The 288,358-nt window shown below is 39.5% G+C and overlaps 2 protein-coding genes across 6 annotated transcripts; one reads left to right on the top strand and one right to left on the bottom strand.

Moving 5' to 3' along the window:
* Nucleotides 1–4,884: 4,884 nt before the first annotated feature.
* On the bottom strand, nucleotides 4,885–60,096 carry CPPED1 (calcineurin like phosphoesterase domain containing 1). 3 transcript variants are annotated; one of them, XM_085074820.1, is made up of 6 exons: nucleotides 59,977–60,096; nucleotides 58,659–58,771; nucleotides 43,005–43,136; nucleotides 32,383–32,601; nucleotides 18,473–18,895; nucleotides 4,885–6,148 (listed from the first exon to the last, which is right to left on the bottom strand). In XM_085074820.1, exons 3-6 carry the CDS (start codon nucleotides 43,039–43,041, stop codon nucleotides 5,916–5,918), a joined length of 912 nt encoding a protein of 303 aa, XP_084930946.1. In that variant the 5' UTR covers nucleotides 43,042–43,136; nucleotides 58,659–58,771; nucleotides 59,977–60,096; the 3' UTR covers nucleotides 4,885–5,915. The 3 variants fall into 3 exon arrangements, with proteins under 3 accessions (XP_084930946.1, XP_084930943.1, XP_084930945.1); XM_085074817.1 differs by lacking the exons at nucleotides 43,005–43,136; nucleotides 58,659–58,771; nucleotides 59,977–60,096 and adding exons at nucleotides 39,669–39,733; nucleotides 40,507–40,529; XM_085074819.1 differs by lacking the exons at nucleotides 43,005–43,136; nucleotides 58,659–58,771; nucleotides 59,977–60,096 and adding an exon at nucleotides 42,582–42,731.
* Nucleotides 60,097–60,329: 233 nt separating this feature from the next.
* SHISA9 (shisa family member 9) lies at nucleotides 60,330–229,029 on the top strand. 3 transcript variants are annotated; one of them, XM_085074816.1, is made up of 5 exons: nucleotides 60,330–60,637; nucleotides 61,718–62,317; nucleotides 69,423–69,550; nucleotides 208,905–209,060; nucleotides 226,401–229,029. In XM_085074816.1, the coding sequence occupies exons 2-5, from the start codon at nucleotides 61,794–61,796 to the stop codon at nucleotides 226,766–226,768; spliced, it is 1,176 nt and encodes a 391-aa protein (XP_084930942.1). In that variant the 5' UTR covers nucleotides 60,330–60,637; nucleotides 61,718–61,793; the 3' UTR covers nucleotides 226,769–229,029. The 3 variants fall into 3 exon arrangements, with proteins under 3 accessions (XP_084930942.1, XP_084930941.1, XP_084930940.1); XM_085074815.1 differs by lacking the exon at nucleotides 60,330–60,637 and adding an exon at nucleotides 61,003–61,311; XM_085074814.1 differs by lacking the exon at nucleotides 60,330–60,637 and having other exon boundaries at nucleotides 61,393–62,317.
* The last annotated feature ends 59,329 nt before the right edge of the window (nucleotides 229,030–288,358 follow it).

Below are 288,358 nucleotides of genomic sequence, written 5' to 3' on the forward strand. Positions count from 1 at the left end.
CTACATTTGCAAATCACAAAACAACAGCAAGACTTTTACTAATGAATATGTGTAAGGAAATAAAAAGAACCTTGGGTAACATAATGTCCTTCTCCGCACTGAACTAGAGGACATTCTGCATTACTGCAGATTTCAGTTTAAAGGCCTGGAGACCTTGATTAGCCAGACTGCCCTAACCAGGGCAGGCACCTCTCTGGCTCTTGTGCTCTGTGCAACTGGATTTTCTTCCCAGGGTGTGCAATATAGGAGTCAGTGGGAATTAGAAGCACACTCAGAAGGAAGTAGAAAATGTCCTGAAGTTCAGCAGTTGTAACTAACTGAAGTCAACATGGTGAACATTTATTTACTTTGCTGCTTTAATGAAGAGAGGGAGTGAGGAAGAGGGAATCAAGTGGAAATAGTAAGCAATAAATATACATGCTTAAATGTTCACTGTTGTAGTGTTGTGTAAGAGTACAAACATTTCATGGGTTTTACTTTACTTCCACAGGAAGTTTTGTGTTTGTATTTAATTTCTGGGAACCCAAGGGCAAAGCAAAGCAATTAACATGTTGAAGACTTAAAAATAAACTTCAGAAGCTTCAAGTAAAATACCTTTAGCTGATTAGTGTTACAATGCATCTTTAATGAGAAATAAATGAGGATTGCATTGTTTCTTAGGATAAGGAGAGGCGTTAGATATCTGCATTGATAATAGAGGGCTTAGAAATAATCTAATTCTATGAGCTGCTTTTCTAGAAGGAAAATAGGAAACTTCTACATGGCCTAGTGCACAGATAAGAAAAACTGAAACAAATAAATTTGTCCAAGTCCTTTCAGTAGAAAGCTTATTGCAAGATGAATTTTAACGTAGTCCTGTCACTCTTTGGATTGTTTAGATTCACCCCTTTAGATGTATCCATGTTTCTCTATTTTTGTCAAACTTCGTTTTTCTTAAACTCTGATTTTACTACAAACTGATTTATATACAATGCAGGCTGTAAAATGTAGAATTAATTTTGAATGACCCACATCTAAAATACTACCTCATCTTGTACCCACAGCAAACAAAATTCTATGGGAAACAAGGCTCAGAAATAGACTTTACAGAATATTTCTTTACAGTTATCCTATCACGGCTGTGTACCAAATAAATGGAATATGAAAAGTCCTTTGATTGGGAAGATTGGCAGCATCTATGCTTTTTAATCAAATGAATTTTAAATATGCATGAATTTATTGTCTTGGTTAAGCTGCTGCACAGTAAAAAGGAATGCTGTTCTCTGAACAGTAATTGGCCTGTCTCAGCTCTCAAATTGGGTCACAGTGAACAGACAGAATGCTCTTATTTTTCTATTACCTTGCTTTCTTGGAAAAGTGATTGAAACTGTAATCATTACTGCATTGAGGCAATGTACTGATAAAAAATGTTTTTCATGAATGATAGATCCTCTTCTTTAATCCTGTTTTTGATGGTGTTGAATTGTAGAACACCTTAAAGAACAATGTAGAAATCAGTACTCTCAACAAAATATGCTGAAATGCACTGAATGACTACAGCAATCCCAGTTACTGCTGGAGTTTAATTTTGGTAATAAACACTTCACCTTCTGTATGGGACTGTGGTAAAATGAAATAAATTTGAATTATTATTACACCATTTTACAGTCATCATATTCCTAAATCTGCCAAATAACATTCTAAATATTCCCAAAAAAAGAAGGACTGGGAGTGGGGTGGAGGTGACAATACTGCTCTACAAAGCTTATGTGCTACATCACTTCTCTCCAGCTATATCTCCAATTACTCCAACAATTAAATAGAAGAGCTTTGTAGAAGTTCATAGCTGTTACCTTGTGAGGCAAAGCAGGAATGCTGTGAACCAGCCAGGCCTTTTCACTGGAATGTGTGCACACTGAAAAGGGGACCATGGGATCTCTGAAGGACCCTCTGCCTGGGGTGAATAGAGAGCACCAGGGCAGCTGGGGAACCTTTCTCTGTGGTACACATGAGGACACTGGTGTCTGAGAGTGCTGGTGACACATGGTTCAGGAAATCCCTGGACAGGCAGGCTGTTGTGTGTAGGGCTGTGGATCTTGGTTTGTTAGAGCAGTAGGAGATACCTTTCTGTATTGCTGTGTCTATTTTATACAGAAAAAGGTGAGAAAGATTTGAATACAGATAATGCCATTACCAGTTAATTTAAAAGGCCAAGTCGTGGTTTTTAACAATGCTATACCTTTCTAAGCAATGTTTGAGAAAGATAAGGATATATTTAGAAGATGGATGTTTCAATTTCTGGCTGCCCAAAAGTGACATAACAACACCATAAATTTAAATAGGATGAGGCTTTAATGGGTCTCCTAGAGGAAAAAAAAAGGTGTTTATTAGTAGAAATGTACTAAACGATCTGCATTTGACAAAGTGCTAATGGAGGAAATTACTTCTAGAGAAACAAATGAAAATGTCAATTATAAAAAAGTAATGGCTGAGTTGTGGGTTGTGCGTTTGCTTTTGGAGCTTTTAGGGGTTTTTGCTTAAGGGAAGTGCTGGGTATGTTTTCTGTATTGCTTGAAAAGCTTTTGATTTGCCTGTGTTGCCTTAGTTCTGTGAGTGTTGGGGGTTTTCTGGGGACCCCCCTTCTGTATCTGCTGCTTCATGGCTGTATTTCATTTAGACTGGAAGATAATTTCATATTCTGGTCGAATGCTTTTTCTCTATTCTATTGTTTGATTTTTGCAATTTATTAATGGAGCATTTTCCAATGAAGTGTCCAAGAGCACAGTGCTTGCAGCCTAAACCACCTGGCCAGGGATGTGATGTCTCATATGTCAGCATAGAGTAGCATGAGAAGGACATTCCTGGTAAATGCAGAATATTAGTGGAGTGGAAATTCCCTCTTTACAATTGTCTGATGCCAATCAGCTAATGTCCCTGGTGACTGGGTATCCTGAGGTGTCAGGTAATGTCAGGGTTTGCTTGGCAGGCACACAGGGAACTGCTGGGTGTGTAAAGGTTGCCTTTGCTCTAAAGGATATTGCTGCATTCAGCTGGAGTCAGCACAGAAAAGCTCAGGGAGAGCATGAAGAGCAGCAGCTTTTTCACAGCATTAAGCACAGTGACACCATCAATGTGAGCTGCAGTGACACAAACACACTTGTGCTGTGGCACAGAGGGGGAGCTGAGCCCTTCTAAGAGTGAAATGTTCACGTTTTACTGCTAGTTTTATTTGGTTATGTTAGATGTGCCTTCAATTATTTGTCTCATAGCGGAGTAAAACCAGCTATCTGAGGATAATGTCTAGACACTAGAAACCAAGTTGCAGAGCTGGGGTAAGAAAGGAATCATCGAGCAGTGAACATGGCACAGGCTGTCTCCAACAGGGATGGCAGGGGAGACTTTACTTCTACCAGCGTCAAATGCGATTAAGTTTTAAAAAGACATCAAGTGTTCAGTTTCTGTCTGTAATCTCCAGGAGTTGAATACTGTAGTCCTATAAAAATATCACTTCTATTAAAACCTGCAAGATGAGATACTGGACCCAAAGGCACTAAAGGCAAGCAGCAGGCAAAACAGAGTGTACTCAAGTCTTAATGACTTTTCAGAAGGGTTCAGAAATAGTATGTTCTTAAATTTGTTGCTTACACTGAAGCTGGTGAACCAGGATTTCTCTCAGGATTTCTCTCAAAGGCTTCTTTTTCAGTCCCTTGCCTCATGTTCAGAGGTCTCCACCTCAGACTGTACTTAATTATGTAGTATTTGGTTACTTTCACAGGTTGCTCTGGTGTTCCAATGTGAATTTTCCACATTTAGTGAGAGTCATCAAGGTTTATCTCATCTTTTTAGCAGCCTAAGAGAAACCAAAATGAATTGTGGTCATTTGGTGTTTTAAATTTCTGCTCAGCCTCTTGAGCCCACAGCAACACGAGGGCTCCCTTGCTCTCCTGTTTCATCAGCACTTAGAACTGTTAGTGACATCTTGCTTTAAAGTCAGTCATATGCTGACACTGACAGAGAGTTACAATTACCAACCCTGCTGGAGGTACCAAAATAATGTCCTCAACATCAAAAGATGTTGTTTTAAATTATAATTAGGGTCTCCACGGGTGAAGTGTTTCGTAATTTAACATATTTTATTTTTCTTGACATAAACAAGATGAGGCATGGTGACAGCAAGGACCTCTGCCATTTCAAATTAGTTAAGGCATCAGTATTAATTTGAAATTAACTAATTACACTAAGAAAAGTGAGGAAACACAATTTGTCATTCATGCTGGTAAAAAACCCACATTCCTAGCTTATGTTTGTAAATTTTTACTACCTACAGTAATGTCCAGCCATTGCACTATGGTTAAATATACTTCCCATGATTGTATTATATGAGACTGTGAAAATGTTCTCTCATTTCCCACATTCTCCTGAAAATGAAACTGTGAAAACATTCAACTAAGCAAAGCCAGTTGGAGAACAAAAGCAAAATAATTTCTCTCTGAGTCCAGCATTAGCTGAGCTGAAGCTGCTGCCATGGGACTGCAGTCCCCAAGTGGCTCTGTCCAGCTGCAGGTACAGCCACTAGGCAACGCTGCAGAGGTGATTTTATAGTCTCAGCAGCTGCACAAATCAGGCTTGAAGGAGCCTCCTTCATAAACTGTTGTGACTAAAATGTAATTAAACTGACTCTTCAGCACAGCATTTCATACCTCTCACCATATTTAAATATCTGTAATACCCTCTAGGGAACACCATTGTATGTGAGTACATACATAAAACATGATAGAATGCATTAGTGATGCTCACCGTGCTCCTCCTTCAGGTGCCAAAGCTGCACCAGCTCCAGCTCCAGATAACCCATGGCATGCACTGTAAGGTGCTCAGCTGAATACTTAAAAACCCAACAGCTATGAGTTAATTCCATGAAGACTTTATTTTCAGCAAATTAGATACACTTGCTAAAAAAAAGAGGTGGATTGCAGCACATAAACTAGTTTATGAATTTGTTTTTAAAGTCTTACTGCAGTGAAGAAAACATACTTTTTAGGGTTTCAATATCCCGTAATGTTACAGTAAGGCACTCTATATTGCATTTAGAAATCCAAGCTCTCCTCTTGTCTAGGAATCAACAAAGTGACTTCTGGCTACAGTATTCTGTACAGAATATTCTGCCCATGCAATTATTCCAACTTCCATAGCCAGAGCCAGGATATATGCTACTTGAATGGTAGTTAAATTTCAAAATGAAAATAGTTGTCTCACCTTTAGTTTCTGTCAGTGACATTTATTTCAGCCTCATTTACAGACTTTTCATTATATAAAACTATATAATGGAAACTATAAAACTATATAACATTATATAAAACTTTACAACGAATATAACAGAAACCCAAGCTGTGACTGCAAACCAGAACGTGTTTGCTCTCCTACTGCTCCTGGCCTGGAAGAGCTAAGAAAATAAAGTGCAGGAAATGGGAGAAAGTATGACACCAAGGTAACAGGATATGATCCAAAAGTTGCTAAAAGTCAGGAGTCTGCTGATTTCAGATTTTTTCAGATGTGTTTCTGCAAAAAAGTGTCCCATTTATACTGTCCAGAAGGTAACAGAAATTACTAAATTTATTAATTTTGAAATACCCTCTCAAGTTAAAGGGTTATGTAGAAGCTAGTTTCTCTGTCATCAGAAAGTCTTATCTAGGAGCAAAGTGAAAATTCTCAGAACTGTACTTTTAAATGACACATTACCGTATTAGCTCTGCTCTTCTCCCATATTCCTCGTAGGTCTCCTTTTCAGAAAGAAAAACATGTCAACAACTTCCTTGTTATTTAGGACGATAACAAACTGTGAGCTGTTCTGGGACACTGCAGTCATAAATCTGTACTTCTGCTTGGGGAAACTTTATGAAACTGTTTATCTAATATGGAAAAACATCTTTTGACACAGCCTACTTTTGCTTAGCAAGCAGATCCAGCAGCTCCTTCTCTATGCCCTGGCTGCCCAGCTCATTTAAGCTGTAGTATTTGTGCACCACCTTTTCCTCTGTGACAACCACCACCCGAAGCCCATGTGTATCATGTCCCAGTTGACATCCTATGGCTGATGAAACCACCATCTCCAGGCCTTTGTAGGACCCTCCAGCATTCCTGTGGTAATGTCCAGCAAATACAGCTTTAACGCCTGTTAAAAAAAAAAAAAAGTTTGTAATTAGTTAACACTTCACAGGTGTCACATTTACTCTCATTCTTTAATGACTCATTGAGCATAAAATTAAAACTAAACCATCTACCCAAACTTTCATATTTAACAAATAATTAGTAAACATTAGTAAATAATTCTAGTAGTAATAAATAACAAAACAGCTCCACCAGCCGTGTTTAGGGCTACTGGACTCTGAGTTCTTTGTGCCCACTGCAAGATGGGTTTGTTGTCTCCCCACACCTTTGCCTAGAAAGAGGGGACAATCCAGAGGCAGCTGATTAAAATTAGATACCTAATTTGGAATTGTTTTGGCATGCTTAGTCTAAGGTCCTTGGACCCTTGGTCCAGACTCTTACAACTTCATGAAGTTGCCTCTAATGCTACTTTATACTGCTGTGAAAAAGTACTGGGCCAGATGGCTAAAAATACTGGGAATTTTGTTGGCAGGCAAGAGAGGAGAGAATTTGTGAGATACTACAACCTTAAATGACATTTAAAAAATAAAAAGCTAGCAACAACTCATTTTGCCTTCAGACAGCAGAAATTCTGGAAGATAGCAGAGGCAATTTAAAGCTAGAAAGCTGTAATGAGGAACATGCCATAACTTCACATGGAAATCCTTTATTTCTCTAGCCATAAAAACCTTCCACATTTTCTTGTGCAGTAGATTTAGACCTCTTTCCCAGAGATAAAATGAAAAGGGAAGTAGGTGAACCCATCTTAACACAGCTGGCTAACATCAATCCTTTGCTTTTGTGGGAGTGAGTGATCTGAAGACTGATATAAAATATATAAACTTGGCTCAAAGTATAGTTAAAAATTAAGCAGCTTGGAAAGCAAAATATAAATTATTCTGCTGTATGTCTGGTAAGAGCTACATGGCTTTCATATTTCAAATCCAAGCCCTTCTCCCATAGCAAATCAGTCAAGGTGGAAAATAGAGAATGAAGCCACCTTGTCACTGAGCAGTGGTACATGGGCCTTGTCAGCTCCAACTTGACTGTTGTCCTGTTTTAGTTTATCACTGCTAATTACCCTGCTCCTGGAACTGCTGCTCTGTCTGCTGCATGAGGTACACTGGTGAGTAAGGCAGCAGCACAATGCTGGCAGCTTGTTCTGACTCAGCTGCACAAACCCAGCTCACCAAGCTGGAGAGGTTTTTCACATCCTAGGAGAAAAGCAGTTAGGACCCCTCCGAAGGCAATGGTGGAATACAAGTCAGTGATGCTGCTACTGTAACAAGGGAACAAGGGCTTTTCTGTGTTCCCAGTTTTTCTGCAGGTAAGCAGAACTACTTTAGTCTATGAAAAAATTAAGAAAAAGTAAGAATCATAAATCCATAGTGAGGTGCAAACCTACATGACACTCTTTCAGTAACAGAAATAGGCACTTTGGAAGGGAATTAAATGCTCTCTTTTTGCTAGAAGCATCTGTGTCCTAAATTAGCATCTTCCCACCATCCAGAGAATTTAACATTTGGGTTTAAAAGAGGAAAAGAAGCCAAGACATCTCATCATATATGTAAACCAAATGCTGAGTAAGTGTAATTAGAAGGACAGAGGATACAAAAGTACCAAAGGAACTGTAGTTTTGCTAAAGAAAATAAACTCCACTTTGATAATTCAAGGGAAGATTTTGAGAAACCCATTCCAGACAGACAGACACCAGGAAAAAATGTTGTCCAGACTTCAGTTTTCAGGTACTCTTCAGTGCTAGTTCTTGTTATTGTTGGGTTACAGCACATTACATCTTGAACAAGAAAACAAACAGGTCACTGCTGTGTATTGACAGGGGCTCACTGATGGGGTTTGTCTGCAAAAGCATTTCAGTTCACTCAGCTGTACTGCACCCACTTTGTGAGTTAGCAAAGGGGGAAATCTGAACCAGTCACTGCAAGAATACTGAGATGACAAGCAGGCAATTTACTTTGCTCTTGCTTTTGATCTTTAACATAAAAAGAATCTTAGAGATGTATGCACTCAAATTTGATTTATTAATTTCAGATGCTTTTCTGAAGTAAAAATGTCAAGTTGCTAGCAACAGACACCCCCCACCTCCCACCCCTTCCTCCCCCCAACTCTGTGAGGAAAGAACAGTGTCCTGGCAGATCTCATTTTTATAGCCCACTTTAATGTGTCCCCAGGTCAGTTAAATGCATCCAGCTATACACTAAAACATACAGTCCCTTCCCATTACAACAGAAGACAAAAAAGGTAGAGCAGCAATTTCCTTTTAATTGCTGGTTTTTTAAACAGCAGCGGGAAAAAGTATTGATATAAAATCTCTATGAAATATAAAAAAATTACTGTCTAAATAAATATCCAAAGAGCAGCACCTTCACAAACATTCATTTTTTCACTTTTTTATGAAATACACAGTTATTTGAATTAGTGACTGGAGGTTTCACAGTATCCATTAACTAAAAAAAGCTGAATCCATTACTGCATGACACTATTCATACCTAATGGATTATTCATTAAAGAAAAAATGGATTAAAATCAGAAGAAAGTAAAAAACTGTGCAGACAGTTACTCTAAAAAAAAAAAAAAAGGCAAAACAATCCACCCATCCTGTCTCTGTGATCATCATCATTACCTGATGTCAGACTGCATAACAACACAACACAGATTACAGTTTATCTGCTAAGGAAAAAGGTCTGAACTGCCAAATTAATTTTTGATCAGAACAGGACTGCAAGCCAGAGATGCAGGACAGGCTCCATCCAGTGCTGGGTCTTGTTCTGTTTGTGCTGAAACTGTACTTGGACCATGAAAACACCTAAACCCACTGAGCTTCATGTCTGCTACCAAACATGAGTTTTCTGAATCAGTCAATATGCAAAAAAAGTCAGTGTCTTTGTAAAAAAAGGTTTAGATGCAGGAATTGCTTCTGATTTTAGTAAACAAAAGCTGTTCTTCTGCCATGCAATTACCCATCATTTTCTGATCAAGCACAAAATGTCCTTTTTAGTTCTGATCTGACAAAGCTGAATCTGAAAGAGAAAAACATTTTCCTTTTCCAAAGATCTGATCATACCCCTTTTTCCCTTTAGAATACTGCATCCCTACTAAGGAATGAAATACCTATTTTGGTAGAAGTTCTTTGAGGCCAGAGCAGCCTACTTAGCAAAAATAATTCGTGATGTAACAACCAACCAAAACAAGGATTGTTCAAGAGTCATCTGATGAGATGTAATACTTACAAATGTTCATAAGCCTTAGACTTTTCATCAGCTCAACCATGAAACAAGTTAACAAACACTTTGATTTTATGCTAATTCACAGACTGCATTATGGCTCTAGAGGCTGTAAGGCCACACAGTGGCTTTGGCAAGGCAAGAGGTGAGTGCCAGTATCAGCTCATGCAATTCAGCATTCTGCCTTTGATGCTACCTGTTTCATAAGCAGAATCTTTAAAGCACAACTCAATTTTAAGGAAATTTCAAACTGTTAGTATTTTAATTTGGATACCTTTTTCCAAGTCAAAACCACAGTATGAACGCTCGATGCACAGTTTCTATTGCAGACATTTTTCAACAGGAAATTCAAAAGCACTTCTGAAGACTTTCCTCCCCCTCTCTTGTTTCCAGGGTCTGCTTTTGAAATCCAGCTCACCAAGTAAGGAGTAGAGCTGCAGCAAGCTCTGGTTGATTTATATCTTTCTCACTTTAACAGCTTCGCAAAGTTAGACAATTTTTACCAGTGTTTCCCATCTTTTCTTTTTCTGTTGGTCCTCTCTCCAAGCTTTGTGACCCACACCAGCAATTGTCTCAAAAGGTGGTTCTCTTACAGAGAGGGCATAATAGGTACTGTTCCACTGCCTCACTGGCCTAACAAGGAAAAGTTTCACACAAGTATCTGAGATTTGCTCTGGATGCTTCTGAAAAGGCTGACATACAAAGGGATGTCCAGGCCAAGCAGAGTCAGGAGCAGCTGCCTATGTACAACCATCACATCCCTGAGGGCTGCAGCAGCTCTGATTTTGAAGAGATTCTTCTCTGTAACTGTGGCCATCTTACAGCACTTCTGAGCTCCCAAGCAACCCAAAGCAGAGGAATGCTCTGAAAGAAACCAGGTCCTAAAGGAAATATTCACCTTTTTCAGCCCTGAAGATTCTGAAGAAAATGAGAAGAAAACGTTAGCTACCCTGGTGTTGTTAACACACCGTTGATTTTACTTCTGACAAGAATCAGATGAGAAAATACTTCATTACACCTAAAGAAAGTATAACTGAATATCATGCAGGAGGCAGTTTGTCTGTTAGCAGGAGAAGCTGAGGTTAGTTTACAAAATTTTAAAAGTGCAGCATATTCCTTCTACGAATTATCATTTATCACTCAGAAAAACCCTTCTGGGGCACCAGGGAGAAGGGTCAGCATGATTTTGATGCAATTGCACTGTAAGAGAACAAAGGCATTTCGCTGTGTCTCATGGATAATTCCCCTGGGAGTGATAGCATCCCTGCCTTAGCTTATTGTGCAGTTGCAGTCCCATAATTCCCAGACTCTTCTCCCTTACTTGGGACTCTACTGTTGTCTTCTGTAGTGTGGAAAAATGTAAGGACACGCAAGACTGGGCATGTTTTCAACTCCTTTTGGGGCAGGAAAGAAAGGGGACTCTGGCCTGCCTTCTCTGTGTGGCCCAACAAACAGCCACGTCTTTTCTATTCAGTGTTGTGACCAGCCTTTCTATTTAAGGAGTAGTTAAATCATGTTAATGTCTCCATTTTAAACATGAAATGCTAGCCAAATCATCTTTTTGCTTTATTAAACAGGTATATTCTGTAACAATGCAACAGTAAGGTTTTGTGAAATAGGTAGCACCTCTTTTCCTAACTTCTTGAAAAATTTAATGTTTTCTAGTTTAATTCAAGAAATACAGACTGAGTCCCACTCCCTAGGGAAACTGAGTTGCAATGACACAGGATGGAAAATAATGCATTCATGTTTATCTTGAAATATAAAAAAAAAACAATAAAGAAACATGCATCTGGAAAACAATTTTTCTCACACAATCAGAGAATATTGGGTTGTAATTCAGACATGAACTAGTTTAAATTCCAGGGGTGTCTGACTCCAGTTTCTGTAATTACACTCACTTCCATGGCTTGATTCCAAAACCCCCTGAATTCAGAAGAAGCTGTTTTCCAACTCTAGTTCCAAATGTACAAACCCCATTTTTGTGGCAGGTTTGCTTTGTCCAAAATGTGACTGGCCTTGCCTTAGCTGGCAATTAAACTGCTCAACCCAGCACTATGGACAGAGTAAAAATATAGGGAAAAAATTACCAATATAAAAATAAACCAAAGAAAAGCAAGCAGATTTTCCAAATTAGGAGGAGAATGCCTGGAATAATCAGCATAGGCAATCAGTAGCATGCTTTATTTAGACTGAGCCTTCAATTAAATAAATGCTTTTCTCAGCAAAAGCAAATGAGACTGTAAAAGAAGGAGAAGGCTAAATTAGTGCAATATGAATGACATAATAAATATGTAATGGGTACAGTACAGACCTTGCTTCTCTTCCCATGCTCTCTGTAGAGAATTATGGAGAAAAAAAAGTGGTTCTGACTGAACAATGAAATTTATCACATGGTTCAGATGATCACCTTTTAAGTGCTGATTAATGAACTATTTTTTACAGTAACTGCAGACATGAATCAATGTTCACTGCATTTCATGTACAGATTGATGGCTCTCCACCCAGACTGCAGGTGAAGTTCAAAGCAAACAAAAGGAGGCATTTCTTCACAGAGCTGTGAAACATGAAATTCCCTCCTGCAGACCATTGTGAAAGCTGGCAGTTTCCAGAAATCAACTGAACAAATCTAGAGAGGAATCACTAAATTGCATTATTTTGTTAATATTAATTAGACACAATAAATCCTAGAAAGAAAAATTGCTAGAGGTGAGAAGAGGCCTTGAAAGAAATATCATCATGCACTTTTCTATCCTGTGCTCTTCAGAAGGGTTTGGGGACTAGGAGCAGCAGGAGACTGGGCTATTGAGACTCATTCTGGTCCCGTAATTCTGCTTTTCTGTTAGCTGTTCAAGTTTGATGATAAAATTAGATTTAAAATAGAATTATGTTTATCCAAAAATCCCTGATTCACCAGACAAATCTCTTCCTCAGTTGAGGACCGAAGAAGGAGGACAGCCTAGAAAAAGCTGATCCTAAGTATATTTGTTCCCAAAAGTGCAGGATCTAGAGAGGAGCAGCAGCAGAGCCAGAGTGGAAGCAAAGAGGTGGAGAAGCAGTTCTGTAAAGACACGAGATTGTCTTGAGTGGAGGACATGAATGTTATCAACACTCTTGCACCCTCTCAGTTTTTTGAAGACAGGAGAACCAAGTAAGTATCCAGGCACAGGCAGGTGTTACTGTGAGATGTGTGCACACCCACACAGAGGTAAGAGTACATAGGTGTTTTTTAAAAGGCAGGGTTTCTGGCAAGTACAACCATTTAAGTCATATGGATAAATTGATCTTGAACATTTTCCCTGGAGTATCAAGCACAATCTGGCTTTTCTTCCTTTCACTTGCAGAGTGCAGCTGCTGTCTGAAGTGCTGAACAATGTGGTTGGTTCAAGAGTAATACCTGTTCTCACAACAATTTTGCACTCCAAAATGATGTTCTTTCAGCTTCCCTACAAGAGCCCACATTAATCATGGACATTTTTTGCTGTACTTTTCTCCCCCTGGGCACGTGATGTATCTCATCTTTTCAAGACTCCGGTGCTACACAACAAATGATAATATTTAGAAGTCTTTGAAAACAAAATCTCTTCAGTGGAATAGAATTGATTTTATCTCATTGCAATTTCAGAGTGCTTGCATCGCCTCATCTGCCAAGCAGGTGTTACAGCAGCAAACAAAGATGTGAAAGCATCAGTCACAGCCTGATAACAGAACTGCTCAGTGCTCAGGCAGTTCTCAGACCCTACCATCCAAAAAAACCCTAGTAATTTCCCACTAACAGAGCTCCAGTAGAAGGAAATAGTCCCACTGCTAAGTATTGGTATTTACTGGTAAGTAAAACCCTCCCTTTCATAAGGTCTTTGGTCAGCCCTCAGTACCAATAATACAGAATTACTTTTGAGCCCTTTTGAAGCTCTGTATTATCCTTCTCAGAAGAGCTGTGTGAAGAATAGAACTGAGTAATTAGAATTTACACTGCACAGCTCTATAAGCATCTCAATAAAAATATCCCATACACTCTTGTTTCCAAACATTATCCTGCAAATGTGCAGGAAACCTCTGCCTTAAATTTGCTTTGTACACTAGAGGATCAGGAGTTTGATGCAGCTGGTGGTCAGTGGGTCTGTGTAAGTGGGAGACAAAGTATTATTTTGCAAAGTGTATTTATGTTGAAAGCTTCTTTCTATAGGACAATACCAAATAGAGCTATACACAAAATTATTTCAGTGTCACTTGTTTTTCCTGTGTTATCAGAGGAGAACCAACAGGCACAGCCAGAGGGTGATTCCAGATCACCTAATTAGAGCACTGGTCTAAATAAGCCTTTAGAGGTGCTGCCTCCAGAAGGTCACTCTGTCCTTCAAGGTCATTTTTGAGTGCCTCTTGAGACCTTTCAGTGGAATTTACTTCCATTTGAAAGTAATGCTTTCTCAGAGAGCTGACACAAACCCCAAAAACCCTGGATTGCTGTGTGTTCTTATGATCAAGAAGAAGCTTTAGCCCAGCAGATAGAACTGATTTCAAGAATTTATCCGAGAAAAAATATTTCATGTCCTTACAGACTACATGTAATACTTTTGTTACTTCCATTTGAAAGTAATGCTTTCTCAGAGAGCTGACACAAACCCCAAATAGCCCTGGATTGCTGTGTGCTCTTAGGATCAAGAAGAAGCTTTAGCCCAGTGGATAGAACTGATTTCAAGAATTTATCCAAGAAAAAATATTATTTCATGTCCTTACAGACTACATGTATTTAATACTTGCTGCCGAATTTCTAAAAAAATAAAAATTAAAAAAAAATCAATGTCTGTGTGTATCTTCATGCAAGATTTACATTACCATACCCTGGGGAACTGTTCCTACATAGAATTTATCAAATGTGGTCACTCTACCTGTGCCATAAGTGCATAATTGCAACCTTGAAAGAGGTTGATCTAAATCACTGAAGTTGAGAGTATTTAAATTATCTTAAATACTGACACATAAGCACTGATTACTCACTCAATGTATGGGCTTTGCCAAAATCAAGGTCTCAGTGGCAGGAAGAAGAAAATATTACTCCCCTGTCAAATCTGATTACACAACAAAGAAAATAATGAAACATAGCATATGTTGTCTGGTAAATTTTAGAAACAACAGCTTTCAACACTCCATGCTTTAATTTTGTGCTCAAATATATCTCAGCTGTGGATGTTCTGAAAGCTTCTTCCTTTAACACTACTCTTCTGTCACAACATTTCTAAGAGGAGAATGTAGATATCACACTCTTTTAATGAGTAAAGGTGTTAGAAGTTACAGCACCTCCAGTCACAAATATAATGAAAAAATATATCATTTAATGAAGGTAGGTTGTTATTTTTGTCCCTATGTGCGTATGAAGTACTTTTAACCACATCTGAAAAATTGCTTTGAAGACATTTGGATGAATTTAAAACTTTTTAATTAAAAGAAGCTGAAGACTATAAGGAATTTCCTTCTGTATTTTTCTATCTGTGGTTTAGTTAGTCTCTCTTGGATGCGAAATCTCTCAGCTACGTAGATCACCTATACTCTTCACCTAACTCTGAAACATGATCTTTTTTCAACTCTGTTGGTGAAAAACCAGCTATTAACTTAGGTTTTAATCAACAGAGCTCTTAAGTTCAGATGTTTTCTTAAATGCTTTAGCTCATTTGTGCCATTAAGAAACATTTATTATGGTATTGTATTAAGTAATGTAAGTGATAGTTCTCAGGACAAAAAGTCTTTTAAAGATTGTCTACAGCACACCAAAAATACCCACATTTTTCAGTAAAAAAATTTAACATCTGAAGAAAATTTTACTGGAATGAGATAAGTAAGAAAAAGTAGGTCTTCTGTTACATAAACTGCCTAATTTGAAAACTAATTTACTGCTTATGTTTATCAGACACATGACTTGCAGATTGGATTTTTGGCTAGACCATTACTACTTTATTTTCTCTACGATGCTATGAGGAAACCTATTTATATCAGCACTGTAAAATCCTTAAAAGCTGAATATGCATTTCATGCAGCAGAGTCGAGTGACTCCAGCAGATCTTACAGATGAGAACGTCAGGTCAGCTCTTTCACAGTTCTTGCACACAGGTTTTTTCTGTACTTAACTTCTGCATGCAGAAGAGGCAGAGCTCTGACAACTTAGGCTAAACTTGCAGAAGTTATACAAATACACCTTCAGAAATGTATCTCTACAGAAATGCTGAACTCTGTTCTCAACTGACTTGGTTTTCACTGTGACCAAAATCACATTTGCAAGGACAACAGATGTTATAATTCATTTTTAAAAAATGGTCTAGCAGGATTTCTTAGACATGTAGCTTACAAGTATGGTTTAACTTTGCACAGTGGTAATACATATTTGCAAGTGCCAGATTTTCAATTATAAATATTTATCATAAGGACATGATTTTATCTTTAATTAGCCCAACTGTTAAGGACACTTCTAATGTGAGAAATGTAATTCAGCATTTCATACCAGATGTAGCCTCCACAGCTAGTCTTTTATCTCTGCTTGTAATGAGCAGATACTTACACCAAAACCATTATGTAACATGGCAGTGATTAGAAGAGAATAACTACAGAAGATCTGGGCTTTGGAATTAAAACCAGGATTTTCTAAAGTTGTAGACCTCACTTGAAAGCACCTGTGCAATATGACTTTAAGCATCTGCTTATTTCCTACACATATCCATATGAATTTCATTGTTCTTGGAAAGGCCTGAATTCCTAAATTGTCTTTTCCTTCCTGTCCCTCTCTAACCTGCCAAGTTATGGCTCTGTGGCTGACCCTTCTAGAAAAAGTATAACCATGAGAACTGGGATAATTCCAGGTTTGATCCTGCGTTATCAACAACTGAAATGTGATGCCCATCTAATAGTGCCAAACACAGCAACCCCTAAACCATGCATGGGACTGACATTTTGCATAATTATACAACAAACCTTTGGTGTGGTTACAAACACTGAAACAGCAAGAAGCATAAGGAATGAAGGAAGGACTGGTGACAGGTTGGGGGAAGAATAACAGTGGCAGCCTGGTGGACTCCTAAAAAGACAGACTGACTTTCTTCTTCCAGAATAAATAGTTATACCAGATTTCTAAATTAAAAATGAGCAAAGTAGATAGAGATTTCATTAGCAATCTTCTGTGTTTTAATCCTCCAAGACTGTATGAAGCAAACTGGGGGCAAAACCAATTTCATGTCTAATGATGTGCTAAAATTGATTATTCTTTGGCAAAGCAGAGATTCAAAAAGCAAGTGGTGTCCCTGCATCTCTGTGACTCTATCCCACCATGCCAACAGCCTCTCTGCAACCTGCTGAGACCTCTGTGGTCTCACAAAGGCTGTTCTTCAAAGGAATAATAAAATGGAAACACAATGCACTCGTTACTAAGGAAACTCTGAGTCAACTTTTGATTCAGCTCATTTTTCTCAGCAGTCTGAGTTACTGAGCTGCCTGTTCTCTGTATTCATTCCATTAGCAAAATGTTTGATTATTGGCTTGTGAATATTACCTATTGACTCAGTGTATACTAACGAGCAAGCCAAAGATCAGTGTTTACACACGTTCATTATGGAGCAAAACAACTTGTTAGAGATGGGAATGAGGGACACAAGGAAAAATGATGGAGGGAACAGAAAGGTGCCACAGAAAGGAGCTGGGGAACTTCTGCCCTGTTGTAGTTGTACTTGTTGTAGTTGTAGAAGTTGTACTGCTCACTTCCCAGTCTGATCCTTCCCCCCATCATTTGATGGAGGAGCCTTCCAGCCTTCTGGGTTAAGCCCCTGGACATAATGTAACAACGTTACAATGATAATAAATTGGCATAACTTTTTATACTTCTTGATTAATTAAATTCCCAGTGCTGAGTGCTGTCAAATGTTACTAAACCAACTGGATGACAGATAACTCTAGAACAGAACCAGATGGTTCCCACATTAATGCCAATTTCCTGGGATACACCCATGAACTCAGGTGTGCTGCAGGCCATGGTACACAGGAGTCACAGCTGCCCAGCTCTCCCAGAGCAACACTTCCCACTTTATTAACACTGGCACAAAAATTAAAAAAGATATGAGGTATTAACAGCGTGTCTCCTTATGGGGGAAAAAATCCCCACTTGTAAATCTTGAATCTGCAAATATATCAGTGCCCTGGAGAGCCCTCAGATAGCTGTGAATTTTGGCCCCACTGATTGGAAACAGCAGGAGATTCAGAGCTTGGAAATTACGCTGAGTTGGATGAGGCCAGGCTTAACAATTACATGGTAAATTAGGAACAAGATCATAAAAAATTTGAATTGTTCAGTAATCCAAATAATGTGCTCTCTTATAGATACAGAGAAAATGACATTCTGATGCAGCGATGGCAGGAAATTTTGAGGGACTGGCACACTCCAGGAACATGAAGGCAATTACCAGAAAACAATGGGAACAGAATGGAGGAGTAGCTGTGTACTGCGTCTGTCTCCATGGTGTTGAAGTGGCATCACACAAAGCTGTGGGATTTGGTAAAATTACTCATTTAGCACATGCTCCACCTGCCCTTCATCCCAGACATGGCCCCTATTAGAAACGGATGTGCAAAGGATTGATTTTAGCAGAGCAAGACTTGTTTTAACACTGAATAAATCTGGGGTGCATTACACTCTTGGTTTAAAATTGGCTCAGTGTGGGAGAAAACAACCTCCAAGGTAATTGTGGATTCTGTTTCCAGTTTCATGTAAAACATAAATTCTGTATTTTTCTCCTGTGGCAATACCTGATCTTCCACTCTGTAGGCAGGGAAAACTCAGGTTGTCTTGTATCTGCCAGTACTTGCAAAATGGAACTGTTGCTATTTATGTTAAAGAACTTTTCACGTTTAGCTTTTTACTTTTCACTCAAAGTTTTAAATTTTGTTTGGTACTTTTTACAGGCAACTAGATTCAGTTGATAATTTTGACTTACAGGAAACAATGAGGCTTACAAGCTGTATTTAAAATTCCTTGAAAACAGTACCATTTAAGTTAAATGTATTTTGTCTGGCAGCAGAGCCATTAACAATTTGAAACAAAAATTCAAGAGTAGGAAAGTTTGAGAAAATACCTGCTTTATGAAACTTTTCCATTATCTCCTGACGAACCACTTTATCCAAGTTGAAATAATCGTGATCTTCATCGGGATTGCTCAGAAACAGAGGGATGTGCTGAAATACAATTATATACTTGCATTTCTGGTTTGCAGCCTCAGCCAGCTGCTCATCGAGCCAGGCATCCTGGGCACGCCTTAACTCAGGGCACTTGGAAGAATCATAGTATAGCTGAGAGTTCAGCACAAGAAAGAAAACACCTCCAACCCAAAAGCTGAAGTAGTCATCTCCCCAGTTCTTGCAATAATCATCTATTGTTTCTCTTGTTGGAGTATTGCCAAGATCATGATTCCCACTGACGAATACCAGTGGTATGTCCTGGTCAGTGTTCTTCAGAACATCCTTTAAATCTTGCAGTTGGTTGTTCCTCCACTTGGTTCCTAAAGAAAAACAACAACCACAAGACATTTGAGTGTTTATGTTGCCTTTTCCCACCTTCACTGTTAGTTTTTGTTTATGTTGCAGGGTAAGAAAATATTCTGTATTTGATGTGACCATGAAAACATCTTCACTTTATCGCTGTCCATGCGCCCAGCCCTGTTGCTCCCTCACCAAGGCCTCAGCCATTTGTCAGCAGATGGCCTGAAGGCAGGCTCTGCACAGGAGCCAGCAGAGAGCACAGCACTAGGTGATGCCATGGTCTCTGCTCTGCACCAAGAGCTTCAGCTGGTTCTGCTCAACTGGGGAGTGATGATAGGGTGAAAAAATGCAGCAGCCTTGGATGGTCTAACAGCACAAGGGTAAAAAGCAGGTCAGCTTCTGGTTTATATTTTATGACTGCGCAACAAAATTAAGGGTTGTTCGGTTTGGTTATTTTTCTCATTACAAGAACTATTTCAACTGCAAAAATTTAACCTGAGTCTTGTGGGGACTTATGTATATAAAAAGTCTCTTTTAATAATAAGCACGCCAGTAATTTCAGAAAAAAGTAATTGTGTATTTTGCTAATTTTCCCTGCATCTCTGCCTTTAATATTAATATGCATATCCATACAGGTACTCTTCTGGATGTCAGGAATTTGTCCCTGCCTAGGAAGATCTATCTTACTGACACATTGACTTACAATCACTGAAAAAAAATAGAAAGGAATTTTTAAAAGGGAAGTTATTTTCCTCTAATGATGACAGAGGTTTTCCTAGGTTTTCTAAAGACTAATCTTTAACTAGAGGCCATTAATATGTTTATTATTAATGAATGAAGTGAACACATATAAATTGTATTTGTCCTGCAATACATAATACAGATCTACCATGGGCCCATTTCCCAAATACTAACTCCAGCTTTTAACCAAGGAGCTTTAACAGGATTTTTATAAGAACTCTGCATTCAGAGTTCTAATACACTTGCACACAGGTCTATGCAAATCAATCATGTCCTTTTAAATTGTGTTCTACTTTCCTAACTACACACATGCATTATAAACAAAAATGTACAAAGGGGTTTTTACCATTTCTTCAAAATACTTACAATCAATATGTTGACAAACACTGACCCTTATTAACAAATATTTTGGTTTACTTACCCTACAGATACCACCTAGTTGCTGTTACTGTTTAGTACCACCTTATTGCTGTTACTAGAATTCTACAGCTTTAGAAAAATACTGAGGAAAAACCACATTAGGTCAAAATTAAGGCTAAATATAAAGACATCGCTACGAGGTGCATGATGTCCAAATCCACAACTCCCTTGTGTTTCACTGCTGTAGAGGGTAGAAAGATATTGTAGGAAAATCTCTGAGTAACTTGACAATTACTGGGCATATTCCATTCCAGAGGAATCTAGAAAGTAGTGGAGAGCAGATCACATTGTGGGGTACATTAATGGTCAATTTAGGCTGTTGTTCTTGTTAATCCCAGAAAAAAAACAGGGAAAATAACATCTGTATTACTCAGGAGAAGCTGAATTTTAAAAAATAAAACCAAAAATTCAAATAAACCTGGCACACTGCTGTCCATGGGGTAAGGAACTTGGCCGAGAACGCTGCTTTTCCTGCCACTCCCCATTTTCCTATGGAAAGAGTTGGAAATTTCAAACTCTAAATGTGAAAATGCATGGGGGAGGAGGGCAGGAAAATGCGAGGGGGGAAGGCTCTGTTCAGATCTGTGTAAACACATTACACCATGTTAAACTCCATGCTATCACTTTGGGAAATTTAGCTAACAGTTGCAGAGTATAAAGACATTTATGCAAAAGTTACAGAAATAATTTGCAGAATTATGTATACGTCTTCCCAGCGGTGAAATTCAAGCTCTAGAGACTAACACTTAGATTAGATTTGTCGACAGCAGGGCACTGATTCCCTCATTTAATGAAATATTATTTCTATAGCAACAGAGAAACATATTCAGTGTTTATTGCAGAAAACAGATTGCTCAAAATGGAAAACAAGGACTCTGCCCAAGAGCCTAGGAAATCATACTAAAGAGAGATTGGTTTAGAACAACTGCATCTTGGCTTGACCTTTTCTTGGTAGAAGGTCAAAACAACTTCAAAAGAAGAGAATCCCACAGAGATAAAGGTGGGAAAAGGTGTAGTAAAGTCTCAGGAGCCCTTGGTGTAGCACTGGAGAGGAAGGGCTCAGACATACTACTGACCCCAAGCTGCATGACCACAACACACAATTCGTGCCACAAGGAGCCCTCCTGGAAGCACCTCCCCCTGACTTACAGCTGAGCTAAGTAACAAGTAAAGAAGATAAACACAGCGGTAAAAAATGAAGCCACTGGAAAATTAGACTGGTCACTGCCACAGCATAAAAAATATCCCTTTAATCTCTCTCAGGCACAGAGCTGGCCATAATATTTATTGTTCCATTTATTATGAAAAACATTTCTATTTGATGACTTGTATTTCTTTGCCTCAGATGGAGCTTTGTTGTAGGTGAATAGGTATATAATATAGTGCCAAAAGGCAATGAAAAAAATATTTGTGAAGTGTCAGGATAGATGCAACTGAAATATATTTCTGTGATGTTTATCCTGGCATCATGTGCAGTGACATTTTTAAATCCCAGACCACAATTTTCTGCCTTTATGTTAGGCTGTGTAAATAAAGTCTTGCCCTGAGATAAATGACTTCACAAATTAATAGCTCATAAAGGGCAGCTCAGCTTTTAGGAAAAACATGGCAGTGAGAACTGTTGCTGGTGCAGTTGTGTGCAATTTCCCACAGCTTCCCAGTCCATCATTTTTGAAAGCTGAGCGATGTGAACAGGAGCATGAAAGTGCAATGTCCCTGTGCCTGCTGCAGGACAGCTTTCTGTTGTGTTTCACTGTTTGCCTCAACACCTCCAGCACTCCTTCCTGCGCTGCTAAAGGAACCAAGACAACCAGCCTGCACACACTGAGAGAGCACATTTCAACACAGTGTTTTTACAACATTTTTGCTGAAGCTGGCTTCAGTCAGCAGAATTCACAGATTATTCTGCCAAAGAAATAATCCTTTAGCTGCTAATCCTTAGCTGCAGTTTCGTCTGGAGTTCCACAGAGTGGTGCACCTCTCTAAGAATGGGTTGGGTTTAGTATTTGTAAAGCACCAGATAATAAAAAACAACTTCAAGCACTGTTTCCCCCCAAACTGTATCTGTGCAATGCATGCTGATGTCCATTTTTGTATGAGTCAATTCTTCCCACGCAGTAACCTCCACCAACATTGTAACTGTTCTTCCAGAAGTATTCCAAATGAAAAATTATCAACAGATTAACAATAGCACCAGGTTCTCTACTGATATGAATCAGGAGAGGGCAAGGGGAGGTTATAATGGCATTATGAGGTGGTGCCTCCAGGCATTTCTGTATTGGTGTTTGGAGAAGTCTAAGTACTCCTCCCAAGGCAGGAGAAGCCTTTAGGAAGAAGCCACCCTAGACATCTTCAGCCAATTTAACAACATGTAAAATGCAGGACAGTAATTTCCTGGATTTCTAATTACTTGGTCTCAGTATTTAATTGTATCGTAAAAGTGTCCCAAACTTAGAGGAGCTGCAAACACATACTTTTTTAACAGAAAGCACAAATTTTCAGTTTGAAAAACAAAAAAAGAAAATTAATTTTTATGCCAGCAACGCTCTTGAAAAGCCCTGATGAGGCAACTGCAATCTGTTTAACATTTAACCCAAGAGACTGACTATCAAAGAACAAGTAAGAGCTAGATTGCACACAAAAATACTATACAAAGTATCAAATGGTAATAGTACCTACATTTGATAAAAGCAAAATAGAAAATGTCAAAACACCACCGATGCCAACAAGATTTATAAAAACACAGGGCCCATTCCTTCTGTAATTTATGGTGATATCAGAAATTCTCTGACATCAAAAGAGAACTAATTTTTGTTTAAACCAATCATGAGTGTTAAAACCCAACAACAGACAGATTGTGTGTCTTCCTGGGCCTTACAGTGCATCACAATTGCATAAATCAAAGAGTCTACTTATTTTGAGCACTTCCTGTTCTCGAGACATTTGTCCTGTTTTGTGTGTTTTCATGACTGACTGCAGTTGCCCTACTCCTTCTGCATGCCATTTAGAGGACGTCCCCTAGCAGCATTCCCTAAGTTTTTAGGGAAGAGGGGAGTCCAAGGCTATACTCAAACATGCTCCTTTTTTTAGCTGCACTGGAGGAAACATAACTGCTATCAGCACGTCTGTGGGAAAGCAGCCTCCTCCTGTCAAACCAGAACTGCCTTTCATCTCTCTCTTGCCTTGGATACCTGGCTGTGGGCTACAGATTCACAGGGCTACAAGCAAGATCCTACATAGTCCCTGTCTCCTGAGCCCTTCCAGGGACAGCCCCACTGGTGCCCCTGTCACTTGGAAGACACCACAGGTCCCAACCCAATGTTATCATCACCACCACATTGTAATTCCAGGCTCATTCTGCAATTGCATCTGAACATAAACATAAATGTAACTGAGCTCTAATGCTGTCACATCTCAAACACTGACACACAGTTTTCCCTGATCTCTTCAGAGGGAACCCAGCATCCCTTCAGAGCACTGATGCAGATGGAGCTTCCCCACCTCAGAGCTCTGACACTCAGTGTGCTGCCTCTGCCTCCTTTCCTGCCCTTCCCCATCTCATCAACACAGGTGACTCCTTCTGACTGTCATGGCCAAACTCTTACCCTCTACTCATTGTTTACAACTGATCATCCCATAAAAGCAGTGATTCTCCCATGGGCTATGAGCAGAACAAAACACCACAGTCTCCACATTCTTTTTGTCCTAGGATGCTACAAAAATGTGATAACAGACAGGGCACCACATAGAAAGGAAAGACCTCTCTGGCCACCCAGCTCAGTCTTACTGGTGCTCTTCATGCTTCTGGTTTCAAACTAAAAAGCTTCCCCTCTGGTGTCTGCTGTAATGAGCTAACACAACACACTGCATCATTCCAAATTATTACATGCAAGAATAAGCTGATCAATTTTAATAAACCCATTATGGCCATGTTCTGAAATAGGTTTTTTGCTTTAGTCTGTGCTGTAATAGCTAAAATGTCTCCTCTCCCTTCTTTAGACATATATATTTCTAATCTTCAAATAGCCTGAGGACAATTTTACGATGAACAAAAAATTATGCAGTTAAAAATAATGTAAATATGACTATATTCACTACTGAACAAACTGAGTGACTACTCAGTCTAACTTAAAAAGAACCTCATTTCATTAGCTCCACTGAAAAGCAGAATCTGGAATACTCATTTGTCTACAGCTGTAAGCGACTTTCTCAGTACATTCGAAACAAGTAATAATCTGTTCTGAGACTCAAAAAGTGATCACACGAAAATTTCCCCGCATGAAAACACAAACTAAATTTATTATATAACTTTGGGCACTAAAACAAGAAGAAAATTTAACTCTAGTTTAAGCTAATAATGAACAATTATTACATTAAAGCAACAACAAACCCCAAACTGAACAAGGAAGCCTATTAGGGGATCAGCTGCTCCTGGTTTCAGTGCACAACATTAAATATAATGACAGCAAATGCTGACATTTTTCTGAGTGCCAGCCACACAGGTGCCCACTTAACAACCTAATTCGTGGCATTTACTGCTCCATGTTCTGCTGTGAAAATAAGTATTATCCTTCACTTAAGCTCAACTCTGCTCTTATCCTTACTCATCTCCCAGCAACACAGAGCTGTCACAGCAAGCACAGGTCATCACTGCCTTTGGGTCTGTGCCTCTGATGAAATCATCACAAACAGGGAAAAATACCTCAATGCTATGGCACAAAACCAAACAATTAACAAACCTTCATATAAAGATCTACTACTTGTACTAGATTTTTAGTACTGATTCTAGCACTTGTATCATAAAATACAAGATCTGAGAAAATTGTGTAACTAATTACATCTCCAAGATTTTCATATCTACAGATACCAATCTGCCAATCTGATTTTTCAGTTCAACTGTGGACTGCACAAGAGAACATGGTCTATAATACAAATAAATATATACCTGCTGAAGATGAAATATTTGCTTCTGACAGCCCAGTGGTTACTTTGCAATATGAGGCTGTCAGACATGCATGGAGATCTCAGATGCTTCCCTGCTCTGGGCCGATTAGAGCAAATTTAATTTCACAGTAAGCTGTTTGAGGCTTTGAACGCTCCATTAGGTTTTACTAGAATCAGATAATTACTACAAAATGTTTATTTATGCAACCACAGTGACATTTCTCTAAACAGTTATTCGATGTTTAAGAAATAATGTGCTACTTACCCAAATTCTTAGACATTATTAATTAACATTGGCGTAAGAGTTTGGAGAACAAAATAGCCAAGGATCATTTTGGTTTGGATTCCATCCTACCAAGCATATCAGAGTTAGGTTACAATAGCAGAAGAAATGGATGCAGTGAGTTTATTTAGATTAAGCTACCTTATTGTCAGGAAATTAGGTCACACCTAAACACTGCCCTATTGATCAGGCAGTGACATATTAATAGAAATGTTACCTTGCATTCAAATAAATAAACTTTTACCTATACCCTGATTCAGTATAAACAATATAAAGCCTCTGCTTCTGCCTTGCACCTAAGAAGTCAATCTGTGTCTTTTCTACTTCATGCTCTATTACAAATTTCCACTGACAAAGATTCAGGAATTGGGATTTAGCTGACAATTTGCTGAAACTGCAAATGATGCTGGAATACAGCTGCCTCCTCCCCAGCTGTGCCACACTGCTGGGAGTTAAAAAAATACTCAAACTTGCTTTTGTTAGTAAATCAAACGGTCAGTTCAAATGGCAAAAAAGCAAATATAGAAAGGTGACATGCTTACAGCTATTTTTAATGCTGGAACATTAATTTTTAAGACACTATTTTTTAACCTGCTCATATGCCTGTTATATGGAAAAATCAAACATAAGCATTCATGCTCCTGCCTTCTAGATGAGAAAGGGAATTTTTTGAGAATTATTATATTTTTAGTTAAAATTAAAACATTACAAAATACCGCCTTATATACACACACCTCACTGAAGGACTAGCACAGAAGCTTAATTTTATCTGGCGAATTGTTTTTTTAAATTAATGATCCTTTGTTTTAGTGAAATGGGTTATTTAATGGTAGTTTCAAAGCAGTATTAAAAGCAGTTCACAGATTTTTTTTCCTTTATGGAATGTCTTACCAGATAACTGTATATAGCATTAAGAACTTGAATTGGACCTGACATTTCTCTGTAATTTATTCAGTTCACAAATGTATAAATGGCAGCTTGTGCATTTGCATGCAGATTTCAGCATTCCATTCCTCTCATCCTGTGTGCAAAACCCACCAGCAGTGAATCTCCAGCTCCCAACACCTCAGTCCCTGCAGTGTGACCACGCCAGCCGCGCGTGACGCAATAAAGCACGAGTGCAGCAACGCCTGGCGAGGGACAGCGCTCAGCTGGCTGCAAACAGCTGCAAACGTACAGCTTTGGACAGCAAATGGCTCGGAAAGATTTCCTAACAAGGAAGAACACTCGTGGGCAAATGACTGTGAACTTTAGCAAGAGCAATAAAACTCGACATTTCCTCAACACTCCTTGTTAGTGGATCCCTGACCAAGACAGGTAGGACTTCCTGGGAGGTACCAACTTCAGCCCTTACACAAACCAAGTGTTCACTGACCTTTCCTGACCAGCCCAAGATGGTTTTTTAGGCAAGAGAATTCAGAACATTCACAGATTTTAATCAATAATGCTTTGACTAGGAACATTTGCTATAGTGTGTGCTTTCCCAAGTTTAGAAAATTAAGCAAATTAAAGAGGTCTTTTTTAGAGTTACCCTGTATTTGCAATTATACACTGCAGCCTGTACCTTAAGATTTGGTACCTATAAAAACTACACTTTTGGAGGGAGCCATGCTATGGCACTCCAAACTTAACAGAAACAAGAGGCAAATATTCTGGACCATGGCAATTGCACATCAAATTCAGGCATGGGAAAGAAGCTCAAGATAATCCAGTTAGTGATTCTCGCAAGAGAGAGAACGCCTTCAAAGTGATTATAAACAGAAATGAAGCCATACCGCTGTCTGGCCACCAGAACCATCAGCTCTGATGTTCCTCAGCTCTGCAGCTTGTCTATTCTGAATGTAAATAACTTCATTCTCCTCTGAGGACGTGTCACAGCTCATAAGAGCGACTAATTGTATAAAAGCCAGTATGCCCATCTCATCTTGTATTCTGATCATCAAACTGTCAAGCAGGAGTCAAATGGAGAAGTACTGATTTGAAAACCTGTCACTTAATTGCTGTCTAAATATGAACTCAGAATCCCAACATTTGGTACCTGCTTTTAAAATCTTGCTGCACATCAGTGTCTGTTTTATTATATGACAAAACACTGCATGGGAGACAGGATAGGGTATATAATTTTGAGGAGACATGCAGCCAGCAGTTTTGCTTTTCACATAAAGCACATACTGTTGCCCAAAATTGCAATTAGCTGAACTGAGCTGATGTGCCTTATTGAGGCTTTATGGAGGAGTTAAGAGCGCTAGAGGAACGTGCGAATTCGTGGGGGAAAACGCAAAGCGGTGATGCTCACACACACAGAGGTACACAAACCCAGGCACAGCACAGCATGCAGGCAGGGGGAGCTGCCTGGCACAGGAGAATGTCCCAGAAGAGCTGGGGACCCTGGAAGCAGCAGCAGGACAGCCTCACATCCCAGCTGTAGGCAGGGCTGAAACAGAGAAATGATGCTTGATGCATGATGCTTGAAGCAGAGAAAGCAGGGTGAGAGAAAGACAAAGAGACAGGACTGAGGCAGGCAGAGCACTTGCATCTCCTGCAGCCTCACAGTGATTCTGTCAGTGACAACTCTTTCCCAAATTCATGACTGTGCTTTTCACAGGACGCCAGATGTCAAAGGTAAGTCTGTACCTTTCACCACTGCACGCTGCTGCAGCCATGGGGCCTTGCCCTGCTGCCTGGCTGCTTTTTTCCCCCCATTACACAACGTAATCTTTTGCCAGCTCTCAAGGCTGCAGTGCCTCAGTCACCAAGAACACACGAGCAATGAGCTGTGTACACTTTGGGCACCTCTGTTTTCAGCTTGTCTATTGTCAGGGCCCTTTCTGTCACCTCCAGTTTAAACTATGCACAGTAACAACACATGCCTGGGCTCACAGCCTGAAACACAGATTAGATGGCACAGTAAAAACATGAAAATATGTAACAGACACAATCCTGGAAGGTTTTACAATCCAAACAGGGCCCAATAAAGACAAGAAGAGACAGAGAGCAAGCACACCAAGGAGCAGTAAGAAAACATTATTAAATATGGCTGCAGCTCTGTAAAGCTGATTGAGACAATCAGGTGTTTTAGCTTGTTCCATTTAGAAAAGATACATTTATAAAAGCACAAAGGGGGATATGTGTTATAAATAATAATTTGAAAACCCTTAATTAAACAATTTAATTATATTAAACAAAGGTAGGAAAAAATATAGAAAAATGTCACTGCTTGGTCTTAATTGACAGAACAGGCTGATGTGAGATTATAGAGCACCACATGACCTGGGTAGGGAATGTGTATATTAGAGATTATTATACCTTCACATTAACAAAAGGAATTAGTACAAGTAGTCACAGTGTATTTCAAGTGCCATAATAGCCAATTCCAGTGATTTTGATTTCTTGTAATTAACATATACACACAAATGAATTTAAAACTGCAAGCATAAACATTACTTGCTCGCTGATCCATTATCACATTGCTAACAGATCAAGCTTAATCAAGTTCTATCAGGTTTTTTTGTGATTATACACATTATTAGACAAGTCCCGTTTCATTTAGTCTCTAAACAGTTACATTTTATTACAGTCACAGCTAAGTAAGTTTGCAAGCGACTTGCTGTCTTACTTGCTCTTTTACCCATGTAAGCAGAACAATTAATGAAAAATAATTTAACACCTGGTCTAAATACATCACATAAATAACTTTCCTGGCTAGAACTATCAAGTTACTGACAGCAGTTGCATCATTAAAAAAATGCAGTTAAACAATTTCCTCTGAAGGAATTCGGCCACTTAAAAATAGCTGCTGGATTCTCAGCTTCACAGTCAGTGCTTCTCTGTGGCTTCAGCAGGGTGACCTTGGCTGCCAACAGCTGAATTCTCTGCTGCTGTAACAAAAGGTGTTGAAATGCTGTTTCCTGGACACCAATCTACACTCGAGGTATGGGAAGGAGCAGGAAGCACAATGTTCACGTTAAACTGGAACAGGAAGGACAGGCAAGAAAGAAGCCCCATGTTTGGAGGGCACTATTCTGAGGAACAGACACCAACCTCGCTGAACATGAGTCAGAAGCTCAGCCACCAATAGTGGGATTTTGCTACAGAACACCCAACAGGGGCAAAGAATGGATTAAGGTTCCTATAAGCAACATCAGAATGTCTCCAGATCCCCCTGGCTCTTATGGGATACTGACAGCAATCCAGGAGATTTGGAATCTTCAAAGACAGGCTCCTCCTTACACAAGAATGGTCCTTCTGGATGCTCAGGGAAGGCGGGGAGAGAGAGAAAAATGTAGGCTATAGGGAAAATGACCTGGCTAAATACACATTATCCAACCAACAATATTTTGCAGATTACCATTTTTGTCATAGTAAATTATATTATACTTAACGCACACAAATGTCTTCAGAAGGAAGTCCTTCATTGTCATGGTGTATCCAAGTGTAAGCATTGAGTTCATAGAAATTATATTCAGCGACACAGTTGCACTACAAGGTATTGCTTAAAATTCCTCATTATGCACCACAATATTAGTGTTACCAAGAATAGATATCCTATTCTTGATTATGTAATCAAGAAAAACTTCTGGAAATAATATTCCGAGTACAAACTACTTTTAATCAGCAGCTAAATACCAAGATATGATTACTTCGTTGCTCTAATGACATCTGTAATGGATTCCAAGTGCTGTGCCTGATTGCTTCCCAGCTGATCAGGATTCTGTTCATCACTTCTAGCTGCTGGAATTCTGAGATTTCTTGGAGGTCCTCTGCAAAAGGCTTCAACACTGGTTCAGCTAAATGGCTACAGTGCATGCTTTTTAAGTCAAAAAAAACTTCACCCTTAGTACTCCAAGGTAAAACATTTTAAGAGAGGAAAGGAAGATCTATGTTCCCCACTCCCTTTTTACTGACAGGCATTGATTAAAAAGCTGTATCATCTCCCTGTCCTTTTAGGCAACTAGTCCAAGACTGTTAATCCACAGGTATCTGCACCACAGAGCAATTCACTGTTTTCTCTGTCATCAGTTTAGACAGAAACACAAAAGGCTGTAAAACTGTCATTTTATATACAACTTAATGGTTAAATTGTACTTATGGGTTTATCAACACATGGCAGAGCAAGCCATTTGTATAAACACAAAGGCAATAATGAAGTAATTGTTCCAGCTGAATATTCTACAATTCCTTTTAATAGTGCATTTCCTTAACCACTTCATATAACTACACGATAACACAGGCTTGCAAACTATTAACATAATTTTAATCAACAAGAAATTACTAGAGAACTTAAAATATGGTGGGTCAAGTGAGGTAATCATAGAATCATTTAGCCTGGAAAAGACCCTTAAGTTTACTGAGTAATGAACTGCTCTTTCTTGCAATTTCTTGGAAATTGCAGGAGGCAGCTTCAAATATTTATACAAGGCACAGCACATCCATCACACAATGTAGGTGATCTCACCAGTACAATCCACTCAGTTGCTTTCACATGTCTGTTAGCAAAATGAATAATGCTAATGTTTTGCAAAGCCCTGACAGGCTTGTATTTAAAACATTACCAAGTCTGAGACATACACTGGCAAAAGGGACAATAATGACTACAGAGAAACATTGCTAGGAAAAGAAAACAAACCCTAATACGAAAAGGGACATGCAAAAGACTTATTTCTTGTATCCAGCCATTCAGCAACCAGTGAAAGTCAGAAGATTGCTGGCTCTCTAGTTCACACACTCTACCCACAGAGAAGACTTAGAATAATGTTTCAAGTCAAAAGAGACAGAAGTACTTAGAACTTTGCACTGTTTTATAAGTATTTGAGAAATACTCAGGTAAATTGAAACTAACAGAGCCTCCTGGATTATTTATTTTTTTTGAGTGAAAGATCCTTTTCAATAGGATGTATAACACCCATTATTTGTCCTGAATTTTCTTTCTCTTACAAGGGATACTGAAACCAAAATATTTGGAACACTTACACAAATTAAAAGTCCTAATCAAAATATTTATTATAACTGCTACAGGAAGGACAGATGATTCCAAAATTAATGGAAGCACATAAGCCAATAAAACTGTATCATGGCATGCTTTATGATCAAGCTACTGAGGTGTTACACAGTAGATTCAGTCAAGCTTAAATCTGTTGGTTTTTACACTTTCCCACTCTTTCAGTGAAACTGTGTTCTGATCAAAAGAAAGCCCATAAATAATGTCAATCAATTTGACAGCTAAAGTTTTAAAATTAACATTGTGGGACACTGAAGGAATTAGTGAAAGGTCTCCAACATGCTCAAACCCTCGGTGTGTGAGCAAGGGCTGGGAAGCAGCTCCTCAGGTGCAGGAGGAGTGTGAAGCAGAGTGGAGCACAAGGCACAGGATGTTTGCAGGTTCTCTGGGTGGATTGTGGTGCTGGCAGTGACAGAGCCAGGCTCTGCTGCTTATCAGGGCTAACAAATGGGAGACACTGCTTAGATCTGCTTTCCAGACCATTTCTCACCAGGTAACACCATTTCATATTTCAATTCCAAGAAAAGTACTTATCTTTCTTGAAACCCGCCTTTGTGGATGGTTTGCTGTTCTTCCTCTCAGTGTACAGAGCAACACACTGAGCTTACAGTCCCACAGCAACAGGACAGAGTTGCTAAAGCTTGAACTGGCTGACCTCTAGCATTTAAAAATTTAAATATCTGAATTTATTAAGAACTAGAAAGCCAGATAATTCTCTGAGCTTTATTCACTTCAAGTACTCAGAAAGTCCAATCTATTTTTTGCTATTTTCTTGGCATTATTTTTCCCCAATGGCTAAAGCCCCTCTGTGTCATCTCAAAGCAATTTGTTTACAAGAAAGACTTTTATTTCAAAGAAAATTTTCCACTGAAAAAAAAGCAATTAACTAATGAAAGTACAGCCTTAAAGATGAATGCTACAGGTAGTCAGATGAAGAAATCAGAATAATATCTCAAGAATCATCTACAAATCACACTTTTTTTTCCCTGAAACACCAAAATAGGAACATACTAAGTCCCATGAAAGACTATTTTGAAGTCAAGCAAATCAGCCTTACTGCCAATCTGAAATATAAAGGAAATGGAGTTACTACTTGACTTCTGCACTTTTAACTGCCTTACCTGGCATTCCATGGACAAGGTCTCCACACAGCACAAAGAACTTGGGTTTAGGGTTTAGTTTGTTAACGGCCTGCACTGCTTGCTCTGCTAATTTAATTTCCTCTCCCCATTCATCATCTCCATTAACAGTGTCTCCATTTGTCCAAGCCTTCATCAGTCCAAACTGGGGATCTGCCCCTTGGATGAAGTAGAAGGGTCCCTTCCATTGGTACTCAGCATCTAAGAAGAAAAAAAGAGGAAAAAAAAACCCAGTAGAGACACTTAAAAGAGAATGAAAGCTTCTACACATCATTAATTTCACTGTTCTTCACCTCAGCAGGTTGACACTGCTTTAACGCACAGAGTTCTCCATTCACACAGGACAAATATAAAGGCAGAAGTACAAAATTTTCCTCTAATGTGTAGTTGTAATAAATGAAAGTATATTAATCTAATTATACCATGTAGTAATTACAGACTGATTAGAGGAAACGTATGTGAAGAATTCAGCAAATAGTGCTGGAAATTACAAGACTACAACACAGCACAACATTAGATTTCAGCTGATTCTTTCAATACTCCAATTATTGCTTAATTAACAAGTTAAAACATATACAAGTTTCACATTTTATGGTTCCAATAGACTTTTTATTAAATTATTAAGGAGTTAGTTGCTTTTTGTTTTCATCGTTTTAGTGAAAAGTCGGATGTAGCACATTCCTTGGAGTTAGAAATGAAGCCACTCAACAGGACCAAGGTCAGCAAACACAAACCCCAGCACCATCAGAATTAGCAGCAACAATGAAAATCCAAATTTAGTGCTGCCATGATTGCTCCTGTGATTTATGATGAAAAAACGTGAACTAAGAAACAAACTTCCATTGGTAGAGTCAGTGTAGGCAGAGGGTACAACAGAATCTGTACTGCTACCATTTTTCATACACTTCTTTCTCCAATATTGTAATACCAAGTACAACAAACAAAGGGCGATATAAAAGACTACAACCCCATTAAGAAGAAAAAATCTCAACAATGGGCAAATAAAACAACAGTTGGCTACAAAAATGGGTACCCTGTTTCCTAGACTTATGTCTCAAGCTGGAATTGAAGTACAAACATGAGTACACTGTGGTTTCTCCAGCTGTCTATATGCCTTCATTTGCAACCTGAATACTTCAGTTTTGAGAGTTGTATTTGGCTTAATAAGTTTACTGTTATTGGAGGTTTCTGAAACAGCACTTCAACTGTTAAAAACTCACTGACTACATCCATCTATATTTGAATCTTAAAAGAAAAGATACAGCAAATTATTTAAAATTAAAATATAATCCATAAATATACTTTCATATCACGTCAGTCTGATCTGACAGTTGGAGGCAAAACTGGTCTTCCAGTAACAGTACAAAAGTAGCATGTCCAACACATGGATGTACTTTTGATTTCCATCCACGAGCTCTAGAACTGGAGTTTCACACTTTGCAAGAAGGGGAGAGAGCTTCTTTCAAGGAAGGTTGGAAAAGAGAGCTCAGGATTCATCTCTTGCACCATGGATATGGATATGGATATGGATATGGAAAGGCTGGAGTGAGGGAGAAGGAATGTGGGCAACTCCCGGAAGCTGCTTGTAATTGTCATCTGTTGCTATGGCATCAGATCATTTTGCCAAATGAGAGCTTCTGCACTTTAGTTAAACTAACATTTCATTTCTAAACAAAATTATTTATATACCAGCACTGACTTACTCTAAATAATAAGCATGTATTTTATAGATAGAAACTTTTAGCCACTCATTAGCTTTTAATTTGGAAATAAAATTTGCTCTTCCAGTTACACAACCGTTCAGAGAAGTGAAATGACCCATCTATCCACGAGTTTGCAATGGAGCTATGGAACCAGTTGAATGACACGAAGTAATTTAGGTTTTTTATTTTATGACTTGCAAGAAAAAACACGACTGCCATAAAAGCATCTTGCATGAAGCAGTAAAGGCATTGTTCGTGCAGAGAAGTCAACTTTGAGTTTTTGTAAGTGGAAAGCCATAGAAAAAAACAGTTAAGGAGCTTGCATCAGAAATCCTTTATGACCTCTACAAAACTAAACTGAAGAAAAGGAATGTCTGAAACAGGAACTTGGTTTGGAGGAGTGGCACAATTTATTCATTAAATGGGGAATAAAGATCAAATCTTTGAACAACATGGCAGGACTTATAACACCTCACCTGTCTCTTTTCCAACAGCTTGTTAGACAGTATTGATAAATCAGCACTGAGCAAAATCTACTTATTTTGTATTGTTTAATCTGAAGCCAGTACTTTTACCATAGTACCCTGAGTAAAATAAACATTTATTTATTTTTACAGAAACTACCTGGAAAAAAGAGCTGGCCTTTGTTTTTAAAGACTGTGCTTCAACTATGGACAGACTGTTTCCCTTTCAGAGTCCCAGGAAGGGTGTCTGGTGGCTACAGGCAGCTGGAGCACCTGCAGCAGTCCTGCCTGGGCTGGAGCAGGTCCCAGAGAGCTTCATATATAATACCTGAACATAGCTGAGTCTGGCAAGCAGACAATGCACTGGCAGGGAGCATGCAGAGCTGATGCAAAACATGTGGGAAAGCCAGACCAGGGGTTATTCTAATATATGCTTCATGGAGAGTTTCTTTTCCTGACTTGTATTCGTGCCAATGCAGTAACTCTCTGGGTTTTAAGTACCTGAATGTTTCTAAGACTGTGCACAGATGCTCTGGTTTGAGTGGGTGAGTGATGGTCATGTGAGGCAGAGAGAGAGACTGATAAGATGAATTTCAAAAGAGAAGTTCAGTACACAGACAGAATCAAGAAATGGCAGAAGAAAGGAGAAACAGAAGATGCAGAGGTGGAGGTGGTGAAGAGTGGGGAGAAAAGGAAGGAGATAGGAGGTGAAAAAAGAAAGGAACTGAAAATGATGCAAAGGTATATGCTATATTCTCCTGTAGGAGAAAAAAGATAAAATGAAGAAAGTGAAGCAGGGACACCAGAAGAGATCCAGGAATCAGGGCTACATAAATAACATTTACATAAAATGTTAGTTTAATTAACAGGTCATAGTCAAGTAATTCAGTCAATAGTTGTTTCTGTGGTATTCAATAACTCATCAAATAGTTACAAAAATAACAGTAAGGTTGAATAAGTATTTTCTAACTTTGTCTTGTTATTTGATCACTTCAGCTAGAAAAACTATTTAGAAACAAATAACCCTAGTACTTGAACCAAATTCCATTAGCTCACTACTTACCAGTTGGCACTCACTGATTTTGTTTCCCACAAAACAAAAGTATTTGGGAACAAAATTATGTTAAGGACACTGTTTAAACTTACAACTTGACTTTTTCTTCACAATCAGGAATGTGCTTCAATTACTATAAAGTACTATAAATAAAAGCAGCATATCAGGAGACAGAGTTGTATTGGTACAATACCACTGGTGCAGACTTGCACCTGGCACCAATTAAGCCTGTTCTGAATTCAGCTCATCCAGCAGGTAACTCTTAACTGCCCTCAGTCGTCTGTCTTCAGAGCTGTTTTTGCACATTTTTCCTTATCTATACAAGCTATAACACCAGTCCAGCTAAAGTTCAGGTGCTGCTACTAGAGCAATTTCACAAACTCTGCTCAAAACCCCAGGACTAGGCCTGCACAGGTGCTCCTTCAACAAACCAATATGCTAAGAGGGCAGCAGTGAGAAATACATAGAAAAAGCATCTTCCACTACCACAGATGGATCCAGAAGTCTTCTGCCTCATAATTAAATGGTTTATTAATGGAGCCTGTTCAGACCATTATTCTGTACCCTCCTTTTCTCCCTCACCAGCTGCTTGTTGGTACCCACAAACAGGTACTGTGGCTGTGCAAATGAACCTTGTAACCCAGTAAGTCAGGCACACAAAAACCCTGTTGAAACGCTCTGTTTGCTCTTTGCACTGGATCTCAAGAACAGTGCTCAATGAAATCATTCTGCTCCCATGCTGGGGGTCTGCCAAAGCCTGGCAGAGGGGAACTAACAAACACCACTGGGCACAAGTGGTGGGAGGGCTAAGAGCTGCGTTTGCAGCAATCCTCCAGTTATGATGCAGGTCCCAGATGCTATTTCCTAAGGTTTCAATTAAATAATGTTTACAATGGCTATCATCCCTTCAAATGTAGCAAATTACTTCAGTGGGAATAATATTAAAGGCACCCTTCTCACTAAGAGTTTCAATTTTCAAGCCTTTAGATGAGCTATGTAGCTGTATTAGACAAAAAAAAAGTGTCAGCTAGGTAAAGCAATAGAAGATTAGGATTCAATTAATATTTTTTCTGTCTTCTCCCTTCCATCACAAAATCAACTGGACCTGAGAATGCCTGCAAATTGGCTCTTTATCACTATGGACATTGAAGCTGTTTGCAACTTTCAAAATTTAACATAAGAGAACACGAATGTAGAAAAAAGTTGACTGACTTCTCCAATAAGTGATGTACATACGGTTTCCATTTCTGAAGGACAAACTGTTTGTGGAGCTGCTCTCACACACCAAGCAACAGAAAACTATTTCAAATCAGTTTTGGTCTCAGCTCTCCTTTAAAGCACAGCTGATCACCACAGAAGAAGTCCAACTTCTGAACAGGTTGGCATGCCTCAGTTTCAATAGCTTCCTACTCTTTTTCTGCTCCCATGCATGCCAAAGTACAGACAGAGGATCAATGCAGTGTATTTTTAGTAGCATTGGCTGAAAAACAGTGCCAGCTTCTAATTTTACCTAAGGATTAATTCTGTGAAGGACCGAAGTAGTCAGCAGCAATTCACCAGAGAAAACCTCAGCTATGTATTGTCATCACAGGCAAAAAGACACTTCAAGAACTTAGGTGGGATTTCAGCTGAATCTCACAACTTCTAAAGGACAATAGCTAGTATCTTGCTGTGCCTTTATTTCTTCCTCTTTTGCTTTTCCCAGTTTCTTTTCTTTCCCCATCTCCAAGGATCCCAAACACACATCTATTGCTCCCAGAAAGCACTGGCCTCTGACAGCCATGTATTGATGGGATTTCCAGTATTTCCCTGGTGGGATTTTTTATAAGTACACTGGTTGAGTTCAACAGTATATTGGTGCTCTTCCTCTACACTCTGCAGCATTTAATGGAAACAAATTAGTTATGGCAAGTTACTGCTGTCCATGGTGTCTCTTTAGACACTACCGTGTCAGAGGAGTTTGGATGTGGACACGTCTCCAGTGCCTGCTCAGTCCACCATGGGCATTAACAAATAGGCAAATGCCTCATTGTCACACTGGGTTTGACAGGAGTTTCAGTAGCACTTCTCTGAAAGATCAGAGTGCAGCACAAATAGGAACATGGTTCCCTGCCCTGAGCTGTCTCTGCCTACAAAGTGCGCTTGTGACTCTTTTTCCAGGTAAAATTGAAAAGGAAGCACAACCTTGGTTTTCCAAAGAAGCTCTATGCAGGAAGGAAAATGAAATCTCTTAAGTGAAGTCAGTATGTATGTATCATAGACAACACACACAGCAACAACTTGTTTTCATTACTCTCAGTCCTGAAATAGCTTGAAAACCAATAAAGGAATTGCACCATATTCTCAGTAATTCCTTGTTATATATTAAAATATTGTCAATAGATATGGCTTAGCAAAATCATAATTTTTGTATGTCTAAATACGTAAGATTTCAGTCTAAAGAAATGTGCATTTCTTTCAGCTGTTTTCTCCATGTGTACCTGAGAGTCTACTAAAGATATGACTGCTGAAGGTTCTGCTGAACGACCAAGGCAACCTGTCATGAAAGGTGCAATTTTATGTACCAGGGGAAAAAAAGCTCCTTCAAAATAGGTATCAAAATACATTCTCAGAGAGAAAGTAAAACCTTTTAAGGAGTAATTATTCTAGAAATGAGGTACTACAGAAATACTGTCAGTAGAAAGACAAAATGACAGAATATGGTTTCTCAAGTAAATTAGACAGTGCTACTGTTTTCCAAAGACATACTTTTAAACTTCTTAGATAACTATCAAGGTAAGAAATGCCCCCTCAGACACAGTTTATTTGTACTGAGGGCTACAGAAGCTAAATTCTAGTCATGCCTTATGCCCACCCCCAAATTTAACATGTAAACTCATTACAAAAACTTTACAGCCCAGAACTGTAGGTGTGAAGGGGGGTGGCTTGCATAATGACAAGGTGAAGTCACAGAAAGTTTCTCAAAACCCACATAAAAATTTCCCTAATTCATATGAGAGTTGGAGACAGTATTGGGAATGGAATATGCAAGCTGGGAAGCAGTTCTGATCAGTGCTCAAAAATATTACTGTTGAAGAGCTCTAGAACAGTAATCATAATGTGCCAACATCCAACACTCTTCTGAAAGCAAGAAAAAATAAGAAGTCAACTGTGGTTGTATTTAATTTCAAAGGAAGGCGAATTATATATAATTATGATGCTTTTAAAAAGTGCAAAAATCCTTGAAGGCAGCATGGAAACTATTCAAAGCCCCTGTCCCAGAGGCTCAGACCATATGCACAGCATTTACGAAGAATTTCTTCAGAAAGACCAAAAAGAATCCAGACTGTCCAAATCACTTAAGTAACAGCTGTAAGGAGGCTAGTAAGAGGATGGCATCCTTAAAAAAGCTAAAGCATAAAAAAAAAAAAAAAAACCAGGAAAGATTTTACACAGTGGAAGGTTACATACTAAAGTCCAAGAAATCAACCTAAAAAAAGTGAAGAACTGGAAACAACATAAATCTGAAAACTAATAAAACTCTTTGTATGGGAATTAGGAGCAGGTAGCCTGCCAGACACTCCCTGAGGTTAACAGATGTTCCAGACATGCAAGATGAACCCAAAAATAAAGGCTGAAAAGAAGAAAAACAAGGTACAGTTTTGTATCCACGTGTATTGTGAGGGAACTTGTGAAGATCTAGTGTGAGAATTCCTCCTGACAGGCAGCAAAGCAGATCTCTCAGATCAAAATACCAGTAGATGATTCACCAAACAGACATAAGCACTAACAAACCACTCAGATTAGGTGGCATCCATAAAACTCCTCAGCTGCCCTTGTAAAAAGGACAGGGAAGTGACCACTATGACACCAACATTTAAAGGGGTTCCTGAGCAATCTGGTAACAACTGACTGCAAAACTGGCATCTGTAGACACCAGTGAATGGAAACTCTAACAAGAGACAGTGGCTGCTGTGTTTACTGATTCTTCAGAAAGAGTAATCAACAGCTTTTACAGGCACAAGGCAGATCCATCTGATCCATTTCCAAGAGGCATCTAACAGTTACCAAAGACTCTTAGGGAAGCCAAGCTGTCTTGAAATGTGAAAGGAAGTCCTTGCATGCGCAGAAAACTAGTAATAAAAAAAAGAAATGGACAAGACACACAGATCCCACCTGGATCTGTATTGAGATGTATATACTGTTCAACAAATCCGAACCAATCTGTCACAGCAACTGAACAGTGAGGAAGCAGAATTTGGTAAAAATTAAGCCTTTCAGCAGCATGAGAATTAGGCCTGGTTGTGAAGAACCGAGGAGAGACTTCTTGCACAGTGACTGTTCAAAAAAGCTGATGAACTTCATGCAAAAAAGTGCAGGATAGTGCACATGGGAAAAACACCACCAACCTCATGTAACTTCTATCAAGTGCTACAAAGAAAAGTCACCTCAACATTCAGTAATGGCAAAAAAAAATCACAGACTGGAAAGGAATAGAGAACAGAGCAAAATAAAAACAGCAGAAGCAACTGAATAAACTTTGAAAGTATGTAAAAGATTGGTGAGAGAGGAATGGGAGAGGAACATAAAATCACACATGGAACTGAGAATGTGAGGATGCAATACTGATTATTTGCCCGTTCCAGATAAAGGCTTTTGAACCCTCAACTAAAACTTGTAAAAGGTTCAAACAGACACTTCTCAATCAGTTAAACTGACAGGACTATCACTTGTTTAGTTACTTGAAAAAAGTATCCTACCACTTTCACAGAAATTCTTTGCACAGCATGCTACTGACATATTCAGGACCAAAAAAAAAAAAAAAAACCAAACCAAAAAAACCCCACCAAACCAAAACAAAATAACCCCCTGACTTGTGGAGAGGAGTGGTGAAGACAGCACTTACCCAAACATATGGTCCTGTTTCTTCACTAAAATACTAATAGAAGTAGACATCTGAAGCATAATTTCACACGTGTAGAAAAGGGAGATAATTTATTTTAAAAAGTAAAGCCAAAGCATACAAAGGTCTCTTGCCAATAAAGTAGGGTATTTATACACTGTTTACTGCTGTGCCTCTTTGATTAATATGGATGATTTCAATCCCTCACCTCTAGCTTCTAATTCACATTTCCCATATCAAAGGCAGATTAGAGCAGGTTATAGGTATAACCTCCATGCTATGTAAAAGCAGACTGAACAAATTACCATTAGAGGAGAGGGCTCTGTGGAAGAGTGACTTTGCAGAAAGGGTAGGAAGAAAAAAAGGAAATTTAGCTCTCAACAGTGGCTTTCAAATTTTAAAAGGAAACAGTGTGCCAAGCCATAGCAGTGGCAGTAAACAGTTTATGTGGATACACATTTAACAGGACTGAAACCTAAAGACTGAGGAAAGTCACAAAACACAGACAACTCATTTTCATCTTAAACTTTGTGAAAATTTGCCTGTTTTATCAGACCCTGGTTCTGTTCCCTCCCCCAATAATTTAGTTATTAACATGTTGTGTTGAACTTTAGCCTCTTAAAAAAGGGCCAAGTAAACTATTTACAAAGAAATATTGCACCCAAAGGTGGTAGCTGGACTATGATAGCCTGACAAGTCCTGAACAACATTAAAACCAACTGGTAAGAAAAGTCTTAATATTTAAAGAATTCCAAAGAAGGACACTTCAGGAGAAGGGTGGAAAACAGATTCCCAAATGACATGTTTTCTTCCATGTTTACGGAAATTTTCAAGTAGTACTTAGGTAAAGCTTTTATTCAGAAATTTTTACACGCTGTTGAACACTCCTTTTGTCAAAATTTTACTATATAGTTGATATAACTAGATGGCTTGTCTGCCATCTGTACCCTCAGCAAATGCTAGGCATTCTGTTCCAAACCAACCAGACCATCTGCAATTAATAGGTTGCCAGAATGACTGTATACATTTACTTCACATGCTCTGAGTTGGCGATTTTTCTTTATTTGGAAACAAGCAAAGCCAAATATTTCCAGTGCAACCCAAAAAAAGACCACAAAATTGTTGGGACTGAATAGCCCTGCTGACCTCACCAAACCAATACAAATTGAAATTCATAAATACAAAGAAACAGAAGACCTTCCGTGCGTGGCCATAGGAAATGATTTCTTAACACAGAGACAGCTGTTCCCCTGGAAAACCTCGGCACACTGTAGAACCTCCATCCCTGGGAGTATTTTACAAACAGGTGCATACACCGAGATGTTCAACGTGTTCAATGCGCTCCTCTGTCCAGCCACAGGCATGAAGCAGCAGTCACGGGCGGCTGCCACCTCTGGCTCGGCCTCGTTCCCTAGGCACCTGGCAGGTGTGGAGGGTTTGGAAGCACATCTCCCTTGCTGGCTGCAGCTCATGGCTCGCAGTGCTGCTCCTGCACAGCGCCGAAGGGCCAGGGTAGCACCTGCACTGCTGACCCTCGCCCCGAGCGAGGCACAGCACCCCAGGGAAAGCAGGATCTTACCTAGCTGTGAACCACCCCACGGCTGCCTTTCGATTGAGCAACATGAACAGTGACCCAGCGATAGCCTGTTAGGTCACGCTTACAGGTACAAACACAGGACAGCGCGGTGCTGGCGACAGTAGTTTCACAGGCTGTGAAGACCAGGTTCAGCAGCACGGACAAGCAGTGCTGGACACTGCTGGAATCTTCAGAGGAGCCGGAGCGGGGGGACAAACTTGGGCGGCTCCGGGCGCGCCCCGGCACGGGGGGGAAAGCGGGGCGGCCACCCAGTGCCCCCAGTGCCCCCCGCTCCCGCCACGGGCTCCCCGGCGCCGGCAGACGGCCCAGGGCCCCGGCGCTCCACGCCTCCCCCTCCCCGGCAGCAGCTCCTCCCGCCGCCGCCGCCGGGGAAGCCCCGGGCCTCCCTCCACACGCCCCTCCCGCCCGGCAGCGCGCCGGGGAAGAGCCGGCGGGGAAGAGCCCGCGGGCGATGGCGCGGCTCGGCCGGCACTCCCCGTACCTGGGCGGAAAGTGGTCAGAGTCCTGCCGCGGGCTCTCAGGAACGCGCTCCCCGCCGCCGCCATCGCCCCGGCCCGCGCGGCCGCTGGCACCGCCGGGCCCGGCCGCCGAGGGGGCGGCACCTCCTCCGCCGGGGGCGGCGCCTGGCGCGGGCGGGAGGCCCCGGGAAGCCCTGCGAGGCCCCGCGGGCCCGGGCGCTGCGGCCGCCATGGGGGCTGGGCGGGGCCGCTGTGAGGGGGCGGCTGTGGGGCGAGTCGCTGCTGGACCGCTCTGGACCGCTCTGGAGCGGGGAGTGCTGCGGGACGGCTGCCGGCACCGCCGTGTGCGTGGGGCGCCTTGGGCTGGAAGCTGCCCTGAGATGCGCTGGCTTTTGAATGAATTATAATAAAGTAATAGATTACGTCATTTTCAGCGTGTTCCTAACCTGCGAACTGAAGTAACCCGGTGTCGTTTAAAAGCATTGGCAGCTTTCCTCTGTTCCTTCACGGGTTGTTCTCTTGGTCAGGTTTCCATAGGGTTTAAACGTGCTCATGAATTTAGGTATCAGCTGCAACTACTCCCTGAAAAAGAAAAGTAATGCAGAAAAATCAAATACAGTAGGCACAGTGTCTGTGCTGTCAGTGCCCCCAGCCCGGCCTGCCCTGTGGGCGCTGTGGTGTGCACAGACCAGAGCCCACCAGGCTCCTGTTTCTGTCTGTGCCAAGCTACACAGTGAGGTGATGACTGAAATACATGGGTAACCCTCACAAAGCAAGATTTTCATAATCTCTTCTGACCTGGAGTCCCTGTTTGCCCCAGCGATACAGGAACAACAATACGGTTGTCATTTTCCAGTTGAACAGCCGGGACCCTATTACTTATGTGAGAACATGCAGAGTTCTGAGTGCCTCTGTTCGCTGTGTGAAATCTGCAGCCAAGTGCTGCATGAGGTTAATGCCGTCAACTCAAATGCATTCTATGACTAGATGATTTTTCCATCTGTAACGTGGGTATTGTTATACCCAAGTAAAACCAGCTTCTTCAGTCCTGCTTGTAAACTGGTTGATGATCATTAGATGGAAAGCGCTAGGGGAAGTCTTTTTTATTAAGCAGTTTTTGTCAATTCCCTTCTTTATGAGGCAGCATGTGGTATATTAAGCAAATAAAAACTAAAGTGCATTTCTAAGTCTCAGGTGCAGCCTATCTAAATATCCCAACACCATCATAGGAAGAGGTGATCACAGTCTTGTGGTGGAGCTGCTCATGCTAATGTAAGAGCAATTGGCTCAGTCATGCAAAGAAATTTTTTACCTTTTCTGTTTCCTTTGCATTTTCTTCTCATCTGTTTAATAGGGCTGAGCAGCCATAAACCAGAATATATGACTGCTGAGTGACTTCAGCTAAACTCAGGATTTTCATTTTGCAAGTGAAATAACATCAAGATCAGGCCAAAAAATGTAGATTGTTTCGGCAAGGCAGCACAGTGTGGTTCTGGAGCACGAGCACATGAGATTGTGATCAGCAACCAAATTACCTTTGTCTTACTTAACCTGGATGTGTTGCTAAAGGCAACCATGTTTCTTGTCAAGTTATGCATGTCTGAAGGATTGAATCAGACCTGGCAGAGATGTGGATTCGAAGATCTTCTAGATTTATCTAAATCTGTAATTTCACAGCTCTTTTTCCTAGGCATGTCTAGGGTGCTGTCCTCTACAAAATTCTGTTGTGTGTACTGTATTTGATGTTTTTGCAGGATGGGTCACGGATGAGCCTCAGGATGCTCAGCTCTTTCTATGTGATGATGATGGTGAGTGTGCAGCCTGCCTATGTTGCCTCCTCTTCAAATGGAATCCTTTGATCTTAGATCACCTTAAGCATTACCTACTACTGTAATGAGGAGGCCATGAGAAATTTTAATTTTGTAATTTAAACACATTTTCTTGTGATTTTACAGCCTGAGTGCAGAAGTGTTTTCATCTGCAGAAATAAAGGAACATTTGATTATACACGTGAGAACTGAGAATCAGGACTGTGTGCGCAGGAGGGAGATTTCAGCTCTCTCCTGCTTCCTTTACTCTGCCAAATTTGAAGGATGCATTTTTGAAGCCAAGCTCATGGACCAAATGCTATACAGCTAAACTGATTTTACTATGACTAAGTCGTTTAAAGTTACTACTGATCTATGTTGGTTTAATTATAGATTTTCATGGACTCATTCCAGATGAGGCCTGGATAAAGCATCAGAATTTTGTCATAGGACTTGATTTGTTATACAAAGTGTCATGAATATAATGGCACTGAATAAATAATTTACAGTAGCATGTGTCTCCTCTTAAAGTATAGATTGAGAATTTCACTAATTTTATAAAGTTAGTGTGAGCATGCAGAGGAAAATTTCCATTCTGGGAGGGCATGGAGTATATTGAAAATAAGTGATTAAAAGTGAGAAATGTAGACATTGAAAATAAAATTCTTATATAAGGTTTAGCTTAGTAAGGACTGTGATTAGAATGGTGCAGATCTGTGGAGTCCAGATCTTGTAAGACTTACTTGAGTGTGCAGTAGATCATGCTGCCAACACTTACAGTTGTTGGAAGTTCTGAAAAATCCCATAACAGACATGCTACCTTATTTTTTACTGCAATTTAGACAGTGTGCACCTTGAGAGACCTAGATAAAGGACTAATAAAACAAGTAAATGATTCCAAAATTTACTATCTCTATTGAGCAAGTCAAATAAAGAGCAAAATATTTAAAACAGTGGTTGAAGAAGGAGAATCTTTTTTCTAATCTCAGCAAATGACAAGACAACAAAGTGCAAAATTGGAAGAGTACAAAAGGTGAAAAGGACATGACAAGGTTGGTCTAGACATCGGAATTAAAATTACACAGAACAGACAGATATGCAGATTTGAAACTAAACAGTTTTAATCTTATATATAGAATAAAATGACTATGTGCCATCTGGAATTCAGGGAATCCAATGAAAGTTGGAGGTGTAAACAACACACACAGCATTATCAACATCTGTTTTCAGTGCCTGCTGATATATATGAGTCCTTGAGGGATAAGTTAGAGAAAATAATGGAAATTGATAAAACCTGATGATAGAAAAAGGATCACACATCATTGTATTTGTTTAAAAAGAATACAGATTTACTCACCCTGAAAATAAATAGTGCATACATATTGTCTGTTTTTTATGAATCCCTTCTTCCTATTAGTCCTTGAACAGGACAGCATTTATAGCAGGTGCAACATTTTGGAAGGTTTGGCATATGTTACCGCTCCTGTTTTTTCCCCAAGAAAAGCTAATGGATAAAAATCTGTAAGTTCTGAAAACTTACAGTAGTATCTCATATCAGTGCCCTCTTACCTCCTGCTCCATTGCTGAGAGTGAGACTCCAGGATGGCTACACCATTACAAGCAAATTTAGCAATCTGAGCCTAAAACATTACAGAATATGATAAAACATAAAGTCTGATGTTCAATACAAACACAAAAATGAATTACTACACTAGTAATTAATTACTGCACTGCAGAAGAATTACTGCACAGTGTTAAAAAAGAAGGCTCTGTTGATACTTGGCCTTGATACCAAATAGCTTGCAATTTTCAAAGAGCCCACAAAATAATATAAAAAATATAAAAATGTTTTGCACAAACCAGCTTAAAAGGATTGGTTGACCAGGACCAATATTTTGTTGCTAGGAAGGGAACAATGATGACATTGATTATTTCCAGAGCTAAAAATCCACAATGTAATTGATTTTTATCTGACTCATTTAGTGTGGGCAGGCTCCATTTGTTCACGAAACCTGTAATATATTCCTTGAATCACTGTAACTATGAGAGATATAAAAGTTGATGTAATGACTTAAACACACTATTTAACTCAATTTGTTTTGCACACTGAATTCCAATTTCTGACACAGATACAGGTTCTATGTAGCGCTATTGCTCATTTTTAAGATGTCTTGTTCATTTTGTGTGCTCCCAAATATTCAAGAGTTCTACTTTATTCAGGGTGCCTCTGATTTTAGAATTCCCTGTCCTGAGATTTCATTTTCAGGTACACTGAGAACTTGTACCTTTCATTGAGTAATTGAGACATGGGCTACCAGCAGATTTGAGAGTCATGACCAGGAAAGATTCCAGAGAATGAGAGAGCCAGACTAGGAGGAATTATTTGATCTGGTCCATATCTTCGACACATTAAGTGTCTGCTCCTGAAAAGGCATGGATATTTGGGTCTTCAATTTGTATTGAAACTGCTAGACACAGGAAAATTGCATAGGAGTCCAGCAGGGCTAGAGCTGGGTGAAAAAATGAATGTTTTAATTGAAGGATCCATTTCCAAAATGATGCAGAAAATTTGCAATTGACAGTCACCTCATCCTGAGCTAAGAATTTACTGACTTAACTGCTCTCCAGAATTAATTACTCCAGAATTGGCCAGCATTTGCCCACTATCTAAAGTTTATGATTCCTGCTGTTCCATCAAGACCTGTCCAGTCACAAATGGAAGGGAATTAGGAATAGAAATGCATTTGAAGAAACTGTTTAGTATATATACACACATACATGTCTGTGTGTTTTTAGAGTACTAAAGGTTTCACATATATACTATTTGACTTGGTCTAAGAAGAAAATCTAGGTTTAAAAGCTTTTATTTCACAACTTGATCTAAAATTTGAACTTGTTGGACTTTTCTTATTTTAAACTAACAGATTTTCCATTAATGTACAAACAAAATCAGAAATCTGGAAGAAAAAATAGTATTTCGTTTATGCATCTGTATGCATGACTCTGAGATTCCTTTCTCCTTCTTTGCCGATAAATGACACTTTATTAGAAAAAAAATAAAAACCTTGATGATCATTAACCACAGTTGCTATTTCTGCCAAAAAAAAAAAATCAAAGAAGTAGAATCTTTCAAGTATTAAAATTCAATAAACAATCAGAGCACTTCAATATTTTCCAGCTAGGCATATAACAAGGGCATTCATCTTTTCCTGTTACTTGGTTAATCCAAAATGCATTGCAAATGTACTGCATGAATCTCTTTTTTTCCTTGTTCAATGCAGAATTTTTTTTTCAGACTGGAAAAACTAATTTTTACATTGCAGGTAACATACAAGCCATTTTGAAAAATCTGATACCTCCTTTTTCTTTCCTTCTATAAAGAGATTTCATCCTCTTTCAGAAAAGGAGAATTTTTTTTTGTCCACCTAAATTTTAACCTAATATATTTTTGAGAAGTACATGTACATCACTATCTGACAGGATATAACAAACTGGACATAAAGAAACAGTGATGTCAAATTACTCTGAGAAAAAAAAAAGTGACTACAAAAAAATTGTGGAAGAGAAACCATTGTCATACTACTTTGCAAAGGTGTAGCTTCTGCTATAGAGTGAAGTTTGACACCACAGAAATGTCCTCTAAGGGGACAAGGTTCCACTTAGGTTTTCCTAAGTGAAAAAGGTAGTTGAACGTCAATCAGAAAATAAATCCTCTTGTTGACTGGCCTTTGTGAGTCCCAGACTGCCACTACTCTCCCCTCAAAATACAGCCTAATAAATTGCATCAGTGGTTCAGAGAATCTTTGCTACTTTGAAGAATGATTTATGTCCCCTAAACTCTTCATAGAACTCTTCTACACATTAGTATTCACTCATATTGTGTGCCAGGTTTTGCATGTGAAATAGATGTTAAAATTGACTTTCCCATCTGTGATGTCACTAATATAGCAGTCACTGAACTTCCTGAAATAGGATGACTATGAAGGATGCATCTATTTTGCCACAGATTTCTATAAAACAAAATGTTTTTCAGTAATTAAAGCTGGAGATGAACAAAGCAGGTACTCTGGGAAAAGCACAGATTAATTTAACCATAAATGACCCATTTAAGTTTTTTTTTCACTCAAGTAATGACTGAAGAAAATGAGTTCAGAGACTGATGAAGGATGCTGAATAGGTAATTATCGCTATTACAAACCTCTTATTTTAATTTGTAGGAAATGTGATTTGAAAATTAAATAGTACTTGATTTATTTTTTAGGTTTCAGTGTGGACTCTCTTTCAGCTGTGTCTAGCACTTTTGTTTCTAAGAATTTCAAGGACCTTTCTTTTCTCATTAATGATTGTATTAGATAACCAGAAGGATCCATTTTTCAACAGTATTATCTCAGCAATAAATTACATTTTCCACTTCCCTCAGATTCCTGGTCTAGAGATCTGTAGGTGTTTTACAGGCCTTGGGTAAAAAGAGATAACAAAAAATCTGGACACAGGTAGAGGCACACAGAGGCTGATTTATGAGTGAAGACATAACATGCACCACAAAGCTTCTACTTTTAAAATTAATAATAGATGAGGACAAGACTGCATGCCCTACAAGGCAAATGTAATCCACCTGTTCTGTACTAACCTTCACTTCAACTACCAGACTCCTTCACCATGTTCGCAATGATTTTTTTTCATATTCCTTCCAGTTGTACTTATTCATAACAACTAAGTCAATGACAGCAAACACTGTCTGTATTCCCAGAGTGTTCTTTCAAATTTTTAACGCTCCAGTACTTTTCAAATCTCTGTTACAAATGTAACAGAGCCCAATGTCCAAGCATAAAAATCCAGACTAATTGACAATAAAAAAGTGTCTTTCTCACTCTTTGAATTTCTTCTGGTTTTGAAACAACGGAGAAGTAAAATTTTATATACAGAAATATTGCTTGGTCCTATTGATGCATTCCTACATTTGCTGAAGGATGATCATGATAAAGATATGTCCCCTGTACAGCAGGCAAAATATAGAAATTTGCTCAAGTGCCTCTTCTGCAGATGACTTGGAAACATTAAAAATCATTTTGATGTTTGCCAGTTGGTTGCAGGCATACTCAGTAAGGAATTGCAGAAGGTTGTGTTCAACAGTAACCTATGAATGAGAAGATGCTACATCCAACCCTTCCAAACCTACTCTGTGGCAAACCAACCCAGTGTCTTTGCAAAATCAACTCTGCCACCATCTCTGCTTCAAACACTCTAGCTTTAAGATCAGACAAAACGAGAACCTGTCTATTGTGAAGCCTTCTCAGATTTATTCCCCAAGCCTGGTGGAGACAGTGCACACTGTCCCCGAGTGGGCCTGGGAGTGAGCAAATGGCATAATTCCAATCCAGCTGCAGAGACACTGGAGGCCATTGGCCTGCAGGGATGTCCTCATCACACAGAGATGGAACAAACCCTCTCTAGCCATGACATCTTGACAACAGAGTCTGGCCACAAACCCATGGTCTTGAATTGATGCTGTGGTCTTACTTTATAGACCATGGTACTGGAATGAAGGGTAAACCAGAAACAGTTCAAAACCAGTGATGCATGATTAGCATTTTTATTGAATGCAGTTGGATGGATTCATCAACCATTGCAACTTTTTTGAATAATTAACTGTGCTGAATTTTTCATTAAAATAAAAGTACAACATTCATATGGAGTAATTACTGCTGTGTGAAACACGTTTGAATTAGAACAAGATTACTTTGTCATTGGGTAGGTAAACTCATAGTGCCAGGAAATGTTCTCCTCCCCAGGTTCTAGGAATCATGTGCCTAACAGTCTCCTGCAGCACGCAGTACAAGCTACTATTAATAATATATCTAGAACTGAACATAAGGTATGGAGGGAGTATTTAAAATGTTTAATTATTCAAATTAAGGAATTAATTGACTGTGCCTTTTTTGCAGTTCCACAATATTTCTAAACATCATAAGAACTCAGCATGCTAAGAAGAATATAATAATGTATCTGAGTCTGCACTTCAGTTTATTCCCCAAGACAAGCACTATGGAAAAACATTTAAAAATCAGACATTTGGAATTTGCCAGTGCTGAACTTCTAGCAAGATAGCATTCATTATTATACTTCCAGGCTTACCTACACTGAGATCATTGCATTCCTTGATGGAACAGGCAGGTAGGAAAGCAAATACTTCATTTGCCTCTGTAGAAACCTTCAATACTAATTTGGCTCCAGAGAAGGTCAAACTTAACTGAAAACCAGGTTGATTTACATATTAATTTTCAGGCAAACTATAGTAAACTATAACTTTTGTCTACCCTAAGCTTTCTTTAGAGATTTTTTTTTTTTTGGGCTGAACAAACTGTTTGTGTAAGGCTAAATTTCTTTCCTGTGCAGGTGCAGGTTTTGTAAGCCAGTGTTGTTAAACAGTAGTAGGGACCCTCCCACTATGCATTTTAAAGCATTGAGAGATCTGCTCCTGGTCTGTTCATGTACTTGGTGTGCCACAACAATTGAAGTCCACCTAGTGGGAATAAGGATGGAAAGCTTGCCTAGAAACAGGGTGGGAAGCCCTGACCTGAAGAAGCATCTGTTGCCTTGCTGTCATCCAGAAATAATTATATTATAAACAAGCTGGTGCTAGAATTTCCAGTCTTTTCTCTTGGCCTCCAGAGCCAAAAGAAATCTGTGTAGTTCTGGGGTTATACTCTATTTTTCTCCTTCAGCTCCTCATTGGGCAAACAGGTACACTTTTCTTAATAAAAGGAGGGATGTATTCTTTACTAAAAAGCAGCAGAGAATACTTACTTTTAAGGTTTCTGCCAGGTTTGCTTAATTGGACGTTTTGGATAAGAAAAGCCAGCATAGGGCTATGATAGTAATCTCAAAGCTCTGATTTTCACACTTCAGCACTAATTTGCTTCTGTATAAACTTTGGTTAATCAAATTTCTGCAACTCAAGCAAATAAAGAGTGAAATTCACCCTGGCTGAAAGGAGCCATGGTCTCATTTGGAAATAGCTAGTACTTCATCTTTTGAACTGTAACGGTTTTGGAAACATCCAGGTATGTAAATAGATAAAATATTAGTAGCTAAAGTGCTTTCAAAATTCACTTCTAAGTTAAAATGTTTAATGTTTAATTTTAATACACTAATGGATTTATAAATGGTTTATTGGTTTATTGGTTTATAAATGTCTGCTTTCCTTGCAATGACAGTTCTTCCACTTACTCCTAAGAATACTTTTTTCTACTTCTGCACCTGAATGATCAGCACCTTGTCCAATACCCACTCAGGTTTTGACTTATAACAAAGCTGTCAGCAAGGACACAAAGTAGTGTAAAGCACAATGATATTCTGGTACAATTTGAAACTGGAATAAACTGTAAATTTAAAATAGCAGTGTTTACTATTTAAAACTTAGAGTTAGTAAATATCTGGAGAAAGATTTAGTGAATCAATGAGATTGCTATTATTTTTCACACTTTTCCTGTAAGAAAAGAAAATTGTAATATTTCTGAGCTCTTACATAATCTAGTCTAGCAAGTATTTACCTCATTTTCTAGATAAAAAATCAAACCCCCTCATCCTTAAATAAATCCTATGTAAACAGATACAGTACAAGGTAGAAGATAACTTAGAGGACTTTCTGTTTGAGCTTCTGAACAATAAAATCTCATCTGAACAAATATAATAATAACATTCTAGGTAAAACTTGCCTAAACTGACCGAGCAGACTGATTTAGCAAATGGGTGCCATTTCTGGAAAAATAAAAAGCAACCAACAAAACATGCACCTCTCATACAGTCTAGACTAAATCAAAGGAAAGAGAGCATTTTGTGATTTCTGCAAGTAAATTCATAATTACCAACAAGCCTCAACAGATTTTTAGGACAAAATCATAAACTTGTTGTGGTGAACACCATGATGTGTGGGGGAGGAGGGAGAGGTGCCAGCTGGATCCATCCTCTATCTTGGCATTTATGCTGTGTTCATCACCATGGTATCAAAACACCTTTACAAGTTCTGAGTGTAACCACAGCAAAGGATCTGCACTTTCTCCTTGTGTTCTGGAAGGGATGGCTTTGTTGTTGTTGTTGTTGTTATTGTTATTATTATTGAACAAGCAGGTGAAAATAAGGGATTTTGCATTTTCTTGAGGGGGATTTTGCATTTTCTTGAGGAGGATTTTCTTAAGGAGCATTACATTTTCCCCAGATTCCTCAAGGAATCAACTCCACATCTGCATGTCAGTTGCTAAGAAAATTGTATCTGTACATGGTATAGAGATTATCTTTCTCTTGTCCCAGAAAATTCCAGGTGTAGTTAGTGAAAGGTCATGCAGTCAGTGAGAAGGAGCTCTCATCCTCTTACACCAGGCCCAGAGAAGTTGCTTGGGATGGATGGAGGCAGGCAGGTGGAAACAAGGGTTGTTGAGTACACTGCTGAGTTTTCTTGGTTTCCCCAGCAGTGCAGGCAGCTTCCCTGAGCATATGTGCCAGAGAGCTCTCTTTATCCCTGTGCCAGCAGAACGTGCCTCCCTTGGGCTTCCATGGACTGATGCACAGAGAGACCTGAGAGCTGGCTGAATACATTTCAGCAACATACAGCAGCTGTGCTGGAGCTTAAAGGTGTATTGTATGTAGAAATGTTATTTCCTTAAATATTTCTACATTTTCTCATATAATAAACATCAAAATGTGGCCTTTGTATTTTTGTCTTTAACTTTTCCAGTATGTTTTTCTCTGTAGCCTTTAATGTTAGATCTTGGGTTCACTTTTATTTTTCAAGAACACTTGCTTTATATAATTACCCCATTGAAACAAATAGAATATTATGCCCTATAAAGAACATCTCAATGAGAATAAACTTAGAAAATCTTGTTCCTTAGAGTGAAATCTTCACTCCAATTTAATGGTAATACTCCTGTTAAAAATAATGAGTCAAGACTTTACATACAGCTATCAATAATTAATTAATGATAGCAAACAGACCAGATACTAAAAAATTCCTGTGTAATGAGACAGAAAGACTGAAAACTGGACCAAGGCTGAGGCTTTACATGGATGATCTATGTAAACCTTGATGTTTCTATGTTTCTGATCTTGCTGTGCAAGTGTTTTTTGGTGGGTTTTTTTGTTTGTTTTCTTTTTGTTTTTGTTTTGTTTTTGTTAACTTGAGCTAAACATAATGACAGAAACAAATGAGATAACTGGGTATTATGAGATATCTGCTCTTTTTCAGTTATGGTCATTTTATGTGTTGAAATATTTGCATTGTTTATGTAGGAAAGTGATCCTATTGTTCAGCCATCTAAATTATCTCTTTGTTCTTCATATTATCAAGGCTCACTTCAACTGTTCTAGTTTGCACAGAAATCACGAGCAATTTCCTTTTAAATTTTGTTATTTTTTTCTTTTAGAGAAGATCAATCCCTAAATTCACAGAGATAATTTTTTAAACTGGAAAATCCTATTTAAGAGTTCAAGGTGTATAGAATTTACAAAATTGACTTTAAAGAGGCTAGCTTTCTGTCAGATGTGTGGGAGTGAATGACAGACTAATTCCCCCACACACCCAAGGAAGTTATGAGTTGTCCTTTTACCATGTATTCTTTTACAACTGGCCCTATATATGTGTATATATACACATCTGTAACTATATATATATAAGTATATACATATGTATTATTTCTGTATTATACAGAAATATTCCTTTTACAGCTTCTTTACATTTTACTCCTAAATTACTTGCCTATATTAATTACAGACTAAATAATCCACTCTGAAGCTGTACTCTCACATACCAGCGTTTTATGATAAAACTGTGTTTAACTTTATTGTACTCTGCAATAATCTCCAAAATACATGCATTAGGGAACAGATATCCTAAATATGTTATTAAATCAGATTATATTTAGCAGGTTAGAGATAATCTGCTGATTTAAGTAAACCCTACAACAAAAAGATACCACAAGGATCTGCTGTCAGCATCTTTTTGCACCACTTCTTAAGACTCCCTGATGTGCATTTCACATTGCAGTTAAAATCCTTTTATTTGTCCTATTATTTATCCAGCTGTGGGATCACTGCACTTTCACAATAACAAAAAACCTCATGTTATAACACCACAAAAAATATTAAAAATGTTCTGCTACACATTATTTACTCTAAGCATTAACTTTTCAGTTGACTATTGGCTATGCAAAGAGCAAGGAAATTAGATTGACGCCTTTTCATTCAAGTAGGTATAACAGAGTACCTAGACAGATGTTCTAGATAGATATTGCATTCATGTAGGTGTGACAGAGTTGCAGTGTGCTCAGAAATATCAATGATGAATCCTGTTAGCATTATCAGAATTCTGTCTAGAAAGAAAACGTAAGGAATGGCATTTACTGTTCCACCTTGAAATCTTCATGGTTTTTGACCCATCTGTCAGTATACCTGGTTGATAAGTTATTTCTTCTCATTGGCTATCGTGCTAAAGGACAGAGAAGCAAATCCCTTTGGAGCCAGCTTTAGCACTGCTCTTTACATTTGGCTGTCAAGTGGAGTCAAGAAGGGACAGTTGCTACCATCTGCCTAAAAGCATGGTCTGGAACCTTTGTGTGTGTTTGTGCACGTCAACAGCTCTCCAACATATGGGCCTAAATTTAGTTTCTGAATTCATTATTGGGCTTTCAAATATGTGACCCGGTTTTCAGATGTACTGACCACTCAGACATCTGGTGGTTTCATGTAGCTGTGATTATTCAGCATCTCTTGTGCAAAATCACTCAGAGCAGTTTCCATTTTAAATCAGTGAGAAGACAGTTGAATTTAGTAGATACTGAGTTAGTCTGTGGGTGTTTATAACCTTTGGCAACCATATCTGACACTCTTGGCTAGGCACACTAATCACATAAGTGAATCTGATAGCCACCTGAAAAAAAGTGAACAGTATCACCTGACACTGATAACTGTGTCATAGAATTAAAAGGGTATTACAGAACTCTGACCATTATTACTTTGTACCTTTTATTTAATCTGTCTTGTGACTTACCATTTTAAAATACTGAGCATCTTTTTAACAGCATCCTTTAAAAATGGAACTGTCAAGAGAAATTTTCTTATTCATAAATCTGAAAGTTCCTGCATCTATATATTAGTACTATATGTAAGACTCAAAATACATCAAGCTCCTGATGGGCATGTTGTGACAGTGATACAGGGAGACATCATTAAAGCTTATTATCAGGGAAGCACACTAAAAAGGTCTAATTTTCAGTAAGAACTTTTGATTTTGGTTGCTTGACAGAACATTTTGGAAGACATGCAAAATATATGGTGGCTAAAATATTTTGTTAGTTAAGTAGTACAGCGCCTTTACATTTCTGTGAAGAGCAAGTTCTTAATTTCTGAGGTTTACAGCTCACTTCTATAGCCCTTGAGGGTTATTAGTGCTGAAACTGGCAGACTTTATCTGACTCATCGATTTGACTTCTTGTTCTGCCTTCCATCCATGGATGTTCCAGGCCTGAAGAGTGCACATTGTAGCCTAACTTGTCTACCTCTTTACCTCAGTTGCTGAGGAGTTTTAGAAGAGGTATTGGTTAGATCAGCTCCTCAGCTTGTCTGACATCCACCAGAGTCACACAGCAGAGGATCAGAAAATTGTCTCTCCTATGTGTCCTCCTCTATGTCTAGGCACAGCTTCTCTATGCTCAGGCACAGTATACAGCCTATTATATTCACTTCAACCTTGACAATTTTAAATGCTATTTTAGGCCTGTTTAGAAAGGCTTCCTTTCTGCCTTGAAAAGTTGAACTCATGGGAACAAAGGTGGTTTGCTTTTCAGTTGGAAGGATACAAAAGAAGTTCCAATTTTTTGATCCTGTGTAGCCTTTTTTCCTCTCTCTCTCTCCCTTTTTTTTTTAACAAAAGATAAAGATTTTGTTGGCACAAGTTTGGAATGATCTGCACAGCCTTGTTTGTCAGCTGCAGTGATCCTCAGACACCTGGACAATCATTCCAAATCTAAATTCCATGTCAGTCTAATTTATAACAAGCAGAGACATACCTTGTTCACAGGTTCTTGCAATACTGCTACAATTCAAAAGTAACATCAGTTTTGCCAAAGAGAGAAACTGGCTGTCAGCTTTCCTTGTTCAGGATCAGAGCAGAAGCTGTGCAACAGGTGAACCTGAGGGCACAGCTCATTTTTCAGCTACACTGCTTGAAGCTGCTTTAGACGTGTTGGCACTTTTTTCCCACTGCTGTATACTGAAGACAGTTGCAGTATACATGTATTTCCTCTTGTATATTTATTTGCAAGTACTCTATTTACCGTCTACATTTATCTGATTTTTTCTGAATGTCCTCTGAATTAAGGTGAAGCTACAAGAACTCTCAGGATTTCATAAAGTCCACTCCAAATGTGATTGCTGTTACTGCCTGCCTCAAACCCAACCCATGTAATTACTACAGTTTTGGTTTTACAAGAAGACTGAAGAGAAAAATATTAGGTTATAAAGGTAATTTCTACATTATAGAATTGCAATAAATTACCGTTCTCCTCAGTGAGCCATAAAACCAAGTCTCTCACAGTTTTTCATTCATGCAGCACCTCTTGGCTCATTAAAATCTCTTGATGGTGATCCCTTTGCAATGTGCAAAGTGTATTTTTGAGACCTGATGACAATAACTAAGAAGTGCTCAATGTTTGTGAGATGTTCCTGTTAAAATTGCTATGAATCCATGAAATTATAAGAACAAGCTCCTTCTGTCCTAGTTTGTATGTTCATCTTTTTTAATGAAAAGGAAAGGTTAGTTAGAAGATGTGTGCTCACTATTTATAAAAGCAGAAGTATATTTAGTGTCAACACAATGCAGGTTGGGATTTCACACATTGCTGCAGTGATATATTAATGATTGCAGTTATTGGTTAAAAGAGCAAAGGCTCATGAAGCTGTGTAACTAAAATAAAGGTCTAAAACCAAATGCATTTTAACCACCCAGCAAGACTTATATGGCTGGGGAAGGACACTGCTCATAGAGGAATGACAAAACTTGGTAGAAGCAAATGGAGCTGTCTGATCTATGCTAATTCAAGAATGCAGAGTTGTTCAAAACAAACTTCTGTGTTGTGTGATTCAGGGTGTTTAAAATATTTGTGAATCATAGGACTTTTTCAGTATTATAAACATTATGTCACTTGTAGGCTCCTTGTTAAAACACACTTTGCTTCTCTAACTCCTGTCTGTTAAGACACTTCTCTCATGCCCCAGGCTTCCCTGGTGCTGCACAGCACACATCTTCCACCACAGAGCTGTTCTTTTAAAGACACTGATTGCAAACCTGCTGCCACTTGGCCTGGCAAAGTAGAATCATCATCTCTTCTGTTCTCCAGCTGCAATACATTTTGTATCTACATCCAGACACCCCACTACAGCATGAAATGACTACCAAGGAAACACACATTGACTGCTTCATTCCAGTTCCACATGACATTTCTTATCACAAAATACTTTTCACATCAATACTGCCTGAGATCAGGCCTGTCTGGCTGCTTTTTTTGACAGATTTTCACAGCTCTGGAATGCCCGTTAATAATAATGATTGAGCTATAGGGCATTTCTTGGGAATTAACGATTGGCTAAAAAGCTTCATTGACTCAGTGCTCAACAAAGGACTGTTCTCTCTAGTAGGTAATCAGTCCCAGGGAAATACTTAAAGGTTGCATCAACATTGCTATTATCAACAAAAATTAAATATAGAATTTTGAACATAATATTTGCTCCATATGTTCTAATTGTTCTATACTCTTCAGATTAGCCACCACCTCAACATTCAGGTTAACTCATTGATTCCTCTCATAATTTTACTTTTTCAAACTCTCATATTTACATAAAACCGCCACAGGAATTGGTTCTAAGACTATGTACAATTCCACACAGAATTCAGTATACAGATTATGAGTTTATATGCTGCTTTCATGTGACATGAGTATACATTGCTACTGAATATACCAGAAAAAGTGCTTATTTTCCTAAGTTCAAGATGAATAACAAGCATTGCCATTGATCCATGTTGTCTTGGGGAAAACAAGTCAAACAAATTAGAAAGAAAATATAGTAAGAATTTTGTATAAGGTTGGTGCCTAAAAGAAGAATTCCACTTAATTAAATGTATATGCACTTGAGTAAAGACAGCTCTGTAGGTTCTGGTAGAAACATTCATCCTCTCAATTATTTCAGAGGCAAAGAACATTCCTTATGGGATAAATCTGTAGAAAAGCAGGTAATTATTACTTGCCTTAAAGCAATGTCAAAAAGAGAAGTCTTGAAATTCTTGAAGTCATGAAAGTGGAAGATGATGATGCTAAACTGGGAAATCTTCATGTTTCTCACCTTGTTAAGCACAACTGAAATAAATGAGACATTTATTGATTGACTTAATTGAGAAAAGCTCTATAAAATCACACAATGACCCAAGATGTGTCTCTCTACTGTGTGCAATACTAATTTCTCTCAAGTAGTCTTCTGGTTTCCATTATTATAACTAATGGCTTTATATGTTGGTTATGCAGGTGTTCTTAGAACTATACGCTATGAAGCTATTAAAACACTTTGCCACAGGTCTAGTAAAAAGGGTTTGTGCCTCAGTCTAGAACAACTCTAGTTCACTATTAGAATTCTAAGACATAGTACACCTAAAATAACTTCACTGCTAATGCAACTAACAAGCAGAGAGACTGTAACAACTAAAGCAACTTATAATTAATAAAGAATAGCATGATTTAAGGGTTCTGGATTCCATAGTTCTGATCCAAAGTATCTTCATGCTATAGAAAACATTTTTTTTCAAGGAGCTTTGATCACCCTCCTGTTTTCCCCAAGCACATGCCACTTAGGGTTGAGTTCTGATCTCATGGACCCAAATCTTGCAAATGTCAGGTTCTAGCCTAAATCCTTTGGGCATCTTTTTTTTGTAGGGGAATTCTTAAGGCAAACCCTAGGAACTCAGCAAAACAAGAAACATGTACCATGCTTAGTAAGGATTAATAACCCATAAAATAAATCAGTTTTGGATGTTATTATTTCTGCACATGTATAGCACTAATCATGCAAAATATTTAAGCAGCTTTTTAGCTGTCAAATCAACAGGGAAACTTGCATAATCTTAAGTGCTTGACAGCACTGGACTTTAAATGTCTCTAGATGCAATAATATGTATGGAAAAGGTTCATTTTGTGCAGTATTTTCGGCACAAACTTCATCACAAAGTGTTAAATAATAAATAATAGCAGAGAGAAGTATGCACAAGGGAGGAATGATATGATTTCAGAGGAGACTTGAAAGGGGATGTTGATGAGGTGGAGGTTTTAAGAATTAAATATTAAAACCCAGAAAGGCTGGTTTTTGGCTGGGACTGATTGTTTTTTTCTCTGCTGAGAAATAAAGGGGCTTTCTAACCTACCTCCTGGACAAAGCTGACAGGCTTACTGTCAAACCGTTCAGTGGAATCATCACTGTACTTTGAGTCTATTTTTAAGGGAAGGCAAAGGATCGCAATTAGCTAACTACAGCCCTCTCCGATTCCAAACGTCTGCTTTGTCCTCTGCCTCACCTTTCTGTTTATCCACCGAGTAACAACTCCACACGGACTTGGCCCAAGTTCCTGAAGAGCGCCAGGGATGCAGAGGGAGAGGGCAGCCTGGCACGGCAGAGCCCCAGCACGCCAGCCTTCCCAGGGCCGAGGGCAGCCCGCAAGGCACCCACAGCCGTGCCCTGAGGAGAAGGGAAGCGGCTTTCAGCAGCAGCCCACACTGTGAAATCATGCCATGGTGGGCTTGTTTCCTACGTTTGGTGGCAGCATAGTATTCAGGATAATATTATTGCTACTTGCACAGGTTACTGCCGAACCAAATGACAGAGATGAGAGAGTTAAGTAACAGCGATGGAGAGTGAATCACTAAAAAGTCTTTCCCAGAGTCAGTTCTCTGTTTGGGGGAAGTTATTTCAATTCCGTGTCTCGCAAACAACCCGCTGCCTCACCGTGTCCTCTGGAGCCAACTGACTGACATTATAAGGAGATTTTTAAATAAATGATGTGCAGGGGCAGCTCATGTTTAGCAGCCAAAGCCCCGCTCGGCAGCACGCCCTGCGAGCACCGCTGTACCTGTGCTCGGCGCGCCGGGGCGAGGGCAGCGCCTGCTCCCGCCCGGCCCTAGCGGAGCTGCGGCCCCATGGACACCGCTCCGCCCGCGGCACCTGCCTTTGCCTCGCAGGTGAGTGCGGCTCCGGAGAGCGCTCCGAGAGGAGTTCCCAGGAGAAGGAGCGCTCTACTTATCGGCAGAGAGGCTCTCCTGCCGCGGATCTGCCCTCGGCTCGCCCAGCCCGGCCCGGCTGCCCCTTACCCTGCTCGGCGCGGGGCTGAGGGAGGAGGGGACGAGGAGGCGCTCCCGCGCTTTTGGGGACGCACCTGTGGGGAGCGCCCGCCGGGGCGGGAAGTCTCTTATGTAAGGGATGGCGGGGAGCGGGTGAGGGGGGCGAGGCGGGGGTCGGCTCTGCGGCGGGGCTGATGAGAAGGGGGAGAGCCCCACAGTGGGGCTGGGAGGGAGGGAGGGAGAAAGAAAAAGAGAGAAAGGAAAGGAGGGAGAAGGGAGAAGTCGCCGGCCCCTCAGAGGGGTGCCGGGGGGTGCAGGGGGCGGGAAGCCCCGTATCTGGCGCGCAGCTTCCAGCGGACGCCTCAGAGGACGGGCTGGGCTCTCCGCGCTGCCACCGCGCTCGCCCGCCCGCCGCGGCGCATCTCCCTTCCCCGCCGGCTGGATGCCGCGGCGGGTCCGTCCAGCCTCCCGCGCCCTGCCCTGGCAGCCCGGCCCCGGGCGGGGCTCGGCGGGCGCCGCGGGTGTCTGAGGGAGTTGTGCGAGAGACCGCGCCGGGCTCCGCGGGGGAGCGGAAGGTGGGTGCTCCCGGCGCCCCGCGCCGGCACCAGGCTGCGCGGGGAGGCTCCTCGCTCGCCCTCTCTCCTCCTTCCCGCCCCTGCAGCGCCCTCGCCTCAGCCCTCCCGCTGGCGGCCCCTCCACGCCCCTCTCGCCAGCCCGGCGCGGTGCCCCGCACGCCGCCGCCACCTCCACCCCTCGGTCCTCCTCCTCTTCCTCCTCCTCCTCCTCCTCGCGCGCTCCCCCTCACGCGCACTCCGCTCCACAAGTGCCGCGCTCGCCGCTCCGGAGCGGAGCGGGGACAGGCTGCGGACCCTGCGCGGGGGCTGCGCGCCCTGCCCGGCCCGTTCGGGGCTGTCCGTGGTGCTGGAGGCGAGCGCGGGCTGAGCGGACGCCCGGCCCCTGACGGAGCCCCTTTATGTTCAGCTCCTGGCGCAGCGCAGCATCCAGCAGCTCGAGCGGCGGCGGCAGCAGCATCGCTGAGCCGGGGCTGGGAGGCAGAATGGAAGGCTTTATTCGGCTGCTCTTCGGCTACTTGGTGGCGGACCTTCTCACGCTGGTGTGTCGGGCTCAGGAGAAAGCTGGGCAGCAGCTGGGGAGCTTTGTGGTGCTCTCGGGAGGAAATCAATCCAGCCTCGGGGAACAGATAGACCCCTCCGAGCCACCTCCCACCCCAGACTTCTGCAGGGGCTACTTTGACGTGATGGGGCAGTGGGACCCCCCCTTTAACTGCAGCTCGGGTGAGTTCATCTTTTGCTGTGGCACTTGTGGCTTCAGGTTTTGCTGCAAGTTCAAGAAGACAAGGCTGGATCAAAGCACCTGCACAAACTATGAGACGCCGTTGTGGATGAACACCGGGAAGCCTCCTTCCCGCATAGACGACCCTCTGCATGACCCTACCAGGGATAAAACCAACCTTATTGTCTACATCATCTGTGGGGTTGTAGCAGTCATGGTGCTGGTGGGGATCTTCACCAAGCTAGGGCTGGAGAAGGCACACAGACCCCAGCGGGAGCACATGTCCAGGTAAGGCTGAGTGCCAGGCAGCAGGGTCCCCTTCTCCCCTACCTCCTGTCCAGCCCCTAGAGAGCAGAGAGGAGCTCATGTGTTCCTGCCAAACAAACAACTCCTGCCAGGCAGGCTGCATTCCCCTGCAAAGACGAGAGAGACCAACTTTGCTGAGCAGAGCTCCTGTGGTGTCCCCAGTCCAGGTTATCACAGAACATGCATATTGAGGAGGACTAGGGATAATTGTGGAGTCTGCACAGACAGTAGTTCATTTTTATCTGCAGTGCCTGACCCTCTCCCTAACAAGATCCAGCAAGTGTTCCCGGATATACTGTGCATAAATAGAAAAACAAAATTCTGAAACCAGCAACACTGAATTATAGAAAGCCTGATGCGTTCCCTCTTCCAACTGTTTCAAAGATTGGAAAATGTTTTTACTTCTCAACACAAGGATGTAAACAAATGCCATCTCACCCTCCCTCTCCAGCTGCAAAATGGGTTTGGCAGGACCTTCCCTACTCCCCCAGCCCTTGCAAGTGTGTGAGCTATTTGTAAAAATTCTAAGCTGTGAAAATGAGTCAGGGTGGAAGGGAAGAGGAAGACACAGAAAGGAAAAGCTATTGTAGATTTTCTTAACATTTTTTCAGTTACTGTTGAGAGGTAAAAAACGGAATATGAAAGTCTGGTCTCATCCATGCATGTGTGTGTTCTAACTCTGTATCCACGGTGTAATGGCTGAGTTATATCAAAGAGAACCTCCCCCACCTAGAGTTAGGCATGCTGTGCACCATCTACTCCAGATCCTGGCTGCCTAGTGGTGGATAGGCAGGTGGGCAACTCAGGACAGAGCCCAATGGCTCTAACAGCATATTCCAAACCCAGATTGTCACAGCAGTTCAAAATCAAGGCATAACACATTTGTCAAGTTTGCAGCCTGTCTGATTCTTTATGCTAATCCCAGGCACATGAAAGTAAAGCAGATGGGGGAAAGGCATTAAAAAAGGCAAACAGATCCATTAAAGAGTCTAAATAGATCCCAGCATATTGGGCAAATTTAGTGGTGAAATGCAATGAAAGGATACTTTCTGCTGGACATGCAGTGTGGCAGAAAGCTTCCTCTTGCCCTGACTGCTAACAGGGTAGCTCACAACCTTTAAAGCTTAGATGAAGAGTCATCCTTTGAGAGACAGTCCAAGAGATCAACTCAACACCTGGAGCTTCATTTTTTACTGAAGTTTTTGCATGACTTTTTAATTAACTGCTTATCCTGAAATGAACAGAGAAAGTCACAGAAATACTCCTGCAAATGCATCACCAGTCCATAAGCTATTATTTTCTATTTATAAACTGGCTGATATGGATATGCTTTTACTACTGAGGAAAAAAGCACATTGCAGAAATTTTAGTCAACTTAACAGTGTGTGTCAGTGATGCTTCTGCAAAGATGGTTTTTGTTGAGCAAGGTATAATAATCCTTTAGACATTTTGACTATAAATTGAGAAAAATAATATGTGGGTCCCAATTTATTTTTTAAATCTTATTTTTAATCTACAGAGCTTGTTTGGAAAAAGCTCTCCCTTGCTTCAGTGTCTCTCTCTAGTGCCTTTGGGTAAGCAAAAAAGGAGGGCTCATAACAGTCACAAAGCCCAGAACAGAGTGAAGTTGTAGCCATCCCTGCAAATTATGGCTTAAATAGGTTCTGTTTCCATGAGTAGAAATATTTGCTATCTTAAGTACAAGTGTGAAGTATTCGGAGAGAATATTCTGTCTCAGTTTATGGAAATAGAATTGTGGAGGATTGGAAAATCATTCTGATATCCTTCAGTCATGTATGCATAAAGATTAGGTTTCTGAAGTGGGTCTTAGCAAAGGTCGTCTGTTACCTTGATTACTTAACAGCGTCTGTGATCTTGTACATGAAACTGTTCAAGGCAGGATTAGATAGAAACTTGGAAAGTCATGATCACATGGAAAAACAGTCACCCACTCAGTACACATAATAGCTAGTCATGTTCTGAAAAAGCAGCTCTATAGCTTTTTTTTTAAAAAAAAAACCCAACAAAAACGTTCTCACACTCCTATTCCAGTTGTGTGATGAAAGTTTGAAAAGGAATTAGATTTGTAAATCCCTTGACAATCTAAAAATATATTCATTGAGTGAAGAATTGAAGTAACCTCTTAGTACTCAAGTGAGTGTTTAACTAAAATATTCCATTCTAGCTCATTTTAAAGTACTAATGTTCTGAAAAAAGGCTGCAGTGTTTAAGAAATAATTTACCTGTTCAAACAGTTAATAGTACCAACAATTAATATAATATGTAGGCTTTGTTCATAGTCACCTTGTTTTATAACATTCATCACTTCAATATCAGAAAAACAAAACAAAAAAAGAACAACTCCTATGGTTTTTTTCTGTACTGAACCTTACTAACAAGCAAAAGTTTAATGCATTGAGAGCGTTAGGTAGGCCAAAGCAAAAGTACTAAGTGTTACTCAATTTTGGCTGGCAGCAAGAAACACACAGAATGATTTGTCATCTATTTCCTTAGCTAAGATCATCTCCTTTCCCTTGCCTAGCCAATGGCTACATGAAACACTTATATCCCCTTCATTTCTATGAACAAATTCACCTGTGAAAGGGATGGTACTGCTAATCAAAAAAAGACAATGCATAATGGAAACTGATTTTTTTTTAAGGATGGCTGATTTTTAAAGAAAAATTAACAACTGAGTACAACTGGTGTAAATGATATATTTCCATTTCTGATTTACTAAAAATATTTAAAAATATGAACAGAGACTTGACATGTGGGAATAAGAACATTGACTTCTAAATAGGAAGCAAAACTGTGCCACACTTTTTAATTCCTGGCATTATATTATCTTTCAGTCAGTAGATCTGCTGTTGAAGTAAGACACTGGTGTGTGTAAGAGTGGTACAAGCATAGTTTCTATGCATCTGTCTTTCATTAAATTTTGTTTACTACTATGCCAAAACAAACCAAGAACACTCCACTAACTTCACTGAATTTTCCTGAAATATTTGACAATGAAATAAGCTTTGTGGAAATGTATTTATTTAGTGAAAACAATCCATAGTAAAATAATCTCTATCAGGCAAGTCCCTTTAGAAAATAAAAGTCAAGACTTGTCCTTTTTAGAGAGCTTGTTACTTCCTTTTGTTTTGAGCAAACAGGCCAGGTGTGGCACTGTTGACATTTTCTTTCTTGTCAGATCAGAGCTTTTCAGTCCAACACCCTTTCTGTTGGCATGGAACTGTAAATCTAGAAGATGACCATGGAGAGGGTAGTGCAATATTAATTATGCATGGTGTATTTCCTTTTAGACCTCCTATATTTTGTTTCTCCTAATTTTTAAATTTGTTTCTTGACGTTAAAAGGAGGTAAGTATTCCCTTCAGCTACAGTGTCCAAGACTAAGCAGTAATAGTAGTATCCAGAGCAGCTCTTCCTTTACCCTACTGTTTGAAGGAGAATAAGGAAATGAGATGGTGGATGAGGGAGCTGTGGCACAGGGAGGGAATGTGGCAGTGTTGTGCAGGAGAGGACAAAGATCTGATCTGCCTGCTGAAGCAGACCAGGAGCTTTGTTAGGCATATGAGGGCAGCATGTTCTTGCTGCTTGAGTCTACCCCAGTGGGCCTTCCAGGCTCCATCAGTGCAAGTGGAGAATTCTCTCTCAAAAATGAATAGAAAATGAAAAAGCTTTACTTTTGTTGCATGGAGGAGATTTTTCTGTAAATACAACTGCACCTTTGTCTTCTCCCTTAATCCTTGAGGAGAATGTGCAAACAAACCAAGAACTGAAAGGACAATATTTACAATCATGCTCCTGTTTTTTGAGGCAGTGCTTCCAACAGTGTGTTAGCAGCCTTCCAAATATTGTGAGCCATCTGAGTCCTTCTCTCTTCCTTCACAAGGAAGAAAGTGCCCAGTGCTGAGCTCATGAGTGAAGTCTTTTGTTGATCATTCAAAAGGCATGTACTTGGGGCCAAAAATAGCCTGTCTTGCCAAAATCCTGAATCCTATGTGTGAAATTATTTCCCTTATGGGTTTTGACCCAGTTTTGGAGGCAAAATACGACAAGTGACCTTTCATGCAATAGCCTGTGTGTCAGCTTCTTTCAGCTTGTACCCATAAGGGAAATGCCTGGCTCCACATGCTCTGTAACACCCCAGACCAGAATTATGTACCCAAAAAGAAAAATCTTAGGGCAAGAGAAATGCTGAAGTTTTGTGATACTTGGGTAGTTCTGGGCCATGAACTTCTATGTAAGTAACACTTCTCCACTTTTGTAATGCCACAATCAATATCACTGCACAGGTCCTAATGATATTTCTCCCTGATTAGAAAGTTATCTTGCACATTGCATTTTCTTAAAAAAATCATTCAGTGTATCAAACACGTAGATAAAGACCCTCTGTGTAAATATAACTTTGCAATGGGACTGACTATAACAATTTCTTCAGATAGTGAACAAATTCTATATGACTATATTTAGGTGAGACAAATGCATGAAGGTTTAAAAGTCTCCTGCCCTGTGTGGAATTTTTCAAAGCAAACATCTGTTCAAGGATTTTGTCATGTACTGGGGAACAAGCCTCCCTTTATCCATTTCATTATATGGCCAAATCCCTAAAAGAACAAAATGCAGGTACAGCATTTCCTTTGTACTTCAGTGATACTGAAGCTGCTACATGTTTTTAACTCTTCCTGACATCAGTGGACAATAAGGACATGCTCTCAGTTATATGAGCTCTTCTGCCCTGAGAAGATTGTACAACTTTGGCTGATATACTATAAACATAGGTGCTGTGTTATTAAAAATGGAACTTGATGGTGAGTAGTTCCTCTTTTCTTAATAGAGAAGGAGTTGGACAGCTAATTCCTTAAAAACCATTTGAAAAAAGCCACCCTAAAATGGTAGAAAATGTAGCACTTTCATAGAGAGGCAGAGGTTAATCTGCTATGATACAGGGTTTTATTTAAAGTCTACAGCAAACAATATTTATCGTCAGATTAAGAGCAATGAGGAAAGGATTTCTGAAAACCCACTCTAGCAAAGTTGGGAAATACTTCGATCTCACAGTTTTAACTCCCACACTGGAGTCAGGAACTTTTGTTTACTTTTCTTCCCTTCCCAGAAATGTGTCCAGATGCCTCTGGAATCGGAATTAATATTGATGTCAATAATTTCCTCTGTATAGAGACATATTTGCATAAATTGACCAGATATTAATGGTTTTGGTCTCCACTTACTTTAAATTATTGTTTTGCAATTTCACACTTTCCTTTTGCATCATTTCTACATGTCTTTGTGAGATCTCTTCTATTGAATTTTTATTATTCTGCTATGTAGGCCAGCTCTGCTATTTCTGCTGTATAAGCACTGCTTCAAATGGGAGCATTCCTCTGATACCATTAATCATTTGGTTACTGTCTTTTGACCTTTTACAGGATCAACAGAGTATTCTCTAACGTGTTGATCACAACTGTAACTAATATTTTAATAACATAGTGTAAGCCTTAAACACAAGAAAACATCAGTCTTGTTCAAAGCAATGTTCCAGCAAACTGAATTCAAGTTCCAGCTCAGGATTTCTCCCTGTAACTTAAATTAAGCTAGCTACTTTTTAATATTTAAAAGTACAGTGCTGCTTGATTGAGAAATCATCATGTCACAGAAGTACAGTGGAGGAGCTAAACGATACTTGCCATGGCTTTCAACAATGAATGTGCTTATTTTTATTTATTTATTAGTTTATAAGCTACTATTTCATGATGCAGTATCTGGAACATTGTATATAATTTTGCAGAAGATTAAACTGAACTGGGCATGGTGCCCAGAATATGTGACCACACCATTAAAAAAAATTGCTCAGGTGGTCTAAAAATTAAAAATTAAAAATAATGAAACAAAAAAGAGGTAAATAATAGTCCATGATGCATTGACCTGAATAGAAATGATTTGCATTGAACCCTGAAGACACTGGTAACACATACTACAGCCTTCCTTTGCCTACGGCAACAGCTTCTGCAGGTGGGCCAATTATTTCCTAGCGCACAGTAGTTCAGTAGGTAGCTGTGGCACATAGCTAAGGGCTAATCCTGCTCCTATGGAACTCTGGCACAACAGCACAGCCTCACAGACAGAGTTAGATGTTGCCATGCTGGGAGTTTCAGAGCTTAAAACTTTGTCAGTAACTGCGGATCTGCAGAGCTGATCCAGGTGTGTGTGTGTTTATCCGTGTGCCTAAGGAGGGACTTACACTCAGCAGGACACTTGTCCCTAAAATACCCACCAGAGCAGGATGTGTCTGTCAGACTGCCTGGAGCTCTGCAGAGCAAGCCCCACAGCCAGCATCAGGCTGGGCCTGGCCTAACTTAGGAATTTTGCTTACTCCCTCTTTGCTAGCAGAAAGCTTTCATCCTGTTTCCGAGGTGGCTTCAAAGGAGCAGGGAGTGTTCCTGGGCAAGCTTTGCTCCATGTTAGAGACTAGGACACTCACAGACATTAGAAAAAGACCTTTTTGATCTCCCCTTCTGGATGAGAAATCCCTGCCTACTTTCATGATTTCTACATGAAAGTTACATGACTTTTCAACTTCAGTGCCATTTTTGAATGCAAATTGTGAAGACCACTGTGCTGTGTGTGCTCGTTGCAAATGCATGTGTGAAAATTTCCTTTGCCAGGCCCTGTTGGTAATCTAGTGTGAAGATAACTAATTTGTGAAAGGTGTAGACATGGGCTAGGTGCTGAGGTGCTCAGCTTAACCAAGGTGGCAGTAATTTTACTGAGCACATGCAGTGGCAGAACTCTGCAAGTTTCAAGAAGCTTAAATTATCTTTCTCCAAAGCTGAGACACCTAAAGAACTAAATGTGTTTCTGTGTTTTACTTCTAGCACACTGTCTAAGACAGCCTAAAAAGAGCCTTAGGTGTGAAGTCTCACAATGAATTTACTTCCCTGCATGTATTGTGAAGGGAGCTGCTTTCTCCAGCAGACATTATGATCAAATGCATCTCAAACTGAAATAGAACTTGGAACATATTGTTAATGTCTTACAGATTTTGCAGATTCATTCTGGTTTTGTTTGGTTTTCAGGGCTCTTGCTGATGTTATGCGACCTCAAGGTCCTTGTACAACAGATCATATGGAAAGAGATCTAAACATTGTAGTACATGTGCAGCATTATGAAAACATGGAGACGAGACCTCCTCCAAACAACTTACGTAAGTTGCATTTTAACTTTATCAATATCTGGAATGCTGGCACTGAAATGAGCATTGTGAAACAAATATTGCTGAATGTCAAATGAGGATCAACAGTACATGGGTTCTTGCAAATTAGAAATATTCGTTACCTCAGAATCAGAATCGGAAATATTTAGACTTTCCTAGTGCATATTAGTGCAACAATGAGAGAAATAAATTTTGAATAGAAAAATTAGTTATTATATTTGGTTTTAATTAGTTTTCTTGGTTGACTAATATTGGTATTATATCTTTGTCTCTTTCTACCTGTTGTTTTTGCTCAGCTCATCAACTTTTGCCTTATTCTGTGTTTTGTTACACCAAAATACAAACTGTTGTGGTTACAGCCAAATTTATCAACGTTTCATAGGCTGTAACATCCAGTAACAATGTGGTCTCATTAGGCTGTTAGATCATATCCACTAGTGAAATAATTAGATATTTCCTGGATAGCATCAAGTTGTATGTGGTTTTCATTCTCTCAAGGGAAAGATGAGAAGATTATTATTTGAAGTTTTACATAATATTTTTATTCTGTATCTGCTATTACATATTTATGTTATTGAAGGCAAGAAAAAGTGCACCGTGGGGCTTCAGAGGAGGTACAGTGACATTTCAAGTGGTTCTGAAGTCCTAGACAACTTATTTTTCTGTCTGTATTAGAGCACAGTACAGATCTTTCTCATGCTCAGATACATATTCCTCTTGTGATGAACAATGCCACTGCAAATTTAATTTGGGTGTATATTTATGTAACTTATATTCAACCATATCTTAAATATCTGTCTATCTATCTATCTATCTGCTTAAATGATAGATATATTTGCAAAATCAAGTTCAATATATTTATAAAATAAAAAGGTCTAATTCAGGAAAGTTTAGATTGTTAGGCAGTGGATGGCTTTATTTTGTGCTGTAGATCAACGTAGATGTGTATTTTACTGAAAATATCTTTTACTGCATTGGGATTTAGATTTTGAAACATTTAAAGTATGTGCAGTAGTCTTTTCCTTATCTATAGGAAAAATTTGTTTGTATTTGGAGTTTCATTTGGACTGCATTGTGCAGTTATTGGTGCTTTGTTTTTGTGGAAGGGTGTTAGGACAAAGGGAGAAAGCAGATGCACACTCTACCTGCACTCCAGGTGCCTGTTTTGTGGGAGAGGCTGATGGCCATTCCTTCTGTGCACCCTTACAGAGTAATGGGAGAGAATTAAAGCTGTGCCCTTGAATGAAGGTACCACATAGAGGGAAATGGAACAGCTCATCTGTCTGCTCTGCTCTGCACCAAAGTGCTTCCAGCTGGGGCTGTGCAGCTGTGCAGTGCAGGGAGGGAAGCACACACCCTACCTGTGCAAAACCCTCCACATTGGGAGGGCAGCCTAGGCTGCTGCCTCAGTCAGAGGTGCTCTGACACCTGCAGCTGAGCTCCTTGACTTGTGAAGGGTTAAGGAGGATGGGATGTGCACTTTACCTATTTTCTCTATGTGTAAGCTCCTTGCTGATGTCTGACCCTTCCATGACCATGTTTGCAAGAATCATACCAAATAGCAATGAACTTCAGGTCCAATCTTTATTTTCTCTCACACATGAAATGTTTATTCAGAATCCCAGTCAATGAAGAAGCCAGAAATTAAAGATGTTCTTATTGCATTGACTTTGTCTAGATTTTTGTAATGATCACACTGAGGTATTTTGCTTAAAGCTCTTTGTATACTAAAATATATAACATAACACAGAAGCCTTTAAACTTGTTTTTTTGGATTTGAATTCAGATTTAAGCCTTGCTTCTAGGAACTGTTGCATATAAATACAACTCAGGACCACATAGTTACTGCATCAAGGAAGAAAAGAAAATACACTTTGAATAGGATGTTGGTTTATGCTGACCCCAGACACCCATACCACCTCTGTCTCAGAATATGGCCCTCTGGCACAGATGGCAGAATTACATGTGAAGCAGCTCTTGCACAACTGCAATTCACAACACAGAAGCACTGCTGCTACTTTGGAGCTTTGGGTCATGTGTAGGGGCAGTCCCAACACTGCTTCACATGCATCTCAGGCATTGCTGCTACAGAAGGAAACCTCAGAAGCCAGCAGCTCTGATGGTAATTGTTTCAGCCTTTAATCAACTTTATGCATTAAGTCAATAATTTTAGATTGTTCAGCGCAGAGCTTCAAGTGGTGAAATTACTCAAGGCATTCTATAACCAATATTGCATACATTTACTTCATAGCAAGTGGATTGTTGTTCTGTATTTGTTGCCATTTTACTCTCATAAATTCATGTAAAACGTTACTAAATGACCTACTAGAATTAGATAGAACATCATAAGTGATTGAAATCTGCTGAAAACATGCATTTATGGCACAGGAAAAAAGTCTTTATATAAAGACAAATTATCAAGACAAATTTTCCAAGGTCAGTATGTTAGCAAATCAGAATTTTATAGTGAAGTTCTGAAACACTGCAAGAGTGGATATTACAGAGAAACTTTAGCAGTGAAGCATTAGCTACTACTGGTGCTGGAAAAGTGACAGGCGTTTTTGGGGTACTTTCAAATAAGCAAATAAACCAGAGAGAATCACAGTTTTCATAGGAATTCTATTCCAGATCTTATACAGAGAAAATTAAATTGTGTAAAATTATTGCATCATAAACTTTAACATGCATTTTTAAAGTTTTCTAAGTTACTACTTTCTATCTATTTGCCATCTCATAATGAGACTTAAATATTTGAGACTGATGTACTTTTCACATTTATCCATAAATATGAAGAGAGCAGGGGGAATTTTCCAGGCATTAGGTATCCCTTCCATACTGTGTGTTTCAGAATACTGAAGACAAACTGTTGAAGGCCAAACCTTATTAAAAATGTTCTGATTTGAATGTTCATTTGCTCTTTCTGTCCTCTTGAAAACATTTTGCTGATGTTGCCAACACGTTCTGAAAGTGTTTTTTGAAGGGAAGCTCTTTTGTCAAAATGACAAACTTCACATGATCTCTGACACTGCAAATGAGTGTGCTTCTGTTTCTGGACTGTTTGTTACCAGAGGACAAGGATTTTCTCTGGTGCCTGCAGCTATTGCCAAAACTTGCAGGCCAGTGGAAGGCCAAAAGCTCTTTTCAGCCTCTTGCAGTTTACTCAGTTTCTTGTCCCTTCTTTTTAATATTCAGAAAAGAACAGACGTATTAGAGGTTCCTGAAAAACAGAGGTTTTTTCTTTGCCCACGTGAATCCAGACAACCTAGATGGTTTTTAGTAAAAACTATTTTGTCCTTAGTGGTTGTTGTCATAACTTTTTTCCAGTACTGTGCTTTCCTTAGGATTGCTTTTCTGTTATTCCCCTTCATTTATACACATTAGAATGTAGTGGTGCTTTGTAAACAAGCAGCAGATATCTATAAAAAGGTATAGCACTCATATCTGCTAACATGAAATGGTAAATAAAATAAAGTTAAAAAGTTATGTTAAAAACATCTGCAGAATTTGAGTTGTTGTGTTAATCTCTGACTTTCATGAATCTTAAAGCAATAGCATTCAAGGTATTTTTTCTTGTTATTGGTTTGTTGGTATTTTGTTTTGGTTTTTTGGGGTTGTTTTTTTTACTTATTGTGTTAGAAGTAAGGTATTTATTTAACTTTTTGGGTTTATAACACTGATGGAGTGGGAGTTAGGAGGCTTTGTAGCTACATCCTCATTTCTGAAACGTGATTACTGCTATTATTTCTGATTCATGATCTATGATAGCAGAGTGAAAAAATACTTCAGTTAGTGCAATTCATAGTCACTTTTCCTAATGATCAGTAAAAGCTCTGTTACTCTTTCCCAACAACCAGCCTTGCACTAGTAAATTTAAACAATTTATGCAGACTCCCAAGATAAAGATGATTTTAAAAGAAAGCCAATTATAGATTAAGGAGGTTTTAAGATGAAAAATGCTAGCTTTTAGTTAGCTTGACATGTATGAATTACTTCCTTATTTTGAATTTAACTTAAAAAAGGTGGATTTTAAACACCATTTAAAGGAGGAAGTGTTGCACTGTTTCAAATGGCCAGTTTTAACACTGGCTAAAGATTTGCAGCACATGTGATGAAAATGACCTTTTTTAAAAGATATTCAGTGTTGTGTTTGCTGCTGCATTTGACTGTCAGTTGTCCTGGATACTGACTCACAACAAATGCTAATGCTGAAAACAAAGCTATGCCATCTCTATAACTGGTGCCTCATGATAAGTTTTGTTTTTTCTTTATTTCTGTGTTAAGAAAGTAGGCATTTAAATTAGCAGGGAATTTTTGAAGTCATTGTACATTAGAATAAAAATTCTGTATTGCATATCCCTGTTCTTCTCCCCATTTCTTGCACTTAGAAGCTCAGCCTGTGTTTTCCAGTGAGAGGAACTGTCACTAGCTTGACACTGTGAAAATAGTTAGAATTTGCAAGAATATTTTGGTGTTTTTCACACCCTAGTGAATAAGCTTTTTTTGTTGTTGTTGTCTTTGGCAAAGTAATTGTTTTTTTGCTTTACATACATGACATGTTTAAATCAGATGATACATTGTCTTTCATCGCCTAAATGTAATTCCTACTGTTGGTCATTGGAAAAAAGCATAGAGGTTTATTAAGAAACTTTAGTAAAGAGAAGTATTGTTGTTCAAAATGTAAAGCTCATGCAGCATATCAAACATGAGCATTAATTTGCTTGCACAGTGACTGTTGGACAATTAGTTACATGACATTGAAGAAGTGGTTGTTGAGGATGAGCAGCATTAACTGTGACATTGTGCTGCTGCTGAGAGGGGCCTTGAAAGTCCATCAATCCTCTTGTCTGGACACAGGGCTGCAAAATGCAAAGGGCTGAGCAGAAAACATTGTTTGGGTTCCTTGGTATTTGGGTTGTCTGATTACAGTGAAATGCTTTTATAGGCCTGGCTTTGTGCATGGGTCCAGCCCAGAGGAATTGCACTGTTTTCTTCATAAACTTTAATTAGCTGTTCATCTGCTCACTTAGAAGGACAAGAGACTGAAAAGCTGAGCTGTGTAGACAGGGCCATGTTTTATCAGTAGAAGGATGGACAACACTAATAAGTTTCCAGCCAAGAAAAATATAGTTTGAGCAGATTGACAGAAGGAGAGAAGAAGTACTGCTGATGGAGTGCTCCAAGACAGTGAAGAATGAGGAAGGATAAACTGGCCAGCTTAACTGGAGGATGTCCTTAGCTCACAAGAATCCAGAGTGCTGTGGCAGAGGGGACTGTAGTCAGCATTATTTGGACCTTGCTTACATTTAAAGCCTCAGTCTTCACTGTCAGTGTGCAAAAACTCATTTTACTGGGGTTTCTGTGATCTATACAGGAAATACCTAAACACTATTTTAAAAATCTGTTATTTTAGTTTAAATTCCTGAGCTAAACACAAGTTTAGCTTTCAGTTAACCCTGGGAGAGAGCTTCTTATGGCATTATGATTGTAATATACAACTAAGAGGACAAAGTCTGCCTTTAAATTATACATTTTGCAAATCACCCAATTAAAAGCCCACACTGCTATCACCAGCCGTGTCAAAAGAAATATTGTATATTTAAATATAAGTTCTGTTGGAGGTTAGAAGCTGCAAGCTGCTTTGTCACAGCTATCTTGAGACCTTTTTAGACCTTTAAATTAATTTCTACATACTGACTTGAACTGAAATCTTGCTACAAGTAGAATTTCAAAGCATTAGGAAATTAGTGATAGAATTTGTGTTAATATAACTGTGCCTATAGGAATGCATTCCAGATATCCAGAACTTTGACACTGGAAACCAAATTTCCCATATAAATGCAAAGTCTGAAAATCCATTCCTCTTGCAACTCAGTCACTGCAAGTAATGTTTAATCAGTTCTGAATGTGTGTTTAGCCTCCCAATCATTAATATAAAATGTTTCTAATTTACATCCAGATTTTAATTCAGATGCATGATGCTGATTTATGAAAAGATGCTCTGAAACTTCTTGAAACACCAATGAATATTTTCAAAGATGTTAATTACAACCTGAGAATGAGAGCTTCTGGGTTTGTCTAGGAAAGACAAAAAGTAAAACAAATGAAATATCTCATTTGTCATTGACTGTTGGTAGATTTCACCAATTAAATTTAAAAAAAAAAGGATGATTTTGAAAATGCTAATACATATCATACACAATAGCATTTTATTTATAACTTACACCAGTATTCCCCAAGTGTACTATGTCAGAACTCTAGCAATGCCTTTGGATTCATCCTGTTTGCTTAATCTGGCAAACAAAAAAAATGGGAAGCAAAAGCAATAGTAAACATCAAATTTTGCATGAACTTCAGTGAAGAATTGGGTTTGTAATCAAATCAAACTGTGAACTTAACATCATTCCACATGTTCAGTGGGTCTCTTCCTTATTCTCAAATACTTCTTGTTAGATTTTATTGGAAACTATGAGATTGTTCTGGTGCCTATGTGCAACTTTAGGTTTGAGTTGTATTGGGTAGGTCTTCATAAGCTCACTCCAGAGAAGGATTTCCATTAGAACTGAATAGTGAAGTTTTTGCTCTTTCTTCATTTATGGCACAATAAGAACAATCAGGTTAGATTACTGCCTTGCATCCTATCATTTGCTTCTATTCAGCTTTTAATTCAGAGAAATCATTTGACATATCTTAATAAACATATTCATCAATGTAAAATGTATTTGGGAGAAATACAGTCAGTCACTGACATTATCCTTTGGTGGCAAGAATTAACATTATGGTAATAAAAAATATTAAGCATACATTTTTGCATTTTATACTGCAGTTAAAAGCGGAATGATTATTTAATAAAATAAAAGTATTGGTATGACAGAAGAGAGCATTGCTGTGCTAGACTATTTTATAGGCAGCTTTGAGTCACACACCAGCAGACTTCAATGGCACATCTGAAGGATGAGACTCATTTTGCTGTCATTGGGGTGCAGAGTTGTACTTTGAAATGTTGCCCGGTGGTACAGGGATGTATTTACCATCTGGAAGATGAAAAGTTCAGTATCTTTGGAAAACAGTGATGTGTTCCCCTTGTGATTCCACTTTCACTTTGCAATCTAAATTTTACTTAACAAATTTGATTAATGAGGTGCTATTCCTATTATATACTATTGAATCTAAAATAGTATTCTGTCTTTGGACAGGCACACAAAATAACAATATTCTCAATGTTGAATAACTTCCGTGCCAAATATTCCCACTACTAACCACAACTGTCAGCAGTATCAATCATCAGTGCTTCATGCCTGTTGTAATCATTCATGTCACTGGGATTCTTGATGTCAAAATCTGATGTTCTTGATGTTCAAAAACAGAAAACAATGCCAAAGAAACAGGAATCATGTTTTGAAGAAACCCACACACCATCAACACAACCTTTAATGATTGTATTCTGCCAGACTTGTGCACATCAAAATGAAGAAGAATAGAGACTGATATACCTTATTTTTAATATAAGAGTCACCTCACTGAAAGGCAAACAAAGTACCTTTTGCTTTAATCGTTGGTTTGCCAGCACTCTCACACAAACTATGCTTGCCTTTTTCATGCCAAAACAACATTGTTTTTAACTGTTGACTTAGAGCTTAAACATCTCTCTAAATCCTTGAACTCCCACCCTCATATTTAGTCTCAAATTCATAGATTTGTAACAGAAATGGCAGAAACATAAATTCACTAATACATGTGTTTCTGTCTGTGTATTCAGGTGCAAGCATCAGCTGGTATATTCATAGCTATAAAGATAATTTTTTATCACTGTGGTTGTGCAAAACTTTGATACTGTATTTTAGATGTTAAAATGCTCTCATCAGAAATTAAACATTCTGTAAAATCATTTCCCTCCTAATTTTTCAATCAGTCATCCCAAATTTGCCAAGCAGAATCAGTGCAGTGGTTACACAATAAAGTAGAAGAGGTTGGCTGCATACATTAAAAAACTTACGAATACACATCCCAATATTATAAGGCAGTTGTGAGATGCTACTCAGGGAGAGCCTTGCCCCAACTTCAATCTACAGTTTCAATCACAAATAATTTCCAGCACTTTGTTCTATGTTCTCTGCTTTACATTATAAATTTCCTTGAAATGTACATATTGGCTCTGATTCCAGTTTTATTATCATAAGATAAAGTCAAGAAGGGAACTGAGTGTGTTGAATATTTATGAACTAACTTTTTTGTTGATTTTTATAATAGAAAAAAATAGTTGGAAAAAAATCTCTGGAACCATGCTACAAAACTGCATTGATAATCATTCCCAGATGATTACAATGTGTATTTTAATTTAATCTTGAATTTGTAGTTATCACATCTAAATAGCTTTTAACATTCCTTCAGTAACAAAATTTTGGTTTCAGCTCATACATTTAAGCAATGTCTGTACATCTAAGCTTAAGGCTGTAACTGTACTTCTGAATCTGTAATAAATTTGCAGCATAATCCAAAACAATCCAATTACCTTTTACCATTTACTCCCTATCAATTAGAGGAAATGCACATTTGATAAGTAGCTATTTATAGACACCCATGAGCATACACAAAAGAGAAGGTAGATAACAAACTTTGGACATTATTGGAGCTAGCACTTGTTTAGCTGGAAGTGTCCACAATAAACTCTCAAAACCAGAGCAGTTTTTACCCAAAAAAGTTTATTTTCATTGTGTTAGCTCACCCTTTACACTCCACAGAACCAGCCAAGAGACAAAAAAAGCCAGCCTTTGCCAGGTAGACAGTTGCTCTTCAAGGGCTAATCCGATCACTTTGGAACCGCTTTATTATTTTCTCTCACCACATTCTCCACACATACTAAACCTTGTGCTTCCTATTGCTGTCTGTTCTGCTGGCTGTAAGGAGCTGCTCCTCTGTGCCTACAAAACCTGTTTGATGATGCTGGATTGGATTGTTTTAGGAAGCCTGCAGTCAGCCATTCTGGAAAACATAGCAAAGAATGCCACAACACTGAAAAGTGCAGCGAATGCCTGGCAGCATTTCATTTATCAGCAGGGCACTGCAGACCAACGATTCCAGCCCTGGAGTACAGAATGGTCGTGGGTGTGATTCTGAGGTGGGGGCAGGAACAGTCTCTGAGCCTTGCAATAAAAACAGGATTTTGGCAGTGCTTAGAGTAATGGCCAGTTTAAGCCAATTAGATGAAATTCTGATTGGTCACAAGTTCTAGTAAAGCACTCATCATCTTAAGTGGCTCAAGGATTTTACCCAGGGGCACTACAATTTACTTAAGACTTCATATATACTTTACTGAGGGGAATTGTGTTTTTGTTGTTAATCTGGAGTAAGAAGAGAGATAAAGGGGTATGCAGGAAGTTTATCTTACAGCTTTGCAAAAAAAAGAAAAAAACCCAAAAAAACAACCAACAAAAAGCAACAAAACACCTCACCCCCCATAGCTTAAAGCGTTCATTGTTGGAAAAGGAAAAATGTTCACTGCCAAGGGCAATAGAAGCTAGTTAGGGGAAATGCAGTGAAAAGTATAAAATAATTTACCAAATCAGACCCTCCTGAGAAGTGTTTTGAGAAGCCAGGAGGCTAGAAGGAGTTTCCATCTAGATGTACTTTCCATTTTTTTTCTGATTTTAGGGAAGTTTGGGCGTCTGCAAATGAGGGAAAAGTCCATGCCCTCGGCACACAGGAGCAAGGGAACCTCTAGTGCTCCCCTCCATGCCAGTCCCCTTTGGCAGCACAGCTGCTGCAGCTGAACAACTGTTGTCACCCCCAGTGGGCAGAGGTTTGTGCTGGAGGGTTTGTGCTGACACTGAATCCTCAGCCTCTGCAGCCTGGCACAAAACAGGATCCCAGGTGGCAGCTTTCCCTTCTGTAAATGGTATGAAACTCTCCTGGAATGTTGTGTGAGTCGGGCACTGAGCACAGTGGGTTTGTTTCACAGAGACCTCTCCAGGTACTGAGGTCCAAGTGAGCACATTTGCAGTGGGGTGGTTGGCCAAGAGCAGCCTGACTACTTCTGCTGCTCTGGCATGGAGGGTTTGGCCATGTGAAACAACGTGCTAATATCTTCAGGAGCAAATTAATGGATAAATTCTTATGTTAAAAAGAATGAGATGATATTTTATAAAAGCTTCCAAAAAGGAAATGTGGAGTTTTTTGTAAAAGCTTTAGTCTACCTCATCAAATTACTAACTAGTTCAAAGGATATATTTTGCATTTATAATATTTTAAACTGTTTCTCATTTTTAAAAAGTTGTAAGATTGGAAAACTTCATTCCTCCTATAGTAATCCAGATTCTTGTTACAGTTTCAAGTTAATTTCTAAACAGCCATTGATTTTGTGAGGAAACATTCCTTTCCATTTGTGAAAAACAAACTTGACCACCACTTTGGTTAAAACAATTTCTAGTCATATCTCTGTAATGAAATTGCCATTAAATGCTTTTCTTAGTTGAGTGAACTCCTATAAGGATTTTTTAAGCAAAATTATTCACATTAATGATTAATAAGTTCTTTCCCACCACTTAAACACTTAGTTTTCTCGGATTCTTGTTTTTCCTCCTTACTAATGGACCTCCACTTAAGAAAAGAGGTCTGTGAATAGGAATAATTTCTCTCAATAATAATTAGCCCTAGAAAAGATCTTCAAGAATCCATAGAAAAATCAGAAGGGGTAAGATATTTGCAGAGGGTTTTTGCCTAAATATTTAACTAGAATAAAGGTATCTTTAAGACCTATAATGGCAAAATTCACTTGTAAGGCCATCTCTTTAGTATTTCTCTGGATTAATCTTGTGTCTACAAGTTTTTCATCGAAGTCAGTAAACTGAAATTTTACCTTAACCATGCAAAGATATGATTATGGTGGTAGCGAGACCAGGCAATAAGACTAGATAAAAATGTTTGTAGCAAAACCAGTAACAAATACCACAAACCTCTGAATCTTTAAGAATATTAAAAGTGAAATTATTTATGCTTCTTTGAAAATGTCCCCATTTTAGCAGATAGAGAAGATAATCATATAAAATACAATTTATACTATTAACCAGTGTCTTTCTACAATTTGTTCATTATATTAATAATGTGATGCACTCATCTAATAATTAGCTAACTGACTAATTTTTTTTTTTCTGACTGTGATCCTGTGCATCTTATAAAGAAGTCTAAATAACTTTATGCAAATATATTAGGCTTATTTCCTCTCAGAGTAAGAGAATTACAGGAAAGATCAGCAGTGCTGCAGGGTTCCTTTCAAACACATACAAATGACACACTTTATAATATGATGATCTTGTATCGTCATAGTCTAGCATTTTAGAGCCATTAACATTTACTTGTGAAAATCTGCTTTGAAATATTTATTTGCAAGCTACACTTTATTTCCTAGGTGACACCTTTTCCATCATTTCGTCAAACATAGATAAATGAAGATGTTTCTGGAAGCACAGACAGAACTAGGGCTATGCTGCAAAGTGTGACTCACCTATCTGCCCTATGCATAAGAAAAGATTTTCAGATTTTATAAGTGTCAAAATCACCCAAACATCTTTAGAAAGGAAGACAAGTGGTCCATGAAAATCTGGTCTCTGTAACTTAGTGCTTTACTCTGCTGAAATTGTCCACTGGAATAACACTAAAGCTTCCCTCTCCTCTTTCCCACCTCTCTTGTCTGTTCATCAGGAAGAGGGAGGGTTGTGCCTCTCCCCTCCAGCCCCTCTGCATCTCAATAACCCACATCCAGTACCTCACAGGTTCCTCCTGTGTTTCTTGATTTGGTTTGGCCAAAGAAAAATCTCTGACTTTTTCAGAGTTGCCCATCCTGGGATACATATCCTGACTGATCAGCAAGCAGAACAAACCAAGCAAAAGCTATAAAGTCTGTGGTTCAGCCTTTTGTCTCCTTTCAGCCAGCCGTTTGTTTTCCTAACAGCTGTAGAACCATCTCATCCTTGAGATCTCAATAACACCAAAAAGGGCAAAGGAGTTAAAAGCTACTAGAGGGAGTAACAGACAGCTAGACAAAATAAAAATTACATTACCCTTGTTCTCTTTTAAGAACAATAAACCTCAGGTTATTTAGTGTGTGCAATAAAATGCTACAGGGCATTGTTAGCACAAAGTTTGGATCCATAAATCACAGAAGTATGGAGATGCTTCTCTAAGAGTCTGTAATCATCAAATAGTGAGATCCAGTCATCAAAGGCTGGAAATTCCAGAAAAACAAGAAAAGAAGGATAGAATAATCTGTGGTACATCCTCTTCCCCATGGATCAAAGAACTTACTTCTCAGGAAGATACCTGGTTTGTAGTGTCTAAATTATTTGTATGGGAAAGTCTGAAAGAAGTCAGGATATGTCAGAAGGTCAGATCATGGAGGAAAATAGAAGCTCAAAAGTTGGCAGATGGTTTATTAGCTGCTAATTATTCTTATTTCTACTTGACATGATATTAAGCATGTGCTAGAAGCTTCCAAGTGGAAAATCCACACAATACTTAATGGAGTTCAAAATCCTCCTTTGTAGCTTGTGACACTCTTGGGAAGGAAAGTACTGCACAGTTTCAAGGATGCAAAGGTGTTAAGCAACCTGAGGCTAACTAGCAAATTACAAAGGATGAAGTCCTAAGTGCATATTTCCCTGCTGGAAATCTCTGTATGTAGAAATGGATTAACTTTCTCCATATACCTGTAGCCTATTCAGAGCTTGAGATCAGTGCACCCTGCAAGTTGGTGACCATGAGCTGGTAACTTTAAGAATACTCTTCTCATGTAGATCCTGATAAGTCTTGTCATCTTGGACAGAATTACCAGAAGAGGAATAATTTAATCTAAATTATCACCCAGTAAATTAAAACTAGAATATATGCATGTCATAGTCCAACATCACATGCATGACTGAATCCTGGCAGTCAGTATGTCATGATCAATACTCTGTCATCTGAAGAATCCTTTTGAACTGTTCTCATAATAACTTGCAGCCACGGATTTCCCTAGATTTGACCTGTGTGAGAGAACTGTGAGCATCATGCAGACTGCTTGCCCTGTGGATTTGCTATCAGTGACAGCTCCTAACTGTCATTCTCACCATCTGTCCCCTGATTAAGACGTGGAGAGCTTTTTGCTGAAGTTGAAACAGTTCCTGACATCCCCTCCATATAAGAAATTATGAGGCCTTACAGCTGGAGCTGTGGCCATCTAAGCAAACCTGAACTTTTTTTTCCAGTCTGACTGCCTGCAAGCTGAATACCTCTGAGCATCAGATTATCTTAGTGCTTCATATTGTAGAACAGTGTTGCAGAAGGCAGTGCAGAGCTGGCTGTGGTCCAGCATTACAGCATTATCATATTTATGTTCAGATACCTACAACTGGCTAGCACAGATTGCTGCTGCCACTGCTGTCTGAAGTGGTGTGCACTGCTATCACTACCAGTCAGAGCAAACGAGGGCTGGCAAACTGCAGGATCCAATATCAGCAAGCCTGGCAGATCCAATTCACGAATGAGGATCAGCAGAGCCTTAACATAAAGAAATGCCAGATGAAAAGGTAAATTGCTTGGAGCGGATGTATTGAACATATGAGATGAGAGAAGCTGTCAAAGGAAGATGACAATGAAGAGCCACGTTTCACAAAGAAGATGTCAGAAGGCACAAGGAGAGAGTGGGTTCTATTTAAGATGTTCCATATATACTTTTTTTTAAAAAGGATTCAAAATTTCTGAATTAGGTAGTGTGGAACACCTGGAGCAGCCTGCACAGCCCACTGAACTTTCAGAACACAGAGCTGTGTCTACAGAACACTCATTACTCACATAGGTAAAATTACCTGGACTGGATTTTAACCCTGTATCAACTTAACTCGTTTCGTAGAGGTTAGGAAAATAACCATATGGTATTTTTCTTTTTAAGCCACAGTTCAGTAATATCAGAAAATGAGTAAGCAAAAATAAGCCTGAAAACCAGTGTCATCATATATACAATGTAATAATAACTTAATGATTTACCCAGCAGGCCAGGCCAAGTCTCATTCCCCACACCCCACAGAATATCTCGTGGATGATCCCATTGTTTCAGAACTCTCTCTACCAGTCTCTTTCTTGCCCATCAAAGCTTTTCTTGCCTTCATGTTTGTGATTCTGCCTTTCTGTGCCCGACAGTTGTAACGAAGATATGCCACAGTTGGTGACAAGGCAAGTATTCTAGAGAAATACTGCCAGAAGAGATGAAATGAAATAGCTAATACCTGACATTGGGTTCTGGAAGTGATCGCCTATATGTAAATTTATGTAATGCTCTGTAACTTGCAGAAAAAAATCCTACTTGTTTAGAGGTCACCGTTAATTAAAAAATCAATGAAAACACTTATAAATGCATGGAAGAAAACAACTTCCTATTGAAATGTCATTGAAGCATAAGGATCCATAAAGGTGATATAGGAAAAGACAGCATATGTTTGTCTCAGCTTCAACACCAACTCCAGCTGAAAAAGTGTTATGAATTTTTAAAAGTTTGAAGTTGTGCTACTTGACTTAGAATAACAAATACGGGATTTTGAAACAAATAATTGTGTTTTCTTACGTACTTTAATGTTCTTATCACTTCAAGATACTTCAATTCTGTATGTGTTCTACAATGCAATATGACATTCCACTTCAAATTTCTGAATTTAGGACACTTACACACAAAATGTGTTTAAGTTGCCACAGTTTACATAGCAACATACATTGATGTATATCCCCCACATGTGCTATGCAATATGTAACATGCATAGCACATTGTATTCTCAGTGCAGCATTGACATTGGAGGATTTTTTCCTCAGCTATGTAAGCAATCCTCATCTTGCTACCAACTTGCCTTTAAGTATTAGTGGGGAAAGAACCTTTTTGTGAATATATAAACAAAAAGTGCATTCTGAGAGAGATGTTTTCTATTGTAATCTGCAGCTAAAATCACAAGATGCCCTGGATTAATTTATTGCACACTTTGAAGCAAACAAATATATTTTAGCAGCAGCAGCATGATCTTTTCACCCAACATTTACAGTGCTTTATAATTATGGTAACTAAGCTCTATAGGCACAGAAAAGGAAAGAAATTTGTATCTTCTGATTTTAGGAGTTAGTGCAACATAATGTGAAGGTTACAATAGCACTCTCATCCTGATACAAAACTGGGGACAGTGAGGTATTGTCTTTCATTGCCTTTGGCAGTCTTTGAATTCCATTCACTATATTTTAAATAAATATGCTTGACGTGCAGCAGTGTAATTTGTATCAGCATAATATTATAACAATTTCAGAACTATAATACAATAAACACTATCATTGTTTAGAAAGTCAAGATATTCCCATCTCATAATCCAAGGATGCTTGTAACAATCTGTTGTATCACTCACATTAACATTATTACCTACCCTGGAGACACTGAGATGTAATTTAAAACAGAAACAACCGAGTACTGGGGATAAGGAAATGCTGATCAAAACCTTAAGGATTTCTAGAGGTCACAAACATCCTGGCAGTCTGCCACGATCACGGTTGCTGACTGGAGAACACTTTCCAGTTTCCTTGCAACTCCAGGTTAATACAATTATTAAAAGAAACACTTTGAAAAAATGAGGAATTAGTACTAATCAGGAGCTCATTTTAGGGGGAGAATGGGAGAACCTTAAGTTTTCCAGTAGCCATAGAGCTTCAAATAAGAGCATTATAGTATTTAAAAATTATAAAAACTTCTGCTACTGAAATGGATGTAGGCATTGCTTTACTGCTGTGGGGAAAAAAAAAAGCCTTAAGAGGCTGCATGATGAAATAGAATGTGGCACTTGTCACATGTGGATCCCCAGATTAATAGTCATAGTGAGTATAACAGTGGCCAGTTGGTAAGTTTGCAGCCTAAACTATGCGTCACTAGATTTCTAATCCTTTGAGCATTAAATAATCTGAAAAGTTTCCCAGTTTCTTAACAGTGTCAGTAACCTGTTCTCTTAAGCAGACAGACTTGCTAAAAACAAGGGTGAGAGTGTTTATTAGCAAACATTTAATTTAGGAATACATCCAGTCTTACTGAAGAAAAATAGAGGTTTTTTTTAAACAGAAGGTTGTTAGCTTTACTGATGGACTGAATTTCAGGTGGAGCTGTTCCTTGGAGGAAGTGGTTCTGTGACAGACTGACAGAGTCCCTTGGCTTTCTCTTCTCCCTGTTGCTACAATGGGCTTTAGGCTAAAGGGATCTCAGTGCTAAATTCCCTCTGGGAGAGAAGAAAAGGGTAAAGTGAATGGGCAGAACTGTGGTCACAGCAATATGTTCACACTGGCCAACCTCCATCTCTGACCACCTCTAGTGGCATGGACTGGGTGGGTTCATAGATTTAAAGGAGAAATTAGTTCCATTAGGTCTATGATCTATCCAGATACCCTCTGTAATATCCAATTTCTATAATTTTACTCAGCAGCTCCCATAATCAGCATGTGGGCTGTGAAGTCAAACTGCTGCTATATTTCTGTACTAGGAGTCATATTTTAGTGACTTTTTTTTTTAATAAATACCTGTTTAATTTCTTCTTTACTTGCTTTGGTATCATATAACAATACAAACTAGAAGTGTAAAATATGCTTATAATCCTGAGAGTTCTGTTAAACCCTAACTGATAGTAGGAAAAAGGAGAAGAATACTAATGGAAAGAGCATATACTGAAGATTTTGCTTTCATGTGAATGCAATTAGAGCTTTTCCCTTAAGCTAATAGGATAAGTAACTGTATGAGGAAATCCACAGACACTGCAAATGTGCAGGAGGGAGAGAGTAGTGTTTGCTTGGTGTTCAATGGTCCATGTGTAATAGGCTGGCAGTTCCATCTAGTTCCTACTGGACAAATGTGTACATCAGAAATTCCTGTTTCTCCCTTCCCCCAGCTGCACATTTGGAAGTTTCAGCAGTGAAGCCAAGAGCTGAATTAAGAGAGACATGGCTACATTTTCAAAGCTATTTTATTTTTCTGGGTTTTTGTGGTTTTTTGTTTTGTTTTTTTTTTTTTTTTGGTTTTTCTTTTTTTTTGGTGTTTTTTTGGTAGGTAAATATATGCACACAACAGATACATTCCTATTACCTATATGGGTGTGTGATTCAGGATATTAGTTGATTTCCTGATTATCTGTGCTTGACTGATCAACTGACATTCCTTTGCCAAATTATTCTAGGAGATCTATTCCAATATTCCTAAATTTGATCTTTTCCTAAAAGCATTTGTCAACCTGATCTAAATAGATTAACTCTCTGTCTCTTGAGAATAAAATAATGTTCTAGAGTTTTCAATAGTTACCCTGATTTCTGGAAGATAGAGAATAAATGATATACAAGATAGATCCCAGAACTAAGTAATTTGTCAGGATGGCATAACTTTGAGGCAGCTACAAAACACGTTGTGAAAATACAAAATTCTCTTCAGCTCTTCCTTTAGTTATGGACAGTAGTTAATGACAAGGAACTGTAAATATTGCATAATGGGATAGGGATTTACAACTCAACAAAAAAAAAGCTATCAGCAGTCTTTAATGTCTTTTTTTGAAAAATCTTGACATATTGGTAAAAACATACAGTTTCTAAAAAAATTCTTAATGGAAAGATTCTTTCCATATAAAAATATTTCAAGCACTAAATATGTTCTTCTTTCTCATGAGACAATGACTGCTGACTCTCCAATGTGTTCTGCTGCAGCAAAAGATTCACAATTCTCTATTCAGTCTGTAAATCATTGTTATATCACTTTTTTGTCCTCTAATATTCTTTTTAGTGACTACAGGAGATTCCTGTGTACATCTGCTACTACTGATCTAACTCAGAATTTATACTTTTGCCCTCAGTACTTGCAGGTTTGAAACAACATTTAGCATAGTTGGAATGGGGGATATTAATATTGTTGACCCTTTTGTTACTACAAATGCTCCCTACTGTGTGGAATGTGTTTTAATTTGCAGGCAATATCTTGCTGACCTAAGTGACTCCCACTTTCTTGTGGAATTTCACAAAGCTGAACCCCACTCTGTGGAATCTCTCTAATTGTTCAGATGCAGAATGAACTGTCATTTGCATCCCATAGCAGCTTCAACTAAATTATGCCACATGGCTTCATCATACTTACCCCAAAATACCTTTGCCATCAACATTTCTCAGAGTGGCAATTCTCCTGAGCTTTCCAGAATTTATAGGTCACAGGTAAAACAGCATGTTCTCTGCAAATGTTAATGAGTTTACAAACTGCTGAGTATTATAATGATAAATTTGATAATATTTCTCTACTGACTTTGCACGGTCTTGGTGCTGCAATATTTTTAGCTTATATCTCCTCTCAAAGGGCCCAATCCAAAGCTCATTGAAGTCAAGAAAAAGAGGTGTATTAAGTTTAGCAGCTTTTGATCAAGCCTGAGACAGTCAGTGCCATAAAAACATTATCTGTGCACATCCCTTATATGCCACTGACATCTCCTTGCACCACTGTGAGTTACTGAATCTCATTTTCTTTGCAGCTTTCTGCCTGATCAGGGAATCTATTAAGTCCAAGCAGTCAAGGCAGCTGCATTGAGTCAGATAATTTTCAGCTTCCTACATAAAGGGAACTAATATAATGTGTACTTCATGCCCACATCACTGTCATACCTCACGTGGGCTTTCAGGGAGAAGGGCAGAATGTGAGCAGTGATTTCTAAAGCCCTGGCCCTGGTCAAGCTGCTTCTGCAATAGACTCCCTGTCCTACTTTTACAGGTACTTCCACCAGCCTTCTCGGGCACCAAGTAATTGCTAGAGCTCTTAAATGCATCCTTTCATACCTGAAAGGGCATGGTGCACACTGGGAACAGGAGACAGGGTTGCATTTCTGTTTAGTGTCTCTGCTGATACAGGTATGAACAGGCAACTGCAGTCTGATGTCTTCCCTGGGCATTTGAATATCTTTGCAGATAGAAAGTGACCTGTTTATTTCAGAGGTGCAGTTTTCTTGTTATGGTATATGATGGCATTAATATATATATAAATTGAAGTTCTAGTAACCAAACTTAACACTACTTTTATAGGAAGAAACAAAATTGTTTACAGTTGCTTTGGTGAACAGTCTTTCACAGCAAGTTCACTTAAAAATACAGATGACAAAATGAACATTTTTCAGATGAGAATCTTCATGAAATACAAAACAATACTGACAATGCCTAGTGGTAACATATCAACTATCCTTGTCACTGAAAAATGTGTCTTTAACACCCAGGACCCTTAGGTTAGTTTTCTGTCAAAAAGCCAATATAACAAAATCACTAAACCTGTAAAGAATTGTTCACTGTTGCTTGAAGTTATTAGTACACATGCGTGAAAAAATGGTTTATGCAATAGTTCAGTCAGATGCTCTCAATTATGTCAAAATTTCAAATTCATGTGGCCTTTTTTGATATAGGAAGTGATTTAAAATCTGCCTTGTCTCTGACATTTAAAAATGGGGAAACTATACCATTTATTTATTTACCAAGATAAATAGAGATTAATGGAAGATGAGCAAAGTAAAGCACACTCTTATGGGAACAAATCAAATCTTTGGAAAGAAATGAATATGTACTGCTTCTGGTTCATTTCTTTTCTTTTTTTTGCAAGTCATTAAGTTTACTTCCACATAGCTTGTGGACTAATAAGTAGATAAAAGTTACTGGAAGCACCTCTTACCTCTGCCAAAACTGTTCTCTGTTAATGAAATGGAATTTTGTGAGGGTTTTGGTATCATACTGGATGCCACCTGTGGAAAACGTCATTATCTAACAACACCAAATGTTATCACACAGATTAAGTCTCCTGCAAGTATCAAAAACTTCCCTTCATGTTACCAAAGAACAAGATAGTAGATGTTTGGTGTTGGCACTAAATGGACTTTTTCAGAGGTCTACAGAGCATTTAAATAACAGATTTCATTTTTATGATGAAAATGGTTTTGTAAACTTTAGTTTACAAGCTGCAGGCATTTCTGAAATGCAACTCAATCAGTATTTTACAGTTTCCTAAGAGTCTGCCCTCTTAGTAACAGAAAGGCAAGAAGATGACTGTTTCCATATTCTGTTTTCCAGTTTTACTAACACTCTGGTATAAAGGGTAACACAAGCAGTAGTCCTTTCTATGCAAAATAATAAGAGTCTCTTCAAAGGACAATGTTAATCCTTCCCTCTTCCATTCCACTTAGTTACAGTGAAAAAATACAAAATTAACCAAGTCCTCAATAATAGACAAAATTAAAATTATATTTTCTGATCTCTTGTATTTTCTTTCCTCCAAAGTCTGTGCTCTGGTCAGTGTAATATATCATATGAAAACAAAATGTACACACTCCACATACTTTCTAAATATCTGGTGAAATGGCTTTTTGATTTTTCAGGGCATAGGATGAATGTGCAGTGAATTCACAAGAAAATATCTATATAGGATCTCTTGATAGGTGTAACTTATTTTTTATTTACAATTTCTATGCCCCCTACTTTTATTTTCTCTCCTTCCCTGCTGTCGAAATTCAATATCAAATAAATTTGCAATCCCACAGTTTTGCTTCAAGCTTTAAAAAAATGGACTAGAGCCAATGCCAATTTTGGGCAACTATCCAAAATTATATACCAGCCACATAGTGCAAAGTAGTTTTTGTTACCTTTGTATCATGTAGCCACAAATTTCTTTTTATTCTCTCCATTCGCTGGAGGAATGACTTCCTTGTCTGGGTTGCCCCCATCTAGGAAATGTGCTAATTATTATTGCTAAGTTTCCTGACATGAATTGTGTTTAATCCTATGCCTGTTGAAGGCCTGAACAGCAGTTTCATGGACATCATGTAATTTTTGAAATGTAAAGCATAAGGGCTGATCTAGGTAGCATATGGCTCATGGTCCTTTTAGCTATTTGTTTTGATAGTGAACTTTAGGAGAATGATATTCATTATTTTCTATTTCAGTGTATTTGAAATTTCTGTCCTAGTTTTGGAGAGATACTAGAGCCTGCTCTCCACAGTTCTGACATCTTTAAACACAACTTCATCAGGGAACTAAACAAGCCAGAAACACACACAGCAACAGCAATGCTGCTGTTCCAGTAACAACATAATCCACAAGCTGAATATCTCCACCAAAAGCACTGACATTTCTGACCAGTGCTTTTCAGTAAATAAACACTTAATTTGGCCAGTGTTTCCTAGAGACCTGGTGCTGGTTCCCATGGGAATATGCAGGTACCCTGTTCAGCAGGGGCAGTGATGCCCATACCAAAAAGCAGTTCAGTGTGAAGCATGCCAAGTTAGGAGAGAAGTTGAGCTGGAAGTAGAAAACATAGCATTGGGAGTAAAAAGAATGTATTTAAGCTGGGTTTAAGAATGCCATCCTGCTGACAGTGAAACACCAGTGCTTCTCCTCCAGCTCCTCGTGCAAAGCTAAGCAGAACTTTATTTTTGGTGTAGATTTTGTTGAGGACTGTGAGGGGGTAGTGTACCTTCCATTTATAGTACACCCACAGGTTTTGTTATTGCTCTTTTATTAAAGGCATGATGGACAGAATCATTAACTGTGCAGATCATTTCCTTACATAAGGAGAAGAGAGCACCATGCTGTGATGGTTCAGGGGTGACCAGCAGTCCTGGTACTGCCCTGCTTCTCTGGGTACTCCTGCAGCTGCCAGGCCCTGCTGCTGCTACTGGCTCATTCCACTTTTCCTGTGGATCACAAAGCTTTGCAATCACCTGTTTCCATCATGCTGCCGTGAGACTGCAGCAGTGTGGGGTGCAATGGGTCTCTGACAGCTCCCCCAAAGCTGCCCTCTCATACATCCTGCAAAACTCCAGCCTTTCCCACCTGCTCCAGCTGTCTCCCGACTCCCATGCCTGCCAAACACCACACTCTCCTCTACAGCCCTGTGATTTCAACAATCCACAGGGGGATCCTTTGAAACAATGCACCATCCCTTAGTACAGAGAAAGAGAGAAAACTGGCAAAAATATTAAAATGTGCCTGGCTCATTTTTCTCAAGAGTTCAGTGACTCCCATGCCTCAGGTATATCCCTGGAAGCCTGTGGTTGGGGCAAGCTGTATCCTTCTATTCTTTATGGCTGTAGTGTCACCAGACTCCATTTTCAGCAGTGACAGCACTCAGAATGTACCCATTTCAACCCCTGGCCATTTGCCTTTTCCTGCCTCCCTACTGAAGGGTGTTACCCTCCTGTGTTACTCTCCTCCTTCCCCACTGCAGTCACACCACTGCTTCATGGCTCTCTTCAGAGTCAGACTGAAAGACTGTAATGACTTTAAAATAACTTTGCAAACTCCCCCTGTGTATGAATTACAGCCAGCTCTGTTCCCCTCGCAGAGTCCTCAGTGTGGCTTCACAAAGTGGGACTGAAAGGCCACTGGCTACAGCCTGGGGCCACAAACCAGCTCTTTTGCTGGCATCCCTCCACTCTTAGCTGCAGACAGCTCATATTTCTCCTGCAGACACAAGCATTGTTTTCATCAATTTAATGTCCTTCAGAGTTTGCAATATGAGAGAAATAAGCTTGCTAATATATGTGAGGCAGCAAGTGGGCACCCCTAAAGTAATGGCTATTTTCTTAAGAACTCTTAATTCCTTTAAGGACCTATGACTTCCTTTCTTACTGATTTCTCAATAGCTCAGAATTAAACAAAAGCAAATCCTTTTGCATATTTCAATATACCAACAGAAGCTGCATAGGAATAAAGGAATTGTACATTAATCCAATGTTCTTCAGGTATGTATACAGACATAATAGAGTAAGCAAGGAATTCCTCCTAGAAGAGATAATCAAATGTTCTAATTTAAACAGTTCATTTTACAATCATCTTTTCTGTTTTGTCAGCCTAATACACCTATTAAAAATTTAATCTCTTCATTGTTTTAGTAATGTGAACCACTGTTTTACAAGTATTTGATTGATGGACATAGCCAAATGAAACAACATGTTTCCTTGCCCTCACAGTGTTTTTAAATAACTGTTTTTATTCTATGCCTTGAATAAAATAGTTTCTTTCCTCAAATTCACTAGGGACAAACAAGAGAAATGTGATGCCTGTGGTTTTTTCTCCCTTGATTTTCTGATATTGGCTTAGAAACCTTTCAATATAAATAACTCTCAGTATATGCAGAAATTGTTTACCACGTGGTGGTTTTGTTGAGTCTCCTAGGAGCTCCGTGAGGCAGGTTTGGGAAAAGTAGTGTTATAAACCCCTCAAATAACCCTGTTTTTCTAACTGAAAAACATTAACAATCATCCAAACAGTGGTCAATGGAAACAAGGTTTCAATCCACAAGGCATAAAAGACTGAGTGGGAAACAAAGTGATGCTTCTTTCATGGCCAATGACCTTTTATTTATGGCCATCAGAGCACCAGCAATGGTGATGCAGGCCTGAGGAAGGACTGTGAGGGCTGTCACACTTAGCGTGACAACACTTTGTCCATCAGGAGCTTTCACAAAACACACTGAAAGGAAGTAAATAGTGCCCTTGCTGTGGAGACTGTGCATAAAGAGAACTGTTAGCCTTGCTTCCTTTCATCTTGGAGGATGCAAACTTGGTCTTTTTTATTATTTCTGTCTTTTCTTTCAGCCTTGCAGGCAATCAGGCAATCATGGAAGGAACTGAGTATCTCAATGACCACACTGTGGAAAGCAGATATTCAGCCTTTCCTTTATAATAATTTGCACAATGATGTTTTCTAAACAAAGAGCAATAGGTTCCTTTCCCGTCTTTTTTTTCCCCCCTGTCAAACAAGCCTGTCTAATGGCATTTTTAGAAGTGTTGGTAACTTTTGAACTTATCTTTATACCATCATTCACAGCTATTATTTTGGCTATTATTACCAAGGAACATACTAGTGACAGAGGATGATCTTTCCATGATATTTTTCTAATGGCAAATTTCATAGAGATACTGAATTTACTTATTGAGAAGATTAATTGCAGAGCATTAAATACAATCATCTGATGAACAGGGAAAGCCCAATAAGCCATTCACACCTTATGCCAGGATTCAGACCAATAGTGATGTAACACTACATAACTGTCCAGTGAATACAAAATTCTATCTTTTTCAGTGTTCTTAAGGTCATTGTTTCTAAAACAAATCAGTTTTAAGACACATTTTCAATTCTCCCTTTTTCACAGACTCTTCTCATTACAGAAAATGCCCATAATACCAGTAAAAAATCCAACTCAGGCACATTAGGTAGCTGAGCAGACCAAGACCACTGATTGTTATTTAACAACTTTGGAGAACTGCTGCGTAAAATTAATAAATTATTTAATCGCTTATAGGAAAAAGTTAGAATGCTTGACTTCAGTTCCTAAAATTTTTATAACTGACGTTATGCTTTCTAGTAATACTGAGCTTGTAATCCTATTAGCTCTCTCTTTCAAGGTACACTAATTTGAACACTTTCATTATTTTTCCTTGACTATGTGGATTCTGTGGGCACCGTTTCAGGTCTGTTCCCATTGTTTTGTGTCCCTGTGCTCCTGCAGCTGGAGATGACATTTCTGGGAAAGCAGGTGCATGGCCAGAACATCCCCGTGACTCAGTAATCCCTGGCTGCCAGACCTACCTCACAGGAATTTTGGCTGCCAATTGTCATTATATTTAAATCTGCTACTCTTCTGTGAGGTAAAGACCCAAAGCTTGCCAGGCTGGGCTGAAGATACACCTGGATGAGCAAATTGTGTTTGCACAGCACACGGAAGGGAGGTTCATGTTGGCTGGATTAGAAAGGGTGCTCAGTATCAATCTAGAATATTCACAGATGAGTTTCAAAATCCACTGCAAATGGGGATCAGATATTACCAGAGATGAAAGGAAAGTAGGCAACAATTTGCTACAGGTCACTTGTTTCAAGAAGACCTTTACTTCTCACTGTGCTACAGAGTAATACCTGGAGGGTCAGAGCACCAACCCTTGCCATGAAGTCAGTTATTTCAGGTTTTCACTGCTATTATTTTAAAGGAGGATCTTTAAATTGATGTAGCTCATATTCTTTAAAATGAGAAGCTCATTTCTAAGGGCTGTGACTTTTAGAGCCTTTTCATATCTCTTTTACATACTTCTCATACAGTTAAGCTTATGCTGCCTTTTTATTGAATAGAAGGTGCACAAAAACACTAATCAGTGTTTTAGTGAGAAATTAGAGAAGTTATAAAAAATGTTTGTGCCACTGCCCTGGAGACAAAGTCAGTTAAATGGTCCTTTTTCAGAGAAGGAAGAATTTTCTAACTCACAGAAAAAAAAGAAAGAAATAAAATGACATTGCAGTTGCCATACTTTAGATCTGCACATAATAATTACCTAAATTAATATAAATTTAAGTAATTATACATTATGCTGCATTCTTCAAAGTCTTCATGCATACAAAGTGCACTATACAACAAGCAATATAGAGTCATAAAACCAAAATTTAGCATGGAAGGGACCTTCAGGGGATATTCAGTTTGATCACTTGTTCAAAACAGTTCTAAATAGATCAGGTTGCAAAGAGCAAAAGCAAATTTTGATTTTATTGGAATAAGTTGAGTTGTTACTGTTTCACTTGCATTCAGTTAAAATAAAAAAATGAAATCTGACACAGAATAAATTCCTAGTAAGTTGAATATACTTTAGTACTACAAGTCAGTGGCTTTGAGTATGTGAAAAAGCTACAAACAGGTTTGTAGTGAGAAACATCTCCCTGACTGAAGAGAGAGAGAAGCAGCATATTATCAAATATACAAGATAACCATGAGTCAGTTAATTTCACAGACTGTTATAATGGAGATATTTTGCTACTAGGGTGCAAAAATTAAGGTACTTTATTAAAAGGCAGATAAATAACATCTCATTTATTTTCTGAGGATGTGTAAATAGGAAATTCAGTAAAAAAAGCCAACCTAAATCACTGTTAGTCTTTGGGACTCATTCTGTAAAGTGCTGAGCAAACACTTACTGAATAAAATGTGCCTCAGTGAATAAAATTCTAATTAGAGTAATTGAGCTTTGATAACTGCTATGTCATTAAACATAGATTGGCTTTAAACTAATTGTATTTGCTTTGTATTATGATTTCTAATAATTAATGCATTAATGTTTATATTCTGCAAACTCTTTTGAAGTAAATCATTAAAGTCTGTACCACTTAATCTAAAGTGAAATGCCCTTTGAATACAAACCTGGCATGGCACTAGTAGAAAAGGTTCTTTAAAGGAACATGGTGCAGACATGCAGTGGTATTGAACATACCCTGATGAGGCACTGCTGGGTTTCTTTTTGGGGCACTGGGGGTGAAGGCCATGAAGTTAGGGCTAGCAGAGAACTCTCCTGTTGGGCAAGTCAGGAATGCTCTATTCCTTAGTGCTGCCAGGTCCCATTGCCAAAATTTACTGCCCTTGGCTAGGGAAAAAACAACATGTCCATCTAAGTGATCCTTCATGTGTTCTTCAAATATGCAAATAGCATAATCCTCATACTAAAGAAAGATTTACAGATACTATTTTAAGATAGAAATGTATTCTTACTGCAGCCTCATGAAAAAATCAAGACTGCCTCCCTATAGTGTTCAGCATAACAACTCTGTTGATTTTACACAATTGAAGTTGTGATTAAGCAGTGCAGGAAAAACTGTGGCAAACAGAGCTTATGAACCATAGATGTAAGAATTTATCACCTTTTTCAACAGAAACAAGGCTAAACACTACAAATACTCCACACCTGATAACAGAGACAAAACTAGTTTTTGCCATTTGCAAAGTGGCCACAATAGGGTTAAGGATTCTCAAAATTTACAAGGGGACCAACTGAATGAAGGAATTCTAAGTGAAAAATGTGCTGTAAACAGAACTCTAGAAATGAGAGAGTGAAGGAGGTAAAGTGCTTCTTTGGTGTCGTGTCAGCCATCCTGTTCCACAGCCACTTCTACAGCCCTTATGCAAAAACACAGGAAATCTGCTTTCTGGAGTGTATAAGCATCTATTAGTCAGATGAACAGAATTCTTCATAGCAGATAAACCTCTTCTATTTTGAATGATAGCTTTAACAACAAAATGGGATATGTAACTGATCTGTACAACATTATACAAAGATTAAAGGTGACAGAAATATATTCAAGTTCAACAGATTTTCTTGTGGTGAAAAAAACTCTGTACAGTACTTTAAGTACTGAATAAAAAATGTTTTGTGACAGAAATTTCATACAAAGGAAAAATTGGAGGAGGCATGTTTCCAGTGTAGGGTGCATATATTTGACATACTGTAAAATTCACGAGTATTTAATTGTGTTAGTGAAATATATGCAGTGAGCTCCCTGTGGCTTTCAGCCAGTGTCCTGTCTGATTAGGCAATTTTGAGGTAAATGTTTCAAAGGCACAGGCAGCCTTTGCTAAATGGTTATATTCAGCCATAGCAGTGATTCTCAGTGACTTCCCTGGCTGAAGCACTGGATGGCTTTGGAATATGGACCCTTTGGGCTTTGCCCATACTGTGGTGACCCCACAGCACTGTTTGGTCATCTGCAAAGGCACACGGGGATCCCACAACTCGGGGGGTCTCAGCTCTTGCCTCACAGTTGAAATTTGGCATTGATTAGGGAGGGGAAACTACAGCTTATCAAACAAAGCAAAGTGGAGGATAATTTAGTTTGGTTCACAAGCCAGATCATCTGGTAAAAACTGAATTTCCTCTAATCTTTGGGCATTGCCCTTATTTTGTGCATATCTGGGAGGAAACAAGAACATAACAGCTTATAAAGAAAGTAATGTTCCTGCCCATAGATTTTCTGTCTTTTATTAAATGTGTTTTGACTGGTGGATTCAGATATATTGTTTTGTAAATGTAATTATTTTTGCCTATCAGTATTAGGAAAGGAAAGTAAGCAGGATTTATGAGACACTTTAGAAGAGGATTTGAAGCAGACTGATTAGTGTATCAGTCTTAATTACAATATAAACTAAATAATATGAAATATTAATCTGTTGTTTTCAGACCAAAGAATCAATACACAGACTGAAAGTTAATTTTTTCTGTGCACTTATGTCAAGAAATGAAGACAGCTCTATGTAGTTTTAGGATAGTTCTGGAATTTGTCAATTAAATTTAAACAACCAAAATACCATTCATCCAAAATAAAAGCAAGAAACTTCACAACGAAGCACTTGACTGCTTTTTTAAATTGAATTTTAAAATATAATCTATTTTACCCTTGCTTCTTGCAATGGTAAATAAAAAGCATAAATAATTTAACTGAAAAATTAAATTAAGGAGAATCAATTTGTGTCAGATTTATGAATGCATATAATGGCTCTTAACAAAATATTGAGCAGCCATACTTAATTAAAAACCAGATTTCCTACATGAATAAATTGGACAATTCCAGAAATATTACTTGGGTTTTTTTACTTCTCTGGTTCTGGATTCCCTTTTCTTATTAACACCCTGAAACCATATCCAGAAATCTCAGTCCTGCAGAACATTCTGAGTCAAATGTGGAACTTGTTGATGTACAAGGAAGATATTGTCCACACTTTAGCTCTTAGACTTGCAGCTGATTTATTCCGCCAAGTTCAGGAATGAAACTCTTTTCACTTGCATTTCTCCTGGGCTGAATACAAGTTTCAGTCCTTCATCTCTAGGATTATAAGACTCAAAGCTATGTCCCAGATACGCTTTGGTGCTCTTTGTGCTCTCCTGGCACACCAGTGGAACAGGAAGCACCACCCTACCTGTGCTACAGAGTGATTGGTCTCAATGTGCAGCAGAATTTTGCACAAAGACAGCTCAATCAATGCTCTGGTTTCTAAAAGACAGGGTATGAACCAGGAACTGATATACAGCATTTCACTGTGGTTTGCAGTGGTAGAGAAAGTGAGGCAGAATAATGCAGGCAAGCTGCCAAATAGGAAAGTAAAAATTTTCAGCATAGACAAGACCCTTAAGCCTATCACTCTACCAGTAAACAGAATAATTTTCTGGCTTGAGGTCAATGGAATGGCCAAGCCCACACCCACAGAGCTCCCTATTCTCACATTCCAGCCAGAATGGCACCATCCAAACTGTTTGTGGGGACACTGTGTGGCCTCTGCTGTCCCCCAGGCTGTGCCCAGACACGAGGGTTGGTGCTGCTGCCACAGCAGGTCTGTGCAAGCTGTGACCACATGCACTGAGGATTCACACTTAAACAGAAAGGAAGTCCAAGCAGATTTTCACCAACAAACTGTAACTACAGTAGCCTAAAGTTATCCCAAATTAATTTTAATATCTTCAAAATGTTGTGTGGAAATGTTGTGTCTTTGTGGTAAACAGTGTCTGAGGGTACACACGCACAGGGGTCCAAATTAACCAGAGCCAGGGCCAGCACATGTCCTGTGTGGGGGCAGCTGGTGCTGGAAGATTATTCTACCAACACCAGGGGGTTCTGTGGCTCTCACTGCCCTCTGGGACTGGCTCAGGACAAGTCACAGAGACCACAGTGCTGAGGGTGCCTCCTCCATCTTGCTCCAGCTCTTCTCTCCTCCATCCTGCTCCAGCCCTTCCCTCCTCCATCCTGCTCCAGCCCTTCCCTCCTCCCATCCTGGTCCTGCAGCACGGCTGCTCTCAAGGTCAGCCATCCAGCCTCCAAAGCACTAAGGGTTTGTGACTAGGATTTGGCATTTACATGGCTTTTAGTTTATTTTCAAGGCAACATTTTTTGCCTTTTCTCTTTGAGTATCAGTTATTTGAAAATGTCAGAGACAATTTCCGAGGAATAATACAATCTTACTTTCTTCTGCCCATCTCTCTGTATATGTGGTCAGAGAACCATTTTTCTCTGTATTCTTTTCTTATCCAGGTTGGGGTTATTGGTTCATTTGTTCAGCCAATTTTGCAGAACTGTCCTTGGCATTCAGGGACAAATGATTCTTTCCAATCAGCAAAAGGGAGACAAAAGAGATAATCCAATACCGCATTAGATTTGCAAGCAGTTCAAGGTCTTACGAGGCTTAAAGATCTTTTTTTCCTGAGAGATGTAGAGGTTTCTCAAAGAAATATATAAAACACTCTAAATTTGAAATAATAAGTTAAAAGTGTAGAGACAGCCAAGCAGCGGCAGTATATGATTTCCTTTCAGATTCAGACGACCTTGTCTCTGTAATTATCAGCAAACAGTCCATTATTGTCATGTATTTAAAAAGACAAAAATTGCCTCTACATTTCTTGAGTGCCAAACAAAGGGAGTTCAATATTAATTTATAAATTACTTGGAAACACCTGATACAGTTCTAGATTCTGAGTTCAAGTTGCTGAAAGAAAAGATGTCAGTAATTTTTCAAGCTACCAGCCTTGGGCCAAGATAGGTCTTACGACAGCCCTTAAAAAAATCCCTGAAACAAAGAAAAGCCCCTCTAGATGCCATTACCGATCTACCAATAGATGCAATCTGTTTCCTTTTTTTTTATAGCAAAGAATTTCCCTCAATTGAGAGTGAAATACACCACTGAGTTAACATGAAAAGCAGGAAGGAATTGCTTAGGAAAAAATACAGGGGGGTAGGCCTGAAAGTGTCAACCATCCTTTCTTTCCACTGGTTTTTGGTGCTCAGAATTTCTCTAGGTTTGACCAGGACCAAATTAATCACTTGCACACAAATGCCTGCATTGTGTCACTCCAGTTAATAGATGTCATCCTTTAGCGTGAAGGAAAGCCTGAAAAGAATTGCATCATGTAGACTGAGAGTGAAAAAAGTAGCCTAAACCCCAATCAGACCTTGAAATTAAAAACTTTCTCCCTCTCCCTCCTGCCTGCTGGTATCTGCAAAATTTTCTTTGAACTTCTAAACATAGAAGAGATCAATTTAAAGGCTGCATAAGCAGAGGTGGCAGTCAGGGTCCGATCTTAATCTACTGGAATAGCTGTAGCTCACTTGGACAAAACTCCTATTAAACTCAAATTTAGTGTGAAAAAGAAAAATTGGCATTGAGATGGCATTGGCTGCTGGCTTGTGCTGGTGGTCAGTACAAGGTCTGTGCTCTGTGATCTCTGAAGGCAGGTTCAGCTGGAGCTGGACTCCATCCCTCCTAGCAACACAACTGTCCAGACACGAATCAAGCCCTTCAAGACACCATGTAGTCCCTCAGACATTGTCTACTACAGCAAGGTCCCCCCACCACACACACACACTTCTCTCTTTTAATATTTTAAAAATAAATTGTTGAGCCTTCTAAATTCTTTTTAAGGCAACAACCTTAAAATGAAACAAATTAAAATAAAGCACAAAGTGGGAGGTTTTACCTCCCCTTGTGTGACTTTCTGTAGTTTCCACTCCCTTTATGAATGAGTCTTGCTATTTTTCAAATGTTTATTGGCATAGTATAAACCAACAATAAACCTGCTTATCAAAAAATCTTAGCCTTCATACCAATCAGCTACAATTGTACCTGTAAAGTTGGATGCAACTGCTTTCATGGAAAAGAGGGAAATCAGCTAAATGGGTTTATGAAGGTTCACTTTTCTTGAGAATGATAAACAGAGAGAGGTGCAGTGATGGGATGTATGAAAAGGTTTTCTACCTTTTTCAGGGCCTCATGATTGAAACACTGAAACAAATGTGCATGAAATTTTCTGATTATTTGAATCATATATTTGAATGCTTTTACCAAAAGCATTGAAATTTTACAATAAAATAATCCTTTAGCACACATTTTGTGAGGCAATTTTGAGGTATTCATAGTTTCTTTCATTCCAATGGCCTGACTTCAACACTTCATGTTAGCTGTGTGTTTGAAGTTCTTTGTTAAAGGTAGACCTAAACTGGAATTCTTTGTCTAAGAAAGACTCATCCAACCTTCCATTTATGAATTAAAATAGATCCTACCTCAGCTCCTTCTCTTCTGAGTGACAGAAAATTCCTGTTTCTGCTTGTGAAGAGACTTGTGTCAGAGAAGTTTCCAAGGAAATGAAATATTGAGCTGTAAAAAAACCAGATGCCTTGTGAGGTAAAGTTCATAGTCAAGAGAACAATACAGTTTCCAGGTCTCCTGTATTACCCTTTTCAAGTGAAAACAAATCTTCTAATACCAAAAATAAGATTTAGCTACTGATCCTAGAAAGAAATACAAAAATAAGGGTGTTTTCAAAGATCCATATTCCATTCTATAAAGTTGCTTTGCAATCACTTGAAAATTGACTAAGGTTTAAAAATCCACACCCTTTCAAGGAAAAATTACTTGTTTTAAATTTTCTAAATATTAGACAATAAGGATTTAGCTTTATTTAAGAAGAAGGCTTAAAATACAAAGGAATACTTTTAGTGAAGGTTTCAAAAGGAAGCCCTTCAGCTTGATGGAGATTCATCTTCCCCTCAGGCTCTGGATCAGGCTTGACTGCCACTTTGGTAGCAGAAGTGTTTTTACTGAGGGACTCTATTGCTACCTTACTGCAAACTAAAAATAAAGAGTTACAATTCTCTGCAATGAGCAGTAAACCCTCAAAAGAGTGCAATAAATTGTCACTTTGAGCAGATTTGTGGTGGCATGCATTCCTTTCCTTTGGAGATACTTGGATCCAGCAGGATTTGTGTGCCAGATGAAATCCAGTTTTGATCCCAAAACCCCCAGAGGTTGATCAGAGCATGTAATACTAAACTATATATTTTATTAGGCAAATCTAGAATTAAAACCCCAAGCTTTTGCACCTATCTGGTGATCTTCAACATTTTTTTGACCATGGAGGATCATGCCTAGGCTTTTAGCAGCCTTTATGTATCATCTGCTGATCCTGGAAGTTGCTACTTCCTTCAATGGAATTGTTTGTTTTCACCAAAATTTATTTTTGGCAGTTACATTATATCACAAAATCCCATTTAGCTCTTCATAAAAAGAATAGGTAACGCAAGCTCTGCTGATTCTTGTTCCTGGCTTTTTTGTCACTGTGTAACTGTGGTTGTAACTGTGGGCAGCTCAGGGAGGCCATGTGCCTCAAGGGCTTCCAAAACTTTTGCCTCCCCTGGGCAACAAGATACAGTTTGTGTTAATGGTTCCAGATGGTTACTAGAGATTAGTACTGCTCAGCTATATTGCATTGATGATCATTCTCAGAGCAGGCAAGCAGTAATTAATTGATTCCATCTGCATCTACATTTGGGCAGAAAGTGATTTATAATGACCATTCCTACAAAGCAGCAGAGGGCATGTGATTAACAAGCCAGCCCTGATGGATAACAATGATGTGGAGAGACTGACACAACTTTCCATAAGACCATTCATGTGTACAAGTTAAGCTCCTGCAGAGAACTTACTGCAGCCTGAAGTCTGAATCCAGAACACACATGTAACCTGGTTGTGCTGTTCAACTGTAAGAATCACTTCATGACAAAATTTGTCCAAATACAGTCACTGAAAATAGTATCTGAAGCTACTCTTGAGTAATTTTCGGTTAGAAGGTCACATCCCCTCAGAGAAGTGAAGTACTTTCTATCAAGGTTTACCATTTAATATCGAACCAGAGATTCTGTGTCTCTGATCTATTTTAGGAAACACAGAGTACAAGATATTACAGTGCATATACTGAAGTTGTCTTTCATTACTATTTTTGGAGCACTTATTATTCTGATAGGTTATTACAATTGCATATTCATGAAAGAACAATGTAACTTTTTCTGACTGCTACAAAAGTTCCAGTATTTCCTGTGAGTAAGAATCTTCTAGAGATCAAAATTCAGACTGTTCAAAACTTGGTCTCATAACTGTCACTATATATGGTCAGAGTTATGATCCATATCACTTAACATTCTTATTTTCAATCATTCAGGTGATTTCAAGGGCTTTATGCAATTCACAGAGTTTTGTTGCACTTTATCATTTGTTTCCATAGGACAAATGCAGAGCTGTTCTTATTACTGATGACATTTTTTCCTCAAAGAAAAATTTGCTGGGATTAGTGTTTGGGTACAGTCAGTGGTTCTAGACTGATGGGCAAATTTTGCGTTGTGAAGGCTGAAATTTGTTTCATCGTATTTTAAATGTGTTTTTCCTGAATAGCCTATACATTTTGAATAGAAGTCTAACCAATTCTGCATGGGAATTCACTTGATCAGAAACCTGCTAAGCAGAGCCAGGTGACAACTTGATGTTTGAACACAAGTTACCTATGTGAAGGCCAGGACTCTATCTTTTACCCAGGCAAACAGAGCTCATTCTATTATCTACCACTATTTTGCAGCCCTGGTACAGAATAGGTGACTATAGTATTTCAGTGTAGGCCTATCTATAATTAAAATAAACTTGCAAGTAATCCACTCTGACTGTGCTGTAGTAACAGCTGTCAGATTGAGCAGCACTTTGTAAATCACCTTCTGTTTAATGTGCAAGTGTTAGAGTTATTTATATCCATGCCATATAAACGTCACAAAGGATGTTTGGTGATTCACAGATGATAACAAAGAACATACTGTGGGACAGACAGAGAAGAGAAAGCAGCATTGTTTTTTTTAGGCAGAACCATTTGGAGTTCTCCACACTATTCCCGAGCAGTCCCTAAGGGTATCGGCATCACCACTGGATTGGATTTCTACTCACTTTGCCTGAAAACCCAGCTCTGCTGAAAGCAGCAAGAATTTTGTCCTTGTTTTTCCAAGGACCAAACTTTCATTGATGGCTTTATGTGACAATTAATACATATTAATATGCTGAACAACAGAGTGAAAATTTAAGTCTGGCAGGTTGGCATCAAGTGCAAGAATTCCCCAGGTTTTATCTCCTCATATATATGACTAAGTGACACAGTTGTTATTTTGCTAAATATGTTGTAGATGATGGCAAAAAACTGGCCCAGGGGTTCCACCAGCCTGAGGGGAAAAAGGCAAGTTCTGGCAAACTCACCTGAAACTTTGTAAAGCAAATATTTCTAATTTGACAACAGGGATCTCTTTAATTCAGGATTTTTACAAAGTTAGCAAAAATTTAAAAAAGAAAAAAAGGTCTGTCACAATCTCTTAGGAAAGGAAGTCCCATTCTGTTCAAAGCTTGATAAAGCTGAGCTTTCATCCTTTCAGCTTTTTGACCAGAGAAAGTATTTGCTCTGTGACCTTGACACCACTACCTAGAGATCCAGCCTTTAAATGTATAAGATAATTCAGGACAGGTGTTTCCTCAGACTTTCATAATATGTATGGCACTGACTCTGTGATTATACATTTCTGATTGTTGGGGAAAGGAATTTACCAACATATTTAATTTTCAATCTAAAGGCCTTTGATTACAGTCTTGTGCCTAGTGACCTTAAACCTCGCTCCTGACTGTGATCATTTCCCCGTCTGGTTTACTCCTGTTATAGAGCAGCTCCCAGAGAAATCATATTACAATAAATCTGTCTTCAAAGACCTCTCTTTAGAGGTTCAGAGCACCTCTAAAATGTTGTACTATTACCTGGTAGCTAATACAAATCTATTCAGTTCACGTGGCGTAAGTTTTAAAGGCTTGTTGAAATAATAGTTTGTAGTTGGCTTTGACCAGCACAACTACTGCCTAAAAATTACATGCTCAAAAACCACCTATAAAACAAGTAAAAGCCCCACAGCCTTTATAAAGGCAGAATCAGTCAAACAGATCCTCATAAAACAGACCATCTTCATGTTATGTTTATTTAAATACTTCACACTCTTTGAAATGAAGACACAGTGTCCACGTATCCTTCACAGTTCATTAATCTTACCAGGATCCAGTGGCATATTAATCAAAGCTGCTGAAAGGAATGCTGTCTGCAGCTGACCGTAGTGTACACAAGTTGTCTCATTGCATTTCTTTGGAGAAGCATGTTCATCCAGCACAGTATCCTCAAGGATTTAATTGCAAACATAGGCATCCCCACATTTGCCTAAATAAAAACACAAAGGATCTATTGTCAAGAATTCTTTCCTTTACTGAAGGTAACTTTGTTATTGAAGAAGAAAATCGAAGCAAAAGAAAATTAAAAGTCTCTGTTGCACCTCTTTAAATTTCACCCAAGAGTTAATTTATACCTTCAGTGGGCTGGTGAAAAAGAGATGAGCTGGAGACACCTGCTGAGTAAATGTCTCACAATTAAAGAAAATGAAAATGACCATTACAAAATAAAGTTCTTTGTCCAGCTTTACAATAGAAGGATGTATATTAAAATATGCATCTTTGGAATGTACCCTAGAGTTAACAGACTAACTAGGCTATAGAGTTCAGGAAGAATGATGATAACAGATGCTTTGGCTTTGCTTTCAGCACTTTGACTGATGGCTGGAAATCAATACCACAGCTGTCATAGGAAGTAATGCCATTGACTGCGTGTTCACTGCTTTTTCCATCTTCAGGAAATAGATTTTTGAAGTTGTGTGTTATCAATCATACTTTAATCATTGTTTTTGTGTTTTATCAAGCAACAAATATTGACGTTGGAGGATCTGAATTTTTAATGCAGTTTTAATTCCTGTGAGTTTTCTGCACTCATCATAATAACAATGCCTTAGAACTAGACTTGAAAGAAAGCATATACACACTTTTAATTCTTGCAACAGTGTACTCCAGACTGCACCTATTTACTGTATCTACTTGGTTTGAGAAGTCTCCCTTTCTTGTCTGCTCTCCTCCTCATTTAGAAGGTATATTCACTTTGCTGCTGTGTGCATCTTTCCCAGGACACCACATAGCAGTCTTGAGCAAGTCCTGATACCAGAAACCTCAAACTGGTTTTCTATATTTTAAGAGCACAGTTAATTTGCTTATGTTAGTAGGACTTCTCCAATGTCTTATAAATCCCAAACAACCAGTACAAGAAGTGCTATAGTTTTCTAGACTTTTCAGAATTAAATATAGGTGTAAAATTCAGAATCCATTTGGATACAAGGATAATGTTTTGGCACACGTATTGCAGTACTAAACGACTAAAGCAAAAACAAATGTAAAGTAAGATAATGCCCCACCAGAGGTGAATTTTGATGCGAGCTGCTTCTCTGACTTTGAGCTTCCATAAACTGCCACAGACTGAGGGAGCCCTGCAAAAATGCCCTCCTCACCCTCCCATCATGATCCACTTCCCAGACACCTGGGGCCATGGCTTTGAATTAGACTCAGCCACCCCCTTGAATGGGAGGACTATGAAGTCTGTAGGCAGTAATTACATCAAAATGGCATTGGGCTTCCTCTCATTTTATTGAGATTTGAGAGATACTGGAAGTGAGTAGAGTCACAAAACTGAGATACAATAGGACAAAAAGCAGTGTAAAATTTATGTGAAAATAAACCTTCAGTGTAAAAATGAGGTAATATCCAAGGTGTTTGGGCTGTTTTATCTGATCTTTAGAGGCTTTATTCAAAGAATATTTTGCAATCACCAAAGGCTCCATATCTCTGTTCTGAGTAATGGGGATATTTGGGAAGTGAGGACTTGTGCTTAAAACATACATATTTTAAAAAAATATAGCATATATAGGTGCAATTATTTTATAATTTCTCAAAATTTTAAAGAATTTCTAGATTGATATCTGTAGGAATATATTGTATTTTAAATATTTTCTGTGTTTTTCCATTTAAGAGCAAACCCAAAAAGGGAAAAATGTTTTTAATTTTAGTTCCTCTGTTGCTGGGATTAAAGTTTAACTGGTGCAAAGGCTGTACAGGCAAGAGAAGACTGGTTTATGATGGGAATAACCAAATATATTTCCATGTTTAATCTAACGGAACAACAACTCCTTCTGAAGGCAGCTCTTGCTGAAGAACTGTTCTCAAATGCAGTTCCTCTGGAAGGAGAAGTGTAGAGCAGGAGCCTGCAGCTGTTCTGAAAGGCAGCTTGTGGGCTGTGCTACGCTGGACTTGTTTGCAAAAAGACAAGTAACAGAATCCCTTACATCTTTTGCTACTCTGCATCTTTAGCATAATAATGGGTGTACATATCTCACCTCTTGTAGATTTTGGAGCGTACTAGAGAGTGCTACTCAGTAAATGCAACAAAGCAGTAGTGCAAAGAATGTGGACAAGATCAACTCATGCTTTAGCCATGTGAATGAATCTCTGTTTTCTTAATATGGAATTGTTAATCAGATGTATTACAGCACTGTTTGGTGTTAATCTACACTTTGGTAATGAAACAGACTTATTTTACCTGCAGGATGTAGGAAGGGATGGGGTTAAATAACCCTTTCCTTGCCTAGCTTGAGTCTGAGGAGCTCTTACAACTCTGGCATAGCTCTGCTGCTTCTCACCCTCATGCTCAGGATTCTCCTTCCTCCAACCCCCTGCCAGATGAGGCAGACAGGAGAGGTGTCTGGGCACCAAGGAAGGACATTTCTCACTGTCCCTGTAAGAGCTGTGTCCCCTGAGCCACAGCTGAACCTCCCCAGCTCAGGCCTGTGCTGGTGTCCCCTCGCTGGGCTGTGGCCATGGGAGCTCCTGCAGTGACCAGGGTGGGTTGGATCAGCCCTGGGGAGGAGTCACAGCTTTGCTCATCAGCCTGAAGAAAGCCTGGGAAACCTGGTGAGCAGCACCAGTGCTTTGAAATATTTATTCATTAAATTTTCATAGGAGGGGCTCTATCAGCCTAACACTGTGTGGTATAAGGAAAGAAGACACTATTTTCCAACTCATTAATCATCTGATGAGTGTTGACATTTAACTATTGGGAAATAATCAACCAATCCCCCAATCAACAAAAAAGGTATATAAATAGAAAATATTATTTAAAAATCACATCAAATTTAGGCATGTTGAAGGAAGAAATCTATGTTTATATGCTACTGTAAGTATTTTGTTTACCTGTGTTGTTATGTTTCTTTACCATCTGTTTTTCTGTTTATATGGCAACACACTTGTAAAACAGAGCACAGATTTTAGCCAACTAATACATAGAGATTCCCATTAATTCATGCTATTCATTTAAAAAAAAATCTGTATTTCAGCAGGATGAATTTTTGATATGCCTAGCAGTGGATTCTCTTATTTAACATCGTTTTTTTTCATACCTTACCTCTACCATTTTCTGCTTTTCAACCCTGCGGTTTATTTGTAGTTACTTATTTTATCTCTATAAAACTTACCCTTAGGTCTCTGCACTACAAATTTCTTGAGGTAATAATAAAAAATAATCTGATTCACTTTTCTGAAAGGCAAAATATTGATGTTGCTCTACTGTTGCCCACGAAGAAAAAAAAAAAAAAAAGAAGGTCAGTTATTTAGTGAAAACAAATATTCAAAAGAGATGAATGCTACATTATGCTAAGGATTTAATCACTGACAAACTTAGTTGCAAAATTTAAAAGTAAAAATTACTGAGGAAGTATTCCTAACACGTAAACAGTGAAGTTTTACTGTTTCTCTTCCACATTCTAAGAAAAATAGTTTTGCTGGTGTTAAGTTAGTCCCTTTGCTTTCACGTATCAGACAAAACAAGTGCAGCCACACAGAACTGCATACTCGCTCTGAAACAAACATCATTACAGAAGCCTGGAGATAATAAATGTCTGTTTAGGAATCAGGACACCAGAAACTGCTTGCCAGAGGAAAAATGATCTGCCACAGACAAGGGAGATTTAAACATGAGTTTAAATTACTCACCAAGGCAGCCTTGGACTCTTCTTTCTGACTCTCCTTGTGTTGTCCAAATGTGAGCACTGGAGCTCAAATGAGAGTTGGTCTCAGCTCAACCTTGTGCTGCCAGATTTTCTTACTGTATCTTTACTGTCTTTTTTCCCTCCATTTACCCACAAAAATGCTTAGAAAAATTAAATCAGAAATATCTTAATTTCTAAATTGGAATTATAAAAATATTCTTTCCACCCTCAGCGAATCCTCTAGAACTTGGCCTCGGTGTATTTTTTTAGCTGGTTCAAAGCGTGAGGTACACAAACAGAGGAAGAATCTGCTCTTCTTCACAAGCAGGCTGACATGTTTCAGAAAGTGAGAGCTGGTAAGAAAGAGCACACAACTCAGACATTCCAGATCTTAGTCACTATTGAGCTTTTTGTGCTCTTTTTTTTGAGGGGAAAGACCATAGGCTTGTTCTGGCGGTGGATTCCAACGTGTGGAGGGAGACGTGGGGCTTTATGGGAGCCACGTGCCTCTCTCTCTAGAGACAGGACTTTGGGATCTGATTGAGAGCAGAGGCCAAAGGAGGAGACATTTACAGCAGCCCAGTGCAGTTCCCAGAAGAGGGGACTGCAGCAGTGGTTGGGATGGGAAGCTGTTGTGGACATTTATTCACAGCTGGTGCTATTAACTCAGCCTCCCAGCAGTGCCTTTCTAGCTCCCTCTCTGGTACCAGACGCCACAGAGTAGGAGCAGACGTATTTCCTCCTGATGTCATTTCCAATTCTAATTTCATAGAGCTGGGAAGGGAGAATGCATCAGAGGAAGGCTCCTCCTGTTACCTCCCACCCCAATGTGTGGGTTGGTACGTCATCCTTCAGCTTCTTGGGAAGGAAAGAGGAGCATGCTGGAGATGTGCAACACTTGCTCTTGTATTTTAATTTTCCATGTTATGCCTCTGTATGTCTCCTGGGATCAATGAGCGATTAGCCACAAACTCTGGCTGATGATCCCTTTAAAAGCAGTTTGCTGTGCTCCTCTAGAAAACCAGACTATCCTTCAGGCAAAAGCAGCATATACAAAATATGATGTCTTTGCAAAAAATGTGCCTTTTCCTCTTTGAAGCTGCCTGTAATTACATATCTAGGGAATAGTTTGATGTTTACATTTGCAAGTATACGACTGCATGTATTTAGCATAATATTTTTCATCTTTTCCCTTTCTTGTTTCATATTTTTGTGGTCATAAATTAAATTACATTAAGTTGCAAAAAGAATAAGGATTGAGAGCAAGTCACAGCAGCCCTGAAGGAAGAGGCCAGTAGCCAGGAAGGCACTCTGAGGTGGTGGCTGTGTCCCCTGAGCCTTCTGAAGGAGATGCCAGCTGGCTCACTTTAGCAGCTCCATTCAGAAGAGAGCCTGGCTATTTCCCATGATGTCTGATGCCCAAAGGGATCTACTGACTAGTCTGACATCACTTCTTGGGGAGAAAAACTGGCCAGCTGCCATAGCCTGTCCCCCCTGCAGCTTGACCAAATGTCTCCTGCTCCATAAAGCTGGCTTTGGGCCCTTGGGTTAAATTCTCCTCTCGGATTTAGGAGCATGGATTCTGAAAACCTTAGTTGGTTTCAAAGGAGATATTACAGATTTACACCAGCTTTCTTGTGATCAGAAGCCAAAGTGAGGTCTAGAGTACATAAAATAAATCCAGGCTTTTGGTCTAAATTTATAAGGTTGTTTTAGAAAGCCTTCAAACAAGATTTATCCTCTGCTTCAGAATACATTTCAGTTGACTTCATCCTTGTCAGCCATAGAATAACATCCTAAAAATGTTCTTTAGCCCCTAACACAACATTTATTATTTACATATGTGTGTACGTGTAAACAGTGCCACAGAAATAATTTCTACTATAAATTTACTGCCTTCTTTAGAAAAATTATTGTGGCTTTCTCACAACCATTCTATAAACATTTTAATAGAGCAATTTATACTCTTTAGGTTGGGAGTTAATTTTCTTCACACAAACAGACTGTTAATGCAACTTTATGGTTGCAGACATGAACTCCAAATAATGGACTCTAGGAACTATGCACTGGCATGAGTGGGATTTGTGTGTTTCTGCAGGCAAAACTGTGTTGTTAATTTTTGAGCAATATTCGTGTGTACATTTTGGTTGTCAATATCTTGGTCATTAGAATTAGTGAAGCTTAATGATGCTTATTAAAGTTTGAGTCTTTGAATACTTAATATATTCTTTAACTATTTTCATGTATTGTCGGGAACAATTCCTGCTTTTTTTATCTGATGCTTTAATGGACAGTCAGTGTATGTGCTGTCTTGTTCTATGGTGGGCATCAGCTGCTTGGGACAGCATTTAGGACTTGTGGACATTTTTGAAGAGATACTATTGGTGTGTTAGTAGGTCTGTCTCATGTTAGGCTTGTTTAATTCTGCTTTGTGAGCACATGTTCTCAACTGCAGACACTGAGAAACTTCAACCACGTGAGTTATGTTTTCCCTACTCCAGGAGACTTATTTTTAGCTGGAGAAGGCTTTAGACAGAGTCTAGCTCAACAAAAAGGTGGGAGAAAGTCATAGGAAGTGCCAGTGGGGATGGGGAAAAGTGGGAACTCAAAGGAAGGAAACTAATTTGGGAGCAGTTACTGGGAAGGGGAAAGGCTGCTCAGAGGAGTATGGAAGAAGGTATTATACTGACCAGTGAGCTCTGTGTTAAAGTGAATGACTTTAAACTGGAGTCCTGGAAAGTGAGCTGTCATAGAATAGAATTGGATAAAGAAGCAGAACCCATGGAAGAAAGTTCTTGGAGGGATAGGGCAAGCCTTGGGAGTGGTTTCTAGGAGGACTTGCTGCAATACCTTTCCATGGATTGCCATGAGCCTTACTTGCCTGTAATTCCCAGGATCCTCCTACTCGATGAGAGAGAAGTCCCAGCCATTGGGAACCTCTCCTGCCCACCAGAGTGTTTCCAGGAAAGCAGGCAGTGCCTTGCAGTGACCTCCGTGCTCCCTCGGCACTCGTGGGCACAGCTATCCTGTCCTGTGGCCTTGGCCATGTCCTGGTGGTTTCAATGCTCCCTAACTTGACCTTCTTCCACCAAGGGTGAGTCTTGCTCCAAACTTTCCCAGTTGTCTCAGAAACCTGGGATTCCTGAGGGCAGGTCTCACCGGTAAAGGTAAGAGGCAAAGAAAGTTCCTGAGTACAACAGCTTTTCCATGTCCTTTGTCACCAGGGCCCTGGCCCCATTCAGCACTGAGAGCATGTTTTATCCTGTTCCATGCTGATGTACTTGCAGAAGCCTTTCTGGTTACACTTCATGTAGCTCATCAGATTGAAATCTAGGTGAGCTTTGGCTTTCCCAGCCCAACCTCTGCAAACTTGGAGAGAATCTCTCTGGGTCAGCTGTCTCTGCTTCCATTTCTTGCATGCATCTCCTTTATGGCTGTGTTTATCAGGGGCTCCTTGGCCACTGATGTAGGCCTCCTTCTGCCTTTGCTTGATTTTCTGCTCACAGAAATGGACTATTGAATTTGGAGGTGGTGATCTTTCAAAATGAGGCAGGGGAGTTGCTGGAAGAGAAAACACATACTAAATGTTAAATGCTGCCTCAGAAAATTACATTATAGCTCTGCACCTGTCAAAGGTTTCCTGTCCTCCTCTCATTAAGTGAGGCACTTTAACCAAATTTTTCATTGCCATTCATTTATTTTCTAGGTGTCTGTCCTGAGCTTAGGTTCTGATTGACAGAAATGCTGAGCACTATTTATTGCAACTGAGATGAATAATTTGAACATTAAAAGCTTTAGTGTTTTAAACACCACGTTCAGAGCACCTCCAAGTTAGAGGATACTTTTGACCTTCATCTCTGTGTGCCTCAATTAAATGCCATCCCTTATCTCGGAAGACTTTGCGAAGTTAAATTAATTAGTCATTGTGAAGCCCTCAGAGACAGCAGTGATAAATGAGACAGAAAAGTCTTTGCAGGAACTATTGCTCTTCTGAGACGGTTTAAACAGTGAGAAACAAACAAGACTGGTGCCACACAGCATAGAAAGTGTGGCGGAAGGTGCTGAGGAGCTTTTTGTGAGAATTGTTCGCTCTTGGCACTTACAAAGGCCAGGGAGCTATAGAAGAAGTGCTGAAAGTTTGTGAAAAGCGTATGCATGAAGAATACAAATACAGCTATGCAGAAAATCTTAAATTTGGGCATTTCCCATTTTTAAATGATGATTTTGCAAACTTCGAAGCATCTCTACACATAATTATGGCAGTGTATTTGATACCTTAGTAGAACAGGTGGTGACATCAGAAGGGTTTGATGTATGTCACAACCCTTCATTTTTTCTTTAATTTATACTCATATTTTCATTAGTATGCTCGTAATTAACACTCTGAAGTTTTTTCACTAATGAAACTACCAGAGTGTCTCTGGTAGAATAAGAAATAGTCTCATTAGGAATAACATATTTCTTAGACACAATACTGAACTCAGTATATAGTTAATTATCTGTGTTTTTCTCTGAAGTGAAATATATATCTTAAATGGTCTCTAATCACACATTTCACTCAGAGCTTTCACTGTGTGCACATCTTGATTACTGAGAAAAAACATGATGGAAAACATCTATATTGCAAGGAAAAATTAGTATTTTCATTAACGTAATGGAACAGGCTTCCTATAAAATTATGGTTCTGAAACCACTGCACCTTTGTCACATATTTTTTTATGTGAAAAGGAAAATAAATGTTCCTTTAATTTCACAGGTTTAGAGCTTGGCTATAAGCCTAAATCAGAAAATTAAAATATGAACACTCACCCCTGTTATCTTTCCAAAAAATCAGATTTTCTAGTGCCAACTTTTGAAGTTCCAACCACACAGTTATCTTCTTTCTAAAAGATGGAACATGCCCTTCTGATCCAATACTTTCCATTAAGACAGCAAAGAATATTTTCTTCTGTTCACTTCAAAGAGATTTAAAATTAATGAACTTCACAACTGAATAAAGATATTTGAAAATTTTGCTGTGGTTAAAACCCAGCTGAACTGGAGTCAGCATGGTTTTACAGAAAGCTGAGGCTGAAACAAACGGGATGAGACAGTGCCCATGTGCTGCTGGACCTTTGGCACTTGTCATGTCCATTGAAACGTGTCTGACACTGCTGTGAGCTTGTTCCACAACCAACCTTCTCTGCTAACTAGAAAACTGTCTATAATCTATCTGTTGCCAGTCAAAAAACGAAAGGTTTAGTGCTGTCCCTTCTTCCTCTGTGGTATTGACTTTGGGTGTATTTTCCAAGAGTAACCACATCAACTCAGCTCTCTTTCATAGAGCTTAAACCGTTAGACTCTCACAGACCACACTTGGTATGCCTGTTTTTTTGGGAATGCCCTCTCTGCATGTCACCTGTTTTGAATTCAAGATTTTGATGTGGATTTCCAAAACAGTGATGTAGTGGAAGTCTTTCAAATACTTTTCATAGCAACATTGATATTTGCCCTTTTCCAGCTGCAAAACACTTAATCTTTACTTGCAAACACTGTACTACCTAGTAAAAGGTATGTTTTCAACAGCACGTGAAGGTTTACAGGTATCTTAAATTGGACACATCTTTTTCCTCATCTGCTACTCCAGCAGAGAAGAGAACACTGGGACAGTACCTTAAAGCAAAACTTTCAGGAACACAAACTGTATGCAGTGAAACTCTGAAGCAGACCTAAATTATTCTCACTAAAGTCAAAGCAACTCATTCTTTACTGCAAAAAGAGCAGGAAAGGACACAATCGGACATATAGGAATATTCTGTAATATTTAAAATTCCTCTGAAAATTTATGCTTAGTTCCTAGTAATGTCGAGGTCGAAACTGTAGAAATGAGCCTACAGAAAGCCAGGCATATTGCTGCCAAATGCATTGGAGGGGCAGGGAATGATGGGGATGGGAACAGGATTGAAGTTCCACTGCTTCTGTCAAATGCTGTGACATCAGAAACACAGGCAGCCCAGCTCCTCAGGCAGCCTGGCCACAGCCCAGCTCCCAGTGGCCACCAGCACTGTCCCTGCCCCACTGGCTGCAGCCCTGGCTGGGCTCTGTGGATTCCCTGTGCCCAAAGAGGCTGCACGACTGACTCAGCCTTTCCCTGTGACCCCACTATCGCCACCGTGGCAAGTTTACACTTTTCTGTCTTTCACACACTGAAAACTATTATTTGGAATTATGACAACTGTCAATTTGCACATAATTAAAGAGGGCTTGACGGAGCAGAAAAAATGAATGTTTGCACTTGTGTTCGCTCGTCTCTGCCCCCTCCTGAGAAGTGAATATTTAATTTCACCAGATTCTTTATGAGGGAAAAAGTGGTACTCAGAGGCAGCTGGAATCTGAACCTTGAAGTTTAGCATGACAGCATGAAAAATAATTTTTCATGAAAGACAATTAGTATCTGGTTGATGTGCCAGGCACTTCAAAGTCTGAGATATTGTTAAAAATCTAACCAACCATGGTGGTTTCAAGAGGAATCTGTATATATGGTGTGCTTCAGTTGATGACAGAAATAAATCTTTTACATACAATGTCAAAGGCAGAATTCTGCAGCCTACACAGACACAATGAAAAGCAGGATGATCCTAGATGATATTTTTAAGTCTGTACCACTATTCAGGATTACACAATCATTCATTTGACTTACGAATTACTGAGAGGTGCAGAGATGAGAAGACCAAGGAAAGGGAAGACATCTTCACAGCTGTCTGGTTTATTAAAAGTACCAAAATGTTGGCTGAAAAAGCCATACAAGTAAGAGAACCAGAGAACAGTGAATTTAGTGAAAAAATTGATTGGTTTTTACAAGCCCCAAGGGTCCTTTTTAATAGTTGTGTGAAACTATTTTCCTTTGTGGGGGCTTTTAAGAATTTTTAATGAATGGTTATCATTATTTTTATTAGTGACAAAAACTACGTATCTTGTGGGCAGCAATGGCACAGTCCTGTCTTCAGGAAAGAATTCTAAATGTTCACACGTTTCTTCTATGGGGAAAAAAGCACCCCTCCTTTGCAAAAACATTTTGTTGCTGTCAACAGGTTTTAGTAAATTTTGTTTAAGTCAGTGATGATTTCGCAGAAACACTTTTTAGTTTGGTCAGTGCTGTCTGTCAGGGAGTGATGGGCAGCTGTGGGTGCTGGAGAACATGGACTGGGCACTGCCACATGGTCTGGGGGTGGTCTGGGTTGGCCCCACGACAGCCCAGGAGGACACACTGCTTGCCTTGCTCCCTGGGGTGCAGAAACAGGACTTGTTGGTGTGAGATGGTCAGAGGGAATGGTTTGGTTTGTTGCCTTGATCTAGCTACAGCAGCAGTGCAGGGCTATCCCAGATGGTGCCAATCCTGTGGTTTGTACCTTAACATCCCTTTTTCATTTTCCAGTCTTTTCACCACCCACTTACTCTGCCCTGGTCTCCTCCACAACACCCACCTAATGACTTCTTTCCCCTGTGCTCCCAGTTTTGCTACATCCACCCTAAATTTGTCGGTTTTGATACCATTACCTAGGTCTCCTGTGGTCTAAGTGATGCAGTTACCTTGGTGCCTTGCAAGATGTTACTCCCCCAAAGGTCTCCTGAACACCTCCCTGATTATCTGAGAAGTTGGGCCTTCTGTTCCATTTCTCACAAAACTCCCCCTTCACCACCTGTGAAACCCAGCCCTCCTGCATGGTGCTATCTGTAACTTTAGTCATTTTCTCACATTCTTATCAATCATGTTCAGCACTTTGTCGTGTAATGTCCAGTAATTTTCCACATCTTGTTCCCTCACCTAACCTCAGACCAGGGCTTAGTCAGTGACCCAGTTGTTTGATCTAGTGTTGAAACCCCAAAATAGGTTTTCCATGTTTCTTTTTCCAATCCTTCACTCAATCCAGATTGATCCTCTTCAGTCTCAATTCCCACTGCATTATTTACCTACAAGCTTCTTCCTTACATATCTTTTCTCCTGCTCAGCTGATGCACTTGTTCCATGGATTAGGAATTTTACAGGATGAATATTTCTTTCTCTTTACCTCCTATCAGTCTGTTGTAATCTAAAGACACTTTCTGGCCTGAAAGAAATTTAATTAATCACAGAAAGACTCCAGCAAAGAGACAAGTCCTACTGTCAGTGGGAAGCAAATGCAAATGCTGATCTCAAGAACAGTAACATAGCCCTAGTTCTTCCTTGTACCCCTGCTGTCTGTTCTTGAGGACAGAAGTACAGACTCTGTGGCAGGAAAAGAGATAATATTGGTTTAAGATGAAAATCCAGGTGTTCTTCACCTGAAAGCACTTTGAACTCCCCTTCATTTTCCTCATAAATTTCTAAAATTCATAACTCTTCAAAGGATTTCAAATGGACAAAAATGGACATATCCAAACCAACTGGGTGCTCTAAAGATGCTGTTAATAACAGTGAAATGTTACAGACTATTCTCACGTACTCCCAGCACAGTGCAGGACTAGGACTCCACAGCACTCCGCACTCCAGCTTTTTGTCGCTTCAGTTACTGTCAAAGCTAGATCCAACCAGTGCTGCAAGGCTGTGCTGAGTTGAACACAGCACTCCAGCAGCAAGGAGAGGATCTGCAGAGTAGGAGGAGGCAACACAATGTGCTTGGAAGTAGATGTCATCCTGATGGGACTGCTTGGGTAATTAAAGGGAGCAGGGAAAGAAGCTAAAGTGATAATATAGGCATCGGGATGACTCCAGTGAATCTGAGATTGTTATATTGTGTTGGGATCTGTCTTGCAATTTTCTCCTTTTCAGTGCTCCCTCTCCAATTTATACAGTGTAACAAAGATTTGAGAAATTAATTATTCACTTTTCATTAATTTCTTTTGGCTAAAAGTGCACAGCTTGAAAAAAAATTGTAACTTTTGGATGGTCTGTAATGTTGTGGGTTTTGATGATTCATAACTTTGAGTTGGCTTCATACAACTTAAATCTCAACATTTCATGTACAACCACATATTTCTCCACTGTGCACAAATATAATTTTCATGTTTTTTTAGCAACTGGTGCAATTTCTTCCATTAGGTGTGGATTTACCACTGCAGCATGTACTTCTTTGTGTCATGTCAAAGTGGAGTAGCCGTGAGATGGTTCTGCCTTTTACTCAGAGGAGGCTGCATCCTACTCTGTCATTAGTTATCCAGGGCTACGAGAACATCTCCTTTTTAACTGCAGTGTTAAATTTTGTTATATTCAGAACTAAACTGCATTAAAACCCTCACTTAAAATGCAAAGTAATGCTGCTCGCTCCTAAATGTGCTTGGAATTTCACTACCATGAACTTTATATAAATTAAGATCTCTTATTACTATCCTTTACTTACGCTGGATTTGGAGATAAAAAGGAATTGAAAAAGAAAAATAAAATAAATGTTATCATCTTATCTTCAAATTCACCAGCCCAAATCAGCCTTTCAGTTCTCTCAGCCTGCACAAGAGAAGGTGGCTGGTATAGGAAGGGAAATCTGAATAGGAGGGCTTCAACATGAACAAATCCAGAGGCACATGAGGCTTTCAAACTTCATAACTGCATGGTGTTCTGAGATGCCTTTCATGGGGGTAACCACGGCATGGTAATGGGGATGGTTGTAGCTTTGCCTGCAGCAATCCTGTTTCTTGTCTGAAGTCAGCTAAAAGCTAGATCAGGAAACTCCAAAAAGTGGTTCATTGGTGGGCGGGAAAACTGACATTAGCATTGAGTTAGGGGCCTTGGATGAAACAATCTGCCACCAGAGGTTAGAGCGGCCGGGAAGCTTTGATGTAGCTGGATCAGGGATCCTTTGTTTTCTGTTTGTAAAAAGCTCCCCTGTGGAGTTTTTGTTTGGGTTGTTAAAATCTGTTTAACTCAAAGAGCTGACAATAAGCACTTGGGAGCAAAACTGTCTCTTTGAAAGTCTTTTTGCTGTTCAACCACATTGGCCAGCCCTGCCAATTTATAGCTCTGTTAGCTCTCCTGGCTCAGAAGGCTGCTTAAGCAAACAATTAAGCTTTGCTGAACACTCTGAGCACCCCAGTGGCAAAATGTGCACATTTTCTATAGCCTTGAAGACACCTAGAACAAAAACATTTTTAATAGTCACTTGTTTTCCAAGCCATGGCATTAGGCAGCTGGAGCTTCCTGGGTTTAGTAGTCAAGGGCAACCTATGGCCCTGACTTAATTTCAGGTGTAGCAGGGCCCTGAACTAAGAGCAAAGTAATTATAGCAAGTATTAGAGATGGGTGTTATTTTACACTTGGTGTTTCTTGAGTAAGGCCATGTCTGCTCAATGCCTCATACATTCTGTTTTGATCTCTGATCAAGGTTGTTACACCCCCACAGCAACTGATTTGATAAGTGTTACTCATTATTTCCAAAATAAACTTTGAGGTACCTGTCCTGTGCTAGCAGCCAATGCAGGCTGCCTCTTTCTATTGCTAGGGCACAGCTGACTGGGTCACCACTGGCTGCATCTTGTGCCTTTATTCCTGAAGCAGAAGAAAGGTTTAAATGCAGCCCAGCAGGCAGAGAATATCTGATAAAGTGGTCTGTACAGTCCAGGTGACCTTTGTGGTGGGACACCTGTGTGCCACATCAGCTCTCACATTGGGCACCTCCAGCACAGGATCAATCCCCAAGCCCATGCCTGTGCCATCCCATTCCTGCCTAAAGCAGCCTCAGAGAGTAAGATTTGGATGTCTGTATAAGCAGAAAAAAACTTGTTCCAAGGCATATTCCACAGTGTGTATTCTAGGTGTGTGCTTCTGGGGAGCTGGTGAAAATTGGCCTATGTAAAATCAAAACAAGATAAGGTCTATGAGAGCATCTGATTTTACACGGGAAAACATTGTTGGAAGAAAAGAAGCCAAACTTTGACAAGTTTTTCAACCACTTCTAAACAACATTTAATAAATTCAATCTCTGCTAGATTTTAGGCTGACTTTTTCTCTCAGCCTGAGACATCTAGAATAATACCATTTCAGCCCAGTCCTGCAGCCTTTTCTCCACACTCTTCCCTGTTCCAATTCTTTCAGGTTGCCATGGCTAGTAAAAATGGGCACAGTGTACAGAATGAGGATCTCCTGCTTGCTTTGGTGCTAGGGTCACTTTTCCTCTATAAACAGTAACAGAAAGAAGTGACTGAGAGTGAACTTTCTATGCTGTAATTCTCATGGAAACGAGCAAAGGGCCCTTTGAGTTTGTCTGTGCTCAAGTTCCCATGCAGATTTGTAAGCAGCACTGACTACTTTTACTCTCCTCATGGTTCAAGAACCTATTCCCACTGCAGAAGACACTGGATGGAAAGTCACTACATAGCAGTTGTTTGAAAAAGAAATAAAGAAGGAATTTTGCTTAATAATTTTTATACTGCTTTTATCTACCAAGAATGGCAGCACTTTTTAGAACATTTGGAGAAGGCAGGAGGTGTTTTGTGGGAAGTAGTAATGAAAAATTCATGAAGGATTAAAAATAGTTGGATTTTTTGGGTTTAATTCAGAATCTCTTTATATTTCCCTTAGTTTCCTTCCCTATTTTTATTGAATATAAACAAAGAACTTGTTCTAAAAAAGTTAGATGAATGGGAATGAACTAGAGTGAGATAAGATATAAATCCAATAATTTCTGAAGTAGGTGGTTAAACTCTAGACCCTATATCTGTACTCAAGTGTTGAAGTGGTATGGCTTGTTCAGATGTTCAGACCATCCACAGATTTATCCACAGATTTATCCACAGTTGCAAGGAATTTGTAGGTGACAAATTCCTTGACAATCTGTCTATTTTCATTTTTTTACCTGAGGAATGATGGTCTGAGACAGTGCAGTTGCATTTAGCTTTATCTGAGCCTTTCACTGAGCCTGCACTCCTCTTTCACACTGCTTGAATAAAGTGTTCCTATAACACAGCACTGTGGAGACTATAGGGAAAGGGGTTGAGAAATGCAAGAACAGAGATAATTGATGTTATTCTGGATCATGTTATCTGGAAGATCTCTTCAACTGTAGCCTACTACAGATACCATGAGGAGCACTTAAAGTGCCATTCTCTAGTGCAGGCACCCTGACACACTCTTACAATTATTCCTCCCAATTTACTCAGACAATTCCAAGCCTTCAAAAACACTGCAGAAAGGAGGTAGCCAGGGAATGGAGAACACACTGCCACTACTTAGAGGCATGTAAAGCCCTGCAAGAGGAGTGCCAACCCTGCTGAGCCAGGTTTATGTAATGCCAGAGCACAGGGGGACAGGAAGATGTTTGAGGGGTAATTTCCAAACTCTTTCTATGACGATACCTGGGCTTCTGCATCATGCCCACTGGGGTTAGGTGTCAGAGGCAAGCAAATATGCCCTCTTTTTTCTAAATTTCTGATTTAAAATCAAGTTATATTTCGTTACACTAACCCAAACAAAAACTAGGTTTTGGTAGTTTCATATAAAGCTGAAGTTAAAAGCCTACCTTCAATTACTATTTTCCCAGTAACATTTTCAAGGATTTTAACAGAAAGCTACAAAAACCCAATACAAAACAAAACAAGAACCTTGATTTAGGTTACTCTTTCAACCTCTAAATTTCAGAAAGGTTTCAGGGTTAATATTATTTTTGCTTGTTTTCTTTTTCCCATTATAAATACGATGAGCAGAATGATGTTGCCATGGTGAGATTTTATAACGTACTTAAAAGCACTTGTTACAGTTATGTACCACAGAGCCACCTTCACTTATGTGTGAATTGTAAAGACACATGAAAAACCACCCCAAAGAAGCAGAGAGTCTACTATCTCAGATGTTTGCAATTCTTACTTAAAGCACAGATGTCACAAACATTTTAGCAGCCACTATATTATTTGGAACCCTATTCCTTTACAGCAAGAAAGGGGGAAAATGGCTGAACCAAATGAACACACCTTACACCCAAAGTCTCACCATTATCTGTAGTCCAGCTTTACGGTACGCTGAATGAGAAATTAAAAATTAAAATTAACACAGAGCTCGTGCAATCTAAGTTGCCCATTCCTAAACCCTGTACTGGAGGAATCTTTGCACAGAGCCATGTGAGATGCTTTGAGCACTATTTTGCCACTGCAAAAGGCAGAGCTCCGACGAGTTACTGAGGTACAGCATCACAGATCCTTCTCTCAGGAAAGCAGTAGCCTGGGGGCCTGGGCTGCACTCGAGCTAAGTCTGTGCTGCTCTGAAAATAGCAGGCTCTGGAGCAGACACGGCGCACCAGGCTCTGCCTCCTGCCCATTTGACTTTCTCACTGACATCTGGAAGCAAACCTGTGGGCACCGTGCCCAGGCACTGCTGGTGGCTTCCTTGTTCTCTTGGCATGCCTCAAGCATTTCCCTCGAGTCTGAACTTGAAGGTTCACTGTATGAATAGCTCTTAAGTCTGAGAAAATTCTGGGGCTCATCTTAAACAGATAACATGGGCTTGTGCCCTGGAATTTCTCCAAGGGCTTTAGAGCACTCAAACCTCTGGCATACCTGTATCATGTCCCTACTGCTGCTTTGTCTGGGATAGAGCTGAATAGCTCCCACCAGAGAGGATAAACTTTAATTAAGATCTTTTTTTAAACAAGCATTTTAAGCAGACACAGTAAAGCTTTTGCACTAGCCCCGGAAAGAAATGTTACCCGTCCTGAGAGTATCACTAGCTGAAATGGAATGTCTCACCAGTCAAGAGTCCACTTGGGAAAGGGGAAACAAAGCTCAAAACAGTATTTTCACAGCTAGACACAGTTACATTCTGAAGCAGGCTGTGCAATTGCTTGCTTGTTGTGAGTGCTGACGTGTGCCAAGCAGTGGTGTTGGGAAGAATTAACTCCCTGAATTTCCAAAGAAGTGCCTGTTGTGCTTTCATGTGAGTGGGGCAGCAGCAGAAGGCAGCAGTTCTTGCACAGGGTACCTTCCCTGGGATTTGGCTTAGGCCAAAGAGAAAGGAGTCACACTGATTCCCTTCCTTTCACCGGCGCTAACTCTTGGCTTCACATTGTCACCAAGTGGCAGCCAGCTCAAAATGTCCAGGGACTGAATGAAAAACCCTGCAGAACCCACAGCCATTCACTGTGAGAATCAAGGGCTTCAAAAGCTCCAGCAGAATTATGGCCATTTGTACAGTATTTGTGGATGATGCACGGTGGCCTCATGTATCAAACTAAAAGAATATATACACACCTGTAATACATTGTTATCTACTTCATGATCGATCATATTGTACATATATTTCTGGAATCGACTCAGTTTTCAAAAGGTTTTGTCGATTTTTGAAAGCAGCATTTCAAATGTAAACACTGCTTTGGAGAAGAGAAAAAGGTGTCAAACAGACTTAGAGTACCAACCTAAAACAGTAGCATTTTGATGACAACATTTCTAAGGTTGCCTGGTCTATACGCTGTATTTTAGAGGTCTGGAATAGTTGAACTAAAGAAAAAAAATCAAATCACTGGTTACATTCACTTTTAATACTTATGAATCATTTAGTTCAAAAGCAGGTACTCATTTAATAACTGTATGGGATATACCTCCTGTGAAGATAAAACCTAAACACCAATTATTGTTAATAGGTGGTGTTGTATAGTAAGGTTAAATATCCACCAAAGGCTTACAAGCAGGTGTAAACACTCCTGGATGCCTGTGCTCAGATCTGATTTCAGTCTGAGAGCGACAGGGATGGTACTGTTACTGCAGCCCAGTGACACGAGACAAAAATGTGCCCAAAAGTTAATAGCTAAAAAGAACAAAACTATAATTTTAGAGGTAGGGATTATTTTACTTGGAATGCTGGCTTTGTGCAGATACAATAAAGTCATCACACATGAGTGCAGCCATCCATCCAAAGACAGCCACTGTACAGCTCCATCCACAGGGAATGTGGCTCTGCTGCTACAGTTCACTGATACTCCTATAAAAGAGGAATGCTGCTTTCCTTGGGTAGAACTTTGGATTCAACTTAATATTTAGCATTTGGGATCTGAGTAATTACAAAATATTTCTATAATTATACACCATGGACTTTGACCTTCCTTCTGCTGGAATCAGGGAGAGACTTGTGTGGAACAGTGCTAAGAGAGGAGGGCATAGGATGAGGTTTTAAGAGATCAGTTTAGATTCGACTACCAGACAAATACAAAAAATTGCATTTAATAACGAACATCATCTGACATGAATGAGAGAGCCAAATGTACCTAGAAAAATGAGAGTTACAAATCCTTTTAGCTTTCAGAATATATGCACATACCATCAATATACATTACCCTACAAAATGTGTTTCAAAATATTGCCAGGACATGCCCAATTTGAGACACTTTTATCTTCTGTCTTTTTACTGATGATAATGGAGTGGCAATCATTTTTGCATAGTGAGTGAAAGACATTACCTATAGCAGATGTGTATAGCAATTACTGATTAAAAAACTTGCACATACCCAAATAAACTCTTTTGAACACTTAGTATTAAAATGCAGTATAGGAATTTGGAGAATAAAGGAGTTTCATGTCAAACAAAAGTCAAGCATAGTATCTGATAAAATACAGAGAGACTACAATAGGAAGAAAGCGATAGCACTTCCCTCAATTATCCTAATTCACCCAAATCTACTCCAATTCTGATTAAAAAACCGAAAAAGTTAAGGAAATCTGGCTTATAGCTGTGCACTGTTACGTACTATTTTCATATCCAAACATGCTATAACCCTTTCTGATTATCTGCAACTCTTTCTGATTATGTGCAATCTATGTTTGGTCTGAATAAGTCAATTTCTACAATGTTATAGTAAAAACAATAGAAAATTAGATCATGTGTTTTGAAAGAAGCAGGAAAATATATTAAAAATTCTATTTGAACACATAAATGGCAGCTAACAAGAAGAAGAAAACACAGATGAATAAATTTAAATAAAAAGAGGAAAGATAGAAATAACAATGGTTATGTAGAAGAAAACGATGCTTAGTAGTGTAGGAAGTTTTCAAAAGTTCAGAACTTTGTATTTCTTTATGAAATATGTATAAGCTGTAACAGCCCCTCCCTAGCTACATGCAGCTGTATTTGAAGTGTTAAACCAAGGACACTTCTATTCTCTACAGGAGAATAGAAACTGAACAGATCTTCAAAAGCAGAAGTTGACGTATTTTATTTATGGCATGATTCTCAGAAATGGCTGCATTGATTTTTTATTTCCCCAGACTTTTAAAATAAGTAACCTTTAAAAGGGGACCTTCCATCCAGCAGCAGAGTTCAGCACTCCCAGCAGGCTGAAAGAGGTTGGTCACAAGGCTATCACAGCCCAGCTGCACTGCTGGGGCTCCTGCACCTCTCAGGCAGCTATAGGTCTGCATGGTGGGACAGTGTAAAACTGACTCTACCTCACAAACCACCTGCAAATTGTGCCTTTGATTTCTGAGGTATGGTGGAATTCAATCACAGGTTAGGATTTAAATTGTCTGTAATTTTTGTCTTTCATTTCCAGCTTCCTACATGATCCCTCTAACACATGGCAATGTATCTTTGTCTAACTGGCCATGTGTCTAGCTCCTTGGGAAGAGAAATCTTGGCACAACTGACAGAAGATGAGAGGACATCTCCCTCTGTTGTGCTCAAGACCTTATTTTTCATCAATGCCCTCAGTCTTTCTGGAGGAGACATGGATGTGACACTCCTTAGTTTATTCAAGGTCAGAGAATCAGAGAGTCATGGAAGCATTAAGAGTTGGAAGGATCCTCTGGACATCATCCAGTCCAACCCTGTGCCAAGGCAGGGTTACCTGGAGCAGGTGACACAGGAATGTGTCCAGGTGGCTTTGGAATGTCTCCAGAGAGGAGGACTCTACAGCCTCCCTGGGCAGCTGTTCCACTGCTCTGCCACCCTCCGTGAAAGGAAGTTCTTCCTTAGCAGATCCTTACTAATTTGCTGTCTACAAAAGCCTTTCCTTCTGCCCTGTATGATAGACTCTTTAATTTCCCTTTTTCCTCTTCTGTGGAAGAACATCTCCTATACAAGTACATGAAGACAAGGAATAGCCTTGTGGAAATAATAATAATAATAATAATAATAATAATTATTATTATTATAATAGCAAAACAGAATAGAATTGTCCTCTATAGCAAAATGCAAATCATATTTTAAGGTTACTATATTGTTGTTTTAAACCAATAACCTCTTTCAAACAGACCAGTGAAATACCACATATAGACATGCATTCAAACAAATGCAGAAACAGACAGAAACAAGAAACACAATATGTATAAAGAAATAACCCACTATCTTATGCATTCACTTCTTTCAATGGCTCAGACTAAATTGAAAGCATGAGACCAGGCACGTTAGACAGCCGTATTTATGGGTGCACTATCTATTCTCACTGTGACGTACAAGCACATTTTTGTACTCGTAATTTCTACACATATGCATTAGATATGTGCCCTATTTTTATCCTGTCGTACAAGCAAAGGAAAAGATAAACACGGAGCCATTTCCCTGACAAACCAAACAGTGGAGACAAGACCATTATCTCTGCAGCCATCCATCTCGAGCGCTGTTTGGCACAAATGGCAATAGCTTTCGATATTGCCTTTTTTGCTTTTCTTTCCCCCGTGTTTTAGCAATTTGAAAGTATTTTCACAAGTGGAAGAGCGGCACTGTTTCCCGGCCCCCTCGTTTCCATGGATGCGCTCTGTGCGGTTGCCGTGGGGACACGGCGCCGGCGGGGTTCGGTCCCGCTCGGGGGGCGGCGCAGGGGGGTCTGGCACTCGTAATGGGTGAGAAGTTTAATGGAAAATTAAGTGGGTGCTTCTTTTGAAGTGAGTTACGTGCTAGTGGGTTTATTTTGCACGAGCAGAAGAGTCCCGACCGCGGGGAGCAGGAGGTACGGGGAGATGAATTGCACAGAAGTGTTGTGATGATTCAGACTCGGTGCAGGTTTCTGTGTTGAAAGCCTTGCCCGTTTCTGTAGTAGTGCTTGAAAGGATTACAATGGGATGCTGCTACCAGAATTGGGCAAGTGAGCAGAAGCGTGTTGAAAAGCATATCAAAAAGCAATACTAGAGCGTAGGTTGCACTGCAGCAGCCCTGGGAAACAAAAAAACTGTGGCTCATGCTCTGCCACTTCTGCAGAACTCATCGGGATTAATCTGCAAGGCAGCAATGCTCCCCCTGAGATCCCCTCCAGAGGTACACCGGGCAGGTTGGCTGTGCTTTTGTACAGTGCACTAAATATTTGCTATCTTCAAGAAATATCATCTTATCAAACAGCTGCATAGAGGGTCACATGATCCTTTCTTTGCCCTAAGGTTGCTCTGTGAGCAGCTCCATTTCTTCCACTAAGTTTTAGTGGATAGTAAACTGTAGCTGGATGGCAAACTGCTTGAGAAGACATTACAAAATCAAATGTAATGAGCCTTCAAAATGGCTTGGGACTCCTAATTGCTCTGACAATACTTCTTCTGGTATCAGGATAAGTAATAACAACAGATTGGAAATGCTCTTGAGCAGAGCAAGGTAAGATAACTTCTGCAAGGGAAATGGATAATGAGTGCTGCACTAACAGAGGGTATCTCAGCTGCCACTGCTTGTGAAAAAAATTACTATGCAATTTTTCTTCTTATCCAAATAGACTGATTCAAAGAAGAATTTGCATTGCCTGACAACAGTCAATATTTATATTTCCAGCCTCTTTTACAGATGTCCCAGAGCAAATTGTTTAGGTAGTCTGACTTTTACTAAGAGTTATAAAGAAATTCATGAAATCATTGCAAGCCATTATCAATCAGGTTTTTGCCAGCCTTCCAGCCACCTCCACTAACCCCACCCTGAGAACTGGCACAGCTGCCTACTGTTTGAGAAGAATTAGAATATTTATTTATTTTGAACTCTTGTAAGCACCTCCCCAGTGGAATTTTTGGGATCTTCTCAATAATTTTATCATTTCCACTTTGAATTCAAACTGCTCCCAAGGTGATTTCCAAAACACACAAAAAGACTGTCCCTATCTGTGGAACTTGCAAGACAGATAATTTAATCAATTTTAGAGGAATCAGCACCAGACAGTTTATGTATAGTTTGAGTTTAATCTAATCCAGTATGAAATAAGAGTCAAATGAATTCCTCATCAACAGAAAGTCCAGCACTACCATTGTATCTGTTCTAAAGTTGGACCTTTGTTCTTTTTATATCTCATATTTTGGCTTTGACAAGCCAGCACATTTCTTAGAGCAATATTGCAGGTTTCCTTCGTGCAACATGACCAGCCTCAAAGCCTTGTATTGCCTTTAGCAATCAACAGGGAAATAAATATACACATGTGACTCAGTATTGTACCAGCGACAAGTGCTAACCTCACTCGCTCTGTCTGTCTCTTGGTGTTATTTCTAGGGCACCACATTATGGGAATGCTAAAAATTGTCCTTGAGAGGAGCCAAACCCACACATGCTCAGTTTCTGAAGGAGCAATGGGATTTCTGGTACCAGAATGCCACTTCTAATTCTGGAAGAATGAATCCTGCTAGATAAAATAATTGACCAGCATGGTAGCCCCACACTTGAAGTGGGATTAAGCCAAAACTCTGTTGCAGTCTTCAAATTCTGGTAACTGATCCAAATTTTTTGTTTTTCCTCCCACCCCCACAACTCATTTTTCCACTTTAGGATCAGGGAAAGGACCTAAAATACCACCAAATACACATTTCTGAATATGGTCTAAAACCAAGAAATATGGGCAATCTGAGGAGTAGTGGGCTGCAACCCAGGTCCTCTAAATTTTACATAACACTCCACAAAACTGTGTACATCCCCGGACATTTTTTAGATCCTCACATCAGTATTTCTTAGCAATATATGCTCAGAAACCTGAGAATAGCAACTGCAGGAAAATAAAGCAAATACCATGCTTGGCAATAACAATAATTGGCACTTTATATACCACATTCCCCTAAGTTCAGATATGTTCATATTCTGATAATAATGGAAACATGATTGGAAAATGGGCAGAGGCTTGTGCTCTTATAATTTTAGTACGCTCTAAAAACAGTTATGTGAGTGTCATTACAGAGAAGAATGACTTGGCTTCACAGAACTTGTCTGCACTCAAAAAATGGGGTTTTTTCATTGCAAGGTTAACAAATTAAGGATTTTATGTGTTACAAAATTTCTAGAGAAGCAGACATTGTAAGTCACTTGAAGGAAAGCTAATCATGGTGTTTACAATTTAAAACCACTTGGTTGGAATCCCCAGCCAATCACCTTCAATCAGTCACCTTGGTTGAAGGTGTGGGCTCTTTCCCAATACAACAGAGAGAGAGGCAATCCTTAAAATTCTGATTGGGAACTGGAGCCTTTTGTGGAACATTCATGCCAGATGTCTAAAGTGATGACTTGGAAACCAACCCAAATTTTAACCTGTGTTTTATGTGTTGGTATTTTGTAACTCTCCACATTAAGTCCTGCCAGTATGTTATAATGGCAGTAAGAAAATCACTTAAGAAACCATAGCTACTAGTTTCTGATAAAATTTTTGAGAGTGAGCAGGGAAAGGTTTAGTTAATAATGCATACAAAGCCTATGGAAAGAAAATTTAGATTTTGAGGTCAGGGCTAATAAACATGCAAATGTGAATATTAGAGGAGAAGAAACTTTTCTATATACAGCACAATGCATTGCTTGATCATGGTCTGAATTTTGGGAGAAATTGTCTTCCTTGGTAATCAGGAATGCAATATTTGCATTAAACCCTCACCATATTCTGTTGCTATTGCCCTGATAAAGTGCCCATGTGCTACTTCATGCACACAGAGGCTGAGACAGGTCTTGCCTTCGTTGCACAGCTCCAGGAAAGCTGCCTGTAGCTGTGTCTGTCCAGAGCCTCAGTTCATCCATTCACAGCTTGCTGCTTGCTAGGCTTGGCACAGACCAGAGCCAAGGGAAGCAGCTGGGGTTACTCATGCTGGTACCAGTGGGCTTTGCTGTGGGTCCTAGGAGGAGGAGGAGAATTACAGCAGACAGAATTTACCTCCTTTTTCACCTTCCTAATTTCCTTACCTTCATCAGTTACCTACTCTTCTTTCAGTTATGTACAACAAACCTCCTAGAAATCAACAAAATATTTTCCACTTCCCTTGGGAAAAAAATTTAAATTAGTAAGAATAACCAAAATAAATAAACATTGCCAGTCAAAAATGAATGAGGTAAGACTTCAGGCAGCACTCTGAAGCCCTGTGGGACAGTTTCCTATCAGGACCCACCCTAGGGGAAAGTTACCAGCTGGCAGATCAGAGGAAACTGAAAGCGGTAACAGAAAATATTCATGGCACTAAATTTAAATGTCAGTCATACTGGCATTTAAATACATCAAACATACTTATTTAGAAAATGTTTGATTGCTTAATGTCTTATAATTGTGGCAATAAAATCAATGGCATCATTATCTAAACTAATATATAGAACAACTCTAAACCCATTGGTCACAAAAATGGAATTGAAATCCCTTGTATTAACTCAGTAGAGTAAAATACTGTGCTAAATTTTACATTGCTGTGAAAGTAACAGAAAATAGATAGAAATAAAATGTATTTAGCAATTCTGATACACGTATACACCACATTATGCATGGCTTGGAAGTCTGGATGCTACAGAAAGAGCAGCTAAGCTGTGTTAGTCAGGTCTGTCCCACCCAGCTCTCCAGGCAAAGATCAGAGGCAGTTGCTCATGCAAATGCTGCATTTCCAAAGAGGCTGCATGGATACTAAAATGGAAATCAACTTAAAACAACTACAGCATTAATGTATATATATATTATTCACAGGTCCTATTCTCTCAACCGCAGTTAAAAGGCAATCTGTGAAATAATGAGCAATAAAGTAGCCAGTATTTTTTTCTGCAGGGAAGCAATTGCTCCATGTGGCTCTGAGTCCCTTTCAGCACTTCTGCTCCATATATTTAAAATTTATTTTTTTAAAAACTCTGCAGCTTCCCCTGTTCTTCACCAATGGAGACTGAATGACAAATAAAATCATTGCTGATAGAACAGTCTCAGCTACTACTTAATTAGCAGAAATTTGCCAGTTATTCTCTACTTGCATATCCATTACACAAATGTGAAGAAGAAAGACTTCCTCTATCTAAATATATATTTTCAATTTACCTAAAATCTGTATAAATGTGATATTCTAATTATTGACAATCTTGACATTGAAACAGCAGGAGGTGAGGAGTTGAAGAAGGATGTAGAAGGGTGAGATGGTCAGAGAAAGGCAGAAAGATAACTTTGTGCAAATATTACTTGAAGGGAAAAAAGGAGATCAGACAACATTGCTAAGCAAGGTGCTTCCATATTTGAATAATGTACAGAGAAGAATTAGCAACAATTCCCTAATTTGTCACTAAATTACTTTAATATGGCCATTACATCACTCTATAAGCAATAGCGTTTCTTCAGAGGACTCACAGTCTTCAGTCAATATTTATTCCATGTGATATTAGACTGATCTACTTAACACTGAATGACATAATAGATCAAAGGAAAAGATAAAACCCCAGCCCTCAAGAAAGCCAAACTAAATCAACCTCCCACAGATCAAAGAACAGTTCTGGCAATGGAAAGTTCTCTTGCACCAGGCTGTCAGGAAGGGATGCAGCCAAGCCCTGCCTGAGCACAGCAGAGGTGTGAGTTCAGCCTGCCCAGGTTGGCAGCTGGAGCTCAGACACAGAGGTGCCGTGGGTGGGACAAGTGAGCACTGCTCGGTGTCCCCAGGCAGCTCCTGCAGACACAGCCTGGCTGCAGTGAACAGGCTGCTCTTGCATGGCACTCAGCAGCCTCTTGCACTGAAAGAGGGGTGAGGGTTGGGATGTCTCCTTTGCCTGTTGGTGACGAGTGACCCCTCTAGAGATGTAACCCCTCCCAGGAACCCTGAGCAGCTGAGCAATAGATAGATGGTCAATTTTTCAGTGTTTAAATGAGAAAACCTGAAATGAACCATCTTCCTTCTGGTGAAATAATGATCTGTTTTCTAGTTCATACAGAAAGGTTTGAAACAATAGCAAGCAACACATAAAAGAGATGGATTCAGTACCAGAGAGTTTGGAGGTTCTGATGTTATCACACATTTAACCGAGCAGTTCCCCAAACTTCGGAATGCCATGAAACAAATGCTGCAGCCCAGTATTCCTGGGCAGCATCTTTTGTAACTGTTGCACTTGAAAACTGTTTTTATCAGTTAGGATAAAAAAAAGAAAGCAGTTATTTTTCATATATTAACAACCACTTCATGTGGATTCCATAACCATTCCATCTCATTCTTCCACACAAAAGATGGAGCAGATGAGCAATTAAGATCAGCAAAATATTACCTCCCTTGTAAAGAATCACTTGTATTTTACAAACAAAAAACCTATATAGGCATAGAAAGGGAAGAAAATGCTCTTTTTTACCAGAGAAACACTGTTGTGTTTTTTTCCTGAAAGAATAAAAAATCCCTTGGAATTAGACACACATCTGGCTCTGACACACCAGGTTATAGAAGAGCCTGCTAAAAGGAGCTGGCTGGAGTTCCAATGAACAATAACCAGACAAGGGGTTGACAAAAAGACAGAAGGTGACTTCCTGAGCTGCATCTCTTGAGATGCAGCCACAGCAGCTGTGAGAGCCTGTCCAGCCTAAGGAGCCCTGGGAGGCTGGAGAGAGCAGCAGCTGGCAGGGCTTGGTGCAGCCTGGACAGAACCTCCTGCTTTTGGGGTCACTGCTCTGCACTGGGATCCACGGGGAGCACCAAGGGAATGGGAAGCTGGGAAGACTGGGAGCTAAATCCTTGGGGCAATTAGCATATTATAGACAGGGCATTGTGAAAGGAAAATTCACGCGGTGGAAGAGAAGGACAAGGAATGTGAAGTAAAAAATGTCAATGGCCAGATTGCTCAGATTAAGGCTTGGTGGAAACTGCGCTCGATGATTAGCCTGTGGTAGGTGGTGGGTCAGGCCCTCAGCGAGCTCTGTGTGGGGCATTCCCACACAGGTGACTTGATACAATTCCTTTTCTCCCAGTGGCAATGTCACAGGTCTTCTCTCAAATGTACACTTTACAAAAATGAGCACGAATCCCATAATTCATAATTGATTACAATTCCATTAGGAAGCAGCAATATCTGCAAGTCTTACATAATCTAAAGATGAATCAATTCTAAGTATATTAGTACTTTTAACTATTCCAAATCCTGAGTTAAATGCTTTACAAATTATGAAATAATCATTTAATTACTTTAATAAATCCTGTTTACAGATTACTGTGAAAATCAGTGAAAACTAATTCACTTTGTCTGTTCTGTGTGCAGTGCTCACAAAAATAGAACAATTTTTCTTTTTACTATGGTCTGGAAAGTAGAGAAAAAAGCTTTAATTGAATATAATCACAATATGCTAGCAGCACATGTTATTTTCCCACTATTATAACTTGATATTTTTAAGTTTGAGGAAGAAATGCTTTGTATGGAAAAGGACTTTAGTCTCATTTATTATGGAAAACAAATGTTGAATATAAACCTGGTGACATATTTTATTTTAGCTTAAAAGATTTGAGTTTTGAACACTGCTATCTGTTTTAACAGTATCAATGTCCAAGACATTTACTGCATGAGTTCATCTGTTGCAATCATTTGTTGATGGTTAGTGATCAAAATACAGACGGATTTGGCCCAGTGTGTTTACAAATCTCTGGCAGCCCCCTGAGCCATACAAACCAGTTGAACATTTTGATTCTGGCCCTCCAGAACTGACCTTGCATGAAGGCAAGGATGCCACTGAAGCATAGAGGAAACACAGTACATGATTGTGAGTCATTAATGACAGGCAGAAATCAGGAAGTTCCCTACTTCACCATTTCTGTCTTGTCCATATTCTTAATTGTCTACAGGCTACTGAGAAAACCATCAATTTCTACACTTTTAAATAAACAAACAAGGAGGAAAGAAGGCTGCTTCTTCATGGGGATGTGACTAATTCTGAGCCTTTGGGTGAGGTTTTCTTCCCTTTTAGGGGCTCATCTAGAGCTCACCTCACTCTATTCGAGGATTCTCATTGACATTGTGGGACAAATGCAACCCTGTAATCCTTAGAGGAATACAGCACCAAGTTCAATGTTGGTTATAAAGCACAAGGACTATTTTCCACTTTGGGTCATCAGTGATTTTCCTTCTGGAACCCGTACATGACATAGCATAGAGGCAATAAAAAGAGAGTTGGGCCATATGCACATCCATAAAACACGAGGATCAAACCAAGAAAAATCAAATTCCATTAGAGTTCTTTCAAACTTCCTTCCTGATACGTGAATTAACAACTTGCCCAGGAACCCAAAGCATACACAAGCCCCTGTCAAAGGGGTAGAAAACAGCCTTAATCAAAATGAACATGCACTACCTCTCCAGTTAATACCAGTATAAATCTCATGGGGTGTGAGGTATGCTTAAGGACAGGGAGCTTAGTCATCTGTTTACACTGACACCCACCCAGGAATATTCCTTCCAAATCTCTCTCTTTCGAATAGTGTAATTTCTGTTGTCATAGCTTTCAGAAAGGAGGATCTCCAGTGTAATAGTCTTTGTCATTTCATAGTCACGTACACACTCTAAGAGTGCACAGATTCAGAAGGCTGAACCTTTCAATTATTGTCTTCTGATTTAAACTATTCAATTATTTCAACTATCAACTTACAATTTCTTACTGACCTAGTTCCACCTGAAGCAAATCTGTTGCCAGCACTGTCTTTATCAGAAGTGCTCCTTTAGAGAGCTTAGTAAGAATAGCTATGAATACAGTTGTTTTCTTTCAATGCATTTGGAGATTATTTCAGCACCCAGAAGGTTGTTTCTAAAAATGAAAACAGTATTCAGTTAATAGCTGACATATTATTGTATGTAGTAGGGCACAACACACACACAAAAGGTTTCCTAATTACTGCACAGTACTATTATCATCATATTGCATGCACAGTATTACAATTCAGAAGCATTTTGAGCAGTCTCATTTTCTCCAGGCTTGGCACAGCTCTTTTCTTTTGATTCCTGAAATCTGAACCCTGATGTGAGGAAGTGAAGGCTGTGGACATTTCCATTGTTCAGCAGCAGGAACAGGATTTGCATTCAAATGAACCAAAAAAAGGAAGAGAAATGGTCTGTAATTAAGACAGTGCATACAGAGTTTAGTTGATAAAATATTCTAAAAGCTGATGATATTTTAAAGGAATACATAGCCAAGGATAGAGTTCAAGCACACCAGAACCTTTTCAGTGAAGCTTTTGACAGGATGCCCATTTGAAGTGACCCAGCTGGAACCAGCAGGCCTAACCAGGCTGACTCACGTGGTGTGGATGAGGATGAGGGTGAGAGCTGCGTTCAGGTAACATGGTACAAAAAGTACCTGCAGGGACCTGACAGCAGCCTCTGGGAGAGCTGCCCCTGGTGCTTTACAGCTTAAATAAAAAAATTTGACTCTGCAAATTAAGCAATATTCTGGTATTTAAAATGTCTGGCAATGATAGATATCTGTTTAGAGGTAGGGAAGCTGGAGCTTTGGGAAATAATGGAAATAAAGTTCTGAAATGATGTAAAAGGTCATTCTCTTAAAAAATGGTAAATCTGAGGAAAAAAAAACCCTCCTTGAGGACTCTAGAGGCAGGAGGACTCATTATCACAAGCCTAAGTGATCAAAATTGTCCACAAAAGTATATTTCTTGAATATGTTATATAAAAGCCCCATAATTAATGGGAATAAAGAGTTTATTCCACCAGAACTCTTGCCAGTCACACAATCTGAGGAGAGGAGACCATTGTTTTTAAAACTGAAATTTTCCCTGAGAAACGGTAAGTCTGCTTTACATCTGGGAGGAGGAAGAGTCACTCTTGGTCTGCAGTCACATATTCACATATCACCTGGTGCTGTAAAGAACATTGTGCCAAGCTAACACTCACATTCAAGGAATTAAGAAGAATCTGAAAGAGCAGCAAAAGTGTTGGTATTTAAGTGTTGCTATTTTATAATTTTTTAGTCCTTTTCTTTCCTAGTAGGGCATTTCTTTCTGCAATAGACAGTGTGGTGGCTGTTTACATGTGAGGTTTTGGTATAAGTGTGTGAGAATGAATTTTATTGCATCAGTCAGGAGCTATTAAACTGTCATAGTAGAAAATCGGAGCATTACCTTTTAAAGAACATTTTTTCAACCATTACTGAGGTATTTTCCTTCTCCTTGCCATCACCAGAAACACAGGATTCTCACATTTAACCAGTGATTTGCTGTAGAGTGGATCTGAGTAACTAAAATGTCCTGATTAATTTCAATGATGGGCTACAAGATTTTGCAATAGTATTTTCCTTCTATTCATGGATTATGTTGGCTTGTCTGACCTTCTCATGGAGACAGAGTTAAAAATCTTTAGATATTATTAATGGCCATTATCTCTAATTTCAGAATCTGCGCTACACATAATGCTGGCTGAACTTCTTAGTGATTGCTCAGTTCATGCATTGGGTCTCTGAGCTTATTTTGTCTGTGTACAGTGGATGAGAATTTGGTATTTTCTCTCTCTTCTAGACCTGCCTGAATTCCATCTACTGTTAGTTGGAAGCTCATGGGATAGAGCCCAGTCCCCATCGGGCTTTGTGAAGCCTGACAAAAAGTAGGAGGGTTTTCCAAGACGTTTGGAATTGTAGGGATTTTGGTCATCGTGGTTTGCACAGCAATGCTCTGTCATCTGCTTGAGGGCAAATCTGGGTCCCACTGACTGAAGCCCACAGACCATGGTCCTACCTTTATCTTGCTCTATCTAGTAAATAAAAAATGCTGCTTTCAGCAAAATGAAGGAAACTGTTAAACACATTCTTTGACAGCAGCAAAAATTCTCAGTCCCCCATCAATCTCACTTGGAATAATGCTTGCAGAAACTCTCCTGTATTTCAGATGGATCAGATTATCCTATTCCCAGTCTGTAATTTCACAAAACAATAGCACATTTGTGGGTTTTTTTCACTTTGAGACTGCATGAAAATATTGCAGTGTTATAAATTACATGTTTGCAGTTGGAGAAATCATTATTTGCACCCTGTGTATAAGCCAAAGAATTACTCCATCCAAGTAAGTCTCAATTATCAGTGTTTCCTGAAAAACAATATTGGGTAGCTGTGTGAATTGTCTCTATGATCTCCTAATTTCAGTTACAAGCTGGTTTTCTATCTAGCTGTGCTTTAAATTCAGACTGTGATATGTCTGTTAGGTTTTTTAACTTGATCCAGACTTTAAAAGCAAAAAGTTGCCTTAAACATAACATAATGTTTCTACTGAAAATGCATTAGCCAAAATAGCATTCAGTTCTTATGGAGACATGTTATTCTGCTAGGACTGAAACAAATAACATGTGGAAACAAATCTGTTTAAAAAGTTCACAGCTTTGCTTGGTTATTTAGCTATCTTTGACTGTACTCTAAATTCCCGAATTTTTATTTTATGTAGAAACTGATGTGCAGAAAATTTGGATTCAGGTGAACTTGAATAAGATATCAGAGATATCGGAGTTCTTGCTTTCTCCAGAGTACACTGGAATGGTTAGGTCAGAATCCACCGGGGAAAACCATGATCCTGATGAAGGTTTCCTCAGAATGACGTATTTGCAGTGTGCAGGAGAGGAAAAGGACCTCTGTGGGAGATAAATACTCCTGCTAAGGCCTAATGGAAGCAGCAGTTCTGGCTGCTTTGTGCTGCACTGTAAATAGCTCAGGTGCTCTCCAGCTTAGGCTCAGCCCCTCACAGCCAGACTGGCATTTGTCATGCCCATCTACAGCACATACTTGGGTCACATTTGAGGATGCTGAATATATCAATATATGTACATTAATATATTAAACAGGCCTGTAATCATTTCCACTTTCTAAAGAAACAACTCCTTTCAAGCAAATGTTGTTTGCAAATTAGTGCTGGGAAATCTGGGTATAAGGAACATCAAGTGAATAGTCTGTTCACAGTAAGTGAACAATGAAGACAGCAAAGAAAGTAGTGAGATGTTTTGATCACAAAACCATCCATCTGTTCTCACTGAATACCATCACTTACTCATCTAAATTTGGCTATCATTGTGAAGAAAGAGTAACTCCTGAACTTTGAATGCTTCTTGCTGAACTCAACCCTAACCCCCCATTAAAGAGCAGTGGAAAACACTGAGAGAGTTTGTTCCTTTAAATCCTTTTCTAATACGTGCTTATATCTGAATTATCCTACTTTTCATTTCATTCAGCAGCTCTCACACATACTACCTGTTGGTGGATTTATGATAATCCCATGCATTATTAACAACTCAAGAATTTTTCAGCAAACAAGATACCAAGTACCGTGGTATTTGGAACAACGCAGTGCGGTGTGTTGGAACATCCATGTCTGTTGGAGCTGTTGATCTTTCCCTGTGACATTGTTTATTCCCCTGATATTAGACAAATAGTACACAGACATTATCTGCATTTGGTTGGGATGAACACTGGATATTTCAATAGCACAATGGCACTCAATCCACTCACATAAGGAACACATCTGGAATTAGCAGCAGTCCTATGCATTTTGCACTTTTTTATTCGACTCATCATAAGCAAGTGCACAGAAAGTGCATCCTACAGATCCCCTAAAAATTGAGCAGACCTTCATCTTTATCACTATCATCATTCCCTCTTGCTTCTTGTCCTGGTGGTTTATATCAGCAAGTTTCTTTCTGCATTTTTCCCTCATTGTGGAATATTTCCTAAATGGCTATCAGATAGTACTTAGCACATAGTTGCAGTTATATTTTTAAAGGACAAGGGAATTATTTTACTCACTAAAAACATGGAGCTGAAGATAACTTATCAGCTCATGTAAATCTGTCAAACTTCATTAACCTCAGAGAAGCTTGGCATCAAATTAGCCAAGCTGAGGATCAGTCCCTTAATTATCCTCTGAATGATAGACTTTGACCCTCTGCCTTAAAACTATGACCACTACACAGCTTTTAAGCCTCAGCTTTTCATAAGCAACTGGGATTTCACTCAGAGGAGCTCAGATATTAAATGAAAATTAAAATGTGTATTGGGGATTCTCACTGTACACTTTAAGCATTTAATGCCACATTTAGGCTTTTCATTCTTATTTAGTTGAAAATAATTTTTTTTTCTTACCTGCATAGTTTAATTGAGGCTGCTTCTTTAACATTATTATTTCTATTTGAAAGCAGCAGTAACAGTTTTGGTGTGCATAGATTTAAAATTTCTGTTTACAGAGAAACAAATGCCTTATCCTAAAATTTAAAATGAATTATTGTGGCCTCATCTGCTTTTCAGAAATAAATGTCTCCTTGTATTCCTTAAAGAACATACCCAATGCAGAAAACGTAGGTAGCTAGCAGTGGACAAAAGAATAACTAGCTCCCAAAGGATTATATTTTAGATACTTGTTTGCAAGATCTAAAAGCTGTAATGGAATCACACCAGCTTCCAACTCATCAAGCTGGTTTGGTTTCATCAAATTAGAGATTACAGAGTGTTCAAGTGTTCCAGACATCATCTACCCGGGGACATGTGTGTGGGAAATGGTGCAGCACCATCCCCTCTGCACTGCCAGGTTGCCTTGCTCCCTCCTTGAGCTGGGACTGGGTCCCTGAACACCCACACCACTCATGCTAATTCACTCCCAGCTTGCTTTCCAAAGTCACCAACTGCTTTTCTCTGAGAGGACACCCCAGCACAGCTGCTATGGTATTTTTCTTCACCAAACAGACACTGTGGATACTGATCCTGCCCTGTTCTATTTAGTTCTCCAAGGGCAGCTTCTCAGGAATAGTCCTTGTGCCCTCATGTGCCCTCACAGCAGAATGGACACATAATACACACCAGGCATCGTACAATATGAGCGTAATCTTAAGAGCTTTTTAGGCACTTTGAATGCAAAAGACATATTAAACAGTAATTATGTCCCCAGGTCTTAGGGGAAGTTGCACAGCAAGCACTTGATCTGCTTCTGGTGAATAAATGAGCTCTGAGGACTGATCCCCAGAGCCAGTGCCAGCGGCACTCACAGCTTCCAGCCACGCTGTGGAGAGCGGAGGAGGCAGAGAAAACTGTCTGGGATAGAATGGCCTCTGAACCAGGGAGCAACACAACTGCTGAGAAATGGAGCAATCATTGACTAGTGCCCTGACTCTGTGTTGAAGTGCTATCCAGGCTAGATAGTGTTAGTTTAACCCAGTGCTTACTAGTGCTGAGCATGGGGATGGAATTCAGCAGCAATGGTCCAAAAGGACAATCCAGGAACAACTTGTGAAGGATCAGAAATGTGACACATCCACGAGAACCACGACTTACACTAATTTAGGGCGCGTTAAGTCATGAGCTTCTACTGTGTCCATGAAAGCAGTTACTCACTCCTCCAAGAGCAGTGTGCACTAAAAACTAATTAGTGGCATGACGCATTTTAAACCAAAGTCGTCACTGATGTTATGGAGGAGCACAGGACAGCTGTTTCTTTTGCTAACTATAAACACGATTTGTCTCTTTTTCAGTTTGGTAAGCCAAAAAAAAAAAAAAAAGACTATAAAAAATGTTGTCAAGATTTGCATGCTAAATTCAACTAACATTTCTAAGAAAGGATAATTCATACTTTAGAGGAAAGAAGCTGGACTTCAGCAAGGTAAACCAAAGTTTCTGTGTTTGCAACTACTATTTATAATGGACAAGTCAGGGCCTGTTAGAAATGTAGAGTGGATGAGAACTGCAGGTCATCCTGAAAGCAGCTACTGGGCTGCAGGGACTTTACATGAACAACTCGTCAAGAACCTGTGTGAAGGCTGAGTTTATTTGATCTTCTCATTGACAAAAACATAAAAAAATCTAGGAGTGTGCTTACTGAATCTGCAGGTGACAAAAGGTGAGAAGCAGATACCATATAGGAGAGAGCAGTATCATGATCTTGAGGACTGAAATTACAAAAATCAGATGGATTCTGCCAGTATTAAATAGAATGCCAGTGCCTAGGGACTAATACAAAGTCCTGGTGAAATCTAAGGGCTATTAAGGACATATGATGTATTCATGCTGTGGACCAAGGCACCAAAAAGGCTTCCTGGTCACTTCTGACACAGCTCTGGTCATGTGGTCCTGAGAAAGCAAGATACAACAACATAAAGTGCAGCAAGTGAGGAGAAGGACTATGAGAGGGGTCAATAAAAAAAAATTCTCCTTTACAGAGTAAGATTAAAAGGAGCTGGAGTGGCAACCCAAGCAAGAGGACAGCTGAACAAGAGCCAAAGCTGATTTTGGCACAGGTATATTGGAAGGAAACCCCAAGCAGAAGTTTTATTTGGGCTAATGAACAAAACTGTATAAGTACAAATGGTACAGACTGGCTTTGTGTATACAGAGGTTGCAAATAATAGATTTCTAATCATTAAAGGTGTGAGTTGCCAAACCAATTTATCTATTGGAGTAAGAAAAGTAACTAGCCTCAAAGCAAACGTGAGCCATTTATCCCACAGTGGCCTTAGAAAGCAAACAAATAAATTTGATAATCCAGAAAGTCCTGTCCAATCTTATTTTCATGTTCCTGCCATGGTAATGCAGTGATGAGAAAGATGGTTTCATTTAAATGCCACAGAGTATTTGTGACATAGAAATGTCTAAGGTCATGTCTAGAGACTTGGTCACAGGAAAGAAAATGTGGAACACCTCCAGTTAGAAGCTGGAGCTCTCTTACATATACACTTGGATCAATACAAGGATATTTCACTCCTAAACTAAACTGCACAGCAGCAACTTGTCAGGACAAATTAAACAGAGACAAAGATCTTCCAGTTTGTGCATCAGCTGCATACGTGTTTCTTACTGACTCTCTACTTACTAAAAGCTAAAATAGCCCAATGTGAAACGGAAACTGTCAGGTGGTTTATGCCCAAAATTCAAATCAACCTTGAAGTTTGTACAGAATGTCCTCCATATTTAGGCTCTATGTATTTTAAGTTCATAGCCTGCTTGTTGAGGGAGAACATCAACTAGCAATAAACACTGCTTGGTTTTTTTATTTTACTACTGCAATAGCTGCAGAAGGTACCTCGATTAACTATAAAAAACTACCCTGACATCATCAGTGTAAATAGGAAAGCAAAGAGGAATTACATGCATTTCTAAGCAGCATCTGACACCATGAATTCTCTGTATGGGAAGAAACCCCAAGGGATGTCAGTGGCACAAAGATCCTGAATCAGTACTGACGACAGAAGCCGTGGGACTGGAAGGAGTTGTGGCACACTGATGCTGTGAACCAACTCTCCACAGAACCAGGCAGATTTAGACACCTCTACACTGCCACACTATACAGAGTCACGCTGGGTTACTGGGAGCTGAGACTCAGAGGTACTGTGAAGATGCAGGGATTTTGAACCTGAGCCTCTGTTGGTGAGGGAAATGTGCCTATTAAGTTCAAACAAAGGAAGTTCTGCACTTGGATTCACCTTCCATTCTTCATTTGAAATGGGTAGCCCAAGTTATTATCCACAGGATCTACTTGTCTGATTAGGAAAAAATGCTTTTTTGAAATATTGCTCAATCACTGTCCACAAGAGAGGAAAGAGTGGTACCTAGAGAGGAACTTAGGCAGAATGTCAGCAATTAAATCTAAAGGCAAGAGCAGAAAATACAAACAGAAGAAATGAGCATTTTTCAAATGGAAATATTTTTTAAATCACCCATATTCTGAGACAAATTAATAGACACTTGGTTTCTACTTCCTTGCAATGCTGAGTTAATCAACTGTACCTAAGTCACCTTCAGCAAGTCAGAGTACACAGATCAGGAGAGGGACACTTTCTCCCTCCTCTTGGAACAGTGAACTGTAAATAGGAAATGCAGATTCAGAAGGAACTCATGACAGTGATGAAATGTACTACAGTTCTACACTGCAGTAGGGAGCTGTAGATCTAAATGGTGCTGGGAACAATTCTGGATTTCCTGTACAAAAGGCTCAGTGCAGATGTCCATGTGTGAAGGTAAACCAGAACAGGTTCTGCACTGCCTGTTCACAGCGTAAGGTTGGGAACATACACTGAACAAGCCAGCATCAAGAGTAACAAGGATAAGGAAGCATTAGCATTCCTACAAATCCAATTTACAACTATTTTAAAGCCCTGCTATGTTAACAGAGCAGTTCAAGGGGCCTTTAATGTAAACAAGGCCCTGTATCTCAGACACTCTTTCAGCTCATGCATCTGTACAATAATAAATACTTAATTACCTCCAGGGTTGCTTTGGGGCCTAATTAATAATGTGAGTAAAGTGCTCTGAGATCCCTTGGATGAAAGACAGCACAGAAGAGCAAAGTACAAAATATATTTTGTGAAACATAATGTCTTAGAAACCAAAATAAAGCAAAGCCAAGGATACCAAACTAGCCATGACTTACTTGCCAGTTTTCATATCCTGTCGCCTTCTCCACTGTGTTCTCCTGTTACTTAACTCAGATTTACGTGGCTTAAGACGTTTTCCAAACATTCTCAAAATTAAAAGATGATTTAAGAAAAAAACTGTATCACAGGAGCATAGGAAGACAAACCGTTCTGGATCACTAAGGCCAGGATGTCTATCTATCTAACAATCTATCCATCAAAAAATTATAGGTCCATAGAAGCCTGAATAGTAAATAAAAAAAAAAACCAAACAACCCCCAAACCAAAACCAACAAAAAAATAAAAATCCCCCACCTTTTGTTTGAATTTTAATAAATGTAAGACTATCTTATAGTCCTATGTGTATAAAAACAGTCCCAGTTATAAATGATCCCTATCAGCTCCTGTTACAAAGTACATCACTGTGATTCAGCAGAGGTGAAGGGAACAGGGAGTACCAGGCAGGAGGCTGTGCAGAGAGGTTTTACATCACACTGCCAAGGTCAGCCCCGCCAGGTTCTGTTCTGGCACCTCTGATGCCATGTCTACATGGGGAAACATAAGCAGGAAAGCAAACCAGAATTAATTAAATAGTGTCATTTTAAAGTATCTTCAATACAGCCTGGAGTTCACGTGGATACTGTAACTCAGAAATAAAGCTTTAATTTAAGAAAAGTGAAAAGAAATTTACTTAAAGATAATTTGTTTCTGTTGAGAATATCACAGAAGGGATACTTAAAATAAATGTAAGAAAATGGCAGTAAATCAATTTGGCTTAATTTTGCTTACATGCCCCTGTCTAGACATGGTTTTAACTTGCACACCTGTTTGTAGAACAAAATGTCTTTTTAAATATTGCTATGTATTTATCTTTGAACAACAGCAGGAAGAGATGGAAGTACAGTTGTGTTCAATGACCACTGGGGAGGCCACATTTTTAACAGAGGCCTGTAATTTTGTAGGTGAAACTTCACGTTGCCAATTGTATTAAAGTAAATCAGCATTTTGCCTCTTCAACTAAGTGTGGATTTAACCAACCAGAAAAAACCACAGCTGCCCAGTCGCTAAAACCTGAGTCCCCTCTGCATACCAGAATAACTGCAGCACTTCTGCTAAACAAGGTGCTCTTTTGTGAGAATGGACAGAACTCACCAGCCATCAACACCACTGCACATTATGAGATAAGGTTGTGTTAAAGATTTCACACTGGGCTGCTGCTTAAATTACATGGGCTTGGCCACTTAACAGCTTTGTGACCCTTTTTGTAAGGCAGATCTGCTTTCTAGCCAGTAAGTATTTATTTGTGGTTGTATAAAATAAGGCAGGAGCACGGAGGGTGAAGGGTGAGATGGCAGATGCTGGAGCAGGACTTGCAGGGGGCAGAGCTCCTGGTACACTCAGGAACCCCACTGAGGGCAAAGGCTGCTGCCAGACTGATGATGCCACCAACCTCAGCCAGACACACTAGCTGGAAGCTGACACAATACAGAGAAACTTTTTGGAGCCATTTCAGAGTTTTCAAGAAACTGTTTCACAATTTTCTGCAGAGCAGGTGCAGGGTACTTTGAGGACCAATGCTGAAGTGTTAAACTTCACTAGCCTTAAAAGATGGAGCATTCTTAAGTTTTTTGTATGGGCTGAGTAGGAAAGCTTTTCTCTTGCCAGCAGTCTGATCTCAAGCTTAGTGAGGTTCACTGGGCAGTTTATATATTCATAGTGAATGATCTTATATAAAGAAAAGCTCTTGTGCTCTCATTTACATTGATGTAAATGAGAAATAAATGCCATAATGAAGCTAATGCAGAACTCTGGACAAGTGTGTGTAATATAATGTCTTTTATTGAGACAAAAATGTTTAAGACATGTGGTGCTAGGAGATTGAATCTTAATATAATATACTATATGTTGACTAGACAACCAAAGGGAAAATATAGAAGGAAAGGAATAAAGAGAATGATGCTTGTGGAAGCAAGGTCATTATATATGATCAATGTCCATTTGGATAAATCACAGATGCCCCAGAGCTCGTATGAATTCATCTGAGTAGTTTAAAAGACGCTTGAAAATCGATACCTGAATACTCTGTTAAGTGCTTTAGTAGATGTAAGGAGTGTGCATGCTGTTCTCAAGCATTTGACCTGGTAAACAGGCAAAAAATTGCTTCACTAATGTCACCAGGAAGTGGTGGACAGTTATTTCACATGTGATTTCTTTTGGTTATTTAGTGGAAATGATCAAACCTGTAAAATCTGAGATCAAGAAATGGCACAAGACTCCATCACCTGCTACAGAGGGTGTTAAATTATTGAGCAGTGGAGTTGTCAGAGAGGTTTTGTGTTAACTGCAAGGGAGCTGTGCTGTTGCTGGTTTTTGAAAAAAATTTGAGTAAAACTGGTCTGTGTATTTATTTACCTTGGGCTATTTCTGTCACTTACCACAACTGCAGTGACATGAATTTTCTTTTCATCAGAAAAAGAAAGCAAACTCACAACACGGCAATTTTTGGCAAGCTTAACCAACTACAAAAGAAGCTTTCCTTGTCACATTTCCAGGTCTTTCCATAGTGTTATCTGTATAGTAGATGATAACAGCATGTGCCACATACAGCTGCATCACACAAACAAAAGGACATACAATAGGAATTGTATGCTGAAAGTCTTCAGTAGAAAGCTTTTTCTATTTAATTAGGCTGTGCCAAAGAAGCTGCTTCCATTTGAGCTTCACAGAGGTATAACTGTAGTATCTGTAGAGATATGAACTAAATTTATATTGTGGATCAGTACCTAGAACACACCTCTCAGGCACCATTGATTCTTGTTGCACCAAGCTCTTTGTTATATTATATATTATACAAATAGATATTATACATTAAAAAAATTGAAATGGAATCACCAAATTCCATTCCTGTTTTATTCCACATAAACAAAAATGAAGAAGTCTCATCTGTCATGCAAAGAAGACACCAAAAGAAGCTGATCCCACACAAGGTTAACTGAGGAGGCTTGTGGATTCTATGGGCATTAGGCACATGAAAGTGAACTTGTGCAAGTGTCTGCAGTACAAAAATTCATTGACAAAGGAATGCAAAAGATTCCCAAGGGCACAGAAGGGCTGTCAGCACTGGGTTGTATATCATGAGCACTTCCATATTTCAGTATGAAGCGTCATCATATTTCTCTCCTCCATTTTTTTAGGCTATTGTAGATGCTCCCTAGAGGTGTCAAATAGAGCTCCACTCCACTGCCAGCTTCCATGTATATAGTATGCCACTTCTGCCACATGATTAATGTTCAAATACCTAAAAGTAAATGCATTTCTCTACTTCAAATTCTATAGCAGGAGATAATATTTTAAAGTATGGCAGTCCTATTTGTTTGCAGTTACTAAATGCATTAATCTTTATTTTTAAGGAAGGATTGAAATTTAATAATGGTGCATAGTGGGAACTGAGGGATTTATTTACTTTGTTAGAAATGATTTATGAATGTCTTGTTATGGGAGAGAAACTGATTGCAGCTGAAGGTGAATTATTGTTCATGGTTTAACCACATAACATCTTAAGCACATGTTAAAATATAAATGACAGCTTTAAGGTTCTGATGGAAAGACACATAGTTGAGGTTGTCAAATCAGCTGGGAACATGTCAGTAATGCAAGTCTCTCCTGAAGCTCAGACTAAAGCAAAACTTTTCTTTAGCACTAATTCAATGACTGTTCTTCCTTTTCTCCATCTGTTATAACATGGAAAACTTCAAGTTACTTACCAGGACTTTGTGACAGATATATTTAGATGAAATATTTCAAAAGAATTCTAGATCCCTGGTTACTGGAACAAGCCAGCACTTGGGGAGTGCTGAAATTCAGATCTGGGAGGATTATTTCTGGGGCTACTTGCTATACACCTTGAGGATTAAAGACAGTTCTGTTACCATTCCTTACTAATCAAAGACTGAACAGGAGAAACTCATAAAACTGGAATGCAGCTACAGAGCACAATGTCAAAGGCAGCAGGTATCTAAGAACATCCCAAGCACCAGCAGTTCCCAAGACTGCCAATCTGTGCCTCTAGGAAGGGGAGAATGGGGCTGCCAGCAAGGTGAAGTGACAATGAGGAATCTCCAAGAGCCAGAGCAGATCACAGTGGGACAGCTGTGGGCTGTTATGCAACAGGAGAAGAGTGGTGCAATGCAGGCACTGCTGAGCAAGGCATTAATCTGGGAACTTACAGGGACTTCACTTGTTTCCTGGCATTTGCTGATAGAACTTCATGTTGCTTCCTGATTAATTAAGGTCTTAAATAATTAATTAACTTTTCATGTAATTATTATTACCTTATAATAGTATCTCATCTGTGCTTTTGAGTGAGAACAGGTATGGCAGAAAGTCCAGGAATCTTCATTCTTGCCATTTGCAGCTGAAAACAGCAGTGCTCATCCTCCTGATGTGCACACAGCAATCACGGCTGTCGAGAGGAGCTTGATGCAATCCACAGTCACTCTTGGAGGGAATGATCCCACCTGCCTTTTCCTTCCCTTCAATGGGAAATGGGAATTTATTGCAACACTTGTTTCCCAGCAATGTGCCAGGTAAAGCCATGTTCCCTGTAGCATATGAGCCTTTGCTTCTGCTCTTTTGCTTATATGGGCTGTTTTCAGCTGCTGAAAACCGGCAGAAAGGTGACCAAAGCTGTTGTTGCCATTATTGTTCAATGACTTGGAAAGGACAGCAGAGGGAGTTTTGTCATCTTAAAGTGTACTTGTGCTATCTGTCCTCCTGAAATGTGCTTTAGTTTAGCTTCTTGTAAGGCTGAAGGAATTATGAACATTTTTGTTTCAAAGAATATAAGTATTAAGAGATGTAGGTGCTGGAATGTGGAAGGAAAAAAAAAAAAAATCCAGGCGAGCCTCTGTAATGTATGTGAAGTTTGCAAGTCAAGAGCACAGATTGTGTTTTGAATAATGCATTTTGTATAGAAAGTGCTCTAAATAACTCAGCAGAGAACGCAGTGTGTAAGTAAGACAATTAAGCAATTTTACCAGTTAAGCTATGGTTTACCTAAAAATGAGAGTCATTATTTACAGCTGAGATTGAAGACTGGTAATATTTCTGAAACAAGTTTAAAAGGGACTGGAAGAAAAGCTGCTTCCTCTAGTGCATGTAAAAAGTAGATCAGCCTTGGTTATGAAATAAACAATAGGCCAAAATAGTCTAACCTAGATAAATACAATGTGATCACATCCAAGGATCCTTCTGTGTGAGTGGCCTAATTACATTTTACAAATCCCAGGGAAATCAAACAGGAGCTACACTCAGCCTCTTTGAAAGTTGTATCATTTTTATTTAGGGTGCCTAAGATGATATTTCTACACTATGAAGAGAGCTTCAGGATTAGCATCTGGAGGGAGTGGGGCCAGGCCAACCAATAGCAACGGAGCTGGGACAGGACTTCAGAAAGGCACTATTTCTGTCCTCTTGTGACTGCAAAGGTGTGATTTGGAAATCAAAGATATTTTTACTTTTAATGCTAAATCTAGACCCAGCAGAAAAGAAAGCTTAGAGAGATGAAGTCTCAGATATTTATCAACTTAAGTTAATCAGAAAGGGTAAACAGGCTCTGGCAGAGTGTAGCCAAAGCACAAGGGAATGGCAGGACAGAACTGCAAGGTAGAACCAAGGAGTTCTTAACGAGACAGAGACAGTTGGGGTCTGCCTCTTATCACCTTAGCTGTACAAACAGTGCTGAAGACAAGGTAGGAAGAAAGCCTGAGGTATTTTATCAGCCAATGCTGATTATTTGCTGAGTTTAATGGTTTAAAGAACATAACTTGATATTTAGCTGGCATATAACTATGATTTGACTGCATACCAATGGCTGGGCACATTAATACCCCACACCACTGCTACTGACATGTCTTTAAATAGAGAAGATGGTGCATTGAACAATTCATATAAAACATGAAATTATGAAATTAAATAATGAACTCTCACTTTTCAACATACATTTTTATAATTTGCTGGACTTCTTCCATTTCCTTGTTTGTTTTCTTGTCAAAGATAACTCAGTTTTGAAAAATTTCAACCAAGTTCATAATCAGGATACCAGGAAGATAGATGAAATTCACCAAGTAGTGAGATTTAGAGAGAGACATGCACAGTTTCAGAAAATGTAAATTATCATATGCCCATATCAGACTACCTTTCATGGTTTTCACAGTGGCAAAAACTAGAAATAAACTAGTGAAAACAAGCTATTTTGAAATGCTTGAGAATACCTGCCCTGGGACTCTTCCTAAGCTATAATTATTGTTCTGAGATTGATTAACTTGAAGTAGAATCCCAGATACAGGAGTCTTTATTGTCTTATTGACCTTCTGTCCTATTCTGCCAATCCAGAATAGAAAATCCATGTAACCAAAAGGAGGAAGATTGTTTCTGCTGAGAAATTATTGCTTCTTTCTTCCCGTGGCTGTGGAGGAATATAGTGGAAGAAGAAGAGGCATACCCACAGTGTCCCTGTGGCCTATGGACTGCAGACTGCCTCTCAAAGGATGTTGACAGAAACGCCAAATTATAATTACTGTCGAGCTGCCAAGACACTGAAGAGCTTCACTGGCAGTAGCAAATGTCTGTTTGCACTATCCTAAATTTCTCTGGAATTAAGGAAATAATATTCTCAATATCAGAAGGGGGCTGAGTCCCTCTTTCATTCAGGTTCTTGTTTTATATAGTATTTTTGTAAATATTTACTATTCATATGGTAATAGCTACCTTACTAAAACATGTCTCTCTGTCAAGGAAGAGTACAGGAATTTTTAGTGCAGCAAATATCACAGATTCATAGAACGGTTTGGGTTGGGACCCTCCAAGTAGCAAGTCCCCTGCTGTAGGGGATCTTTCATTCTTGGTGGAGGCACATTGGTGAAATACCAAAAATGTATTCCAGTGGAAGTATTTACTTAAACACTCCTTGAATGGAGGATGTAAATCCTTTTAGCCAGCTCACAATTTAAGAGACTTCAAAAGGTAGTCTTTGAAGTTCAGAAAACACCTTTGAAGTGGCTGCATATGCAAAAAAGAAATTAGTGTTTAGCACAAAGTACTGAACTTCATTAAGTGCTTTTGTCAATTAGAAAATACAGCAGATTTTGCATAGCAAAAGAAGAAAATTAGGGCATCTTGTTAACAAAAGCTTTGGCTGTGTCCTCACAGAGACTCTGAAATTACCTCATGGCTACAGACTAGCAGGCAGCCCCATGGGGATACACAGGCTGGACACACCTCTTCCCTTTGGAGATGACCGCAGCTCTCAGATCTCAGATTAAGGATAATAATTTGCGTTCTCAGCAGCCAGTGTGGGATGTGCTTCTGCCCAAGGGACAGAGCTGTGGCTTCACAGTGCCCCATGTGGTTCCCTTTTCTGCATTTGCTTACATCAGGGCAGCATCTGCATCTGACACAAACACTTTCAGCTCTGAACTATAACTATGGTCATGCTCTGATAAATCTGAAAGCCTGAGCTGATTTCACTTTTGTTAACTCCCTCTTTAGGCAGGAGATGTACTTGGAGGTGCATTATGTTTTCCATTTCATTAAAGACATCTTTTCTCTCTTTTGCAAATAAACACCAGTAGCGTCAGAGGCCCCTTATCCTTTAGGGCTCACCAAATGGATTGGTGAAGGAGCACTGGTGGCATCCAAGATGGCAACTGCCCCCAGCTGTGGTACAGACACAGGGATAACAGGAGGGGATGCAGGGACAGCTGCTGGGATTGGTGTGTACACCAACATGTTCCATCTGCTCATCCTGCTCATACTGTCAGCTCTCAGTACATGAGGGACATCACCCTGCCTGACAGGGACCTGGTGAAAGCCCAAGCCCCAGTAAATCATCTTGCAGTGAGCTCTACATCCCTTGCTGAGAGCACCTGACAGTCCTCACTCTTCTCACTCCTTCAGTCATAGTAACTCCAGGGGAAGAGGCAGAACAACCTTCCTTCAGGAAACCTTTAAAACAGAACACGATTTACATCAGCAGTTTCTGTCTATAACTCATTGGTAGCTGTGAATACACGAGTAGCTGGCAAATATGTTCTACTGAACTGGCAAACTTTCCCAACCTGGTGTTTCTGTCTGCTTGATCAAAGCACTGAAGTTTTGTGTTTGGGCTGCTTTGGTCTGCTGGTTTTACAGCTTCTAATCCTTTCTCCCTGAAGACAGAGTAACTAAACAAGGCACATTTTTGGATGATATTGTGTCTATCAAAAAAGAGAGATAAGAATGCTGTTACTGTTGATGTCTACATTGTATTCCTGTAGCACCTACATAATCATGGGCAGGAGCTGTCACAGGGAATATCATCTAGGCATCAGGAAGAGGCAACAGATGGATTCAGGAAACAAATGGAGAGTCAAATATCACAGTGAGACAATATTTGGTGAAAAGAAAAGTAGAGGTCAAAGCATACCAGCTGCATAATCAGTCAAAATTTTCTGTCATCATACAGGAAAATGGCTTTAGGAAGGGATATGAGGCAGACAACAATTATCTCTGTGATGTTGATAGGAAGTTCATGTTAAGCATGAAGATCTGTGTTTGAAAACATAACAGATGAGTTATCAGGCTGATATCTCTGGAACAGGGGAGGTTGGGGGTTGATGTATTAAGAACATCAGCGCTGACAGGTGAGACAAGGATACAGCATAAAAATGATGTGATATATGCTGGAACATTTTAAAGTTTTTCCAGGTGGAATCTCTTGATAAATAAAAAGTACGAAACATCAGCTCTAAAAGGAGGAAAACAGCAACATAAGAATAATACCTTTTTCTAGCACTGAAATAGGGAAAATGCCCCTGAAAAAATGAATCCAGATACTTCAAATGAATTTCTTGCCCAGATGAGAATGTCTTTTAGAGGGTAGCCAACATCTATGGAACACTTATTTTGTCTGTCATAATACTTTAGGCTACAGCTAAGAATAGAATTGGCAGTCTGAAAGGAAACAATAAAACAAATGGTGTATTTTTATGGTATTTTAGTCCAGACAAGAGCAAAAGGCACTAAATGCTCTCACCATAAAAAAAGATGCCAACAATTTCGAACTGATAGCTCAGATTAGCCTATGCAGATTTCAGTTTGTGACAGAACCAGAACTTGGAAAGGTCAGATACAGAGGTCTAAAAATCTCAAGCTGGAAACTGAAATGGCAGAGGGTCTTCTCATTGTAGGCACATTTTCATCCCTGCACCTTAGAGGTGAAACCCAAAACTCATGAAAGCATCAGGCTATGAGGTTGTGCAACACCCAGCAGAGGTTTTTAGGCAATTACATACCATGTAAGGCTTTGCCATCACTCACAATTACACAGTGTCTTATAAAGCTCAATAAAGATCAGATAAAGAAGGTATTGGAAAGTAAAAAAAAAAATGTTATCATCGGGGAGTTTTTTAATCTTTCAACATTTTTACATATATAAGAAATACACACATAACTTTGGAAAGTATAGATTCATAAATAATTTTGTAGAAAATAGGAAGCTAGCCTTCCCAATGAACAAGGGATTTGGCTGTGACTTATGTAGAATTATAGGGCCAGAATTTCAGTTAATGTAAACTGTTTCAGCTTTGGTGACTTCATCCATCCTATGCCAAAAGAGCAAAATTGAGTTACACTTGCTGAAGATCTCACCTGCACTGTTCCAAACTATTTGGAGGAGTCAGAAGTGTAAATGCTCAGCATTTAAATTTGCCCAATGGCGACAAATGGGTATTTAGATCTTTCCGGGCTCTTGGATCACAGAGAACATCATTTGAAGGACATGGATGAAATGTTTTCAGTAATTGCCATCTAATTTCAATCTGTCTCTCTCCATTTAGTTCTTTTTTATTGCTTCCTCCTCCTCCTGTCAATCCCTCCTTCCGCCTCAGGGACCCTTTTATTTCTCTCCTTGGCTGGCCCCCTTTAATAAGGCCATGCCTTGTTATTTTATTACTCTCTAAGTGGTCCCCTGGGTTTGGGAGCATCTACTCTGCAAATCCGACTGCATCTTCCAAAGCTGAAATACAGAAGTCTTTGGCTAGGATTTGTTCTGAAGGAGGTTAAGAAAGAAGTATAGTTGGACTGACCATCAGCTGACTTTCTGAAAAGCAGCCATTCCTGATGCCAGCCAGTGTCAATCAGAAAGGATTTCTGTGCAAAAATCAACATTTTTATCCTGTGGATTTTCATAAGCTTTTGCTTGTAGGTGTCTCGATTCTTGAGATATATCAGGTGTACCTGTTTATATTATTCAATATTTGAAAGTCAGAGTCTAGTCCTACGTGCATTTAAGTCATAGCAGATATATCACCAATTTTAATAATTGCAATACAAGACCCTGGTAATATTATTTTTTGTCAACCTGTATGCAATTTTTTGTAAATGTACACAATGCATAACAGTTTCATTGAAATTGATTTATGTTTTATGCAGTTGAATTATGTATCTCTGACTGCTCAGTATCTCCAATTTTCAAGTCATCTATGTCTACTTTTTGACTTTCTAAGCTTGCTGAATCATTGCAATGCCTGAGTCACACTTGACATTACTGTATTATATTGTCAGATATGAGAAAAGAAAAATAATACCATTTATCATAAACATTTATCATAAACAAAGGTTTTTAAATCTATCATATACAAGCAAGGATTATTTATTCTCAGTAATATTGCTTTAGATAGGAAGCAGTCACAAAAAGATTTTCTGATTCTTATAAAACAGTGTAAACTCAAATCAAATTATTGATACATTTGTAGGCACTAATCCCCCACTTATCGTTCCACATCTTAGACAGGAGCATTTGAGATCCCATGTGCTTTATGAGGAGGTGAGAGTGTGACTTGGTGTCCTGGGGCACATCCTTTCCAGCTCCTACAGACCTTTGTATGTTTAAGGTCACCTTTCATCCCAAAGGTGACTGCCTGAATGGAGTGAGGAAGGGAGTGTGGCTTCTCTACAAACCCAAAAAATTATTGAGATTATTTTACACAATTTTTATACCTAAAATATGGCACTGCCTTTTGACAGGAGAAAAAAAGCAGTCCTTAAGAGAGAAAAGGGAAACTTAAAAACTTACTACGTGCTGGACAGTTCCCACGTCTTTAATTCCTTCCTGTTCAACTTTGCTTTCAATCCCTATTTTTTTTAAATTTTATCTATTCAGGCTGATATACAAATCTGATAATAAATACAAATCTCTAATAAAGAGATATTATCATGTTTTTGGAGGAACTCTGGCTTATGTCAAACATACCAACACTATTTGTATTACTCAGCTCAATTTCCCCAGCCATCAGCACTTTCAATCTCCAGACTGTGGCAGCCTTGAAGGGGTGGCTGGAAATGTGGAAGTCACTGCACAGACCTCAGCCCCAAACAGGCACCTCAGACCTCTCCCACCCCATCTCCCCTCCTAGCCTTCAACAGTCTGCTGCAGTTCTCAAGCATTACGTATGACACAAGAGGGTGAAAAGTGTAATGAGACCTTTCAGGAACAAGAGGAAAAGAGAATTGGTTTTCCTCCCAGCAGTCAGATGGGCCAAACTCAGACTTACTGCTACACAGCACTGAATGGGTTAAAAGTTTCTTTCCTGCACCCCCAGATTCTCTGCTATTGAATTAGCAGATGTATTTACACACCCTCACCTGAAAAGCTGAATGAATTGTCAGCATTAGGAAAACACAGAAAACACAACATGTGGTTGTGTGATTAAAGATTTTCTTATAATGTATTCAGTGAGCTAACTAGAAGGGTATTTCTTCATTTCCACATGCTTGGTTTTTCCACTTTAATCATCTTTTAACATCTTTGCCTGTGGCCTTTTCTGAAGCAAAAACGTCCTATTGAGTGATAATTGTCAAAGTGAGGAAGGTATTATAAAGATTTATAGGGTGAGCTGTCCTATCCTTATTGGTCACAGTCAGTGCATCCCTATTACGCCAAGACCAGCTTGATATTTATGCTATTTCTAAACTGTCCTTGCCTTTCCACCAATAGACAACCAATTATTATGAACCAGGAGAATGTTTTCAGCCTCATGCTTCTAAGAAGTATTTCTAAGAAAGACATTTAGTCACAGGCTTGTGTGCAGCCCCGAGTGATGGCTGTAGCAGAAATCCTGAGCAAGCTTCTCAGACTTTGACTAATTGCTGACTGCTGACTGCTCACTTTGTGAGATGAGCTACAAACACACACAGCTCTGCAGGGATATGAATCAGAGCAGGAGCAATTAGTTAAAAAAAATAATCAGAAGTGGTTAAAAATAAAACACGTGATATTTTTTGAACTTAATTGTGCAAAATTATGCATCTTCAATCTCTGCCCTGTATTTAGTCACTTGTAGAATGAAACATGCATCAATTTTCTTTGTGATAATAAGCACCTGTGTCTAGAATCTTGATTTGCACGTGTTAGTTAAGGTTTGTATGTAGAAAATAGAAAATGTCATGTGAAAACTTGGGGTACAGACTGTGATTTTTGGCTACCATTATGATTATAAATTACTGAAGTTGAACATTAGATGTGATAAGGAGCACAAAAATAAACTCCAAAATATCCATGAAAAAATATGCATCTCTATTGGAAAAGAGAGAGGATAAGGACACAAGAAATCCGTGTGACATCTCAGTGCAGGATCACAAAGAAAACAGAGCACCTCGTCGGCTGTTTGAAACCACAGCTCTGCAGCTGAGCCTTTGCTGCTACACAGAAACCCAAAGAATATTAACAAGGCCCCAACAGACATTTGCTCTCTGTAGTTCAGGGAAATTCCTTCAGAGTAATAAGGTGAAGTCAGGCTGCTCGAGGGCAAGCAGAGATGAGGATTGGGCTGGAGGATGAACTGCAGCAAGGACTCAGGTGAAGCCTTGCACACCCACACAAGGCTCCAAAAGCTGTGCTGGGAGATCTGGGAATGCTGAGGGCCAGGAGGCTGAGTGGGAGCAGCACAGAGCCTCAGCCCCCACGGGCAGGATGGCACCAGTGGGGTGACAGCAGTGACTGCTGGCCTTGGGGCACACTTGGCAGCCTCCAACGAGATCAGCACCCACCCAGTGCACCAAACACTGCACTATGGGAAACAATCTGCTATTCCCAGGACAGAAAATGGAAAAAACAAAACAAACCAGAAAGCTTGAAAGCTGCAAAATATGAAAGTGTTATTTGAGACACGAACATTAATCCCTCAAGGTATTTTCCTACTTCATCCTCCTTTCCCCTACTTTTCTTCAGACTTTCAGATGCTTTATGAAAAGGATGAAAAAAATCTTAGAAGTTCTATTTTGGACTGAAAACTCCTTTCTTTCTCACTGCCCCAGGATATATTTGATTCCAATAAGCTACATGAAAAATCTATTTGGGATTTTCTGATATTCTCTCTGTCCTGACCTATTACTGTATCCTCTTTCAACATTTTGTGAGGACAGCAATGTAATAAGTGGATATTTGGAGGCTCCCTGCATACATGGAGCTCAGATGCAGCTGCTAACCAGCAAAAATCAGGTTGTTGCCTACACTGAGGGATGATTTTTTTTGGTTTTGGGGTTTGGATTTTTTTAGTTACATAAGGAGCATTCAAACAAGGATAAAAAATTGTTTAACAACATCAAGAATTCAAGATTTACAGACAAAGATCTTGTGTGATTGGGGGACAGAACAGAGACAGCCAGAAATTCTCAACTTTTTAATTTGGAAGTTGGCAAATAAACCCATTACTAGCAGATCTCCCAGCTACCTGGATTTTCATCCCAAGGCTTGTTCTAGGCTCTTGTAGGGGAATCTTCTTGTTAATTCTTTGGGGGTTTTTCCTTACAGTATAAATCCCAAAGTGCCTCTTCCCAACTGAAGGTCAGGAGTTGGTTTTGTTATTTTCCAAAAGTGTTTGTCCTCAAACAAATATTCCTTGCCACCATCTCCAGTTATCATGAATAAAGATAAATGAAGCTGGCATGAGAGTGTAAGGAAGGACAAAAGTAATAAATAATAGAGCAGAAAATAAATATATTTAAGCACTGCAGTATGCAATAGGTTGGGGAGGATTTATTGCATTTTCTTAAAAAAAAAAAATGCAGCTTTCTGAAAATAGTTGGGTGGCTACTGTCATCTGATTTTTCTATGCATTTCCAAATTAAGAAATACAAGTTTTGTGTCACTTGATACAAAAATTGAAAACTTCCATTTAAAAACATCTATTTGTTTTTTGAAATTGACTTTTCTAGTTCATTCGGTTCTTTGAAGCCTTCAAAATTAAAAAAGAAGTGAAAAAAAAATATATTCATTCTTCAAAGATCAACATTTGGAATGAAAGTGCTTTGTATATGGATAAAACTGTTTTGCTGCATTCAGGTCTCTCTCAGCTAAGAGCAGGGCTGTCTGTAGCATTTGCCCTTCACTTCCCAGGGGCAGAGTTCTGCAGAAAGTCCATTCAAACCTCTCTATAGGAAATTCCCTAAGCACACTGGAGCACCACAGGAATTCTATGTATTAATGTTTTAAAGTTCACATTTTCGTATGGTTCTGATTGGCAATTTAAGACTCCTTTTTTTTTTTTTAGACCTATTTGAAGTCTTTGTAAGGCTAAATATTAAGAAATCTTCATTAACATCTTGATTATTGTAGATCAGCTCATTCACATCTTGTTGTGTGTGTATATATATATATAAATATATATATATATATAATATGTATTACATAAACATATAACACAGCCATTCACACAAATCCTTTCTAGAAATACTTCTGGGGAAATAACTGATCTGTTTAAGTTTTAACCCCTCTCAATTTTCTTTGCATTTTCATAGGCATTTGAAATGTTCCATTTTTTAAAAACCCTCTTTGAACTCACACAAGGGGATTAGCTCTTTAAATTGAAATCACACATTAGGTGCATGTGAATTAATTAGCAATGGAGGGAGTACCTTTCAAAGGGAATTAATTCCTCTTGACAGAAATCAAGCTCCTTTAGAACAGGGTTTGGTTTGGCTTTTTAGTTTTTACCTCTTCTTTTTTTTTTTTTTCCCTCTTTTTGGCCCTTACAAGTACTCAGCTATGACTTTTCCTAGCCAGCACAACCCAGTGTGGAAAGAAAGTCCTTTGCAGAGAGAGTTGACAATTGATTACACTGCACCAACCCAAGCTCCAGTTTGCAGAGATGTTCCACATCTCCATGAAAGAGTCATGCTACTTTGAAAAAAAGGGATAAACAAGTATACAGATTTTAGCTTATATTATGAAGAAAACGTTGTGATTTAATGCACTTTGAAAACAACCTTATTTCTAAAATTTTCAATAAAGATTGATGTCTTACAAGTTCAATTAAAAACCAATTATTTCATTATCAAGTATTCAGTGCTCAATATATTATCACGTGGAAAGTGAAGTATTTCAGGTGAAGGGAGTCATAGAATGTGCAGGCACCAATTGCTCAGAATTTAATTATTAACAGGCTTGATCTGTAACTTGCATGATTCAAAAACCTTTCTCCTTTCCCTCAAAAACACCAAGTTTGGCTTCCACTGAGAACAGAACCTTAAATATATGTCCCATTTCCTTCCTTTTCCCCTCAACCTCCCACAGAGATTCACTGACCAGGCAAAGTGTGTAGTGACTTTGCCTTCCATGTACTTTCTAATCCATTCCACACTTCTGATTGCACTTAGGAGACCTGCAGGAAAGCAGTTTATCTAGACAGTGACATAATAGTCGATCCAGACTAGTCATAATAGCTCGTACTAATTTACATTAAAATGCGCATATGTATTTTAAATTGCTTTTGACTAATCTCTCATGTCCTCAAATATTATTCTTATTTTTATTATTCATTTAGATATAAAATATTAATGGACTTTTAGTCACAAAGTGGCTGTACTCAGAGCATCTGTTCTCAGGTAAGGGATGACAGTAGGAAAAAAAATGTTAGTTTTAATTTACTGAGCCTGAGGGGGTTTACGAGTCAAAGCAAGCACTTTAAACTCAATTAGAGACAGTTTTCAGCATCCATGATTGCTACTAAGTTATAAACCCAGGAAAATAGTGACTTTACTTCCAACAATTCTGTGAAGCTGCATCTTTAAATCCACTCTGGGTCCCCTGATCTCCCCTGGGCAGGACACTGGGGAGCTCACCCCAGTATTTACTGAATGGTGTCTGAGCTACTGAGCTCTCTTCTCCCCAGTGTTGGATCAGCTGAGGCTAAACCTTCACTGCAGAGGCAAAGGTGACCCCACAGGCACAATTTCCCTGCTGGGAGCAAACCCAGGTGTGAGGCAGGTCCATCATGACCATGGCCACACTGTTCCACTGCATGTGGGCTGCTGACATGATAATGCTCCAGGCAGGCTTGAAAATATGTTAACCCTCCCTCCAAAACCCCAGAGCAGGAATGAAAACTTGCACCAGTGACAAAGCTCTTTGGGAAGACAAGTACAAAAATGTTCCAAAAACCCCTTCAGGTCAAATGAAAAATTTACATTCAAAATACTGGTGAAGGAAAAGGCATTTGTGTGGGGAGTTTGCCAGACAAACAAAACTGCTGAGAAAGATGACATGGCATTATTACCAAAGTTCTAATCCAAGCTGGAGCACAAGAAAAAATAATCTGACCTGCTTTCTCTTAGCCTTGTTCTTGTGAGTTTGCTTATCACTAAGAGGTTCCTAGTTTGAGAGAAAAGCCTGTTTTGATACTTCATCCTAGATTAATGTTACTTTCCCAGTCAGTCATATTGTTTCTATGACAGGCTATGATAAAATGTGTTGGGAAGACATGAATTTTTAAAATAGAAGCAGACAAACATCTCCCAAAACCAGTCCCCTTCAAATTCTGAGGAACCCTGAATACCGAGAAACTCCTCTTTTTCTGAAAGGTATGATTTATGCTAGCTTTGCTGATATGGGATTTAGAAGACTTAGGTTTGATTTGTGGCAGATGCAGGTCCCTGCTATGGTTCAGTAGAAGTTATTTAACACCCTCAGCCTCAGTGCCTCATCTGATGGAAGGGAATCCTCACTCAGGCAAGTTTAGAAACTGCACTGAGCAGAGTGCAGCACTGAGATAAATGAGGATGAATAAACCAAACAGCCTCCTACACAGTTTTGCCCTGATTTGGTTGCATTGCTTTTGACCTGAATGGACAAATATTTCAAAATCTGATGTTGTAGAGCAGATAATTCTAAGCTGTCTTGGTAATGGTCTTTTGTGAGAGCAAATCTAACCTGCGTTGGTGTACTGGAAACATTGCAGACACTGCTCCATGTCAGAACAGGACTTGTATTAAAGACAAGGCATTTTTTCTGAAGTGAAAGCAGCAGTCAACCTCCAGGATGTGGTGAAAGATCCACAACCCCAAAATAAAACACATTTGAGGTAGAGGGGTAACAGCTATATAGCCTTGAACAAGTAAGGGCTGAGTGCAAATACAGCTTTTTATTAGCCAGATTAATATTATGGAGAGCTAGGTGAGTAAATGCTTTTCCACAGTGGAAGGATTCCATGGACATCAATTCAAGGACAGGAATGCCACCACTCTCAGTGGATCCCTCCTGATTAAAAATGCAAACAAAAACCTGAAGCAAAAGAAGGAAGCACTGAAAAGTTATAGCATTTAGACAAAAAAAAAAAAAAAAAAAAGACATTCAGGAAAAGTTGGTGTACTGCTTAGTTCAGGGCTGGTGAATCCACTCATGCTTATAACAAGAGAAGATGTTCAAAGAAGGAAGAGGTGAAGTAGGACTATATGCACAAAAGGATAAAAGTAAAATGGAAATTAAGAAATAATGGTGATGGACCCAGTGACCTTTGCTGTTCCAGTATTTACAGTTATTATGTTCCTAAGTTATGCAATTCTCTCATGGTTGTGGCTTTGATTCTATGAATAGGACCCTTAGTGGTAAAGTAAATCAAGACTTGCACTATTTTTGTTCTAAGCTAATAATTAAACAAACTAAAAGAAGCCCCCAACACTCTACATTCAAATCCTGCCCCCATGCTGGAATAATAGAATGAGATGCAAGCTGCCAAAAATGGAAATACTCAGACAAGAAGCTGCTACTTTGTGCTAAAATCTTCCCCTTTTCTGTACATACCTCAGCAGGAGGGTAATGATTCAGCCCTGGTATTTATTTAAGAACAAACCCAAGGTTTAAAAAAATCAGTTAGACATAAAAAAAATTTTAAAAATTCAAAGAATAGCACTAGATCAATTTAAAATAAGAATTTTTTAAAACCATATATTCTGGAGGGTTTTTTTCCCTATGTATATTTTTAATCTTTACGCTACGCTTCTGTAAAACTTTCAATCTCTTTGTAAGATCCAAACATCTGTGCAACTGATTCCTCCTCTTCCTCACTCCTCTTTAGATGAGTTTCTTCTGGACAAGTGCTAGAATCCTGATACAAGTGCAATTTCAGAAACTGAAGCTTTAGAGTTGAGATTTTTAGAGATATTTAGGCAGCTAAACACAAAGCCCAACATCTAGTGTAATTTTCTGCCTCTCTGGACACTTCGATGCCTTTAAAAACCTGTCCCTGATGCCTGTTTGCTCCTATCAGGGATGCTACAGCCACGGTGAAAAGACAAGGGCATGTCAGACCTAACCAAATAATTCCTGATACTAAAGTGTGAGCAGCACCAGTTGGTATCTGCATTCAGCAGAAGGTTAAAATGCTAGGACAGTAATCTGTCTTCTGAATTCCAGTCAGTTTCTGGAAGCAGCCTGTGTCAGAAGCTCACTGTGAGGCTCTGCTGGCACAACCAGGGTGGGCAACTTGTGCTAAAGGGCAGCAGGGGCAGAACAGCACCTCTGGCACCCTGTGAGGAAGGACCAAGGCACCATGCAGGATCAGGAAGGGTTGGGAGGGATAGCACTCAGATGGAAAGAAAAAATTCAGATATTTTACATGAAGACAAGACAGATGGGCAGGTACCTCTCCTGCTCAGCTGTACCTCTCCTGCTCAGCTTGCTGCCTCTCTCTGCTCCACACAATAGACAGCTGAAAACAGTACATACACTTCATTCCGGAGTGGATAACTTATTATTCTTTCTTGACATTGCTTAATGCAGCAAAGTTAGGTTCCTGGGATTAGGCTACATAATACAAAATTCATTTTAAATAACTATAAAGTTAATTGGTGATTTTAATCTGTATCATAGTGCTGCAACTTCTGCTTTATTTCAGCCTTGCAGAAAGCTGCGGGTTTCCCATTGCACCATTCCCACCTCAAACATATGGCAAGGTGCCTGAGGCCAAGACTTTACTGGGAGAAGGATTAATTGCCAAAGGAACACTTTGAACAGTTAAAAAATATGGGCTCTGCTGAGTCATGTGTAACACACAACCAACCTATTTTTCTTACTACAATGTCTTTTTACTATTATTATATATTCTTCCTGCTACATAAAATGGCTTTGAAATCAATGGTGCAGAAGCTCTATTCATTTCAATGGGAATGAATAAAAGATTGAAAACAGTATGCAGAGTAATATCTGCTCATTGAAGGGTTGAAGAATCCTCCCATTGAAGGAAGATTATCCCATGAGATCCATCAGTACCACATTTAGGTTCTCAAGCCAAGTTCTTATTATACAGTTTCCTTGATATATGTTGAGGTATACATTCCTTATAACAGTAACACAGGTTCTCATTGAGTTTCTCCAAAGGCATCTCTTTAACACAACCAGCTGTTAACTTGATATTTGCTCTTACTAGTTATTTGCAAATGGAGCTCTGATTCCTACAGAAGATCCCAGACCTGATCCCCCACCAATATCTTTCTCCCTTCCTATCAGCAAATCCAGCACTTGCTAAAAGCACAGCAGATGCTTTGTCTGTAGAAATTGGATTAGTTGAGGGAATTGACAGTCTGGAGAATTTCCATGTTGACAGAGCTTTTTAGTTTCACATGAATGACAGGGTCTGTGGAACAGGGCTTGTGCATTTAGGTGAGCTGAGAGGAACAGAGAAAATGGAATGAGCACTTCCTATCTTCTGTTTCCATGCAGTTTAAAAGCATTTTGAATGTTTTCAGAATCTGTATGACCCATACTGAGAACTCTTTTAGGCAGCAAATGCAAAGAACATGCTGCATAGTGTTTATTACTATTACGCAAAATCCTACTGAAAAGCAGCAAACTTTCCATTAATTTCAATTACAGCTTTCCATTTGCTACCAATCATTTTGAAAGCCACTGTGCCAAGGTGTCTTGTACAGTCACTGAGGCTGGCAATTATGTAATGTTACACATTAAAGCCATTTCATCAAATACATGGAATCTTCCAGGTGACAGAAAGTGGCACAGATAATCTCTGAGATAGACTGAAACAGCAATTGTGAAAGCACCGTGCTCAGCTGAAGTACCACAGTTCATTTTGCAAAGTTCTTCTGTGTTACTGGAATATGAATTCCAAAACCTAGGAGGGCAAACTCACTTCCACTGGTAACCATCTCACACCATATAATTCTTTATTGCTTTGAATTTAGCTTATCTATATGGCACAATGCACAGCATTCCTGAGAATTCTGTTTTGAAATCAAGCTGTACATCAAAAATGACTGCTTTAACATTTTTGTTAAAAGTTGAATGCAAATTGCATTGCAGTGACAATCTGCACAGAAATTTCAAGCCAGCATGACATATTCCAGCTATGATATTATTCTCCTTCCACTGTCACAAGAGATACAGTATAATATAATGCCATATTAACTGACTCCTTAGCACAGCAGCATTTACAATGGGTGGCACTGTGAAAAAAAAAAGGTTGTAAACTTTATACCATGGCATTTTCAAATTGACAGAAGTGATGATTTAAAAGAGCTGCTACAAATATTACAGCTGTCCAAAGCTGTCCCAGGCAGCAAAACATTAATATTAGGAGATTGTTTATCTGGATAAAGCCTGACATTAACTTCCTTTGGCTAAAAAAACCAAAATCTCTTGAGATGCTTTTCTTCAAACCAGGATCCAGACTTTCCAAAGAGCTCAGCTTTTATCTAGACTTTCAAATAAACTAATCAGATACTAAGGACTCAATGAGGAAAATGTAGGTTGGTGGCAAAACAAGACAAGGTTCTTCCCCTCAAAAGAACATTTAGTCTGCTTCAGGAAAACTCAGGCACCAAGAACAGTAGTAAAGAGGATGAGACCTTTAGGAAAAAGTTCATGAAGACATTGAAAATTTTCCTGCTATTGACTTTTTTTCAACTCATTGTTTCTTGGGTTTGGGTTGGATTCCAAAGCACATTTTGGTATCGCAGATGAACTGCACTGCGCAGCTCCTGAATATTCTGCTACAAAGATTAGGCCCTGATTTCTCTTTTCTGAACAGTCAAAGAAAAAAACAAAAGCAGTAAAGGTCAGCAAAAATTTATCATGTGTCATGAATGAGATTTTTCCATAATTTAATAATTTTGCCAGCTCTGATTGTGGAACAGCATGAGATATGAAAGGAGAGGCAAGAGTCAAAAGAGACAGCAGTTCTGCCAAGAACAGCAAACCCACCTATGTGTGGAGAAAGTAGGGTAATATTCCAGTTATACCCATTTATTTTCTAACTGAACATCACACTGACCATGTAGGGGTTTAGCTCAGGTGCACACAGCAGTTGTAATCTCATTCCAAAACTCACAACTACAGAAAATAACCATGACCCACAACTGCACATTGCAAGACATTCTTCACCATCTTTTCCTTACTCCTATAGGGCATCTCTGGATCACCTACCAAAGAATCACATAAAATAAACAGATGAAGCCTTTGCATTTAATATTATATTCTGCTGTCCTGTAACAGTGTGTAGGTAGTAAGAGGAAAAATGCTGGGAATGGTCAGTTCCTGCAAATACAGAATTCATCAAGATTGTGGCTTTGTTTTCCAGAAGATTTAGGATTCTGCACTGCTCTGTGTCTGAGACGTTCCAGGATGGAGCAGAGCTTTAAGAAGATGCTGGTGTACTGAAGGAGTTTAGAAGCAAGAAATCAAAACATTACAATAACTGTAGCACAGTGGCTCCTGTGCAACAAATAAATAATTAAAATATTGCAGCCAGCATTTCCGAAGCGACAGGAGATAATCAGCTCCTTTTCCTTCCTTAGAGCTGGAAGAGGCCCAAGAAGGAGCAAGTGTATTCCTTCCATATTCTACACTGGAGCATTGTATTTGAAATTCAGAGGGTGGAAAAGAGGAATGGATTTATTTTAGAAATTGGCATAGGAGAAAAATACTTTAGGGAAGTTCAGTGTCTTTCTTTCAGTACAATGACCATGTCATCTTTTTCAGTGTAATGACCAACATGTGATCAAACCTTCTTTGTCCTCTGTCTCCCATTCAAATAAACAACCTCCTCTTCACCATAAAGCTTGGACAGAAGCTACCCTGAGCTGCTGAACTGCACGTAACTCCAAGACTGGTTCAGCCAAGACTGCAAAACCAGACTCCAGCTTCCCAGAATCACAGAGGGGGTCAGGTTGGAAGGGAGCACAGTGGGCCATCTGGTCCCACCTGCTCAAGCAGGGACAGGAAATAAAGTACATAAAAGTGTGACTTGAAATTATCAGTTAATTTTAAAAGGAAAATGCTTAAAATACCAATGTGAGCATAATCTGCTCTTGGAAATCAGCGATGTGATTGATTTTTGTTGCTATCTGATGGTGAGATTTTATTGTCATCACTTACTGTATTTATCCTATAGGACTTCTACAGGATTTAATATCATTGCTTGTTCAGCTACAGAAAGTGGTGGAATAAGATTTATTTCAAAATACTCTTGTACCACTTAAAGAACCTAAATAATTTCTGCAACATGAGCTGAGTTGGCCATGCCACTGAAACCCATAATGGAAAAATATCAGCAGAGTTTGCTGTATATGGAGTGACGACAGCTGAAGTTAAATCAGAACTGTCTGAGCTGGTTCTGGGGACTCTGAAATGAAGCTGGCCACCACAGGACACAGATATTTATGCCCTTTGAAGACTAGCTGGTATTGCTCTCTTGAATGTCTTCTACTCAAAAAAAGAAGCTTTTTCTGGGAGGAGATCAAAATGTTGCCATGAAATGATGAACAGTTGAAATGATGGCATTTTTCCCAGAGAGTGTGATTATTCATGGATTTGTCCAAGCAAAGGACAAATAATTTATTTCCAAAATCTCTGTGAAAAGCTCAGTCTGATCAGAAATCTCAGGATTCAGTTTTTCCTTTGTAAATGACACATTTTAAAATGCGAAGCAAAGCTCTATTTGTCAAAATCTGACTGACTGCACTTAAAATGTTTAAAAAATGTAAAAATGTGGAGGCAATATAGCTAATGAACCATGCAAAAGCATTTGACAGATCTCAGTTACTTACTGCTGTTTCTTTTGAAGAAAAAAAGAGAGGTGTTGTCAGGACTCATATACTTGAATAATAGTGGTATTTGTATAGATTTCCTTTTGCATTTCTCAAACTGTGTTTTATTTTTAAATCTAACATTATAGAAAAATGATGAGATTTTCTGCGTTTATGTCAAATTAGGTACCATGGAGAAAACCACTGATTGGACATTACTTCCTATAAATAATGTGGCCAACTCATCCCATCCACTGTGGAATTATGTTCTCCTACTATTTATGTGACTTGAAAAAATCACTCCCAAAATTGTGAGTTCATCATCAGAGCTTTTAAGAGGTTGTGTCAGTTTTCTTTAACATTAAATACTGTCAAAGGTACTTGTTCAAAATGTTTTTGAATAAGAATGATGGGGCAAAATTAAAGTTTTGCCCAGACAGGGTTAAAGCAATGGTATAAGAAACCAAGTAGTGTTCTTTGACAACATCCACCAAGGAAATGACCAAAAAATTCCACCTTTACAAAATTATTTGAAACTACAGTTTATAACACTTGGGATAACACTATAATGGGCAAATACTGCAGTTCAACAATTGCACAAAACATTTTTGCTCTTAGTTCTTTAGGATTTTAACTGGAACAGGAGTGCTCTTGTTGAACTGCATCGTGAACAAGACAGGACTAAACTGCATGAAACACACATTCACTAAAACTTCATGGAAACATTGCAGAAAGCATAGCAAACACCCATGAAAAGATAGCAGCTGCAGTAAACTCTGAAGTCCACCAAATGCAAGTCCTGAGGTTTGTATTACTGATTCACCCTAAACCTTTGAGCACAAGGATCACAACTGAGGGTACTACATGACATAATTGCCCTCTGAGAGTCTCTGAAGGAATTACCATAGATTTACTGGACCAACACACACGTCACTGTTACAGTTATTTAATTTCCCCAGTGAGCTCAAGCAGAGTGTTCTTATTTGAATAACACAGACAACTTGGAGCTTTAAAAGCCCAAGAGTCCTGCAGTGATTTACCTGGGAAACTCAGAGTGATGAAATTTATAGTCAAAACAGTACTGCAACCAGTTCTGATAGATCCTGAAGGTGTCTTGCATTGTGCTTGGGGCTCAGATTTGGTAAAAAAGGGAAGTGTGCTCACAGGCCTATTCGTATTCAGGTCAGTGATTAGAATTACAGAGTAATTCAGGTTAGAATGACCTTGAGAGCTCTAACCCTGTGTTCAAAGCAGGGTGAACCTGAATCCCATTGCTCAAGACCTTGTCCAGTCAAATTCTGAGCAATCTCCAGTGATGGAGATTCCACAGTTTGCCTGGGAATCTTCTTACACTGCATTTTGCAGCCAGGCCTGCAGTGCTTCCTGAACAAGAGAGTGGGTGCAGTAGATTTTGCATTTAGTCAGAGCAACAGAATGAGGAGACTCTGCAATAGGAAGAAAAAAGGCTCAAGGTCTGACTTCTGAAAGAGATTCCTTTACAGGAAAACTGGAAGGTCAGATCTACAAGTGAGTTGAATTCATTTTCCTGAACATATGCATCTATAATTTTAGATACCTTACAGTGGCTGCCACACCTTGCTGAGCCTGGCAGGTAGACAAAGGCTTACAAAACCTTTGTGCTTTTTGAGAGGCAGCTGGAGGCAAGGCAGGAAACCCTGAATGCCAGAGATGGTGCCTGCAATGACCCCAGTGTTCCTGTGAGCTGCTGTGGAGGCAGAATGGCTGCACAGACCCCTCAGCAAGGACCTCTCCCACTCATACCTGTGCAGCACCACAGCTGCTCCCAGGCACGTCTGCCTTTGGCACAGCACGGTGCTTGGAGCTGGTGTGGAGCACAGGCAGCACATGACAGTCACTGCAGGCACTGAGATGCCAGAAACACAACAGCTGAATAAACGACATCAGATGCACAACCCCACAACTCCCTGGTCACAACAAATATCACAGCTACTCAACAGAAGAGAGAGAAAGGAGGGGAATGGCTCATGTAGCTGTTTGGCTTCTTTCCTGCTGCCTTGGAAGGGCTGGTGTAACAGGGACACTGTCAGCTTGGGAATTCACTGATCTGAGCTGACTTTGCCACACCAAGCCAGAGCTGTGTGTCCTGCACGTTCAGCCACTGCTCCACAGTCACATCCTGAAGACAGTAGCTCATAAGCGCCTTTGACATTTGCCTTTCACAGCAATGTGAGTACTCTGACTATTTGAGTTTCTGCTTTTTATGCTGCTTTAAATGACAGTAGTATCAGAACTGTGCTCTGAATACATCCATTTACAAGAGAATATTACCTCAGTAGAATGAAGACTTTCGAAGGGCTTACAGCAATCTAAAAATAGTTATTTATTCTCTACATTTACTCCGTGTAGCTTATTGTTTATGCTCAGTTCAATAAACAGTTTCCAAATGGTGACTCACACTAAGTAGCTCAGACAATATGATGTCTCACAATCTACACACTCCTGAATAAAGCCCCACCAGTTGAAAAGCTAAGCAATGAGTATAAACTCAGAGGCAAAAAATAAAAACTCATCCCCTTTCCTCCACCTCCGACCAGGTAGCTATCCCTGAGCAACTGCTCCTTAACTTGGGAATGAAATACAGAAGTTACAAAAATGAGAAAACAACAGGTATATTACAGACTTATCTGATTGTCACATGAATAATGTTTTCACGAGTACATCTCAAGGAAAGCATTTGCATTTTTAAAGTTTTAATCCATTTTGTACAATACCTACACTGATCTTGTGTTTTCAATTTCACCAAAAAAAATTTTTTTAAGCACTTTAATCTCAGAATTTTAGTCATTTTGAAGCAATTTCAAACAATTTAAGTCACTTCCTGAATACATTTTTAGGATAGTAAAAATGAACAGAAAGATGCATCACAGAGCAGAAGACTGGAATGTGACCATAATCACTTTCCAGAATTAATGATGCAGACTGTAATGGGCATTATATGATCACAGTGCTGTGTCCCTCCTAGAAGGACACACTAGTTGAATTCTAAAGGCACTGAATTCAGTATATAAATACTGAAAGTCTGGTAGGTTTGCTGTTTGTTTCTTACTCCAGCAGGCATTCCTGCAGTGGCAGCCTCACCAGTCAATGCCTCTCTCCAGAATGGATTAGTTAGAAATAGTGATTTTTTCCGTAGCTAGAAACACCTGCTAAGTGTAACTATCTGTTTGGGTAAAGCTTCAAGCATTTTCGTTTCCCTGTTGGGATCATATTTAGAGTTAGCATCTTTTTAAAACAAAACATTCAACGAACCAAACATGAAGGCTATGACACCATTTAAAAAAGACAAGGATCAGTGAAACTCCTGAGAGTTTTACTCACTTCACTTCACTTACAAAGTTAATAGGTTTATTAAAAACTCTTCCATCTGAACAGTTGTCTGAGGTTTCTAGTAATTACTGAGTCACATCATATTAGAGTTTACAAAATGCTTAGGAAGGGATTTTAAAACTTTATTAATCTCCTGGTCCCATCTCTGCCATGTTACAGAGATGTTTCGGGGCTGACAGCCTCCAATAAAAAAGGGAACTCTAAAACAAGGTGCGCTTGCTAAATCTTGTACTGTGCATTTTGTAACATGAGAAAGCAGTTAGAGAAGTTATATTTAATCTAATGAATGTCCTATCCACTCCAATCCTTCAGTGGGACACACTGGTGGAGCTGCTTTCCAGGGCACACAATCACCAGCCAAAGACAAAAATCAGTTCTTGAGCTCAGACGTGGATCTGGGACCAAGCCGCTACCAGAGCAGCAAAAAACCAGGAGGTATTTCTCCTGGCTGTCCTTCTTCATGCCTCAACTATTTGTTGTGTTTGTCAACAGAATGCCTCCAGCATATTGAAGTGGTGAGAAGCCGCCAACATACTTAAGTGTAGAGAAGCACAGGGGAACTAATACCAGCAATAAATCCAGTAAATGTTTGTCTACTGTATATCTCCTGTACTAGTGGGCAAGAATGCTTTTTCTTTTTTACTTTTCTTCCAATCCATATCTGAGGTTCAGACAACAAACAGCCTTAAGTTTTCAAATGAATACAGTGTGAAAGCTCACAACAGAGCTAGAAGGAAAATGCATGAGCTTTTCTTTTCCTAGCCCCATGTCTTATTCCAAATTCTAATATTTTTCTCCTCTTTCTCCCACATAAGATGGACACAGTCAACTTTTAGCTGTGAATGAGTTATAAACATCAAATGGATAAATTAGCTGCTATTCTCCAAACAGATGCACTTACAAACCTTTGACAGGGAAAAGGATTTTGCTAAGCCACCAGTTACTCCACTGCTTGTGCTTAGTGACACAATAAAGCTGCAATTTGCCTCCTAGATTTCTGTCAGGAGCTGCTGCACAAAGTCAAGCTGCAGGGCTGTGGTCCATGAACTCAAGCCCATCCTCCCCTTGCTTTGTTACAGGAGCTGCAAATCTTGCTGTACACAGCTTGAGGAAATGCATTTTGTTGAACCTAAATAGTGGGAAGTTAATCAAGCACATAATGCTTCCCAAACAGCACAGTGACTCTCACAGCAGTAGTGCTACAGGAAACACAAAATTATTTCAGGCAAGGAAACTAGAAGAAATATGTGAAACTTTGCTCAAACCATGGCAAGTTGGAATGACTGCTGGCACCAGCTGCAAAGGCATGGAAAATGTGTATAGAGATTGCTTTTTCCCTTTTTAAAAAACCTTCCATTTTCATAGCAAATGTAGAGTGGTTTGGACTTCCCAGCTACTTGAACATCCCTTTTTTTTTTTAAATATCTGTGATACTCATTCAGTTAAATACTGGTAAAAAGAAGAAAAAAGAGAAGAGAAAAGTAGAAGAGCAAACGTTAACTAGTCTTGATACAAGGGTGCTTAACCTCTCCTCACTTATGGCTCTATTGTTTTATGCTTTCTCAAACCTCTCTTATACCACCTTATGTCTTCCCAGTATTTCTGGTGATCCCACAGATATTCCCACTACCACTTGTCAATATTGATCTCAAACTCAGACCACTTTTCAGTGACTGTTCAGTTCCAGTTCTGCTGCCAACTTTTCTCTTGCGTCCTTAAGCCTGTGCGACTATTTTTAACATTCAAGAAATAAAAGAACATGGGAGGAACATTGGTTAGGTTTGCTAGTACCAGATGAGATCTGTTGTTCGTTACATCTGTTTCACTTTTTCCTGTAGGTTTCTTATCCCATTATAGACAAATTAGCTCTGCACGGTGAACTTGGGGCTCTCAGCTTCCTGCGCCTTTTTGTTCTCCAATTCAGCTGTCTCAGAGTTCTCCACCAGCACCCGTCACCATAGAAACTGAGCACGTTTCAGTGATTATGTTGGGAGTATTATATAAACTTCAGATATAGAAAGAGAGCTTTATGAAAGGGTTGTAAGTGGGCCTCAAAGACAATCAGCAGCTGAAAGTCTGCTCCCCAATGAGGCCAATCCTCTGTGTGCTGTCACCTCAGGCTTGGCAGCCTCTGGGACTGGCTCAAGCCTGGCTGACGTGGTGAAGTGAGATCTGCTGCAGTAGCTTAACCTGCTGGTCACTGACAAGATTAATCTCAGAGACAGGAGAAGTGGCTGGGAGCCAGGGGCTGGATCAGAACACAAAGTGGGATGCATATGGAAAACTATCTTAAGAAGACATCAGGCCCCTACCAGCTCTTGAAAGCAGGGCAGCATCAGCACAAAGGGAGCTACATTTGTCAAAGTAGTGCTGTGAGTATCACCAGCATGGTGACAATCCTAAAAAAAGGTATTTTCTTTATGGACACAGGGGAAAGCAGCGACCAAAGCAGCCCTTCTGCTGTTACTGGTGTCACCACACTCTCAGTGTGACAAAGGATCTGAGTCACTACAATACAGCACTATCTCAGTTATCAGCAGCTCATAGCTGCTAATACAGAAGCTGTCCAAGGGTCAGGTAGCTGTGCTGGTATTCAGATTCTTATCTGCAGCCAGGAGGATTTTAGGGTGCTCTCCAGTATAACAAGGTGTTCAGGCACATGCTTGACTAAGCAGATGACTAACAACAGCAACTTAAGGCTCTTCAGTGAACAAAAAGCCCAAAGGACACAGCTCTGCTAGTCTTACCAACCTGCCCAAAGTATCTGCTTGCAGTGTTAACAGTGTAACAATAAAACAAATACTAATAGGAATATTAATTGTGCAGTCAGGCCCCAGGCAGGTGAAAGAACTGCATGGAAGAGCAATTGAGTTTGCTCTCACAGGACCCTGATGCTGCACATAGGTGCTGCATTCCTGCAACTTGCCAAAAGCTGTAGGAGTAACACAGCTGCTCATATATTTCATCTTAACAAAACAGATAATCTCAAGACTATTATTAAAGTAATTTGAAGTGGATGTAAAAGCAATCCTTAATTAATGAGAATGATTCAGTGTGTACTTTTGTGGAATACCAGTCTATACTTATTTTTGAACCATAAGAGGAAAAATGTCAGAGTTGAGAAATATGTTGCTCAATTCATCTTGTATGGAATATATTACTTAGAACAATAGGGAGTTGCAGACAGAGAAACATATTTAAATAGAAATGTATGCCAGTGTTTTCTAGTCAGGCACATGAAACTCTCCCAGTATGGCAAAATAGGTGTTGGAACACCAAGCTGATGAGCTCCAAATTTTTATTTGGGACATTTTAATATTTTCAAGAAATATTTTGTATTGTACTAGCAGCTTTGATATTTTTTAATATAATTTCTACATAGACAGTTTTCCTGAGGCCACTATTGAGTGAGCCAAGAAAATGCTTCATAAGCATTAAGTAAAACCAAAGGAAATAGAAAAAAATCTTTTTCTCAACTACTAATCCCCAACAAGGTACACAGAAGTTCCATTTCACATGGGACAGCAGTCACGTCATCAGAATATATGTTATTCTGTGGGCCAGAATCCAACTGGCTGCAAGTGGGAAATAGGATCCTAAGTACAGTACTGAAAGAATTAAAGAAAGAGTGGAAACAGAGTATTTTAGTGCAGAATCTAAATTATACTGAGCTAAACAAACCACTTTGTGACCATTAAACATGCATCTGGAATTTCATAGGTAATTAGTGACAGTACACACACATTAACCATTTTTCAAAATAAAATATCTTGAGCAATTACACATTTTGATCATTCGTATTAGTTAAAGAAGTTAACGTTCTAATCAGCTGAATTTAAATATCTGTCTCCAGGGAAGAAGGTACTTTAGATACAGGTTGATAAATTACCCCACTACTCAGGAAAACAACAAACCCTGGGTGCAAAATGCTGCCAGATCAGTGTTTGAGAAGTGTTCTGTCCTGGCAGAGTTGACAGGATTTAGGGCAAGGACAAATGCTGGCCATCAGGTGCATCTAACAGACCCTGCTGAGCAGGACATGCCACAGCAGCCAGCACAGCAGAGGCAGTGCCGGGATGGCAAAGGTGAGGGTGACTGCTCTGCTGGCAGCAGCACAAGGCGCTGAAGAGCCTCCACAGACAGCCCTGGGCCAGCACAGCCTGGGCTCAGGGGGCAGCAGCCTCTGCTGTGGGGCACAGGGGTGTTGGGACAGGCCAGGGGTGAGGAATGGCCTCCCCAGGGTAAGGAATCTCCCCAGCAAAGGCAGGGACACTGCAGCTGCTCTCTCCCAGTTCCTGCGGAGGAAACTCCTGCTCTGCTGTGCACAGTCCTGGCTGGGGCTGCCCCACTGCTGGGACACTGGGGTGGTGTCTGTAGTTAGAGCTGTGTGACCTGATCCTTTTGGCTGCTTTTCCAAATGAGAGGTGAAACAATAGCTGAGGAACTGCTCACCTTTCCTTCTAGAGATGGAGGAAACAAAGGAAACCTCTCCTTTTTTGCTTTCCTTGTATCTCTCATTCTCCTGTTTGTGACACAGGGTGAGGGTGAAGCCATTTCAACTTAAATTGGACCTTACACTGAAGCCCATGCAATTGTCAGTGAACATGAAAATAAATTCCTTCTAACAGAGTAAGTAGGCTTCAGATGCCTGTTTGAGTGCAACAAGCCCCCAAACCTGCCTGCAGGAGTTAGCACTGCACAAGTTACAGTGACGTGGACTCCAGTCTGCCACAACAAACTACTGCAACCATTGAGGCAGATAAAACCAGCTTGTTTACAGTTCGTAGAGGTCTAGTGGATAAAAAAAAACCCCAACAACTTTTGATTTATACTGCAAGTTGGATACCACATATTTGATATAAAAACTGAGGCAAAAATATGGATGTTATAGCATCACCTTTCTAAGCACAACCAATTAAGAAGTACTTTTAGTAATTCAGTGAAGAATTCAGAACAACAGACATGGATGTTTACAACAGATCTGTATCTCTAAATCCTATTGCTACCTTAAAAAACTCATAGGGTCTGAAAAAAGATCAAGAAAAAGTAAAAAATTGAAGCAGGATGAAGACTAAATTGTAGAGAGCCTCAATCTCTTTTTCTCTGTGTAAGGGAAGATGTAGGTCACTAAAAACTCAGGCAGAAAATAAGCCCCCTGACTTCTGAAAAAGTGTAAGGAATAAAAAGAACGGAGATTCAAGGCACCGAGACTGGGTGCTGGCAATGCAAATCACCTGTGAATTAAATGAAGTTGAATTTCCTGTAACAACCCAGAAAATCTTCTGCATTATGCACTGGGAGACAGGGGGAAGCACAGGGCATAATTCAATTGTACAGTCCAAAGCAGAGTAAAGCAACTAGAGTGAGTTTATTGATCTAAAGAGAAAGATAAAACAATAAGGGTAGATAGGAACATTTCTTTTTGTTGGTGTCATGAATCCAACACATTTAGTGCCCATCCAACTTAAAGACCATCTTCATTATCTCCCTAACACCATTCTACTCACACTCCTTACTCACTTTGATGCAATGCTCTCTAGATGCTCAAAACACAAGCAAATATAAATATCAATTCCATGCAGCCTTTTCATTTGTCTGCCTAATGGGAAGGACTGATTCTCCATTCCTGCTGATGGAGGAAAGGAACAGTAAATGCACAGCAGTAAATTTGGCACTCCTTAGAAGTCTTGATGCAATAGGGGTATTGATGAGTCCCTCTGGGTTTAGAAATCTTTTAGGACCTCCCTTTTCTGAGTGTAACAGCTTAAAACACAACATAGTCACTCACCCAGACATTTTATCAGCATTTAAGTGCAAGTCCACCTGTGACAGCATTATGTCTGCCAAGAGTGCCTGTGTCATATGATTCACTAGACAGAAGACAAAAGAAAGCTATCAAAGGACAATGTCAGTGTTTTCGGAGCAATAAAACTCAGTGTCCTCAATAACCTGCACCCAGAGCTCCCAAAATTCTTCCAGGAAACAAATAAAAAATCGTTGGCTGTTAAATCAAAGCTTGATGGCATTGCCAGAGAGAGCAGTGTAAAGTAGAGAAGCTAAAGAGAATCAGAAGTTCACAATTACAAAGAACAGAGCTCACTGGGGTTGGGCTGATTTGCTGCTGTCTTCCTTATCATAGCAGGATTCTCACCACAAAAAGAGAACCTCATTAGAAAGAGCACTGTGAAAGAAAAAAAATTAAAGCAATATTCTATTTTTAAAAAGGGAAATGACTCAACAAAGCAGAAAAAAAATCAATGACAGCATGATAGACTCAGTCCTGCAGGTATTTTGGGTGAGAACTTGTGATGTATGCAGTACATAAAGCACCCCTGGGAACACACAGTATTTACATATACTGCAAAGAGAGAAGGTAAATGACAAAATAATAGAAGTAAAAGACAAGAAGCAGTGCTGGAAGATGCAATTCTTCTGCATTCACACCTTCTGACCAGACTTCTGAGGCCAAAACCAGGCCCAAAGTTAGTCTTTCATTCTCAGTCTCATTTTTCCCTGGGCTGTACAACCGCAGTGGCTCTTCACTGACAAAGCTGGGGTTCAGTTTCTGCCACTAAAAAGTTCCTGCTTAGCACAGAAATGAAACCCAACAGAGAGCTGCTGCTCCCCAACCCCTGGGTCTCTAGTGTGTAAATATGCACCAAATGGTGAGTGCTTGGTTGGGAGCTCTCATGAAGGAGTGAGTCCACCATCAATATACAAGATTTTGTCATGCCATTGCTGTAGGACACTGTATTAGCCTTTATAGCATTGTCTGTATCGTGGAGCACAAGAGGAGAGTTGCAGCTGATAAGAATGGAGCTTAATAAATAATTTTACCCTCAGAAGCACAGTTTACCTGCCCTCATCCTCATTACTTTCTCCTCTCTCTAAGTATTTTTCTTTAAAAAACAAAGCAAAGCAAAACAAAGGCAAAACTAAAAATGTGAAACAAACCTGGACTGTCATGACCCATTTGACTGTGTGGACCCATAAACAGTTGGATCTGTGCAATTGAGTGGCTGATAAGCTGCACCATGGCAGGACAAATAAGGGACTGGTGAAGAGTGGGAGCATTTGAAATAGGCTTTGGTTGCAACAAGAGTTACAAGAAAACATACTAAAGACATTACTTTGTCTTTTTTCCTTTCTACTGAGATTATAATAGAACTGAAAAGATGAATAGGTGAGAACTTCTAACTATGCTGCCAAAATGCAAGTATTTGAAAACTGAACCAGGGCAAACAGGTAGCTACAGTCCCTGTGCCTTGGCTGTGACACCATGTTAATGCTAACACAGCTCAGGGTGAACAAACAAGTGCAAAGAACCCAGATGTGAATATTGCCGTAGGAAGGAAAGCTGAAGAAACTGCCACGTGTATCAGTTCATTATTTGCTTAGAACAGATACATTTCCCACCAAGCCCTCCAAAAGCCCAGTTGGGCACGCAGAACAGATGTAGGAGAGAACTTGCTTTCTCAGAAAATTATGCAAAACTGGAACATTTTGATTCGTAAATTCTGTGAAGGCTGAACAAACTTTTCTAAGTGATACTGAGAGTGATACTATTAGAACTGTTCCCCACGCTGAAGTTTCTGTTTGCTAAGATGCACAGACCTCTCTCAGGGAGCACTTTGATTATCTGATGTATCTTTCAGAAAACCACAGATCTTTGGAAATTAATATACAGTCCTTTCAGTGAAGAAGTTTCATATTGAAGTGGTTATAGTCCACTAGGTAAATGTCATCCTCAAATGGGCATCAAAAACAAATCTGAGAAAATGTGCCATTTATTTCTGTTGTCTATCAAATATACAGCCTTGGTAATTTATGTTGATTAGAAGTTTTCTACCCACCACTTATGATAGCTATGCTTGGCACCTAACTGTGTTTGGGGAGCACTTTGTGCACATTCTGCATCAATGTTATGAAATTTGTAAAGCAGATGGACTCTCTCTGCTGTTGCAACTTCAACACCCCTGTGGCCCTTATTTGTCAAAGACACACATTGCACAAACATCCTGATTGCCTCTGTCATCAAGGAAATCAATAATATCCCGAGTGCTTGGCCAGAGCCCTTCTCAGTCTGAGTTCTGTGATGGAGGCATATGAGCAGAGGATGCTCACAGGGACACTGACCAGGCTCTCCAGCATCCTAGGGATGAACAAATCTGCTCCATAGATTTGTCAAGGAACATTTTCAGTAACAAGATCATCTGAACAAAGAGAGGAAACACTGTGGCTCTACTGTAAGTTTGGGTAGCTGAGCAAATGAGATGAAGGTCCTATAGGTGAGTGTATTGCCATTTTATATGCACAGCTCTGTTGCCTCTTAATGGCTCTGCTCTCCACAGCAAGGCTTAAGATTTCCCAGTTGACTTTATTGCTATATTTATCCTACTAAATATAGAGAATACTTGACTCAGATTTGTAGACTGCCAGTGCACTATTTCTCACAAGACATCCGTGCTAGCAAATACAATTTATGCCCTGGAGTAAAGCTATGCAAAGTGTCTGGGGATGTATCCCTGGCACTGCCTTTGGGGTTCTCCCAGCAAAGTTCTGAGGGACATGGAGGCACAGACAGGGCATTTCCCTGCCTGTCCAGAGACCCCCAGCCACCATCACCAGGGACACTCTTATTCTATTAATGGAAATTTCCCTAATCTAATTCTAGTAATGACATTTCCAACATTTCTAATTGTATAATTATCCACTAGACTGGTGACAGGGGAGGGTTATTTTTAATTGGATGGTAGCTTTTGGTGTATTTATTTAATTCTGATTAATATTTCTCACTGTAGTAAATACAGGTTTATTGAAGCAGTTGGTTTTTTCTTCCTTGCAGAGCTGAGTATTCTGCCTCCCTAATGCCAACTCCTAGAGCTCCACAGTAGATGTTTGCCCTTTTAGGGTGGAACAGCAGGCAAGCTGCTCTGCTTTACACATCCCTTTTGGGATGTAACAACACAGGCTGGCCAGGGAGGCAATTTCTACTCCTTGGTAATGTTGAGAAGAGTTTGTTCCTTTGCTTTGCTTGGATTGGAGCAGCACAGAAAAGAGCAGCACTGCAATTACATTCTCTGATGCAGATTTCTTAGAAGAAGCCCTTATTGAGAGAAAGTGATATGCATGGGATAAACTGGTAACATTTCTCCCTACCTGTGACATAAGGTAGTTTTTGTATAAATAATGCAAAATCCACAAAACTTTTTTCCTAACTCAGGGAACTAATCCTCAATGTCCAACTGTAGGTGCTTTGATAGTAAGATACACCTCTCCAATATAAAATACACATTTCTCAGGAACGAATCTTGTCAGAACAGCAGGGCTTTCTTCTCAACTTGTACCACTGTGTAATGGTGGTTAGTCACAGAATAGGTGGGGATGGCTCACTATTTCCTGCTCTGGTCAAGTAATTCTTAAGCATTTAGCGACTATTTAGCAGTGATTTAAAAATTAAAACATCTTTGCTTTCTTAGAATAGCAGATACCTGAGTGTAGTGTGCCACTTATAAGCAGGAATTGAAGCAGAGCTGAAGTGGCTGTGATCTCCTCCAGAAATGCAATGTTCAGTGCTGCAGCTGCTGGGGGAGAATGGCACCAGTGGGTCATTTCCTGCTGGGAGGACTGGGATAACCCACTTGTGGCTGCAGCACTTTGTGTCCCGTGTGTTTTTGTCTTCACAGCTTCCCTTACTCCCCTCTAGAGATCAGCAGTAATGGCTGGGAAGTTTGCAAACTAACATGCTTTTCTCCTCTCCTGGTAGGAACAGAAAAGCTTCACCAGGAGCAAGGGTCAGTCACTGGGGCACTTTTGCTTTTAAGCAGTGTTTTCACATCCGTCTATCTGAACACATAAGGCAGCAGCCAGACTTGAGCAATTAAGCTTCATTTCAGAAGCAGTTATGTGGTTCAGAAGGAAAGAGCTTCTCTGAAGGAGCTCATGTGGACATGCCTTAGAAACAAACCTACAGACCATCACACACAGGAGAAGGGCCACAATCCAGGTATTTCTGACACAGAACCTTCCTTTTGACATATAGTAAAGGGAAATCAGGTAAACAGAGCACAAAGAAAACAAATTTACAAAAAATCAGTGAAAGAATAAAGAATAAAAAAAATACTCTACTAAGTTTTTAAACTGTCTGTTCCAAAATGAATCAAACAATTGTAATTTTTTACATCGGATTTGGTTTAAGCATGTTGCCATCATCCTGCCCCTCTGCAGTCTGTGCGTAAGCACACACATTACACCTGCTGTTCTCACTCTCCCTTTTTCTGACAGCCAAGAGGGTTTGTTTTTTATTTAAGAAAAAGTAGAATATTGTCTAATGCTGAATCCGGTTATATACTTTGTTAAAAAAAAAACTGAACAAAGTTTGAAGCTGAAAAGATATTTTCCTTTTCAGGACTCTTATATAAAAATTCTCTGTCTCCTCATAGTCCACACCATGCCTAAAAGATAATGACTCAAATAGTAGGATAAGGAAAAGAGAGAGAGTGTTATGCCAAAGGAGGGAGAGGCTCCATTATCCAGACAGGGTAGCTGCCTGTCTCTGTGAAGGTGTTCACTTTAAAAATTCTAAGAAATCTCTAATAAAGATATTATATAAATTTCAATATTTACTGTTGCCAAAAAATGTCAAGCACTGATATGAAAGAGCAGTTATAGGGCAAATATCAGTGTTTCTGAAATGCGTCTTTCACATGCAATTGTTTGGTATTTATTTATACTCTGAGACAGCTGTCCCCCTGACTTAGAGACATGCCAAGCCCCATGGAATGCTCTTCCGCTGTGTGTCAATTTATACACAGATGTGAAGTTAATCTCAGTTCACCCTGTCCCTTTACAGATGCTGTAATTCCCCTTTTGGGTGTTTTTCTTGGCTTGCTACATCACACATACCTGTACCTATCAACTCTTATCAAAGGACTGTAAGGGCTGGATATCCCCACTGAGGGAAGGGTATAATGAAATAATAATTCTTATTCTAGAGAATACAGATTAAAGATTTAAATACACATTTATAGGTATTAACCACCTTTAACAACATGTCATATACACTTGGGCAGCAGCATTTCAAAGCTACAAGCAACAGCAGAAAACAGGGTTGTCTTACTTTTTTTTAATCAGGTCATGATGCTGCACATAGATGTAGGACTCTCTTATCTTTCCAGTTACAAGGATTTCACATTCCACATCAAACTTCTCCTTAAATGGACTACTCTGAGATTCTACTCTGCTATAATTATTTTAATTATCAATGAAGTCAAATTTTAGAAAAAATATGGGATTTCACTGCATGTATTAATGGGGAGGGGAAAGGATGGTCCCACATTGACATACCAAGTTTTATAACCGTTGGTCTTAGGTAAAGGAACACTGTGCTAGAACACACCCGTGGAATTCCAGAAAAAATATCCTTTCAGTTTGGCTAAGACCAAGAGATGTATACAAGTATAATGATATGAGCCTAAGAGCCTTTCCCAATGGAAAAACTCACAGAACACCTCCCCCATACAGTCACTCATCCTACCAAGAAAAATTAAAAACTCTTGTTGAGCACATCTTTTTCGTCATTCTGCAATATTTCTGTACAGAGTATCAAGAATCAAGGTTGCTATTTTTTCCTTTACGACGCCACCAGCTCCGAAACTCCTGTGTTCAAGTTAACACTCTGCAGGGATGTGCGTAAGCGACTGCTCTCGGGTGATACAACAGATCCCAGCAGTGACAAAGAACCTGTTCAAGCTGTTCCTTGGGAATTGATACCTAGCTATGCCAAAAGGAGGGAAGCTTGGTCCAGAATGAATGTGGGAACAGAATTTGAAATCCCTTGGGCTGCTGCCCGTGCGCTGAGCCCACTGCGTGTGAGCACCGAGCAGGGTGTGCCGGGAGAGTCCACACTGCCAGGGCTCAGCAGACTCGGGTGGAAAAGGGAAATCTCACACCATTTAACCAGGCAGGAATGTAGCAAACCAAATCTTGCACTCTGAGTCCTGGTTTCATGGGAAGAAACTGGGGAAGTCAAGAGAGTTGGAGCTGATACTGGAGATGGGGAGAATTTGGCCCTGATCACTTTGAATCCCAGGAACAGCAGGAGCTAAGACTCAGAAAAACAGCTTTGTGAGGGAACACTATTCAGACAGCCTTTTTAATATTTAAGAACATTTTTTCCCTGGAATAATTTCTCAGGACTTTTGCTTGTTTTTCAGTTTATGCAGTAGCGAGCTTCCTATCTCCCTCAAGCCCCAAACTTTTCCTAATTTTCTGCTGTGAGCCAGGCTGTGCAAAATAAATGGATGAACGTTTTGTGTGCTTTAGGTACAGGTGTGCATAGGGCAGAAGATCTACACTTTTCCCCAAAATCCCTTTCATGCTGTAAGGCAAGGAATCCACACCAGCTCTGTGTCCAGTGGCAGCAGTGATGGGGCAATCAGAGCATTTACCTAAGGATTAAAGCTGGGTAAAACTTCCAGGCACATCCATATGCTCTCTGCCGTAGTCTGCCCTCTTTCAACTGCAAAGTATGGGTATTATAGGGGAACATTTTCCAAGGAGCAAGTGAGTTGTGCTGATGAATCTCATTTATTTGCTAATGAGATGTGTAATTCCTAAGTACCATTTTGAAAATGTACCTCATACTGTTTAAAAGTATCCCTGTGTTCTCTAAGGGTGAGGCAGTTCCCCTGAACCTTGAAATGAGCTGGTAGAAGAAATCAGAACTTCATGCTTTCTGGGGAAAACCTAAATCACACAGAACTGTATCAAAGTAACAACTGGTGTAGGCAGGGAATGATTATAATGGTGTGAGGCTGAAAACTTTATTTTAGACTCCTGAGTAATTGCAACAAAAAGAAAATCTCACTGACATGAGGCTAAGAAAAGGCAAAAGTGAATATGCTGCCATTTATGTATTTTTAAATGGAACAGACAGTTCATAAATTGAATGGTTGTGCACAGCTGGCAAAGTATGCCAGGAAAAATAATCAAAGAAAAGAGGAAAGTGAGGAACAGAGAAAGAGAGGAAGATTACAAGTAAAATCACCACAATGGAAATACAGGGGTACTAACGTGGAAGACGCACAACCCCATAAAAGATAGCTAAAGGATCTGGAAATAGAATCAAACAAAAATAATGCAATATTATTAAGCAATCTGCCAGTAGTTATTACTTTGCTTATTGGTTAAGTGGGTTTGCACAGTAAATATAATTTTATACCCAAACCAAATTGAACCATTTTGGCTTGGTAGTACAAGAAAAAGACAGTAACACCTGAAAGCTGAATTTGACACGTGCACTATACACTTCATTCAAAGTGTCTTCTCTTCTGATGTGCCACTGTTGCTAAAACAGCTTGCCCAAAAATGGCAGCAATCACAGGAGAAGTGAGAGGGCTAATAATTAATAGCAGTGATGTAATTACATTATGTCTGTTTCTTTAGTAAGAACTAAAATGTCAGTAGGAAGAAAAGCTTTACAATAGCTGTTTAACTGAGTTAAATAAGTTGAATTAAGAGTGCTTAGAAAGAAACTTCTGAATATGAGTATTATGGGTAACTATACACAGCTAGAACATCATCTTCAGTTCCTGCATTACCCCAATGATTCAAACCTCTGAGCCTCTCTCCTGGAGACCTCCAGCTGGCTCTGGAGGTTACCCTGGATAACCATCCAGAGAGATTCCAGAACCATGAAGAGAGATTTTGGGAAGTGGAGATCAAGTATCAGCAGATTTGAAGCTATTCTGGAATGAGACCAAGACACCTTAAGGAATCTGTCTCTCTGAAATTACAGCTTCCTGTCAGACTCTGGTACCATCATCATCATCATCAGTCAGTCTGACATAAGTTCCCCTCTAAAAATTGGTTTAGAGCACTGTAACAATCTTAGAGAAACAGAATTGCTGAGAAATTTGTCTCCTCTAATTCACATTAGTCCAAGTCTACTCACACAGTAAAACTAAATAATGATGTTTTTAAATTGCATAAAAGGAAAGAAAAAAATTCAAAGTTGTACTTGTGAATTTGGAGATGATAAATGCAGTAGGTTGAAGTGAAAATATATTTATCGCCTTCTATTTGCCAATTGCTGGCTGTTCTCATACATGTAATTTACCCTGATGGAAATCTGCAAAAACAAAGTCAGGTGTATTTTCTCACAGCAGACTTTATACAAACAAAGAACTGTCTGGAGAGTTAGTCTTTCCCTAGGGCTAATTCGGAGTTAAAACTATGCTGAGAAGTTATCTTTGTAAATTATAGCTATTGTATGCTATTAAGTACCAATTACTAGGGTAAGCTGATTCCTACCACATATTTATTAAGGTTAATTTACAAGGTGCATTGAAGGAATTATTGAACATCTTAAAAAATGGTAATAGCTGAGATTATTAATACATGATCCTGACAGCAAAGAAATCGCTCCTGTTCTCCACTAAGACCATGAAGTTCATTAAATATTTCCAATGAAACGATGACTGCTCTGTCAGAGATAACATCAGTGTTTTTCAGCTATTGCACTGACACAGAAGGGTCTCAGTTGCACAGGCGTGCTGGACAGTGGCAGTGGGACAATTTGCCTACACACTGTGTGGAAAGGTCTCTTCCCTCTCTCTGGCTGCCACTTCTGCCTGCATTTGGTGATATTTTGCTGCTTTCAAAAGTCCCAGTTCGCATTTCTGCAACAGGGGAGACGAGCCTGAAGGAAATGCCTCTAGAAACTAGCTGACAAGTAAGGGCTTAGGAAATTCCAATGTCAAAGATAGAAACTTATGTCCAAAGTCCATTGTCAGAGCAGATTTGCAGTATTTATTCAATTCACACATGATGATTTGAGGACACAGATGACTCTGCCATTTTGTCATTTACAAGAAACTCCCAACACCTACAATAGCTGTTCACAAGAAAGCACAATTTCAGGGAGCCCATTTTTTCATTTTCTTGTTCATTTTATTCTTCTTTTGCTGTTATGACCTTTCAAAAGATTATTTGTGCGGTTTTAATTTGCTCCATCATGAGTTGTCCTCTCATTTGCTTTTCCTTCCTTCCTACATCCTTCTCAATCTCTACACAACATTGTCAGTGGGTGCATTCCTCTCATTTTACTGTTGGCCTTCCCTTGAAACATATTTTCCTAACATTTGGTTTTCTATTAGCCTATGTCCCTGAAAACACCAGCAACATGATTAATCAGCTACTGATCTTTTTCTCCTGCTCCCTTTAGTAAAACATTTGGAAGACTATTCTCTGCTGCCCTGGTGACTCCTCTGCAGCTCGGAGCTGGCAGCTCGAGTTGTTTTTCCAAGGGTAATTCATCTCCTTGCTTTCTATGCACAGTTACTAACAAATCAATCAAACTCCTACAACTGAATTTAGGAGAGGCCTCGGACGGCAGGCGACACTATTTCAACTTGTATGAAAAAGGGACATGCAAAAAAGAGACAGAGCTGCTCCCTTGTTTTGTTTGAATGGAAAGAGCTATTTATTTAAGTCTACAACTGCCTGGCAATCTGACACATGCTTAATAGAAATACCACTGTTTCTTTGGTGTAGTAATACCTAAAGTTACCACGACATTTTTGGAGGGCCTGTGTAGAAAGATGAATCCCTGGGATGAAAGCTTGGTTATGATGAACTTCTTAAACAACTGGTTATAAATATCAGTACAATTAGGGAGCTTGCAGTCTACCTGCACGTTATGTAGATATGGAAAAATAATTATATTTTAGGTGGGATGATTAGGTGACACAATATGTTTCCTTTTTTGTCAGCAGTCAAGTCAAAGTTGCAGGGAACTTCACATATTTCACTATAATATTAGTACACTAGCATTAAGAAAGCATTAAATAAAAACATTTCTCTGAGGTATTAATTAGAAACGCTTTGGTTTATTCTCCTAAACCTTTTTGTACTTTTTTATATAAAGGTCATTTTGTGAAGAGCTGAATGTTTGCAATTCTGGGTGTAAAAACCTATGGCTAAGGGGAGGAAGAAGCTAAATGAAAAATAAAAGAAATAAAAAGGTATTTTCCAGCAGCCTTTATACAATGCTTCTCCAAATATACAGCATGTGTGGGAAATAAATGCAATTCTTCCCTGCCTCCTATCAGCTATTTGTAAGGGCAAAAAATATGATCTCTGACAATCTTAGGAGCCTTTTACTCTTTACAGGCAATCCCAGTGCCTCAGCAGGACTGGAAAACTGCATTTGCCTCCTTCCCTGGCAGCCCCTGGAGCTGGGCAAGCAGGCAGGGCCAGAGCCAGGAACCCCAAAAGGCTGGGCAGCTTCTGCTGGGTCCCTTCACCCCAGTGCCAAGCTTGGGGAGTGCTGCTGCAGGGCTCTCTGTCCTTCCACTCTGCTCCTCACTCCTGTCACACAGAACTGGAGGCAGGAAATTGGGCAAAATATAGCTGCACTTGCCTGCAACAGGCAGAATACTTGTTACTGTGCTGTGACTCCACGGCAAGAGCTCTCACACTCGTGTTCTGGTGCACACCAGTTGAAGGAAGAGCCCAGCTGGCTGCCTTCCCACTCAGCCTCTGCAGCAGTGAGACAACTTTCTCCAGCAGAGTGAATCAGCCTCCCAACGCTCTGCGTGAGCCACGAGTGCTCCCGAGCCTTCAGCAGTGCTTCTGCCCCTGCTGGCCTTGTGCTGGGACACAGGGACCCAGGGGCTCTGGAGCCACCCAGCCCAGGGCCAGGGCAGCCTGGCAATGCCTCCTCTGGGGTGCAGAGCTCTGCCAAAACGCAACACAACCCACGGGCTGCCCTGTGAGTGAGAACTGAGCTCACCCATCCACCCAAACACAGCCCCACTGCAGTGCCCCTGAGCCCCTGGCTCTGAGCAGGACTCCTGTCAGCCTGGGCAGGAAAAGCTGCTCTGGCCTAGGGCATGCCAGGCAAAACATGCTGCGACCATTTAAACAAGGTATAAATAAAAGCCACTCACCACAGAAGCCACCTTTTTGCTCCACTCATAAGAGAGAATCTCACCCTTGGTGCACAATCTTTGGTGTGTTTTTACACTAAGGAACGGGAGAAGAGAGAGGAGCTTTGCCTAAGCTATCTACAGAGAGCAGAATTTGGGAGTCAGTGCCTGTCCTCTGTCTCACTATGCCCCATCTCTGAGTGGAACAGCACATTTCAGAGCAGCAGGGTTCACAGCACCAGGCTTCACAACAGCACCTTTCACAGCAACTACCTGCAGAACATGCCAGTCCAGCTGTAAACAACCTCTGCTACCACTGCAGTGTGGCCACCATAAAAGGAGCACAACATTAGCTCCAGAAAACTAATGAAGTTTAATAGTCCAATTATGCCTTTGTCTTTTTAGGAAATATAGAAACAGGTTTTTTATACTTTCTCATCTACATAAGCATTCTTCGGAAAGGAACTGGTAATAAGTAGAACTACAAAATTAGGATTCAGAAAGTCAGTTTCTAGTTTAGAATATTCTTCATGACATTTTTTTCTTGCTGATTATTGTTATTTGTTTCTAATAACAACAGGGTCCTTTCATGCCCTCTCACACATTTCCAGCAAAATTTGATTTGAAATATTTAGTTTCTTTCATATTTATCTTTGTCATTCTCTGCTTGGAGGAGGCCTGGCTGGTCTGAGGGCTTACAGTATCAGACAGTCTGTCACTCCTCATGTTTCCTTCCTCTGTCACAATTTAATATATTTTGTCCTGCTAGCTGCTATGAATCAGGAGCTCAATTTGACTCGAAAGAAGTCCAAATGGGTGAGCGAGTGGCATTACATAATGACCAGCTACAGCTGGAGTCTGGCTCGCTGTTGTCACTGAGCTCTCTAGGTTGTAAATGTTTTCTCAAGGCATGTCACACCTTGGCTGGGCAGCAGCACTGCACACTGGTGCTGCCTACCAGCACACGGACCAAAGCATTCCTCTCACTCCTGGATCTGTGCATTCATGGGTATTCACAGTGCTCTGTGTCCTTCCTCCCTCACCAACCAGCTTGGCGCTGTGGGAGCCCTGGAAGTAAGACAGGGGCTGCTTTTTGGTGTGTAAACCACAATAATTGCCAAGATTACTTTCCATTACCATCCTCATTATCTCAGTCACATGCATAGTTTTTCAGGCAGCCTTTTTTGTTTGTGAGGAAATAGATATGATCAGGCAGCTGAGAACTATGGGAGATAACATAAGACCAAACTTGGTGCTTGTGAAAAATCAAAATGAAGCCTCTGCTCATGAAACAGATCAACCACAACCCTGGTGCCTGTTTGTGACAACTGAATTAGAGACATTTTTCAAACAGTTCATTCCTATATAAAGGCTAAACTTGTAAAGGTCAGCAGAATACTGAGTTATTTCCTATTAAAACTCAGTTGCTGAAGGATGCTTTCTAGTATAATTAGATTTTTCAAGAGATTTTGCAATTTTGTTTATATGATTTTTTTCCCCCTGCTTATGCATTTTCTAGGAGAGTAAGTTCTGCACTTTGGGTTTGTTTTGGAGATAGAAGTTACATGACAGAGAAATCCTGGATACATACTATTACTCATTAACAACAGAATACGCATCCCTTTTTAATTTTTTTTTTTTTGTTTACTACCAGAAGAAAACACTGCTGAAGATACAACCCAGAGCAATAAAGTAATGGGAACAGATTATGCTTAGTGCTTGAAAGGGTTTTGAAATTTCAGAATTTGGTTTGCTTCTGGTTTGGATAAAAACAAAGTATTTTGGCACTCTCTGCAAAAGGCCAGTCCAGCACTGGCTGTCCTACACCTCACGGCCACAGCTGTGGAGCTGGACAGCCAACTCCTGAGGAGCTGCAAGCTGGAAAGCCAAAATCCCAGTGCCACATGGGCACCCTGCACCAGAGCCAGGAGCTGCAGCCATCTCCCCAGCAGCTCCTCAGATGTGTGCAGAGGCTGGGGGAGCTGGGGAGCAGCGCTGAGCCGCTGGGCAGGGAGCAGAGGTGCTCAGCACAGAGCTGCCAGAGCCTGACAGAACTTGCAAACCGTGGCCATTCTTCATCAGCCTCTGGTTAAAACCACAGTGCCCCTGGGTGATGCTTTGATCTGTGCAAATCAGCTCTCTCCACTCCAAGCATTTCTCACCAGCTTTAGCAGGGGCTCCAAATCACAGATTCCACGAAAGCTGGATGCCTGGCTCCATCAGACTGCTCTGCAAATCCACTCTTCCGAGAGCATCCCATTGTTGGGAAGCAGGCCTGATGCCACAGGCTTGAATGTGCTCAGGATTAGAGCCCAATGGATTTCACACTAAGAACAACCACGAGATAAACAACAGCACTCTTTGAGACTCTTGTGAACCAGTCTGTTTTTGCAGACTAGGGATGAGAGAAAAACATATTTACAGGAATTTACAATATTTAAATTTTTTGTCCTCATTTTACACTTCTTGAAGAATGAAAACTACTCATGATTCTGTGCTATTTAGGAGTGGGGAAAAAACACATGAATAATAAATGTCATTAATGCCAGCAGCAATTGTAATTTAATTGCCCACAGACATTTATCTCTGCTCATTTTTCCTCTCACTGATACCACCACAGAAAAACATGAACTCACAACTGAATTTCATATAATTTTCCAAAGCTAGTATTAAGACTCAGTATTTTTCGTACAGGAGGATTGTGACACTTATAGTTAGCTGACATTCAAGACGTTGTTCTAGCTGTACTTTGTTTTAAAATCAGGACTATTCATTCGAGACTCATTAGAGTTAAGCCAGGGGCCCTGAGTTCTATTACACGGCTTCAGGTCTCTGCATTGACTCCTTTAGCTTCAAATGTTTTGGGGAATAAAAGTGAATTCATAATGTAACAAAACATAAATTATAGTTCTTCGTATGTTCCAGAATTATTACATTTTTTTAACACTTCTAGCTCTGGCGCTTTCAAAGCAACAACAAAAAAAAGAACCCCAAAAAACCCAAACAAACAATCAAAAAATTACACCCTGAATCAAGGATCCAGCTGGCTTTTTCTTGAGAGGGTAGTTGACCTTCCCAAGCAACCAGTTGTTTTACCTTAATTCTTTTCCAGGCTGTGTATTTCTAGTTCTATGAGTTTTTTGGTTGTTTTTTTTTTTTTTAATTCTTTCAATAATTAAAACATTACACTGTAAAAATAGAGATTTCCTGTGAAGCAGACACATATATAATCACTGGCTACAATATATCAACACACTGATGCCCGTTTAGGCTTACACAGCTCCAAGGGGAGGAGTGGGTGGCTGTCCTGGCTCACACGCAACTGCTGCTGACGTACAAGCATTGCCCAAACTTTAGAGGTTTAGCACCTCTCTCTCCATTCTGTTCTTGGAAACAATCACACCAATAGCATACAAGGGTGATATCATTATTTAGGGTATTAACAGGTACTGTTTCTAATGGCTATGTGCAGCTATGTCATTGTGTGCTGTTGATATTGGCTCTGATAATGCTTAGTTGAATTCCACCTAAAAATAGGTAGGAACGAAAGCTATTTGGAGGAGGATCTATTAAAATTTTATAACAAGTTTTCCAGTGCCTCATTCAAATCTTGGCTATTTCCCTGCATAATCAGTTTGCGTGGTTGAAGGTTGAACTGCAAAGGGCTGAATCCTGAAAACAGCAGTTCCTGTAAACCATATTGCTGGAACCTCGGGTTTTCTCCAAACCCCACACACAACAAAAATGATCCACCATCAGGGACCTGACTGAGGATATGTGGTCTTTAGCCAGGAAAAGACTAAGGTGCCTGCAGAGTAGCATTGTGTGGGATTGTTTAGATGTTTAATACATTGTGCTCAAGCACTTTTATCAAATAGGTCCCATATGGAAAATAAAATAATCCAGGTGAAAGCCTGCTCTTGTCCCTGCTTGTCCTTGGCTAATCTAGGACTCCACATGACTGATGTGTCTCAGGCACAAACAATTATGGGCAGTCCCTGATCTAGCTGGGAACAGGCTGGTTTGGCTAGGAAGCACCAGAGCTGGGCTCTCCCAGACACAGCTGTCCTGCTGAGATGTCAGTGTGCTTCTGTCTTCTCACTCAGATATACTCCTGCACAGAGCTGGGATGTTACAGGTTCAGATTTAAAATGCAAAGTAGTACCTTTTCACCTCCTTTCACATTGTGTTCTTGAGTCATACACAAAATGACATCAGAGGCTGAGCAATGTGGCTCCCCAAACAAACTCGTATAAAATGAAAAAAAGTCAGCAACCTGCTGCTGGCAGAATAGCTCACTCATTACAAACCACAGCACCTGCTTGCACCTCTCCTCCCCACAAAAACCTCTTATTTTAACATCCTGAAATGCAGAATGTTTAGTTTACTTACAGAAACAAAAAACCCTTCTGAAAAAACAAGTTTAGTTGTTTAATTCATTGTCTCTTTCTCAACTTCTAGCCTAAAAGAATAGCACAGAATAGACTATTCTGGTTGGAAGTGTAGTGATCATTGCACTGCCTGAACGAGCTAAAGCAGGTTAAAGGCATTGTCCACATGCCCTTAAACACTGCCAGCCCTGGGGCACTGACCACCCCTCTAGAGAGCTTGTTCCAGTGTCTGACCACCCTCTAGGTGCAGAAGTACTTCCTAATGACCTGTCTAAACTCCCTTGCTGCAGCACTGAACCATTCCCACACATCCTGCCCCTGGATACCAGAGAGAAGGGATCAGCACCTCCCTCCCTGTTTCCCCTCCTCGGGATCCTCCCTCAGCCTTCTCTCCTCCAAGCCAGACCTGCCCAAGTCCTCATCTGCTTGGCACAGGACACCTTCCAGCCCTCTTGCCAGCTCTGTTGCCTTCCCTGGGCATGTCTAAGCAGAACTGTCTGTAGCTAAGCAAAATCTCACAAGCTTCTGTTTTAAATGCACACTAGGAAGTCCAAGTATCAGTGTGAACAAGGATTCTTCTCTAAGGAAACCTTGCCAGAAAGTGGCAACAGTTATCGTTCTAAAACAATACATGCTCATGTACACCTGCAAGACAGAGTGCCTACAACATCAAAACTATTCCTCACTTGTATTTCCTTTATCATAATAAAGGTCAGGTTCTTTCACCAATCTCTAGTCAAGTGGACTGATGCATGTATAATAAATTACAGAAATGCCCTTTGAGCCTCTATTATTTTGTGAAAAGAAATAGCAAAGCAAAGGGTGCTCATCCATCCATAAGGAAAAAAACCCACCCAAAACATAATAAAAAATCTTTCTTCTTTTCTTATTGAATTTCAAACAGAGAGACAAAAAAGTCCTATTACATTTTTTAGTCCTGCCGAGGCCAAACAGATTCATAATTGGCAGTTAAGCCCATATTTATCTGCCTTCTGGGTCTGTCTCCAATCTGAAGGGAGAAAGATCTGACAATCTATTTCAATAAATGCAATAACTGTTGACACACAAGGAAGAATTCTTACAGTATTTATCTGTGGGACAATAGTCTCAGAGTGGTACAGCTTTCTCCAGCTTATGCTGACCACAGGCAAAGCACAGAATTTTGCTACAGCTTGGAAACGCACCTGAGTTGCAAACATTTAAACAAAACCTAATAAAGACATGGAGAGAAGCTCAACACACTTCTAACTTCCATCTTCTGTGTGGCTATTGCAGCATTAATATCCAGAGCAAGCAATGAAATATGTACAGCATATAAGTGAATAATCTTTTTTCTCCTACAATTTTCTGAGAGAATTTAGGATTAGTGCTGATTTGTTAACCCCAGCACAAGTCAGATGGAGTGTTCAGAAGAGAAGCTGTTCTGATGCCCTGTCCTGTGTCTGTGTGTATAATGCTCTCTACTTTTTATGCTCAGTTGCTCACTCTAAATGGCAAGGACAACTGGTGTTTAAAGACAAACTCTGTTTCAAAGTTTTTTTCCATTTTTGGGGGCTTTTTGATGTGAATTCCTGTAAGCTCTAGAGGAGGTAACAAAACATTAGTGGTTCTCTGTGGATGTAAGTGATTCTGCCAGATACAGAATTTAATCAAAAAGATCTTGCTGCTGAAATAAAACAGGGGGTTACTTGTCCATATGCTTTCTGTGCAATAAGATCGCAAGTTCTAATACAGACATCTAGTTTCTGCCTACGAAATTGCATTCTGTGTGTGGATTGTGCTGGATGTGGAAAGGCTCCACACTGGATGTGCTGGATTAGAATGGCAGATCCATCTCTCTTGAAGACCTTATTGCTATTTCCTTGATTAGAAAGTTTTTTCTAACTTGGTTTTTGTTTTCAGTTATTTGGTAAATCAAGGCTTTAGGACATCATCACATGCATTTCAACTATTTTTTTCCCCCATTGAAAACTAAACTGATCCTACTAAGCTGCCTCATACTAATACTTGTGGTTTCCAACCATACATGAATCCATTCTGCCAGGCCAGTGCAATGAACAAACACAAACTGCCATGAAGTCTGTGTAGGCCAGTTTAAAAAAGCCTTTGTTGTAACAATTCTCTAACTGAAAATGGAAAAAAAAAAAAAAAAACCAAAAAAAACCCCACTGGCAGAAGTACATGAAGTGTTTCCAAGACCCAAATGAATGTACTGTTAACACTGCAAGTCTTTTGGTGACTTCACCATGAGCACCCGAGGTCATTGTGGTAGAGTCAGGAATTGAGGGACTGGACTCTGAGTCCACCAATACTATGGAACTAATCATCTACTTGTTTCCTCCTTGGAAGGATGGAAGGGAGCAGGGTATTCTGCTAATCAACCAAAGGGGTCATATCAGCAAGAACCACCCCTGGGTGAAACCTGACTGTTGGTTAAGAGGTCATAGAAAGTCCACGTAAAAGATTAGAATGTGGTCCAAAAATCTGTAATTAAGATACAGAAGAGAAGACTAAATGATTGCTATATAATTTGTCTGTAATTACACTGGAAAGGAACTATTAACCACAATATTTCTGGCTGTAAATATACAATACAGAGAGAATTTTCCTGAGGTAGCATTGATTAACGTTGGAGGTAAATTATAATAAATACAAAGGGAAAACCACTTACAGCATATTGAGTTTCTGTGGGAAGTTTGAGTAATGATCCGTTATTGTAAACAGAAATTATTTACAGTAACATGCTGTGAGAAGCAATAGTTCTGACAGAATTAATACATTAATACAAGGACATTGCCTTTGGTCACAGAGGAAGTTCACAGGCATGCAAATATCAGAGCTTCAAGCAGGCTCCCCTTAGGGCAGGGACTGTGCCTTTTTCTGCCTGGCAAATTCCTAACACATCAGGAATACATAAATAAAAACAAGACTACACAGGAAAGTGTTCATAACAATCTGCATCACATTGAAAGAGTTCATTGCTTCAGTCAGCTGAGCAGGAAGGTTCTTGCCCATGAGCAGAGGCCTTTCAGGCAGGTAACAGTCCCAGGGATAAAAACCTGACCCCACTATTAGCCCCTGTTGATAATATTGCACCCAGATTTTCAGTTTCCAGGGACTAATAATTTAACCTGTTATAAGTGAAAGTTCACAGCAAACAGGTCCCTGAGCACCTGCCTGTATTTGACACTAAGGCAGAGAAGGTTGAGACTTTGGCTTCTATGAGGTCTAGAGCATGACAAGATCGAAGGAAGAGTAGCAAAGCTGCTGCCAAGACAGTTTTGCTCCCAACAAGAAAAGAAAAGGACAGCATACAAATCATACGTGTGTGTGCCTGGCAGGAGTCCACAAAGCCTTGTTCTTGGAAGACATTCTGAGAAAGCTAAAGAGGCATTCTGCAATCCATTAAAAATAATGTATGCAGAGTAATGGGTTAGAACTAGAAATGTCTGAGAATAGAAGCATCAATTTTACTTTTCCTCCTGGGTCTATACTTAGTTTTTGAGATGAAGGACTGCACTGTGAAAGACCAGTGGGCGACAACAGTCCAACTAATAAGGAGACAGACATGACAAAAAAGGTTGTATTATAAAGGGATAGAAACTGTGTCCCCTATGCACTCTGCCTTTCTCCACAGTTACTTGAGGCAGGTACCATTGGGCAGACATTCAAAGTCTGTCCTGGGTGTTGTTCTCATGCCAAGATGCACTTGGGTTCAAAAGCACTGCTAATTAGCATCATTAGCAGTCCTCCATTCATCGTTTTGTATCAGCTAATCATGGTTCTTAGAGGAACTTAAATTTGATGGAGTGGCACTGTGACAGACTATTGAACCCAACACCCAGCATTTCGGTTTGAGCATCAATTTATCAAGAGGGAAAAGGTCCAGTTTTGAAAGGTTCCTCACATTCTGTAAACCCATCCAACTTACCCCACTGAGAGGCACAGGACTGCAAGAAAACAGCTTCTTGTTTGGGTTGTAACTAAATAAACAAAGGAAAATCCCTACAACAGAGAAGTCAGGCCTTAGTACATTGCCTCATTTGGGAAAGATAATACTGCTTGAATACTGACACCAGTGAGAGTGGTTATATTCCAGACTGGAAATACAGTTCCTATGGTTTAATAAAAGACAGAAGCAGAGCTCAGGGAAAGAAATGTGATGGGATAACAACCACCCCATCTTCAAGGCTTCAGTGCAGAAGCAACCCAAGTTCATTTGCAAGGGACTGAGAGTTAACAACTCATTTTTATTCAGTGGCTTTTGTGAAGAGAGTTGTTGATCTCAGTCACTTCCTAGTGACATTATAAACCACAGCTCTGAAAGGGAAACTGGTAAGTTGGTGTTGTCAGGAAGGTCAAGGAGATGGATGGGGTAAGATGTATTCACTGGGGTACAGGATATCTGTGTGAGGCTGGGGCACACTGGCTGTGAGAAATGCAAATAAACACAAGCAGTGCACTGTGCTGAGGAGGGAAAAGGTACTGTGAACTTAATTCCTCAGCAGCACATTTGTAAATTGAGCAGCACTGAGGTACCACTACTGAAGTTGTGCTGCACTGCTGCAGTTCAGTTTATAAATATTGGCCTAACTCCATTAAAGTAGGTGCTCATGAAACACATTCAGACAGAGCTTTGGAAATGTTCTCAATTTCTCTGATTCTGCCATTCTCAAAAAGCGTCAGTTCCACCAAGAGCAAAATAAAGCCTGACCACTGATCAAAACTTCACACTAAATCAGATCGTTTTCAAAATATCTATACTTTTATACTTTTGCCTCAACTTACAAATTATACAATACTGTTTGTAAGGAAGAAGAGAGAAGAATGAAGAGAATAGCCAGGATATCCATAAAGGAATAACCTACTAGCTGAAAGGCTTCATAAATGAGTATTTTTTCATTCCCAAAAAAAAGACACTATCCAACAAGTAGTTTATGGAGGCAACGTTCTTTGCTGTAGACTCACACTAAAGTGGAAGGCAAAATGTTAGGCTAGACATACTTTCCTAGATCCATATCCTATTCCTGCCCATTAAGCCTTTTTCCCAGAGGAACAGTGACCTGTGCCTGGCCTAATACAGTTATTTGATAACTGTTTTCAGTAAAGACTACTTAGAATAAAATATTTGCAATTTGGCAAAAGCATTGCACCTGGATGGACAGTCTCAACCTCTCTTCAGCTGGGGAAAGTCTTTTAAAAGCCATCGAAATTTGCTTCTCGGAAGCAGTAAGATTTTCTCATTTATTGAAACATATATTCATCATTGTTCTTTAAGAGCAGAGGTGTCATTCTGCAAAAGGCCATTAAAATGCAAAAATAGAACTAGGCCATCTTTATGCTGCACGTCAGGGTATGTGCAGGGACGTTATTGATCACAGAAATTACACATAAGAGGTTCCTAAAATAATGTGGGGGGTGAGGCAGCAGCTCTCACAGTTGTCTTTTAAGTCTGAAGGTTCAGAATAATATGGGATCATTATTGAAATGTTAAATGGGGAAATAAAGTTCCTCTTGATACAGGATTGCCTGTGTCCTAATTATGGAAAGATTTTCTGTCCTCCTTTTCCTTCGCTCTGCTATCTACTTGGCACTTCCTTCAAAAGGATGTGCACATCAAGAGTAGAGAAGATCAAATAATCTGAAGGCTGAAGTCACTTATACTTTTGAATGATCCTTAAGGTTATTTATAATAACAAAATTAAATGGTATCTTGTAAAATGATATTAATTTCTTTTAAAATTGCAACATAAAATCAAATAAAAAAATAAACTAAGGCCCCTCAGCAGTAAATGCCTGGATGGTAATTCCAAGAGGGGAAATGGGCAGATGTTTGTCCCCTGTTTCTCAGGATAAGTTCTGAAAGCCACAGTTTTAGGTGCAAAAAGGAAATTGTATTTCAAAAATCTGTTTCTTCATTTTCTATTACTTCTTATCTCCAGTGCCTAAGCACAAAACAGTTATTTTACCTCTTGCTGAAATGTCACCAGTGGCTGCACTAGGACCCATTTGTGAGTAATGAGAGTGTTAGGCAGGGAAGGGCTGTGGGGAGCTGCCAGCAGGAGCTGAGAGCTGAGCACCTGCAGCCCAGCCCTGTGCACTGCCAGGGCTGCCTCTGCTCTGGGGACAATGCCAGCTCTGCCAACAGGACAGGTGACTTGGAGTCAGACACCTCTCCACAGGGTGCCTTGAGATCCACATTCCACAGGCACAGGGTTCAAAGTGATTTACTTGAGAAAACAGCAGCTGGGCACTGATCAGCTCTGGATTTGCTCACACAGGATATGCTGTCTGCTTCGCTTGCATTATTAGATCTGCAGAGTCACCTCAGTGGCCAAAAGCAAATGAGATGGACTAAGTCTTAGAGAGAAGTTAAGAATACACCATTCCCCCACCAAAGACTGCATTTTCTTTCTAAAAAGGAGTTATTTGTCTGATGCTGCCTCGCTTAATTATTTTCCCCTGAAACTCTTGTGCATATAATTGAATAAAACAACATTATGTAAATAGAAAATAATTCAACTCTAGAAATTATTGCAATAAAAATGTGGAATACATCATAACTAAGCAGTTAAATGTTAGGATATTATTCTACATAAAGGGCCAATCTAAATTACTGTGGCTCATCTAAATGCCTGCTTAGATAAAGTCTGGCATTGATTAAAAGAGAACCATATATAGGGCTCCAAAATACTACTTTTAAAAATGTGTTTATTATTAGTTATTAGAAGTTAACATCTAAATATTCAAAGAATCAAATTGTCCCTTTTGGAAGACAGGACATTACTATTAACTAAAAAAAACCCAAATAAACAACCAAACCAACAATTTCAAGAAGCTAACAAAAAACATTACCAGTAACAGGAAGGGAGGAAAAGAGGGGCAGGTTTGAAGAGCACTTGGAAAAACTATATTTGTATTTGATGGCCCAGAAGGATTCATCTGCACACTTGGGGAGAGGACTCAGGTCCTCTAAGTGCCATTATCTTTGAGAATTCACCCACAGGATGAAACTGTGTAAAACACTCAAAACCAAAGGTACACTGTCGAGCCTTAGAACAGAACACAGTTAGAATCATTTAGTATTATTTTAATTCATGAATTAAGGGACAAGGGAAAGAAAGGGAGAAAGGACTAGAAATGGACATAACCATGAGTAACCACTAATGTAGATGTCTCAGGAGCAAATGGAGCTAAACCTGAGCAATTCCCTTTCATGTCAATGTAAAAGGCCCTTTGGATGGGGGAATGCTGCAGATATAACAAATCCTGATTTTTAAAAGGATTTCAGAAGCTGTTTCTAAAAGGTTGGTGGAAAATTGTCTGAAAACTGCATTCAGAGAATAATCCCAAATGATTCCCATTTATTTTAATGGAAGGATACAGCAAACACAGTTCTGCAGTGATTTATTCTGCCTCCAATATTTTCATTAATGAGAACAATGGGACAGTGTACATATACTTATTAAATTTGTGAACACCATCGAGCTGGAAAGGGTTTCAAAGATTTTGGAGGACATAATTAGAAGTCAAAAGATTGTAAAAAGCTGAAACATGGTGTGAAAAACAAAGTGCCTTCCTACTAAATGAGCCACAAGGTTCTATGTTTAAGAACAATCATTGTGAAGAGCAGTCTGACATAAAAGGATTTCTGGGCTTCAGGGCATGGAAAGCAGAAATGGATCAACAACACTATGTTGATGTCAGAGAAGAAATTGTATATTAAGAGGCATAATTAAGTAGACATCCTGCAAGATATGAGATGCCAAACCTCAAGGAAGATATGTTCAGAAAGACTGGACTGGATTTCTGAATCCTCTAATCATTCTGTGTGAGAAGAATTAAAACATTCCTTCTGTGGTGCAGAGACTTCAAAATACATCCAATGCTGCAGGACAAGGAATAGTCATCACCCTTTGAAAAGCCAGTCATTTGTATTAGCTGTGAGTCTGTGCAACACGAGAACTTGCAACATACTTCATGATCAATAAATTTTGTTCTCTGCTGTTCTAAAAGGTAACAAATTATGACTGTTTATCTGAGAACAGAACTCTAATTCTTCCCTGAACTTCTGTGCTCTTTCTCTGAGCTTTTGATTGCTTAACACAGACTAAGAAACTGACATTAACAAGACTTGCACATGTGGATAGGGAAAGGAGAGATCCATAACTGGATATTACAGCTTGACTGGAGTCCATTATATAATTTCCTCTTTAGAGAAATTCTAAAAGAATAAATGAGATTATGCCAGAAAGTAAAAAGCACACTCATCTCCATTGCTGGGCCAGGTATGTCAGGACAGAAGATACCACTGGGATGGGCTTCAGGTGAGATAAATTTTGAAGCAAAGTATTTCTTAAGCCCCACATTAACCAGATGATTCACTAGAGAAATGTCTTCAACCTTTCCTGGATGAATGGAAAAAATACTGAGCACCTTCCTCCCAGTTTTAACTCTCTCTCTGCCTTAAATCTTACACTTAATTGCTTTTGTCCTTGAATGACGTGAGAATCCTGCAGGGAATTTGTTACCCACAAGCTACAGGCAAAGGACTGCTCACTTACTGCTTAGACAAAACAGTAAATAACAAAGGCATCAAGTTGGCTTCTATAATTTCATACTGTCTAGTCTTTTCCTTCTAAACTCTTAGTGTATGGTTTATGGATAGCTAATAGACAAATTATTGGGATGCCTGAAGCAAGGCTATTTTTAATGTATTCAAACCATTACAGTGAAAGAAAACAATAAACAAGGCATACAAATATTTAGAATACCATTTTAATGACAGCACATTCCCATTGGGTAAAAGTATATTAATTGCAGGAAAGAAAGTAATTTCATTGAAAGACAAAGCAGTCAAAACAACAGATCTGAGCTTGCTTAGTACATCTTAGCAAACTCTTTTTATTTCTGGGGAAAGGTACAGGAGTGTTTGATTTGTAAAACAACTGCTACCTTATGAGAAAGTATAAAGAACATTCTTCTAGGCAAAAAAAATTCTGTTGTGTAAGTCAAATTTGCTGAATTTATCTTTTCTTAATTTGCATCGCTAAGGATATTTGCAGTGCTCAAAGTGTGTATAACTGCTGGGTTTAATTTCCCAACTCTGTTACTTGAGGCAAAAGAAGATGAAGAAAATCAGAAACGTGGGCAGGAGTGAGAACACAGAACTGCTCCCTGCCCTCCCACAACTCAAGCCCTGGAAATTGATATGAAAGCAGGGTCCTGGTATCTCCTGAGTTCATCTGCTTATTGCCTTCTTAGAGGTTATAATCCTCTGTTTGTCAAGCCACAATGGGTAGCTGTAGAAAAGATTACTATGTCACAAATCCTATCAGAGGATTATAAGTCTGTCAGGTTGTGAGTAATTATGATGGAAAGCAAACCTCCAGAGGACATGAAAATAACCTTCATAAAGGGAGATCTGGTGTCACATAATAAAAGTCTGCATGGAAAACCAACCTCAGACTACAGCTCTTTTGTAAAGCAAGAGGCCAGAAAATATTATGAGAATGTGAGTGTGATGGCACAGCATGGAGCCCAAGGGAAATGAAAAGCAGAAGAGAGAGGCTTCCAGCCAGTTTAGTCACAAGGCCAATGATATTCCACTCCCACCCTCCTCGGATGGCAGTAAAACAGCCAACTGATTTCCCAGAACTCTGCTCCTACACACTTGGAGCTTAACCAGAAACCAGGAGCCCAAACCTGAAACATGATGAAGGCCCCAACTCCTAAATCCCTGTGACCACAGAGAATTCAGCACCTCACAGCATCAGAGACTTCACCTAGAAGACAGTAGGGAGCTACAGGTCTCGATTTTAACTGCTACACAAAGATGCAGTTGTCTCTTTCCCCATTTGCAACTTGTCACACAGAGTTCAGAAGAGCTCACAGGCATAAGATTCTTACATATATATATAATTCCCATGGATTTAAAAATAAAGTGATAGCAGCATATTTAGTATGAAAAAGGCCCATTTATAGGAACATTGAGTGTTCTTCCCTGACTGGACTCAGACAGCAGTGGAGCCTCACACCTCTTTGGCCACATTGCTACTGATTTTCCTTCTTCTCTGTTTCAACTTCACTCCCACCCATTCACCCACCCCTTACATCATTATTAAAAGAAATACAATCTCTGAGTTTCACCTAGGTAAGTGCCTGAAGGATGTAGACAGAAAATTAAAGGAGTGGAAAGGGAAGGATTTCTATTGTAAAAGTAGTGCTGTCCTCATCTTCACTTCAGATAAAAGCATTCAGAATGAAGAGTCCATCTGTTTTTGAGTGTGTGTAGACAGAATTGCTTTCATCTGACAGCAGCAGAGAATTCCACTGCACTTGAAGGAAACTTGTCAATTTTGCCATTTAAAAACAGGCATGGGGCATTGCTTGAGCCCCAGCAGCACTGAGACTACACAGCTCAGTGATACATCTCTGCAGTTCATCTCTCCTGCCAGAGGAAAATCAGCTCCTCCTAGGACAGTCACCAAAGGAAGAGCATCATGGATGTTATGACCTGACCTTCTTTCCCACATCCAGATAAACCACACTGTCCCTGAACATTAGCTCAAGAATTACCATAATTCTTTCTTATGAAGACTACACTCACAATAATCTGGTTTATTGGTGTCTCAAATGAGATCAACAAGGAGCTAAGAGATGTCATCCTATGTCCTGCCAATTTTCAACTTGAAACAATGGGCATTTTAGTGTCAGTCAGCATTCTGAACCCTGGTGATGCACAACCACTCACAGCAGGAGATGGATATCCTTCACTTTCCTGTGCTCCAGTCAGCATAGCTCCAGCACCCCTGGGAGTTCAGTGCCTCTACTCTGACAGTGGAAATGAAGATGCTCCTGCAGCTGCTGTACTGGGGAGGAAAGCTTGTCCCCAGAGATCACTGAGGTCATCTCCAAGTGAAAGGCCACACAACCTTTACCATGGGAGACAGCAGCAGATGGAGAGGTTAATTGTGCAGGAAGTGAATATAAACCATGGAGCATCAGAGGTCAGTGTGATGATGTCTCTCAGTGTGCTGAGAGACTCCTGCACTCAGTGGCACCACAGAGAATCCCAACATGTGCCATGGACTCAGTCCTACAATCACTGCTAGGACAGGGGAAGGCAGAAGACAGTATGTTTGATGACACGCATTTACACTGTAGACTGTCACTTCCATTAAACAGAAACATTTTTTTTGCTGGATGGAATGCCATCCCACTCATCTCAGATCTTTTCTGTGATTGTGATTAGATGGGTAGGTTGTCTGTGCTACAAGAGTGTTTTTGTGATATGGTGCAGAGATAGAACAGATCACTGACTAGCATAAATTGCCATGAAAAATATGTATTGTCTCTGAGCTATCACATTTAGGGGCAAAACAACTACTCACATGACTTGTGCATCACTGATGAGAAAACAAAAAAAGTCTGCAGATCTTGAGGGACAAAGATATACAGAGATGACTTACTACAGCACTATATACAGAATAACACAGCTCTGTGGGTTACTGAGGGTAGAACCTCATCCCAGCAGTCGCATTGCAAGGCTGCAAGTGTTGAGAAATGGCAGCAGTAATGATCAAAGATTGAAAAGATTGAAAGGAGAGAAATTATTATTTCAGAGAAGAGACGAATATTTGAAAAGTGGTAAAAAAGCATTTAAAATAATGAATGATAAAGAAGTTGAATTGCAAGCATCTGTTCTTGCAAAAATAAAAAATAAGTTCAATTGCAAGGCAGAAAAATTAAGATTAGATGAAAGGAATACTTTTCAGTTTAGGACTTGTACTAGACTGGAAAATGTTGCAGCAGAATACCATTAATTTAACAAGAGCTGAAATACCGTTTTTCAGCTATGTGGAGAATAAGGCCATGGATATTTATAACAGCAAATACAAACAGAAGTATTCAAGTTTATAAGTTTTGGGGCATAACCTGTGTTGCTGTTTCTGGAAATAACTCCTAGAGTAAGGGATAAGCACACACCTCTCAGAGACTACTTGCACCCTGCTGTCCCAAAAAGCCCTATCACAAAAAGCTCAAGTTATAAAGGTGTAAGATAATGCACAAACACAAAACCTCCATGAGGGTCAATTCAGCTGCACAGGGACAACCTACAGAGAGGCAAGAGCAAGTATATGGGGCAAGGATTTGGGTGTCACCCCAACAGGAGGCTGAGTCTTAAATGGAGAACAGTCTTATTATCAAGGAAGAAACTGGTCTGAAAGGAATTTAAACCCATAATCAAGTTGCTGAAATCCTACAGCCTTCATCGTATGTGGGATTTTTCCAAAACAGCACCTGCAGTTCCCTCTTGGTGAGGCTTGTAGGAACATGAGTATGGATTCACATTCTGGATAAGCTGGTCTTATAATTAAGTATATTACACTCAAGAACAAAGAGGCAAATATGCTTCTTGTGTCAGTGCAGTTATGGATGGGAGGGGAGCAATTTTATACTGATATTCTCTAGCCACTCAGATCTCTCCTGTTTTCATAGCTGTTATTTTCAATTTTAGTTAGTTCAGGGCATATCCTTTTCTCCTGAGTATCTGAAAATGCTCAGCTATTATTATATTTTGCTCTGAATTTTCTCTTTTTCCCCCTTTGACTTCCCAGACTTCTTTTGTCTGTCTTGTTCTCATTTCTTTTGTATGTGTGTCTGCAGGTGGCTTTTACAGCAAAATCTCATTCTGCTTTCCTGGCCTCCCCCCACCCTCTCCTGTTTTGTTACTGCATTGCCTGTCTCATTTGTGCTTTTCCTGATGCCTGGAACCACTTATTTACTAATAGATTCCATTCTGTGCCTATGGAGTTTGTTCATTTTCCCTGGCTTCAAGCACTGAATCGTTGACTTCATTGTTCAGAAAGGAATGAATCCCCAGGCCACTGTGCAGAGCAGGTTTCACTCTCCCATGGCTGAAGAGGAGGAGGGAAATGGCTGAGCTCAAGGGATGCCTATGGCAGGCTCTTGGCTCTGAAGCAGTGAACAAGCTTATTATTGCTGCAGCCTTCTCACAGTCCTTCCTCTAACCCTGAGCCTCCCACAGCTCTGGCAGCTTCTTGACAAGATTAATCAACCGAGGTGAACACACAGTGTATTGTATAGATAATGCAGAAATCAAACCAGTCAGCTTTGAGGCTTTTGTCTTTCTTACCCTGTTTGTACATGGGACTATGGTTAGTGTCAGGTGTTTTATGTTGAATTCTTATTTGTATTTAATAATTGCTGACATGCCCATTGCTTGGTTTCTGAATGAAGTGCACAAATCAGATATAACACCATCTTCATTGGACAAAGTGCAGAATCATTACAGTGACCAATTACGCTATTGTCATGTGATGCACACTAAAGTAACTCCAAAATTCACAAAGAGGGGTGGAAACACTCCCAAAAACCATTTTCACTTGAAAATATGCAGTAAACAGTTAACTGTAACATCTTCAATTGCATAGGCTGAGATACAGGTCCAGGTAATAAAGAGCTAATCTTCAATGGTCATTCTTCATCAGCTACTGGGACTATGACCAGAAGCCAATGCCTCAGACAAAAACTCACTGTTGGTGGCTGGGATAGAAATCCCCACCTTCTCTACCTATAAACTGGTTTTGGTGCAGCTTCCTTCCAGTTCTTATTTTCTTCTCCATGTGTCTCCCAGCAGCTTTTCTATACCTAGAGGTTTTAAAGGAATCACAGTCAAAAGCATTTCAGCATAAGAAGAGCTTTTTCATTTTTCCTTTTTTCCCTGTCTCTCATTTTCTGCCCATCAGACCTCTAGCCTGTGCATGGTGAGCTCCAGCCTATTTCAAACTCTTCCTTTTGGAGTGGTAGTAGGAAGACAGAGAGCAAACCACAAACACTTCATCCACAATAACTCCTCAAAGTCTCAGAAGGTTAGGAAGCAGGCTGGTATTGCATTCCCTCGCTTCAGCAAAAAATGAGATAGGTTAGGAATATTGCAGGTTTTTTACAATATTGCCATTGCTAATCATGTCTGACTATTCATGCTAGAAGCTGTGGCACAAACAGTTTTTTTGGCTTTTGTGATGTTCATACTCTCTGTTTTTAAAAATAAATACATCAATTGGCAGTGGCACAGTGCAGCTGGTTATATGGAATACTGTGATGGACAATACCAGTGTCACATTGCCAAAAATCATCTATGAGCATAGTCACAGCTTCTGGGTTAAAGTTGTCCCCATTCAGTGAAGCAGTTATTTGCAAATACCAATCCCAAAATATCTGGTTTATAAGTATAAAGGATTTCACATGCCATGAGGGGTCACTGGTAAAGCTGGTAGGGATTCTTCTGGTCAAACTTCCTTCCAATTGAAACCAATCCCTTGTATCACAAAATATTTTGAAGAATCCAACCAACTATTATTTCTTGCCTGAAATGTAACATTTACTACTTTTTCCCATTTCAGGAAAAAACTAAAAATCTCCAAGTTCACATGAACATCTTGTGAAGTAGCTGTACACAAATGTCTTTTTTCCTGAGAGAATCCCTATTCAGTGCTGCTGAGACTGAAGTAGTGTCAAGTATAAGATGACACTGCCAAGGCCAATCCCTTTTTTTAGTTATAAATGTGGATTGCCCCAAGGCAGGGCAGTGCTGCCCAAAACCTCCCAGTTGCTCACAGCTTACTGGGTTGCTGCAGTGGTTAGACTGACATTGCCCACTGCCCTGACTGCTGCAGAATTTACATTGCACCATTGCTGCTTCAATTATGAATATTTCCTAAATGGCATCCAAATATAGGTGAATTTACCCATCGTGATCATCATGTTAACCATGTGGGGAAAAAAATGACACAAGTATCCCATTTGCTCACTTATTTATAGAAACCCAAAGATAAGGAATCAGATCACTCAGTTTAGTGAGCTTGTGAACACAAGCAACATTCACCAGTAATGGCCAGTTAGGGTAAAATTTAGTTTGATTCACATTTAGACAGTTGTATATATCAAGCTGAGATTTCTCTTGTAGGCCCTAGGAGTTCATTCCAATGGGACCCTCTTTATAAATAGGAATCATTCTTCAATATGGTGAAATGCACTTCGCCAGAGGAGGCCTTTTGCTTAATGGCCAGTTGAATGACTAATTAGAACCGTGTCTTCTGTGTGATGACTTAGTCTTGTGTAAGCATCTGCCTGTGAGTGAGGGGCATTGTGTTAGTGTGGCAGTATAGGAATGACTACCTTTAATTCACTTGAAATTCATAATGCAGAAGAGTTCTGGGCTTTTAAGAAGAAAGCAGAGAAGTCAAAGATGATCTAGAAATTGAAAATATATTTCTTTACGTCTTTATTAACACTCAAGGGAGCAAACCCAGCAACACAGTCTGTCACTGAACACCTGGACAAAGCCCCAGCTCACCAAATTCATATTCCCCAGTACACTCCTGGGGTAACTTTCTTCACTGTGTTTAAGAGATGACTGAACAAATCTTATATGTCTAAGTAAGAAGCACATACAGAAAACCAGTCCTGGTTAACTACACCTTATTTACACTGTTTTTACAAGTCTCCGTGGCTGGAAGTCATTTCAGCAGTGAGCATAGCAATACTGGTGCTCACAAAACTTTCACCACAGTGAAATCATGATGTTTTAACAGATTGAAGAATTGCCACAAAGGAACTTCATAACAGTAGCATCTATGAAGTACTGATTTAGCTCTACTCAGAAAAAAAATTAATGACTGTAGGGGTAAAAGGTTGTCACCTTCCTTACAGTGAAGCTCTCCCCCATTCTGGTACCTTCAGTGCTGCCCGTTACCAAAATACAGCTGTGCTGGCATTCCTGATCAAAAGTGCACTGACAGGTGCAGCCAGAGAAGAGAGCTATTTGGAACATATGGATGGTTTGGAAAGAGTGGTCAACTACTCATTGGTTTAATCCATTCAAGTAAAAGGCTTTCCTTGGCTGTACTCTAGAGGTGGAATGGGAAAGGTATAGGATTTCATGAGATCCTGCTCTGAGAAACAGGGAAGAAAATTAAAAAACACTTTTGGTTTCTTTGCTCTCCCAGCATCTGTTAACTGACTTCAGAGCTCCTACTTATTAATGAGCTGTGGAAGGCCAGGTGGCTCAATTCCCTTAAAATCCTGGCAAAGTGCAGGGATATTTGGCTCCTGCCAGATCCTATGGGCACTAGGAGGATTGTCCAATCAATTCATCACAATAAACCACCTTTCCCATCACCGATCAGCTTTCTGTCTACATGATCTCTACCCTGTGCTTGATGCCGTGGGAGTTACTGTATTGTCACCAAGACAGCACCATGGTCTCACTGCAGGAGGAAAATGTGCTTGCCTGTGATTGCAGAAGCCATGAGATGGTTCTAGAATTGCCAATCAGCTCCAAATATTTCAGAATACACAGTCTAGAGAAAGACTCAGCAAAGATATGCTGATCATGTTGAACCTGTTGAAATTTAGGTCTGCAAATTGAGTGCAGCATACAATTATGACCACATGTTTTAGAGGCTGGAATTGACCATTAAATCAACAAATAAATTATATCTTGGAAAGGAAAGTGTATGGGCTGTATTCTCTACTGTAAAGGAACAAATCAATTTCAGAAAGGATATAGGGTGAGTGCTGGCTGCTGGCATAAAGCTGTTTGTAAGCAGTAATTAGCTCCTATTTTTATGTATGTCTGCTACAGAAAACATGACCATGGTATGATATTGTGATACCCACTGTCAGGGAAGAGGAGAAAATGTAAGGACAAAGTGTGAGCTTTGGAGAAATCACCTAATGATAGTCATGAGGCAAAATCCCCACATTTTGCACTGCAATGCTTGTCTACAGAATACCACATAATGCTGTGCAAGTATCCAAGCTGCTTCTGGTTTGAAAAGCAGTGTAACTGTGTATATGCAGCAGCCTGAGCCAATTTAAATGAGTCTGGCTCTTCCACTGCACAGCAGTACTGCCCTGTATTCAGTCTAACTTGGAACAAACTCCATGTTTTGCTTTGTATCTTAATGCTGCAGCAAATTTAGTATTGTTGGTGTTCAATTGTTTTGAAAACCTATTTTTTAGTTTAGAGATCTTTTTAGACAAAAGTTACTGTGTGTTGCTATAATCACTTGTCAGCTTTTAATAATGCCATTAACTGTTTGAAGTACAGGTCTCCTGTACTCAAACTCCCGCTTTGTATTAAATACTATTCTGCAGCATTAAATCTCAGGACATATTCTGTCTAATCTGTACTCAACACTGATGTGAAAACTTTAATTTACTTTTTCCTTAATGCTTGTCAATTTTCTTCAATACAGATCCACCACAGATGAATAATGTCATACCAACATCTCCCCTCCTTCCTCAGATGGCACATCAACATTCATATCCCAGCCTGGGACAGATCACAAACCCATATGAGCAGCAGCCCCCAGGCAAAGAGCTGAACAAGTACGCGTCTCTAAAGGCAGTCGGTAAGTAAGCGACGCGACGCACGACCTCCTCAAGCTCAGCATGCTGCACTTGCTGCTGGCAGCTGACATTCTGCCTCAAAGTTGAAAACAAGGTCTTGTGCATCTGGACTATTTCATGACTAAATTTCATGCAGAATATCCCATGGTAGAATTTTTTGTGGAATATAATGTTAGTTGGAAATGCAATGAAAATTTAAATGAGGACTACAGTTAAGGGATGAGAAAACTACCTGCAAGAAGTGGTGATCACATGATGGGAGCTCACACATGCACACAAACCACCCTGTGCCCTCTGCACACCATTTTCAGCAAGTTTCACCTGTTTTGCACACACAGTGTTCAGCCCCAGTTCTTTATGCCCTGAACCAGTGAGGAGCAGGGAGTTGGACTTGATAGTCCCTGTGGGTCACTTCCAACTCAAGATATTTGATAATCTGGCTACATATGCATTGTGGTGTGTATTTCCCATAGCTATCTGCACACATGAGAAAGAAAAACATCAGCCTATGATTTAGACACCTGCTAAGTACTTCCAAAAAGAGAAGGCCCTTGTACACTTCCAAAGTAAGAGCTTTTACATTTCTTGCAAGATGTGCATTAGTAGGTCACTGGAGGAATGTTCTGAGATCTTATGATTTCAAACAATTAGTGCATGATAAAACTCCTAATAAAGATCCCAGCGGTAACTATTTTTTGTGACTGATTAATAGTATTTTATGTAAATGAGGCAACATCTTTGAAGAAACAGTTGTGGGGAGGGAAAAGGACAAGAGTGAGTAAGAAATTCAAAATGATTTTTATATTGAATGTCTAAGTTTATAATAGTTTTCAGGGGCTGTAAATACCTGCTGAACACCCTGTGATGACAGAAAGCCCCTTCTAGACAATAATACATTAAGAACTAGGGGAGTCTTCCCACTAACCTTTGCTGAGCTTTCACACATGGATGTTAACATCATTTCCCCATAAATTTAGAGTAATTCCACAATGCCACACTCCCTATTTCCCAACAGAGATACTTATCTAGCAAAACAGCAGAACAGCTAAGAGCATTCTGACAGAAGAGTCTAGTATTCACCATGCCAGAAAAAAAATTCAGCACAAACTGACATTCCTTTATCTGCACTTCAGGGTACCAAACCTCTAACAAAATGTACATCAAAGTCCCATCTCAAATAGTTCAGTTCTGCTTTAGCTTGTTGGTTTTGTATCTTACAAGTGGCTTTTTAAATCTGTTTATAAAAACAAGGGTTAATAGCTTTCTGCTGGATCTTGAATACCAAGCAGCTTTACAATTCCATCTTCTAAAGGTGATACTGTGTAATGATGTGGGGATGATCACAGATTTGTGCACTGATATTGAGCTTCTTTTCCTGATGTCAATTTAGGTCAAGCCATTCATCAAAGCTAAAAGGTATTTAAGCATCACAAAATGGGAGATGAAACACTCTGAGAAACTTCTCTCATCTGCCCAAGAGCCACTGAATGTACCTTTCTAAAAAAATTATTGAATTAGGACTTAGATATTTCCTGTGTGTCTGAGTACAAGTTTTTAAAACAGCTAGATTATAACCATACAGTTAAATCAACCTTGAAAGATTGCACACTTCAGCTCCAGAAGTTGTATAATGCCTCTAAGAATCTTAAACTAAATTAAACATAACTTTCAGGGACATGTTCTTCCAGGAGGATTGCACCATCTTCCCATGCTTTTCCCCTACCCTTCCTACCCCTTCTCTCTTTTTTTCCCCCCACAGACCAACTGGTCTCAGACCACATTAGCCAAGTTTCAGACACAGGTGAATTTTCACAAGTACCAAAGTGCTGCATTGTGATCCAAACTTCTCAGCAGAAAACAACAGCAGTTTTGAAACTGTTACACATTCACACCTTCTGTCTTGACTTATGGAACAAGAACTAAATACATCCAGTTTTCAACCATTTTCAGACTCTCAAGGCCATGATTCCTCCCAAGAGCACCCCTTGAGTACATCCCCAGGTCACTGAGAGGTTTTTCCATGGTGCCAGCCAGGCCTAGGTCTGTGACCATGATGACATCAAGCTCTCCAGACTGCATACTGCAGGGCTCATGTTGGCTTTAGGAGAGCTCTGACAGGGACGAGGAGCTGCCCTACATCAAGCCCACCAATACAAATGTAACCTGACAGCATCTTTTGAACAACCAGACACAGACTGACTTCACCCTGACCTCATGTCACAGGGCAAAGGCATTTTTTGCCTGCTAACATTCAGAGTAGTTACAGATCCCCACAGCAGGTTAATGAGTGTGTGTAGCCCATTTCCTTTTGCATTCACTGATAGTGGCTTGAGGCTGTATTCATTTGCCACAACAGAAACTTAATAAGGGATGTGTTCTATATTTCTCTATGCATTTGAGGCAAATCGTATTCATTTAAGTGCCCCTTACTCTGCATGATCCCATTGTTCAGGTGAAGTCCACTGTGCTTAACCCTTTTCTTTAATAAGGGATTGGAGGAAGAAGCATTTCTAGTGCTTTGTAGCAACTGTAGCTACAGTACATTATTATGGCCACATTCTGGTGAGGTATAAGTGGTAAGAAGTTTAGATAACTGAAAAAGTGAAGCTTTACCAGAGGCAGTATTAAATTAATTTCTACACAGCTGCTTTCTTCTGAACTGCAGATGTCCTAAAAATTTGGCTAATTTTAGAAGTGAGCTACTCATTCCTCAGTGACTGTCTGCAGTGAAAATTCAGTTTACAGAAAAGTAGCGAGTCACAGTAATCTCTGTTTTGATCATGTTCAGGTCCTCCATTAAATTCAGAAAAAATTCAAGTGCTTGTGAAAACAAGAGACAACAGTGTCCTTGCTATTCATCTGCATAGTGCTACTAAGAATAACCCATACCATGGTAGTGAGACCAAGCTGATGCCTAGGAAGCAATTTGAAAGCTACACCTCAGACTCCAAGTGACAGAGCTTAGCAGAGAGTGGTTGGAAGTTGGACTATTCATGCATGGATGCAGTGCAACGTGTGCCTTGCACAGTGTCTGATTCAGCACAACAGGGGAGAGTCAAAAAGACTACTGTGAATGTATTTTATTTAAAAAATTAAACATTTTTGCTTGAACAAGCTCAAACTGCACAACCAAACCCTTACACATTCAATGGAAGAGGACTAACTCATTTGTTAGGGATTGCATTATTTGTTGCAGCCTCCAGAATTCCTTAAGTACTGACCATGGCTGTTGACCAAATTCACCTTTTCCCCTACTGCCTGCTGGCATTTCCATCTCTGAATGATGGGAGGACATTCTGTGCCTCTTATGTTCTCAGATGAGTGCTTGGAGTGCAGCAATGTGCCAGTGAGTTGAGATCTGCTTAGTGTTTTCCTCACTACACTAGAATTTTACTCTCCTTCCACCTTGGCACACACTCACCAGGGAATAATCAGCAGAAGGCAGAGGACCACTTTGAAATGAGACAGAGAACACACATTTCTTGAACAAATAGATAAGAAATCTACCTCCTAGCATCTCTAGCCTACCTGGCTGACTGACCTGACTTACTGATAGGCACGCTGTGTTCATCCATTATTTTTCCATTTTCAAGCCACAGAATCTCTTTTCAGTAGTGCCAAATTTTTCCCACCTCAGAATGTGAGAGACTATCTGAGGGAAAAGGGTTAATGAGCTCCAAAGCCAGTCCCAGCAGAAGTGGTCATTGAGTGTTGTGTGGCAATAAACACCCAATGTTTAAAAATTTCAGTGTTTTGGTCACCTGAGACAACATGATCCTGGTTTCCTTCAGTGCTTTTGCAGTATTTGATTATTTATGTGAAAAGTGCAGAAAGAGGTTTTTCTGCATAAATTATTCTTATTTCCAGTTCATCAACCATGCTTTTACTCCATGCTTAAATGGTTATTGCTCACTTAAGCAATACTGGCATGCCTAAAGCTACAAGTGGATGGAGATCTTGTAGCTGAACACCTTCATGAAATTCAAGTCCCAGGACATACAAAGGTAGCTCATCACAATTTTTTATGCACATCATCTGGACATTTATTTGGAAAGCATGAACAATCCAACTTCAAATTCCACTCTGCTAAGCTGTAAGAGTTGTAGTCCATCCTGTTGCTTAAGTTTCCTAGAGCTCAAACTGGCCTCATTATCCTGAGGTATTATTTATTTAGTCACACTGTTCTACAAGCCCACCTCACTAACAGTTAATTGCTTTCCTGAATTTCAGGAAGTACAAAGTCACTAAATATTTTTAGACCTTCCTGCAGAAACCACAAAATACCCCAAACCCAACTTCTAAATCCCTGAAGGACTGGGAAGATTATAATTCAGCTGCTGGAGAGGTGCACAGACATACAAGTAAAAACTGAGAATACAAATATTTCTGCAGTTAAAACATGATTTTATATTTCTTTCCTAACATTTCTTCTTCCCTTCTCTCTCTCACACACACACACACAAACATTTGAGGAACTGACAGGACACTGTTAAAAAAAAAAAGAAATAAAAATACAGAGGCCAGAATTCCTCCCTGAAACACAGAGCCAGAAAGCCTTCCCTGATGCTGGGAGTTGTTAGTCTCCTGTGGGATTAAATCAGATCTAATTGATTTGATATAGTGAAGCTAGAAGGATATAATTGGCAGCAGACCCACCATCACATCTCTGAGTCTACAGCTCCCAGCACTTCTTGAAGCTGCACAGTTCTTTGATCCCAGAGGAAACATTAGACAGTGATCCAGCTCTGCTTGCAGTTGCAAAACTGCAAAGTGAGATTCTGCAAATATGATACTCAGAGAATAAATATCTCCTGGTTAGGTTCCTGCAGAAAGTAGTGTGGCCACAAGTGTGCCAATGCACCAGGCAACAGCTCCCCCAGAAAGGTGAGGCAGGAGAAAACTGACCTGTTCTGTGTCCTCTGGGCACACAGAGGGATCCAAAGGGAAGATGACCCTAAGGTTAGCTCTGGGCTGTTATCTTTGAACCATCCTCCTGTCTGATGGAAAATTTGTTTCTTACTTCTCCTGAGACTCAGACCTTCAATTTCCATAGAAATGACTGTAACTTTGTGCTGGTATGAGATCTGTCTGTTGAGAATAGAAGTGACTTCACAACGACCTCCCAAGAATCTGATTCCTATCTCACCATGAGATTCTACCATTCCCTGTAGTTCATTGTGCTCTGGCCTGGAAAGAAATACTGTAATTGGAAAAATGGAAACACACAACATGCCTGCCCATGCATTCACAGGGTATATACAGTCCACTTTTGGAAAAAGCAGACCTACAAAATTATTGGGCACAATATGTTTGTATTAATTTACTTTTCTGTACCGACCACACTGCTACACTGAGAGGTAAATATTCACGTTTCTTAGGAGGGCTTAAAAAGGAAGTGTGGTTTCTTTTCAAAGACTAAAGAAATTTTCAGCTACCACTTCCATAGGGAGTTACACAAAGATGGATCAAAAAAAAAATCTGGGACATGGGAGTATCTCCCTGGATTTAAGACCACAAAAAACTGACAGGAAATCACAGATTAATGCATCACTTTTAATATCCAGAGGGTGATTCAGATAATGATTTCATATATCCAGAGGTATGTGCTGTGTCATAAATAATGCTCGACTAGGCGATGTGCCCAATTCAACACTGGAGCTACAGATCTGGCTGAAGGAAGTGTGACATAAAAGCTCAGTATCTTTGTATTATTATTATTTACTCAGCCCAGCGTGGCTGGAGAATTTGAAGCTTTTGAGTGTTCATTTGTTAAGGAAGTCTTTCATATTTTAATCCTCACTACTTCTTCAGGCACAAGTGCAAACCAGGCAGCACTCAGAGCAAGCCTTGCTTTCCCAATCCCCCTGCCAGCACTGCTCCCTCAGCCTCTCCATTCCCCAGCCAGAGCAAGTGGAGCATCACTTGTTTCGCTTACGTCTTCTGATGAGACCTGGCAAATTTCACATCCTGCCCAGTGCATGCAGATGAAATCACAAGACCTTTTCTTGCTTCCACTAAATAATTTATTTTTTTTTTCTGTTATTTACCCAATTGGCTTTGGATACCCACAGGCACACTGTCATAGGTAAACAAAAAATGCTTGGAGAGTCTTGATCAAAATATTTTCCTGTTTTATCATCCAGCACACTCATTTCTTCTTCCAGTGAAGCACCCTATTTTAATTATAAATACGTTGTTTGTGCAGAGCCTCAGCATCCTGAGCTAAATCATCTGCTTTGCTAACATTCTTTTTTTGCCTTTTAAAAAACAACATTTTAGTGTGAAAACAACAGATTTTTTTACTGTAAAATCTACGGGAGGATATTCTTTCTGAGGTTGGGCAATTCTGCTCCAAGTAATCACATTTCAAAGCAGCCATTGCCTATTCCATCCTTTAGCAGACAGAGGTGAGAGCTTTGGGGATATGTTGGTCTCGGCAGAAGTGACCTCATGGCAGGTGGAAGGAAACTGCAAGTAGCCCTTCTTTTACAAGAAGCAGTTTTAAAACCAAAATAAGATGCTCTTAAACAGTGCTATTTATATTGTCTCATTTCTAAGACTTTAACAACACACTGAACTTGGGAAAGAAAGAAAATCTGACCTTGAGGTCCATTTAGTTTAGGTTTATCTAGGGATTTGTAGTTTTCTGGGTTGGACTCACACCTAGTGAATTTGTTTTTTCTGAATTTGGTCCAGTACCTGGCTTTATGGTGACTGAAGAATATTTATAAGAATTTGTTAAATCTTAACCTATTTTTCATTCTAAAATAGAAAATTTAAATTTGTGCATTAATTCTTGTTCTTGATGTTGATATTCTTTGCACCCATGCTTCCTGCTACAGAGAAACAGCCAATTTTTTCTATCAGCACATTAAAATAGTGAAAATCAAATCTTCACCAATCATTCATAAAAGTTAAGTTTATAAACACCACTCCACATTCCATCAGTTATCCACCACAGAGAACTCACACCCTGCCACTAAAAATCAGGTTGGTTCTCTGGAAATGTATTGGTTTTAAAAATCCTTATTATGTGATAATGAGGCAAAATGAAACAAAATATTATTTTCTCCTCTTTATGAGACACAATGGACAGATCTAAAATAAGAGTACCAGGAACCCAGCTGACTGCTAGAGAATGAAGGCTTTGGGGGTTTTTTGCTGTCTTTTGTCCTTGAAGATGCAGCTTTCAGAGGTAACGAGCTCACAGTAACCAGGTTTATTTCCCTATATCGAGATCAGTGGCAGCCCCAGGAAGACAACAAGTAAATCTAAATCAAGCATGGGTTATTCCAACCTATTTCTATGAAATGCTGATGAATTATGCATGAGATTTTTTTACACATTAAGTGATGTGAAGACATGAGTGAAACTTTATGCTCAGGCAATAAAAGTGAGCCAATGAGAACAAGGCTCATCTCACGCGATGTCAAAGTCTAACAAAGCTGAGCATTTTCACTTGCAGCCCTTAAACATCCCTGTCTGTAACTGTCTTATTTTGCAATATAAACATACTTCTCATTCCACAATGCAAACTTTTTTATCAATTATTTAAGAGTAGAGATTGATCTTAGAGATACAGAAACAACTGTGAGTAGTTGCAGATAAATAGCAGCGTTGCAGGATCCCAGCTAAAATCCAGATTTAACCTGAAGTGTGGCTTTTCCACCATGGAGCCTACACATTGCACTGCTTGCTCTGAACATACTCCATTTTTCTCTCTGGACTATTAGCTTTGTAGGTTATTTATGGCAATATTTTTCAGTGAGAGTTTCATACATGTGTTTAACATGTGATATCCTGTTTTAAGACTTTTCAGCTTTGTACATGGATATGTCAAAAGCAGTGTGATGTTCTTCAGGATTACCCATGAACACCAAAGATAGAAAGACAACTGATAGGAATTAATCCCTTATTAACAATAACATATGAACAGCAGCAATTTTCTGTCTGATATTTTGGCTCTACAAAGGGGGTTCTAAAGGTAGTAAATGTGTTTTTAAGAAATTGCACAAGCTGAAAGTCACAGAGGCCGTTTCTTTATTCCTACACATTCATACCATAATAACAAAGGGCTTGAGGCATGGAGGGAGGAAGAGCAGTAACATGATTTATAATGCACAGTTAATTTTTGCAAGTCCTTCCCTAACAGCTTATTTGATGAAGGATAAGAGGAAAAGAGAAGTTGAAAAAAAAATCTGATATTTAGTAGCTATGATACTAGAGCATTAAAAAAAAAAAAATCACCACAAAGATATCCTTTGGTCTCATTCCAAGGAAAATATAAAGTACCTCAGGTGTTTTTTTTTGCAGTGGAAAGTTTGCAAAGTTTTCTAGACTATGGAAGGTGCTGCTGTGGAAAGCAGCCAGGCTCTGCCACAGGGGAGGAGGCAGAGCTGCAGCTCAGCACTGCTGCTGCTCATTTTCCCCAGCAATGGTTATGATTGCAATTCCTGGGCAGAGAGGAGCTGCACACTGCTCTGTGGCTGAGTCTGGTGTGTGCACTGCTGACTATTCATGGCAGAGAGCTGCATTTGCAGCTCTTCCTGGGCTGCCTGTCAGTCACTGATGCTCCTGCCTCATGTGAGGGCTCTGTGCAGACCAGGCAACACTCCTCTGCCTTGGACTTGGCCCAATCTGCAGGAAAACGTGAAGAAGCTGATTTCCTTCTGACAGGGCAAGTTTGGGAAGTGCCAGGGAACATCAGCTCCTTTCAGTCTGACACACAGCTCTGGTCTGGAAACCCCTGGCAACTATGCTCAGGAATTTAATAACACAAGTGCCCTGGAGTCTAAAAAAGGGAGACAGGAAAAGAAAAAAACAAAACTCAATGTGTATAAGTATAGCTATGAAATTAATTCCTTTTTAAAAATTTCTTTCCTCCTAGCAAAAGGAGTAGAAAAAGATAACTTTGTAATAGGAACAACTTATGCCACAATTATTTTGGAAAAAAATCAACTTCAATCCAGAGCAATTACTAAAAATTCCTTAAAATTATAGCAGATAAGACACAGATCATATGAAAATAAATTATGAAAAAGATGGCTATTACATCACTGTGACTTTTTTTTCATTTCAACAGTACAATTCAAAAAGTCTTTAGGCCTCTCTTCAAGTTCAGAAATAATAATGTAAATCTAGTACAAAGCCACTTGAAGGGCAGGAAAATGCAAGTTTATTTCAGCACTAAAACGACATTGTAATTACATGTTCAGACCCTAATTGGGTTCTCTGTTCTCATGCAGCTTCCTATGTCATCACATCTGGTATTTGCAGCTTATCTGTAACTGATACAGACATATGTAAGAGTTATAGCCAGCAGTATACTAAAATAAACAAAAGAATATAATAAAAACTATTAAAACTGAACCCAAAATTCAGCACACAGAAGAATGCCAACAGCGACGTGTGAAAAAAAAAAATTGAATTAAGTTCATGCTAAGAACAGTTATTACAGATAAATGTGGTCAGGAATAGCAGAGCTTTTTCAGTCCATGTTAGATAAGGTAAATTGACACCTGAAGGAAAACCAAACAGGCATTTTTAGATGCTAAATCCCACTGCAGAACACAGAGCTCTTGTCTGCCATGCCCCACACGCCCTCAGTGTGCAGCCAGAGCAGCCCCAGGAGCAAAGCCCACCCTGCAGGCTGCTGCAATCCCTGGCTGCAGAAGCAGAGCTCTCCTTGCACTGCACAGTTCTCCTTCAAAGGCAGGGGAAGCAGTGCTGCAGTCCTGAGGAGCCTCTGCCCTGAAACAAACAACATCCTCACCAACCAAAAAGGTTACAAACAATTTCATATTGTTGTTGATGTATGAAAGCATTGCTGCAAACTTCTGACACAATCAGATTTATACTGAGAAGCATTAAAAACCACCCAGTGAAAAAGCAAGCAAGATTACTGAAGGAAGAAGTGGAAGAAGCCTTTTAAGCAAATCTCCTAAGTGTTAACCTCTTTGGCTTTGGACAGCATTTTTAGAAAGCAAGGCAAACCCTCCTATCCTAAATCAGTTTATGCTGCAGTCATGCTTTATTCAGAAGTTAAGCATGACAGCATGACTCCTTAGATAGTTTCTATTTCCAAAGACAAGTTTTCATACCATATATAAGGTTTCCAGTAAAACTCAAACTGATAAATATGCTTAAATGAGATAAAAGAAAATAAATTTTTCACAGTAGAATTTTTCATACTTATTTGCCATTGTAGATGCCATGAAAGCCACAAGCTTAGAGGCCTTTAGGAAAAAAATAAAGGAAAAACAGATTTATAGTTACAGGACAGCCACTGGCTGCATTTTCAAAGAAAATTCAGCTTTGAATACATAATTCTCTTATACTTCTCCTACAATGTCATCCCTTGGATCACGAATAGAATTGGCACTCTTATGTCCTTCTTAAGTTTATTATTCATTGCACAATACTGAACCAGCAGTTTAGCATGTTGATGCTTGAATTTAAAATGTTAAATCACTTGAGGATTCAACCAAGTAGTGTGATCTTTGTCTATCTGCATGTAACAGATTTCAGGTTTCCTGAAAGCATTTACAATTCTAATGTAAATTTACCATGAACCAGCCACCATTTGTTTCCAGGTTAACAGAGCCTATTGATTTTGGTTAGCCAGAAAAAGTCTTGTTTTTCTTACACTGGTTGGATTCAAGTATTCTGTATGCCACTGGTGCCTAAGTTAGGCAGAATGTGTGTCTGGAGTATTTTGATCAAAACCAAATCACAATATCACTGCAGCACTTCGCAAAATTGAATCATAAATATTGCAATTTAATACTATGTAAATCAATGCAGGCAAGTATACAAAGCCCAGCTGGAAAATCTGTTTTACATGTCCAAGGAGAAACCTGCCTAAACTCACACAGTAAATAAACATTTGGAAAAAGAGAAAGAAAAACCACAGACTTTGCAGTGCTGCTGTGCTTTGTGGCACATTGTCAGCAAAGGGGTGCTGCTGCTCCCAGACATGTGGCTACTCTTGTATCCCAGGGAAGGGTAGCCCTGCTCCTGGTGAAGCTCACATCGTGTCTGATGCCTGAGGAGTTCATCAAAATCTATCTCAGTGTTCCCAGCCAGGCAGCAAACTTGGCTGGGGGGTTAAAGAAAAGAGAGCATTGCTGAGACTGGAGGCTTCACTTACTCAGTTAATTCCATTCCTATCCTAAATCATTCCTAATGTGTCGCAGAACCCAGAAATATTCTGGCCTCTTCAGCCTTTCATAAACTGTCATGAAAATAATCAAAAGAAGAGAAGAAATGTTTGGGCCTGCATTTTTATCTCTTTTCATGTCTCATATCTTGAAATAATTTTATTTCACTGGGAAAACAAATGTAGTCTTGTGTCTGGAGGTGGACAAGCTCTTTCCAAACAATGTCTGAGAAAAAAAAGGTTGATGTGGTTTGTCTTTTCGTGCTTGTTCTCTCTCCAGATAACTGTAAAAAAAAAAAATCAGTAAATAGATGAAGTGGTAAAGGGGGCCAGGAGAGGAATAACACAGAGCCACAAAAAGTAGGTTCTACAAAACTCACACAGGGCTCTATGCATTATGTATTTTTCTTGACCTCTGTCAGCAATAGGAAATAAAAACCAAGGGAAAGAATCCAAAGACAAAAAAACCGCCTTCATTTTCAGAATGTCTTGAAAAAAGGCAAAATGGTATTAGAAGACAAACAAATATTTAGGACAGAAATCAATGCAGGCCACAGGCTCAATTCTGAATTTTCAAAACTCTATACAAGAATAAGAAGGAGGGCTGCAAAAATTATTCCAAATGGCCTTTGCCCTTTCTTGGAATTTAGTATGCTTTAAAAGTGCCCCAACTTGTATACAGCCACTCCAGTGTCTGTGAGAGGAGAATAGCCAATGAGCACCCATGCAGTAAGCACACTCCTTCCCCTTGGCCACAGACAGATCTCTCTCAAAATCCTGCCCATTCGCCATTCTGCCAACAGAATCCTGTCTAGCCGAAACGTCCCCATGCAGTCTGCTTCCCAGCACACTTCATATTGTGCAGAGCAAGTTCTTCTATGGTCTGTGACAGTTGCTGAGGCCCGTAATTCAAAACACAGCTCATTAGTTATTTGTTTTCCTGTATGAAACAAATTTTTCTGTGAATTTATTGGATCCAATTCATACCTAGGGGCAGCTAATATGAGCTCTGTCCATGTGAGCTTTTTCCCCTCACCCAAGAATAAACTTGTACTAGTGTACAAATGATACTTCTTTGATTTTCAGATGAAATGCTGCAAGAACTCTCACACAGAGCTGGTTTGTTCCCTGGAAGCCTCTGAACATATTGTCTTAGATGCCAGCTTGGAAAGGCAAATGAATAAGCAATCACACATTCAGACAAGATCAACAGCACCACCGAAGGCAGCAGCCCAGTATTTCCCTGGGCAAAATTCTCATGTCATCTCTGAGTCAGGATTCATTACCCTTTTGTCTTTCCTTGAGTTTTCACTTTCATTACTTAGAGAAATATAAGTTTCCCATAGCTTCAGGTAACAACACCGTGGTGTTAGCAGACTCGTGGCTGTAGAAGCAAAGCCTTGTTCCAAAGTGCTGTATATTGCACAGAGCAAACACCCACAACCAGGCACTCGGTTCATTTCAGGTGTTATCTGGTGTGCCACTGTAGCAATTCCACTGCTATCCTGTCCTCAGCACTTTCCACTCATTTGCTTTCTGCATCTCTAGCTCTTCATTTGAAATAGTCTTTTTGGCTAGAATAAAGCTCTGCATTTCACAAAGTTCTTCTTAAAATATGTTCCGATAACAAACAATTCTATAAACATCTAGAGTGAGCCAGTGTCCCTACATATTTTTATATCATCTGACTGTGACTGCAAGCTCACACAAAACTGGATTTGAGTTTTCGGTTTCTGTTTCTTTGTGTCTTTAGAGCTTTTATAAGGATTCACTCCTTTGTGGATTCTCTTCTCTCACTTCAGGCGCTTCTCCCCATTCCTAGCTGCCCATTTTCACAAAACCAGTAGGACAGAATTGTCTTTCAGGATTCCATATTCTTCCACAGCTGTAAGAAGTGGTGTGAGTATTCAGAGCCATGTTATGGACCCACAGAGATAACATTGTCAATAAGGAAAAGTTAAAACCTCTGCAATATTTCACAAGAAAAAGAAAGCATTCACAATGCTAATGCATGTCCACATGACTCTACACCACAAGTGCTTACACAGTGACCTTGAAGACTACTTCACCTGGGGAACAGAACAGCATTGCATAGTTTCAGGGCCACCTCTCAAATAATGCCCATATTCAAATATGCTCACTGACAAATTCTGGCCCTACAACAGTAACTAAATTGGTTGGTGTATTACCTTAAAGAAGTAAAAAACTTACAGAAATATTGGAACTGAGAATATTTTTATAATTAGCTGCCAAGAAGAAGGAACACGAATAATAACACTCGGAATTAAAGCCCTGCTATTATTATTTGGCAATGTTGCAATTCTAATTCTTTACTCCTTTTGCAAACACAACAATGATATCTTGAAATCCTATTTTTACTGATCAGTATACAGAAGCCAATGCAACAGGCACTTCTCTAGCACCTTTCATCCAAAATCTCAGAATACTCTACAAATAGCAATTCAACTTTATAACACAACTACCTCCTCCAATGTGCTAACAGCTCATTTTACAGCAGGTGAAACCAAGGCAGAGGGAAGTTGAGTCATGTACCTAAGGTCACATAACAAATCCATCCTCTAACTCCAAAATATCTCTTTCGATGTTTAAAGTCCACAAAACATTTATAGGGTCTGCTTAAGAAGAAAAACAAACTCCCTCAGATTCACAGTTGATTTTTAAAGTAGTTGGCTTCAGGATACTATTAATATACTTTTCTTGGTAAAACATTTGTTGCAAAACCGTGCTCAATATTACTGTTCTGAATCTTTTCTGCTTTGAAAATGAGAAGAAAAAAACCCTGTTTCTACACTGTAGTAGCATCAGGTCACTCATACAAGGCACAGCCCACTGCTATTATAAAACCTTCATGAGAGAACAAGGACTGCTTTAAGAGTTGCCAAAAACCCTCTTGAACAACTGAACAATTCAGTTTTATCAATGCTGATTTTGCTCATATTTGCTACAATGGTATCTTCCCCCTATTTCTGGTACCTCTGCCTGTGCAAGCAGGAAGAAAGCAGCCTCAGGAGGTTAAACTATCTGCTGCAGGGGTTGGCACTCACTGGTAGCACTGAGCTCCAGGGCACAGGGAAAGAATTGTCAGGCAAAACCTGCAAAGTGTTCCTTGATCAGGACAAACACAAACCGCAGCTCTCCCACACACCACACATCATCAGCCCCTCGTCAGCTGTTTGCCAGCTTTCTGCTTGGCTTTGCTGATGAGGATTTACAGTTCAAATCCTGGTGTGCTCTCTTCAAGCCCAGTTTCCAGAGAACAGTTGAGAAGTTCCTAAAAGGGACTATGGACTGTATTAGTTAAAGCAACTTTAATAGAACCAAATTTATAGAATTAATAATTTCACTTTCTGTGTGGTGTTTCATCAGAAACAAAGAGTTGAAAATTTGACATTATAACAAACGAGCAAAATCAACTTCAGACCTGTCGTAGGCACAGTCCTTGTGAGGCTGACTTCTTCCTCCCTGTTTCAACAGTGAGGTGCTCTTTATATACAGCAGAAATAAAATTTACTCTTCTGTAGGACATCAGCTTTGGTGTGATTGGAGATCTGAGTAATATATCTAATGTCTGACAAAATTCAGAGACCCAGGACCATTGCAGTGGGAAAAGGTGCGAATGAGAAAAAAATCAACAGAAACCGAGGGTGTAGCTTTAGCTTGTGGCCTCAAAGAGAAAAATGGCATGAAAAGCCAGGCAAAAAAATATCTGCAATTTTTGGTCATTATTTACATAGCTGCATCACTGCTGCAATTTCTAGAAAGGGAAACCATTATTTACCTTGCAACTGATTTCTTGGCTACAGAAGACAAATTGCTGCAGCATAACTACGATAAAATTAAAACTACAAACTTACAAATTTGTTCTATTTTTATGTTAGATTAGCCAAGTTTTTAATTTCTGTATGCAAATTAAACTAATTTAAATGTGAAACAGGCATACAAATGTATCTGTATTAAAAGCTGGACATAATTAACTGTGCTGAATTTAAATTATATAAGCTAGTGTGACTTTTCGTAAGTAGCCAAGGTCTAAGTCATACAGCATAGAAACTTGCTTCTCTAACAGCTGGCCTGTAGTGCCTTTGATGTCAAAATTGATAAAATGAATACTTGTGTGAATATTCACAGTGCCTTTTCTGCAATCATATTTTTCAATTGTTGATAATAGATTAATGAGATAATGGCAATGCAAGTGCATTTCCACCCCATTTTTATTCAACTTGTATTTAATGGTCCTGTGGCATTCAGTGAATATTAACAAACTAAAAAGACAAGCCACATGTAGAACTGGCTACAGTTCTTTTAGGAAAAAATAGGTACAACTTCTTGATTATTCAGATTACAGCTCTCTAAATGAAGCAACTCACTCCAAAATCAAAGCAGAACTTGACAGACTTTGTAACACATGACAGGTCTATCAGCAATTGCAACTGCACACCCTGGGCTGAAATTAGACCAGGCCATTATCTGCATTCTGTGATTTGTTTCAAGCAGAAGGCACCTGTATGCTATAGAAAACCATTCACTCAATGACTGAAAAAGGAAACAGATGGAGATGGGAAAAACACACAAAGCCCAAGCTGACAGCACAGAAAGGAGCAATTTCAGTCCATTAAAGAGGAAACACCTCTTTAATGACAAAATTAAGGATTTAAGAGCAGAGTCCAGTTGCACAGTCATTATACAAAAAATGTCATGAGATAATAAATAGCAACTGCCTTTGGTAATATTGCTCCCTGCTGAGGGGCCAGGACAAGGGGAATGCACAACTGAAGCCTGATCTTGAAGATTAATATGGTGCTCCTGGGAATTTCCCTGCCTTGCATAAAGATCCAGTTCAGAACTAGAGACAGGGAGAAAATTCAAAGTGCAACAAAAGCCTCCTAGGAATACTTGGGCGAGAGCAAAAGAGGGAAGCTACACAAAAAACAGAGCAGGGAATTAAAAACCTCAGGAAGGCGAGAGGAGCTGAGCAGTACAGACAGCTCCATGGACCAGACTTCTGCAGAGAAGCCTTCCATGGCATGGCTTCAAGGGAAACGGATGGATCCAGCCAGGGCACAGCAGAAGTCAAATCCAAGCTGACACAATCATATATTCAAAGCACACCACTACTGATTAACACAGTGCCAGTTGATCTACGTATTTGGCACTATCTTAAATGAACATCAAGATTTTTGAAAGGGGAAAATAAACACTCTTTACATAAAAGGAAAATCTTGAAAAATGAAATTTAGTTAAGCTTCCCTTAAACCATTGAAACTCAGTCTCAAAATTGAAATGAGTTGCTGGATGGCTGCAGAATGCCTTCAGCCTCCCAAGCATGGTTCATCCTTTCAAGCAAGGCCAAATGAATGCCAGCAGCAACAACAATCAAACTTGAGCAAAAGAGTGCACTGGGAGACACTTGCCTAGGAGATCACAGAGGGCAAAATCCTGATTTGAGAACTGCAATGCAGTATTTGTTGGCAGGGCTGTTGCTGTATTTCTTAGTGGCACTGACCCCAGAAAATGATGTCAGAACCTGGAATTTAGGATTTTCATGGTCTGTGAAATCACAGTGTAAATACCCAACCTTCAACAGCCCAAAGTATTTTCAGCCCCATAAAGCATTAGTGAACTGCCAACCATTTAGGAGAACAGATCACATTCTTAATATTGCGCTGAGGCATTAGTGAACAAAACCAGGTCTACCTCATCACACACCACCAGACCCTGCAACTGGCTGGGTTAAACACCCACATATCACTTTGCATTTAAAGGAATGTGCTCTCATTCAGCAATGCAACTCAAGATGCTGCAGTATTCCCAAGAAAGCCTGTGTACTTCTGTAGACTTCTTGAATGCTATGTGAGATAAACAGCAGTGAGGTTCATAGGACCTCTCCCCATAATGTAAATGTCAGCTCAACCTGAGTGATTTGGGGCAGGGACAGTCTTTTATCAAAGGGCAACAGGTTTTTGTCTGCATGTATGAAAGCCTAATGCAATGGCATCCAAAACTCTGCTCCTGTGAGAAAATAAAGGCTGGGATGTGGCATGGATTTCTCCTAAGGATGTGCCTGTGACTGTGCTGGTCTGTGCATGACCTACTGTAAATGTTCACCATTTTCCTTATGTCCGACTGACTCTTTTTGTCCCCTCCCCCTTCTAACCCCGACCAGCTGACAAAGTCAACGATGACTTCTACAGCAAGCGCCGACACCTGGCCGAGCTGGCGGCCAAGGGCAGCCTGCCGCTGCACCCGGTGCGGCTGGACGACGAGAGGGCTTACACCATCGACAGCGGGCTCACCCGGCAGAACGGCAAGTCCCGCATGGGCAAGATCCACACACACCCCCTGGGCTACAACTCCCACTACAAGACCTGGGATCCCAACGACCCGTCCCTGCGGCGGCAAGCGTTCACAAACAAGGGCAAGCACGGCATGGGAGACCCGACGCTAAGTGACCCGCTGACCACCCGCAGCCAGCACTACTTGGGCCCACAGCCATACTTCATAACCAACAGCAAGACAGAAGTAACTGTTTGAGTTTCTTTTCTTTCTCTTTTTTTTTCTAATGAAATCCTTTAAAAACCACACGCAAATATACACACGACACAAACACTCAACCGAAAGGCAAAAAAAAAATTTAAATTAAAAGTATGAAATAAAAAAACAAAACAAAAAAAAAGGAAACAGAAGGAAGGAACTTCCACCTGGAGACTTGGTATCCAGCCAGCTGTAGGCCGAAGAGTGGGTTAATACCATTCAGCAATACACACTGAAGGTTGAATTATAAACTCCATTTGTATTTCACAATGGAACACAAACCCTTGTGACTAAATTTTTTTACTTGAAACTAAAATCCATGATGAGAAGTAGCACAATCTAGAGAAACTTTATGTCTGCTTAAACATTTACACTATGTTCCTGCCTTGAGACAGAGGAAGAGAGAGAACAATATACTGTAATATATTATTTCAGAAAGGAATTTTGTATAAAACCTACTAATAATCACTAGACCTGTGAAAAACCGAAAGCAAATATCTTGGTACAATCCCTAAAATCTATTATTGTACTTTCACACCATCATATAGAGAACGCAAAAAAATATATATACAATAAGGGACAAAGACACTTTCAAAAGGAACTTATGAAGACTGTTATGATTAAGAGCATATGGGACCTTTCTGGCTGGTAGAGAATTCTGGAAGATGATAACAGCAGAAGATTTCATTTCAGTTTACTTCGTTTGATTTGAAATTTTTGGGAACCTCCAAAATAAGAAGAGACATATCTCATAACACAGAAAGCTGCTGGGGGGAAAAGGGCATCAGAATATTCCCTCTCAGTCCTCCTGTTTTCAGGCAGATGGTAACAATTTTCACTTTGCAGACTGTCAGGATCTTTTCTTCACCTAAATGTTTTGCCTATCTTCAACTGCTTCAGACTGAAATTAAGCGTGGGTGGTGCCTTTACTGTATTACTATTGTTCAATGACAGTCTTGTTCTTCAAAGTGACCCCTCTGTTCCTTTAAGCTATTTCCTCATGTTTTGCTAAGGATGACAAGGGTTCTGCCCTGCTCAGCCTCCTGTGTTTGTTCTGAAGGGAAACTGGACTACATCTCCATGCAGTGGTTGCACAGTCAAGACTATTTAGTTCTAAAACCCCTTCATTTTCCCAATTTCAACTTTTCCCCTCTAGTCTCTCATTTTGTATTTGCTTTTAGCCATGGTAGTTCTCTGTAGTTCAGCTCAATGTTATCTGGTATATCGTCTCTATCGTTTGGCTTTCTCTAGTGACGTTCCCTCTTGGTGGGCTGTGTGGTGGAAGAGGCTGGTCCAGCCTCAAGCATCAGAGAGCTGGGGTTAAACTAAACAAACAATTGGACTCGTGGTCTTGACTGTGGTTCTGACGAGCAGGATGCCTTGTTTGTACAAATAAAACCACTCTTGAACTGGGCACTGGTAGCAAGCTCACAGTCCTGGGCCTGTAGAGGCTTTGGCACATCCACAAAGAGACAGAGTTGGGATGGGATGGCAGGCAATGCATTCAGTCTTTTGGTAAATTCCTGCCCTTTCCCCACACAAGTCACTTGGCTAAATCCCAGCTAGCTGTCCTACTACAGTTGCAATCTCACCAGCTGTCAATTCTTCAGGAGATTAGGGAGGAGTAAGAACTGTTAATGTTGTAAGAAGAATTGGAAGTGGCATTTCTTACTGTACTCAACTGACTGTCAGTGCTTCTGCTTAGTCAAGGATGCAAGGGCTAAGATTTTGAAATCTGGTTAAATGGAGATACCATTTTTTTAGCTATACCAAGATTGATTTGCATCCTGAGAGCACCGGTATCTCTCCATAAGCGTGCTGCTAAATTTTATGATCATACGTTTAAAGACTATCAGAAGTGGACAAAGCCCACAAGACAACTACTTTGCACACAACCCAGACTCTCCACTATCTTACTTTTATTCCTTTAATCTTTATTGCCTTCACAACTGGCTGACTTAATTTGACCCTTTATGGAATGTTGCTGTTAATCCATATGCTTTAGATACACATTACAGCTGCACTCTAATTCACACAGGTTTCGTGTAACTTGAGCATATTTTATGTGGAAATATTTTAGTAACTGTATGTTCTGTAAGTAAACCCGTGTTAATACTTGTTAACTACAGAGTTTATGATACCAATAATACTTCCTACAATAAAATGTTTGTTTGTTTTTTAAGAATGTTTATTTGTAAACATATGTATTCACTATATTACTATGAATTTCTTACCTGGCAATAAAATTGATTCTAAGTGAATCCAACTTGCAGGCTCATTCCTAAACTTGTATCATTGGAGTATTAACTGAGCTTTTGGAGCATCTCACTACAGCCAGTGGGGTTCATATGAGCACAAGCGATGGTTTGCCTCCACCAGAACAAAATGTTCTTTGGAAAGCAACTGCATGTTCTGTGTATTACGTAGGAGCTGGAAGATGTTTGAGGTCCCTTCCAGGCCTAACCATAGTGTGATTCTGTGACTGCCTGTTACATGGAATGTGCCACAAGATACACAAGGATTGCCAGCCTTGCAAAGCTTCATGTGCCCTGTAAGCCTTCAGGTACCACATACTTTGTGCCACTTGGTCAGTTAATTAATGTTTTGAGGAACAACAACCCCCAAAACATGACCAAGGGCAGAGCCTGATCCTCATGAATGCATGGGATGTTTGCAATAACCTTCAGCCACGTCTAAGGGTTGCAACTACCCAGAGACAGCAAATGAAACGCTGATGTATATTGCTTCAAAAATTTTATATGTTCATTACAGAAGATCCTGTACACAACATCTGTGTACCAAGTCTGCTGGAACAGAAAGTCCTTACAGGCTTTTAGTAGTGCTGATGGCTCATAAACCTGACAGAATCTTGGTAGAGGGTTTGGGTAGCTTCTCTTTGCTGAAATGATAGTGAATAAATTGAAGAAGAAGAAACAGGGAGTCAGGATACCCAGCTTCAGAATTCACATTGTGCATGACCTGGTGCAAATTCTTTAGACAGTTTATGAGCCTAAGGAAGCCATGACACATTATCAAAGGGAAAGCACAATTCAAAAGCCTCCTGAGTTAGTCTTTTTAAACAATAGAAGAATCTCATTTTCAATATACACCGCTATGAGTGCCAGGAAATAGTTCATAAAAGCCCCATTTTTAGTTACAGAAGCATTTCCCTGCCTCCCTTCTGTACAACCACAGAAACAAGTCCATTCTGCCAGAGGGCTCAGGAGAGACATACAGAGTGTGGGCAGTGCCAGGAAAATTCTGGACGGCCCTGAGACCCAGAGTGAAACCTGGGGAGCCCAGCAGAACACAAGCCTAACCGACAGTAGACACAACTTGCTGGTACAGCTCCACCACCAGCCCATCCATGCACATGCTGCTTCTAGCAGCAAATCCCTGACTGGAATCACAGATGGCAAAGGGCACAACTGCTTTGCTAGTAGAACTGTCTCTGCACAGGCTTTTGTTCTTTCAGGTACATGAAAAAGAAAACCTCCAAAAAAAAAACCAACAAAAAAACAAACCCTTGAACGTGATTTTGTGTTTCTACATGTTTTTTTCTCTTATGACAGTCTGTCCCTTTTGTCACCACAAGCAAGAACTGCACTGGGCTCCCATAAGAATTCTTTCATAAGGCTCTTTGATATTAACACAGATGCACTGACTACAAACAGAAAAGTGCACTGTCAAGGAAGGATGATGTTCTGTATACAGAGCTACGGGGTCTAAAAAGCCTAAATGCCTCTAGTTTAGAGCCCTTTACCCTGGAAACATCTGTTCTCATGACTAATCTTTAGAGCATGATCCTCAGCTTACACAAACTGCAGATGTGATGGCTTATATAAACAGAGGATCAGGTCTCATGAGATTTCACACTACAAGGTGTCTCCACGACTCACAACTTTAGATTTTAATAGATCTAGGAATAGATTCATGCTTTGCTCTGCTCTTATAAAATGGTTATTGAATTTTGGGTACTAAATAAATAACTCTAGTCCACAAATCCCTTTTGCACACAATCATGCGCACTTTATTTAATCCTGGTCTCTATACTTGAATACATGAAGGATTTCCAGTGATAAATATAGTCTTCACTGTAATTATATAATCTTTCTATTTGGCATAGATAATTTTATTTTGCTAAAAACAGTTATGACAGGAAACATTATTGTATTAAACTATATAAGCTCATATATCATCCACTGCTGAAAATGTGATCATAGGATGAGCACCACATTACAAAAAAGTGAACAGTGTTATTTTTACCAATGGGAAAGTCATACAGCTCTGTTTTGAAAAGTGTCTGTAAAAGCAATCTTGGAATGCATACTTCATGCTTTAGAGATTTCCAGACGCAAATTTTGCTCAGCATGCCAGTCAGATGAGTCCTCATACCTGCCAACTTAATCAGTACCATTAGTGTTAAACTAGGCCTTTCCTCCCCATCCAGGTGCTCTAATCAAAGTTGGGACCAAATTAGGGTACTGGTTATACCCATATCTGCACAAAAGCTGCTGTCATACAAATGCAGCTGATGGATCCAGCAAACCCTCTGCAAAAGATGCACCATGAAGAGTGTGACACCCCTCATTCAGCCTTGCAGACCTTATCATGTTAGCAAAGCACAGGACAGAGATATTTGTCCCCAGCAACAACCCTTTGTGACAGCCTGATCCTAGTTCTGGGCATTCTTCCTATGTCAGAATCTGCCAAATAAACAACCCTGAACAGGCCATGCTTCCTGAATAGGCCCTTCTCACTCATCCCACAGCCACTCTTCTAACAAGATAATGATGTTGTTCAAGAGCAGGGTGCTCTCCCTTAAATTTCATTTTTCACCTTCAGAGCTTAGGGACCCATTCAGGGAAGGGAAGCTATAGATTCAGACTAACCTGAGGCTGAGATAGGTTCAGAACCACCATCTGTTACTGCTGCTCCCATTTCACATAACAGAAGAGAATAAGATGCTATTTGTACCTAAGTGCATGAAGCAGTGCTGTACTAAGGTCCTTCACGGATGCATGAAGAGGCTCTGTACCTCACTGTAGGGAATTGGAAGGCAATTTTTCATCCCAAAACAATTGTTTTGTGAAAGACTTTTTTTGTTTGTTTTTGGTGTTGTTTTGCTTTGTTTTTATTTTTTGTAAAGCTAGAATTCAGAATTAGAATTCAATTTTTGTCTATGCATTTTGTAATACACTCACACTGCTCCACACACAGTTGCACCTTGTCTATTTCAGTCAGCACTAGCTGCCTTCACTTGGCAGCTTCACTTGTATTTACACTGTAAGAGCCATTGCTGCTCATTAATAGAGGTTGATGTTGTGCTGGCAGAGTTCATCCTCTGAACCTGCACACCAAGCCTTCTGTGCATCCCTCAAAATAAGTAAGGCAGGGAGAACAACAATATGTTATCAAAAGTGATGATTTCAAATCAAGAGAGAATGTCAGGCAGTGTTGCTGCTGTTTAATCTGAGGTTGAACCACAAACAAGAACTGAAAAACAGTAATAACCACAAGACTTTCAGTGGTTGTTGCAGTATTATTTGATCAGGAAACAAGCCCTCCCCATCAGCAGGTGTGTCAGTGGAGCCCCTGACATTCCCTGAGCAAAGCACATTTGTGTTTTTACTGCATGCAGCTGTTAACCTGAAGTTCACTCTCTAGGATTTGGGCTTACACTCACATTTTGATCACAGTAGCTATTATTAGAGAGACTTAGGCCAGTTGTAGTGAACATATTCCTTGAAATAATTGATCCCCAGAGGAAAGAGCACTTTACCTGCTACTTATTTCTTTAAGGGACAGAAACATTGCAAAAATTTGGATAGGGAGCTGGAACTAGATGATCCTTAAGGCCCCTTCCAACCCAAACCATTCTATGATTAACTGTGCTTTTTTTCTCTGCCACAGATGAAGAGAAGCAAGGGCTTGCTTTGTCCTTACAGGGGTAAGGAGAGAGCTCAAGGGGGGCTGCTTTTCCTCCTCTTTTCAAGGCAGTGTTTCAATTCAGCAGGAACTTCTCATAGAAGTCCTGCAGGAGACTACACTGGCTGCTGAGCACAGAGGCAGCCTGTTGATTCCTTCATATACTAGGAGTGAGAAAACCATGCAGTTGAAAGACATAAAAGTAAACTGGACCACTGTGGCATCAGTACTGGATTTGCAAGTTGGCAGCTACTTTCCACCACCCCTTTGAAGAGGTCAGGAGAACTGTGTGGTGTTTTCACTACTGATGCTCTCCAGTCAACTCCTGCAGCCTTCTTGAGCACCCCCTCACACACAGCTCCTCACTTTGGCCCTCATTTGCACACCAGTGTGGCAGTCTCAAGGAACAACCCCCTTTGTGACACCTGTATGCACAGATGCATTTTGCATCAGTTGCTTGAGCTTTGGAGCTTGACTCCCTAAATCATTTGTGTTTGCAACACCACTGAAGGGCAACACTGATTTGGAAAATCCACCTAAATGCCTCACTGCATTTTAGGGGCTTTATTTCAGTTTTGAAGATGGGATCTATATCCCTAATTTACTTTACTGCTTTTGAAAATTAAATACTAAAGAATGTGACATTCTAAAGAAGAGACAGCCTGAAGTTTAGGGATGAAAAGTGTCCTTTAGGGCTGTAATGTATTTTGCCATTACTGCTTGGGGAATAACACTAAGGATGATGGAGAGCAACTTCACAGGATTCATTAAGGCAGAGACAGCACGTGTATGCTGTGATGCACAAGACCCTGCACGAGCCTGCCTATGCAGAGCAAAGTGTTCTGGTTTTTACTAACAGTGGTTTATGAGTTTGTTTTTGTGGTTTTGTCTTTTGTGTGTTCTAAGAGATGAATCTAAAAAGCACGATGCTGAGAGTGCTATAACAAAGGTGCCTGTTGAACACAGCAAGTGGCACAACACTGTACAGCATGACTGTGACAGCAAAGGCCCTGAGCCTGCACTGCTGGGTTAGTGGCAGGATTGTCAGCGTGTGCAAAAACAAACCCACAGACAACACATATTCACTCTTTGATATGCAGAACCTTTAGACTCCACTACAAGTGATTTTTTCTCAACCTGACACCAGCTAAATGGCACAGAAAAGGAAATGCAGCAGATACACCACAGGACTGTGCTGATCTTCTAGACTGAGTCACAGCTGAGACTGCAGTTCAGCAAAATAATGGCTGCAACATTGCCTTGTAGCAAACCAGTTATCCTGCCAACATCTCATCTCCCTGGATATCTCGTACCTTTGACACAGCTCATAATGAGCAGGGAAAGCTCCACTCTCAGGCTGCTGCTTGGCTTCAATGTGCACATACAAAGTCCTTGGGAAAGAAAGCTACTCCAGCCCTTAGGACACTGAAGTCTGCATAAGGCCAAAGTGCAGATATAAATCTTATCACTTTCTACAAACAGCAGCAAAAGACATTGAATTTTGAGGCCCAGATCCAACTTGCTCAGGAATTTCTGCCTACCTTCTTCAAACCCCTGTCTTACACTCTTTAGCATCATTGATTTTAGTTAATAATTAGCTGCTTACCAACTAAGATGTTCATGTTTCTACACAAAATCAGCATCACACCAAATACTGGTATACCTCGGGCTTTTACTTCACTGTGTACAATGATATCTAACAAAATTATCACTTAATAATAAAATACATTCTCCAAAGGCAGCAGTATTGAAAGAGTATTAGCAGGAAATGCCCTTATCACCCCCAAATCTACTGACAATCACTGTTCAGTTATGCTTGGGGTTGCACTTTGTTGACAGGTCAGTCATATAAAAATTTACTTTTTCAAAGCTCCTATATACACTATAAAAATCTATTCTCCCATTTAAACAGGTTTCTTTTCATAATAAGAAGAGAATACTCACATATTTTAAAAAATATTGTGTCTTTATGGACTGTGAGTGAACAGGTAGAAGAGAGGGGATGCTACACTTCCATTAAGGGAAAATATTGAGTGTTTTGCCAGCTCAAATCCCATTCCCCATATCTATAATATTCCAGCCACAGCCACTGTAAAATAATACTCCCTCATACAGGAATACTACAGAGGCTGAAGTGTAGCCAATGAATTTAATCAACTTCAGGGAAAGATGAAGTTGACTTTCTAATAATGATTTCCAGTATGTTCTATTATATTTGTTGACTCTTCAGCAGTGACTTTTGAGGGTCAAGCTTTAGGAAAAAAAATTAATTACAAAACTGCATAGCTATTCTATGTAAAATATTACAGTAATCAATGGCCTCAAAAACTCTTTTCTGTTGTCTTATCTGACAATCAGAGGAATATGTATTATATCCCATATATCCCATACATATATATATACACATGAGAAAAGAAGAAACCAAAAAAGGGAAAAACATGGAGAAGACAGCCCAGTGTGCAACAGCTCCTGTTAACACTGTCAGCATCACAGAACACTCCCCAAGGAGCAGCTTACCAACACCAGCAGAAGAAAGCCTGCATTAGTATTAGCAGACAGAGGATATTACTTTACAAAGATACAATGTTTCTTCCTTTTTCCTCTGCACTGCCTCTGGAGTTTGGCTGGTTGATTCTGTTTGGCAGGTAGATTTTGGGTTTGTTAATGTCAGAATGGGCATATTCCTGTCATCAAACAGAAAGTAGAGGAAAAACCAGACTATCCCAAAAAATCCACTAGATCAAGAGAAAGGTTAAAAAAATTCAGAAGTGACTAGGCTGCAGTTAGGAAAAACATATAGACTTGGTAGTGCTGTCTGCTAATAACCAGAGAAGTTTTACACCATCTGCTAATTTTCCCTTTGTCAGATGCACAAGGGAACCACATGAGAGACACCATAATAAACAGAGGTATTTTTTCTCCCTTGGAGATCATAAGTCTCCAGAACCTGTGGCATATATGTTCACTTACACCCAAGCTGTTAATATATACAAGTGAGAAGAGAACCAGTATTTTTATCAATGTGAAATAGCAGCTGAGACAGACAACACAACCTCCGCAGAGGGACACATCCGTATGTTACACAATAATGGATGCCAGAAAAATAATAGTGTTGGGGCTTTTCTTGCAGAAAGGCATTTTAACTAGAGGTCAAAAAACTATTGTCCAGAAAGATTCTGCAAAATTGACGTAGCTTGAGATCTTAAAAAAAAAAACACAAACCACAAAACATCTGGAAAGTGCATGCTTTACATTAAGCCCCTGCTTCTGTTATCCACTTAGGACACACACTTGGTCCTGCCAAAAGCCCTGCTATGCATATACTATATTTCTTGATCTTTTCTGTTGCCTAGTAAAGGTTTTTGAATTTGCTGCCAATTCAACCCCTGAAGCACAGATGGGAATAAAAAGCATCTTATCTACTAGCATACGATTCCATATCATGTTTTCTACTATTTTCAAGCTGTACAATCTCTCAAGCTGCATGACATGCCTGTTTCCCTTGGGAGACTATTCATGTACATCCAGAATCCTAATTCCTCTGTGCATATTCCTGTGTGTAAGGCTTGAAGCTGTGACAGAGAGAGGAGCTCTATGCTCATCTCTTTTTGTCTCATTCTTTCAGCAACAGAAGAATTGCCAAAAAGCTGTTTCATGAGATTCTCATCCAAAACTTAAGACCTACTGGAGTGTTAGCAGGGAAGGCACTTCTGGTGCTTTGTTGGTAAGCAGAGAATATTTCTCATGAGCATCCTGATAGAGGTGCAGATTTCTGCCCTGAGTTCACCCAGTGACATCTTAAAAGTCAATGGCTCATTTCTAATGGTAAGGTGTCCAATCCAAAAGATGGCAAGTAGCAGTAGATATCATATGCTTTATCAAGATTTCTGATTCAGGCTTGTGTAATTCTAATAATAAATTAGAGAAAATAAGGGTTAAATTAGCCTACTGTAAAATATGGCCATAATGGAAGAACACTGGTATCAGTAAGCTTCTCATAAACCACAAAGAGGAATCAAGCAACATTCTTCAAAAGTTTGCTTTAAACTATCAAAATGTATTTGTGTTTCATTGTCTAAGTCAGTCAGGAAGAGTATTAAATTTACATGTAACTCCTGTTAGCTTAAAGAAAAGGAAAACAATATAGGAATCAAAATGTGTTCACCACATACCACAGAGGTATGAACTAAACAGTATGGAGCACTGAGGACAACTGCACAGTATCATACACACACAGTTATTCTGTATGAAAGGTAGGAATGAGAGCACAGACGAACACGTTTAAGAACAACAGCTCATGCAGCAGAACTGCAAAATACAGGCCTTGAAACTATAACACTGTAATAGCTGCCTATGACTCAAATTCAGAAGGTCAAATAGTAAAATCACTTACAGTAGTCTTCCTACTCTGCTCAGATGTAATAAAGCCTCAGCTAAAATATTGTGCCAAGCCTTGGCCAGGATGATTCCAGAGATACAAGAGTCAATTGGAAAGTACCAGGGAAGAAAAAAAAAAAATCAGTACGGTTATTATAATCAGTTATTACTTAAACTATCAGTATGAATAAGCAAAGGTGTAGAGAAAACAAACTGTGAGGAAAACAATGAAAAAACTGCAGTTGTTTATGCTGCAGAGCAGATAACTGAAGAGAGGTGTTATGTACAGATTACATATTTTGCAATAGAGTCACTGAAAAGAGGATAAAACCCTTCATGTGTAGAATATCGAAAGAGTTAGGTCTCATCCTAACCTTCCCTGAACAGGAAAGGCTCATGAAGAACTTCTCTGTATTATTCCAGTACTTTAAAGGGTGACTAAAAGGGGATGGATGCTCTTTTCACAAGGAGCCACGTGGAGAAGACAAGGTGCAGCTGGGTGCAAGTTGCACTGGGAGAGATTTCATCTCAAAAAACTATTTTTCTTTTTACAGTCAGAACAATTAAACACTGCAGCACCTTTCCAGGGATGTGGCAGAGTTCCCATCACTGGATTTTTCAAGACCTGAGCGAACAGGCTCATGTCATCGAAGCTCCCTTTCCCTTGAAAGGTTGAACCAGATGTCCTCTCAAGGTCCCTTCTAGCCTGGGTTATTCTAAGAGTTTTCAGCTTCTCTGCTTATACCACTGGCAGTGCAGGTAAGGAGTGACATATATAAACATTGAGGCTGACACTGCTCCCTTGATATTTAAAAAACACAGGATTTTTTTTTAAAGAAGACAAAATGTAGTCAGCAACTGACAAGAAATCATGTTTTAGATGACATTATTATATCTATGTAAAGAGTTGCTGAAAAGAAGAAAATAATGTACACCACCAGAGACAGGAAAAAACCTCTTGTTGGTGTAAACACAATTTAGTCAAGTGTTAGAAGAAAACCCTTTTGAATGGTGTGGACTGACAAGCAATGAAATGCATTATATACAGAGGCTGTGGGGAGTTTCCATTGCTAAATGATTTTAAAGAAACACTGAACTGATTCTGTCAAGAATGATTAGATATTGTTGAACCCTTCTTGAAGAAAGATGGACCATTCAAAGGCCATTACAGCTCTAATATTTTCTCTTCAAGGCCCATTGCAAAGATGGGGCACAAAGTCTTCTCCCCTAGGAATGAGTTTTTTCTCACATTCTTTTATCAGCAAGCAGCAGATGAAAGCTGTAATTAGTAGCATAAAGGTATCTGCTGTTTCCCCCAAATTCAGTGTTGTTACACTGCAATTGCAAATCAGTGCATAATGTTGCCTAGACAGATTTACACAGCAGCTAAAAGCACATATATTCAGACACACTGCAGACTGTCTGGGAACAAAGAATCCTGAGGCACAAACTACTTCAACTGTCTCATTATACATTACCAATATCAACTTCATTTTTACATTTAACAGTAGCTCTTTCATTGCATGTCCTTCCCTGGCAGCCAGCCACAATTTTTAAAAGGTCAGAATCCTGCTCTTCAATATAACATCCCACACAGATGACGTGATCTCAGAGGTAAGGAAAGAACCTGCCTCAGCAAGTCAGCTTAGAGCTGCAATCTCAATAAATCATGGCTCTGAATTCCATGAAAGCATTTGAAAGGGCAGAAGACTAGAGAAGAGAGGTAGGACAGGCTTTGAACCAAGAAGCAAGATGGGGCTTCCAAAAATAACAGGTTCCATTTCCTTGCCTGAAATGGACTTCCTGCATCATTTAGGATGAAACAGTTCATTTTCTGTGGTATCAGTTCAGTTAAGAAGTTAATTAGTTCAGTTAAAAAGATAAGTTATTTGTATAAAATAACCTGTCACTTGACTGTCAGTTTCCTGGGACAAATAGTCCAGCCCATACTACTTAAAAGAGAAAGGTAAGGAAAGGAATATGTTTTCAACTGCTCCCAGTACAGTTCACAGACCAACTCAAGGCAGTCCTGGGAAGCACACACAGGGTTAAAGCTCCAAACAGATAAATTCACTGAGAATTTAGGCAATGATGTCACTGTGACCAAAAGCTGGCCTTAAGATAAATAAATGGGTTTTCACTATTCCCTGCAGGCATTTGCTGTCCCTTGGTACCAAGATGAAATCATAATGCTCTGTAATTACAGATAAAAGAGATTTTACATGAGAGCTCTCAAAACAAGCCAAACGTCCTGGAAAGTGGAAAAAAAACCCAAAAAACCAAAAACCAAACCAACAAAAAACCCCCAACAACTTGCTTGCATGCTCATTCTGCAGAGTTGAGAATAACCAGCAAGACAATTTTCTTATTATTAGCAGCTGTTCAGAAATCAGTACTGGATTCATTAGTTAAATCAGTGGGCTTCCCCAGGAAAAAAAAAAGAAAATTATGGAAAGAGGAGGATTTGAGAATAAATTAGTCAGACTGCAACCATGTCAAAACCATGAAAATCTATAGCTCTGGCATGCAGAAATTACCAAACCCAAATGCCACTAACTAAAGATCTATTCCAAGCGTAACTGAATAACTTAGAGTATAATCACCCATTCTTTAGTCAGCACAGAGGATAGACTCATCTACTCCATCAAAGACTCCTCTGAGAAAGATTCCAGGGATAAGGGAAACGTATTAGGAAAAAAACCAGAAAAGGAAATGTTATGCACTGCTATGCCTGTAATTTGAAAACAACTCTAAATTATATTTGAGGACAAGTTGTCATCACCCTACAAAGGACAGCATGAAAAGGTCTCTTTCCTATGACAAGACCAGAAGGCATATGAGTGAATTCTTTAAAATTACCTTTGTAACCACTGGTACAACAGTGAATGTCAGTAATACATTTAAGAGTACTGCCATGGTGTTTGTTAGTTGTCCATGTGCTCTGGGGGGAACCCCTGGGGCTTCATTCTGCAAGGATTCCATTTCTTGACCTGGTTTGGAGCAGTGGGCTGCTGCCCACATCACACTCTTGGCTGCACAGAGGTGTTTCTAAAAGCCAGTGACACTGACAAAAGAGATTTCTTTTGCCTATCAGAAAACTCCAACAATCCAGGTTATTGGCATTAACCCACTGCAGAGAAAAAGCACTATAAAATAAATGCAAGTTGAATTTATATCGACAGTACACATGTGCATGTAAAAAGCATAGCCCAAAGTCATACTTACAAAGCAGGCCTGTACACACTTTTATTGATGAAGTAGAAAAACTGTTTAAAAATTTAATTGCAAGCATCTCACATTTGCAACAGAAAAACCCCAAGCACATTAATTCTTTCCTCAGTGAGTTCACCATTAGCAAATGAAGACCACTCTAGGAAACTCAAATTAGCAGTAGCAATGATTATTTTAATTTTATCCCTTTCATCCTTTAAAGACTTTTCTAAAAAATTAAAACAAAAACTACTCTTTCTCAGAATGAATTGTTTCCTCCAAGGTATTTTATCTTTAAAATGTGAAACACTTTGGCCTAAATAACAGAAACTACAGATGTGACTGCAAATGTACATTGAAAAAGCACTAATTATGATCTAGTGTAGAATTTCATATAAGGTTTGGCTTTTTTTTCTATCTGCTCTCAATACTTGTTTTGCTACGGTTTTGCCCTGCTGTTGCTGTTTGTATGAGAATTATTGTCTTCAGTTTTGTAAACCTATATCATTGTCTTGATCAGTAAATGTTGTGAGGTGTGTTGAAAGAGGAACATTGAACAAGATTTTTATTTTCACTTGTCCTGGTGAGGATCCCTCTCCCTAGACAGACAGTGCCAAATAAATGCCACATATCGTTTTATTTTGTGCTAGTATCACCATCCACAGACAACCATACTCTGCAAACACTCTAGACCTGGCTGAACAAAATTAGATAGAAAATATAAAAAGCACACCTACAATTCAGTGTGCAATGTAGAGATAGCTTGTTGATCTCATTAAACTGTAGAATAGGTCACTTAATATTTATAAATGCAAATGGCAAACAATTATTCAGCTATTTCACAGGGAAAATGGTGATATTTGTTGAATAATGCTGGCAATCATAATTTAAATAACTTATATACATGAGCTTGATTCTTGAAGAGAAAAAGAAACTGCTGGAAGTATAAATAGGATCAACATTCTAAAAATCATTGTAAACTCTAGAAAAGACTAGTCAAATGCTTCACCCCAGGTACCAGCAGGATCCCTTCAGAGGGATTCAATTCCACCCAAGGCAGCATTATGCCCAAATGCAATCCTGCCAGGCACCTCCTTCTGCCCTGCTCAGGCTGAGCTCACCCCTGGCTGCTGCTGCCCAGCGAGGCACTGGAGATGCTCTGTGCATATCTGACAGGCACCTGACAGCTGGGGCAGAGGCCCTGGGCTTACAGCTAAACCTGCTCTAAGCATCTTATGGCACTGGGCTCTGCCTCCCAACAGCCATGGAGTTATTTAAATCCAGAGGATAACATCAGTGTGCTGGATTATCCAGCCCAGTGCCACAAACTGCTGAGCTGCTGCTGCTGGAGTCGTTCTGCCCAATACTGACTCCTGTAACAAGTTTCTTCTGTTGCAGTAACTGTTCTAACCTCCGCAATAAGAATTAGCTAAAATCTTTTATTCTGTGGCCTAACATACTATCTGTTGTTGCATTAATTTTATTTTTTATTTACATAAATTTACATAAATCTATGTATTTATAATCTAAAGTAGTATATGGCAGGAAATCCTAGCTTGCAGATGAATTTATCTCCATTTCTAGTGTATCATTTCCCTTTTCCAATGCACTCTATCTTCTAAGCAAATGACATTACCAAATTGTAAAAGTTGCAGACTTATTGCTAATTTTTAAAAAAAATGTCATTCCTTGAGCATTCTGAAAAGGTAAAACAAAACAACAACAAAAAACACCAAACAAAAAAAGGAGAGCAAGTCTCTGACTGTAAAAATAGAGCAAAGTGAAGAGCCTTTTTTCAAAATCTAGCAATAGCTAATCCCAGTTTTTGGAACAAAAGCAGTCACTGATAGCAAGTGGTAGGTTCTGAAAGGTCTGAGCAACTTAAGGGATCCCTTAATAGATCATCATAGACTTGGGATCCCTTAATAGATCTTCATAGACTTTTGTAATTTGTTAATAAATGGTTCCTGTTCCTGCATAATTTTTCAATTTGTATGAATTTTTTGTAGTGGCAACTTAATTTTAAAAACCTATTTTCAGATTGGAAGTGCACATCTTTACTGGGGAAAATTACAGCAATAATTAGTCTCTTCATTTTCTGTAAATTTGCTGCATAGGTTTAGCAAGGTTACTTGCTAAAAAATATGTAAGGAAAGGACTTCCATTTTAGTGTGAGATTTTTCTAAAATTCCTTTTTGGCTATTGAACTGAAAGAAAACCTGTAGTCCACTGCTGAAGGGAGCTCCCTCAAGTGAAAGTCATGAAATCATGTTCACTCAGGTCGTAAAAACCAAAAATAAATTTGTTTGTTTTATCTCTGTAATGCATATTAAAGGTAAACAGCTTGTTTAACAGTCCTGTAAGAATCACTTAGAGCCATCTGAAGCTTGTGAGCTTTTAGACATGAGATTCCTCTTGATTCAAATATTAGTTCTGTATTTTAAAATGGTGAAATGTTGCCTTTAGTAACATTTTCACTTCCACACTTTATCTATAGATGAGCTCTTCGTGATTTCCTCTCCATACTTCAGTTTTCTTAAGTGACTTTGTGCCCCTGGTGTGCACCTCCAGATTTGTGAGCAGTAGCAGAATACAAGTGGATAAAACATGATCTTCAGCTTTAATGGAAAGTTGCAATGAAGAGAGATATTTCATAAATGTCTAAAGAGATGGATAGCAAATCAGACAATTTAAAAAAAAAACCCAGGCAGTATCAATCTAAACAATATCATTGCCTGTCAAGGAATGGGCTATCTTAAGTGTGCGTAAACAGCAATATTATTCATGGTTACACCACAGTGTAATTGCTTGCTGGATTTGAATGAGGTTTCTCTGAATATAAATGAAGAGACTAAGTGAAGATAAAAGAAGCATCTGAAGCCAGAAACAAAAAAACCCCTAAATTAAAATGATGAAGTCAGATGCACTTCCTTTTATTCCGTGTATGAATACGAGTGATTATTAAACCAACAGATTTATAACAGCAGCCAGAGTGAAGCACAATGCAGGGAGAAAAGGGTTTCACCATTCCATTCTGCCAACATGCCTTAGCCTTGACACTCAGTGTTGTTGCCAGTGGAACCCTAAGCCTCTTCTAAATAGATTCTTGAAATTGCTTCAAACTGTATCAGAAAAACTGGTGATTTTTAGGAAGATAAATGATTGCAGAACCCTCACAAATCCATATCCCTTCGTGCCAAGGGAAATCTAATACCCAGGTCGCTGGTGCTAAGAGGCATCAACCAGGCCTGCCACATCTTCAGCGTGTTGATTATTAATTGAAAATTGTAGCGAGGAACAGAAGGCAATTTAATCTGCCATTGTCAGTGTGTTGCCATGACTTGGAGCAAACCCAAGTGAGCAGCAACAGTCAATGTGTAACTCCCTGGTGACAAAACCAGAGAAGGAGGATCAGGCCTACACCCTTTGAGAAATCAGCTGCTGAAAATGCAGAATACCAATGGGTGGTGTGATCCACCTGAACTCCATCCCTGTGTCATACTGGGACCTTATCCACCACACTGGCAAGGCAGGCAGCAAGCAGGACAGACACTGTCCTGAAATCCTGACACAGAAATCTGGCCTGAGGCAGCTTGGAGTGAGGATGGAACCTCTGCTCCAGCACCCAGTATAGAGACAATGGGAGGGTCGACACGGCAACACAACAGAGCAGCCCAGAACAGGTGAAGCAAAACCACTATCAATGATATCAAACCACAAAAAAAGCACCATTTGTATTCTTCCAAATGGAAGCAAAGTAAAGCAGCTCACACCCATTTAGCCTTCTTTCCACCCTTTTAATAATCAAAGAATTCTAAAAGCTTTCATTTACAGTACAGTATATATTGTGCTCAACTTAGGATTATGGTTTTTCACTCTATTAACTCCAGTTGTAGTTATCTCTCTGTTTATTTGTATGACAATCTAGATCCACTCACACTGATAGATGTCAGCTGAGGTGACATTTAGTATTATTCAAACCCCCTTCTGCAATGACAAAAATAGTTATTTAGAAGATTCTGAGAACCTGTTTCACAATGTGCTCAAATATAGTGGCAGAAAAGGAAGCCAAAGACTTTTTACATCAATATTTGCAGGAATTATTCAGTGTATTTCAGACTCTACATCTTACAATTTTGATCACAGAAGATTATTTGCATAATGTCATCTTCCAAAAGTATAAATACAACTACAATTAGAGCTTAAAAACATCTAAGACCAGTAAAAGAAAAGGAAGGAATTGACGCCAATCTTACGGAGTAGTCATAATTTTGGCATTTCAATGCTTTCAAAACTTGCTGTGTTTAAAACAAATTTTATAGCAGATGGGATTCCCAAACTTAGTTTTCAAATGCTGAGGTTCATTTTAATTTTATTCACTCAAATGTTAAATCTTGGACAAACATTGTTAAAAAGATTAAATCAAATCAGGCATAGAAATTTCAACAGAAACACCTGTGCCATCTAGAGTAGTAATGTTTCAATGAATACATCCAGAATAAAACCTATTATTAAAGCATTATAGATAGCAAATGTTTAACCAAGGAGATAATCCTGAAGCAGTCCAACAGAAAGACAGGGTCAAGGGGAAAAAGTACTTAAATACGAAAATAAGAATAATACAGGATCACCCTGAACCTCCTCTGTCACAATGGGTAGAAATCTCAGAAGTAGGAGTATGTCTGAGAACAGAACAAGAACAAGTGAAATGAACTTTTACTCTCCTAGCTTCCAGCAGTTTGCAGTTCAGGCTCTTCTGAGTCAGGTATGGCATCTCCCCTCTTTAAAGATCCCCACTGGATTATTTTTCTTTCGTTCTATTTCCCAGTCATTTTTTACACATGTAAAGTTTTAGGACCTTCAGCACCTGCAGACAGACATTCTCACCATTTCGTATTGTATGAAGACTAAGCTCCTTTGCATCTACCTCCTGCTAATTTCATTTGGTGCTCTCTGAGTATTTTGAACGATCAGTTAGATTTAGGCTAAAATGAAGTTGTGAACACAAGATTAACTGTTCTTTATGGCACTTTTACATCCATTTATTCATGTGTTATCCTAACATTTAACATTCAGTAAATGAAAATTTGTGCATTTTGTCGGATAATTTAATTAAAGCTTAAGATTACAGAAAGAAGAGTAAAGAAACAATAGTATAGAAATGCTGAAAAAAAACCCCAGAGAAATGGAGACAGCCAGGGACAAAAAGTCTCCCATAGCATGCAAATTAGCAAATGCAAATGAAACAATAAAATGGTCTTTGAAATTAAAAGAGTAAGAAGTATAATCCTCAACTGATCTGTTATCACTCTCCTGAGCCTCCTACTGTCTCCTAAGCTACTCCTGGAGAAACTTAGTCTAGAACTTTTCCTCATGGTTTGCAGACATCTAAGGGCCCATGGGCTGCTCCTGCAGTCTTGTGAAGAGTTAATCAAGAGGAGCAAGTCTCATCAATAGCTTTAAATCTATTATGCAGAGGTCCATTTCTCTTTGAAAATCTAACCTATGACTTGACAAAGACTAAAAAGCCCATTCCAGTCGAAGCAGAGCAGACAACTGTGTAGAGGAAATAGACATTAATCTTATTGAGTTACAGGGAGACTAATGAGAAATATTATACATCACTGTTTTAAAATAATAAATAATGGCTAAAAGATTTTTTTTTTTAAATTCAGAAGGAAACGTGATCTTTCACAAATCAGGCTGCAAAATGGATCTTCCCCAATGTCAGGAAACTCACAGGGCTTGTAATGATTTCCCCTTCATTTTGCTGCAGGTCCCCTTCTGCTCTGACAGATGGTCAGCCCCTGGACAGTGTTTGAAAAGCAATGTGAATTTAAGCTTCAAAGTAAGGTAGGCAGAGCAAGAGAAACAAGTTTAAAGGCTAAAGGTATTGGCAGTTCCACTGGATACCTTCCGTAATTTCAAGCACAAACAGAGTCAAGTGGCTCTTTTAGAAGAGTTGCTTTTCCAAAGCAAACCCTGACATGAATGGAGAAATAACAATGTCCGAGTCAATGAAATCTAAGTTAATTACCTTCTAAAGAGCTTCAGGATATTTCAACTATTAAGATAAATTTTATCCCTTTTCATTAAAAATAAAAATCTAATGTCCTTGTTTCCAAGGATCTCTGATGGGAATGGGAGTTTGGCAGTAGTTCTATAGCTGTCAGCCAAATCATCCGGCATAGAATGTTACTTTAATAAAGGATAAATGGCAACAGATTTAAAGTCAGCAGGTATGTAACCTGGGGACATGGAGGCATTAATTAAATCAGTAAAGGCAGGCAGAAGCTCAAGAGGAAAAACCTAAACAAGAATTTGGGCAGCACTGATAAGGCTTGATTTTCTCTCTGCATAGCTTGTGCCTCCAGCAATTCAGCCCTTAAGATGCAAAAAAGCTGTGAAAGGAGCAATCAGAACCCTTGTCAATCACTGGACAAGCTGTATCATGGTCAAAAGGTACTTCTAGAGCCTGCAGGAAAATAATGGAATTAATCTACGATGTGTGTTTATCAAGTGACTAACTGCAGATTTGATTATTGCAGCAAAGAGGCTTAAACAGAAGGGAAAGAGTGATAATGGATCAGTTAAGGATTATAATTCTTGCTCTCTTTTGATTTCAAAGACTATTTTATTGTTTCAATTGCATTTGCTAATTTGCATGTTATAGGAGACTTTTTGTATTATGGGGAGAAGGGAAACCATTCTGCAAATTGTTTGTTGAAACTATATCAGGTGGTGCTCTTTTTAATTCCATAATCAGGGGGTTAAAAGTTTCATTGTAGAGGTACACATTTATCCCTGGAGATGACTGCTCCTCTTCGAGGAAGATGTGATACATAATGAGAGAATAATAGCCTAGACTCAAAAGAAATCTAATAGTTTAAAATCCACTTAACTATCAGTTGTCTCAAGTCTTTGTTGTTGGTCTGAGCAAGAATGACTTCTACGTGAGAAATAACTTCCAGTTTCGGTCTATGTAATCTGCACCTTATCAGTTCAATTTGGAGGCAAATTAAACACATCAGTACTCATTCTCTGGGTATAAATCTGTCACCTTACTCTCAGGTGAATAAGTGTTTTCTGTCTGGTTAATCAATATGGAAGATTAATGCTGTCACCTCCTTTGCTTAAGTGAAATTAAATTAAGGTGATAGTTAAATGGAACATACATGGTTGATGTTCAATATATTCCACAGATCCAAAAATACAGCCTGGAGCAGGAGTTTGTGTTCCTATTTCTACGTATTTTTATTATATAAACGTAACAGTTTGAAAGGATGTGGCTTCATATCAACCTTCAGCAAAGCAAGAGCAACACAAAGGAGATTGTTCCACTCTTTAGAAATGAGGTGGAACAAGGAGAACATGGAATGCAGTGCTCTAGTAGTCAGAGAAATGTTACATTAGAGAAAAAGTAAATAGAGCATTGTAACAGCAGCTGAAAATGCAGTCTGGTTTTCAAAGGGCTACTGGTAATTAAACAAACGTGACATAGTAATACATAAAATACTCAATCAGTTTTCAAAACATTGTGGCTGACATCCTAACCTGCATTCTTGGTGGATCCCTAATCGAGACAGGGGTGCTGTTCTCCAGTTTCTTCAAGAGCTGGAATGGGGTGTACTGGGCAGATCAGCAAAGGAAAGAGCCACCTCAGAGTGGCTAATGGAACCACTCCAAAATATCAGAAACAGATTAGCAATTTCCACAAGAAACATTTTCTTAGATGTTTGCAGCTGTTCAAGTGACAGATATTTTCCATTTGCTTCTCCTTATCTTAATGTGCAGCCAAGAGAGGACTTTTTTTCAGTGTGTCACTTTTCTGTAAAGCCCTCAAACTGAGGGAGAAGTTCTATGTTTTAGTTATTTAATTTCTTCATGAAATAACTCCTCCCCTGCCCACCCCCCCCAAATTACCCCAAGCAGAATTATCATAAAAAAATTGTGTTTGGGAAAGGTATTTCAAATTATTTGTACTGCACTGAAATCCTAGCTGAATAATGACATTCACTTAGTTAGGCTTTGATGCCAGGAGTCTAAAAGAGCTTTCTCACCAGTAGAAACCTATTAGTGAAGAGTTTACCTAGAGAAAACTAGATCAAAACAATTCCAAGTGCTAATTATGTTCTGCATATGAAGTCGTTCCACCTTCACAAGCACAAATAGTGAACGGACAGATTTTTTTAATAAACAACTTCTCTAACAGGGAATTAGAAATGTACATCCCTACTGAAAGAAAACAGCAGCAGAGCTCATTTTTAACTCACTGGAAACAATGCAGCAGTTTAGTCAGAATGGAAGGACAGATCAGTTACAGGGGACTTGGGCATTAGTGGCAAAACTAATCTGCATAAGCTTGTCGTACAGATCTCTCCAGAGTCCAAGTGAGAGGAAACAAGATGTGACAAAATGGAAGGGCTGCAAATGAAAAAAATGAAAGCATTTGTGAAAAGGCTCAGTCCTCTTGCAGCAGACTAATCAATCACCTGGTAAGTATGTGATCAACACACATGGGAATTCCCAGTGTAATAATAATAACAGGTAGATAAATTGTGTGATACAATTTTGCTAGCACTGCTGCTACCAGTGGAAAGCAGCAATTCATTCTGGGGATGACAGTTATACCCTCTGGCCATCACCACTAATTAAATCCCTATCTTTCCTATTCCATTTTTTCTCCAGATATAGATGCAATCAAAGATAGAACAATATAAGGCAGGAACAGGAAACTAGGTTTAGGTAATAATTTTAAAAGCAAGTGAGATAGTCGGAGATATTAATTCACTCCCCCTGGAAAACACAGCGTGCATCTGGCAGGAAGGAAGGTGCAACAGTGGGTGAGGTGATGTGTGTATGTCCACAATGCTGTAATCAAAATCTTGTGCCTTTCACAACTCCTAGAACTGCTGGAAAAGCACAGAGCACAAATACAAGTGGGAATAGTTTATGGATTTAAGAGAAAGAGCATCTGATGTCATCTATCTGGACTTGTGCAAAGCACTTGACATTGTCCCACATGACAGCCTTGTCTCTAGAGCAGAGAGACACGGAGGACACAAGTGAGGGGGTCACTTGGATAAGGAAGTGGCTGGATAGGCTGAGGACAACAGCTCACTGTCCCACTGGTGGGCAGGGACAGACAGCATTCCTCAGGGATCAGTGCTGGCACTGGCACTGTTGAACAGCTCTGCAGGTGACATGGACAGTGGCACTGAGTGCACCCTCAAGGGAAGGTGTTGGAAGGAAAAACGTTGGAAAGGGCTGGAACGAGATGATTAAGATCACTTCCAACCCAAACCATTCTGTGATCTAGTGATCATGGCATTTCTCTATGATTTACTCATTTTACTGAAAGAGACTTCAGATTCCATCTCCCCATTAATGAACTTTGCCAAACCAATGGCTCAGCAGATCTTTGTGTCAGGGTCCAACAGAGAGTCTGTCCATCAGGAAGACAATCTGTTTGCTTCAGCCTCATGGGTCTGATCCAGTACAATTAGTGAGGCTTAAGGAAAAGGGGAGTCTTCGACTCCTGAAGCATTTCATGGTGGGTCATTATCTTTTATAGCCTGTAATACTACATCTTAGGTTTTAATGTGGAGAACTATCTTGCTGCCTACTCCTTTGAGGAAGAGAATGATGGCTTCTGTCCATTCTCACCATGTTTTCTTTAAAAACAAAATTAGGAAAAACATGCAAAAGCTCCTCACTGCACAAAAATGCAAAATGTAGAAAATTAATATATGAAAGCAGAGATCCAAATTAAAAGTGGGACTGCAGATCACCAGTGCAACTTAAAAAGGGAACTAAAACATCCAGTTCTTAGGGAGTGATTGAATCCCACACCTTAGTCACGCTAACTAGCAACCCAGTGTCCTGGCACACTTTGTTGGGCTAGATCCTGGAGCTCAGATTTAGCAGAACACACTTCCTCAAGCCTAAGCAAGATGTACAAGGCACATTCTAACTGCAAATGCTTATTGCTGTGCTGGCTGTCAAAAAGCATGGTCTGAAAAATATAAAAATGCTTTCATTGCACAACAGTCCTCTGTCTGCAGCTCTTTGATCACTCATATCTTTCCCTAGTAGTTCTCTAAGCACTGACATATCCTTGGAGGAATTTTGCAGCTGAAGACATTGCTGCCCCAAGCTGTCAACCTCGACCTTTCCACAGAGGTCACTCACAAGCACAGCTGAACAGGAGATGCCAACCTGTCAGCAGGGAGAGGTGAGATGTGCATGCACGTCCTGCCCTGACAATGCTCACACAGGCACAGTACCCTGAGCCATGGGAGATGGGGTGCAGTGCCAGGAGCTGCTGCAGCAACATCCTCAGAGCATCTCTGCATCCTAAACAGGAGCCTTAGCACAAAAGGGAATTTAAAGCATTTTAGCTTCGGTACAGCAAGTTGTCATACCTACAATCACTGTGGCTGAAACGAGAGTGACTGCACATATATATAAAGAGGATACTTGCTTAAGTACTTTGCTGAATTGGGGTTCAATACCTTACATACTGGAATCTCTGCAGTAATCAAGCAAAAAAAGCTAGAACATACCAGCACAGCTCCCCGGGGAGCCCACGTTAACTGAAACAATCATGGGGTTGACACATGGTGTCTGTTTCTAACAAGGCATGCCAACTAAACAGAAAAAAAAAGGGATACAAACCCTGGTGCTTCCAGATATAAAATAATCAGGCTCAGGACTGAAAGCAGTATTATCCTTAGTGCTCAACACCCAATGGTTCACAAGAGGTGTCTTGGTGACAGCTATGGCCACAAGGGGACACAGGTCCACAGGTCTGACCCACGACCAAAGCTCTGTGTTCTGCTCTTTTAAGGGACAAGTTTAATATATGGCTTCCCTTTTGGCTTCATAATTCCTATTAAAGTGATTAATGCTGGGGGGAGTTCAGACTGCTGGAAGACAGAAGGTTTGTCTACATGCAGCTATTAACAATCCCCCTTTGATAGCTTGGTGCAACAATCCCGGGGCAGAAATGTACATGAAAGCAGCTCAGGAGGTGGCCAGAGACATTCCTGCAGGAGCAGCAAACACTGAGCAGGTGACCACGGCATTGGCACAGGGAGCTGTCTCAGACTCAATTCTGCTGCAAGGGAATACATCCCAGTATTTCCAGGAGTACCTACAATACCAACAGCTTTTAAGACATCCATTTAGTATTTTTTATTACCCTGCAGTGATAGCAGCAATAATTAATTCTGAAAGAAATAATGCCTGAGGAGCTGTAAAACTACACTGAGGTTTCATTGATCCTCAGTATGTGTGTTATGATACATATCTATATAGGTACATCTCTATGCATATATTCAAAAAGATATCAATCTGCAATGCAGATTTCAGAAAATGAAGAGCTGAAGGATAAATTAAAATGCACCTAAATTTACTCCCATCCTGAAAGAAGTAAAATGTAAACATATTATTAAAGGATGGATTAGCATGTCTAATTCCATGGAAATTAGAATATAGATAAAAATTTAAAACTGTAATTAAAAGAATGAAGAGAGAACATTAATAGGATGAATTATACACTAATGCAAAATGGTATGTAAAATTGTAGGCCTGTTTTCAAAATTACAAAATGAGGAAAAAAGATACAGACTGTTCCTGGGAAAAGATTGGTAATAAGTAGTTAAGAGTTATCATACAAAAACTGTTGATAGGTTCTAAAACTTATTAGATGTCTTTACTATTCACAGGTATGTAGAAGAAGGTTCTTCATTCTGTGTTTTACAAAGAGAATGAAAGGGAGTAAATTTTTTTGTTACAAATCCTGCTGAATAGCTTGGAAATTATGGGTTTTGTAGTTCTCTGGCTACAAATTAAAATTGCAGCTTTATATTACCCATTTTAGTCAAAGAATCTCAGAGAATTTCTCTCTGTAACTATAAAAGAAAACAGTTTTCAATTTCAAGTTACAAGTACAGACATTCCTCTGTTTCTTCATGCAGTACTTTTTGGATAAATTTCAATTTCAATTTAGAGGATGATAAAATATTATCATGTTATAGAATATATTGGTTAAGAGCTGTCTAAATCAATCAAAGATGAATAAAAAAGTACCAAGGGCTTTTCTGTTCCTGATGCTGATGTAGAAGTGCACCTCCTGCAGCAGAATCATCAGCTACGGTCCTAAAGTAATTAAATCTTTTTATCTTGAAAACTGATGTATAAACTCATTTCTGTGGTAATTTTGGCATTTCACAAAGCTCTAACCCTGGAGTTTCTCTGTTGTACCCAACATATGATGATAACCTGCCTTAGAGGTCACTGTCTACACAATGAGTTGCAAGAGTATCAGTTGTATTTTGTGTATTTACAGGTGCAAGCACTGTAAGATTTGTATCCTTTGTCTGCTTTGCAATTCTCTGCTTAATTCAGTTTTGTTTCTCTGCTGATTGCTTTTAATCAAGATTTCATTTCTGACTAAACACAGACATGCATTCAAGTGGTTCCCACAGTAATTGAACTCTGCAGTACAAGAAAATTCCTTCTGTGTGTCAGGTCAGTTTTCTTGCTGTTGAGCAAAGAAAACAGGTTCTGATCATTATCTACTTAGCTCCATTTAACTCCAGCTAAAAGAGCACCCTGCTCACACAGACAGGTATACTCACAGCTATGTCTACAATCTCAGTTTTGGAATCACTTTTGGGAATCATTAGAAAACAGAAACCCATCAGAAATGCAGGTGTGCTTACACACCCAACCCACAGACAGGAGGGAGAGGTAGCCAACAAGCCATGATTTCAACCACTGCAGCTAAACCATGTTCACTTGCCATGCTCAGGAAGCAGAATCCGTTTTATGTTTTGATAACTATTTACTTTATGGAGGAAAAGTACTGCTTTACTTTACAAACTAAAAATACAGTGTTTGGTTTATTTCTAACCCACTGAAAGAATAACTTCTGGTAAACCTTTTACTATTTACTACTTTGTTCCTAATAGATTTTTCTAGCAATAACAGTTTACATGGATGAGTCACAGAGATATTTCAAAGATGAAATACAGCCGACACATCATAATTTAGAGTCATAACTAGATCTCATCAACTAGAACCGACGTTTCTATTGCTGCATGTTCACCATTCTCCGAGGCACATTATTTATCCAGTGATTTCCTAGGTAAAACTTCTTCCAACAAGTTGTGGAAATCACTGGATTTACGAGCCCCAAACCCAAGTAATTGTTCCTAGGTGTAAGACAGTTTTGGATGAGGTGTCCTGCCACACAACCCCCGCCAGTTAAGTCCTCAGAACAGCCTGACGGTCAGAGAGAAGCTCTGGGCAAAGGGAGCACAGCAGCTCCCTAAGTTGGATCCATGGCCAGGATCACCGTGGGTGCAGAGGGGAACTGGTGCCACTTGGAGAAGCTCAGGGGATGATGACCTCAGCACAGGAGCTGCAGGATCAAAGCTGTGCCTTCAGGCCAGGACCAATGAGCCCATTTCATGGATGACTTGAATCAGACTTTGATGCAGAAGTGAGTCATTAACTCAGTCTCCCTGTGGCATCAGGATTTGTAAGGCACCTCAGATAGACTATAGGATAATTCAGGCTGGGACCTCAACAGGATCTAGTCTAGCTTCCTGCTCCAAACGCCTTTTACTCCTCTTTCTGTACCATATATATATAAAACATACAAACACATTTCATAACTGTATGTTCTAAGCAAAACCAGGTCAAAAAGGAGATTACATTTATGGACACTATTTTGCTCTCAGTTAAGGAAAAAACAGACCTGCTGTCTTATGAAAAAGAAAAAAACAACCAAACTACTAAGGCAAAATATCTGGGAGCCTAAAGCTTTAACTTTAAAGCCACATTGGCTTTTCTGCTAGCAGCAAAAGTGCACATAAGAGTTAACATTAAAAATTAAAGCGAAATAAATATGCTCTCTAATGAACTAATATACGTGGGTAAGGTAACATCTGCTACTTTGTTTATAACAAATGTGTCAAACATTAGATATGCCAGCATTCATGCACATGTTCTGATGGAAGTTGGAGAATTGGCTTTATTTGCCCAGCAGAAAATGGAAGATTTTATGTCATGGCAAAGTAATGTTAGACCTGAGAGTGCTGGGAGAGAAAGGAAGAATTTTCTTCTGAAGCAAAGAGACAGCTCATCCAATAACTGTGGTTAGTTTGATACCACAGAAAAGAAGTCTTAATTGATTTGAGAATAAGGAAAGAAAATATTTTTAAGATGTTCTGACCTATTTTATATCTCTAAACAAGATTCTAAGTAAGCAGTGATTAGTAAACTGCATCAGGTCAGGACAATCTTGTGTGATTTTGTGACTCTGCTGCGTCCTTTCTGTTTCTTTCCCTGTTAGCATTACCATGTACAACAGGGAAATCCCAGCCTTTCCCGAGGCAGTCCAGACCTGCTCACAGAGAACATCAGGGATATTCCCTACTGCATCACAAGCATCTTCTATTCCTGTACTGCAAATCTTGGCACTAATGGTTTGTTAGTGCACACCTCAGACAGTAAGCAAGAAGATTCTACACCACAGCCTATTTCCCTACAGTGGCAAGTGAGAATGCAGAGCCTAAAGCCTGAAAAGTGCCTCGAAAGGAGTCACGAATTGATCCAATGCCCAGTTTCTTCTGTAGCAACAGAAACTGTTCACAGACATTTCTTTGCTGCAATGGAGAACAAATCTTGAAAGCTTAGTACATCTAAATTAAAAATTTAACAAGAAACTAGACTAATTCTTCTACTTTTTTTTTTGTAAAGTTCAACAGTTCATGTTAACTAAGATGTACTTTTAATTTGCCTACAGTCCACAAAACAGAAGACTGTTAAATAAATAATAGAAACCCAGAACCCTCGGAGTCAATAAAACCCAAGACTTCCATCCAATTGTTTGGATTCTTTTATGATAAATCATGTCTCAGGATTACTAATATGGAGTAATTTTTGCTTGTTTAAGCTGTTTTCACACTAAATATTTCAGCCATTTTACCCTGTTAAAGCTTTTTAAAGTTTTTTTTGGTTGCTTGGGTTTTTAACATTGTCATCTCACTTCATTTAAACCCAAAACCATAACTCATTGTAATAACTATCATAATACCACATTTAGTTATTATTGAAGCACTTTTCTATGAAAATACGTTATTAAAATATATAAATATGCTAAAATATAGAGTATTAAAATTGCTGTGCCTGTAGCATATTCCAAGGGTACTAAAAGCTCTTTGGTGGCAGAAGGATAAGGAGGTCACAGGTGCTAAAAATTGCTATTTAAGAAGTTTCCTTTAGCAGCTCTGAATATTACCTGGAATAGGTGATTTCCACTCATGAACCCTATTGTCACTTCTTGGGATCTTGACCCTGTGCTGTTTTACTGACAGTCTTTTCAAATTCATATTGGAAATGCCTTCAAGCTCCCAGTCACTGCCATTATGCTGTACTTCAGCTCAGTCTCTTCAGGGAATTTTGTAATCAGTGGTGTTTTCAGAATACCAAATAGAAATTTTTTGGACAAAATACACCTAAGGAAAGATTACTCACATTATTTCAAATATGCTGACAGTACTAGAATATGTGTTTTCCTTTACATCTAACCTGCACATGGGAAACTAACATAAAAATATGTTTTCTCGATTAAGGTTTAACTGAATATTTTTTTCTTTTTCAAGCTTTATTTTGGCACCAGAAAGTAACAATAATAGTTCAGATAAAAAAATTATTTCCATTTTACATAGTGTATACATTATTTAATGTTCTTAATTATTATTGTTATATATTAAAGTGGTTAAAATTGCATTACCCTTCTTTTTCCTCATACTTCCTCTGCACCATGCTTTTAGTAATTAAGTCAGCCAACTTCTCCTTCTTTTGACTTCAAGCTATCTGACAGACCAATGGGATGGACCAGAACCCCAAGTCCCTGCCCCTCCCTGCTCATTTGACACAGAGCACCCTGTGAGTTGTTTACACCCTTCTGGGCAAGTACAGCCCTATTGGCACAGCTTTTCTTCATTGGCTAGGTCTGAGTATTTTCAGATATGAACAGAATTTTCATTTTAAATAGTTGGGCTTGGCAGGTCAGCTCATCTCTTCTGATTTTGGTTTGTGTTCACTGGAACTTCCCATAGGATTATCAGGAACCATCACCAACTTGACATTGTTTGAAATTGAATACATAGAGTATGGTTTCTGAATGCTTTCACATTCAGAAAATGTAGCAAATTCCCCCTTTTCCTTCATAATAATTTTAACAGTTCTACAGATATAATCATTCTTCTAATCTCCAAACATCTAATAAAAACATAAATAATATTAAATAAAAAAACACCAAGTAATATGCTGACTATAAGAGAAAACCTGTGATATTAGCAATTTATCACATATATCCAGGAATCTTATTTATGCTGCTGTCCATAGCAACTTAACATCAAATTGTACCCAAATAAACTAGTCCAGGAAGTTTGTTACAACATAAGGCATTTCAGGCAGCACTTCCCTTGCATTTAAAACAACATTGTAAACAAATACTATTGGATTTTTTTCTTTGCATATTAAAATAATCCATAGTAAGGGTGAGGAAAAGGAAAAATAATTACAACTATTGTCACCCTTTTCCATCCTGAGCTGTCAAAGGCAGAGAGATTCCAAAACACTCCTGCCTTTGTTGCTGGAATAAATGAGACCAAAATGGCACTGGGATGACTACCTTCCAAGGTCAGTGAACAGGAGTTAAAGGGACAAGGCTAAGTTTCACAAATATCAGAATAATTTGATGAGTCTTCTGAGACACAGGTGGAATGGCTGTCCAGCTGTCACTTTCCCTCTACTTCTGCACAACAAAATGGAAATTCATTTCTAAAATATTTTCCAGCACTATGATCACATATAGACAGAATTTGGTTCACAAACTCATTTCAAAGGAGAAACACAAAATGTCTCATGCATCCTACGTGCAAACACTGCATTAACACTCAAGAAAGCAACAAGAAAGGTACTCAAGAGTTTAAGTGAAATCATCTAACATAAGATATTTAAATGTTAAAATGAACTTGGGCTACTGTGAATCAGCTATAAACTGTATTTTGAAAATACTAGATCAGAATTACTTAAAAGATTATTGCATACAATAAGAATGAGATAAGAAATAATATTTTTATAGTTATATGTTATAGTTTCAGAAATTATCCACTAATTCTCCTCCTTAACTTGAAAAGGAGAATATGTCAATGAGAAAATTGTAGGAGTGATAGACTATGGCTTCAAAACAATTATCTAACTATAGATGTCAGCAGAGACTCTCATTATTATTATAAAACCGTTCAAAAAGACATGAAGCCCTGATTCAGGAAAATTCTCTGATATTCAGCATATAATTTCACAAGTCCTGAATATTTAATGGAGACAACTTTCCCAATCCTCTGATGCATTTTCACTTAAGAATAACATGCCTAACCCATATTTTATGTGAACATCTCCATCAGTATCCAATAGGCTTGGGTGATCTGCAGCTGGTTGGCCAAACAAGTTTTAATTGCCGTATGGCAGGAACAGAAATTTGCTGGTTTATGCCAGGGCTGCTGTGTTAAAATATCTTTTAGACTCACTTCAATGATCATTTGAAAGGATGAAAAATACCAAAGCCCTGTGGTGAGTGTCTATGCTCCTCTCTAGTGAATTATTTCATAAAATCTGGAGGGGATGGATGGGTGGAAGTCAGTCAGGCCACTGGAATGAATGACCCTTGAACAGCTCTGAGGATACTTGAAAATAATCTAATACCCTGGACTATAGTGAAGAATGAATTTGTTTAATTTGTACTGCCTTGAAGATCTCAGATGTAATCTGGCATTGTAACTGCAGATTCAACACAGACACTAAAGTTTACTCCATCAACACAACGCTTGTGAAATGTTAGGTAAAAACACAAGGAAAAAATTATGCATAGAAGCACATCACAGACTCAACTGGCAGTCAAGTCTGGCAGAAGTCTATCACCTAGTGACAGCTTCCTTTCCTCTCAGCTGTTAGGATGGTATAAAGAGAAATGAGGGAAACAAGTCCTGGGCTTCATTGCTGTAGGAAGAAAATGGTTCCCTGGAGACAAATGATCAGCACATTCAAGTATTTTGATGTAATGATCAAAAAGTCAAACACTTTACAATGTTTTGAGGTCATTCAAGTCAGCTTTGTTCATATTTGATTAAAACCCAAACTTGCTGATATAAACAAAAACCACTCAGTATTAGGGACAGAGAATATTTACTGCAAGTGTAAAGGAAAGGCTGAAAGTTATCTCCTACCTCTAAATCAACCACTGCCAGGTTAGAGGAAGGGAGATTTGTCTGGTGTTTAAGAACTGTAATTGTAATGTCCTCCTTTGAGTTTGGTGCTTATGTCCCTAACACACAACTGTCACGTGCTTGGATATCTTAGTCACTGGGTATTTGGAACACTGCAGATGTCAAGAAAATATCACTGGAAGGAACACCATAGCCAGCATATGAACATCATTACTGGGAGGTAACACGCACAGTAGGAAACCTTAACTCACCCAGTGGGAACCAGAACTGTGCAAAGACTTGAGAAATGAGTCACTCCTGTGATTTCTGTTTTTCTGTTGTCTAGGAAAAAAAAGTCATAACTCTCTTCTTTATAGTTTCTTTTTTGTTTATTTCCACTTACTGATGCAGCTGAAAATTGCTACACAAACCAGTGGCTTAACACCTTCACTGCACAGAGTTTGCTAAGGTAAGGAAACCAGAACCAAAACAACCCCATCTGAGCAGTCAGCAGGTAATACCTTATGAGAGGAGATGTCTTTGCAAGAGATCTAGTGCTTTTATAAACCAGCCAGGCAGCTGCACAGTGTGGGCCCAATAAGACTGTATAATGATGTTTAGATGAACTACAACATGGCGAGCTCAAGATAGTTTGGAATTTATTTCCAACATGAGATGGGTGAAACAAGCCAAAAAGAGAAAGACATTACACAGAACACAGTGGTTTTGCTGTTTAATTCATGAAGTAATTCCTTCTAAGAAAAAACATATAAGCACTGAAGAATTCTCTATTCTGTTCTTAGTCTTGTAATGGCTGAACTATAGTATGAAAAACTAGTATGAACTCTAGCCTGCAAAACAGCTATGCAAACATTCTGCAGGTGTAAAAGCCTCTGAAAGGTTTCCATCTGATGCTTACAGTTCAGGTAACCTCTCAAAACAAAGGGCTTTGGAAAATATTTTTTCGAAAGGAAATTATCTTGGAAAAAAGTGCAAACATTTTCACAAAATAAAACTAAGTAGGACTGCTGTGAGGTAACAGAAAGTCCACAAAGATTCAGTTATTAGTCACTGGTTTGAGCAAATCCTTGCTTTAAAAAGCCAATGTCCTCACACATTTCATTACTCACAGGAAGATTATGAGGACACTTTGGGGTTGATATTCAAAACATGTATTTTCACTTTGTAGTTCAATCTAAGTGAGATTCCTCTGCACTGCAAGTGATTTCAGTAGTAACTGACTGCCCACACATGCCCTACTCCAGTGCTCCAGCATGGAACAAGATGCCATAGCAGTAGAATTAAGTAATAACTTGGGTTTGAATCCTTTAAAATAACACCTGTCAAAACATTCAAGTTGTATTTACCATAATTTACCTTGTTTCTCACTTATATCATCTTCTCTTGGTGTTTCCTAATAAAGACAGACATTGTAGTGACATTGTTGAGACCTTAGCAAGGTTCCCTCAAGCAAGAGGAACATGAGCAGAGAAATCAGTTTAGTGCATGGGCAAATTCCTGAAGAGTCCCTGTGGAGCCTTGCATCAGAGATTTAATTCCATTTTTTTCCCCTCACCTTGTTAAGTACATGCCCTACAAGTGCTAGAATACATTCAGGGAGAGAAGGGGAAAGTAAGAAGAAATTATGACAATGCAGAGGCAATTAGTTCCTGATTACCACATATAATAGGTAAGGAAAGGAGGCAAGGGTCAGGCAGACAATATTGGAAGTAATTTAAGATTTGCTACATTATATAAAATCAGAAAACCTATCTGGTTAAATCAAAGCCAAATATCAAAGGGAACATATATAATAATATGCATTTAAAATAATTTTTTATTATGGTAATCCTCTTGCCTCTGAAAACTGAGGGGTCTCTGCATTTCTTGAGGACGTAATTAAATGACAGACCTTTCTTTTAAACCTAAAACTGAAGTGCAAATTCAGTTCAGTTCCAATGAAGGAATCAAAATATTTTTAATTTTTCTTCTTCATTATCTTGATCTCTTAGCCTTGCCCTGAAGCATTGCCAAAAAATATTCAGCCTTGGTAACAGAATTCATCACTCTAAACTATGATAAAATTCATGAGCAAGCTTTGCACTTGGCACAGACACAAAAACTTGTACTGGTCATTTTCTCTGGGTGCATAAAAAACACTTTCTGTCAGCTCACAGCACATTCATTCATGCCTTGTTCAACAGGACATTTGTCTGTAAAGATAATATATGAACTATTTAAATTCAGCCAATATTATTTTAGAAAGATACTACTTTTTTACTCCCCAAATACCACACCCCACAAGAGTTTTCAGAGTCAAATTTCCAGTGGAGCACTTCAAGGTCTTAGAAAAGCTAACCACTTTAAGTGTCTGAATTTGAAGGACATTGATTAAATTGTATAAAATTATGCAGTTGGTCTAATTCAGAATTTAAATAACTCATTTCATGTGTCTTAATTCACCTTGAATGTAATTTAGATCAAACCAAATTGAGACCAATTTAATAATGAGGTTTCCTATACAGAGATTAAACACTGTTTAAGCTGTTACAAAGGACTCAGTGCTAGCATTGCCATTCTTGCAGGAAGTGCTGACATGGCAAATGCTCCTCAGTGGCAAAACCACTGCCAGAAATGGCCACATTCCCCTGACATCTTTTGCCCCAGCCAGATGTACTTGTCCCCCCACTCTGCAGTTTGCCACAGACAGGGCTGAAATAATACAAAGTGAAAAGAACTTTCTGGAGCAAAGTTGCTGCCAAGAGCAAGAGATGACACCACCTCAGAGCTGGCAGTCGCACAGCACAGCCAGACAAGCCTGGCTGACTGTCCCCTGCATTTCCCTCTCTGTCCTAACTAGCTGCTTCTGTTTTATGTTGTCCCCTTCCCTTCTGCTGACAGCTTTCTCATTTCACTCAGGGCACTTCTGTGATGTTTTTGGAAACAGAGGAAATGCTACCCTGTTGGGCTCACCTGTGTTTAACCACAACTACACCACAAGCTGCTGTGCTGATGATTTGAGCCATTTTTAGTGCATGTGAGCACTGGAAAAAGGATCCAGGTTATGATGCTTGTGAAACATACTTAATTGTCTGAACAAAATCACCTGTGGTTGCTGTTAGCATTACAATTCTTTGGTGCTTTCAAATCCACACAGTTGAGGACCCTTTTACATATAAAGCAGTCATGACATTGTAACATGGAACTACCAAAGATGCTTCAAAGGTATGTTCAAACCCATTTTTCTTTGAACTGGGGTGCCTGCTGAAGTACATGCAAATTTCACTGAAGCTGTATCTGATTTTAGCTCACAGCTTTGCGTGGAGGACAAAATATATAAAAGACATCATGCTTGCCAGATTATGGGCTCCTGACTAGAGCTAAGAGTTGGCTCAAAAGCAGATTGAAAATACAAATGCTAAGCTTTGATTTCTGTTGGAATAGGTACAGGAACCGATCTACATTCATAGTAACCTCTTCAGTTTTATCTCACAATATATTCTACTATGCAGGAAGATTCTATATTCTGCCTCATTGTGTTTTCATATTTGAAATCTGATTAAGAGCAATGAGATTGTGCTGATATTTCTGGTCCTTGTGGGATGAACTTCAGGGGTTTATGTGTTTTACATATTGCTAGAGTTGCCTTCACACCTAAGTTGAAGAGATGTTTTTCATACAAACTTGGAGGCAAAAGTAACTCTAGTAATATATAGAACATATGAATGGCTGAAATTTTATCCCACACGGTTTTAGACCAAACGAGACACAAAAGTACTTTATGGGAAGCTACAAGTTTGCATCACAGCCAAGTGGGTTTTTTAGGTTTAAACAAGTACCAAACTCTGCTTGTGCTATGCAGAGGCACAGAAGTTGTTTCTAGGCTGAATGTGAGGTGTCTTGCTTTAAGCAGAGAGTTGGAATGACCTCCAGAGGCCCTTTGCAGCCTATGCTGCTCTGCAGTTCTACAAATAGCCATAACTGACGGCAGTATGTAATTAGAAATCAGAAATTACATCTCTCAAAGAGGAGAGACCATTCTGCTAGTGCTAGTTCAAAACTTCAGGTACAACACCACCACAGAATTCCCACCTGTAGCTGTTGGTGCCCTTTTACATTCATCCACATGTGGATTCTTCCACATTCCCTGTGATGTGGGCATGGTGCAGTGACCCTGGAGCCTGTTTGTTCATCCATGCAAAGGAAGCCTTGTGGCTTGTCACAGAGAGCAGTGTCAGGTAGAGAGTGCACAAATACAAACATTTAAACACAAAGAAAAAACACTCAGTGTTGCTGTGTGAGATTTCCCCTTGTGCAAGCCTAACAAAGGGTCAAACAGTATGCAAAGAACAACAGCACAATTAAAAGAATCTTTGGTATTTTCTGTATCAAAGTCACTATGATGCTGTATCTATATTCCTTTACCTGCAGCTTTTACAACGACATGGTTATTAAATCTGACACCCTGATCATGGAAAAGGAATTTTTAAACCAAGCCGCTTCCTCAGGTGGATTTATTCCTCAGCAAGTGTGTGAAGATGGATAAACAAGAGCTGCACTTGAATCAAATGCAAAACACCCAATCAGATTGTCTAATCTGATTTTAGACAGACATGAGGAGGGCTCATTACATCTTTGGCAGGTTTTCAGTTCATTTGGTGGGGGGGGGGTTTGGGTCTTCCTTATTTGCTTGCTTCTTTTTGGGGGCTTTTGGGTGGGGGCGAGTGTTCCTTTTTGGTTTTTCTGCAGATATTGCCACTTAGAAGTCCAAAGCTCACACTTTCCATATATTATAAGTGTTTCCCTTTTCATTAAAACTTTTATTTTATGGGAGGACACACCTGAGGATGAAAGGACAGTAAGAAGTTTGAGATGTTGACATCTCTGCCAATACTAGCTCTTTATGAAGTACTAATAGTGCTCTCTAAATACTTAAGGTGTAATAAGCATCAGGGGAAACATTAGGTGGCTCAAGTTTTCTAGGATTTCTTTAGTTATTTTTCTATATACTTCAGTCGAGTTGTGTTTGAGAATCTCTGTCCCAACCAGAAATCCAGACATCTTTACAAACAAATCGTAAGGAGAAAACAACATAATTTCACTGGAAGGGAAAGACAATTCAGCTGGATTTCAAAATCTATTTAATGTACTTTTCAAATCAGCTCATTTGCAAGCAATGATGTACCGGTGTTTCCTGCTTTTCTCTCATTTCTCCATCACCCATCAGAATGAAATCATTAAGAGATCAAAATTTAATCACATGGAAATTAGGGTCACTAAGAGGCATACAAAAGGAGCCACTCCTTCGAGTGAACACAGCAGCTTTTCATTTGCTAGGTTACCATGTTTGAAAAAGCTTATCACTTGCTCGCAGAAAAAAATCATAATTTGCATGAAAGAAGGATCTCAGCATGCAGTGGTGGTTGGAAGGTTCCACAGCTGCTCTCTGCTGCAAAGCCTGCCACAGAAGACCAGGATAAAGTTTTATTTTGGCTGAGAGCTGGCTAACTGCAAACCTGAACATTGTATCATAAGAGCACACAATTCATTAACATCAAGATTCAGCAAATAGCAGGAGACTTTGCCGCCCTCCTTGTACTGTACCACCTCACTGACAATGGGTTTTCATCAGGAAAAGCTGTGGACTCCCAAAGTGTGAGAATTCCTGTGTGGCTGTAATATGTTTCAATTACCACTACTGCACATCTGGAAGAATTTCACTGCAGTATAAAGGGGGTTCCCATTACTAGGAAGGTACAATCCCTTGAGCTGTTGTGTATGGCTACTTAAGAGACAGTGATAAGAAAGGCCTGATAATTAAAGAATTTTTAGTCAATTCAATAAAAATATGTTCTAACCATGATACTTTAAAAAAAATTAAAGCCTACTTGGAAAGCAGAAATGGCAAATATCACATGCCAAGCTGAGATGTTTCTAATTTAGATGTAGTGACATCTCCTTCCAGAGCGTAGCAAGTCACTGGATATTTTGGAGAAGTTTATTGGTCCACAAGAAAGCAGTTTGGTTTGTCACTCAAGGCTACACCTCAAACCCAGCCTTCTTATTTTGTACATTACCAGGAAATGGGAACAGACAAAACAACTGTATATTCTGTAAAACATAATTAACAAAACAGCACATTTACTGAGTGAACTCAATTATAAAAATAGGTCCCTTTGAGTTACAGGCTCCTGTTTCCATCCCAAATAATCAGATTTGGAGATTAAAGCAACTAGGAAATGAAGTTTCAATATACAGCATTCAAACACCAAAACTGACATCATCCAAAAGAAACCTCACGGGACTCTGCCCTCCCCAGCTGCAGAAATGACTGTAGCACAATTCTACAATTACCACTGTAGGCCATCATGAAATTGGCAAAGAAGTGGCAGATCCTGACATTTTAAATGAGTTGAAAACAGAGAATGAGACTAATGAAGAGGTGGAATGTGGGCAATAAAAATGTACCCACACCACATATGCCAAGTAAACAGAAGAATGCCTGGTACCTCAAGCTTTGGTCCCGAGAACAAGGAAAATTTACAAAAAATTAGCTGGTGTGTGCATTGCAATATGCAGCCTCAAGCTAGCAGCCAATTTCCTGGGGTAAATGAAGGTTACTTACTGCTAAACCTAATTTAAAACAAACCAAAACCTATCTGGAACAGAACTAGATAAGCATGTGCATGAGGGAGGTAGTTACAGAAGAAAAAGTGCAATACACTTGGTGCTTACAGCACAGAATCTGAGCAAGTGAAACATCCCCAAGGAAACTCAGAGCATCCCTGATTCCGGAATTGGAGACTGAGCTTAGTCAATCGCCTTAAAATGGAAAAAAATACAATAGCAGGACATGAGGCTGTAAAAACCAACCAACACACAACTACATCAAGCACCACTGCACCACCCCTTCCCCCTGCCAACCCCACATCAAACAGGTTATCTGTGAGGGCAGTCCTCTCTCAACAGGGGGAAAAACTACAGGAAATGCAATTGTATCACTACTTGGAGAACGCAGAACACCTTGATAGCAGATGGACAATCCCAGCTTCACATGCTTTTTGCCCTTCACTAAACTGCTGGAGACTTGGGTCTGTCAGATCACACTTATAGCCAAGACATTCCTGAGAAGGGGAATTCTTTCCTCTCACTCTGACAGGGGGTAAACTCAGATCATCCAAACATCTGAGGTCTGATTTGCATCCAGACTGCAACATTCCTGCTCTCCTCAAGGGCCTGCAGAAACACTGATTAGGCAGAAGCCCTCCTTATAGCTGAGTCCTATTAATTGAACTTAGAGAAAGTATTTTTAAAGCAAAAGACAAATGGGTTTGGGTTTTGGCAGTTTGTTTGGTTTTGAGATTGGTTTTGGGTTTTTTTCCCTAATTGCTCCAGGGTCATCTGGCTCTGCATGAATTTATGTTTTGAGCTTCAGAAATGCACTGAACCTTCACAGCATGTAAACTCTGGCAAAATAAGATGCCTTATCACCTCTTGGAAACAGGACTGTTGAATGCACCTGATGGAGTTTTTTTGGGCTGTATTTGTTTTTTAAATCTGCATGCACATACCAACACCCAGAAAGTCACTCTATTGCTACTGAGCATTACTTTCTTCTCTCTATCCTAAAGGGAATCAGCAAATTGCTTTCACATAAGGAGCTCCTATAAAGGAGAATAGTCTTTGCTGACCTAATTACATAAAATATTAACAGAAGGGAGGTTATTGCCTAACAAAATCAACATTGAGTTACAACTAAAGTTACATAGTTCTTGTTGATGAGTTTTAGTACTCTGTATTAATTTCACCCATTTCTCTGCAATGCATAAAATTCCTATGAATTAATAAATTCAGATAATCTAAAATGTCTTCCATACGGAAGTCTTCATGTGAAAATTATTATTTATGAGGTGTCAAGTGAACAGTATTGCAGCTGTAAGAGACTATTTGGTAGAGACAAGGGACACGTTAAATTTAAAAAAACTGACACGCCTTGTTAATTAGAAATGCCAGCATTTGACATTTTTATTCCTAAGAAAATTGATTTAGTATAGATTCATTTAATTTTTGGGAGAAAGGTGATGCTGGGAATTCTGATTCACAGTAGATTTCCAACCAAAGGTTTCAGATCACCTTCTGTAGCACAAATAGATATAAATGAAATGCAGCAAGCCCTCTGTATCTAAAACTCCATGTAAGCACAGCTGTGTCAAAGAACTGATTTCCATCCACTTTCTGATTCCTCATTTCCCACCTGGGACTGTGCAAAGCACTTTTTAAGAAGTCTTCCCAGTAGCTGGAAGAAAATTAATGATTTCACCACTCAGTAGACAGAGCTACGCCAGTGACAAGCCATGGTTTTTTTTGGTTTGTTTCTTTTGTCAAATTAAAAAAGATTATATATGAATACAAACAGAATAGACATTTTCCTCATTCTCAGAATTATTTTTATACCTGGCAGTTCTATCTAATGAGGGCTATTCATACACAGTGAGCAGATTTCCTTCTACAGCTATGCAATACCATCCCAAACCTCCTGTCTTAGAAGTTGGGTTGTTTTCCAGAAAACTTAGTATTTCGCTACACTGGGGCACTTACAGCATCAGAGAAAACTGCCTTCAGCATCACTGTACAGAACTGGAATTTATTTTCTTCCCTAACCCAGATATTTAACAGTGTCATATGACCAACTTATAGCCTCCCAGTAAATTAGTCACAGTGGCTGATAAATTCACAGAACACAGTAGTTGAGCTAATAGTGCCCCACACGCCAACATGGACATAAAATGAGGAGGAGACACTGAGATACACAACTTGCCACACCCCAGACCACACACCAGGACTAACAGGCTAAATTCTTGACTTTTTGGGGCAGCATTTTGAGGGTTTCAGGCGAAAGCCCATCAGCAGTGATCCTTTTAGTCTGAGTAAAACAAGTGCTGATGTATCCATAAAACTGTGTCATAGTTCATACAAAACTCCATGCTAACTTTCAGGGTGCTCTAGAAAGGTTCTGTGTTTGAGCTTCTTTGTTACTTATGCCAAACATGAATCCTTCTGCAAAACAAGCACAGCCAAACTTGTGTACCAAAGGGAATTCTCCTTTCCAGCTCTTTGTAGCAGCTGGTTGAATAGAACAGGATAATTAGATTCCAGCACTCAGACAGCAGAGATTTACTGACTGCAAGAAGTAATGTAGCCCCCAGTGAAGAAAGCAACATAAATAGTGCTGGCTCAAGGGGTACCTTGGGCATATTGACATTGTTTTCATGAGGTATCAGTATGCCACGTTCTCCCTCTGTGGGATGCACAGGCAAACCTGCTGGGGTGAGGTTAATGGGCAAAGAGAGTCATGGAGAGGCTATTTGAAGCATCCTGAACATCTCTCGGCTTGAATATAACAAAAGAAGAGAAGGTTCAAAGGAAAGATACAGTAAGAAAGGCATAGCAAAACCAAACAAAAAGTGAAGGAAAAAACCCAATAAAGAAATCAAGCTTGAAAAGCCTTCTAGAATCAGAAACAAAGAACTAGTCTACAACTTTTTACAATCTAAATCATTGCATACTATCCTATAAAGAACTGCTGTGCTATGGCTGCATCTACCCTTTAGGTTTCATCTGTGTCCCTACAATATTTTTGCCCAGGTTACCTACAATCTATGAGTTTATCCTTCTAGGGCTTGTTATCATTGGAAGGCAGGAGTTGTTAAATGTCCTTCTGTATTTGGAAGGAACATTCTCTCACGGCTTCCTGAGGGGGGAAAGTAATCCTTGGACATTTGGCACAGAGAATGCTGCAATCCATTGGCAGACACAGGTGAGAATAGCCCAACTGCCAGGATGCCAACAGGAGGGGATCTGCTCAGACTCTGTGCCAATCCCGTGGCCTAATTATGCAGCAGAGTTACCTTCAGCTGTGTCACCACAGTTATTTTCCAACAGCTCATTTTGGAAGAGGCACAAGAAAATGTTACAAAAATAAAGCTGTGTGAAAGTCCTTTTAGACACCACTAGTAAGTATCAAAAACTGCTGAAGGTAAGTGGAAGATAAAGGCAACAGAAAGAACAAAATCCATAGCTTGTCTTTTCTTCCTACTGATGTTGAGATGCTGTTTCAAAAGGTGTTCTCTCAAAGAATACATACACGTGCTAGACATGGGGGATAATTATTTAGACTCACTGACTCACAGATGTCACCTTTAACTGGTTTAGCAGTTGCCATGCACTGCCTGACAATCCTGCTCAAGAGATGAAGTACAAGCAAGACTGCACATGTACTGTCTAACAACAGTGCTGCACATTGCCTCAAAGGGACTGCCAAAGCCAAATCTAAAGAGCAGCTCTTCAGGTGGATTCTTACAGAGCAAGCCATGAACACAAGTGCCATAACTCACCTGTGAGGCACTGGCCTCCTGGTTGATGTATGGGGTTCAAGATCAGAGCCGTTCAGAGCTGAGGTGCCAAAGCTGTGAAGCATTCAGAACCATTAAGGATACTTTGCTCTCAGGGTATGAAGTCATACTAAAGAAACTTTTGCACAACTCTGACCTCAACAGACAGTTAATCTAATTCTAACCATGTAGACATTTCAAGTCATGATGCATTTATAAAGCTGTAGATGTCACTAATCTAAAAGAGTTTGCAGGCACTCTGAAGGAACAGAATAAAAATTGTTTTGAAAGCTGTTCACTGGAGAACTGTATTCTTTCCATGTGTTCTGTGACAAAAACAATCAAGACTGACAGAGTGGAAAATCTCTGCCTTTACTGCAAAAATATTGATGCCCTGTATCTGCTAAATTAAGCCCACCTCTGCAGGTGTTTGTTTTGCCCACTAGCAGGAGATAAAACAGTCAGTGGCATGTACTGAGCACTGAACTGTGTCTTGGTATATGCAAGCTTAGTAAATACAAAGTAATTAACTAATTTTCTTTTACAGTTAACATAAATTTTTATAGTGACAAATCATAGGCTTGTTAGGAAGCACAGCAATGAAGCATCACTGTCTGTGACAAGCAAGGAGACCTGAATGCTGCAATATTCGTGGTTCCATGTAGTCCCCTCAGTTACTATAAAACAGCACGGTATGGACACTTACACAGCTATGTCTGGTCATGGTTTCTAAGCCACTACAAAGAATTTCAGAACAAATACTCCACTTAAAGAGACAAAGGAAAATCCTACCTATACAAATTATATTTACCATCAAGACTTACACTGCTCCTGCCATTGTTCAGGCTTGTAAGGACAAGGAGTAGAATTTAAGTGAAGCTTTAAAGAACTTGTATGTTATCCAAATATAATTCCTTGCTTCTCATATAGGTCCTGAAAGAGGCTCTTGAAAAATTCTTAACCACTTATTTAACACTGCAGCTATGCCTCGTCACTATCATTAAGGGAGATAAACAGAATAACTCAGCTCCACTAACTCCCTTAAGGAAAAGAAAATTAAATTTTAAAAAAACTCTGCATTTTGAGTTCATTGGACCCTAACACATGCTAGAAATTAGAAAGTAATTACAGTTGCTTAGAATGTCAAATACTGGCTTAAATATTTTCACTTTAAGAAACCAAATTCTCTGCTAAAGAAAAAAGAAATTAAATGTCTCCTTGAAAACAGGGCTTGAAGGTGATAAAAAGGCAGACTTTTAGCCTTACAGTTTGCTCCTAAGTAATTTTTGTTTAAGAAAGAGAAGAAAATTTCTGAAATTGTGGCTGAGACAGACATACCAGATTATCATGGCTACTTTTTTTTTTTAAGCTTTGAAATGTGTTGGATTGAACCAAACTTGATTTCCTTTTTATTTGACTAGATTTGAGCTTTTCCTTTGCCAAATCAGGCAACATTTCTAAAAGCTACATTTTTTTCATAGAGTGGTCTATAATGCCTGCGATCTACATCTGCCTGGAGGACACACACAAGCTAGTTTCCCACTGAGGATTCCTCCTACAAACCAAAGAAAACACAACTACATTGCTGGACCTTACAGAGAAAAACAGGGAAACTGAGGTTCAACACTAGAGATTTAAAAGTAGACATACGAAATGCACAAACAAAAGTTTGGGAAGTCTCATCACACCCCCCAGATTACATCTATGAAGACTAAAGACACTTCAGAATATGCACCTGAAGAGGTACAGCACATAAAACCACTGTCTTATATCACAAAATCATGATCTATGAGACCATGGCTCGATCAGGTGGACCCTTGTGATGAAAAGAAGAAAATTGTTCAACCTCTGCTAGCTACCTCATTTTCATGGAGGGAAGCTTCAGACTAGTATAAAGGCAGGCAGAGAAAGTGAGAACAAAAAGAACTCAGCAAGATCTGGGAGTCTGCAGCTTATCTAAAAACCAGGAGACAACTGAGAAAATAGAGTTAATAAGGGTAACAGCAGAATACCAGCTCTGGGAATTGACCAGCAATATTGGATAACAAGAACTACGAAGGAAATTTGAATATACCAACACCTGTAACAAATCTGTAGGGATATAATATGGATGCTTTCTGATTTAATTCTAGAGATATAAAGAGCTAGCAAAGTATCAAATTCTCACTGAAAATGTGTTGGAAAAAGGCGTCTGTTTCCAAAGGTTCCCCTAGAACACTCTCTCAGCCCGTAGTTTCAAATTAACACTTATAATAATTTCTTCTCAGGAAGATCTCAGATTAAAATAGAGTCCATCCTAGTCAGATTGCTTCTTATCCCCACCTTCCTTTCATTATTTAGTCACATGAATATTGCTATATTTCTGATGCGGCACAGTCAAGAAATGAAAACAGAACTTGTAGCCTCATTTTTATTTTACTTTAGGCTAAAATTTCCCTGTCACAAATGATTTCACGTGCTTTGCCCCAAAAAGTATTTACTAAAGGGGAAAAAGCCTTTCTGATGGCACCTGTGACAATAAAACATTGGTATGCATTAGAGAAGCAACAGCACAGGCAGAACATATGCCAGAGGCTGACTTCACCCGCCCTGCCATCAGTATCAGCTATTCCTACTGCAGGGCTTAAGCCAGGCTACAACAGTACCAAGCTTTAAATACAGATGAATTCTTTCCAATATGTTTTTAAATGTAATTTCTGGACTTATTTTACATTTTTATTGCAAATTCAATTCTCGGAGGAGCTCAAGCATTTTGGAAACTATGTGAAGGGCTGAACTTCAACAGACTATTAACTTTTGGCGTAAGAAGCAAGGAAATACTTATCAGCAGGTGGCTCCAGGTATGGGTGAAGGTAACCTGGGACCAGGACTACAGGGAGGAGACTCCAACAGATACAACTTCATTAAAATGGGATTCAATACTACCAGGATACAAGTAATGGATTTTTTTCATGTCAGATATTTTGTACCCACACTGAAGTTTCCCAGTACGAGTTGCAAAGTTTAATATATTAAACACAGATGACACCACATAGCTTACCTTACATCATCACCCTTTGCCATATAAGCATGCCAGCTTCATAAACAAAGAATCATTTCAGAGAAGTAACAAATTTACCACATTTGACTGTAATTACACATTCTTAAGAAATACTTAATACATACAATGTCCTCACGTGAGACAAATCTTCCTCTAGCTTTCAGTGGACACCAACTGCAAGGATATCAACCAGCTGACACATGATTCCTCTTTTAATATGAGCTTTGGCCTTTCTCTGCAGCAAGACATTCAATGCACTCAACCATGCTGTATGCACCTTACAGATATTACTAACACTTGAATCATCATGAGGTATCTTTGGATAGGTATATAAAGACAGCTTGTGAATTTTCATGCATTGTGTTTTCAAATTTAAGGAGTGACAAAAAGTCTTGCAAAATAAGTTGAAGACGCAAGTGCTTCTAGTTACATATTTAAAACAGTTTATCCTATGAGAGTCTCATCGGAGCTGCAGGTAATTTTTTTGCCTGGGAATTAATTTTGTATTGCTCTGCCTTACTACCAATGCCACTGCCTCTTGTGGGCTTCTTTTCTATAACAAACTTCCAGTTCCAAGAAGTACAAAGTCCTCATGATAAAAAAGTAAATAATTTAAACATTTGATTATTTAAGGTAATGAATTTATGCTATACTCTGATAATGTATTGAAAAAAACCAAGAGAAAAGTATCCTGGAGGGTACTCTAAATGACATATCAAATTAAATCAAAATGCAAAAACTCTCCTGCTGCCTTCTAAACACAGAATGATTCCATGCTAAAAGGAAAAAAGGTGAAATGAGATACCTACGTTACAGACAGATAGAGGGAACAGCCAAATAAAGACTTACAGATTAATCAAGATTGAGAAATATAATTTGGATGATAGAGTATCTTTGGGCTCCTATGAAAAGGAACATATGGAGAACCAGTGCCAGATTAACATCTACGTGGGATGGGATCACTGAATATTCCTGCACCTTTCAATACCATTTCATCACACTACACCTAAGAGGTAGGTACCTTCCAAATAATTCCTATTAGAGCATGAACTAATTAACTGAGCAGAAAGACATTCAGAAACTCCTGTCAGTCTAAGTCAATTACTTAATCTGGCAACATAGCTTTTAATGTTTTTCAAAAATGGTTAGGTAAGATTTTCAATTAGAGTAGATCAAGTAGAGATTTACAGGTTTCAAAGGCTTTCTAACACTTCAACAACTGTTTCAAATCTTCAATAAAGCATTATTTGATAACAGATGTTAGTCTCCTTTGTTTCTAAATCCAAAGGCAAGGAAGAATAGCTTCCAAAACAAAAATGAAAAAGTATTTCAATAAAAAGCAATAAAGAAAGAGCTTCCTATTCACAGGAGCTGACTGATGATGATTACATTGATTAAAAAAGAATTGGAAAAAATAAAAAAAGAAAAAACTAGAAATTACTCCCAGTAACATGCAAATAGTAGCAGCAAGAGATAAAAAGAGACCCAATAGAATTGCTTTTCAGAGACAGAGAATGGAAAAAGAATTTTAAAAAGTTGCTTTCTATTAACACAGAAATAACATTATTACAACTACCCAATTGAGAGAAGCAGAAAATGTGTAACTAGAGGAGACTAGCATAACCAGATTTTAGTGACACGGTGATGAAAAGGAGATTAAAAAGCAGCAGAAAACATGGATGCAAACAAGTATTTGTAAACTGCAGATAAAGAACAGCTGAAGGCAGTAACTCAGGCTATAACATGGCTGATGAAGTAGTCTTGCAACTCTCTAATCACCTAAGTCTCAGGACTCCTGGCTTTGTGAGGAGCAAATAACTCTTTGTTTTCATAGTGCAGTAAATTTCATGCATAATTTTGAAGTACTGAATCATGATGCAGCCCTTAGGAAAGCAAACAGTTTCCCAGTAATTGAGAAATGGACACTGGAAATGGAATAGCAATGCAGTTCGGATAGAACAACTCCCATATGGAGAGATTCCTGCAGAGCAGGGTGTCCTTATTATTAGACTCTTGGTGGGCAATAGCAGCATCACTTGTACTGCTTGTGCACTGGAAATTTCTTATCATCCCACCTCTGTCAGGGACGAGGGGATGTAACATCACCAAAGGACAATCAGGAACAGGCTGTAAGAAAGGGAGCCTCCCACAGCCATTAATGGATGCACACAAACCTCAGCAGAGGATTTCCAGGAGGTATTTTATACACCTTCTGGTATTATACAAGATGATGCATCTTAACTTGCTTCCTTGCTAAAAACCAGGCAAGTCTCAAACAGGTTTTACATCTAACTAGGCTCCCACCCATTCCCTTTGCTAAATAAGCCCCTCAGAACCCACCTAAAGGGCACACAGATCTGAATAATAAGAGTATGGCCAAAGCCCAGAACTAAATGTCACTTCAATGCTATTAAAAACTGTCTGTAAGTATTTTATTCATTGTGTTTAAGTGATCCTGAAGTACAGAGAAATATCTGGATGGACCTTAGGCCAGTAATAAATCCAACAGAAATGAAGTCAAAGAATGCAATGGGATGACAAATGTGTGGGAAACAAATTAGACACAATAAAATAATTGAACATTAGTCTTTGTATAATTGATTTGTTACTAACTGATATTGATTGCACCTTTCCTTTTGGATTTCTGTGAAGCTATTCTCGATCACACAGTTTCCAATTTGCCTGATGCCCTGTGAGGAAGCAGCATATGCAATAACACAGGGCAATACTTCCTGTAGTTCCCTGCTGTTACATTCTAAATGATTCCTCTTTTCACGGATTAATCCTTGTTTTCTATACATCTGTACTAGAACAGAACCTTTAGACTTGCTAAAGGCTTTGGAAATCTACATATTGTACACAGCAGATTAAAGTTTGCATCAGGAAAGGATCAGAATTCAAAGCTTTGAGAAGACATTCTAGATTTTGCTGTACATAAAAATATCCCAGCATACTCCTATTAACAATAACAAAAAATACAAGTCTCCTCTTGAGCCTTCAGCTCTAAGTTTGTCCCAGATTCTGACAAACAGCATGCAATTAAAGATCAGAACGAGAACAGAACAGGAATCAGATTTCTAAACCTCACAGAAGGGTGCCATATCTGCACACATGTTGATAGGACTATTCCCTTTACTTTGGTGATTATGTTTATAACTCTGTCCTAGAGAGTAAAAACCACACCAGAATAGAGCTTCACCTACCAGGCACCTTTAAGTCCTTTATGCACAAACCTTCCCTTCCAAAAAACAGATTCCTGTTTCCGCTGCCCTGATTGATTGGGGCCTTTTGTAGATATATAGGACAGTAATATAGCTTGGTCTACATCTGAATAAAGTGCATCAAACATTAAAGATAGCACACGATCAAGTTTTTTACCAGCTAGAGCTATGAGATATTTTTGACACCCAAAATTCTTTAGACAATCATGCTCACCGTTATGAATTCAGCCTTTTGCTCCCTTACCTGTAATTAATTCTAAGAGAAGTCAGGTAAAACAGAATTAGATGACAATAGGTAAATTTTAGGGACTCAATTTTTTTTTCATATGAATTGTGATTCTTGACTGCACCTAGGAAAACTGAGAAAATAAACCAACCTATAGGGGTGCAAATTTAAGCCTTATTAAGCATTAATCACTTATTAGGAGAAGCTCTAAAATACAGCAGCAGAACTTCCTCATCTTGAACCATTTGGACTGATAGACTTGGACATGATGTCTAGTGCTGTTCAAGAAGAAAAAGGTATTGTTTTATAGGGTGCTGTGTATGATTAAGTGTTCTTTGTTACCTTGGGTATTTTTCTGTAAGATTCGTGCCAATTTAGTGTGGTAGCAAATCTCCTGCAGAAACCACAAATGGAAAAATATCTGTAACCTTTATCCCCAGTGGTACTTGTTAGGCTCTAACAGAAGAAAAGTCAGTTGAGAGAACCTACAACAACCCTCAAATTCAAAAGCCAAACCTGAAAATTTGGCAGATGTCAAGTCTTAACCTGCTCAGCCTCACACTGCATGTTTTAAGTATGAGTGAGGGGGCAGAAACCTGCCCCAGTTCTGTTTGAAAACCATACAATTCAAATATTTTCACTGATTATCCATTATTCGATCTGAGTAATATTTTTTTCTGTTTCAGTTGAAGTTACATTTTCCACAGTCTCTTGAGAAGTGAAGATTTGAACACTGCTGGGGCCACAAATCATTTGGCTCTAGCTACAGTTTAGTTGTGGCTTAATTTATTTGTGAAGGATTTATTAGAATGAAAGCTATACAGTAAATATTTCTATACTCATTGGATTAGATTCTGCCACAATATTTAAACCTTTGGCACATTCTTCAAGTGTACATACACAAGTTTTGATAAATTTACATACTTAGTCAAGAATTGAGAGGCCCAACTCAAATTTAAATTTACCAGATATTAAGTGCTAGATTACTTGGTCTAGTATCTGTAAAACTTCCACTTTCTTCTTGATATCTAATCATCACAGCTTGAAAGAGACATGGAGCAAAATAAACCATGTATCACTTGTTTGATTAGCAAGCTACATTATTGGATGCACACATTTCTTCATCCTGTTTTGGAACATGCAGACCACACAGTGCTGTTTTCCAACTGGTTTCTTATTGATCTAGTCCATGTGGGTTTATTTCTAAAGGCATTCTCTTAACCAAGTCCATAACCTTATGTACAGCAATGTTAGAAAAGTATCTAAAGCAAAACAGAAAAGGAACTTAAAGGAGTAGGCTGAAATCACAGAAAAAATTTTAGTAAGCTTGATAGAATACAAAAACTCTCTTCTGACATCTGCTACAACTGGGGGCAAAAACACACCAAAAAAATCAATATATCCAAGCTATGAAGTACTGAATAATTTGAAATCACAACACAGCTGAACACAAGACTGTTCTTCTCTGATTGCACCTGTGGGGCTTCTCCTCACTGAGTGCAGGTGTCCCATGCCCTTGTAATGACCTTACTTTTCTGGCCTTTGACCCCTACAGATACTTGCAAAGTTTACAAACAGATGCTTGTGAATTTTATAACCATTGTAAAATTTCACCTACTATTAGGCCAGCAACACTAAAATATTAATTGCTTTAAAAAAAAAAAATCTAAAAAATAAGCATCTGATATTCATTCTCATCACCTGCGTTTCATGGGTATTTGTTTAAAAAATGAAATCAAATTTTATCACAAGGATAGCATGGAAAAGAAAGAACTATGATCACTGAGTTGCTAAAAAATGCTTGAATGCTTTCAGGGACCTAGGCCTGAGTCACTTAAGCATTTAATTCCTATTGATCTTAATGAAACTCAGGCACCTTTATACCTTCATGCATCTGAGACTTGAATTCTTAAGGCCTTTCAATCATGGTGAAAAAAATGCACCCTATCACTTGCTAAATAAGTTCACTCTGGGTTGTATTTATGTCAGCTTTCATATGGGCAAAGAGAACAGCAATCATTTTCATGTAGCTTGGGGCTTGAAACAAGCTCTCACTTATACAGGAGTAAATTCAGGGTAATTCCATTTACTTCATTTGATTGGATCTGGCCTCCTGCTTCTGACGCTGCCTGTGGTAACAAAATTCTGTACTGTGACATTTTTTCCCCTCCAAAATAAGATTGCATTTTAAGGAGAACGCTTACTAAGAGGAATGTCAAGGTTTTGCACCACTTACAGAGATTGCTGGCCTCTCTACATGGATATTCGAGCACAAGCAACCAAGATTATTTTTTGTAAAATGAGATAGGGAAAGTCATGCACAGACAACACCTGCTACAAAACACCTTCCCCTTACACACACAATTACTTTCCAATCCCCACCACCCAAAAAATAAAATGGAAGTCTAAACACACAAGTTATGGCATCACATACACTGCACTGAAAAGGGCAAAAAGATCCAGGCTTTGGATTAGTACTGCAGTAGTTAGGAGAAGAAAATAAGTCAGATACCTAAACTTCTTTTCTGGCACAGTAAATTATTTTTATTTTGCTTGTTCTGGCATAAATATTCCTAGCAGTCACCTGCCAGGTGGGAGCAGGTGTAGAGCTGCTACTGTGCCAGGTAACACATCACTGAAAAGGGGAGCCAATTTGCAGCACTTACAGAACACCTTCCATCATGTCTGCAGCAGACTTTCAAGTCTGCCATATCTCTGCATCATTACTCTTGAAAATTTTGGCTTTTCCATTTAAATACACAAATAGTCCAAAATAACTTACTTACAGTTCCCTGTGATCATTATTCTTTCCATGGAAAATTATGGCAACTGGAATCCACTGCACCGCAGCACATACTGTGCACACCCAGAAAGAAATCAAAATGTGTCATCATTGTTGATAGAAGGATAAATATAGTTGAAGTTAGATTAATATTTCCAAGATTACTCATTTCTACTTCAAAAGAGAAGCAAAGATCATGTGCAAAATGACAGCTACCCATCTGGGACTGGAAAAGTCACCATATGGATGCCTTTTGCTAATTATAGATAAATTTTTGATCTAAGGGATTTAAAAGTAGGGATCTGTCAGTTCAAAAATATACTTCCTCTCCTCCCTCATTCAGGCAACACTTTGGTGTTGGCTAATCAGTTAAGCAGAGCATTGGATCACACAGATTTGCTTCACCTTTAAGAAAGCAATTTTCTCCCACTTCATGCAATATGCAGCCACACTTGTAGCTCAGTTAAAGAAATATGTAACGGTGATTCCTTTTTTTTTCAGTTCAGAGTAGTCCCTATAATCTTTTATGCCAATGGCCCACATATTCAGAGGCCATGAGATTGCCTTGTATTACTGCTCCACATATGCTATCTCTACCTGAAGTACAGCATATACTGAAAAGCATCCTAAGTGGACTACAAGATGTTTCAATAACATAATTATCACCCAAGATAAGTTCTTCCAAGAGCAATTAATTTACATAAATTATTAAGTATGTATCTCTAACTTTGTGCAAGTTGCTTCCTATTAGGCTATACAATTTTTTTCTTGTATTTTGTCTGCTAGATTGACTGATTAATTCTCTATCAAATTAGTGAACTGGCTGCAGATATTTATAGTCCGCATTGTTCTTCAGCCTTTGCTTTGACACAGTATTAGAGTGAGTTTGTTCTTGAGAGGTGTTTTAACCCAGGAAAAAAGGGCTCCTCTAAACCCTCCAATTTTTGGCCTCCTAGAGCTGCAAGCAGTAGCTGATACTCCAATAGCAATTATACCACTGCCAAATGCAGAGGCTGCAGAGTCTTTTCATGCCTGCTTAGCATTTTATAGCATTTATACATGGACTGCATTAGTCTTTTTGTCACTACAGTAGAAATTCACTTCTGCATGTAAAGGTAGCTGATGTGAAGAAAACTGATCCCTAACAACTGGGAAAACCAGGCTTTTCCATAAGAGCATTGAGAGCACTCACATGCTCACTGCAAAGCCTCTCTATCTTCCCCTCTGCTGAGTTCACTGAAGGTTAGACAGAGCACATATGTTGGCTGTTACCCCTCTGCCTCCCAGCTGTTAGGGTGGCGAAGAGCTAACGAAGTGCAATTAAGTTGAATTCAGACCAGCTGTGGTGTATTCACTCCTCTCCAGAGGAGTTTTAGACACATCGGAGCACCTTCAACAGTCCTTTAGCCACACAAACCCAGCACGAGTTCATGCCAGAGCCAATTTTTCACACTCTTCTTTTCCTGTCCTGGTAGAGTCTCACATTCTGTCCTCAATTAAACCAAGCACCTGCCACTGTTATGCACAGAATTAGTCCCTGTACCTGCCCTTGACACACATGAGTACTTCCTGAAGATCGCCAACATTCACCTTTGGCATGTACACATCAGTGAGACCAAGAATGAAAAGGCAGATGGAAATGGTAATTGCACCCAATCCATTTAGTTTCTTACCTAAAATACAGCAAATTTGCTTTGTGGAGACCTCAGTTCTCTCAAGAGATATTATTCCCAGAAAAGCAGGCTGCCTGCAGGATCAAGCATGGTGCTTTCAGTGCCTAGTAAGCAAGGGCCTATATTCCAGCTTCTCCCACTACCTTCCCTCACAGATCAAGAGCAAAACAAAGGGTAATAATCACAAGAATGCCATTCCTTTACTTACATGACTTCTCATAAAGATGGCAATAATCTAGCACAATGACCATCTGTTAAGTAATATAATTCTCAATTTGAGTAATAGTTAAGCAATCCTTTATCCTGGATATGTCTCTTATCCCATCAAGGGTCTAGCATAACACATCACTTACTCCTACAACTCTAAAGCTACCCTATTTAAAGAGGTTGCGCTGTCTTCATCACTGAAGCCTTATTTCCAATCATGTTGCTAGGAACGACTCAGTAGCTTGTATTTTATCCATGCCATGAAAACTTTAACCACACATGAAAGTCTCTCGTCTGCTGCAGTCACATCCCAAAGGAAGTGTGTCCATTCCCACACAAACCACGAGCTGCAAAACCATCTCACACCACTGCAGCCCCTATTAGCTCCAACTTTTCCTCATCTTATCATGGAGTTTTTCCACCCTTGCTTTTAAAAAGTGACATTTTAGCAGATAAAAGATTTAATCCTTCAGGAAACCCAAAGATCCTACGCTTTCCCAGAGAAAATGAAGGAAGTTAGCCAGCCTTCTAAGGATCATCTAAAGTTCAGCTTTAAACTCAATATAACATCCCATGGACATGAAATGTAGTTCTCATCACAAGAGAGGTAAGACAAGTCACTACAGTTCCATGCCGACGCTCTGAGTGACTCGCTCTCCAGCCCAAAGCGCAGCCGCACGGCCCCAGGCGCTCCCTCCCGCTGCCCGGCAGCCACCGCAGGGCAGCAGCACCCCCTGCGCTCACCCTGCCGCCCCCCGAAGGGCTTTTCCCTCCCCTCACGGCCCTGGAAAACATAGAGCAGTCCTTGAGAACAGCTCTCTGTTCACCCAGGTGTGGCAGCCCGCCCGTGTTTCAGAGTCTCAAAGTCACTCACCGCCAGAAGCAGCCGCTCCCTCACGCTGTGGCCGAGCGGCCACGGTGCCGCAGGCGAGCACTGCACTACCGCTCAGACTGCAACCCACCGACATCTTTTAAGACCTTCTCCTGCGCCAGGCTCCTGCTTTTCTGGGCTGTCCTGTTCCGTGCCCTTGGACAATGTCCGGCTCCACCTCACCCCAAGTGCCCCCAGGTGTCCCCGAGCCCCTCACGGGACAGCCCTGCCCACCGCACCTGCTGGCAGCATCGCCGCTCACCTGCGGCTGGCTAACTAACTAACGAACTAACTCACTAACTAACTAACGGCTCTCTGCCGACACTCAGTAAACAGGCCTCCTTATGGGCGCGAGAAGCTTCATTTTAACAAAAAAAAAAAAATAAACCCAACCCCCCCCAAAAACCCCTCCACTAAAACAACAATAACAAACAAATAAAAAATAAAAAAAAGGAGCGTGTTCAGAAATTTTAACACTTCAACTTTCTAAGCTTCTAAATATGCAGCTCTGAATTAGGTCTGGAAAACTTTGTGAGAGACACAGAAAGGCACAAGGAGTCACAGGCCTTGCCACAATATCCTTAACTTTTATGATCAAAGAGTTGCCTAAAGGCAGCATGAACAGAAACATTACGAATAAGCTCCTGAAAAACTTACCTTTTGTGAGACTCAATAGTTTACATGCTATTGAAAGGCAGCATCTACTTCCACTTGAAGTTTGCAAAGCCAGACTTGAAAGAATTTAAAGGTTTGTTTTGGCTTTAAAAAATCTGTGGTTGCAGGCTGTGCCCTGCTGTGCTCAGGAGAACACTAAGCTGGAAAGAGGGAGCCAAAGTCAAGTCCCTTGCTTATCTGAAGCAGTAATAGTAAAAAGTCTCTTTTGTCACATTTCTGAAGAACAAACAATTTTCACAACTAACCTAGGCCCTTCTTTGCCCTTTCCATCAAAGCCCTACCTCTCTACAGTGAGAAAGAGCTGATTTATGGGGCTGGAGAAAAGCAGAGCTCGGCCCTAATGATGCAGAGCATGTTCAAGGTCAGAGGGGATGGAGAGGCAGGAGCTGCTTCAAACAGCTGAAACTTCTGCATCCCCCACTCTGGGTTTTTGCTCTACTTGGCTGAATTTTTAAACCCAATGACAATACAGTGGGATCATGCTTAAAGACGTTATCTCCAAAATGCACAAGCATTTCAGTAAAATATCTAATACTGTTGCCAACTGATGCATATTGTGAGCTAACTTGTGGGGTGCTAACGTCCCATGTACATGTTTCCCTGAGATGTCAATGTGTTTAAATCAGATTCAGTTTTTTGCTGCTTTCACAGGCTTAGTTTTACTTAGGACGGCTTCATTTGCATTTTGCTGAAGGAAAATTAGGACTAAGGAAAAAAATTTAATGTGGAATATCTACTAAAGATAATAATTCTCCTAATTCCCCAATGCTGTTCATTCTCTTAAGGGAAAGTCAGGGGAAGAAAGAAGAAAATCCCCTAACAGAATTAACAGCAAGAGAACCTAGCCTGTCTGCTGATAAAAGCATTGATATTGATGGACTTAAGGGATTGGCACAATCAGGTTGTTTATCTGAAGAAAACATGAAGAACAATGTGGATCATGACAATTTCAAGGAAAAGAAGACATATTTGAAAATGAACAAAAAAGAAGATATGTTTGAAAATGAACAGCAGCATATGTTTATACTTTCTTAAAAACAGCTTCAGGCCTTTTGTTAGTATCCCATGATAATACCAAGCATGAAACAACTGAAGAAAGTTTCTGTATTTTAAATTTCCTTTAGAAGCAAGTCTGAAAGTACATGGGAATGCAGTGAGCACTGCTTGGGAGAAAACATATCCAAGGGTTTGTTCTACCAGAGTTGCCTGTAATGCATTAAATGGATGGTTTGGTGCATCAAATGTAGACCTCCCCATGTAGGGAGCAGGCAATGTGAATTTAGGTCCTTTTGATACAATGCTAACTTTCTAAATTTATACAGATAAATTTAGGAGAACCAGATGTAAGGTAATGATCTGGCTGTTCATTCAGAGGGTTTAACAAACAGATACTTCAGAACAAATGAACATTTGTGTAGTGGGGGCCTGGTTTTGCATGTTAAAAGCCCACAAAATTTTAATCACAGAAAAATCATGCATTTTGATGTACTTACCCAAAATAAGTAATTAACGTATACCCTAACAGCATGTTGTTATACTACAGTGATAATGCTATTTAAGGCAAAAAATGTTTGTAAGCAACTACAAACTGAAATCAACCGACTCTGAACAGGATGTTGGAAAATCAGCCCAGATGAAAATCAGAATACATTATATGAAAATACTTTAATAAAATAATTCATAAATTCATGGCACATTTCTTTGCTTTAGCACAGACCAACTATTACCAAAGTACAGAAATATTTGTTTCTCTGCTCACGGTAAGATTTTGGTAAGTTTTACAAAATGAAGGGTTTTCTCTTTCCCTTAGTAGGACATTTCTTCTCTAGGCAATATTCTCAAGTTTTATGTTTACACTAAGTAAAAGAATTCTTATGTGACACCATAAATGTCTAATGTGCTTTGCAGACCTGTAAAGTCACAAAATGGAAAGTAATGTCCCTAACAGTACTGACTGAACAACAGGAGTTACCTTCAGGCATTCTGACTCTTTGCACAGCAAAGGAAAAATAAAAAATCAGGGCAAGCTGGCAGCTCAGCAGCCCATTTACACTCTGTGGGGACTGGGCTGGCACTGAGCAAGAAAAGGCAGCCCAAGACCTGTCCCTTGTGTAGAGCCAACACAAGCAGAGCTGCTGAGGAGGTGATAAAGCTTCACACGTGGCACTACCTTGGAAAGGCACTGACTGCAGCTGCCATGGGAAATATCAGTCAGGAAATGTAGGGTGCTTGTAGGAGGGCTGGCAAATGAAGGCTTCTCATTAATCTCTTACAGATGAATGATGTCTTTGCTACAATCTCACACAGGTCTTTAAGGAGCCAACTTGTCGTGGGTTTATTATCCAGAGTACAAGGACCTGCACTGAACTCAGAGAAGCTGCCAGTGGAGATGTACTATCTTGTGGCTAGCACAGGTTTTTCCCATGAGAAATTTTCTTGTGTTTTATAAATAAAGATAAAGTTTGGATGTTGTTGGAACAGTGTCCCAGAACTTGGACAGTGCAGGCCTGGCCAATCAGGCCTGGGGGAAGGCTTCTGACTGACCAATCTGGGTGACTTTTGAGAACTCTATATATGTGATGAAATCAAAACAATAAAGGTCATTCCTTCTTGCCACTGAGAACTGGTGCCTTCATTACTCTGCTAGCTGCTCAACAGCGACACTATCTCTCTTGTCCGTGGAAGAAGTCTTGATCTTCTCTAGCATAGCTAGAGGAGAGGAGAAAACTTCACAGAGGGAACCTGCTTCTCCTATGAAGTAACCTAGACTTTTATAGCTCAAATAAATATTCACCCCATCTATTTATATGAAAAACATATAAATGCTAGTCTCTGTATGTACTGATTAAGCTTTTAAGAACTATGAGAGCTTGCAGCAGCTCCAGACTGTGGAAAAATTTTTAGCCTGAGTTGGCACTACTATACTATGAGATGTTACTCCATAGTAACACAGTATGATTTGGAAAAAAGAGTGATGTTTGAGCTGGCATTCCTGTCCCTGTTGTGTATGGATTATGCCACTGAGAGCTGCTGGCCTTGCCCCTTTGTTTAGGTGGATAGCCCACGTGTGGATTTCTACAAGAACCTCAGAGAAAGCTCAGCAGTTTTGCAGCTTCCTGGAGCCAAGGCTATGGTTACAAGATAAATTGTTTTGACAATTTATTCAAAATGCACTTCCAAACCCTTCGTTTCATCAATGGCAGTGAAAAGTTAAGGGTGCCATTCAAATACTTAGGCTTCATAGAACAGCCCCTGTTAAATTACCCACTTTTTTGACATCCATCTAATGTTCAATGTCAGTGGGTTAAGCCACAATTCCATTTTTTATAATAATTTTAAGAAAGCATTATTCATGTGTGTGTTTCCATGATGGTCTCAGACAGGGAAGCCAAGGGCTGCTATTAAAAATGTAAGGCATGGTGACTGTGCTTTAATACACAATGCTGCAAGCTGCCCATGAAAATTTAATAATTTTTGAAGTTTCAGAGAAACATCTGACTTAACAAGTGCTTGTGCCATTACTCACATGTATTTAAGTGTGTGACATGGTTGTCATCTCTTCTTCCGTTTTCACCCTCTGGAGAACACAGCAGAGAGAACAGAAAAATTCTCCAAAAATGTTTTCTAGTCTCTACAGGCAGAGGACAAAATAAAGATAAACACACACTTCAAGACATGAAGTCATTCAAGAAAAGTTGTACTTTAAACCTCCTTCTGTCTCTTGTTACTTCAGTTGTTCCACAGCAGCCCAAGATCAGAAGCAATTGGGAGACAGAGCCTGAGCCAGGTCACACATCTGGCTTAACAAAGCGGGTTTGAGTTAAAAGTAGGTAAATTCCTCAGACCTAAATAATGTATAAAAAAGTCTCAACACCCCAGAAAACGATCAGGGATCCAAGAAGCAGGTAATAGGATTGTTCTGTACATTTTGACAGCAGCCTTTTCTTACAGGATGTAAGAAATGAGCTTTTCTAGCAGATGGAGAGAAAGGAGGGGCACAGTACATTCTCTTTTTAAGGAACCTTCTCCTAGAAAAGTAGTTTGACAGGTAGGTATAAGTTAACATAATTTGCACATTTCTATAGCTTGGGTAAGTGCAGCCTATTAGCACAGGCTGATGTAACCTATGTGACAAGAGGCTTGAAACTGAGAAAAGATGAAAGAAGAGTCGAGATGAAAGACCTACAGTATATGATGTGCAATTGACACCATTATTTCTATCACCTCTGTCCTCCAGCTCTTATAGATTAGGAGTGAAACGCGACCTGTATGTAAGTGTGAATATATTGAAAGAGCCATAGGCAGGAACCAGAGGAGCAATGAAATTGGACAAGTATCTGAAGGACACTTCAAAGAGTTTTACCCTACCTAAAGAAGAAAAGTTGGTATTTTTTAGCCTGATATTTTTCCTCTTATGGTGCATTTGCACTATAATAAAGAACTATTTCACCTTACTTCTGTGCATTTACTTTATGAGGAACAAAAGCAGCAAATTTGGGAGATCACCTACTATATCTTGGTTTTTATTACTCATTATAAAAAAAGTGAAATTCAAGAATTCATCCCAATTTCCATCAAAAATCATTACTGCATGTTATTTTATTTTCCAGTTCTCTTAGAAGTACTGAATCATTGCATTGACCTGGCTGGCTTTTTTACTTATTACCTTTAATACAAGTCTGGTTGGAAGCCATCCTTTCCTAATGTGTGTTCAGACTAACTCAAAAGTAGTAACATAAACCCTTCTGTAACCACATTACCTCTGTGCTCCTGTACCTATCCACTAGCATGTGAAGAAACCAGGACCCAAATCCATAAAAGCTCCAATAAGTGCTTTTTTCTCCAGCCTGATTGTGATTCTCTGACACCTGGTCCCTATCCCCTCTGCACTCCCCTCTCCTCGTGGTACCTTAGACCTGGCTCTGTTGGGAGCTCTTCCTTCCTCAAACAAAGCCCTAGTGGTGTGTGTAGCTGTATAATACCTTCCTTGTTTCTCAACATTTGTAAGGATCTCCAGGATCTCATCATTGAACAGCTTAGGCAGTCACAGAAACAAAATCAGAGCAAACGTCTTGTGCCTCTATAGGAATCACCAAGCTAAAGCTTTTGAAAATATTAATTTGTTTTGAGGAACACTTTAAAAATTTTTTTCATTAGCTTGTTCTGATTTTTTTTTTTCCCCTGCATGCTACAATCTTTAAAGGACATTAAAACTTTTATAACAGTTGGTGTCCCATATCAAGGCAAAAATAATATACTTTCAACTGTCTTGCTTTGCATGAATATTTTAAAGAAGCTTTACTTTCTGCAAACAATAATTGACAACTCAAGACAAAATCACTATGTGTGGTTTTTTCCCAAAGAGTGAACAGATTTCTTTCTTTTGTTTTGGCATTCTGTTTTTTCCCAGTATATTCTGTCCTTCTCATTTGGGTAGCCTCCAAAGCTCTGATTTTACTTTCCCCTATGAACATACTAAGAAACCCACAGCTGAAATCAATAAAGTAATTCAGATCAGAAGAGATCTCTGGAAGTTCTTCCATCCAACCCCACTCACACCAAGGACAGCTTCAATGGTAGATCAAGTTGTTCAGGGCTTTGTTTGATCTCTCCCTGGAAGGAGATTCCACATCTCTAGGCATCCTGTGCCAGTGCTGGACTGTCCTCACCATGCAAAACCCTTTCCATTCTATCTGATTGGAATTGTCATTGCTGCATCTTGCCTCTGTTGGCCTCAGTCCTCTTGCTGGGCACCTCTAGAAGACTCTGGCTCTGCCTTTGCTATAACCTCCCCTGAGGAAATTAAAGTTAGCAATTAGATGTCCCCTCCCTGGCCTTCTCTTCCTGACACTGAGCACTAGCAGGTCTCAGCCTCCTGGTACATCCTCCTCCAGCTCCCTCAGCACCTCCACGCTGTCAGCCAGAGTGGCTCCAGTATCTCAACACCTGCCGTGTACTGGGGGTCAAAAGGGACTCCTACTTGTACTCCAGACGTGACTGAAATTTTGCTTTGCCTCTGTTTTTTATTATTCAGCTGCATTTAGCAGTAAGCCAGGTATATAATTTGCAATTTTCCCTCAGAATCTTCAAACCACAAAGAACTCTTCCCAGTTCTGTTACTGGATAGTTTTTAGGGAAAGGCCTCAAACAAGATGAGTTGCAGATGCCTTTGAAGTAACAGTAGCAGTAGTTTTCTGCAACTATCTCAAAAATCAAATAATAATTTTCTCTCCTTGTGGATGAATGTAAAAATAATCCTAGTCCAAAGTATCAAAAGTAGTGTATTTAAAGCAGTATATGTTATTTGAGAAAAACATAGTTAGGTAATGAAGGAAAATAACTCTCTAAAGGTGAGATATCAATCTACCTTTTGTCTCTGTTTTTTCCAGAAGTTGAAGAGGCCTCTCAGCAAATCTATTTCCCCAGCAGGAATTCCATCAAACTTGTGCATTACACATCTGAAGATGCTAGTGAGGATCACCAAATACAACTCTGGTTAGAGCTGAGAGGACATCCCTAGTTAGTATTCTGTTTGTAAACTCTTCTTTGAGTACAGATTGATTTTAAAGAAATGAGAAAAAGACCAAATGAAAAATAGCAATGATTTCAAGCCAGATCAATTGAAAGTAAAGGTTGGAAAATTCCTTTACCAGTCTGTTCACATATTTGTTATCTGAAACAGCTCTCAAAGGAAAGGGTAAA

The sequence above is a fragment of the Lichenostomus cassidix genome, chromosome 14 (genome assembly GCF_008360975.1).
Source record: "Lichenostomus cassidix isolate B80296 chromosome 14, HeHo_3.0, whole genome shotgun sequence".
Lineage (NCBI taxonomy): Eukaryota > Metazoa > Chordata > Aves > Passeriformes > Meliphagidae > Lichenostomus > Lichenostomus cassidix.

What these genes read in the sequence shown, in the direction of transcription:
- CPPED1 (XM_085074817.1), bottom strand. An exon ending in GGCTTCCCTAAGAGTCTTTG is followed by an intron (nt 32,602 to 39,668) that starts GTAACTGTTAGA and finishes TTTTCTTCTTAG; the next exon opens with ATGCTGAGTACCAATGGAAG. An exon ending in GGAAAAGTTTCATAAAGCAG is followed by an intron (nt 6,149 to 18,472) that starts GTATTTTCTCAA and finishes TTTTTTTAACAG; the next exon opens with GCGTTAAAGCTGTATTTGCT.
- SHISA9 (XM_085074814.1), top strand. Translation starts at nt 61,710, where the DNA reads ATGTTCAGCTCCTGGCGCAGCGCAGCATCCAGCAGCTCGAGCGGCGGC. An exon ending in CAGCGGGAGCACATGTCCAG is followed by an intron (nt 62,318 to 69,422) that starts GTAAGGCTGAGT and finishes TTTGGTTTTCAG; the next exon opens with GGCTCTTGCTGATGTTATGC. An exon ending in CGCGTCTCTAAAGGCAGTCG is followed by an intron (nt 209,061 to 226,400) that starts GTAAGTAAGCGA and finishes AACCCCGACCAG; the next exon opens with CTGACAAAGTCAACGATGAC.